The sequence below is a fragment of the Microtus oregoni genome, unplaced genomic scaffold (assembly GCF_018167655.1).
Source record: "Microtus oregoni isolate MIOR12 unplaced genomic scaffold, Mior012 000047F_ref0000412, whole genome shotgun sequence".
NCBI lineage: Eukaryota > Metazoa > Chordata > Mammalia > Rodentia > Cricetidae > Microtus > Microtus oregoni.
Genome location: NW_024543221.1, coordinates 6683681 through 6972038, shown reverse-complemented (window position 1 = coordinate 6972038; position 288358 = coordinate 6683681). Strand labels below are relative to the sequence as shown.

Here is a 288358-nt window from a genome sequence, read left to right as displayed (position 1 = left end):
ATACATGGTTCACACCTCATTCCAGGCACTGGGCAGGAGGGGAGGCATTGCTCATGCAGGGGTGCGTGGGTGGGAGGCATTGCTCATGCAGGGGTCTGATAGGAACATCCCACAGCAACAGTGTAAAGGGCCCTGCGGTCAAGCTGCTTGCCTGTGGGCAGTGTTACACTGATGTAGCTAACTCTAGGGTTCACCCATGACTGGGAGGAAGCAGTCACCCCACTTTTGTCTTCCGCAAGGCCTCAGGAGCCTTCCTGGGGAGCACACCCTCTCTCCCAAGACAACCAACAACGAGGTGGTCCCCCAACCCACCATCACTCCTCAGGGACCATCATTACAGCTGTGGCTTACAGAACTGAGCCACGGCTGCAATCACCAAAGGCAGGATGACTTTCTTCACGGCCTCAGAGCCAACAGTATTCACATGGAATCCGTCGGTCTGGCTTACCTCCCCCTCCCTGGTAGAGTGCTCAAAGCCTTCTCTGCCAGTGGACTTTTTAAGGTGTCCATAGCTCAAGTGATGGTGACTGCCTCCCCTTTCCAAGGAACGTAGCGATTCCTGATCACCACTGGCCTCTTCCAGAGGGTGGGGCCAAAGGTGAAAGCCAGGAGAGTCACACACTAGGGAATCCGTTGTTCTAAGCCCAGCATGCAAGCGACTTGTCAGTTCTAGAGTTGCCCTGCTGGGCACAGGATATGCACCCTAGGCTAGCTCTCCGCTCTGCTCCCCATTCACCGCCAGGGGACCCCAATTTCCACAGCACCGAGTGACAGTGCGCCTTCTAGGGGCTGGACGTCAGGCGGGAAAGAAAGTTAAAAGGGCCCAGGACCAACCCAGGAGGAGGGAAGAGGGGCGGTGGCACCAACCGTGTCCAGTCGTGTCCCGCCGTGTCCAGCTGCGTCCCGGCCTCCCGCCGGTCTCAGGAAACCCGCTGCAGGACCCCCTGCAGCTACAAGGCATTCACCTCTCCTGCAGGTCCTGGGCTGACCTCCAAACACCAAAGCTGCAGCGGAGCGTTGGGATCGGGAAGGCCCTGCCTGTCGCTGGAGGCTCCGCCCACAACCCCGACCACGCCCACTTTGTGGTCCGTGCCTGTCTTTTCTAAAAGTCCTATCCAGAAGTCCTAGCCAAGTTACCTCAGCCTAGGTACCCTCTTTGCTCTCTTACCAGGGGGAAGACCTTTATCTCTGCTGCGATGATTTTGTGACTGAGGCAGGAGAGAAATCAGAATTGGGGTTGGCGGCGGCTATTGGCTATCACAGAGCTCAGGACAGGAGGCCGAGGGCTAGCTGTGACTTCTGAGGATACCCCTAACCATATGTTGAAATAATCTAGGCCAGCATTGACCCAGCAAAGAAGCCTAGGCCCGAGTCCAGAAGTGCTCCCTAGAGGCGCAGCTGCAGGACCGGCACCCACACAGTTACTTCCATTCTTGCCTGTGGTCTTTGACCTGCTCCAAATTCAGACCAAATCCTGAAGATGTGCTGGGGGTGACGCTGGATGGCGTCTTTCCCTTTAATACTCAGCTGCACCCTCTGTCCTAACTATTGAAGGTGTGTGCATACGTGTTTGTGTGTGTGTGTGTGTTGTGTACATGTGCACATGTGTTTAAATACCAGAGAACCATCTCTGGTATCATTCATCAGGAGCTGTCCATCTTGTTTACTGAGACAGGAGCTCTCTCTGAACTCGCCAAGTAAGCTAAGCTGGTTAGCCAGAAAGCTCAGGGATCTGCGGGGCTCTATCCCTCCAGTGCTGGGATTACCAGCAAGGGCCATGGTGCCTAGATTTTTTTACATGGGTCCTGGGAATTGAACTCTGGTCCTCATGCTTGCACAAGCCCTTTGCCACCGGAGCCACCTGCCCAGCCTAGGACTGAATATCTTAAGGTGGGATTTGGGTCCGCAGACGCTCCTGCACGGGACAGAAGGCTGAGGAAGGAAGCTGTGATTTCCTTCAGAGACTGTAAGAGAGCAGAGACGCTCTCTGTCCTGCCAGCCCAATGTCTTTCTGTCCGAACTTCCCTTTTCCTTCCCACTCTCATTCTGCTCCTGGGGAGAGGGTGCACTGTGGGGGCGGGCAATGTCTGCTTTCTGAAAAGGGACATGCTAAAGGAAAGAAAAGGCTCCCAGAGCTTGCTGCCACTAGAGTGTTAAAACGAGGTGATTTTTATAAGAAGGTGAAGAAGTAGCTTTCGGGGCGGGGGTGGTGATGGTGCGGGTGTGAAACACAGTTCAAGGACAGAAGTGGCACAGTCTGGGTAAGACTGGGGTTGCATGGAGCTTGGACAAAGATGACAGCTGCCTCTTGTAACTGGGGTGTAATCCCAGGGTGACTCACACTCCCTGCTCCCCGCCTGCCAGCTATATGATATGATCAAGGAGGGCAGGAGGGATAGGTTAAAACAAAGCCTGGCACTTAATTACCATGGAAGATCTCATTATAGAGTCTTCTCAGCTCTCCTCCTGGGCTGGCAGCTTGAAGCCCAAGTGATAGATTGCCTCAAGTGGCTCTCCAAAGGCTGAGTGCAGAGGGATGGACCTGCCTCCCTGTCCACTGTGCTACAGGGTGCAGGGGGAGGTTCCTAAGTCCCAGAAGGAGGTAGTGTCCTGAGCCTCAACACTTAACCAAGGAGCCTTGCTGGAGGGAGCCTACTGGGTCCCTAGAACGTTCCTGGGACTGAGGACAAGGCCAGGGAGTGACAGCTACAGAGCACCACTTACTTCCTTTGTAGAACCACGAGGAACTTATCATAGGGGGATTGGGAATATGGAGAGGGACCTCGTAAGGTCCCACCCTGCTTGACACCTGATTTTGGATAATTATTCTGGTTCCTGGGCCCCAGAGACCCTGTTGTCAGAATGGAAGGTTCTAGCCAGAGTGTTCTTTCTTCATGGTTAGACCCCCATCCCCTCTAGGATCATATCTTCCAAGAGAATATTCCTAACACTTCTACAGATGGTCTCCACTTACAGTGGTTCTGTTTGTGAATCTGTATCTATATATCTATATGTAAATATATAGGTGTGTGTGTGTGTGCACACACACACACAGACAGACACACAAAAGGGTGTCAGATCCCCTGGACTGGCAGTTACAAGAAGTTATGAATAGTTAGATGTGGGTATTGGGAATTAAACTTGGGTTCGCTGTAAGAGCAGCAAATGTTCTTTTTTTCTTTTTTTAAGTTTTCTTTTTCATTTTACATACCAACCACAGTTCCCTCTCCCTTCCTTCCTCCTGCTCCCCGCTACCATCCTCTCCCAACCAATCCCCCATCCACTCGTCAGAAAGGGTAAGGCTTCCCATGGAGAGTCAACGAAGTTTGGCATATCAAGTTGTGGCAGGACCAAGTCCTTTCCCACCCATTCCCCCACCCCGGTATCAAGGCTGAGCAAGGTATCCCTCCATATCCGTGCAGTTCACGCAGTAGGGATAAATTCTGGTCCCACTGCCAGTGGCCCCACAGACTGCCCAAGTCACAGACCTGTCACCCACATTCAGGGGGCCTAGTTTGCTCCTATGCAGGTTCCCCAACTGTCAGTCCAGAGTCAGTGAGCTCCCACTGCTCAGGTCAGCTGTCTCTGTGGGTTTCCCTTCATGATCTTGACCCCTTTAAGATCAGCAAGCGTTCTTAACTGCTGAGCCGTCTTTCCAGCCGCTTCTGTACAGCTGGCAGGCCACACTCCTGCTTAAGCACATGATCATAAGAGCAAACAACGGAACCCTGCGGTATATTGCTTCTGAAGCTTTGATGTTCCGTAGGTGGGCTAAGCTAAGCAAATACTTTCTCCTTTTATGACATTTTCCATTTACAATGAGTTGATTAAGTTACAACACCATCATGAGGCAAGGAACTTCCATCTACATTAGACCCATCACCTTGTTGTCTGGCAACCATTTCTTTTCCCTTCCCAACTCTCGCTTCAGTCTGTAATTTCCTATTGATACGTTCTATATCAAAGTGAACCTCTCCTTCAAACGGACAGACCCGATGGACTGGAAGCCGCACGAGGAGGGGATCCTTGCCTGATTTTCCCACTTCAAATTTAGTACCTGATACGGGTTTCCCAATGGATATTTGTTGCCAAATGAATGAATGAGCACTCTTGGCCACCTTCATTTTAAAATTAGGACTCAGCCTGTGACATAGGCACTAGTGACCATTGTTAAAAAGTCTTAAAAAGCAGTAACCCAAACAAGATCCAGGAAACTACAAAGCCCAAGATTCACTAGGTGCTTTCTAAAACTGACCATCTTTCCAGCAACCACATATTCAGTTTTCCCTACAGATCTCGCATTCTTGCCAGGGGTACCAATCTGAGTTAGGTCTGCCTTTCAGCATCAGGGAGCTTGTGTCCACACGGAGTGGGGTCCACCTGGAAACAAAGGGTTAGAAGATGATTTGATAAATGCTTTAATAGCTTGTGGTTTTAACTCTGCCTGGAAGACCCTCAGCCTAGAACCAGTCGATTCAGCCGTTGCAGGCTGGGACAGTAGAGAATGGTGTATACAGAGCTTGTTTGGAGAACCGCTGGTTCAGTGAGTTCGTATCTGTGAGAGAAGGGCAGGAATAGATGAAGAGGAGGTGGACAGGCCCAGATCAGAGGTCTGTGAACCTATGAGTGGCTTGGAGTTCACACCAAAATTCCAGATTACAGCCCATTGTGGGGGTGGGCAGAGGAAGACAGTAAGAGCTTAAAACTGTTGATCTTATTATGTCTGCAGTCAGAAGAAGGGAGCAGTGATTGCATGCACTGTGCTCAACTTGTCTTCTCCATCCCAGGCACTCTGGCACCCTATGCCCAGGAAATGAGCGTACTCACAATTAAGATGGCTCTTCTTATATCAAGGAACACAATCAAGACAATCCTCACAGACATTTCCAGAGGCTAACCTTAATCTAGACAACCCTGTACAGGTGTGCCTGGGATTAAAAATTATGACTACCCATCATGAATTACGTAATTGCTCCTGTAGGTACCGCTAGATAAGCCTCCATCTGAGCAGACTGCTTAGGAACTTGTCTGCGGAATTTGAAGAAGCAGACAGCCATGTTTACCAACTGCCTATGGAGGGAGTCAGGTGACAGTAGTCCCTGACAGGAGTCAGCCGGAAGACAGTCCTGGAATGACACAGAACTGAATTTTGCCAATAGTCCCAAATCCCCCAAAGAACACCTCCTTCTCAGCCCGATGACCTCTGGAGCAGAGGACACAGCTACCCCAGGGGTCAGCCTGGACTTTCAGCTTTCAGAAAATGCAGAACAGTAAATAGGTCCCCATTGTTCCTGGTAGCTGGCTGTACATGAATATAACAAGAAGCTGATGTCCCAAGGGCAGAGCTGGTGACTCAGAGAAGCAAGCAGGTCTTAGAAACTGGATTCAGACAATTTCCCATAATCCCTCTGCGTGGATCCATCAAGCCTCTCTCACTTGCCTACTTAGCAAATTTGTTCCAAAAAGATCATTGTGTCCACCCTGGGCTGCCATAATGAATCAACCCCACCATTGGCCAGTCTGTCCATGTGCCTTGGTTTTGAGTTTCTAAAGGGCAGGCCTCTTTCCAAAATTTTCCTTATCCTTAATATATCCTTCATCTTTGACTCTGTGTGTATCGCATGATGATTCCTTCACATGTGTGCCTGAAGGACTGAAGTAAAGGACAGCGAGGACAATGAGTGTGTGTGTGTGTGTGTACAGATGAGTGTGTATACACATATACATGCATACATGTGTACAGATGAGCGTGCATACACACATACATGCATATGTGTATACAGATGAGCATGCATACACACACATGCATATGTGTGTACAGATGAGCATGCATACACACATACATGCATATGTGTATACAGATGAGCATGCATACACAATACATGTATATGTGTATACAGATGAGCATGCATACACACACATGCATATGTGTGTACAGATGAGCATGCATACACACATACATGTGTGCAGAGGAGCGTGCATGCACAAATACATGCATACAGGAGCCAGAGGCTGACACAGATGTTTTCTTCCATCTCTGTCCACTTTGCTTTTTGAGATAGGCTCTCTTGCTGGACCCAGAGATTGCTGGTTTTGCTAGAGAGACTGGCTGGAGAGCTCCAGGGATCCTCCTGTCTATGCTAAGATTGCAGCCTGGTGCCTTTCTCTGTGTCTGGCTTTTTAAAATGTGGGTGCTGGGGATTGAACTCAGGCCCTCGTGCTTTTATGGCAAGCACTTTACTGACTGAGCTAGGCCCTCATGGTCTTGTCTTGTGCTCTGACCTGCTACGATCATGCTTTGGGAGGCAGAGGACAGACTTCCTCAATGGCCGCTTGGAACTTGTATAGCAACATGGCACCACAAGTTCTAGAAAGCTCTGTGGGTGACTGTAGTTGACGCTCGAGGGACAATAACTAAAGCCAAATGGAAGCACGCTTGGGGAGAAGGCAGGGGAGATGTCTAGAGAGCCACAGAGAGCCAAGGAGCACTGTTTAAAGTGGCCCCCGAGCTTGTGTTGGAGCTCTTCAGAGCCGATCATCTGAGAACATGAAAACCACACAAGATTCAGGGATTCGACCTGTGAGATCCCAGTTTATAACTCAGCTATAGACAAAGTTGGCCTTTGGCCGCTACGCCAGTTGAGGAGCGTAGAGTTGATTGCTCGGTGCAGTTCAACTGAATCCACACTCGATTTCATTTTGGCTTTGGGCCCAGTTGGAACAGCCTTTCATTGAGTAGCAATTGCTTCCTTCTCCTTCTCTTCCCCCACATTCCTTCTCTGCAAACAAACCCTTTTACTTTCAGGAGTCTGACGGGCACACCTGAGTGGCCGGACACATACTTTGGTCCAGCTCCCCATCTCTGTTTCTAGGGGCGGGGGTGGGGGAGAATCTAGCTGTTTCCTCCCACAGCCCTGTTTCTATGCGTTCCCCACCCTGCTTAGCCCCAGCTGAGATGGACTGCCCTGTACCTTGTCAGTGAACGCCAGTGAATGCCCAGTAGTTGGAGTAAGCTGTCCCTGGAGATTCATGAGCCACACTTCCAGGCGCAGCTGCAGGGCTGCTGCAATGGCTTGCAGGGCTGTGTGTTCTTCAGGTTCCCCTGTCTGCCAAGGGGTGTGGCCCAGGAGGAGGCCTGTATTGGTAGGGGGTGCAGGATTGTGTTGCCTGGCAACGCCAGTAGTTTTCCTTCCTTTTTATTTATGCCGTGAGCATGAGTTTTTGTTTTAAATCTCTTTTCCTTGATTTTCTGTAAACTTGCTGTATTGGTGTTAGAGAACACGCCTCTGAAAACTGTGAAGAGGGCCCAGTGAGACCCACACATCACACATTTTCTATCAACCGCTCGCTCTCTGGAAGCCGTGTTGTGCCTTTCAAAGGAGGTGGCCTGCAGGCAAAGGCAAAATCCAGAAACCCTTGTCATTGGAGTGCGGCTGTGTTCTGCGGAAGGGAGCCTCTCCCCTCAGGTGAGCTCTTGTCATACTTTGGAGCTTTTGTTTGTGGTGATCTCTGGGTAAACTATGTGCCCAACGCCAGCAGCGGCTTTCTGGTTGGTACTGTCTTTGGCTGTGGCTGGTGGGGAATCTTACAGGATGGGTGGTATAGAAATGGACTCTGTGACCCACACTGTGCCCAAACTTGATTCTTTTTAAAAATGAAGCTGTATCCTAGCCTTAGGTGGTAGTACAATTTTGGTTTAAAAATCAAACAAACCCAAAAGTGGCATTACTGGGTCTTGAGGAAGGTTGTTTCCTAATTTTCTGAGAAATCGCCACACTGACATCCAAAGGGGTTGGACCAGCTTGCATTCCCACCAGCAATGCAGAAGTGTTCCCTTTACCCCACACCCTCTCCAGCATAAGTTGTCTTCAGTGTTTTTGATCTTGGCCATTCTTACAGGTGTAAGATGGAATCTCAGAGTTTTTTTGATTTGCGTTTCTCTGATGACTAAGGATGTTAAACTTTTCCTTAAGTGTCTTTTAGACATTTTAGATTCCTCGGTTGAGAGTTCTCTGTTTAGGTCTGTACTCCATTTTTTTAAATTGGATTATTTGTTCTTTTGATGACCAATTTCTTGAGTTCTTTGTATATTTTGGAGATCAGACCTCTGTCTGACGTGGGGTTAGTGAAGATCTTTTCCCATTCTGTAGACTGTCGTTTTGATGCTCAATCATGCCACAAGAACATGTGCTCAACTATGTTCATAGCAGCTTTGTTTGTCATAGCCAGAACCTGGAAACAACCTAAATGCCCCTCTACTGAAGAATGGATAAAGAAAATGTGGTACATTTACTCAATGGAGTACTACACAGCATAAAAAAATAACGACATCTTGAATTTTGCAGGAAAATGGATGGAGCTAGAAAACATTATTTTGAGTGAGGTAATCCAGACACAGAAAGACAATTATCACATGTACTCACTCATAGGTGTTTTTTTTAAAAACATAAAGCAAAGAAAACCAGCCCACAAACCACAATCCCAGAGAACGTAGACAACAATGAGGACACTAAAAGAGACTTACATAGATCTAATCTACATGGGAAGTAGAAAAAGACAAGATCTCCTGAGTAAATTAGGAGCATGGGAACCTTGGCGGAGGGTTGAATGAGGTAGGGGAGAGACAGGGAGGGGAGCAGAGAAAAATGTAGAGCTCAATAAAAATAAAAATAAAAAAACCCAAACAGCTACTATGTTTAGTAATAGGTTTTGATTTTGAATCCACTTGACCTAAAAAGAGTTTGATTCTATTGCTCGCCATCTCTTCCAAACCGCCTTCCCTCTCTATATCTGTGACACCACAGTCAATCTGGGTCTTCTCATCCCGCCTTCCCAGGACGTGGAGGACTCTCCAACCTCTTCAGTTGGCTCCCCTCCCCACCCCATAACAGGAGGTCCTGAGAAACTTTCAGTCCAGTGGCCATGCTGAGGCCTCATGGGCTGGCTGTTTGGCCTACCTTGGCAAACCCAGTTAACAGAAGCAGAAGACTGTTGTTTGATTATGAATAATAATATTTTTAGCTAGGATCTTACTGTGTAATCACAGCTGCCCTAGAAGCAGAAGTTTATCCAGAATTCCTTTTGAACATTTCCCTCATGGCAGTTCCTTATTTCCTTATCTCTAGTCTCATTGGCAGTGTCCTGGTCCAGGTGTTCATCATTTGTCCCCTCATTTGACACCTACAGGCTGAATCCCCTACCCAACAGCTGCCTGAGCTTGAGAGCCACCTACACCCTACACATTCCAAATCTAGGCTCCCTTATTTCCTAATGGTATAGTCTTGGATGAGTTTTTCAGTCTCTCTAAACCTTGGTTTTTGGTCTATAAATCAGGAGGAATAATACTTACCTTACCAGGTTTTGTCAGGATTAAAACAATGCAATGTCCAGAAAGCAGTACCAACAAGATGATAGGTGATAGATGTGTCATTGGGGTTTTTTAGAGGAGTAGAATTGATGAAATGAATATATAAGTGGAGATTTAATAGACAGACTATATGATAGGGGTTAGGTAGTCTGGTAATAGCTGTCTGTACATGGCAGAGACAGGACTCTGTAGTTGCTCAGTCTACAAGACTTGATCCCTCAGTTGTTCCTTCTGGGATGAAAGTCCTGGAGGTCCCTGGAGAGTAACTGGCATTGACCTCCACATTGGAAGCCCAAAGAAGCTGGAACCTGGTGTCAGCTGAGGATGGAGGCAATTGTCACAAATACACAGCTCAGGAAGAAGTGAACTGAGGTTGACCCTTCCCTCAGACCTCTGAGGCTGCCTGTCGGAAGGCAGTTCCTGTTTTGAGGTCTGGTCTCCTCTCAGTTAATACTCTGAGAGCTACTGGCAGCAGTGGCTTTTACCAGAGGTCATAGGGGCATACAGCAGGGGACAACCAGTATTCAACAGGTCAACCCGCCAGATGAATAACCAGAAAACAACCGGTTTCCACAGCCAGTAACCCCATGGACTTTGCCGAGTGGGACTTCCCAACAGGGTTATTCATTTGATAGGTCGACCTGTTGAATACTGGTTGTCACCTCTCGTAAAAGTCATTGCTACCAGCAGTTCTCTGCATTAATCCTCTCTGGAAACAGCCTCACAGACAGGCACAGAGGTCTGTCTCCTCGGTGAGTCTACATCCTGTTAAGCTGACAGTTGATATCAGCTGTCACAGAAAGACAGATGATAGACAGATAATAGATAGATAGATGATAGATAAGTAATAGATATAAAGATACATATATAAATAGATACATAGACAGATGATAGGCAGATAGATATATAGATACATACATAGATATATACATAGACAGATGATGGGCAGATAGATACATACATACATAGATGATAGATATATAATTGATTGATCATTGACAGGGAGATGATAAATAGGTAGATGATACATAGATAGATTAGGTAGATAGTTGGGAAGGAATTTTGTAGGGAAATTGGCTCACACAGCTATGGAAACTGAGAAGTCCCATCACGGCATATGCAGACTGGAGAACTGTGAGATTTCACCATGGCTCAGCACAAGATTAACCCCTGAGAACTAGAGTGGCCAGAGGTGCGCCTCTCAGTCTGGGGCCAGAATTCTTAGACCTAAGAGGCCACTGGTGCAGGTCCTGGAATTCAAAGGGTCGAGGACACAAAGAACGTGGAGCTCTGGTGTCCACGAGCATGAGAACATCAGGGTTCTAGCTCTGAGACAGACGCTGTGTGTGTAGTTTTGGCTGTAAACCTAGCCGTTAACAGCTGAGCCATCTCTCTAGCCCGAGGGTGAAGAATTAATGAAGGAGAAGAAGGGAGAGAGTAGAAGAAAGGCTAATGAATGGGTTTGCCCTTTGCATTTTGTGACAAAAATCCCTGGTAACAACTTAATGGAGAAAAGGTTTGCTTTGGCTCCTGTTTTCAGAAGGTCACAGTTCTGTCCATCATGGCAAAGAAGACATGGCAGCTGGAGTGTCCTTGTCTGGCTGGTGGGAGAGTGTGCTATAGCTCCTCCCATCCCTATGAACCTGGAAGCAGACATAGTGGGCCTGAAGATGAGAGAGTGGGTGGGTATAAACTTCAAGGCCCACCCCTCGTGACCTACTCCCACCAGCTAAGCTTTATGTCCACAGCCACCCAAAACAGTACCACCAGCCGGAGACCAGGCGTTCAAGCACAGGAACTCACCTGATGTTTCGAACTCAAAGGTATCGTGGGCCCTCGACCACTTAAAAAATTGCCAATATCACTGTATGAGGGTGGGTTTCTTTCTTAGGTTGGTGATTTCAATGCCATTCTCTTTCAGACACGTGCTCACAGAGATGCCCAGAAATGATGCCTTACTAACTGTCTGAAAATCCCTTAATCTAGTCAAGTTGGCACGTCAAGTTAAACAATGTCAGTAGGTAAATCATCTAGTAGAAATATAGCAATGGAAAGCGTTCAGAACCTTATTACTGCCATTGCCAGAACCCATCTGTGCTGTGCAGCATCAATTAGGGATGGAAGGAGGTTATTAACGGACGTGAGATGGACACGCCCACAAACAGATGCAACAAAAATCTACAGTGGTACCCAGGGTCAAGGACAGGGGAAACCTGGAATCCTAAAAATCCTACCTGGGAAGAGTCAGAAGCAGCCTCATCCAAACGCAGTGGTTATGTTGGTGTGTGCGTACTCACGCGTGTGTGTTTGTGCCTGCGCGTGCATGCCCGTTTGTGTGAAGGTCAGAGGTTGACCTTAGCTATCTTCCTCAACTCCCTTCCACCTTCTTTTTTGAGACAGGGTCTTTCACTGAATCGGGAGCTCACTGATTCAGCTCGATTGTCTATCCATCTAGCCCAGGGACCCTCACTAGCACTGAGATTACAGGTGTGCACCACCATACCCTACTTTTTATGTGGGATCTGGGGATTAAACTCTGGACTTGATACATGTGTAGCAAACACTTTACTGACTGAGCCATACCCCTAACCCGAGTTCACTGATAAGGGCAAGCTGAGCTACACTTTCCCAACTCTGTCACAATGAAGCTCCTGCAGCCTTCTGAATTCTTCTTAGAGACATACCCTGTCCATTGTATCTCACCAGTGATAACACTGACCTTCTAAATGGTCTCTGCAGTATTGCTTCCTCTCTTCAGCTTGCTCTCAGTGAGAACAGACCATCCCACTGTGAAAAATCCTCCAGTGGTTTCCATCTGCACTTAGAATACTGTTGAATGCCTTTGCTTAGGCTTCAAGGTCCTGTGTCCTCTCTCGCTGCCCCCTGCAAGTTCAGGTCCTGCTCTCTCTTTGTACCACTGATCTGTGGACACACCAGAGTCCTCTGTGTTCCTTCTCTCAGCCTCCGTCTCTGAAGTATCCATGGCCTGAAGTCCCTACATAGCTCCTTTCTCCTCCTTAGGCGCAGGCCTCAGCTAGAACATCAGTCCTTCTTAGACACAGTCCCTGCCCTTCTTACCTAAAGCAGAACCCCTTTACCTTCTTCCCATCATGTCTCCTAGTCAGCATCTTATTTAATTCCCTTCCTACCCTTAACACTATCAGAAAAAAATTGGAAATTTCTGGTACGCTTGCTCACTGCATATCCTGGATAAGGATAGTCATGAGTTGATAATCCTCATTGAAATACATGAAGAGTCCATTGTGTCTAGAGAGCTGAAAAGACTGGCTGGGGCAATGTTCAAATCCCACCTTGCTCTGGTTGATTCCCATGCAGTCAATCAAACTCTCCTAACATCTGTCTTCACATCTCTTGTCTTTGATAGCACCCCACTTCCCATTGCAAATAGAATTCCTTGTTTTGGTTTGGCTTAAACTCATTTGCTGTCTCCATTTCAGAGTTGGTACTTAGTTATTCTAGAAAGATTGGACAGGTCTGGAAAGGAAGGCGGGAAGAATTCAGCCATATGACCTTTGTAGAGTTCCAACCACTAGAGCATTTCTACAAGTTTCTTTCTGGGCTGATTGCTAGGCATATTCTAAATGCAATTATCACGTTGAGAGAGGCATTTTGCTCATTATAAAAGTGTCTGCTCAACTGTGCAACGCTGCAGTACATGAAAGGTAGTGCCGTGGGTAGAGCGTTTGCTTAGCATGCAGAGCCCTGAGTTTGATCCCTAGCAATGCACAAAGCAGGTGGTGGTGCATGCCTGTAATCCAGCACTAGAGAGGTTGAGGCAGGAGGATCAGAGTTTAAGGTCATCCTTGGCTATAGTGTGAGTGTGAAACCAACCTGGGACTCATGAGACCTTAATTCAAGAAGCAAAAAATAAATACAGAAAGAGAAAAAGAAAAGAGAAAAAAGATCACTGAGGTTTTTCCCCATCCTTACATCCTGTTTGTTCTGACACACCCAGACACATCCTTTACCTGACATTTCTTTGTAATCCATAAAACAAACTCAATTTCACAACACACTGGGGATGCCTGGATATTTCAGGAGAGATGTTTGGAAGACAGGAAAGACATTCACATGGTGCCCTGTCCATCAGAACCTTACTCAGATTCTACTGGCTCCCTCAGGCCTCTCCATCCTTCTTGGCAGTGGGATGCAGTGGGCAGTGCAGCCATGGCAATGAAGATAGATGCCTATGCCAGGGCTGCCGATTACACTCCTTGCCCACTGCAGGGCCTTGGATGGGCATGAGTTGCTTAGCCTCTTGTTTCGTTCTCCTCATCTGTGATGCTGGGGTAATTGTATTAACCATAGGCAGTCATTAGTATTAAAATGTTTTCAACTGTGTTCTTCTTTTGTCTTCCCTAGGCCTTTCCAGACTTCGGAGCAATCCCTACACCATCTCATTTTGTATCTGTCACTCAAGAAACAAAACCACTTGGTTAGAAAATTTAACCAGTGACGTCATCACCTGCACTAAGGCTCACCAAGGTTAATATCTTTAATAAGTGACTATTTTTTCTAGACAGGATTCTGTTTCTCAGAAAATAAGGTTAACTTTTGTCTCTAGTTTATATTCACACTCTTTTGAGTTCTCTTTATAACTAGTATTAGTTGGCTGTTTAAAAAGACACAAGGTGGGCTGCAAGATGGGTTGGGGTAAAGGTGCTTTGCCACCAAGACTAATTGCTTGAGTTCAATTCGCTGGACCTACATTGTGAAAGGAGAGTCATTAACTCCTGCAAGCTGTCTTCTGACCTCCACGTATATCCCACGGCATGGGTGTACAGGTACACACACACACTGTAAAAAAAAGTAAAAAAGTATTATATTTATATGTGTGTGTGTGCGCGCACATAGATTTGTGGGTACCCAATGAGGCCAGAAGAGGGCGCTGAATCTCCTGGAGCTGGTGTTAGCAGGCATTTGTGAGCCTGCCCAACATGGAGCTAGGAGCTGAGCAAGAGCACTTTGTGTTCCTTCTTACTAAGCCTTTTCTCCAGCCCATACAAAAGTGTCCTAAAAGAGATAAAGATCTCCTAAGGTGAGCATCCAAACTGCCTAGGCTCCCCCAAAGCCAGTACGTGCAGTAGGATCAAAAACCCACTGCGATTGTTCTTGAGTTCTCAGTATTCCTCATTGTCCGCTATGTTCAGCTAGTCCGGGGAGGAGGCAGAAATCCTTAATAAATAAATAAATTAAAAAAAAAAAGAAAAAAAAAGAGATAAAGATCATCATATGTCTTAGACGGGAAACGATGTAAATAGGAACCGAGGACTTGTTCACTCCTTAGTATTTTAGGACCAAGAACTAAAAACAAAAAGGTTGGGCGTGTGACTCAGTGTGACTCAGTTCTGTTTCACATGCACGAGAGGCTGGCTTCTATCTCTAGAACTCTGAAAGAAAGTCCCAACCACCACCCCTTTTCTATGATGGAAGATTCAGCATGACCGCTGTTCAGGTTCTTTATTATTGTGTGGCAATACTTAGCCTCTTTATCAACGGAAGGCAGGGGAAATTAAGACGTTTTTTAAGGTTAGCAATGTCCCTAGCATAGCCTTCTCCTTGTTGCCATGCAGATTACGAGCCATTGTCACAGCTAGGACAGAACAGCAGCAGTTTTTTGTCTCCAAGCCTGTCAAACACGGAGAACCACCACTGCAATTATGGCTGGAGGCCATGCCTCCTATTGCTGAAAGGATACCTTCTTAGTGGAGAAAATGGGAGACGAAGGACACAATGCAGAACAGCCTACTCCTGGGTAGAAGCAAGGATCCTGGATTACCAGACAGGGCTCCAAACCAAGCAAAAAAGGATCTACAGATACTTTTAGAAGTGATTTTTACCAGCCTGTGTTTTCAGCGTATCTCTTGGTTGAATGGAACGTATGTGCACACCAATCTATTCTTCACAATATCTTTTTCTCCCCATCCCCATATATGAGAATATCTTTAACCTGCCTCTACACAGCACACACAATTTGGATGAGAATAAAATCACTGAATTCTTTCTTTGTTGAAAACGCTTGCAATGCGACTTTCCCCTAACATTTAGTATTGTTGAGTTCCCTGTGTCACAAACTCCTACCTCTGCTTATTACGGAGAGACTTCCTTTGCATAATCACTTGCAAGACTTTCTGCAGCTCCTTGTGGTTCTAACCAGTTTTTAAAAAGCATCTAGAAAGAAGTCTGCTGATTAACCTCGATTTCCAACTCTTTGGCTCCAGAACTACCTTGGAGGTTAGGAAAGGATGTGTCGGGGTGTCTCTGGGGGTGTCTCTTGGGATAGATCATGAGAACTTTGGCTTAATTGATGGGTTAATTCATCCACAGGGTTGCAGTGTGCTGATATTATTGGGAGATGATGAAAAACAGATAGAAACATGTCTGCTGTAGTTTGAATATGAAAAGTCTCCATAGGCTCATGTGCCTGAACACTGGGTTCCCAGCTGGTGGCACTGTGTGGGAAGGTCACAGCCCCTTTGGAAGGTGGGGCTTTACAAGAGGTAGCACATGCCTGGAAGTGGAGGTTGAGGCTATCTTAGTTAGGGTTCCTATTGCTGCAGAGAGACACCATGATCACGGCAACTTTTAGAAAGAGAAACATTTAATTGGGTGACTTAGAGTTCAGAGGTTCAGTCCATTATTTTCATGGTGGAACATAATGACATGCAAGTTGACATGATGTTGGAGAAGTAGCTGAGTGTCCTATATCATGCAGGCAACAGGAAATGGTCTGAGATATTGGCGGTATCTTGACCATATGAGACCCACAAAGCCCGCCTCCACAGTGACACACTTCCTGCAACAAGACCACACCCACTCCACAAGGCCACATCTCCTAATAGTTCCACTCCCTTTGGGGGCTATTTTCTTTCAAACCACCCCAGAGGTTTTGATAGCTTTCACCCACTTGCTATTCATGATGGTCAGCTTCCTGCTCCTACCCCTTCTCCATCCCCCCCATTGTCACCTCATCCTCCTGACCCCCAACCCTCCACAACAGTGAGGCTAAATAAACCCTTACTGCCCTAAGCTGCTTTCTGTCAGTCGGATATTTTATCACAGCAATAGAAATGAAACAGAGTCCTTTGGGTGGAACAAACACTGCCACACACTCCTGCCCGCAGGATGGTCTGCTCAAGGGCTTGGGGTCAAATGACCATGAACTGAAAACCCCAAAGCTGTCTACTGCAATGAAATCCTCCTAGCCTCAAACGGTTCTGTCAGACCCTTGGATTCACCTGAAATTTCCCCAGGTGTAGCAGCAGCTGTGTTTTACAGGCTCTTCATGCCATTCTTCCTCGCGTCTGCCTCAGTGCTTTCCTTGGGAAGACCAATAGGGACGATAGGGCCGCCATGATGCGCCCTCTCGTAAGATACGTTCATCGTGCTTTCTCACTCTTCTCACGCTCTCTCAAGATCAGTCAGCCCAGAAACTTGACATCATTTTTCCTTGTGGCTTTTGTCAGCTCTTGTGCGCTTTAGGACAGGATGTGTCTCTGGTTTGTCGTCTCTGCTGTTGACTCGGTAAAGCAAGGCTAGCTCTGCGTTTTGCAGCCTGTGTTTGTTGGCTTTCTGTCAACTTGACCCAAGCCAGAGCCATTCTGGGAGAAGGGGAGCTCAGCTGAGAACACGCCTGCAGCGGGTCGGCCTGTGGGCAAGTGTGGGAGACATATTCTTGATTGAGTATTGATGTGGAAGGACAAGCCCACTGTGAGGAAGGCCACCTTGGGACAGGTGGTCCTTTGCTGTGTAAGAATGCAGGCTGAGAACCTCATGAAGAGCAAGCTGGTAAGCAGCACCCCTCCAGGTCTCTGCTCCAGATCCTGGCTCTGGGTTCCAGCCTTGAGTTCTTGCCTTAACTTCTCTCAATAGTGGACTGTGACTTGGGAGCTGGAAGGGGAATAAACCCTTTCCTCCCCAAGTTGCTCTTGGTCATGGTGTTTATCACAGCAATAGAAAGCAAACCAAGATAGTATTACTTATACCAATTCTTTCTCTGACATATAACTAAGTACTGGAGATGGAGGAGGACAATGAGATGAGGCTTAGTGGGTAGAGACACTTTCTGTTGACCAAGGCTGGTGACCTGAGAGGGATCCCTGGGACCCACATAGTGGAAGTAGAGAACTGACACCCACAAGTTGTCCTCTGAACCTCTATATAAGTCCACAATGAGCACTCCAAATAAACTTAATAAAAAGTTGAAATGATTTAGCATTAATAAATTTTCTATACTTGATCATACATATGTACACATACACACATATATGTATATGAATGTTTCAAATGCTCAAACATTTGGAAACAAAACACATGTGTTCTAGCATGGCCCTGTGAAATACTTCAGTGTGAGTTTGTTTGTTTGTTTATATTTTTGTTTTTGAGGCAGGGTCTTACGTATCCCAGGCTGACCTTGATCTTGCTAATGTAGCAGAGGATGACCTTGAATTTCTGATCCTTCTTCCACTTCCTGAGTGCTAAAATTACAAGGATCATGCTACCATGCTTGGTTTGTGTGATTCTAGGGACCAAACTCAAGGTCTCAGGGATGTTGGGCAGTCACTCTACAAACTGGCTATGTTGCCAGCCCAGCACGTATGCTTTCAAACGAAGGCCAATCTTCTTAATAAGTGTCACATTAGGCTCACACCTAAAGCATTTAATAACTCCTTAATACCCAAGCCTAGTCCATATTCAAGCTCCCTCACCCCACGCCAGTGTGTGGCCAAGGCAAACATGTTGCTTTTCCCCTTCCATCTCCCCTGTTCGATCAGCATTCTTCCTGACACAAGTTTCAGACTTGTCTACGCCTTCTGGACTTGTCTCTGTTTCCTCTTGGTGCCCTTGCTAGTTCATCCATGCCTGCATTTACTACAGAGGGGCACGTGAAGGTGGGGACCAGTTCTACTTAAACATGTCGGGTCAACTTATGTAGCTAGTTAGACATGAGCAGACTTGAAGATCAGGGAGGATGGACTCTTCCCTCATCATCAGCTTCAGGCCCCATCCCTTTGTTCCTGCTAACACTGACTTTGTAAGTGAAAAACAGTGATAGGTAAGTAAAGGGGGAACACCGCAGTTGCCCCTCCTTAATATTTAGAATACCATCCCTAGACCATAGATTATAGGCAACTAAGGACTTCTGGGAGAAGGAGAATTAGCCTCTCCCAAGGATGAGCCTCCTTATCAGTTGTCCTGTGTGTCACAGTCAGCCCTGAAACTATGTACATAATAGCAACAAAATGGACCAAGCAGGTTGTATTTGTGTTTATTTGTACATACATAATAATATATATATACACACACACATACATGTATCCAATAATAAAAAAGAAAAAAGAGGCTAGCAACTTGAGAGTGGGAGGGGAACATGGGAGGGATTGGAGGGGAGAAAGTGGTGTAATTCTAGTTCAATTAAAAACATACCTAGAAAACATTTAGAAAACCAGATGAAAGGGAGGGGGCAGAAGTAGCAGGGCCTCACTAAAGCATGGCTATTTTTACAGATTGATTAACTTTCCTTTAATCTTGTATAATTTACTCTGCTACATGATTTTTGCTTGGCTAAAAGAACGTGATGAGTCACATCTCTCTCTGGTCCCTGAACAGAGACAGAACTTTCTGAACTGCTAGGAATATTTTAAGATCACTACCCAGAAGGAAGTCCTCTGGAAAGAACAAAGACATTTTTGTTCCCACCCAAACGGGCCTTTGTGCTCGTTAGCTTAAACTGTCAAGTTGACACAGCCTAGAGTCACCTCAGAAGGAGTCTCAGTTGGGCAGTGACTCAGATTTGGCTGGCCTGTGGGCTTGTCTGTGCGGGGACTGTCTTGATTATTTGCTGACAAAAGGGGGCTCCAGCCCTCCACTGTGGGCGGCACCATTCCCTGGGCAGGTGGTCCTGGACTGTCTAAGAACTCCAGGTTAGCCTGGGTCTGCATGAAGTAGGCTGCATCCTTGATGGGGTCTGCTTCGAGACCCTGCCTTGACTTCCTCTATGCTGAAATCAACCCTTTCCTCTCTCCAGTTTCTTTTGTCAGAGGGCTTTGTGACAGCCACACAGAGGGAGCCAGGACAGCCTGTCAGTCACCTCGTGCCCCCAGGAAAACTGTCTGTTGCACAGACTTCAGAAAGTAGTCTAAAGGCTACCTTACCATGCAGGACGGCATGGTGGTCCCTTTGGCCGTTGTGTACTCTGACCCCACAAACGCGCTTTTCTTTTCAGCGGACCCCGTGGCCATTGTCCTCTCTCACCTTGTTCCTTTGACCACTGTCCACTCTACAAGTGTGCCTATCCTGTAATAATTTCTTCTGTTTTCAACACTGTGCGCCATGTCTGGTCTGAATTTATTTGCAGGAGACCACAAGGACTGGGGGCAGGGAGTCTAGGATAAGGTCCTAGGAACAGTAAGATCCCTCCCTGTTGATGCTCTCTGTGTTGCCCCATGTTCCATCATAATGACACTGTGTTTGATTGTGTGGCTAAGGCAGTTATAATGCTCAATTTCCCCCACCCCTTGAGATTAGCAGGCAGTTTGGGGGTATTGTTTGGCATTGCGCTTTTTTATCGTTTTGAAACAGGGTCCCATGTAGCCCAGGCTGGCCTAGAACTTTCTAGATAACAAAAAGATGACTTTGAACTTTGGATTCTCCTGTCTCCACCAACAGAGTGTTGGGATTACAGGAGGCTAGCGCACCACGCTTGACTTGTATGGGGCTAGAGACTGAGCCCACAGCTTTGGGGATGTTAGGCATGCATTTGAGGAACTGAGCTACATCTCAATCCACTAATGTGCGTTTTGTCTTATGTGTGATTCTCTTGCCTGTGTATATGTATGTACAGTGGCCTACAGAGGTCAGAAGAGATCATAACAGTCTCCGGAACTGGAGTTACAAATGTTTACAAGCGACCACATGGGTCCTGAGAACCGAGTGCAGGCCCTCTACAAGAGCAGTAGGTGTTCTTAACCCCCAAGGCATCTCTCTAGCCCTTATTGACCATTTATTAACTTACAAAGGGCTCTGTAAAGCCCTTCTCTCTGAGACTTGGTTGGTTTTATACTTGTTACTGAATAACCAAAAAAAGGTCTTTAAAATGTTTTTATTAGTTCAAGACATTTGTACGTGTTTTGACCATTTTTATGTCCTCTTCCAACTCTCCTCAAATCCCGCCTTCCCTACTCTCCCAGTCTACCCCACCTCCACTAAAGCCATCAGGGCTAAATTTTGCTGCCCAAATACTCTTGGATATTTGGAGAATGGTTGGCTTATGGGAGCTACATTCTTAAAAACTGACTTTCCCTCTCCCAGAAACTCTCAGCTGCCAGTAACTCCTGTTTCAGAGATGGGAACTTCACCCTCAACTCCCCTTTCCATGCTGGGATTTGGTGTGGTTTAGGCTTTGCCGGGTCTTAAGAGTGCGGTTACAACACCATTAGTTCATACGCGCAGCTTCTGGGCTGGGTCCATAAGACCCCTGTCGTCGTCTTCTGCCTCTCGGAGTCTTTCTGTCCTGCCTCCTTCTCAATAATTCCTGAGCCTTGGAAGGAGAGGTTCAGTATGTATGCTGTGTCTAGGACCGAGCATGCTGTAGGCTCTCATTTGAGTCTTGGCCGGGTGTGCGTCTCTGAACTCATCACCATCCAGAGGAGGGTTAGGAGGTGCCCTGGCCTGTGGGTGTAAGGAGAAGGGGCAGGGAGCGGCTTTAGTATTCTATCTGTTTACCAGAATGATAGCAAGAAATTCTGCCCCGGGGCCCATAATGTGTAGCTCAGGTTCTCAGGCCCACGATAGTCCTAGGAATGGGCTTCATCTTGTGGGGCAGGACAAACCGCATTTTAAGCCCACTGTTGCATGCCATGCTTTCCCTTCCTGTCCTCTTCATGCAGCCACAGCTGCTGGCTTTTCCACGTGGATTGTTTTTCCTATTGCTCTGTGTTAGGCAGTTCCTCTCTTTGCACGCTTTAGAGAACACTAAGCCCTCCTTCCCCCTTAGTTTCTGAGAAAGGAAGGAAGAAGAGGGACTGGAGGGAGGGAGATAGAAAGGGAAGGAGAGAAGAAAAAATGGAGGGAGAGAGAGAAGAAGGGGAAAGGAGGGAGGCAGATAGGAAGGGAGGAAAGGAGAGAGAACCATATCCAGAGATCTGGGCATCCCCCTTCCCACACAGGACAGCATGTGTTCCCAGGGCCTGTCCTGGGCTGTATGCTCCCTCTCTACAGAACTGCAATTGCAGAGGAGACTGAGGTCCCACGTGACAAATCTGTATTTCTTTGTCTGTTTGCCAATTTCTCTTCTAGGCCCATCTCTGGACACTGCATCAGGGCCCACTCCCCATATCTAGCAGTGTCGTTCTCTCTGTTTCACTAGGCTGGACTGGCCCCTTCTCCAGCCTCCGCTCCCTGGTTCTCTGAACTACCTTCTATAGTGCTGGCTGGTACCAGGGCACTTCCTAACGGTGTCTCCTGTTCCCACCTCCCACCACTGCCTCAGTAATTCTAGACAAAGCTATATAAAGAGAGAGGTGCTGATGAGGGACAGGGGATGTGGGAGGGGTGGATAGGACATAATTCTTTACAAGTAGCCACTTGCTGTCCAGCTGTTCAGTGGTCCAGTACAGATTTGGGGTTTTGGAATCAAGATCAGAATGGGTGAGGGTTCTTTTTCTACCACTATTATGACATCCATCCTCATGTCTGCCTCCCTTCGGCCCTCCCAATTTATTCCCCTCTCATCTTCATCAGCTTTCTGGTAGAAAGTTAGGAATCTCAGTGATTGACAGCCATCTAGACTACACTGAGATATTTTTCTTTCTCGGCCCTGGCTTGGTTCAGGTGGGCTCTCTGAGAGAATGTATGCGGTGAACATTATGGGCCATAGTCAGGAAGGAACAGATGAGAGGCCAGACTTCCAGTTCTCTGGGAAATAATGACACCAATGACCTACTAAGCGTGGCAAGTGATGGTGTGGGCTGTGACGGAGACTGGAAAGAGTTTTCTGGAGGATAGGGCTGGGAAGAGAAAGCCTCTGAGCTGTTATGGTGGGTAGAGAGGACAAAAACGTTGAGGGACACTGTAAAGCATGAGGAACCTGTTCCTAGAAGCATGGCTAGTCTGATGCCTGGTGAAGAAGGAACCCCAAGATTTTACCTTGGCAGATCACAGATTCAAGTCACCTCAGCTGCTGCTGCTCTTCCTGGCAGCGGAAAGAGGTGATGACACCGTGTGGATCCAGGTGACCTGAAGGTGTCAGGTGACTTCAGGATACAAGATCTCCAGATTTCAAGGGTGATTTCACTAAAGGCACTTGAGGGGGATGTGGACAGACAATTGCTCCCCAGATAACAGTCAACACAGGCCTCAGCTCTCCCTATTCTAGGAGATGACTTGTCCTTGTCCTACCTCAGCTTATCAGCCCTGTGCCCACAACCCCCTACTCTCACCAGGGTCCCTTGGGCCCCTTGGCAAGGTGGACATAGGGCTTATCTAGTTTCAGACACTCTCCTCCATAAATATCTCAGAATCTGATCGGAAGAAGTGATGTGGGATGTCCTTTTGTATATGTGTCGCTTTGATTGGTTGATGAATAAAGCTGTTTAGGGCAATGGCTTTGCAGAGTGAAGCTAGGCAGGAAATCAGAGCAGTCTGTTTACAGAGAAAGTCTGTGGGCGGTCTCTGTGACCAACACGGCCAGCAGAGTAGTGATCCATAGGCGGCCTGAAGGCTGTTCAGTTCAGCAGGACTCAGTGGCCAGTGCTGGTTTGAATCTGACTCTGAGTAGTTTTCTTTAGGTCTATCTAAGCACAGCACAAATTGTTAAAAAGAATTTCCTGGTGATAAATACTCAGTCCATGTGCACAACAAAGGAGTCGTGACTATGTTAAAGTTCCATGTAAAGCAAACATGGCATCTTCCAGAAAGGCGGGGGCTGTAGAGTGACTGAGACGTTCATAGTAATGGCCTGGAGGAGGATCCAGTGTGGTCTCAGCCATATTGATAGTGCCAAGTTCGCCAGGCTGTTGATGGCGGTCAACCTGCTCCCAGCTTCCTGGACAGAAGAGTTGTACATTCATTCCTCCTCTTGAAGATTCAGCCCTCTGAGCTGAACATTCCCGGCTCCCCTAATGCTTATCTGTGAGCACAAAGACCTTCATGTCTCCCACAGAAGTCAAATGTTAGTATTTCTCCAGCATTTCCATGTGGAAACCGGATCACCAAAGCCATAGTTAAGAGCCGGAAGTTGTTAGATTGTGTGGGCAGAAAATAGAATTGATGCCAGAGGAGTCTTGGGGAAGCTTTTTTTTCTTCGACAGTTTATTTTTCTTTTTAGCCTGAGTGCAAGTGTATTCGTGTGTGCATGACAAAGGACAGCTTTGTGAAGTCTGCTTTGACTTCCACCTTTATGTGGGTCCCCAGGATGGAACTCAGGTCACCGGGCTTACAGAACAAGCACCTCTAACTGCTGATCCGCCTCCCTGGGCCTTGCATTTTGGCCCATGTGTTAAATCTTTGGCCATTGGGAAGCACTGTTTTTGGGATATAGGGCCTAGCTAGGGAAGCAGATCACCAAAGGCACACCTAGGAAGCTTATACTAGGTCCTCGGCTCCCTCCTTTCTGTTTTCTATTGGCCATGAGGTAAGACCCTCACCACGTGATCTTGTTGCCAGGATGGACTGAACATTTTGACGAAACAAATCCTTTTTATGGTTGTTTCTGTCAGTTATTTGGTCCCAACTGTTATACAAAAGCAAACAGAAAGGCACAGGCAGCCAGGCATGGTGGCGCAAGCCCAAGTCTGAGAAATTGAGCCCAGTGGAACTCTGGACAAGTTGAGCTGCTTAGAGGCAGCTGGGGTGTGGGGGTGGGGGCAGACCCTTGGGGTGTGGGATGGGACAGACCCTTGGGGTGTGGGATGGAGGCAGACCCTTGGGGTGTGGGATGGGACAGACCCTTGGGGTGTGGGATGGGACAGACCCTTGGGGTGTGGGATGGAGGCAGACCCTTGGGGTGTGGGATGGAGGCAGACCCTTGGGGTGTGGGATGGAGGCAGACCCTTGGGGTGTGGGATGGGACAGACCCTTGGGGTGTGGGATGGAGGCAGACCCTTGGAGTGTGGGATGGAGGCAGACCCTGTTATCCTTCTTCCTTTCCGCCTGCATATAATCTGGGTTGCTCCTCAAGACTGTAGAATTCCAGCCAGGCATGAAGAACATTCCTCTGATCTTAGCTCTTGATTACCCATATTGATAAATGACATGTTTATTTAATGGATAATTTTTTTGGCAAAGGGAGATGGAGCTCCTTGAATTCTAGGCTAGCCTTGTCTACATCATGAGATCTGGACTCAAAGCAAAGAAAAAAAAAAAACAAACAAAAACCAAAACTATAGGTGTTCATTTTCCTTTTCCAGAGTATTGCTCAGGAGGCTTGGCCCATAGACTTCCCCAAACTCTCTCTACCCAGCCTTCACAGTAACAGTAATGGTTTTTCAAGGCACAAAGACCACACACATGCGCGTGCGCACACCCCCCCCCACCCCCCCCCCCCACACCCCTTAGAGGAAAATTAACAAAGATTTGTGTACTTAAGCAGACACCTTCTGTTCATACATTTCTACTTAGTCATAAATAAGAAAATAAAAGCCAACTCCGAGAATCAGTGTTAGGAATGTGCTCTGCCAACAGAAAGTTCAGAATATATTAACTGTGCCAACGAAGATGGAAAGCAACAGTACCATACGAAGATGGAGAGCAACAGTACCATACGAAGATGGAGAGCAACAGTACCATACGAAGATGGGCACAGGAAACAAATAAGCACTGGTCATCAGAGAAAGCACCACTGACCAACAGCCATGTGAATATTTGTTCAGCCTTGGTAGGCGCCAGAGAAACAAAACAAAAACAAAACAGTGAGAATCCAGATGTTCCTCTTCCTGTTTTCTTCAGGAAGGGGTTTCTCCTAAACATTAGGGCTTCTTTTCCGGCTCCTCCTTCCTGCTGAGATGGAACGGGGGCTGAGCTTTGCATCGCATATTTTTTTTTTCTTCCGCGTGGAACTCAGCTGGAAAAAGATGCCGAATGCAGAAGTATGGTCTCTCTCTTCCACTCTGCCCAGGCTAGCGTGAGGAGCTGGTTGGGAAAGTACTCTGTGATTGATTCATTCATCCCCTTCTAGGCTCTTCCAAGGTCAAGCCCCTTGGGTGCTTGGGCTTCTATCTGCAAGCCATTTGTCTTTATTTCCCAACTGGCTCAAAACTCGGGCAGGAAGCAGCCCTGTTGGTTGGTTTCTCCAAAGCCTACAGACTGATTGGCAACAATGGGGGAAAATTTAATGATGCCACGTGCCCTCAGGAACAGGACAACAGGGCTAGGCACTGCTGCTGAGAGAGTCAATTGACAGGCCACTGTGAGCTGTAATTAAGTACGATTAAAATTTAAAGATGCGGATTCCCCAGGCGGGCGGCAATACCTCTTTTGGAAGTACCTCCTCCCATGAAAGTGTGTGTTCATTTAGTGCAGTTTATAAAAAAAGAGAAATCTGGAAACATCTCAGATGACTCCAAAGGCAGAATAAGCAAATCATGTAGCTCCTTCTTACAACGGAGTATGACACAGTTATACTCATTCAATGATAATGTATCAATATGGACGCATTAAAAAATATTTAGTGCTGGGGCTGAAAAGATGGCTCAGCAGTTAAGAGCGTGTGCTGCTCTTCCTAAGGACTGGAGTTGGTTTCCCAGCACCCACACAGAGCAGCTCACGACTGCCTATAACTCCAGCACCAAGGGGTCCAATGCTCTCGAATGGACTCCACAGGCAGCTCGCCTGTGTGTGTACATCTGCATATGGAGACACGTTTGCATAAATACATAAAACAACACTTCAAATATTTAGTGATCAAAAGCAAGCTGCCAAAGAAAGCATATTGTGTGATGTTATTTAAAGTCAAAAAATCTCATGGACCCCCTCATGAACATGCGTCTTTGGAACTGGGCGCCTGTCGTATATGCAAGGCCATATAGAGTTACTCTCTGTCATAAACGTGCAGGGGCAAATGTATTTTGATATTCTGAGTTGTTCTGATTTTAGAATCCTCGCAGTGGTAAGTAGATGATGGAACATGTCTTTGTCAAGGTGAGGAGGACCCAATCATGTTCGTATACATTGTTTCAAAATGAAATTGTATTCCGAAGTGAAACCCAGTCAGAAAGTGAGGCCCATAAAGCCCATAAATGACATCATGTCTGTTTAGATTCAGGCCTCAAATATGTGTGTCACAAGTTTACAGAATCAATAAAGAAACAGAACCCCATTTATATCTCAGAAGCTTTGGGGTTCAGATTTGTGAATAAGATTTATCTAAGAATAAAATCACACATGGGGGTTGGGGTGTAGCTCAATGACAGACTACTTGCCTGGTGGGAGCAAGACCCTTCGTGGGTCCTGAACATAATAAATAACTCATAGCCCTAACCCTGCTATAAATAATAAATGAAAGCACATGAACAAAAACAGCAATGCAGATTATGATGGCTGCCAAGCAGGCATAGGCGCCAGTTAGGTTTGGGGCTGTGTTTGTAATGGCTTTTTACTTTTTTAAGGAAGCGCCTGTGGTGAGATGCTGGAAATTTAATAAGGCTTAGTGGTGTGGACAAGAGCATATTATTCTTTACAGAATTCTGCATGTTTTTAAATGTGTCATAAGAAGAAGTATTGAGCCTTCATAGTGTCTACCCCAGAGAGATAAAATGAGTTTTCCAATCACTCACCTAGTTGGTGATAGAACTGGAATTTAAATTCTATTTTTTTAATCCGACTCATTCCACGGAGAGAATTGAGATATTAACCTTTTGTAAATGAAGGTCTATGAATCAATGAATTAAATGTCAGTTATTTTCTCAGAAGAAACTATAGTGTAAATAACATGACAGAAACTAGCTCAGATTCATACAGCATCAGAGCGCAGAGCCAGCGGGAGGTGTGCTTTAGCCAGGCTCCCAACCCATTCCCTGTGGCAGGGAGCTCACAGCCCTTATCCCATTCGTCTCTCAAAGTCACCTCACTCAATCCTTGGGAGCTTCAGTTAAACTTGTTCTTCATTCTGGTCTTTTGGAGTGGTGAGTCTGTAACTGGCACCTCTAACCTTTGGGGACTCCCTCAAGGTTCCTGCTTCTTCTGTCCCCAGCCTGCAAGCACTATTTTTAGAAACACAGAACTTGAAGAAAAGTCATGATATAGGGCCACTTCCTGAAATGCACCTCAACACTTTTATCCAAACGATAAAAGGACACCGAGCATCAAGGACAGAAAACACAAGGACTGAGCGTTCTATGCCAGGTTCTGTGCCGGGCACTGTGTGTACACGACCTCAGGCTATCATCTAACTATGACTGCGATCGGGTACTACTATGAATGGAGACCAGGGGACTCGCGTCTAAAAAAGAACAGGAGTCCAGCAGCCCCAAGACCAAGCTTTCCCGTGACTTCATATGGGCACACAGAGGCAGTAAGCTAATGGCTGGAGAGAAGTCACAGAAGTATGAGCCTTCTTAGGGGTGGGTCCTGGATCTTTGTACTTAGTTCCAGCTGACTGGACTCCTCCTTTGTCCCTTAATCCAGCATATTCTTGATCGCCCAGTACCGTGAGGCAGGGACTCCCTAAGGAGCACGGGAAAATAAACTCATAGACTTGAATTGTAATTTTCTTTTAACCTGACTCATTCCAGTGGTAGAATTGCTCAGAGACACAGGTGCGCTCTCTCTCTCTCTCTCTCTCTCTCTCTCTCTCTCTCTCTCTCTCTCTCACACACACACACACACACACACACACACACACACACACACACATGCAAAAATGAAAGGGAGTAATTACTGAAAAATCCCCAACCTTGGACACTGTGTTTATGAAGAACTACAACCGGGTGTAAGAGGAATTGAAAAACAGCGGTCTCCATATGTTAGGGGTTTTATTTATTTTTTTAATACAAGAGTTTCAGAGCTAGATGCTCGGGGTATGCTCCAAAGACTTAGAGGTGCGAGGGCCAAGTTTGTTCCAGAAGTAGATGCTGAGATGGGGCTACACTCCCAGGAAAGTAGAAGGAGAAATGTCAAAGCTAAAACGAGGCTCACAGCCAAATACAACAGCCCTAAGGCACTTTCTCTCTGTCATGTTTACTGGTCGTTTCTATTTTCACTGCCCTCTGGAAAGGACAGCTGGCCACGATGACTTTAAGGGGAGCTAGGACATGCTAGCAGCTACTGTCAGTTCCCTGGCGGGTCTCCTAGCAGAGCCTGTCTTTGGGTAGTTAGGAAGAAAGGAAGTACGCAGGCTTGAGGGACAATGTCCCCCACAGTCTTGGGCACATTGATAGAGCTGTTTGTACAGGGCTCGGGAGGTATGGTCTTGCTCAAGGAGGGAGCTCAAGGGCGTAGGCTTCAGTGTTTCAAAACCACGTGCTCTTTCCATTTTATTCTCTCCACATCCTGCTTGAAGTTTGAGACGTGAGCTTTCGGCTCTCAGCTTTCAGTTCCGGTTGTCATGTTTATACCAGCTGTCATGCAGTTCCCGGCATTATGGACGCTAGCCCTCTGGAACCACAACCCCAAATAAGCCCTTCTTCTGTAAGCTGCCTTGGTCATGCTATCCTATCACAGCGATAGAAAAAAAAATAACAAGCCAGGGAGTCACTTTTTTTTTTCCACCTATGACAGAAGCCTCAGAAAAACAACGCAGGGGGATAATTATTTTGTTCCTCCCCTCAAGGGTTCCAGTCATCCTGGCAGAAGGGCATGTAGGAGCATCATGAGAACTACGGGAGCATCACGGGACAGGAAGCAGATAGAACACAGCACTAGCTGGGTGGCTCTCTTCCCACCCTACCTGCATTGTATCTGGGCCTCAGCCCACGGGATGACGCTACCCATACAGCATAGCTTTTCTCCCTTAGTCCATCCTCTATGGAAGGTCTTTACAGGTGTACCTAGAAGCATTCTCTCTGGGTCTCCTAGGTGATTTTTTTTTGTTTTTTTTTTGTTTTTCGACACAGGGTTTCTCTGTGGCTTTGGAGCCTGTTCTGGAACTAGCTCTGTAGACCAGGCTGGTCTCGAACTCACAGAGATCCACCTGCCTCTGCCTCCCGAGTGCTGGGATTAAAGGCGTGCGCCACCATCGCCCGGCCCTAGGTGATCTTTGATCTAATGAAATTGACAATCAAGAAGAAACAGCACAAGGAATATCATTAATGTATTTCTAATCTACCAGATAGGGAAGAAAAAAAGAACTTCACTTCTGAAGTTATGGACGTCCTCTTAGGTGGTCCAAATCATTGAAATTTATTTCTCAGTTCTTTATCTTCTTGCTGAAAAATAAAGGCAATGCTTCAAATTATTTGTTTAAAGTGCTTAACTTTTTTTTTCAAATCCTAGTAACTACTTTTTTTTTTTGTCTGCTGCATTTTTGTTTTTCAGACAGGGTCTCACCAAATACCCCAGGTTGGATTTGAACCTAAAGCAATCCTCTTGCCTCAGGTTTTCCAAGTGCTGACATTACAGGCATGTTTCACTGAAGCTGGGTTCCTAGAAACTCTTCAGTACAATTCACACCCTAAGAAGATGTGTCACATTCACAATTCACACTTCAAGAAGATGTCTCACAATTCAAACTCTGAGAAGATGTCTCACATCCACAACTCACACCCTGAGAAGATGTCTCACACTCACAACTCACACCCCGAGAAGATGTCTCACATTCACAACTCACACCCTGAGAAGATGTCTCACACTCACAACTCACACCCCGAGAAGATGTCTCACATCCACAACTCACACCCTGAGAAGATGTCTCACACTCACAACTCACACCCTGAGAAGATGTCTCACACTCACAATTCACACTCTGAGAAGATGTCTCATACTCACAATTCACACTCTGAGAAGATGCCTCACATTCACAATTCACACTCTGAGAAGATGTCTCATACTCACAATTCACACTCTGAGAAGATGCCTCACATTCACAATTCACACTCTGAGAAGATGTCTCACATTCACAATTCACACTCTGAGAAGATGTCTCACATTCACAACTCACACCCTGAGAAGATGTCTCACACTCACAATTCACACTCTGAGAAGATGTCTCACATTCACAACTCACACCCTGAGAAGATGTCTCATACTCACAATTCATACCCTGAGAAGATGCCTCACATTCACAATTCACACCCTGAGAAGATGTCTCACATTCACAATTCACACTCTGAGAAGATGTCTCACATTCACAATTCACACTCTGAGCAGACAATTCACACTATGAGAACATGCCTCACATTCACAATTCACACTCTGAGAAGATGTCTCACAATTCACACTCTGAGAAGATATCTCACATTCAGTCTGGTCTTTTTTCATTCACACCTACCCCCAGGGTCTGTTGAAGACAGCATCCTGAAGAAGCTCAGCTAACACTGAGAGGGTGGAAGAGAGGCAGGAGATGAGGGAAGGATTTCCATTTGTTCTCTCTGGGGGAAAATGTCAGCACATCCCTAGAGCACCTTGTATACTCAGCACTAATTCACACTCTCGGAGATGTTTTTCTCCCTTGAATGTCCTCCGGGCTGGTTTAAGCCATGGAAAGGCTCTCTTCTTCCCCCCTCCTCCTCTTAGCTTTACATTCTTTCTAAGTTTCACTTTATTCTATTTCTTTCTGTGTGATGTGTGTGTTTCTAAGTTTCACTTTATTCTAGTTCTTTCTGTGTGATGTGTGTGTTTCTAAGTTTCACTTTATTCTAGTTCTTTCTGTGTGATGTATGTGTTTCTAAGTTTCACTTTATTCTATTCCTTTCTGTGTGATGTGTGTGTTTGTAGATGGTGCAGGTGTGTACTCCCATGTACAGGTACGGAAGACAAAGAAGGATCTAGAAGTCCTGTTCTAGAACTCTGCTATATTTCCTTGAGACGGGGTCTATCATTGGATCTGAAATTCATCAGTTTGGTCATGCTGATCTGTCAGTGAGCTCCCTGGATCTGTCTGCCCTGTTCCCCCAATGTTGGAGTTACAGGCTTGTACATCCATGCCCAGCCTTAGCATGGATGCCAAGGATTCAAACCCAGGTCCTCATGCACGTGTAGCAAGTGCTATGGCATTGTCATCCCAGCCTGCAAACAGCAGTGCTTCTTGCAAGAGGTACGTGTACTCTTAAGGGACTTTGGGGTCCATGGCAAGTTGAACATGGCAGCCACAGTCTGAAGACATGTGTGTGTGTGTGTGTGTGAGAGAGAGAGAGAGAGAGAGAGAGAGAGAGAGAGAGAGGGAGAGGGAGGGAGAGGGAGGGAGGGAGGGAGGGAGGGAGAGAGAGAGAGAGAGAGAAAGAGAGAGAGAGAGAGAGAGCACTTTCTGAAGTGTGCAGCTATACTGGGTGTTGGAGGAACCTTCTTTGAGCTCTTATATTAGTTACCATTACAAAACCAGCACCTGTGGTAGATCCAGTAAAGCAGATGAAATGGGATCTAATGTGTGAGTAACCTGTTGATAAAATGCTTCCTGGAAAAAAAGGAAGGGGTGGAAGCCAGGGCTGAAAGGAGAAAATGCCAAGCAAGAGTGGCTTCAGACAGAGCTCGAACGCCCCCAGTTCCATTCCACCTCAGACTACCCAGACAGAAGAGTGTAAGGCGAGACATGTTAGAGAGAAAGGGAGACGAAAGCCAGGGAAGGATGGGGACGAGGGGTCGCTAGGGACTCGTGAGAAACCTGGCTGAGCTCTCATGAAGTCGGGGCATGTGCAATAACTTGGCAGTCCCATGCTCTAACAGACAGCAGCCTGTCGACCCCTGCATCCCAGGTAGAAGCAGCTCCATGTTTCTGATCGTGGATGGGTTCTCCCGTTCATCTCACCCTGTAGTCTCTGTCAAACGCATCCCCTTTTCATCAATGTGGGACTCCAGAGTCACTCATCATTCCACTGATTGCTGTTCAGACAACACCGCAAATTGTCGCCTGAAGGAAAAGGAAACTAGAATCCTGAAATCGGTTGCAACTCTGATTTCTGTTTGTGGTGGTCCATTAGGCGGTTTTCTTGTACCAGCGTCCTGGTGAGCCGTGGATGGATCTGCCTGGGAGAACACAGATGCATCACTGAGGAAGGGAGAGATGCAGAATACCGGCTCCATCCTCAGCTTCAGCTTCATGCTCAATTTGCTGCCCTCACAAAGTCCCTTCATGTACCACTGTGCATAGCAGTTCAAGGCCTTTCTGTTTGTGTTGACACCTTTCCATCAGAACAGTCAATGTCAGAGATGATCAAGGGGACCTGGGAGATGGCTCAGCCAGTCTACCTGAATTGATTCACTCTGGGTTTAGTGAGAGATGCCCCTGCCAAAAAAAAATAAAAAGGTAGAAAGCAATTGAGGAACACAGTCAACATCGACCACTGATCTGCACACACACCTTAACAACACAGGGAAATTTGTTGAGAAGTGGTGTGTGGTGTTTGTGTTGTGCTTCCAGAACAAAGAAATACTGAATCTGAGGCTCCAGCTACGCCTGCTAGCTCATCAAACCCTTACACATTGTATTCATGTATTAAAAAACCACACCGCACCTCATAAAGTGTAAGCTTACTGACAAAACATTTCAGGGTGTTAGAGCTACCATCATCTCTGCTCTTGACAGAGGACATTTAGACATTTAGTGGGTGGGACAACCTGAAAGACACACAGGAGAAGACAACTCCAGTCCAGACGGTAGCAAAGAGAGAGGCCGCAGCTCTGAAGAACTGGTGTGGGAAGACTCCGGTGTGCCGCAGACCCGGGTGCAGCAAGTTATTTAATTTCTCTCGGCCTCCACTTCCTTATCTAACTGTAGCCAGAGGGTGCACGACGCCCACTTGTGTTATCAGAGCATAAGTGCTTTACTAAAGTGAGGCGCTTCTCCAAGTGGCTGGCAAGAGCTCTGCGCACCACTTTGTGGTGGGTGTGGTGTGCACACGACAAAGTGCAGTTTCCCCAACAAAGAATGTGGTTCTGATCAACCCTTTTGCTGCCATCAGCTGCAACTTCCGCTTTCTGTAGTTCCATCTGCAACCTTAAGTCTGTGTCCTTTCAGTAGCCCTGTGATGCTTGAGATTCACCTACGCTGTTCCTTCAGCATCCCTACTGCCCACACGCCAGAGGTCTATCAGCAGGTAGATAGTAAACAGTTAACCGAAGAGAGAGGTCCTGACCTTGGCTATCGGGAATTGATTTCTAGCTGTCAAAGTGCCCTGTGACAGGAATGCCATAGTTAGCTTGGAAGCCTTGACCAGTAAACAGTCTGTGGTTATTGTTATTTAAGACAGGGTATCATGTTGATCAGGGTGGCTGTAAATTCACTATGCAATCGAGAATGACTTTGAACTTCTGATCCTCCTGTCTCTGCCTCCCAAGGTTTGGATTATAGTTTTATTCCCCCACACCTGCATTATTTTAGGGTTCAAACCCAGGACTTGGCTGGACAAGTACTTTACCAACTAAGCTATGTCCCTAGCCCCAACTATGATTTCTGATGGCCCTTCTCGGAGGAGCCGGTCAGTCACAAGAACAGCCTGCAATTGAGCACCACATCACTGAATATGGGGACTCAGTTGGGCTTCCTCGGGGCCAGCATCTCATGCACAGTGTTACGTATCAATGCTAGGAGAACAACAGGTCCCTGAAGGCAATAGGTCTCTGTGAACAAGGGAGCATTTTGCCTTCTGCTTTAAAACCTTTGGATATTTAGGATTTGCGTCCTTTCGCCTGCAGCTTTTGTTGTTAGTGTGATGACGGCCTGATGTCCAGGAGCCTGAAAGGGATTGTGGAGACCCTTGAATCTATCACCAGCTGATAACAAGTGAAGGTGCCATTGGCATCTGAGTTGAGAACAGACTTGTGGGGTTCTTTCCCCAACCATTGTCCTTTCGTCAGAATCCTTGCAAATGAGTGGGCAAATGTTGGTGCACACAGCAGAGACTTACCTGCAGATTTAAAATGAAGCAGCCCCAGATGCGCATGACAGATCTCAGAAGCTGAGCCATAGGGCAATGGGTTTTAAGGCACCGCTTCAGCTACATGTGACTCAGCTCCCCCTCCCCCGCGGACTTACTACATGGAATTTCCGTGGTCTGTATATGAGGAGAACATCAGAGGGAATTAGAACTTAGACGGGGCCCAGAGGGTGGAGGTATGGGAAGAGGAGATGTTCTCAGACACAAGGTACCCTGGAAAGACAGACACGCCAGGGCCTCTGGTGCCAAGGGGCTGGTGAAGACATAACCGGGAAACTGGCTGAGTGTTGGAGCCAGCGGGGATCTGGTTTCATGCCATAAGGTATGTGAAGATCCTGGGGTCTAAGGAGCTGGAAGAGCTTGCTGTGTGATAAGGACAGGTGTTAATGAATTTGTTTTATATCATTGCAGCCAACTAAAAAAGTAGGAAGCAAAAACTAGTGAAGACCAAGAATGGTCAAGGGAAAGGTAGTTTGTCTTGACTCTGGCAGTCAGCAATCAGTAGAAATTTCAATACTAATAATATATTACATTTGTTGACAGTGACTCTTCCCAAAGATAGATTCCTTTTGTATCCAATACAAATACCCTAACACGTATACTGCAATAAAACAAAATTTCTATGAGCTAATTGTGCTGACTTGTTTTATGTCAACTTGACACAAGCTAGAGAGTCACTTGAGAGGAGAGAATCCCAGCTGAGACAATATCCCCATAAGATCAGGCTGTACTGTATTTTCTCAATTAGTGGTCTACAGGAGAGGGCCAGACAATTGTAGGTGGTGCCGTCCTTGGGCTGGTGGTTCTGGGTCCTATAAAAAGGCAGGCTGAGCATGCCATGAGGAACAAGCCAGTACCCATGGCCTCTGCATCAACTCCTGCCTCCAGGATCCTGCTCTGACTTCCTTCAATAATGCAATCTGAGGTGGAAGTGTAAGCCAAATAAATCTTTTCCTCCCCAACTTGCTTTTGGCTGTGGTGTTTCCTCACAGCAATAGGAACCCTAATGAGGACAATAATATTTCTTCATTAGGTGCACTGAACACAGAAGCAGTCCTATTTTGTTCTCTTTTGATCCATTTCATCCCGTCCCATCTCATCCCATTATTCTGGATTTATTTTAAAAACAACACTGGTCATGACCACTGGATTTCTTCCCTGGCATAACATGACTCTTCTGGCCCCGGTGATACAGCCACTCCTATGAGAGCACTGCCATCTCTGCAGAGGTACATGAGGGGCTGCAGCTGTGGGTGTGACGGACAGGCTGGGCTTGGAGTAGGACGGCAGGTGCAGGAACTGGCTGCGCCTCTTGAAGGACGTGGTTTTGAGCATCCCTGCTACAAATTAGATGCATTTCTCCAGATCCGAGCGGTGAAACGTTATCTCCTTTGTGATGGTTTCAGGAAGTGGGGCATTGGGAAGCTGATTAGATCACAAGGCAAAATGATCTCGAATGAGATCACTGCCCTTATAAAAAGAGAACTGGAGCGCTCCCTTGTCTTGTCCACTGTGTAAAGTTAGAGTGTGAAGATGCCCGCTAGGAGGCAGTGGACCCTCAACAGACCCTGGGTCTGTTGGTGCCTTGACCCTGAACCTGCAACCTTTAGGACTTGAGAAATAGATGACAGCAGATTTAAGCCCTGGGTGGTGATGCTTTGTTATAGCAGCCTGACTGAACCAAGAAAACCTTCCTTATCCCTCAAAAGGAGCAGCATTGCCGTGTTCACACGCGGCTGTGGCTGGCACCTTCTGAGGCAGTGGCTCTCCTCCTAATGCTGTGACTCTTTAACACAGTTCCTCATGTTGTGGTGACCTCCAACCATAGAATTATTTTCATTGCTACTTCATAACTGTAGTTTTGCTACTGTTATGAATCATAATATAAATATCTGATATGCAGGGTGGTTTTATACGACCCCTGTGAGAGGGTTGTTCAACCCCCAAAGGGGTCTCAACCTATGGGTTGAGAACCACTGTTCTTAGGTAAGATCATTCACGTGAGAGTACCTGAGAAATTTCTGTTTGTTTATTTATTTATTTATTTATTAAATATTTCTGCCTCCTCCCCGCCACCGCCTCCCATTTCCCTCTCCCTCCCCTAATCAAGTTCCTCTCCCTCATCAGCCCGAAGAGCAATCAGGGTTCCCTGCCCTGTGGGAAGTCCAAGGACCACCAACCTCCATCCAGGTCTAGTAAGGTGAGCATCCAAACTGCCTAGGCTCCCACAGAGCCAGTACGTGCAGTAGGATCAAAACCCATTGCCATTGTTCTTGAGTTCTCAGTAGTCCTCATGTCCGCTATGTTCAGCGAGTCCGGTTTTATCCCATGCTTTTTCAGACCCAGGCCAGCTGGCCTTGGTGAGTTCCTGATAGAACATCCCCATTGTCTCAGTGTGTGGGTGCACCCCTCACGGTCCTGAGTTCCTTGCTCATGCTCTCTCTCCTTCTGCTCCTGATTTGGACCTTAAGATTTCTGTCCGGTGCTCCAATGTGGGTCTCTGTCTCTGTCTCCTTTCATCCCCTGATGAAGGTTAATATTCAGGAGGATGCCTATATGTTCTTCTTTGGGTTCACCTTCTTATTTAGCATCCCTAGGATCACGAATTATAGGCTCAATGTCCTTTATTTACGGCTAGAAACCAATTATGAGTGAGTACATCCCATGTTCCTCTTTTTGGGTCTGGCTTACCTCATTCAGGATAGTGTTTTCTATTTCTGTCCATTTGCATGGAAAATTCAAGAAGTCATTGTTTTTTACTGCTGAGTAGTACTCTAATATGTATATATTCCATACTTTCTTCATCCTTTCTTCTATTGATTCTGTGTTTTTTAAGGACAAGAGAAGTGTGCTGCCTTTGCCTTTTGCATGCAGACATTTAGCACCTTCGGAAAACAGTGCCCATCACGTTGTAGTCCATGACAGGGACAGCTGAGATCTCTGAGCACCTCTTCAAAGCCTCTGCATGTTGAGGGTTTGTGCTCCCTAAACCTCACCAAATTATAACTCACTGAAAGTCACCTTAATCCAGGGGTGAGAAAGAGGCTTGGGCGAAGGGGGGGAAATATGCCCCATGAATAGAGAAAGCCTTCATTCTGCTCCCCCTGTCTTGTTCAACTGTCTGCCTCTCTTCATCCTAAACTGCACTCAGTCTCCAAAGCCCAGAGAAAAGGCCTTTCTGGGTCGGCATTCACCACGTATGTCCCTGTGGTGATGGAGGAAGGTCATTGGCTAATAAAGGAACTGCCTTGGCCCATTTTATTGGTTGGAACATAGGTGGGAGGAGTAGGCAGAACAGGACGCTGGGAGGAAGAGGAAGTGAGCTCAGACTCCACAGCTCTCCTCTCGGGAGCAGACGCCTCAGAGAGAGAGACGCCATGCCCCGCTCCTGGGCAGACACATGCCATGAAGCTCCAACCCAGGATGGACTAGGCTAGAATCTTCCCGGTAAGACTGGTTCTCACAGATTATTAGAGATGGGTTGATCGGGATGTGAGAATTAGCCTGTAAGTGCTAGAGCTAAAGGGCCAAGCAGTGTTTAAAAGAATACAGTGTCCGTGTAATTATTTTGGGGCATAAGCTAGTTGAGCAGGCAGCCGGGGTGCTGGGGACGCAGCCCCGCCGCTCCTCTTATTACTACACTGTGGTCATACAAAAATTCCAGAGATCCTTCATACATGTGTGGGTCTTCCTCTGCCATTGGAAGCTGGCTCTCCAAAGTCAAAATGATAGCTGCAGGCTTAGGGAGCTGACAGAGAGCCAAGCAAGACTTTATGTATGCTTTGCCTCAACCCCTGAATGATCACGCCTGCACTTTGATGAAGAGGGAAAGGTGAGATAATTATCCAAGGCCACACACAACAACTGGCAAGGCTAGAACTTGACCCGAGAGCCTCTAGCACTGTTAGCCATGGTGCTTGGGGGATTTAGGGAACAAGAATGGGGAAGTAGCAGAGAAAACCAATGTGCAAGCTGTTTAATATTCTCAAGAAAGACCAGGAATAGAAGAGAAGCAAAGGGAAGCAAAATTGAATACCAACCAAGTTAATGTGCACGGTACAGTCAAGACCCTGCTTCCCCAAGGAAGGGCTTCATTGTGTCACAAAAGGCCATGAGCAAAAACCAGAAGGTACTGTGTATGGGAAGATAGAAAAGTGGCTTCCTCAAGTCATTCCTAATATCAAGCAAATCCCCAGAAGCCAGCAAAGTCTCAAGAAGCCGATTTTTGCTGTGAGTTCTCACCCTGGACAGATGAATTTTTCATAAAGACTTTTTAATCTAGAGAAGAGAGTGTACAACCACACAGCCAGACTTGGGTCTTGACAGCTCAACAGATAGGAAAGAAACCCCATTTACCCTGATTCTGGGTGAATAGTGGGGTGGCTGGGAGCTGCGAGCCAGGGAGGAGACCTGAGCAGAGGGTAGGTGGCTGGAGAGGCATCCAGGGCTTTATAAATCATCAACTCCTCCATTTGCCTTGGGATCACAGAGCTGTGACTCACTGCAAAATTAAATGAAGAGCAGGCAGCATCCCGGAGAAACAGAAGTGTCGGGAGAGGCAGGCCATGCAGGTGAGGAGTTGAAGGCTCGAGTTTATGATAACCGGTAAACAGACACCCCTGGGAGGAGTCTGGAGCTCTGGGGTGGGGGAGAGGGGAGAGAGGGGAGAAAGGGAGGTGGGGCGAGGCAGAGACCCATGAATGGCCTCTATAGCTCACCCTTTCTCTGTTGTCCTAACCCACGCGATGAAGCTCCAACCCAGGATGGACGTAGGCTAGAATCTTCCTGGTAAGCGCACCTAGTGGTGCTATGAAGATGATTAGAAATGGGCTAAATTAATATGTGAGAATTAGCATAGAAGAGGCTAGATAGAAATGGGCCAAGCAGTGTTTAAATGAATACAGTTTGTGTGTTGTTATTTTGGGGCATAAGCTAGCCAGGCAGCCGGGGTGCTGGGGACGCAGCCCCACCGCTCCCAATTACAACAGATTGGATCTCTCTCTCTCCCTCCCTCCTTCCCTCCTTCCCTCCCTCCCTCCCTCCCTCCCTCCCCCTTCTTTGTGTGCATGTGTGTCTGTATAGCCCCACACCGTCCCTGCCAATCCATCTCTCCTTGCATTTCCAAACATCACTACAAGGCTGCTTTGTAGGAAAGGGCCCTTGACTTTAACGCTCCGCGTCCCCTTCTCCAAGAATGGAAGAGTGACCGGAGGAAACGGAACACTGGCTGCACCAGACCTGAAGAACAACACTCCCTCAAGGAAGCCTGGGAGCTTCTCACAGAGCTGCACATGCCTGAGGGGGTATCATCTAGGGTAGGGAGGTTTGCTTAAGGGAGGAGCACACCACCTTTCAAATCGGTCAAGGGTGTCTGGGGAGACAGCTCTGGTTTGCTGCACAACCATGAGGCACTGAGTTCAAGCCCTAGCACCCACATAAAAGGCTGGATGTGATGGGCTGTGCTTGCCTTCCCGGTGCTGCCGAGGCAGAGAGAGGCAGATCCCTGGTGCTCACCAGGCAGTTGGACAGGGAGAGACCCTCTCTCAAAACCCAAGGCAGATACATAGCTCCAGGAGAACCACACTTGAGGCTGACCTCTGGCCTCCATAAACATTTGCACACACATACACATGCAACTACACACACACACACACACAGAAAGAGAGAGAGAGAGAGAGAGACAGAGAGAGAGACAGAGAGAGAGAGAGACAGACAGACAGACAGACAGACAGACAGAGAATGCATATATGCGGGGTGGAGGTGGGGGTCTGATTTCTCTACTAGTTTTTATTGCTGTCTGTTTCTTCTATTCTAGTTTCCTTCGGAGTCTTTTCTTCTGGCCATTGCAGTCAGATTTCTGGGTCCTCATCCTCCAGCCTCTGGATTCTCTACTCTACAGGGACATCCCTGAAGAAATGCCAAGCCTTTTCAAGTCTTTTTTTTTTTTTTTTTTTTTTTAAGGAGCAAAATTCAATGTATTTTATTAAATTAACTTTTTTAGCTATGTTATTTATATTCTTTTTTTTTTTATTTTAATTTATTTATTTATTAAGAATTTCTGCCTCGTCCCCACAACCGCTTCCCGTTTCCCTCCCCCTCCCCCGATCAAGTCCCCCCCCCCCCCTCATCTGCTCGAAGAGCAATCAGGGTTCCCTGACCTGTGGGAAGCCCAAGGACTGCCCACCTCTATCCAGGTCTCCTAAGGTGAGCATTCAAACTGCCTAGGCTCCCACAAAGCCAGTACGTGCAGTAGGATCAAAAACCCACTGCAATTGTTCTTGAGTTCTCAGTATTCCTCATTGTCCGCTATGTTCAGCTAGTCTGGATTTATCCCATGCTTTTTCAGACCTAGGCCAGCTGGCCTTGGTGAGATCCCAATAGAACATCCCCATTGTCTTAGTGTGTGGGTGCACCCCTCGTGGTCCTGAGTTCCTTGCTCGTGCTCCGTCTCCTTCTGCTCCTGATTTGGACCTTGAGATTTCTGTCCGGTGCTCCCGTGTGGGTCTCTGTCTCTGTCTCCTTTCATCGCCTGATGAAGGTTAATATTCCTGAGGATGCCTATGTGTTTGTCTTTGGATTCACCTTATTTAGCTTCTCTAGGAACATGAATTATAGGCTCAATGTCCTTTATTTATGGCTAGAAACCAAATATGAGTGAGTACATCCCATGTTCCTCTTTTTGGGTCTGGCTTACCTCACTCAGGATAGTGTTTTCTATTTCCATCCATTTGTATGCAAAATTCAAGAAGTCCTTGTTTTTTACTGCTGAGTAATACTCTAATATGTATATATTCCATACTTTCTTCATCCATTCTTCCGTTGAAGGGCATCTAGGTTGTTTCCAGGTTCTGGCTATTACAAACAATGCTGCCATGAACATAGTTGAGCATATACTTTTGTTGTATGATAGGGCCTCTCTTGGGTATATTCCCAAGAGTGGTATTGCTGGATCCAGGGGTAGGTTGATCCCGAATTTCCTGAGAAACCGAAACACTGCTTTCCAGAGTGGTTGCACAAGTTTGCATTCCCACCAGCAATGGGTGAGTGTACCCCTTTCTCCACAACCTCTCCAGCAAAGGCTATCATTGGTGTTTTTGATTTTAGCCATTCTGACAGGTGTAAGGTGGTATCTTAAAGTTGTCTTGATTTGCATTTCCCTGATCGCTAAGGAAGTTGAGCATGACCTTAAGTGTCTTTTGGCCATTTGAAGTTCTTCTGTTGAGAATTCTCTGTTCAGATCAGTGCCCCATTTTATAATTGGGTTGATTAGCCTTTTACGGTCTAGTTTCTTGAGTTCTTTATATATTTTGGAGATCAAACCTTTGTCAGTTGCAGGGTTGGTGAAGATCTTCTCCCAGTCAGTGGGTTGTCTTTTTGTCTTAGTGACAGTGTCCTTTGCTTTACAGAAGCTTCTCAGCCTCAGGAAGTCCCATTTATTCAATGATGCCCTTAGTGTCTGTGCTGCTGGGGTTATACATAGGAAGTGGTCTCCTGTGCCCATGTGCTGTAGAGTACTTCCCACTTTCTCTTCTATCAGGTTCAGTGTGTTCGGACTGATATTGAGGTCTTTAATCCATTTGGATTTGAGTTTTGTGCATGGTGATAGATATGGATCTATTTTCATTCTTCTACAGATTGACATCCAGTTTTGCCAGCACCATTTGTTGAAGATGCTCTCTTTTTTCCATTGTATACTTTTAGCTCCTTTATCGAAGATCAGGTGTTCATAGGTTTGTGGGTTAATGTCAGGGTCTTCTATTCGATTCCATTGGTCGACTTCTCTGTTTTTATGCCAATACCAAGCTGTTTTCAATACTGTAGCTCTGTAATAGAGTTTGAAGTCAGGGATGGTAATGCCTCCAGACAATCCTTTATTGTATAAGATTGTTTTGGCTATCCTGGGTTTTTTGTTTTTCCATATAAAGTTGATTATTGTCTTCTCCAGATCTGTGAAGAATTTTGATGGGATTTTGATGGGGATTGCATTGAATCTATAGATTGCTTTTGGTAGAATTGCCATTTTTACTATGTTGGTCCTCCCAATCCAAGAGCAAGGGAGGTCTTTCCATTTTCTGGTGTCTTCTTCAATTTCTTTCTTCAAAGACTTATAGTTCTTGTCAAGTAGATCTTTCACTTCCTTGGTCAGGGTTACCCCAAGGTATTTTATGCTATTTGTGGCTATCGTGAAAGGTGATGCTTCTCTGATTTCCCTCTCTGCTTCCTTATCCTTGGTGTATAGGAAGGCAACTGATTTTTTGGAGTTGATCTTGTATCCTGCCACGTTACTAAAGCTGTTTATCAGCTGTAGGAGTTCTTTGGTAGAATTTTTGGGGTCGCTTATGTACACTATCATATCATCTGCAAATAACGAAAGCTTAACTTCTTCCTTTCCAATACGAATCCCCTTGATTTCCTTATGTTGTCTTATTGCTATTGCTAGAATTTCAAGCACTATATTGAAGAGGTATGGCGAGAGTGGACATCCTTGTCGTGTTCCTGATTTTAGTGGGATGGCTTTGAGTTTTTCTCCGTTCAATTTAATGTTAGCTGTTGGCTTGCTGTAAATAGCTTTTATTATATTTAGGTAGGACCCTTGTATCCCTATTCTCTCCAAGACCTTTATCATAAAGGGGTGTTGAATTTTGTCGAATGCTTTTTCCGCATCTAGTGAAATGATCATATGGTTTTTTTCTTTCAGTTTATTTATATGGTGGATTACATTGATAGATTTGCGTATGTTGAACCAGCCCTGCATCTCTGGGATGAAGCCTACTTGATCATAATGGATAATTTTTCTTATGTGTTCTTGGATTCGGTTTGCCATTATTTTATTGAAGATTTTTGCGTCGATGTTCATGAGTGAGATCGGTCTGTAATTCTCTTTCTTGGTTGGGTCTTTTTGTGGTTTTGGTATCAGGGTAACTGTAGCTTCATAAAAGGAATTTGGCAATGACTCTTCTGATTCTATATTGTGAAATACCTTAAGGAGTATAGGTATTAATTCTTCTTGGAAGTTCTGGTAGAATTCTGCATTGAAACCATCTGGTCCTGGGCTTTTTTTCGAAGGGAGATTTTTGATAACCATTTCTAATTCTTCGCGAGAAACCGGTCTATTTAGATCATTCACCTGGTCTTGGTTTAGCTTTGGTATATGATACTTATTTAAAAAAATGTCCATTTCTTTTGTATTTTCCAGTTTTGTGGCATACAGGCTTTTGTAGTAAGATCTAATGATTCTCTGAATTTCCTCTGTGTCTGTGGTTATGTCCCCCTTTTCATTTCTGATCTTATTTATTTGCGTGTTCTCTCTCTGTCGTTTAATTAGTTTGGATAGGGGTTTGTCGATCTTGTTGATTTTCTCCAAGAACCAGCTTTTTGTTTCATTGATTCTTTGGACTGTTTTCTGTGTTTCTATTTTGTTGATTTCAGCCCTCAGTTTTATTATTTCCAGTCTTCTACTTCTCCTGGGCGCGTCTGCTTCTTTTTTTTCTAGAGCTTTCAGGTGTGTTTTTAAGTCCCCAATGTATGCATTCTCCGTTTTCTTTAAGTGGGCACTTAGTGCTATGAACTTTCCTCTTAGCACTGCTTTCATTGTGTCCCATAGGTTTGAGTATGTTGTCCCTTTATTTTCATTAAATTCAAGGAAGACTTTAATTTCTTTCTTGATTTCTTCCTTGACCCAGGCGTGGTTCAGTAGTTGACTGTTCAGTTTCCATGAGTTTGTCGGTTTTTTGGGGGCAGCGTGGTTGTTGCCTTCTAACTTTAATCCGTGATGATCTGATAAGACACAGGTGGACACTGAGATTTTTTTGTATCTGTGGAGGTTTCCTTTGTTTCCGAGTATGTGGTCAATTTTTGAGAAGGTTCCATGAGCTGCAGAGAAGAAGGTATATTCTTTCCTATTTGGGTGGAATGTTCTATAGATGTCTGTTAAGTCCATTTGCTTCATTACCTCCAATAATTCTCTTAATTCTCTATTAGGTTTCTGTCTGATTGACCTGTCCCTTGGAGAGAGAGGTGTGTTGAAGTCTCCTACTACTAGTGTGTGTGGTTTGATGTCTGCCTTGAGTTCTAGTAATATTTCTTTTACATAAGTAGGTGCTTTTATATTGGGGGCGTATATATTCAGGATTGAGACGTCCTCCTGATGAATTGTTCCTGTTATGAGTATAAAGTGACCGTCTCGGTCTCTTCTGATTGATTTTAGTTTGAAGTCAGTTTTGTTAGAAATTAGTATGGCCACACCTGCTTTTTTCTTAGGACCATTTGCTTGAAACACCTTTTCCCAACCCTTTACTCTGAGTAGGTGCCTGTCTTTGTGGTTGAGATGTGTTTCTTGCAAACAGCAGAATGTTGGATCCTGTTTTCGTATCCAATCTTTTAGCCTGTGCCTTTTTATAGGTGAATTGAGCCCATTAATATTAAGTGATATTAATGACCAGTGGTTGTTTACTCCGGTTATTCTTATTGCTTTTGGTAGTAGAGATTGTGTGTCTCCTTTCTTTGAGATGTGCTCGTGAAGGGCCATTAGATGCCTGGGTTATTGTAGGCAGTGTTGGCAGTGGTGGATTCCTTGGGTTGCGATTTTCCTTCTATTACTTTCTGTAGGGCTGGATTTGTGGCTACGTATTGTTTAAATTTGTTCTTATCCTGGAATGTCTTGTTTTCTCCGTTGATAGTGAACGATAGCTTGGCTGGGTATAGTAGTTTGGGTTTGCATCCATGGTCTCTTAGCTTCTGCAGAACCTCTATCCAGGACCTTCTGGCTTTCATAGTTTCCATCGAGAAGTCAGGTGTAAGTCTGATCGGTTTACCTTTATAAGTTACTTGCCCTTTTTCTTTTGCAGCTCTTAATATTCTTTCTTTAACCTGTATATTTTGTGTTTTGATTATTATATGGCGAGGAGATGTTTTTCTTTGATCCAGTCTGTTTGGTGTTCTGTATGCTTCTTGAATATTTAAATGAATATCTTTCTTTAAGTTGGGAAAGTTTTCTTCCATAATTTTGTTGAAAATATTTTCTGAGCCTTTGAGCTGTGACTCTTCTCCTTCTTCTATTCCTATTATTCTTAGGTTTGGTTTTTTTATTGTGTCCCATAGTTCCTGAATGTTTTGTGTTGAGAATTTGTTGGCTTTGCTGTTTTCTTTGATCTGTTCGTTTATTTTCTCTATGGTGTCCTCAGCATCTGAGAGTCTTTCTTCTAGCTCTTGGATTCTATTGATTATGCTTGTTTCTGTAGACTCAGCTCGTTGGCCTAGATTTTCCATATCCAGCTGGTCCTCAGTTTGTATTTTCTTCTTTGCCTTCATTTCAGTTTTCAATTCTTGAACTGTTTCCATTACCTGTTTGATGGTTTTTTCTTGGTTTCCCAGGGTATCATGTACGTATTTACTCATTTCTTCAAACTTTTTGTTGTACTTCTCATCCATTTCTATAAGGGCATTTTTTACATGTTGTTTAAGGGACTCTATTATCTTCATAAAGTCGATTTTTTCCACTTCTTCTGTGTTAGGTTGTTCAAATACTTCTGTTGTAAGATCATTGGGTTCAGATGTTTTCATGTTGTTTTTCGGATTATTGGGTGAGTTCTTGCCTTGGCGCCTGCCCATCTCCTCCTATTGATCCTATCCAATGGATCCTTTAGAAACCGGATCAGGTTTCCCTGCTGGCCAAGGGCTCCGCTTACAAAATGCCCTCACTCTCTTTTGTGGTTCCTGCTGCAGGCCAAGAACCCTCTCACCCCTCCGAAGGATCTTCAGGACAGGACCAGGCTCCCCTTGTGCCAGTGACCTGGCCAACCAAAGGCCTACCTCTTTGATTCAATTGTAGTAGGGCGATCTGCTCTCCTTATTGCAGCCTGTCCCAGCTGCTTGGGTCTGGCCACCGCTCAGCCGCGTCTGGCGCCGCCGCCGTGCTGCCGCCGCCGCCGCTGCGCCGCGTCTGGCGCCGCCGCCGCTGCGCCGCGTCTGGCGCCGCCGCCGCTGCGCCGCGTCTGGCGCCGCCGCCGCTGCGCCGCGTCTGGCGCCGCCGCCGCTGCGCCTCCGTGCGTCTGGCGCCGCCGCCGCTGCGCCTCCGTGCGTCTGGCGCCGCCGCCGCTGCGCCTCCGTGCGTCTGGCGCCGCCGCCGCTGCGCCTCCGTGCGTCTGGCGCCGCCGCCGCTGCGCCTCCGTGCGTCTGGCGCCGCCGCCGCTGCGCCTCCGTGCGTCTGGCGCCGCCGCCGCTGCGCCTCCGTGCGTCTGGCGCCGCCGCCGCTGCGCCTCCGTGCGTCTGGCGCCGCCGCCGCTGCGCCTCCGTGGCCTTTTCAAGTCTTAAGGAGCACTAACGAAGCTCAACACTGAACTAGCTTCCAGCGAAGACTGAACTCAGACATTATTCCTGCCGTCAAAGGGCTTTGTAACCTGGTTGGAGAAGTAAAAATGTCATGAGACACTGAGAGGCACATGTGTAGTGTCTTTCAAGGGCATGCATGCACCATCTCTGACTGGAAAAGTCTGTATGGATCTGTGTATTCTGAGCATATTTGGTTCGAAAGCATCAGGAGCATGTAGCAACATCACCCACACCTCTACCTCCACTTCTCTTTCAGGTCCCGCGGTGGTTTTGCTATGTTGTGTACCCATAAAAGAAAGAAGCAAAGACTTGCAGCCTGGGTGGATCCTCTGAGCCGTCTCAACTGACCTTAACAAATGGCACTGTGTGATTTAACTGATGGAATAAATCAGTTGTTCTCATCCAGTGACCGCAGCAACCACACAGAGAAGCCATGTCCGGGCCCCAGGACATCGCTATCAACCTGAATCAAAACAATTGAATTCAACTTTCCTTTTTCTTTGGATGAGCTTGAAGGCTTAGACATGTTAGACATGTTAGTCAGCTTCCCATCGTGACACTACATATCTGACGCGATAGTCTTGTGAGAGGTTTTCGGGGCTCACGGTTTCAGAGATTCCAGTCCTTGCTTAGATTGCCCCCTTGACGGGGTCTGTGGCAGTATAGTGCATTGGGATGGGGATGCCTGGCTCCTTACCTCACAGCACTGAGTGTCAAGTGGAAGGGAACAGGGTCTAGGGCCCCAATGCCTGTTCAAAGACATAACCTCAAAGGTCTCCCACTAAGCCTTTCTTCAAATTTCCATGGCTTCTTAACAGCACCATGCTGGGGAAGCCTGCCTTTAACAGAGGGCCTTTGGGGAATGTCCTAATCAAAAGTATAGCAGAGTTGTGTGCTTTCTTACTCTGCCCCTTCGGCTGTTCATCTAAATATTTACCTTATTTTTTCCCCTACCGTGAAAGTGTTTTGTAACTTAAAGAGAATTCCTCAAGCAACACTGTCTTCTGCTGGTCCAGTCTAGGGATAGGATCTTCTTTCAAATCTCCGAGATTGCAGTTTGAGCCATCTCTTCTAGAACTCTCTTGCAGAGAAAGGCCTGGTGTGAGGGTCGGCTTTTCCTTCAGGCTGGGAGCCAGTTGTTAGAGAATTATAGAAAGCTATTCCAGAGAACGCACTGCCCACTTTCAGAAGCCTTCCTGAGCTACTTGGGTTCAGCCAGAGTCCATTTATATAAGGCTAAATGAGAGCTCCCCACATACAGAGATAAACAGTTCTGCAAGAAAAAAAAATGCAAATTGTGGCTTAAAGTCAGCCTCTGCTTCTGTGTCAGGAATACCAATGCGGCTTTACCCTCCAGCTAGGGGAGTGAAGCTGCTCTCTCCTTCTGCGGATCTCTGCCCTGCATAGATTTGTTTCCTGAGACAGGAAAACAAATAGACAATTAGCTACTTGCTTCAGGAGCGCTACAGGGACAATAGGGTTACATACCGATCTCAAAACACCAGGTCTTTGACGTGACCACACCTTAGCACTATTCAGGATCAAAAGCAAACCTGGAGCGAAGCTATGGGTGGGTGGTCGGTAGGCTGCCTGGTGCCAAGCTAGGGCTGGAGGACTTTGTAGTCAAGCTTTTTGTGATCAAGTTTCTGTTAAGAATTTATACAGGTAAAGGCGTGTAAGAATAAGTTGGACCCTGTCCCAGCTCTGGTCACATTGAGCCTCTTCTTTCTAACCACCAACCCCTGCCAAGGATGCTGGTCCTTTCTGCCTCTTCCTTTGCTGTCCTCTCTGTCTCTGTCTCTCTCTCCTTCCCACCCTTTGCTCTTTCCCACCTCTCCCATGCTCCCCCTCCTCTGCCTGTTGCTCTGGCTTACTCCCTTGCACTGGGAACCCACCGTGTGGTCACCCTTTGGCTGCTGAGTCTTTCCCTGGTGATCCGTGGCCAGCCGTGCATGATTGACATGGAGGATGAACTGTACAGCTTGGCTGTGTGGTTCCTTCCATGAGAAGGTAGGAAATGGCCCTGTTTTTAATTGTTGTAAGCTGTCTAATAACAAACCGTATGAGTTTCTCACTGTTTATACAGCCAGTTTCCTAGACATCTGGTAGTTCTTCCATGCATCTGAAGACACATACAGTTCTTTCTTTAATACATGGTTTGGTGTGAATCAACAGAAATCCTTTAAATGTAAACAAACAAAAACCCCCAAAACTTAGTTACTAAAAACCAACAACAAACATTTTATGAAATAGGAAAAAAACCTGAAGTTACTTCTATTAATTCTAGAAAAAGTCAGTTGTTACCATAGCTGTTTAACATAGCCCTGGAGAACTTAAACAATGCAGGAAGACAGAAAAAATGAGTTGGTTGCAAAGAAGATAAAAATGTATTTACAGGTATCTGGACAACCTTAGAGTTTTTAATAAAGTAATATTAAAATTAGCGTGAGAATGTAGCAATACAGCTAGATAAATATATAAATACAGAACTTTGATCGATGGAAGCAATAAACCTTTGGGAAGGAAAGTGGGAAAAATAGCCCATTCATAATAGCAACAAACAGTCTAAAATTTCAAAGGTTGTATTTAACAATGAAATGCATGCTATTTATACCAATAAAATGATAAAAATGTATTAAAGGACATAAAAAATATCTCTCAACTAATGGAGATGTACAAGCCATATTTTTATGTGGAAAGACTTAATATCATAAAAATGACAGTTCTTCAAAAACTAATATATAAATTTAAGACATTAGAATAAAATTTTAATGGCACTGTAGATTCCTGCTTTCAAAGATGAGATAAAGTAATTTAAAGTTTTATATGGAATGAAATAATTAAAAATTCCAAGTTTCCAGAGAATCATGGAATAAAAGCACAGATAACTCGAAGAGATATTGAAACCTGGAGTCAAGCTTCCTAGACCAACCAGATACCAGGACCAGCTAGTTATCAGGATCAACCAGCTACCAGGATCAGATAGCTATCAAGACTAACCTGCTACCAGGACCAACCAGCTACCAGGACTAACCAACTACCAGGACCAACCAGCTCCCAGGACCAAGCAGTTACCAGGATCAGCCAACTACTAGGACCAACCAGCTACCAGGACCAACGAGCTACCTAGATTAACCAGTTACCAGGACAAACCAACTCCAGGACCAACCAACTACTAGGACCAACCAATTCCCTAGACCAACCAGCTACCAGGACCAACCAGCCTTGTTACCAGCAGTCAGGACTCAGGCTGGGTATTCCCAGGTTCTTGGTCTCTTATGCAAAGAACTGAAAACGAGGAGTCATGCAGACTTGCAAAAGTAGCAAGAAAAGTTTATTCAGAGCAAAGGGATAGTACAGATTGCAGACGGATCCACTGTAGAAATTGACAGTGCACTGTGTGAAGGAGAGGTTCCTTACTAAAGGGCATAGTGACGGTGGCTTTTTATTATGTTTCTGACAGATACATTTTTCCTGTAAGAGACTTGTATAAGTAGCAACTGCTCAAATATAATAGAAATTATTTACTTAAGAAAAACAAGCCTGTGTGGTAATAGATACCTTTCATTCTAACCCTTGGAAGGGAGAGGATTAGGGGTTTGAGGTCATTGTCAATTACTTGTTGAGCTTGAAACCAGCCTGGGCGTGCTACATGAGATGTACCAACACAGCACAACACAACAAGAAACAAACAAAGGTCTATATTTACTTCTATTAATACAAGGAGATAAAGGTACTGTCACTATTACTGGTCAACACTGCTTTGGAAGACTTAACTAAAACAATAAGATAGGACAATGCATTGACTAGAATACACATTGGACAGTAGGAGAAAGATATCTTCCAATATAAGGGAACTGTGTCATAACCAAGTTTGAAAACAAATTCTAGTTTCACTAGCTACTTACTTGTGAAAATAAAACATTTACCCAGTAGAATAGGATCTAGGGACATATTTTACATAACTTTGAGGCAGGAGATCACTTTCCAGTAAGAATATCACAAGTCACAAGACAGGGTCATTACAGGGTTGGAGACATAGCCCTGAAATAGAGCACTCAGCATTTACAAAGCCCTGGGTTCGTTCCCTGGCACTGAAAAAAAAAAAAAAAAAAAAAAAAACAAACCAGATAACTATATATTGACTAAGTGAAAACTAAACATTTCATATATCAGGAAAAAAATCCATCAGTGAAATTAATGGGTAAGTAATAGAGGCAGAAGTAGATTTTCTAGTATATAACAAATAAGTGGGTGGATATTCCTAAGACATTGAAAGAGTCTCGAGAAATTAATGTGTTTTTAAAGGACAAATTTCAAACACAGTAAGGGGAGTACAAAGGGATATGGATTAGCAGCGTGCAGATGAAGCGAGCTACGTGTCTAATGACTGTGTGAACAGAGGCCCCACCTTGCTAGCAACCAGAGAATACAGAAAGCCAGGCTTGATGACAGCTAAGTTTAGGTTTTAGGGTGACCAACCTTTCTCTGTTGCCTGGGAGTCTTTCCCAGCTTTGAACCCTGGGCCAACTGGAATGGTCACTCTTGAGAAGAGGAAGAGCTTAGACTGGGAACTTGAACTTTGAGGGGTAGGAATTTACCAAGTGAGATTGAGTTAATCCCCCAATACTTTTATTTTGTTTATTTTGAGAACAGGTCTCATGCAGTACAGGCTGAATTTGAACTCACTCTGTAGTTGAGGATGATCTTGAACTTCTGTTCTTCCTGTCTCCATTTCCCAAGTGCTGAGATTACAGGCATTTGCTACTGTGCGTAGTTTATGCAATGCTGGGAATCAAACCTAGGCCTTCATGCATGCTAGGCAGACACTCAAACAACTGAGATGCATTCCTAGTCTCCAAAATAATTTTAAATATAAAGAGACAGTTATCCTTAGCATCCTTAGTTAGCGACTTTGTGTTTTCTTACCTTAAGGGACCAAGAACTCTGGGACAAAGAAGCAACAACAAATTACAGGCAGTCAGAAAAGCCTTGTGAAATGGCAAGAATTTGTGCATAAAGTTGGCTAAAGCCTCATGCACAGCTGGTGCCCAGCTTAAGCTTCCTTGCCCTGGCTTGAAGCTGGGCCTCAGGTGATGGTAATAAGCGAAGTGAGCAGGTACCTTTACTTTGCCCAGGGGTGTTACATGCACTAGAATGGATCTTGCTTGGCACTGGCTGTCCTGTGGTTTGTAGGAAGCACAGGGGATGTACCAAGTCAAGTCACAACAAATGACACCAAGGACATGCCTCTGAGTGGTCCAGGGAAATGTTTCTGAGAAGGGCCTCTTCCCTCTTCCCTGTGCTACGAGAACCTTCCTGACTGGCAACAGGGTTTGGCACCTCTCTAGAGCTCTGGGAGTGATCAGGTCTCAGACACATCAAGATGACCCCACAAAATGCCCTGTCCCACAAAGTCTGATCTCACCACCTAGATTCTACGATTGACATTTTGCTACATTTACTTTGCTACTTTGTCACTTATGTGCCCATCTGTTTATTCATCCCTCTAATCTATCCACTAATCCACCTTAGGTTTGAACATATCTCAGTGTAAATTGTAAACCAGTACATGGCCCCTCAATTGAGCATGCAATCATTAACCAGGGTTCAATAGCCGAGTAGATTTTTCTTCTGAGTGAAATGTACAGACTGTGCAAAGCTCACGTCCTACGAGTACGTTTATTGAGTTTTAAAAAGCAAACAGCTGCACAATCTGAACTTCTGTCTGCAGAGTCCCCTCTCACCCATCCTCAGCCAATTCCTGCTCCTACCATCCGGAGGTAACTGATACACTTTTGTTTCTATCCCAGGCGAGATTTGTCTGTTGAGAGCCATGCAGCGATAGAATCCTGCAGAACGTAGCCTGCAGGTGAAGGCTTCCTCTACTGAGCGTGATGTCTGCAAGGGCCATCCATGTTGAAAGAATTCATTGCCTGGACCAGTAGTTGGAGCCTTCTTACTTCTGCTCTTGCTGAGTGCGGCTGTCTTTCCTCAGCCTCTCTATCATCACCTGGCTTTTTGGTGCTTCAAAATATCTTGAAAAACATGTAAGGAAGGAAGGTGGTATTTGAGTGTGAAATATTCCTGGTAAGTTTGCAAGTGTGAACACACAGTCCTCAGCTGGAGGTAATGTTTGGGAATGTTGTGGAACCTTTAAGAGGTGGAGTATCACTGGAAGAAAGGGACACTGGCGGCAGGACTTGAAGTCTTACAGTGGGCCTTGCTTACTGTTCACCTGCTTTCTTAATGGGGGTGCAGCCTGACCAGCCAGCCCTCTATGCCCACCACCATGCCTGCCATAACTCTGCCATGTCTTCTCTGCCACAACGAACCATTCCCTCTGGAACTCTAATCCAGAATAAGACTGTTCTCCCTTATGTTTCTCTTGTCAATATATTTTTATCACAGCAATAGGATAAGAAACCAAGACAGGAGGGGGTATTTTGCTTCCATCATTGTGGAAGGATGAAGGCAAGACCTGAGGCAGCTTGTCACACGGTGTCTTCATTGAGGAAGCCAAGAAGTGAGGGTTGGTTCTTCCTCGAAGGTCATGGAATGATGTCACCTCCATTCAGAGTGAGATGTCCCATCCCAATTAGTCTATTCTAGAAAATCCCTCATAGACATGCCCAGATCTTTGTTTCCATGGTGACTCTAAATCCCACAAACTTGAAAAACAAGATTCACCATCACAGTATCCAAGGACCACTGGCTCCAGGATCCTCTTCAGGCATCAGAGTCTGTAGATGCTCCAGTCTCACCATACATTTCTGTAGCGTTTGCATATCCCCCATGCAACCTCCTTGTTTCCTTTAACTCATCTCTGGATAACTGACGGTACCCAGTGTGGTAAAAATGTACCGTGAAGGGTTTTCCCATTGTATCTGTTTGGGGTAAATGGCGAGAAGAAAGGGTCTGTGCATGTCCAGCACACAGCATTTTCTTCTGGATGTTTTCCATCTATAGCTGAATTTCTGTGTGCAAAGTCTGTGGCTATGGAAAGCAGGCTGTGTCTCCTTACATGGATGCATGCATCATTGCTGTCCTGATAAGTTCTTGGGTTTCTGCCAGTATTTGTCCACTAGGACTAATGTCTCTCTTTGCAAATGAGGAAAGTAATGCTCAAGGCATTGAACTGACTCATTGAAGGTCACACAACAGTGAGGGGCAGAATCAAAGTTGAAATCCAGTCATGTCTAGCTGATGCCAGAGTCCAGAAAGGTCTTTATAGTGCTCTGAGATGTCTTCTGCTCTCCCTGGCATGGGTGGCTTGGGAAAGAATGAACAAGTTTGGGATATGTGTTGTCTTCTTCCAACTACTTTGCATGACAGTTGGAAAGTCCATGCGTAGCTGCAGGGCTTTGTTGTTCACTAATGAGATGCTTCTGCCTCTGTACCCTGGACTTTTAAAAATGGAGGAGTGGTAAGATCTTTTAAAAATTATTTCCTTTAGTTTTTGAAATTATACTCTTCCCCCTTCCCTTGCTCCAAACATTCTCATAAACTACCCTTGTTCTTTTTCAAATTCATGGCCTCTTTTTCATTAATTGTTATTTAGGAGTATATAATATACCTAAACATAAGTACAACCTAGTGGGATCCTTTTATAGGATTGATTAATTCCCACAACAGTGCTGGACATATGGCAAATACATTCATATATTTATTCTTACTAATGTGACAGTTATCTATTGAGTATTATCTCTAGGCTGGATCCATGTGCTGGGTATAAAAGGTTGGTTGATATGGTGTCAGAACCCCCAGTCAGCACCTCAAACCACGTGAATGGTCCAGTGTTCTCTAGCCACAGGTGAGGATACATTGTCTGTCCACCTTCTCCCAAGGGGTTTCCCTGGTACTCATGCATAGATAACCTAAATGAGCCAAGGGTGCTACCAACCTGAGGGTGATTCTTGACCAGTGGGAACAGCAGCCGAGGGAGAGTACTACTCTTTGTTATTAGGAAAAAGGAGTTGAAATTCTCCCTTTTTCCTAAATTCCAGCAGGCATGAGTCCCCAGGATCCTAGCAGTGATGATTTGTCAAGACAAAATCTGCATGCTGCCTCTTCCCCATGCTCTGTTGTCTCTGCCCAAATTCCCACTCATTCCTACTTCTTGACCTCTTCCCCAAATTCAATACTTCCATGTTTCAGGCTCTGCTAGTTAGGCAAAAGTAAGGCTTTGAAACTACTGGAAGACACAAGCTAGAAGCCCAGGACTGCACAGCTAGAGCTGGCATCTGAGAGCTGGGTCTCCTGAGGGGTCTGGGAAAGTCTTAATCCAACTGGTCAATAGTGTGGTCCCATGAGCATGCTCTGTGAGGCACTAGGTTGGCCCCACATGAGTCACCATTCCTTATCCTCCAGCCACAGTGGATGCCCGGAGGCTAGCAGGTGGGCGTTCTTCTGTCATTGGGTCTGATTACAGACTTCAAGGACCAAGAGTTCTCTGTGAGGCCTTGCTGTACTCAGTACCACTTCTGCTCCGTGTTCTTGCCTCCTCTGGACTAAAAGGTGCTGCTGGAAGGCAGTGGAGGGTTTGACTTCTACCATGTTTGGATTCATGCAGTCCATTTTATACAAATGAAGGCATGGCCATGTGTGTCCAGGACTGTGCTACAAATGGCAAACGTTTGTGTAAATTGTCTTGGAGGGTGTTAAGGAACTGTTGAGAATCCACACCAGTTTATCTTCTCCAGAAAGGATATACCCACTCTTCCTTGACTGAAGAGCCTACACCCAGGAAACCAAGGCCTCCAGAGCCTGTATGACTTACACCTACATGGCTGAAATACTCTGTTACTCTTCCGACAGATGTAAAAACTGGGGGCCGTTAGGGGATGTGTCTGTGAACACACAGCAAGTTGTTACAAAAGAGGGACATGGACACATGGCCTGAGCTTCCTGTCTGCCCTGCAAAGACAAATGTAAGGCTACGAGACTGGCCGACATAGCTGTTTCCAGGCACGTCTCCCCTTTGCCTCTTTTGCTATCAGCTAGAAAGAGGGGCTCAGGAAGTGTGCACATTCTACCCCCCTCTCCCCAGACCTGTAGAGAAGCAGGCTTTATGCTGTTCTCTCATGTGTTCATCAGTTTTTCACCACCATGACAAGATGCCTGGAAGAAATCAACTTACAATGAAAAATAGTTTCTTTCAATGCATGGTCTCAGAGCTAGTCTCTTGGACTCACTGGGCTTGTGGTGATTCTGTATATGTGACAGAGGAGGACTATCCCTTTCAAGACAACCAGCGGAGAGAGAGAGGGAAAAAACAGAATTTTTCAATATCTCCTTCACGGGCACATTCTCAATGACCTAACTAGGCTCTTCCTCTCCAGAAGTTCTGCTGCCTTCTAATCGTACCATGACCCAGTGATAAAGCCTTAAACACACAGGCCTTGGGGGGCATTGAGAACCCATACTATGTACCCTCTCAGTTCCCTGATGCTATCTAACATCCACAGGCAGAGAGACTCATTTAAGTCAGCAGCACCAGGGTCCAGGGGCAGCAGGAACAACTAGCACAGATGGTTGTTTAATTGTTTTAGAAGATTTTAAACTGTGGTAACATTTATACAATTAAGCTTACCATCCCAGCCATTTTGAATCTCATCGTCCAGTGGTGTCAAATGCCTCACCACCATCTGTCTCTAGCATGCTCCTCATCTTTGCAGAGCCCAAGCCGTCACATCAAACTTTAACTCCCCATTCCCTTACCCCCGCCCCTGGGAACTGCTGTCTGTGTACATTGACCACCCCAGGTATCTGGGTACTTGGAACAGAGCTTGCCTTTCTCTCGATGCTTTTTTCACTTAGCTCAATGCCTTTCAGGTGTAACTATGCTGCAACAGGCACCAGACTGTTCTTCCTTTCCTCTGCTAGATGATATTCCAGTGTGGTATACTAAGTCACCCATAGATCGGTACCTGGTGGTTTTATTTTGGAGCTGTTGTGGGTTGTGCAGCTGTGAATGCAGTTGTGCAAATGTCTCTTTAAGGTTCAGTTCCTCTGGACTTGTGCCTCATAGCGGGATTGCGGATCCTACTCTGTTTTTGAGGACCATGGTCCTGTTTTCCGTCATGGCCGTGTCATTTTAAGCAGATACGAGAAGGCCACTTTCCCATGCCTGAACTGAAAAAGTAAAGACTGAACAGATGTATGCCAGCAAAGGAGAAAAGAGGACTGAGGGAGAGCACAAATAATGCCTGGGCCTGGCGAGTCCCGGGGAGGGGACATAAGGGGTGGAATACAGGGAATGGGGAGAAAGGCCTGGCTTGACGGGGGTGGGAGTGGAAGGAGCTGCTGTGTGAAGGAAATAGCCCACATTTCTTTAAGGGTGAAGGTGACCAAGGGCCTGAGGGGAGAGTGGGACAGGGGCACTCTGTAAGGCTCTTTCTGTAACCTGCTGGGAGGTTTCACTCTTGGGGAAGCAACCACAGCAGGTTGACATGCTGGCTAGGCAGCCTGAGCTCTCAGTGCGAGCTAGTGGACACTTGTCCAGTCTTACTGGTTGTCGGGGCTGGCCCATATCTTACCCAGTCAATCTGTTTGCCTTTGTCTGAGGCCTCTGAGGCCAGTCAGATTTTGACATCAATGCTGTGACCTTGGGCCACAGAAGGAAATGGTGTGGGCACTCCACCTTCCTCACATCAGTCCTGGTCTCCTGGTTAAGCTAGGACTGGGTGCTGGGTTTGGTGTGCCAATGTGTGACATTTTCTCTAAGTCTATCTCTCACAGTTTGCATAGTCTCACTCAGCTCCCAGACCTCGCAGACTGATCCAGCAACATGGAGACCTCCGAAGGCTCAGAAAGCCTCCTTTATCTTCCTATGTAGTGTTATTCTCTGGGGTCTAGACCAGGTCCTCTGAAGATCCTGAATGAAGGGACAGTAGAGAATGTCAGAGCCAGAGGGGACGTTAGGAGTTTCCTGTTCATGTCTCACTCTACAGATGGGGAAACTGAGGTTCAGAGCCTTTGTGGGAGCCATCTACATGATTCTCCGGGTCATTCTCACCCCTAGCTCCTTCAGAAGTAGTTGACCTCACGGAGAAGGGAAATCTGTAGAGACAGGCACACTGGACTCTGTGTGACCTTCTCAGGGCACCCTTTGGAAAAGCTGGCTGCTCTTTCCAGCAGCATTCAGAGAAGCATTTCTGCCTGCCAAAGAGGCAAAGAAAGGGCGAGGGACTTGGCGGGGAACCAAGCTCCCTGCCCAGCCAGCACGAGTCATACAATTGGAGTTTCTTTGGAGGTCAGAGGGGAATTGGGAGGAAGGGTAAGCAGAATGCAGAACAGGTGTGCGGGGCGAGAGAGAGCGCCAGAGTACACACATCTGTCCACGGTGCTAACACCAGGCTATGGGTGAGCTGGGTGGGTGTGGAGGGCTCACTTCTGACAGCCACACTCTGTGTCATGTGGTCACCTCCCATCAGTTTCCCTTTCTCCCCTCCCCCAACTCTCTTGCTCTTTTCCAAGCTGAACCTCCAGGGCACACTGACTTGGCACTGTTGCCAGTGGCTTTTCTGACGAGAGCCCTGAAGAAGTGCCTTGCTCCCTTTCCTTGGGCCTCTGCTTCCCTCTTTGCCGACAGGAGATACTTCAGGCATTCTGTGATAGTAATAACTGAAAGCCGTCTGCCTTTCCACCATCTCTCCATGAGGCTTGGGGAAGCTGATCTTAGATTTTTGTGAGGGGTGAGTGGGTGGGATGAGGGGTTTATTTTAAGAAGAACTATGCAAAATGGTAAGTACCAAGTTAATACAAAAGTTAATATTTATACAGAATGTGAAATCCTAACAAGTCATACATTTCAACGTGCTAACAACACAGTTGTAAGATCCCAGCAAAACCTACAACGCAGTTTATAAATTATGATGGCTCACTGGCTGCCACTCATCCGCAATACTTTCATCCTACCAGCTTTGGCTGTGCGCTCTTTGATGTCTTCATAGGATGCTAATTACGTGCCATCATTTGCTACAGAGAGAATTAAAAGATAACTCCATCTTTCTGGAATGCACGGTGAGCTTCTTGGTAGCACGGAAATGTGCTTCTCCCAGCTCCCCTGTTTGGCATTGGTAATGCCATGGCTGCACCATCTTGTATTTCACTTCGGTGTTCAATCTCCTAGGCAGACAGGGTCTCTCTTCCTTGGCCTGGCTCATAGTCCAGCCCCAAGCAGCTGCCTTGGCTTAGTCATACATGGGAATAACCTGGTGTTCACCTCTGCCTGCCTCTGCTTCTAGGGTAAAGGACAGAGTAGCCGTGTGGCCTGGGTTATGGTGGCCTCTGACTAGGCTTGGCACGGTTCTGTATGTGGAGTCTCAGTAGGTGAGCTCAACCATGGTAGTGGGGTTAGGCTCCTGCAGTGGTGTAGTGTTTGACTTCAGCCACGGCAGTGCACCATCCCAACTGGATTGCCGGGGCCTTCTGACCATACTCCAAGCAGAACACTTAACAACACAAAGGGGCCTGTGTTGAGTGTAAGGCCATGGGATATGGGCTGTGGAGGTCTCAGAGGCCCTTCTTATCCCTGACTAATGTTTCCCGGAATGCCCCTGCTATGTCTCTGGTGGAGAGGGTCCTATGATATGTCTTTCAGTCTGAACTGCTATGATGGGACACCATTGCCCAGGCATCTTACAGACAGCAAGGATTTACTTTTTCTGGAACCCTCGGATCAGGGCACCAACACCACAGCTTCTGGTGAGGGTTCTTTTCTGGGTCGCACACATATGACTTCCTGCTGTGTTCTCATGTGATAGTCAGAGAGCTAGGGAACTCTCTGGTTCTACTCATTCATAACACCCCCTACCCTTGTGACCCAACTACCTCCTCCAGGCCCATATCATATGGAGGATTGAATGTCCCTCCAACATTTCACTGCCAACTTGATGGGAGCGAAAATCGCCATGGAATCACAGCTCCAAGTACATCGAGGAGGGTGTTCACAAGCAGGTTTCATGGAGTGTGGAAGACCCACTCTGATTGTAGGTGGTACCACACTGGGGGGCAGGGTCCTACACTGAATTAAAAGGGGGAAACAAGCTGAGGGCCAGCACTCCTCCCTCTCTGCTCCCTGACTATGGACACAGTGTGACCAGCGCCTCCTGCTCCTTTACTATTCCTTCTCCTTCATCATGAGCCACACTCAACCCATTTTCAGGGGTATTCCATCAGGCGTTTTGTCATAGCAATAGAAAGGTAACAAATACATGTGTCAATATTAAGCTCTCTCTCTCTCTCTCTCTCTCTCTCCCTCCCTCCCTCCCTCTCTCTCTCTCTCTCTCCCTCTCTCTCTCCCTCTCTCTCTCTCTCTCTCTCTCTCTCTCTCCCTCTCTCTCTCTCTCTCTCTCTCTCTCTCTCTCTCTCTCTCACACACACACACACACACACACACACACACACACACAATCACGGGCTTTGCCACACCACTACAACTACAAGTAGTCTGAGAAGTCTTTATTTCATACAGGAACTGACAACTGGCCTCATGGCCCCCTCCTGAAATCTAACCCATAACTCTTATTTCAACCTGCACTTAGAGAAACTGCCACACAGAGACACAGAGAAAAATGAGGGTCGGGAGCGTCCACGGTCCGCAGAAGGGACCCCACAGCAGGAAGCCTCAGGCTGGTTTCTTCACCAGGAAGTCAGCTCTGTCTGAGGGTTGTCCTTTCCACTGGTTTTATTCAGTGAGGGTTAGAGCCAGCTGTGTAGACAGTTGACACGGGCTTGGGCTGGGGTTGATGACAGGTGACAGGGCTGTGGTGTCCACGCTGAGACCTTGAGGACATCTGGGTGAGTCGAAAGACAGAGTGGTCAGGCCAGAAGCACCATGCGGGTTTAGAGGGTCAGAAAATGCTTCTGAAATCACGTCAGAAAACCAAATTATTCCAGACACAGAGCAATTACGCAATCTTGGGTTGTCCCAGAAACTGTAGATAAAACGTGTTGATGGCTGAGAACCGGCCCTGCCTACAAGCAAGTGGTGCAGGTGCAACAAAATGAACTGGCATGAATCCTGTGGCTTTGGAGGTAAACAACCTCAAAATATTTCTATGTGGATAATTCTATGTGCGTTAACTCACGAGCCCCTAGAGCAGCCAGTGTGACAGGCACAACCCCCTCACTATATGTCACTGTGATGTCAAATGCTTAGCATTTTTCTGAAAATATTATTCCCCTTGACCTTGATGATGACAACGGCCACTTTATAACACATTGATGTGATCCATACTGCATCAGGCATCTGGCAATTGCTCGTCTTTTCCAGCTTGCATAACGAACCTGCTACCCGGGGAGTAGTGTTCTGTCCATGTTGCGTATGAACACGTGGAGGTTCAGAGATTGAACAACAAAATAAAAGTCCACATCAGCTGCTGATGGGTGGAGCCTGGATGCCAATCTGAGCCTGGTCATTCCCCTCACCCAAAGAGCCTATTTCTTTTCATTTGACTATAGTTGATTGTCAGAGAGCATTCTGGGGGCAAGAACAGCTCCTCTCACCCTGTAGCGTCTGCTCAGAATCCTGACCTCACACCACAAGAGAGGGAGAAGAAATGGAGCCACCAGGAAGTGAATGAATGCCCAGGAATCTAGGATTAAGAGCCAATCTTCCAATCACCCAAAACTTGTGGTACCATGGACTCAGATGAGAACTGCTTGTATTCTGTCCCACCATTTGCGTTCTGACCTCTAGCTGAATTTGGCATTTACCATGTAGCTGTGCCTGTGGCCTCGTCACATGCATGAGCTACAAACGCTTTCACATCACAGGGTAGTGCTTGTAGATAGGACATTTACTTCCATGGCTTGTCACCACCTTGTAGTTACGGTGTTAGTCTTACAGAAGACCCTGCCATTTATTAGTACTGAAAACAAGACAATAACGCTATACATTAATGTTTGAAATTGCTGTCATAATAGGACTTCAACAGAGTCCACCGACTTTGTTTTGCCAAATGCATTTAAGCATACTATTCTTAGCTGGGTGGGGGCCGTACACACCTTTAATCCAGTACTCGAGAGGCAGAGTCAGGTGGATCTTTGTGAGTTTGAGGCCAGTCTGGTCTACAAAAGCTAGTTCCAGGACAGGCCCCAAAGCTACAGAGAAACCCTGTCTCAAAAAACCAAAACAAAAAACAAACAAGACAAAAACAAGAAAACACAAAAAGCAAAAACAAACAAACAAAAAAATAATATTCTTAGCAATGCTCTTGTCAACCTCACTAGACTGTCAAAGGGCTCCAAATACAAAATGGTCCAGACAGCTGACTCAGGGCATGGGCTCCAGCCAGGTCCAGCCGAAATCTCTTCCGCTATAGCACGTGAGAACATATCATAACCACACGGGAATGCTTCTCCTTAACCAGAGGTTTTCAGAGGTGGCGGTGCCCGCATGTGGGTTGACTGCATCTTGGCTGGCATGTCTCTGTCCTGGGTTCTGAAGGACATGCAGCAGGGTCCTTGCTCCTTGCTGCCTACCCTCAAGACAGCACCCCACTATCAGCTGTAATGGCCCTGTGTGCCTTCCCTGCGCTTTGCTACACGTCCATGTGCCCGGGGGGCGGGGGTACAAGAAAGTTCCAGTAGAGACGTGTTGTGCTGAATACACGGAATGACACAAGAGGATTTCCTGTAGATGTCAGCTGGGGTGAGGTGCCAGTGCTGGAATACGCAACAAAGGCAGAATTCTGTCCCATTTCTCTGAGGGGACCAGGTTTCCTCAGGGTGTGAGATGGAAGCTACACAAGTCCCTCCCCCACAGTGTTAACGGTTTTCATGGACATGTTCCAACAGGAAGCCCTGGGCTCTGGCCTTGCTGAATTTACATTAGGACGGGGATGAGAAGACCCAAAGAAACCACCTGACCTGGAAGATGGGGAGTCAGGGTCCTAAACCCAGGATGGGCAGGAGCTATGGGGATGACTAACCCAGCCTAAAAGGACCTTTGATTTCCCTAAAAGTCAGAAGAACCAGGGCATCAGGGACACACCACTACCCTGGAAGCTGAGGCAGGTCACCAGTGGACCAAAAGAAAGGGGAGTATTTCTTGATCCTTAAGTACAAAGAGGAAATACACTTACGGACCATATAATGTCGTACTAGTCAAGGCTGGGTGGCATAGCCCACGGAGTTTCCAAAAAGATTACGGTGGAGCTGCGGGGTTCCTATCATCTGGCGACATGGTGGCTGTTGCATTGTCCTCGTGCCATGCGCCACTCCAGTTGATGGTGATGCTGATGCCAACAGGGCTGTTAAACAGTCCATTGTGCAGAAGCATTCCCTGCAGAACCGTGGGTCCCACACTCTGCTTGATCAGGCTAATGAGCAGTTGTGTTTATATACGGCCGTGATATAGTTTTATTGTTGTTTTGGAGCATAGTTAGAAAGAGTTCGGTGTGGAACAGTCTGCCATCTTTTGACCAGCAGCTTCTCCCATCCGCTGCCTACCGGTACTCCACCACAGCCGTGTGTGTTGAGGTGAGGCTTCTTGTGGCTCAGGCTGGCCTCAAACTCACACTATGTGGTTGAGGAGCACCTTGAACTTCTGGTCCTCCTGCCTCCACCTCCCCAGTCTTGGTACTGCAGGTGTGCGCTGCCATGCTTCCCCCTCCCCCCATGACATGCTAGAGACAGAATCCAGGGCTCTCCGTTTGGCAGCTCTTACTGAGCTACAGACCCAGCCTTGCTTTGTCTCTTGATGGAATCCTGTCCACCTTGACCTTGATCTAGGTTTGTGTAAGTGCACTCTGGTGTTGGCACAAGGACAAGATTGCCTAACAATGTATTTTTAGCCAACTTTATCTCGAAGGGATGCAAGGTTGTAAGAGCTGAGAGCAGCTCCGGTCTCTGAATGTTTGCGTGACCCCAGGAATGACTCTAAGTAGTCTGTGTCATCATGTTTAATCCTTTCAGCAAACTCGGGGAGGTGCCATTAGCGTCTTTGCTTCATGGGACAAAGATAAGAGGCTTAGATGCCAGTTATCATGCCTGACTGAGCTTGTGTGTGTGACAGGTGTGACAGTGCTGACAGGGCTCAAACCCAGGGGATGGTTCAGACCTACGAGTCTAACTAAAGGGGCAGCCCCGCCCAAGTGCCCATCCCAGTGTCCCAGTCCCCAGTGGCGATGGGCACTAAATCACTGTTAGGAGCCCGTAAGAGCTTGCACGCTCGTCTGAGATGATGTTTGAAGGAAGTGGAGGAGGTGGAGGTGTGACCTGTGGACTTGAGAATTCAGTGCCAGGACTAGACATGCCCCGGAACAGTGACTATTCCATGAGCCCCCGATGACGAAGTAGCTGAAGGACAGCACTGTGAGAGAAGACAGAGCAGGTGAAACAAGATGCAGAATGAGCCAAAGTGGGCAGCTTCATGCTTCCCGATGCCAGGGCTCTGCTGATGCTCCAGGGTGGAGCTGTGTGCGAGCCCGCGGATGGCTTCCCACAGACTAAAATCTGTCCGCATTTCCTGTGACATCTATCCACAAGTGCAGGTGCGATACTCAAGTTGACTGCTACCAGGCCAGGTTGTCTTTCTGTGGGTTGGAAACTATGCCTCAAAGGGCCTAACGAGCTACCGTGGACTCGGAGGAAGTGTTGGTACAAACTGGAGATGACTTGCCAAGCAGAGTATGTCCTTGTGAGGATTCAGGGAGCAAAGCAAGTGCCATCCAGCAAGTGGATGCTAGCAATGTTTGAGAAATTGGGGTGGGGAGACACGTTACAGACTTGTCTAATTATAATAAAGATGGCAGCCAACAGTCTTAAATATGAACCGGCACCAAATGTGTTCTAGTTATGTTATATATGAATCAGCTAATTGAGCTCCTCCTAGTGGCTATATGAAACAGTTTCTATTACTGTCTGTATTTCACAGCTGAGGACACATTGAGCTACATCCCCACAACAGGGTAATGGCTTGCACACAGCCACGATGGAGAGTCTCAACCAGTTCTGAGAGTCTACTGGTAAAAATGAGGAAGAGGGGCTAAGGTAGCTGTGGGCGGTGGTGCACACCTGCAATCCTAGCACAAAAAACCAAGCAAGTATGAGTTCAAAGGTCAGCCTGGGCCGTGCAGTGAGGCCCTGTTTCAGAACGTTCCAGTGGAAGACGACCAATGCTCAGCCTCAAAAGATGATGATCACTGTGCGTCAAGTAGCTTAGCTGCTTCCTTCTCTGGGCAGCTTTCCTTGCTCCAGAGTGGGGGTGGTGGCCTCTCTGATGACCTCACAAGACATATGGTGCTTAGCACAGTCCCTGCATCTTGGTGTGCATGTCTCCTGCATCTTTCTTGGGCTCATCACATCCATTATGAACCTCCAGTGAGAAGGCATGCCTGGGCATTGTATATATGATGAGAAGAGGATTGGGAGGGACTTGGGGAAGTCTAATGTATGCAGGGGAGAGGGCCCGAAGCTAGGGAGAGGAGGGCTAACAGGTGGATGGGGCAAGCATGAAGACAACTCAACCGAAGACCAAACGAGAGGGGAAGATAAGGATCGTGTGTCTTCCCAAGCCTGGGGTAGTGAAGGACTTTGTACAGTCTCCTTTCCTGGAACCCCTGGAAGTCTAAAAATTGGGCTGATCTCCTCTTCCTTTGCAAGACATGGAGGAAATGTATATGCACATGGCCAGATGAAGGAAGCCAGGCTGGAAGGATTAAGTACTGACTTCAACTATACGACCTTTCGGAAAATGCAAAACTAAAGACGTAAGACAGATAAGTTGTGGGACATTTGTATACCGTGTGAAGATGTATTGCTGTGATTGGTGTAATAGAAAGCTGAACGGCCAACAGCAAGGAAGGAGGTGTAGGCGGGACTTCAGGGCACAGTTCTTATTGGAAAGAAGGTGGAGTCACCATCCAGACATGGAGGAAGCAACATGAGCAGCACAGAGAGACGAGGTAACCAGTCATATGACAGAACAGAGATGAAAAGAAATGGGCTAACTTAAATTCTCAGAGCCAGTAGCACAAGACTAAGCTAAAGCTGAGCTTTCATAATGAATAATAAGTCTCCATGTTGTTATTTGGGAGCTGGCGGCCCAAATGAAAATCCACCTACAATAAGTGGCTGCTGATGGAGGTAGGGGTGGTAGGGGAGGGAACAATAGGCTGAGCAGAGAGGCTTGTGACAGGGAAATGATTGTGTTATGATCCCAGTGGACACATGCCATTACACGTGTGTGAAAATCTGTAGAAGACAGAACACAAAGAGCCAATACCAATATAAGCTACAGAGTTTGGTCAGCACTGTACCGAATATGATATGATTGGCTAACAATTGCATCCCACTAATGCAGGGTATTAATAGCAGAATTCAGGGCTAAGGAGAGTTACTCTTTTAGCAATTTTTAAAAATACATATAAAACTTTTCTTAAAAAAAAAAACTCTTAAAAAGTTAGGCCTGGGAGTACAGGCCTATAAACCCAGTGAATTTAGAGGCGGAGGCAGGAGGCTTCCCAAATTCAAAGCCTGCCTGGACTATAGAGTGAGTTTAAGGTCAGTCTAGGAGTGCTAGGGTTTGGCTTAGTGATAGAGTTCTCCTTTAGTATGTGTGAGGCTTTGGATGGGTTCAGTTGCCTGACAACACACACACACACACACACACACACACACACACACACACCTACAGCATGAACAGGAAGTCTGCATCAGGAGTCAGAGGAACAGACTGTCTCCTGCAGATGTGTGGCTTTCTTGGCCCCTAAGACAGGCAGGAAAAATAGGCTTTTAAAGGAAGAGATGAGCACACTTCCTAGGGCCAGAGATATCCCACAATTACAAAGAATCCGTGGGCTCCAGCAGGCCCACAGATTTCTTTGAGATGTTAGTTGTCTCAAGTCCTTACACTAGAATGGAATCCACAGCATCTGTGCCTCTCGCCAAGGCCAACTTCACCGATGTCTACAGAAGTGCCATGGGAGGCCAAAACTACACAGGGCGGTTAGGCCTTGACTCCCACCCTTGCCCCAAATGAAGGTACTTATTCTTAGAGTATAAACCCTCTTTGGTGGGCAGGGGGCACTGGGATGGGCTGTTGCTGAGCTGCGTGTGCTCCAGGGAGAAGGGAAACTGAGTCATTCTGAAGTGGATGTGGGGGTTGCTGGGCTTGAGAACTAACAGGAGTGGGCAGTTGCTGAGTTGCTGAATTAGACTGGAGAACAGACAGAGATGGGCAATACTTGATTCTTGATCAAAACCAAAACAAACAACAACAAAAAAACCACCAAGAAGATTGCCATTCTGTTGGAGCTGAAAGAGATCTTTACGACATGTCTAATTCTCCCTGAGGAGCGAGGAACCTGGGGCTTAGAGGGGTCCTCCCCACCCTGATTCTGAGACCCAGGCTCTACTAAGTTTAATTTGCCTTCAACATAGCCCTCAGGCCACCTCACTTTGCTCTATCATACCCTGGTAAAATCCTGATTTCAAACTTTCCAATGGCTCCACTCTTCAAACCCCCTTAGCATAAACCCAAGCCTCCATGGGGGTGGGCTCACCAAGAACAGACACCTTTAACTTCTAGATTGTAGCTGTGTACTGCCCCTGAACTAGAGAGCATATATGGCCCGCACATAGTAGGTCTATAAAGATTTCTCCCAGCCTCCAGGCAGAAGTCACTCTGTTCCTTTAGGCTCCATTGCATGGCCCTTCCCAAACTCCATCTGCTAGATTTCTTTCTCCATTGGCCTCGGAGGACCATGAGCCAGGCCTCCTGGGGCTACCAGACCCTCGGAGTCCATGCGCTAAGTTCTCGGTATGTCCCTGGCTTGCTTTCAGCTACCAGTCTACTCTCTGGTCACTCAGAGTGACAAATGGCAGGCACTCAGAGACTGGTTTCTCACCTAGTGTGGGGTGGCACACTGCCCAATATAGCAGTTAACCACGTGCACAGTGACACACACTCTCTACATTAAGTTTTATGATTTCAGGGCCACCATGCTCAGTCTTTGTCCTTACAAATGGCCAGCACTCCCCGGGGCTCTGCTTTGCTTGCTAGACCAGGTATGTTTACCTGTGGACTTTCCCCTCTGTCACACTGGTAATGTATGGCATTAACTTTTATGCTTTAAACTCAAAATAGACAATAAAATCAAGGAAGCAGGTTAGCGGCAATCTACAGGGCTGTCCGTGGAAATGAGTGAGTCCTCACACACTTTGTGGGGGTGGAGGGGTTCTGAGGTTCTCCAGCCCTCTGTGAGCAGAGACGGGCTATGCAGCAAGCACAAAGGCCTGATGGCCCATGCACTGAAACTTCCCTTTATACAAAAGCTTAGTATATAGGAGCTGGGGCTGGGCTCCTGGGAGAACAATTCCAGGAATGGACACATTGAAGGGCAAAGGGACCAAGGCTGGTCAAAGGTATGCATGTGGGAGTCACGTATTTGACAGCCACTCCCCTCCTCACACGGGACCTGCTGCTGTCAATCTCAAATGCCCTCTGTGTCTGCTTGCCTGACTTACATTAGTTGCTGCCCACGACCCAGCAATGAAAGCAGGGGGAGACTGTTCTAAATTTCTGCATGAAGAAACAAGGGCCCAGTGAGGCTAGTAACTGATCCAAGATCGCAGCCAGGTAGTAGCGGAGGAGGGAGGTTATGGAGCCCACACTCTCCCATGATGCCCTGGAGGTCGCAGCTAGAGCCTGAGGCTGTCTGAGTGGGAGGGGATTTGAACGCCTGTTGTGCAGAGGGAGGATGAAATAGAAGAAGCCACTGGACCTAATGGGCTGTGGGCCAGGAGTCTTTGCATTTGATAATCTTGGACTTGCTGGTGGCCGGGGACCATTTCTGTAGTAACAGAAGGCAGCCTTCTCCTTGTGCCAGCTGCTGGGCCGGGTGTAATTAGGTGGGAAAGGGCCTGAAGCGTCCACACAGGCAAATCACAACCTTGCAATTAGGAGAAGCTCGGCAGCAATGAAGTGTGAAGACGCCTGCGACTTGAGCTGTGCTCATGATGAGGAACCAGTCAGCCAGAACTGGCCTGCTGTGCAGCAACTCAGATGGAGCACCGAGGTGCAGGCCCAAGGAGAGGAGTGCCAGCACTGGCCTGGCCCTCTCCCACAGGCAGGTTCCTTTCCATACCGAGGAAGGTGGCTTGCACACCCACACCACAGGGACTTCGGGACATTTAAAAGAATTATGTTGGGGCCACACCATCCTTGGAATCTCACAGAGGATTTTTTCTGTCATGAGCAACTAGGGTGGGGAAATAAACGGCAAATGATGTCCGTGGTGGAAATATTGATGGGCACACAGTGCTGAGTGATGGCAGGCAGGGTCCGGGCCACTAGACTGGACATCGGGTGAGGCTGCAGTTCAGTGGCAGTGGCCTTCCCGCCAGCCGGCGCACCAACAAAGCTGACAGACTCCTTGCTGTCCTGCTGCTGGAGCATCTTCTGGAAAGAGGCAGGGATGGCCTTGGACAGCTCTTTGTGCCTCTCCCTGCCTGCCTCACGGGAGAACAGACTCTTGCTGGTAGGTCACTCGGACACAACCCGTGTGAGGAGGCACAGGAGGAAGGACAGGCGGGAATGAAGAGTCAAGGTCTGGCTCCCGGGGAGAGGTTGCTCACAGTAGGCCTGGTTCCCCAGGGCGTCTACTTTGAAGGTAGCACCACCTCACCACACATCAATTCCTTTGAATAAACGGAATTGATGGTGTGGGACTGGGCTGTACCCGGGACAGCATGAGGCTGTCACTCGAGCGATCTCCAACTGCCCACAGTTGTAACCAAGGGCTCAGCACCATTGTCACCACTGGGAACACCGGGCAAGGGTGGCTGTGCATCAGGTAGTGTGGAGGTCACCCTTTCCGTGTGGGATCTCCTTCAGCGGTGTGTTCTTAAGCCCATGTTTTATTTCTGTCACCCACGATCACTGTCACACACTTCCCACCCTCCCCACTCCATTCTACTACTAAAGTCACGCTTCAAACTGTCATTTTCTTTTTAATTTTTAATCAGTCTGTGTCGAGAGAAAACAGGACTCGCTCAAGCTTCCAGCCCTCGCTGCTGCTCGCCAGCACAGTGATTTTTATGGATGAGGGTTATGGTTATATTTGTCTAAAACCCAGAGGAGGAACGGAATCAACACCACAGACCAACATGTATTTGAAGAGACACTTCTGCACTGGGGAGTCTCTAAAAACCAATCAATTTCTTAGGCACAACACCCAGTGGGCATCATGAGACCCTCACAGGAGGAATACAGAATGGCAGGCAGATAGGGCCAAAGGCCCCCTGAAAGCAAGAGAGCCGGGTGACTTGGGGCTGGGAGGCCAGCCTTCAGACTTTGCGGGACTAAACAGAGAGCTGGGGGCAGGGGGTGCAAAAGATCTGCCTTATACTTTCTTCGGATGCAGAATGTGTTTTACAGACACTTTCTGTTTGGAAAAATAAAAGCACGGTTAAGATTTAGGGTCAGGGACAATGTGATAACAATGACCCACAGAGGAAGGCATGAGCAGGTAACTGTGAGTGGTGTCTCTCTGAAATACCAAACCAATCCTGACCAAGTTTCCTGGTCAGCCACAAGATGTGTTCTCATCAAGGAAAGCCCAGGTTTATCCCATGCCATGGATCCACTGCCAGACCATGGACGGATATAGACACCGATGCTGGTCATCAGAGGATAGCACAGGGCATGGGTGTGTGTGTGGGGGGGGGGGGGGCTCTCTGTGTGAGGAAATTTCCAGAAAGCAGAGTTGGCTTCTTCATTTCGTTTCTCATTTGAACCGCTCATCCTGCTTTGACAGTGGTCCTGATACAGATGTAACATGAGACTCTTGCCTTGGGAGTCTTGCCTTACTAACAAGGGACAGGAGAAGGATCTGCTCCTGGGCTGGCCGATTAACATGGGCTTTCTACAGTGGCAGACCTGTCCAGATCTAGAGTCCCTAGACAGTTCAAAGCAGATTTTAGAAGCGGATTGACACAATGTGACATGCTGGCAGAGGGGCAGGGAGTGCTGTTAACACAAGCCAACAGGATATGTGATTCGTTGGGATGTGTGCGGCACTGTCTCACGCTCTGGATCAAGAGACGCTCAACGCTGTCATGGGGGGCGGGGGTGCAGAGAGTCCTTGGTTCCCTGCAGGCCGTGACAAACCTGTGGGTCTCATTGAAAAGCACTGTCGCTGCTGGTTCTCAGACCCGCAGTCCTGTTGGAGACGTGTGGTGTGATCGCTGTCCCCACATAGATAGATTAGAAAACGCCCCGGTCTCCCCCAGGCTCTGTCTGCCTGTGGCCTCACTCCAAGGGTCAAGGCTCTTTCCCCCAAAGGGAACAGTGGAATGACCATGACTTGGCCCGGCTAGGCATCTTCTTCCATGAGAGGGATCTCTGGAAAGGAAGGGATGGTTATTTGCTTAGCACACGATTTGGAATTACGAGCCTCATTAAAACTACTCCCATCCCAGAAATCAAGGAAGAAAGGAAAGTGTTCAGATCCACGCAGCCATTAGAGGTCAAATAAAACAGCATCCCCTCTCCCCGCTCCAAACACCAGCTATTTGCTAGAGAACAGCTTATGATTTTTATATCCAGCTCATAAAAAGGATAATGTTAGGCTTTCACCACGGCTCTCAGTCACTCAAGCCAAGATGCTACCATTTCAAGTGCAGACGAGCAGGGAGGAGCACAGGAAGGGGCTCTGGGGGCCAGCAGGCCCGTTTCTGCCCTGCTTCTGCTGTTTACTGTGGCCACACTCTAGAATCAATGTGATTTTGCAGGGTTGCGCTGCACTTCCTTCCTGATTACTTCCATACATTTCACCATTTTCACGGGCTACGATCTTCCCCGTGACGGATGCATCTTTAGCGTCATGTGACTTCTATGCACACAGTATTGGTTGGGGTCAGGTGGGGATGTGGTGCCCCCTAGGTGAGTCCGGGGCAGCATGTCTCCCTGCACTGGCCTTCCAAAGCGGGATGGTAGGACCCAGTGTGCATGGCACTGGATTAACAGTGTGCACAGCAGCATGGAAGAACCAGCCTTGTGCAAGTCAGTTTTGGAAGATGTGCTGGGACCTGGTGCACACGTCTAGATTGTTCCTCTGCCTGTGTGTGAGGCTCTTCCTGAGCAGCACCTTCAGAAATCCTATTCAATTAAGGGACAAGATAAAATCCCTGTATAATAGGAGGCATTGAAATTGAGGTGTTGTCTACCCTCCAGCCTTTTAACTCCATGGCTGGGTACCCTTTGGGGCTTCATGAAATTTCTATTCCTGGGATTTTATTGCTCATACAATACTGACCACTATTTGCTACCACTGGCCTGTCGATGGCCCTACGAGAGTGAGAAGCAATGGCAGCTGGGGAAGAAGCAGACCCTTGGTCCTGACCCTGTGCTGGGGAGCTAGCCGGAGCTTACCATCTGCGATGTCAATGCCTGGGCTGGTGGATGCCACCTCCCCTGCTGTGCTCGGAATCGTGTCCGGGGTGTCTGGGGCAGGGTGGCTGCCCCCTTGGCACACGGGGGCTGAATATAGAGTCTGGAGCAGCTCAGAAGAACCCGAGGTGCTGTCACAGGTTTCTGACTCCCCACCACCCGTGTCTGTGACCCCGGAGCCGGGGTATGCTGGAGGGCTCTGGTCATCCACAGGTAGAGGACAGCCCTGGCCCACAGAGGCCAGGTACCCGGGGCCTAAGGCACTCGAGCCTCCGTTCACAGCCTCATCATAGGTCGGAAGCATGACAGGCACACCATCCACTACCACAAAGTCAGGGTCGCTGCTGGAGCTCCTGGGAGGACCCCTGTGAGGAGGAAACAGTGGGAACGTCAGGAAGGAGGCGGTGTGGAGAAACAGCCCCTTCTCTCAGTCCTTCCTGGTGGATGTGCTATGCACCATGGCCTGGTTCTGCAGGAGGTTTTCCTTAGAGCACTCTCCATCCTAAGGGAGGGTGACACTAAGTGCCCAGAGGGCCTGTCTGTGTTTACAAGGCCTCTTCTTTATAAAAACAAAACAAACAAATGAAACCATACCACTCAACTTTAGAGAGATGAAACACAATGGAAAATGTAAAAGGCAGACTGTTAATCACCCCTCTGATGGTGCCATTCCAATTACCCAGGTTCATGGTCACCTCAGACCCAATGCTGCACCATGGTCCAGACAGAAGCCGCACAGTTGCTGTGTGGGAAAGCCAGCTCACCATTCCTACAGGGACTCCTTCATGAAGCACATGCACAGCACCTGGTCTGGCCTCGCACCTGACCCTAGGAGATGTACGTCATCAACATTTGCACCCATATGACCGGCAGGCTCTGCTCCTGGCTCTGGAAGAGCCCAGAGCAATAAGTACAATAGCTTAGAGCTTGCCTGCTTATTCCCTCTGCTGGGAACTCAAGATGGAAGAGGAGACCAGAGGATCACACAGAAGGAAGCGGAGGTGATCCATTTGGGTGTGATGATGCCCAGAACCCTGAGCGCTTCTGGGAAGGCACATGAAGTGTCTGGACATGGCTGTTGTGGGGAGGGGCTGGATTAGCCTGTGCTGATCACTAACGTGAGAGGGGTAGTCTCAAGCCTACAGCTTTATGAAACATCTTGCAAAAGCTTGGGGGTTATGGCATTCGCCTTCTTGCTCCAGTCCTCAAAGGCTACCCAGACAGGCAAGAGATCACCTAGACCTGCATTCCCTGGAAGGTGGAAGGAAGAAAGGAGGGAGGGAGGAGGAAGAAAAGGAGGAAAGAAGAAAGGAAGGAAGGAAGGAAGGAAGGAAAGGCAGACGGACAGACGGATGGAAGAAATGTGTTTCCAGCCTGGTGTGGCTAGAGCACCCAGAACAAGCTGTGCTCGCTCCTCTCTGGTCATTCTAAGGTCTCCCATTTGTGTCTTAGCTCACTCAGGACTTCTTCCCCGCTCCTTGCTTTCTTGTTGTCAGATCCGAGCAGCCAGACACCTCTGCTCATTTCTTACCCCAACAGCCCTTGCTCGGGCGACTGTCCCCTCTACACAGCTCCAACCATGCTATGTGGCTTTCATATATATATTGATATTAGACACCTGGGACTCAGAGAACACAGTTGTCCGCCCTTGTGCACCTTGTGTTCCATTTGGACAGATAACAACTTTTCCCTAAACAACTTGAGGACAGTGTAAGAGCATCTAGTCAGTCTCGAGAAGATTTCAAAAACACCCTAGTAGTCCATATCTTAGAAAACTCCTCCAAGCACATATATAAAAAATAGCTTTGTAGGCCATATGAATCACATATATAAATAGAAATCACAATGGTGTAGTCCAGCTTTTCTTGTGAGCCTTTGGCCTTCTTGAGACACTGTAATTGCTTAGAGATAGAACATGGCCCCTTGATTAATAAGGAATAATACTGAAGACCCGGAGAGCAAATGAAAGGATTGAGGTAAAGAAAGGAAAGTTCTGAGACCTCAGCAAAAGCCTGGTGATGCCACCAGGGCGGCATCCACCTGGATACACCTCTGGGCCTGGAGAGGACATAGGTGACCCCCACATCCAGCACACGTAGCTGGGGAGAGTGAGGTGCCTGCTGGGTGTGCCCTACAGTGTGTCTGCTGCCAGGTTCAGGAGAACCACTGAGTGACATGAAGCTGTCAGGGCGTGCGAGGTGAGGGGAAGCTGACGCTCCTCTCCCCCTTCATGCTCCTGGGAGGTGAGAGATTTACGGGGCTGTTTGGAGGGAACAGAGTTGATTCTTGGAGCCTCCTTCTCGCCCAAATACTGGCACACATAAACCTCAAGTTTCTTGTTCTGGTGATTAGGAACCATCGTGACAACTCAAGGATGAGGCTGACTAACTTAGGGGTAACGAAGCCATGAGTTGACAAGGCTCAGCTGTAAGGACAGTTCTGGCGTGAGGAGAACAAAGGCATGGAGACACCAACCTGAGCCCTCTGGTGCAACCAAGGATAGAGAATCACCATCTGAAGCCCCAGACTCCCCCGCCCCTGCCCCAGACCCTTCTGATTTTCCACTCATAGGCCTGCTCTCCTTTCTAAAGCTTCCTGCCCTATTCGTTGACCTGGGTCGTGCCCCATCTCTGACTTTGGTGCCTCCCAGGTATATAGGTATATGCAAATCATTTTCTAGGGCCACAGCAGGTGGACCATGATGGGGCTGGAACTCCTGATGGAGCACACACAGTTTGTATGCCTGGCCTGGTTCTCTCCTCCAGTCCTCCAGAGTGCCTGCTTCAGAATGCCCCGCCCATGGAGGCCGGGATGAGGCTGTCTTCATCACGGTGCTCTCTCCTGGACAGTCTACCCAGACCTTTAGACTTTACAATCATCTGCGCTCTCTCCACTGCACCGACCTGGTGGGGAAGTGGGCCTTGAACTTGGTCTGGAACATTCTCGCCAGGATGACGAGCAGTAACACCAGCAGCACGCTGGTGGCCGTAAATGCTACGATCTTCCACGTGGTCAGGAGGGTCTCGTGGGTGCTGGGCCACGTTTGCTCTGCCGTGAGAGATAACAAAGCCAGGCATGAGGTACCGCATTCCTTTGCGGGGTGGTCATCTGGCACATGAGGTACACATGCTATGCCTCTGGGACTAAACGGACATACCATACATCCAGTGCAGCTCGTAAACCATGTTAGGATCCACATGATACAGAAACCTTTCACTAGCATGGGACCTGCCAGGCTGAAGATATATTGGCAGGTGGTGTATTTGTAGATACTAGTGAGACTGCAGACATGCATGCTCAATTTGCAGCCCGGGCAGGAGAACTTAGGTCAGGCCAAAACAATAATAATGCAACTGAAGAGAGAGAAATGTGTCCTTCCCTGAAGAACCTGTTCAGACATGGGTCAAAACGATGCTGTGGGGGTAAAGAACGGAATGTAGCAAGGGCCGTGCAGACCGAGGGTCCATGTCTATTCCTTGGCCATCACTTTACCCTCTGTGGAGCAGTGCTCCCAGCATACTGCATCCCATTATTGCACTCAGTGGCCATTCTCTTGACTCAGTGCCTCTCCTCTTGCTGGCTCATAGTATCAGCCCATGCCTCCAGATACCCAGCATCACAGCTGTATCCAGAAGAGTAGCATTCAACCAACACTGCTGCTTCGGGAAGCAGCCAAGGCTATGATCTGGAAGGAGTGGGCAGAAGTGGGAGGAGCAGGTGAAGGGTGCGTGCTAGTACCAGGACTCCTCTACAGGGCCACTGCCTAGGTGTTCTGGGACCTATGGAAAAGCTGCCAGCTAACACACATCAGTTACCAGGAGGCAGTGGAGCTTGTAGACAGTCTCCACCTGTGTGACATCAGTTCTTACCCACAATGACATTATTCCTATTGGATGTGTCCCTCAAAGGAAGAGAAGGGTGGGTTCATCCACTGCTCAGATCCCTGAGCCATGCTCATAATTCTGGTTACACCCATGGGCCTGCATCCTTGCCGGTGGGAAGCACCCAGGTTGTGAGAAACTGCAGAAGGTGAATTCCTCCCTGGGTTCCAGCTCTATGATTCAGCTCATAAATATTACTGACCTTCTGCAAAAGGCTTGGAATCCCTTGGCAGAGTCCAACACAGCCACCCCTATCTATAATAATAGATCATTTCTACAGCCTGGGTCCTGAGGCTCATGATAAGATAAGATGCCATTCAGGACACAGCCTGGCCCCAGCTTGGAGGCTGCCTTCAGAGGACCAGCCTCCCCCAAGGCTGTGGCCTCCAGTCTCACCTGATTTGATGCAGTAGACTTGGTAGGAAGGGAACCACTCTCCATACTGGCAGGTGATGTACTTGTAGTCACTGGTGAGGCTGTAGCCGGGATCACAGTAGAACTCTACCACAGTCCCGTGGTTGTAGCGCTCGCAAGGCCTCGGGTGGCAGATGAAATCTCCGTGACTCACCATAGGAGGTAGTGGACAAACTTGGGCAGTTGGGGAGAATAAAAGTTTCAGAACCAACAGGCTCCTGGGAGGAGCCCTTCAGACACAATACAGGCACGGCCAATGGCAACTACTTCAGGATACGCTTATACCTGAAATACCAGACTGCAGTTTGGGCCTGTGTTTTCACGGAAGGTCAGTGGAAGACTGCTAGGATATTCTGAGCATGGATGGGGTCACGTGGTGTTGTAAAGCACCTCGTAAATGAGAGGCTCATCATACGATAGGAAGAGTATGCCTATTTAATAGATAGTATTAAGCTACTCTATTAATAATGCATGCTATTATGTGCCAGACAACCTAGTAAATAAAATTAAGGTATTTATGGACGAAATCTTTACCCAGTGGCACAGTGCTGCCAAGTCTCCTTCTGTTACCCAGGCAGTTATCTGGAACTGTTCAAACTGGAGAGCTGTGGCCCCGCATGACCCCCTCATGTCCTGTTGGGGTTGAACCAATGGCAACCATGAAGGGACTCTTCTACTTCTCTTGGCAGTCCTAGCCTTGGCCCCTCACACAGTTGCCACCAGGACAGTGGGAGCAAGTCCTACGCTTTCTTTCTCTGTCCACACACCCTTCACCCTTTGCAAGTCCTGGTCTTCAACAACCCCATCAAGTGGAAGCTAATTCTGTCCTGATGATGTTTATGGGTTTTCTGACCCACGTAGTACGATATTAGGGGGAGAAGGTTGTTTTCAGCCTCCCACCTTGAGATCCCACCTGGGCTGCAAGGCGGGATGTGGCTCATTTCTGATGTTGGGCAGATGGTTTTAGCGGAACTTGCTGTTTGTGCATGGCATGCCACAAAGAGCTCTTGTGTCTGCAGAAGGGCTCAGAACTAAAGAGCATGCCACTTAAACACCCCTCAGGAAACAATCAGACCGCAGTCTACCAATGCCTGCCTTTCAGATGGCACCTCAGACACCATGAAAAACGGGCTTTAAGAAGGTCAGACAAACCCAAGGGTGAGCCAACTGTTGGAGCCTTCCTAGGTGCAGCCAAATACTCTGGCTAGGGTAGAACCCCCTGGCACCATGCACCACACCTCAAACTCACCAAAGCTTTCAGAGAATATATGGGGGTACTTCCTGTTGTTACGTGCTTCTCGAGCTGGATAATAAGATGGCCCCCTGATGGAGGTGTCCCAAGATGTGCCCCTTTTGGGCACCTATCTCTAACCCTGTAAACAGTGTGGCAATGTAGGTCTTACTAGCCCTTTTAAAGATAAAGAGACATGTTACAGAAGCAACAGGCGAGTGAGAGGGAGCAGAGGTTTGCTACACATGTAGGCACTGAACTGAGCTCCAGCAGAACTACTCAGCAGCCAATGACTACGAGCAAGCCCCTTCTCATTCCAGTGTCCTCATGAAGCCAGCAGTGTCCGGGGGGCTGTGCTTAGGGATGCTGCGAAGGCCTCAGGTCCCACCCAGCCTGTAATAGTGGGTCAGTGCAACTGGCTAGGACCTGAACATTGAAGGAACTCAGTGAAGAGGTAGAGAAATGGCAAAGGCACCTGGGAAGTTTCAAGATTAGCAACAGCAGGCCACGGTCACTCCTGGTTGTTTGGAAGAAGGGGTTGTTGGGGTCCCAGTAGAAAGCAGGACAGTCAGAGGTCTTGGAGAAGCTGAAGCCAAAGGAACTACCTCCAGGACAGAGAGATTGGGGGACACTTGAAGCAGCTTGCAGTGGGAGTCTAAGAGGTGAGGTTTGTAGCAGGTAGCCTGTCTAGAACACAGGCCCAGAGATGGATCTGAGGTCTGGGGTGTGCATAGCTAGGTGGTGGCTGATGGGAGATTCCTCCAGGCAGGCACTGGAAACACCGAGTTCTGACTTCAACACTGAGGAGCTTTCTGCTGCCAGGGGTTGTCCTCTGGGTTGGCACACGCCCACACCATGACACAATAATGGCAAGCACTGCTATTTCTGCTTCTACAAGGGCTCTGTGTCTAGAATGGCTACCCACAGGGTGCTCAGGAGGTAAGCAAGCTGGCTAGCAAGGATGGCTGGTGACCAGGAAGAACAGGGAAAAGGTACCCACGGTGTTTACACTTCTGAGAACTGAAGGGCAATAGCACAGTCTCCTCCCTTACTCAGCCCTCCTTTGTGTGGTCATCTCCTCACTGGTTCACAGGAGGGTAATGGGAAGGGTGGCCCAGCGGCCTCCAGGGCCGACAGGATCAACTGTCTGTCTGAGGGTTCCTAACCCCTGCACTACTGTGGGTGCTATACACAAGTGGAAACCCTTCCTGTGGGCGAAGGTGTATAAAATGTTGGTCTACCAACTGATGAACAGATAAGGGAAATGTGATATAGCCCAGGGAATATCACTCAGACTTTTAAAGGGGGAACTCTGCCATTTTCAAAAACACAGATGAACACCGAAGGTATTATGCTAAATGAAATATGCCAGAGATGAAAAACTCTGCATGATTGTGAGCTCACCAGTACATGGAATATATATATATATATATATATATATATATATATATATATATATATATTTCATAAAAACAAACTAGAACAGCCAGAAGGTAGGGAATCAGAAAGTTATAGGTCAAAGGGCACAAACTGGTTAGGTAGGATAAACAAGACTGGAAATCTTCTCTAAAGTCCGGGGAGTATGTGCCCTTAAAATTGGGCAAAAGCAGATTTCAGCTCTCCCCTTAGATGAAAAGGCAGCTATGGGGAGATGGGGGTGTTCATGGCTTAGATTTAGCGATCAGCTCACTATGTGGATATATATTGAAGTATTCTGTTATTTACCGAAACTGCTGGGGAAAAGGCTACACCATGCATCAACAGGCTCCTACATAGCAGGCTGTCTGAACAAGTCCCCAAGGGCCATCCTAGGGTTGGAAAATTACCAGATGGGGCCTCCAGGGCTCGGACACCTCACTAAAGAAGCCCTATATCAACGTGTGTAAGTGATTATGAGCAGGATGTCCCCCGGCTTGGCCTGAAGAATGAGTGACTGTTGGAATCAGTACATGAAGCCCCAGGCAAAGGGACTCAGTTTGTCAGTGTGATGAAGCTGTCCACTTCTGTGTTCAAATCCTGGCTCATGCCCCTGTGCTTCAGGGCAGCAGGCAGCTAGGGTAACTTCTTCTTGAGAAGACTCACTAATGCCCAGGGTTGACAGGAAGATTAGAAGCTCTGCAAGATGCACTGCCCAGCGATTCTGAATAAATAATGGCAATTAGCATCACGACTGCGCAGACTCACTGGGGTTCTGCCGCATCCGTTCTCAGGACGGGCACTGCCCAGGCTCCATGCCAGGCTCTTTACATATGAGGATTCCCGAGCAGAGAAGCACCAAACAATCAGAGAGCTTGAAGCCTCCGGTCACCATACTTCCTCAGAGACCAGGGAAACACAAATGGTTGTGGATGTTTACAGTCTCTCAGAATCGGCAGGCGATGGATGTGTGTTGTCTCCCCGCCCCCCCAAGTGGAAACATTTATCTTCGCACCTTTAAGTGCTCTACTGACTGTACCTTTAGCTTTCTGTAAAGGAAGCCTGCACAGGGGTAATTTGGGGTGCGGGGTGTTTCTTCTGACTTGGAAGGAAGCATCAAAAGTATCATTAGTTACAAACTTGATGGGCTGGAGAGATGGCTTAGTTAGTAAAGGGCTTGCAGTGTAAGCCTGAAAACTTGGATTTGGTCCCCAGAATCCATTTTTAAAAAAAGCTAGGTGTGCTATGCACACTTGTAATCCCAGTGCTGGGATTACACTGGGTGGATCCCTAGGGCTCTCCGGGGGATAAACTCAGCCCAACTGTCAAGTTGCAGGTTAGTAGGACACCCTATCTCAAAAAACAGGGCAGAGAGCATCCTGAGGAATGACACCTCAGCTTGAGCTCTGCCCCACCCCCATGCATGCATGCACCCCTACAAACATGCATGAACATACATCAGAAAGGTTATAAATGTGAGGCTTATTTCAAAGTCCTAATATTGAGCTCCAGGGACATCCATCCACAACACTGCCTACCATGAGGCTCTCTGAGTTCTGCTAGGCCTCTTCCCCACAGCATCCCCAGGAGGCAGACAGACAGACACCCTTGACCACATAGCGACCTCAGGCACAGGACAAACAACCTGTCCCCAGTACTGTGTGCTGAGCATCTGCGGGATCCATGCATTTCCTAGAAACACCACGAGTTGGTGCGCCACAGCTTCACCCCAGCGGGACTCAGATCCTCTTGGCTACCTGCTCTCAGCAAAAGCCGTGTGTGGCAGGAACAAAGGATCTTCTGCAACTTTAGTTTGTAAAGCATTTCTTCACCTTCAGAGAAGATGTATAGCAGTTACTGTTTTTTGGTAACTTTTTGGAGGACCACGGCCCGCATATCGGGCCTTTACAGAAAGAATCCAAGTGAGGCTCCGCTGAGGCTTCGTCAGGAATGGATCTTGATTTCTGTCTCTTAGGTGCGGGCACTCCACTTCTTATTTGTGGACAGTGGGATATGCCTCCTTGCAGGACCAATGGGAAATTTCTAACCGCCAAATGGTGGCAGAACAGCTTCCCATCAGTCACTCATAGAACTGGACAGACATGGCCTAGGTGGGGCAGAGGACAGGAGATGAGAGATGGGGGCCAGAGACCCATAGTCTGCTCTACGCTGACTACAGTGACTGGAGCTGGAGCTGGAGGTCTGCATCAGACCTCTTTCCTAAGTGAAGTCCACTTCTCTCCCCTGTCCTGCCTCTTGGGAAGTTCCTAGGCAGTTCCTTCCCCTGCTGCCAAGGTCTGTCCCCACCGTGAAACCCCTGATTCTCTCCCCTCTTTGGACATTTGGACAGAGTATGGCAAAAACAGCCACAACCTTGTGGGGCCCTTTGTGCATTCTGCATGTCTATACACATGCTTCTCACTCAGTTCTGATAAGCCACTGTAAGTAGGGAAAAGCCCATTTACTACAGTGAATGCTCTCCTATGCATTGCTGGGCTCAATTTGCTAATATTTTGTTGTGGATTTCACATAGCATGCTCGTCTGGTTTCGGTGTTAGGATCATTCTGGCAACACGGAATGAGTTCGGCCCTATCCCCTCTGCCTCTTTCCCCTTCTCAGTTTCCTATCTAACAAGCAAGGGAAATGATACACACTCACTAGGCTTTCTCTGAGCAAAGCTTTTTAGCAATGGGTTTATCCCAGTGGCTTGTTATCACAGTTAGGGCTGAGACCCCCTCCGCCGTGCCCCCAGCCTTGTTAAAAGTGAAGCTTCTGGAAGAGTTTGGGGGCAGGAAGGAACTGTGCTGACTGTATTGGGATTCCTCCACCTCCGCCGCCTCTCTGCTTCAAGAGGGATGCTGGTAATGGCAGGTCCCTTCCCCAAACACTGGCCAAAGCAAGTGCCAATTAAGGGTACATTAGAGTGTCCATCCTCCCAACCCCTGCTGCATGCTCCTCACGAAGGGCACAGAAACCACAGGGACACTTGCCATTGGCCCCATCTTGGCACACATGGCTCTGTGGTTATTCCTGCATGGAAGTATGGGGAGTCTTCCCTGGGGAGACAACTGCCTTACTCTTAGGAAGCTGATACAGCTCAAAGGCCTAAACGTTTTGAGGAAGCCCGACAGGGCTTCCTAGCAATCCTGCTTAGCTCCCAGGAGGTAAACGGCCCTATTCTCTGGGACTTCCCTGTGATACACCCAGCCTTGCTATATCAGTACCTTCTCTTATCAAAACCAATGTCATGATTTGAATCTCATGTGTCCCCTACAGGCCCATATTCTGAACACTCCCCAGCGTAGGGTACTATGTTGAAGATTGTGGAGCCTCTGGAAGATGGGGTTGGCTGATGTTAGCAGGTCACTGGGGGAGACCTTTGGAGGTAATAGCTGTCCCTGGGTCTGGTCTGTGCTCTGGTTTCTGGCATTACAATGTGAAAGGGTCACTGCCTCCTGCTTCCCAGACACAATGGGCTGAGACTTGCGTGACACCAGGATCTAAAATAAGCCAACCCTTCCTGCACTAAGGTGCTTTTATCTGTGCTTGGGTCACCGTGATGCGTAAGAAACTAACACCACATCAACCCCATTCTGCCTCTGATTGCATTTCCCAGATGATCTTCAGTTTCTTCCAGAGTGAACGTGGCTCAGAGTGTCTCCTCAAGGCCAGGCAGCAAATGCCATAGTCAGTTAATACTGTGGAGGTATTAGAAGCCAGAGCCCAGGCTGTCACCACCACCCCTCCAGGGTCCACACATTTCATTTGGCTACAGGTGAAGGGACCTGAGTTACTTCTCCCTTTCCTGTGTACACCAGGCTTACCTCCCCACCATCTGATCTCAGGGGAGGTGAACTACTACTTCAAGCAAAACGAAGTGGGGGAGAAAGCCAATGCATGCTCTAAGCACAGGTTTTCCAGAGTTAGGCCTGGGGTACCTGCCCCCTTAGGCAGACAGATCCAAATAGCCTGCTCTAGGCTTGCTGGATCCTTCTTTTACTTATCTAATACATTGACTATATTATTTTGCTTATTTTAAAGATCATTTATTCCCCCACCCAGCAACTGAAATGAAATCACATCCTCTCTTCAGACGGTTAGCACCTAAGCAATGGCTATTTCTTTGACTGGGAAAACCTGCCTGTCTGCTCAGACACTTGAGAACCACATATTCACATACTTGGAGAGCCAGGACGGAGTGCGACCCTGTGTACCTTCCTAGGGAGCTTGGCAGGCATGACTAATAGGAGTTAGAAGTTCTTTTGTGTGCAGTAGGATCTCAGATGGATGCCAGAACTGGGGGCAGGGAAAAGTGGTTAAGAGACTAAAGGCCAAGCGTGATGCTTCTTCCGTGATAGAAATGGGCTATGTACACAGGGGATGAGGGAACGCTGAGGATTCTTCAGACATAGGAGGAGGACAGGGAGGAAGAGACAGAACTTCCATGGAGGCAAGTGTGGTGGTCTGAATAAGAATGACCCTCCTAGGTTCCTGTGTTTGATGCTTAGTCATCAGGGAGTAGGACTACTTGGGAGGGATTAAGGGGTGTGGGCTTTTGGGGGGAGGTATGGCTTTACTGGGGGAAGAGTGCCACTGGTGGTGGGATTTGAGGTTTCAAATGCTCAAGCCAGGCCCAGTTATCTCCCTCTTCCTGCTGCCTGTGGATCCAGATGTGGAACTCTCAACTCCTTCTCCAGCACCGCGTCTGCCTGCATGCGCCATGCTCCCTCCCCACCATGATGAAAATGGACTAAACCTCTGAAGCCGTAGTCAAGCTCCAAATAAATACAAGAGCTCCATGGTCATGGTGTTTTCACAGCAATAGAACAATGACCAAGACAGCAAATATGACTGGTTACAGGGCCCACTGGGAGTGAGGGGTGAAGGAAAGGAGGAAAGGGCCAGGGAGAGAGGGAAGCTGTGGGTGGAGCAGTCTCCACCAGGAGAGGGTAGGTCATACGGGGACATCATTGAGGTCTCTGCTCCTTCATAATGCAGGACAATCCACTGGAGTTCTGGTCCACCCTGACACTGCAGATTAGATTCCATTACGGGGAATTTAAACCTACCCTCTTCTGGAGGTCTGGGGATGCAATTAGATGGGGATGTTCTTGCCTAGCATGCGGAAGGCCCAAAGTGTGATCCCATGAATGAAGGAGGAGGAGGAAGAGAAAGAGGAGGAGGTGAAGAAGGAGGAGGAGAAGATCCATCAAGCCTCCCCGGAGGTTCAGCGATGTTTCTTGATGGTGTAGTCAGTAGCTTCTCTGTTCTCCTTCCTTGCCTAAAGGAACCATGGGTTTCCTGCCAGCAATGGAAGGAATTGCTCAAAAGAGAACCAGCAACTGCTTTCAATTACACCCGATCACGAGTTCTCTCCTGGGACAACTGGGAGGCAGTGGAACGAGTCTAGCAGTACTAGGGGCTCCAAGGAACCGCTTAAACCAGCTGTTGAGGGAGATGACCTTTAGGCTGAAATCCAGAACAGCTCTACTCCTGTAGGGTCTCAGATCAGAACCTGGCCGGCAGCTGCTTGCTAAGAGTCCACAACAAGATGAATGGAAAAATCGATTTGCAACATACTGGGAAACAATCAGTAAAACACATGATTCTCTCACTATGATGATGAATTCTGGTCTCATCCCAAAGGCATCTGCATTAGTCACTTGTCTACTGCTGTGATAAAACACCATGGATGAGGCGACTCACAGAAGGAAGGGTTTATCTGGGCTTATGGTTCTAAAGGGATCAGGGTCCATCTTGGTGGGGAGGCATGGCAGCTGGAGCAGGGAGCTGAGAGCTCATATCCTCAGCGGCAAGCACAAAGCAGAGCAGAGAAAACTGGATACAGGACAAGACTATCAAAACCAAAGCCCTCCCATAGCAACATACTTCATAGCCTCTATCCTTAGCCTCCCCCAAACAGCGCCACCAACTGGAGAACAAGTGTTCAGACACCTGAGCCTATGGGGGACATTCCCATTCAAACCACTACAGTATCCACTGCTTTGTAAGGCAGAGAGACCAGGAAGAGCTCAGCCAAGGGAGTGCTGGGGAAGAAAATGTGCTGGGCAGAGGTAGCACTCTGAACAGGAGCCTGACCAATGATGCCATGTGGGACAGAAGAGGGAGGGTTGCATAGCAACCAGATAAGGAGTCAGCTGGGCTAGTGCATGTGAGGTCCACAGTCCCACATTAAGAAGCTGGGACTTTTGTCAGAAATGCGATGGGAAGCTGTAAAGAGCAAGGCTTGGCACAGCCTTAAAAGCCAGGTCTGGCTTCTGTGTGTATGGCTGGCAGCTGGGGGACAGCACAGTTATTAGGACATGGTTGTCATGACCTGGACAGATGATGGCAGCTAGGGTCAAGACAGTGATGGCCAGCATGCTGGGAAGGAGAGCGGTGGCATGCCCTTTGAACATTCTAGTTCCCTTTATATAAGAGCTCGTTGATAGATGGATTGGGGGGCCCCTGGGAGAAGAGCCAAGGATGATGGCCAGATTTTGGGCCTGAGTTAATGGTGGTGCCATTCACCACCTTAGGTAGATGCCGTGTGGGAAGGAGTGGTACCGAGTTCAGCTTTATTCTTAGGTTGGAGCTGCCAGTGAGTATCAATCAGGCACCCGGAGAACAGCCCAGGATAAATTTAGAGCTCAGCAGTCATGAGCAGAAAGACAGTATTTCTGACCATGGGAAAACATAGAGAAAGGGTCTCAAGTCCAAAGTCAAAGACATCAGAGAGAACAAAGAGATGAGCAGAGCATGGTCGGTTGTTTCACAGATGCTGAGAGGGAATGCTATGAGGAAGAGGGAGTGCTCCCTAGTGAACCGAGAACCACAGGAAGAGAAGTGTGACCATAGGTCTGGCTCCATGGAAATCACTGTGACCTTGAGACTCAGCGGTAGAACCAAATCCGCTTGGAGACGGTGCAGAGAATGGGCGGGAGAAGAAGTCTGCTGAGGGGAGGCAGCAAATGGGGTGGCTGGAGGGTCAAAGAGGACCCCACCAGGGTTCTGGACCTTGTTCATGGTTGGTGGACGGCAGTGGGAATGGTTCAGAATGGTGGACAAGACCGGTGATACAGGCTGAGGGACCAAAGAAGGAAGATGAGAGGGGATGGATCACACACGAGCGGGGTGGCTCATTTTGGAGGAGGAGCCGGATGTGGGCACAGTCTCAGCAGCTCCAAGGCCAGGGCGGTAGAGAGATGAGTGGACTGCTCTCCGTGGATACCTATTGTCTGAGTAAACTAGGAGGCCACTGTTTAGCATCTGAGAATTATGGATTATTTATCAAGTCCTTAGTCCATTTATATATTTCAACCCATGCAAAAGAGGAAAATGAACCTTACAAACAGCCTGGACTCCTCATGAATATCTATACAAACAGAAGGGTGTAAGTGCAGAACACTATAACCCATGTTCTCCGGCGTTTTAACATCCTTCCAACGCGTGAGCCCAACTGCTTTCATGGATCATTTCATCCTTATGTCTTCCAAAGGTGCTCACAGGGCACAGATGTTTCCATGTAGGAAAGGGCTGACCCCTTAGATGATGCATCCACTTCTACCCCACATGGTGAGTGGCAGAGGTTGCTTGCTGCTCACCAGAGCCACAGTGCTTCCAGCCTGCACTGCCTGGGGCCCTGTCTGTCCAGGTTCTAGTCAATGCACCGTGACTAGATGTAATACACAAATCCAGGCTAGACCCAAGAGTCAACTAGCTGTAATATACAGCTAGCTGTAACACACAGCAACTGGTACCATGAGTTCAGGCTAGACCCATAAATCTCTTCCATATTAGCTAGAATGGAAATAGTTTCCCATGGAGTCTGAAGACAGCAGAGTCCGTGGACAGCTGGCCATAAGAAGATGTCTAACTGACCAACACTCACACGGCACTGCATCACAAACAGGAACTTCTGTTTTGTTTCCGCCACAGCCCGCCCTTTGGGACCGTCACACAATCCCAGTTTACCTTACATTTGGCACAAGGAGTAAGGCATGGGCATGATCTGCTTAGTGACGCAGCACAGTGGGCACTCCTGGTGTGTTCAGTGGAGTTATCACAGCCAGCATGCTCCCTTGCTGCCAAAGTAAAGCTGTGTTTCAACAGTGCCATTCTTTTAAAGATTTATTTTTATTTTGTGGCCACTAATGCTTGTCTGCATCTATGTCTGTGTGATGGTGTCCAGTCCTCTGCAACTGGAGTTACAGACAGTTCTGAGCTGAGCTGCCATTTGGGTGCTGGGAATTGAACCAGGGTCCTTTGGAAGAGTAGCCAGTGTTCTTAACAGCTGAGCTGTCTCTTCAGCTCCTTAACAGTGTCTTACTATTTTAGGCCAGTGGTTCCTCAGCCCCAAACACACACTAGAATCACTAGAGAAACTCTGCCTAATTGGTTAGGACTGGGTTGTGGACTTCATCAACTCTTAAGAGCCCTTTGAGTAACTCTAATGGGCAATCCAAGCTAAAATGCCTGCTCTGTGCAGTTGTGACAGACAGCTGATAAAACCAACTCCTTCCTCTCACCAACTGCTGGATGTTGGCTCAGCACACTCATGCCAAATGCAGGCTCAGCACACTCACGCCAGATGCAAGCTTGGCACACTCATACTGGATGCAGGTTTAGCGCACTAATACCAGATGCAGGTTAGGCATACTCAAGCCAGATGCAGTCTCAGCACACTCATGCTGGATGTAGGCTCACCACACTCCTACTGGATGCAGGCTTGACACACTCGCGCTGGATTTAGGTTGGGCACACTCATGCCGGATGCAGGCTCACCACACTCATGCTGGATTCAGGCTCGGCACATTCATGTAGCAGAGTTGGTGTGTGAACTATACACCATGGTATCTGGTCTGGTCACCTTTCACCAGACTCTTACTGTTGGAACTGGAGTCCACGGATCACCAGCACTGGGTGAGCTAGGAACACACTGGAAGTGCAGACTGTAGCCACTCCCCACCCACTGAATCAGAAGCTTTGTGTTAGAGAAATGCCTGGTTGAGTGGTTGAGTCGCTCACAATGAAGTTGAAGATAAGGACACTTTGAAGATAAGCCTAGGGGTGAGAAGCCAAGAAGCGGTACTTCATGCCATCATCTGGCCTCGCAGAGCAAGGCATGGCGGGAAGAGATCCACGACTCTGTTGACATTACCTCCAGGCGGCCTACGCTGTCATTTGTTAAGTTCTGCAAGGGGCTGTGGTTTCAGGCAGATAATGTACAGAATCAATCAGCCGATGCTCCTCAAAAGAGCTGCAGGCCTTGAGAAGTCAAAACTGCCATTGTGGCAGCTGTCCCCAGTCCGACCCAAGCTTAGATAATGAATCCAGGAAGCTGTATGGACCCCTGCATGCCAAAGTCATAGCTGTTTCCAAGGCGGCATCTGAAACTTTGCTTTCCGCTCAGGGAAAATCAATAAACATTATACAGCACATTACATTTTGCACTTTTGTTGTAACAACACGGAAGGCCAATAAATGTGCCCACCCAAGGAAGCAAATGATCACGCGGCTAGGCTCAGCTTGTTTCCAGGCTGGGAGGAATATAATGTTCACCTGCTCTGAGATACGCTGACAGATGTAGTTCAAGATCAATATTACCCAAGAGCCCCCAGGGAGGGGCTGTGACCTGCTCTCCAGCTCAGTCACTGCAGTGGGGGGCTCCTGAAGAAATACAGCAGGCATCTGATGTCAACTGTTAGACTTCGGTGTAAAAACAAGCCTGAGGCTTCACAGTAGCAATGTGTTGCGTGTCCAGTGTCATAGCCACATGGGAGCCATGGAGGAGTGCACAGGAGAGGCAGCTGGTGGGAACCGGAGAACTACTGACAGTGTCTGCAGCAGGGAAAGGTGGGCTGGAATCAAAAGCTGACAAGTGTTTCTGGGCTCCAAAGAAGCAACTATCCCCTGAAATGGCAGGAGCGCTCAGTTAAATCAAGGGCAGTCTTAGCCACCGCCAGGTGAGAATATATCTGTGTCAGAGTGTTCTGAAGTCTGGGTACCCTTTTCAACACGCAACCTGCTACAGGTTGGAATTCCCGGTGGCAATCAAGGCTTCTTTATTTCTTTAAGAGAGAAATTGGGGGCTCAAGACGAAAGGGAGGAATGTGCTCCACAAGGTAGACCAGAAAGCTCCCACATAAGAGAGCGTCTGTCACTTGTCTCTTCTGCCTCTCTCAGCAGCTCACAAAAGCCTGTGCCACCAGAGACCATGTTGAGGTTCAAGGTTGCTAGGATGTCCTGGTAATTCTCACATTGTCCCTCCACAGGCTAGACCAAGGTGGCACACAGATAAATCAGTGTGGATTTTCTGAATCTCAAATTGGTTTGTTTGTTTGTTTGTTTTTGAGGCAGACTCTCACTGTGTAGCCCAGGCTTCCCCCAACTCTCTCCTCTTCTCTCCTCACCTCGCCTCGCCTTTCCTCTCTGGATTTCCCCTAATTATAATAGAAATTTTTGCTTAAAAGCACAAAGCAGTGAGCATTTTAATGGCTCAGTGTTACAAGGTTACAGACAACACCCCAACAGTCACAGTGTTCCTCCTCAGTTACTTCACATTAAGTGCAATTTCTTAAATTTAAAACAAGAAAGAAAACAGAAACAGTGCTGTACTTGAAGGGAACACAATTACGTATGACAACTGCATAACCAAATTAAATCTACCACCTTTAAAATCGATACTAACAGCCTTCCTAAGTGTGAACGCACCGACGGCTGAAATACAGTCTGCTAGCACAGTGCAATTAGCGCAGCATTTGAACACCGCAGCTGTGCACAGCAGCCCACACAGTGGACATAGGTTTGGTTCAGGCTTCTACACTCAGGGCTGAAAAGGGATCTGGCTGAGTCTCTTAGGTTCCCAATCTGAAAAGCTACCACAAGCTTCAGGCCCTAGGCGGGAGGGACATCAGCGTGTTTGAATCAGGCAGAGTTCTTCTGACAGACAAACTGGTACCATTTTCAGTTCGACCCAGAGCTTTCCAGGCGAAGGGAACAGGACTGCAGGCTGAGGGTGCAGCCCTGACGTGACCACAGCTATTCAAGTATCGTGTCAGAGATGGAAAAAATGGCAGCCCAAGTTCCCCACGGGGGACCCTGGCTTTGCAACCACAGTAAACTAGGTTAATTCAGTATAGTGAAAATGTGGTGTTTGCTTTATTTTTTACATAAAAAAAGAACATTTTTTTTTTTTAACATTTGTGAGAGTCAGTCCTTTCCTTGAACTATGTGAGTTCCAGGAATTAAACACAGGCTGTCAGGCTTGGCAGCAAGCACTTGTACATGCTAGGGCATCTTGGTCTAGGGCACAGGTCCTGCCTGTGTGTTTAACGCAGGCATGCCAATGTGCTAAGCCTTCCTCTTACTACCATTTCACGCACTAGAGATTAGTCCTTTCCAGGGTGTTCTGGACACTCACAGGGTCACTGTGCTTGCTTTCTTGTGAGTCCACCCATCTTTGTAATGAACTGTGAAGCCGCAAGCCTGACTTGTAACAAGTACAGCCCAACAGAAAGGAACCCCTCCCAGAAGCAGGCTCAGCAGGCAACAAGTGAGGTCAAGAAAACAATCAGAAGCCTTTCTAATCCTTTAGCATTGGCTAGCTATCAAGGTCAAAGGTCATTTCCTACCAGGAGACTCCACCTTCTGGTCTGGTCCCACCCTCTCCAGGGGCCCACAAGTTCCTCATCCTCTCGCCTCAGCCTCTCAAGTTGAGATTTGAGTTTTTATACCATCATTTCTTTTTTTTTTCCTTAAAAATCGGTGCTTTCTTGTTCTGATCTTATAGAAAGTCCTAGCAGATGGGGAAACAGTCACTGATAACAAGGGGGCAGTCCTTGGTCCTGTGAGAGCGTATATACATGTGTGCACACATGCTTTTGGACGTGGTTGTAGGTTATACCCCCAAAATAGCTACACTCAGACTGTGGACTGTGCTTCTAAGATTCATGTTAGAATGAAGTGTACCAGTATTCCGCAAGAAAAAGCACATGCTAGTCCGCGGAAAAGCACTATAGTTTTGTGATATATGGACAAATCTTTAGAAGCACTGAAAATAGAAAAGGAGAGAGAGAGAGAGAGAGAGAGAGAGAGAGAGCGCACAGGAGAGAAGAGAAACAGAGAAGACAGAGCAAATCATCATGTGATGCGACTCCAGGCAGCTTTGCTGTGGGTACCACATGAGTGGCCTTGGGCTCAGGTCTTGGCTCAGATCCTGAGTAACCACTAGACCTTGGGGATTTTCCCTTTCTGTATTACGCACATTTCAGGCACTTTCTTTCCACTTCCTTCCTGAGCTCTAGTTCCCATCATCGGAAGACAGGGATAGCGATGCCCACGTTGCAGGGATTTTATAGAATAAGAAGCAACTCTATAGGAGAGCAAGCATAGAGTGTCTGGCCCAAAAGCAGCTGCTCAAGGAAAAAGAGGCAGCTGACGTTTTTAGCCACACTATGAGAAGTAAGAGAAAATTGCAGTGGTGATTGCAAAAGTCACATGCAGTGAGCACCTACTACGTGGGAGCCACCTACTATGTGGGCTGCACGAGTGTTTAGCGCACTAAATTCTGACAAGGAGTTTGCAGAGAAGAGCGTGTTATACCTCTATCATTCTCCATCTTGTAAAGACAGGGTCTCTCGCTGGACTCAGGGTGCGCCGTTTTCAATGAGTCCTTTAGGAATGGCCTGTCTACCTCCTGGCTCCACCCCAGTACTGGGATGACAGATCTACCACCAGCCCCCACCACATCTTGCTTGTATGTAGATACTGAATGCAGGTTCTCATGCTTGCACAGCAAGCTTTTACCCACTGAGCCATCTCCCCAGCCCTGTACTGAGTTCTTAACCATCAAAGAACAAAGCAGCTGGAATGTGCCCAAAGGCCTAGACTTCTCTTCAGACCTGTTTCCCCGGGAGGGAGGGGGACGGGAAGAGGTACAGGAGGTGAGGAGGATGTGAACCACAGACAAGACAATGTCTTCTCCAAACTTTTCCATGTCATTTAGAGTCATCCCATAAAGGAGAAACTGTAAGCTGGGTGGGTAGGGCTGCCAGTAACCATAACATTTAGGTGGCTGAGACAGAAAGATACGAGGTTAAAGATCAGCCTGGGCTATATAGTGAGGCCCGGTGCTGGTGCGCTTTCTTGTTGCTCTGACAGAAACAGCGAGAGAGGGGAAGAACTTACTTTGGTTAATGGTTTATGCAGTGGGTGGCCACCTCCCTATATGCTGCAGCCCTTTAACACAGTTCCTCGTCTTGTGGTGACCATCCACTCACCCCAACCATAACGTTATTTTCGTTGCTACTTCATAACTGCAATTTTGCTACTGTTATGAATCATAATGTAAATATCTGTGTTTTCTGATGGCCTTAGGTGATCCCCATGAAAAGCTAAGAAGCACTGATTTAGGGGCTAGAGCCCCCTAATCCCACCACCTTGCAAGACACCAAAGGTGTGACGGGAATGGTTTGCAGCTATGACCGTGGCAGTGGCAGGCAGCTGGCTGCATGGCCCCAGCAGTTAGGAAGCAAGGAGCTTATGCAGGAAGCCCACCCAGCCTATAGCCCCCTCAGCTGTACCCTGGGCCCTGCATCTGACAGCTGAGCCCCCATCCAGAGAGTTCAACAACCTTCCAAGTCAGGGTTGCCAGCTGGGAAACAAGCATTCAAACACAGGGCCTGCCTACAGGGAACATTCCATATTCAAACTATACCAGGCACTATCTACAAACAAACAAAGGCTGGCCAGGAGAGACAGGCCTGCCGGTGAAGCGTTTGCTGCACAAGTTGATAGAGAGAACTCACAGAGCTGGGAAGGCGATGATAGGTGGATGTTTAGGGTGCACTGCTCAGCCAGCCTTGACTTCTCTGTGACCTCTAGGCTAACAAAAGGCACTGTCTCAAATGCAAGGTGTACAGGGTCTGGTGGACCATTCTACTGTCTCCCACCCATATGTCTAGTGGCCCTGGAAGAAGAGGAAGTAGGCTGCGGCAATGGTTCGTGAAGGGCTGTGGGGAAGGGGTGGGAGAAGGAAAAAGAAAACAGCCAGGAGGAATGACCCCAGTGCTCTGCCAGGCTGGCACGGCCCCAGAGTGGTGGTGATGGAGGGGATTTATTACTTTCTGTGTTGTACCTGATAGCAAGAGGTTTTATTACTATGAAATACAAGTCATCCAACGTCTTAGTGAGGAAAGGAGGAAATAAATCCTGCCTGGAGCAGGGTTGGAGGAGATCCTAGGGTTTAAGGACAAAGGTGGAGGATTTCCCACTTGCAGTGGTCATCTATATCCAGCATAATGAAGTCGCCCCTTTTGGGAGGGGCTCACAGCACTGGTCATAGCCGATGATTCTCTCTGCCTCTTCAGGAAACTGCCACTTAAGTCCTGCAAAGCAAGGACTTGCTCATCTGTAGAGCGGCCGTGATGGGAAGGACTGCAGGGCCATAGCGGGAAGGGATTTCAGTGAGGGCCAGGAACAGGGTGACAGGAGCATTTCCTGCATCTGCCCTAAAGAGGAACCGCAGGACAAGTGGCCTGCCAGGTGAGACTGGAGGAATGAGCTGAGAAGAGGCAGATTCTGATCTGGTAGGGTGATCTTCCTTCAGCATCCGCTCTGTGGAAGAATGATGTGGGATTCCCCTCTGCATGCTGTGAATATGTTTTATAACAATTGGTTAAGAAAGAAACTGCTTCAGCCTATGTCAGGGCAGAGTATAGTTAGGCGGAAAAATCAGAACAGAAAGATATACACAGAGAGTAGGCAGAGTCAAAGAGACGCCATGTAGCTGCCAAAGGAGGCAGATACTATGAAGCTGCCGAAGAAGCAAGAGGTAACCAACCATGAGCCTCATGGTAAAATATAAAATAAGAGAAATGGGTTAATTTAATATGTAAGAGCTAGCTAGAAATACACCTAAGCTATTGGTGAAACAGTGTGGTAATTAACATAGTTTCTGTGTGATTATTTGGGTCTGGATGGACAGGAAACATATGAGTGGTCTCTGTTTACAAAATGGCCCTCACTGTCTGGGGCATGGATCCACATAAGACCTAAAAAATGTTTGTTTGTTTTTTCTTGTTGTTGTTGTTTTTCTTTTCTTTTCTTTTGTTTCTTTAAAAAGAGAGCTTCTAGACCCACAAAAATTGGAGCCAAGCACAGTTTCTTGGTAGTAGAGGATGGCTGTCTGTGCTTACAGAAGAAGAATCACCTGTCCTGTTCCTTGGACCTCAGACGAAATTTCTCCCCTAAATGGAGTTTAAAAGGAAAATCATTTCATTGTCAAAGTCCAGGAGAAATGGAGTTTGATGGTCACATTTCTTTCTTTCTTTCTTTTTTTTTTTTTTTTTTTTTTGGTTTTTCGAGACAGGGTTTCTCTGTAGCTTTGGTGCCCGTCCTGGAACTAGCTCTTGTAGACCAGGCTGGCCTCGAACTCCCAGAGATCCGCCTGCCTCTGCCTCCCCAGTGCTGGGATTAAAGGCATGAGCCACCATCGCCCGGCTGATGGTCACATTTCTAACAAGACAAAAGGAGACAAGGCAGGCCCTGGCAGGGGGCTAAGTCTAGTGAATGAATGGTGGGCCTACGGGAAGAGGAGGAAGGGGAGCTTGGGTCCATCCATGTGTTGTAATAATAACAGGCATCGAGCCTAGAAACCACCAGCAACAAAGCCTGAGACCTTGGGTCTGCTTGAAAAACAGGAATTAAGTCTTTTTGCTTATTTCTTTTTGTGTGTATGTGGATGGGGTTTCAATGTACACAGGCATTTGCCTGCATGTATGTCTGTGCACCATGAGAATCCAGTGGCCAAGGAAGCCAGAAGAGGACATCAGATCTGCTGGAAATGGAGTTACAGAGGATTGTTATGAGCCACCGAGAATGGAACCCTGGCCCTTTGGAGAGGAGTCAACCACTGAACCATCTCTCCAGCCTCACAACGTGTATGTCTGAAAGAAAAAGGTCAGTGTTTCTTATTCAATACAGGCAGAAAAAGAGAAGGGGAGGAGGAGGAAAAAGAGGAGCAAAAGGAAGAGGGGGAAGGGGAAGAAGGTTGGTGGGAGGGAGGAGGGGCTCGTGGGAGAGGAGGAGACTATTCTCAACATTATGGCAAAGTTTCTCTGAAGAACAAGCATCTATGACCGAGGAAAGGGGACGGCATCACTGGCAATAACTCATCACAGAAAGAAAGAAAATATTAGGTGCAGCAATTGTGTAGAATGCTGGTGTAGCGTGCAAGCAGCCATTTTCTCATAATCACTCGGCTGTCATGTTGAGCAGTGCATGGAAAAAGCATTAGGATAATTTACTATTGCTTATGAACAATAAATTAACAGGATTGCTTGCTGTTTTGCATTTCCTGCTGATACAATACCTCTTGAGGGTCACAGGCAAGGAGGCTGTCAGGCAGACAGTGCCAGTGACAGGCATTTCACTGCGAGGGCACAAAGTGGCACGTGTGTCCAGGCCAGGGCATTGCATCTGTGCTCGCAATTGGCCTCTGACTGTTTCAGACACGACTTCGAGAGCTGATCCCTGACGTGGAGCAAGCCCCTCTCTTCCTGGCCCAGGAAACGCACGCGTGTCTTCAAAGCAAATGAAAATTCTTTTGTTTTTGAGAATAAGATCCCCAAACCCCTTCCAACCTTGACTGGTATAAGCCAGGCTCCTGACTGAGGTGATAAATTAACCATCACCTGCACAGCTAAAGGCTGAAAATCAGAGAAGAAGAGGTCCCAGGATGTTCAGGATCCCAGCAAATCATTCCTCTACTCTTGAGAAGGCAGAACTCAGGGCACATTTCCCAGATTTTTATGGCTAAGCGTGGTGGCACAAAGTTGTAATCTTAGCACTTCAGAGGCAGAGGCAGGAGGATTGCTGCAAGTTTGGGGCCAGCTTCAGCTACAAATCAACTTCTAGAGCAACCAGAGCTACACAAAAGATAAAGCAAACAAATACACAAACCAAAGCATAAAGAAACCCAACCAGACTCTTCTTTAGTTATCTTCCTGGATATGGGAAGTAGACAAGATTGCCGAGCAAAAATTGGGATCTTGGGGGAGGGGTGGGATAGGGGTAAGGGGAGATGGGGAGAGAAATATGAGAAGGGGAGGATGGGGGGAATTTGGGGAATTGGGATGGTTGGGATAAAGGAAGGATGGTTATGGGAGCAGGGAAGCATATATCTTAATTAAGGGATCCAGCTTAAGGTAGGCAAGAGACCTGAACCTAGAGGGGCTCCCAGGTGCCGAGGGGGATGTCCCCAGTTAGTGCCTTGGACAGCTGAGGATAAGGAACCTGAAATGGCCCTATCCTATATCCACACTGATGAATATCTTGCATAACACCATAGAACCTTCATCGGGCGATGGATGGAGATAGAGACAGAGACCCACATTGGAGCACCAGAATAAGCTCCCAATGTCCCAATGAGGAGCAGAAGGAGGGAGAACATGAGCAAGGAAGTCGGGACCGTGAGGGGTGCACCCACCCACTGAGACAGAGGGACTGATCTATTGGGAGCTCACCAAGGCCAGCTGGTCTGGAACTGAAAAAGCATGGGATAAAACCGGACTCTCTGAACAATGAGGACTGATGAGAAGCCAAAGACAATGGTACTGGGGTTTGATCCTACTTCATGTTCTGGCTATGTGGGAGCCTAGCCAGTTTGGATGCTCACCTTCCTAGACCTAGATGGAGGGGGGAGGACCTTGGACTTTCCACAGTGCAGGGAACCCTGACTGCTCTTTGGACTGGAGAGGGATGGGGAAAGGAGTCGGGGGAGGGGGAGTGGTGTGGGAGGAAGGGGAGGGAAATGGAAGGCTGGGAGGAGGCGGAATTTTTTTTAATTTTTCAATAAAAAAGCAAAACAAAACAAAACAAAACAAAAAAAAATCCTGACTAAATAGAGTTGCCCGGAAGAGGGACAGCCTGGGACAAAGCTGCAGGGGGCGCTCTTTCACTAAGCGGCTCTCTGGGCCTGAGAGCACAGAGGACAGTCATCCCAAACCGCCTGCTCCCACTGTTGAGTGTAAAGAGGTGGAGAAGGGGGTCGCTCTGGGCGGGCAGAGACAGCCAGAGGCCTCCTTCCGCTGCCTGTGAATAGATGTCCCACTGCTGCGTCGGGGAAAGAGGCGGCAGAAAAGGCACCCATTGCTCTTTTCACTTTCTGCTGATTCAATTTCATATTGCATCCAGCTGCTGCCGGGATGGCGGGTGAATCTGCGGGGAGCCTCAAGGGCCAGAAGAGGCTAATGTAGACTGTGCCCCGGCCAGCTGGTCTACTCAGAGGGTGGGAAGCCGTGGGGGAGGGTCTGGGTGACCGGTTGGTCACTGCTATTATCACTACAGCTGAGGGGAGCAAGACTTGAATTCTAATAAAGCAGAGTCCCAAGCATTCAATACTACTCTGGTTGGTACTGGAGATTTATCTGGAAAGGAGAGGCGGGGAAAGAAAGGAAAGGAACTCCCATAGTGCCCACCACTGTATGCGGGTATGCAGGGCATCTGGGGGGCACTCATGTGCCACTACACTCCCCGCCCCCGCAAACACGTGCAAACATGTTTGCATACTAAAACTCTACCCTAGAGTAAACAGAGATGGATTAGGAAGGTGCCCGTGGGTGGCCGAACAGGTCATTCAGTGGCTGGGGCCAGCCCCACTAGAAAGACAATGGGAAGTTTGGGGAAAGAGCGCCATCTTGGGGCAGGGTCGCTTCTTCTTTGTAGGTGGCAGCCAAGGCCAAGGGGAGTCACCCAACCTGCTTCCCTTCTGTAAAAGGACTCATTACTTGGAATTACCTTGAGGCTGAAGAAAGATGACAAAGGGCGCGCCTGTTTCTCAGATTACCCTTCACAAGCAGACAGGTCAGATAGCTGCTCCTAGGGGGGCAAAGCTGGCTGACTGTGTGACTCTCAGTTGTTTGGCCTCCCCAAGGGGACACAAATGCCCCAAAATCAAAGACAACCCCCCTCCCCAAATACACCCCTCTCAGAGGCAGCCCAAATGAGGCACTCTCTGGGTAAACTGTGCCCTGGTAAATGACAGTCAGCAAGGAGCCTCTGGGTCCTAAGGCCTGGGTTTCAGGAGACACACGTTCTGGAAGGTGACTTTTCATAGGCCTTTCTTCTTGTTCTACTTCAAATCCAGACAGAGTAGCTTACAGTGAATTTAGCCAAGATCCAATCGGAGGCTTGGGGAAAGACGGGAGCCCTCCACAGCTGCCATCACACCCGCTTCTAACTGTGACCGGGGATGTGATCAAGAATAAAGGAGCCACTGTGCGGCCTGCAGGAAGCACCTCAAAGTGTCAAGAGATCTGAAGGCAGTGTGGGGGTGTGAGGACACTCCTGCGAAAGCTGCCCCAAGGATCGTGGCGTTCAGGGTACTGTTTCCTCCTGCTCAAGAATGCCAGTCCAGAAGGGCGAGGTGGTGGAGAGTCGTGGGCCCTCCCCCAGGGACAGCAGCTTGGCAGTGTGAGAGCCTGGGACTGTGTGTGGGAACCCCAATGGGTACAGCACTTCCAGGCCATAGCCAAGCCAGCCCCCATTCATCTCCACAGAGGAGGTGTTCGAGGGCAGCAGGGTAGAGGCAGTGACGATGTCTACGGCTTTGTCTTCTGTGGTCCGTCATTCAAAATGAGCATCAGGAAGCTAGCTATGGTGGCACAGGCCTGCAATCTCAATGCTCCGGAGGTGGAAGCAAGTGTAAGGCCAGCCTGGGCTACCTGGATAGATGCTGTCTTTAAAAACCAGGCGCCATGGATGTAGCTCAGTAGTGGGGCACCTACCTGGCATGCGCGAGGCCCTGGGTTCAATACCTGGCTCTGTAGGCAGAGGGAGGTGGGGCGGGTGTGTGTGTGGGGGGGTAATGTGAGACCCACAGTGTCCCTGAGGTGACTCTTCTTCTGTCATCCCCTTTGTTCTCAAAGTCCTAGGCAGGACGCTCTACAGAGAACTAAGCTACACATCTAACCCAGGCCTTCCTTATTTGGATACCAGGAGGGAAAGTGAGAGATTCTGGGTCTCCCTGGCTTGCCCTTGAGAGGAGGCAAGAAGCTGACACATAGGAGCCAAAAGATTCTGGCTGCAAGAAGGGAGCTGGTGACAGCAGATGTCATCACGGGCCATGATTGGCAGTCCCCTTCCTGGGAAGAAGCTGCTTCCCCAGACAGCTCTCAGTTTTCCACCTACCCCCTGGGGTTGAGAGTGGGGTGCTGGGTGTGTGGGGTGGGGCAGCCTGTCTCCAAGGAGCTCTCTGCTCCAGGCAAAGGAGGCCTCTCATCCAAAGATGCTCAGATTCCTGTGGCCTCTCCTTTGAAGTCCTTAGGTGCCTGGAGAAGGTGGGAATCCCGCAGGGAGAAATCACCACAGGCATCTCTCAGGCTCGTCGCCTCTAGCACCTGAATGTGTTTTGACTTGGGAACAAAGTACACTACAAAATGAGTCCCCCACTTCCAAGCTGGCTTTGAGCTTTGATCTCAAATTGGAACCTTTCAAGCTATTTCACATTTGGCCAAACAGGGTTCTTGCTTTTCTTCTTTTTCTTACGAAAGAATGCTGACCTGAAGGGCCCCTGGGCCCCAGCGGGTTCTGAGGAGACCACACAGCAGCTTGTTCCGTGACTGAACCATCACCGATCACAACTCCTTCTCACCCTGTGAGCTGGGCCATCTGCCCTGTGAGCTGGGACATGAATAGGGTTGGGGGGGGGGGGTCACTCTGGGCTCATGATTCAGAGGGCCAGTCAGCTTTGCTCCCCAGTACAAATGCCAGGCATGAGGCCAAGCAGCCTTGAGAACCTGGGGCAGCTACTGTTGAAACTGTCAGACAAAACGTCTAGTGTAGCCGTTCTCAACCTGTGGGTCGTGACCCCGCCCCAAAGACCATCAGAAAACAGGAATGCTTACATTATGATTCAGAATAGTAGCAGAGTTAGCCATGAAGTAGCAATGAAAATAATTTTATGGTTGGTGGTCACTACAACACGAGGAACTGTGTTAAAGGGTCTCAGCATTAGGAGGGTTGAGAACCACCATGCTAGAGCAATCTGCTCATTTTGGGAATAATCTAATGGACAAACACACCAACCTCTCTGGAGACGACCCATTCAGCAGCAGCTCTCTCAGAACCAGGAAGGCCTCACTCCGGAAGCCCTTCTGCCTGTCCTCAGAGCAGGCAGCCAGGACCCTAGATAATTGACAGGTAGGGTATTCTAAGCCCACCTCCCCCTGCAGGCAGAAGGGGTCTCACCAGGAGCAGGAAGAGCTACAGGAACTCCAGAGTAGCAGAGATCTTAAGTCACTAACTTGTCCCTGGGTCTTGCAGACTCCACATCAGCTAAGCATTAAAATGTTCACAGAATGAATACCCGAATCTCACAGGCATTTAATTAAAACAGCAGACAGCCCTGGTTGGAACATCTTTCTTTTCAAAGCCTAATCTCACTGAATGTGTGGTCTTTTCTGGAGGGAATCATGGCCCCATACTTTATTTCTAGAGATCTCGTAAAAGAAAGACTTCCAAATGGAGGTCTGGCTCCTCTAACTCAGCAGTTAGGGACTGACTACCACTGTGATGTGACCAGCCTCTACCTTCACCCATCTGCCATCACGCCTTCCCTTCTGTGACAGACAACAACATCCTCTGAAAATGAGCTGGGTGAAGAGAGTTCCTGGAGTCTCGAGAGGGACTCAACAGTTGTCAGGACAATTAAAGACTATCTGGGGGCTTCAGAGGCTGGATTGAACGCCTCTTGCAGGAGGAGAGAGGCATGACCTGAGGGGGACGAGTGGCAGAACACTGTGGTTTGACTGGAAAATGTCCTGTGGAGGCTTGTGTGTCAGAACACTGGAGTCCAACCACAAGCTGGACGGTCATGACTTCATAGCCCAGCCTCACTGCCTGTATCTTCTCTGCTTCATATATGTGGGCACAAGGTGCCTAGCCACCTCGCTCCCTGCCATTGTGCCTTCCCGTCACAATGCACCATGCCCCCTCAAGGTGTAAGCCCCAAACAAACCCATCCTTCCCCACAAGGGAGAGAGGTGGGGCAGAGGGAATATGGATGGAGGTTTTTAATGTATGTAGGAACCGTAAGCCACAGATTCTGAATTCCGAGAGTACACTCCAGCCATCCGTTCTCTTGACCTTGTCACTTGCCTGGAATGGACACAGCCATAGATAGGATCCACTCTCCCCCATCCATCATTTGGAAAAATAGTTGCCAGGAATTTCTGCAACTAGATAAGCACGGTGCACGCACCACTTCTAGGCCATGCCAAAGCCTGGATGCAAGAGAATGTTCCAGACACCAAACATTTTCTTAGGGGTTCATCCTCCTTGAGAAAAAGAGGGCTTTTCTGCACTCCACACACAGCCGGAACTCCACACACAGCCGGAACTTTACACACAGCCGGAACTCCACACACAGCCAGAACTTTACACACAGCCGGAACTCCACACACAGCCAGAACTCCACACACAGCCGGAACTCCACACACAGCCAGAACTACACACATAGCCGGAACTCCACACACAGCCGGAACTACACACACAGCCGGAACTACACACACAGCCGGAACTACACACACAGCCGGAACTACACACAGCCAGCACACCACAAACAGCCAGAACTACACACAGCCAGCACACCACACACAGCCGGAACTCCACCCACAGCCAGAACTCCATACACAGCCGGAACTCCATACACGGCTGGAACTACACACACAGCTGGAACTACACACAGCTGGCACGCCACCATACACAGCCGGAACTACACACACAGCGGAACTACACACACAGCCAAACTCCACATAGGCAGAACTCCACACACAGCTGGCATATCACACAGTCTCAGTGTCAGAGGGACTCTAGAAAGATTTTAGTCTTCTTTTCCTCAATGCTGAGCCCACCAGCTTCCTTTGAACCGGACAGTCCACTTGCTTGTCTGATGCCCCTCACTCTCCTCCCACATCCCATTCTTCAAACACTTGGGCCAGCACCCTCCGTGTGCTAAGGCATTCACACAGCCTGGTGAGCTCTGTAGAGCTTCCTGCTCAGACTCTGGAAAAATAGAAAGCCATGAATCTCTGGGTAAAGATTTCACTTTACAACTGTGATATCTCCCACTGTCCCTCACCCTCCCAGACTTCCAAATGGAGGTCCAGATCCTCCTGGTAGCAGAATCTCTGACGTGCCCCATGGTAAAATAGCTGCATGGGGATGCGCAGACCGTGGCAGTGACGCGGGTCTCTAGATGGTGAGATCTGCCTTGTTCTCCCTGTTAGAACAGACGGTCAACTCTGAAAATAACTGAATTACGTGAATTAGGTCCTTTCCTTTCTTGCAGTTCCCCAGTGCCTGGGTCAGGGTTCTCAGCACTTGGAAGTGAGAGGCTGCTCGTGCTCACTAACAAAGAAGATTTGGATTCAGCACGTACGTATGTATGGGAAAGAGACAGAGGTGACAGCCATAGAGATGAAAAGGCCTGAGAAGGAAAAGAATTAAGATGCAGTCACGTGAGGACAAACTCATAGACCTACAAAAGATGCCAACATATAAGGACTCATGGAGTATATCTTCCTTGCCTAAACAGATCAATATATTCACCTGTTACAGCAGGGGTTTAAGGCTTTGTGTTCTCAAGGCCAAATCACATGATACGAACACGGGGACACAGGTGTCTTCCAGAACGTGACCACTGTCAGTCAGACAAGTGTGACAGTGCAGGGCTTCAAATGCACGACCCTCAGAGTGGTCCTCAGAACTCCTGACGGCACTGCCATGACCTTTCTTTCTAACGATCAACTCCTCATGAAGCCTGACCTTGACGATGGGGTCACTCACGCTTGTCTCTCAAAGGCTGGCTCTTCACGCCTCCAGGGAGCAGCAGTGTCACATGGTAGAAGGAGTCACACCCCAGGGTCTGCATAAGTCCTGCCACCCACCAAGGTGTCTCTGCCTCAGTCTGAGCTCCCTGAAATGGGGCTTCACTATAGCCAAGAATGCTGGCACCGCTGGGAGGTAGCAGTGTAAACCAACAGCACCCATAGGTGCCTCCTTCCAGCCTATCTCCAGCGAGACAGTTAGACTAGAAAGACAAAGTCCTTCCTATGCAGCAATTATTTTATTTTTTTTTTTACTTCAAAAACGACTATAAAGCTATCAAATCACCTTTCTGCTAGACTGCAAGGCTATCTGTACAAAGTAGACAAGATGGATGGCTTCAAGTGACAGAGGCCCAGGCTCGAGTTCCAGCCTGCATTTGCTCATCAGAAAGATGGGGCTGAGAGCAGAAGAGACGACAGAAGGACCAGAGGACACGATGGCGAGAGCCTGACGCAGAGCTGACACTGAAGTGGACATTGTTATCGTGGGGTATTTCCAGACACGCAGACAGCCAAAAAGCACCCGAACAACCAAAGAGCGTCACAGCACATGAGCGTAAGGTCTGGATTTTATTCATGGCCATAATCTACCTAGGGTGGTTTTATACCTAAATCTGAGAGTTGTGGTAGACCCTGACACTAGGTGCCAGTTACTTCCTTAAAAAGTTATCTAGCTGTTACACAGAGAAACCCTGTCTCAAAGTAAAAGAGAAGAAAATTGTTTTAAAATTTAAAAGCCTTATAGTTCCATGAATTACGATGAATACCACTTTCTATTCTATTCTTTTTTTTTTAAATATTTATTTATTATGTATATAATATTCTGTCTGCATGTATGCCTGCTGGCCAGAAGAGGGCACCAGACCTCATTACAGATGGTTGTGAGCCACCATGTGGTTGCTGGGAATTGAACTCAAGACCTTTGGAAGAGCAAGCAATGCTCTTAACCGCTGAGCCATCTCTCCAGCCCTCTATTCTATTCTTTTAAGATTTTTATTATTTTAAATTGCATGTGTGTGTGTGCATGTGCGTGCATGAGTACATATGAGAGCAGGTAGGTGGAGGCCAGAAGCAAAGGATTGCCCTGGAGCTGGGGACACAGGTGGTTGTGAACCCCTTGACATTAGTGTGGGACCCAAACTTGGGTCCTCTTCAAGAGTAGGATGTGATCTTAATCACTGAGCCAATTCTCCAGTCCCATTTTATTATTTTTGAGATGTATGTAGCCAAGGTTGGCCTTGACTCGCCATAGAACCAAGGATGGCCTTGAACTCCTGAATCTCTGTTTCAACCTTCTGAGTGCTGGGATAAAGGTGTGTGCCACCATACCTGCCTTATGTGGTATTGGGGATTGACCCCAGGGTACTATGAGTGCTGAGCAAGCAACTGGCCAGGTTGAGTTCGGGGACAGCTAAAGTGACATGCATGAGTGACAGGCTTACCAATGGTGGGAGGTTGGGGAAGTAAGACGTAAAGAGGTTACGGAAAGATTTTTATAGCTCTGCTTGTCCGCATCCACTCACTGTTGCGGTCAGGACACTGATGGATTCGAAAGCCCCCACAGTACACAACATGTAGCATAGACAGTTTTTACTATACCGTAAAGGAAAATCAAATGATATGGAATGTGTGCTTTGTAAGACAGGAAGAAGGGGAAATGTACGTGCCATGTGAAGGGACAGATTACCAAGGAATGCTGATCTATGCTGTTCACCCTGCAATGATACATAAGCCATGCACCAATGTTTTTCAATGAAAGGAAGAATGAAAACTATGTCACCCCCAGGATGACTTCCTCATGAATCTCTGTATTTTATTTCAACCCAGTGCTTTCATTTTTTTTTAATAGATAAGATTTTGTTTTGTTCTGTCTAACAAATCCTCCTGTCGCCGCATGCTGAGTATCTGGGCTTACAGGTGCTCACTAGTATGTCCAATCACGGCTTGCTTCAGTTTCTATGTGGTCCCGAGGAACAAGTAACCTTAACTTACTCTGCCTGTGAGTTTAGATTTGTGGCCTTTATACTTTTGACCTCTGTTGCTTTGAAAGGGCTCATAAACTACTTCCTTGGATATTCTGAAGAGATGGGCAATAAAAACAAAGATGCCAAAGTCATTTAAATGGTGGGGGGGAGGTATGCGTTGAGTGGCCTTTTTGGCATAGGCAGGCAGTCATTGGCAGGGTTTCCAGATCTTTCTGTGGCCAGAGCTGAGAATGGCAACAGACACAGTGCATGCGTTCAGCAATGGGGCTCGTTTTCCGACACGGACCGCTCCATGTTTATTATAACCTTAGATCATCGCCTCTTGAAGTCAGATTTTGTTTTATGTCTATCCATATCTTATTCTCCAGGCTCCATAAAAGGCTGCTCTCAGAGTCCCCAAATGAAGCTTACAGAATCTGACTACTTGAGATGCAGTTAAGGCAGATTTGAAAAGATTCTAAAACAGGCATTTCAAATTGATAAAATCATAACAGTGATATCTTCAAACTACCCTTGATTTCTGGTTATATGAACAGGGGAAATCCTCCAGGAACTAGGAAGGCAGGCCCTTTCGTGACAGCTCACACTCACTGTGGCCCACTGGAGTAGGTAGACGACAGAGAGGTGACTACACGGGGTGACCTTGTCTCTGGAGACTAGGCTGGCCAGCTTCAGCAAGCAGAGGTACAATAGCCAATTCTGTTTGAATTTCAGATTAAGAACACACACACACACACACACACACACACACACACACTCTAAGTTCCTACTGGTCACACTGAAAACTTACTGTTATAAGCAATTCAAATATACTAGGGTGTCTCACTGTTAACACCTCTACCCTGGCCTCTGTCCCTAGGAAATGTGGGCTATGTGGGAGATCGGAATGTGTGGGGACCATAGCAGAATGAATGGTACTGAGTGGCCATCCCTTCCTCCCACCTTTTCTCAGCTCCTCTCTGGCCAGCCCCCTCCATGTCTGTCTTCCGTTTGGAAATAAAAGCCTTCTCTCATTGCTCCCCTCCCCTCCGGCCAGCTTAAGCCCACTCCTCCTGAGGTTGCTGCAGGGAATCAGGTAGCTATGCCGCTGTAAACGCTGGTCTGCTCGGACATGCTATTGTTTGGTGGGGGGGGGGAGTTATGTTTTGGACAGGTTTGGACGGGCTTTGGAATGAAACCTTTCTCCCCTGCCATGTTCTCACAGAGACTCCTCCCCCACCCCATCAATTGAGAGGTTAAGAAGCCCATCAGGTGAGACTTCAAGACCTAAGACAAACCAGGGCTGAAGCAGGATGTTGAAGGTCAGCGGCAGAGGGTGTGAGGAACCCCAGGACACTGCTCGGATACTGGAAATGGAAGCTATCCCCCCCCACACCCTGCTAACACAGACAGTGGTCTTTAGCAGCACGCCCCTATAACCAAACAGATGTCATAAAAACAGGGCAGAGAGGGCTCCTGCTTACAGACTTCCAGGCGCGTCTTAGAGCCGAACATTCACGGCTTAGCTATAATGCACGGGAAAAGGAGAGAAACATTGACACAACAATAAACAAGGAGCAAGACGGAGGCGGGTGGTGCCACAACGCCATCTGCTATCGTTTGGTGCAGAGAAAATTAATTTTTGAAGGCATTTCATTTAACTTTGCGATATCTCGCAGTCTGACATCTGATTATTTCAGCTTCTGATATTTGCCATCTTCCCCTTAAATCTAGGAATGGTGGTGGGCGGGGAGGGGAGGGGGGCAAGTCTAACGGGAGGAGAGCTCCATAGCAGGCGGATGATCTGGACCCAGGCAAGCGAAAGTCACTCCTGGCCACAATGAGAGGCTTCCCACCTCCACACCCACTTCCAAAAGACTTATATGTGTTACCTTCCAGAGCAAGGCACCGGGGTGGGCTGGATGACCAGATAAGGTTGTGTAAGCATTCAATGTACCCAGAACCCTCGAGTTTAAATCCAGGGAAGCAGCGATAGGCTATCACAGTTCCCACGGGGAAGGAGGTCTGGAACTCCGAGATGTTCACGTAGCCATTGGCAGAGGCTAGAGGTCTCAGACAGCCTGTGAAACGTCAAGGAAAGATGAAAAGGTTTCACTAGGCTGCCTTTGCACACATGTACAGCAAATGGCACAGAGGAACTCTTTGGGATTGTCCCCTGGCAAAAAAAAAAAAAAAAAAAAAGCACTGCAGACTTGGGTTATATGTAGACAGAAGTTTCCTGGAATATTTGAAACAGTACCACAAGGGTCAGATAAAGGGTTAGAAGGGAAGAAGGGGACAAGTGGCATATGGATTAGCACATCCCTAGCCAGGTGAGGCTGTACCAAATGGAACCCCAGCATCACTTGAGGGGCTTTTGCAAAGCAGTGGTGCCCAGGACCCATGCCCAGGACGAGAGCCTGGGGGTCATTATGTGTTTATGAAGCTCCCCATGTCGTTTAAGGTGACCTCAGGGATGAGGGCCACTGAGGCACCATAGGAGGCAACAGACATTACAATGGCTGGTAGTTTGCGACTTGGGCAGGTTATATTCCATCACGGGACAGAATCCTGCTTGAGCTGGTACTACTACATTTCTGGATATCTGGTTTTAAGTAAAATAGGTTAAGAGTCTTAAAGTGTGCTGGTTTTCAAGCTGGAAGTTTCTCCAGAGGGCTTGACAGACAGACTCCAGCTCATGTGTCTCAACAGGTCTTGGTGGAGTCCAAGGATATGCAATGCTAATGGCCAGGTGGGAGGGCCTCTGAGAAGCACAGCCGTGTAATGGCTCTGTGCACCAAACAGAACAAGTTGTGTGCTATCAGAGAAGATGGAAAATTGGACCCTGGGTCTAAATCACTGGCGGCCTTTGGTCTTGAAGACTATGCCATTCCTAATGGGACAGAATCCTGGGTGTACCATTCCTGCTGTCATAGAACTGTAGTGAGCCGAGTCATGACACAGGGTGATATTCTTCCAGGGGGGAGGCGTGCGTGTGAAGCAAACAATGTATAATGAAAACACCTGCTTTTCTGTCTAGCTGTCGAGCACAGGGTTTGGTGTCTGTGCAGAGCAGCAGATGGTCAAGCCCTCCTCTAGAGCTGGCTATCTTAGACACGGGTTTTTCTGATTTTGTTTTTTCGAGACAGAGTTTCTTTGTAACTTTGGAACCTGTCCTGGAACTTGCCCTGCTGATCAGGCTGACCTTGAACTCACAGAGATCTCTCTGCCTCTGCCTCCTGAATGCTGGGATTAAAGGCGTGTGCCACCACCGCTTGACTAGACACTTGTTTTGAGGGGCTCTCTCAGCAAGCTGCTTTAGTGCCTGCATACCAGAGTAAGGAAAGACAAAAGAGGCACCAGAGGTGCAGAACTTTGGGACAGTCACTCACAGTTTTGATTGTGTGGTACCTACCTCACTGCTATGACTTGGGCTACCCAGGCCCACAATCTGAGAAGGCCTTGACCCAGAAACAGTTAGGATGTTTCCTAGACCCTCCCCTCACCCCTCAAAGCAGCAGAACTCAGTATCTTTTCGCTCCATCTCATGGTTTTCTCAATCCCTGCTACCTCGGTGTGTGTGTGTGTGTGTGTGTGTGTGTGTGTGCGTGTGTGTGACAATGTTACATGTGTGGAGGTTGAAGATTGATGTCAGGTGTCTTCTAGTCTTCTATTTTTCTTTCTCTGGTCTCTCTCTCTCTCGACAGAATCTCTCACCATACCAGGGGAACACTGTCTTGGCTAGGTTGGTTGACCAAGAGCTTGCCCTGTCTCTGTACCCCAGCACTGGACTCTAGATGCTTGCCACCATGCCAAGTCCAGCTTCTGTGGTCCTGGAGATCCCAACTCAGATTTTTATGCTTGCAGGTACTTTACCAACTGAGCCACCTCTCATGTTCCCTCCCTTAGATGGTTCTTAATCTTCCTAAGCTAAAAACTGGTCATGTTTGCAGCAAAAGTGAAGTGCAAAGAGTCGGAAGGAAGAGTGGAAATCAGGAAGAAATGGAATCAGTAATTGAGAAACAACAGATAAATCCATTAACAGGGAGAAAAGGAAGGCATGGGATGCTTACACAGTTCAGCTGGCTGACACGGTACCAGGAGGGCCCAACACTCCTTGCCATGATGGGGTTCTAGTTCCAAGCTGTGTGTGGGGAGATGCTGGGCTTTCCCAAATCATAACTGATTCGAACCACAGTGATCAGGGCAGGCACACACTCTCCAAAACCTTAAATATCCATTAAAAAAAATGGCCTCTGAACAGCCTGCCCTCCACTCCTCCTGAGGAGATGGCAGGAGCTATAATTTGTGCAGCTAATCAGCACTGAGAGGGAAAGATATGCTCACTCTTGGTTGGAGACAGCCCATCCTAAATATAACAGTGGGGAACAGGCTTCAACTCAGTAGTTCAATGGGATTTCCATTTGCACTTCTAGATAATAGAGAGATGCCTACTGGAGCTTTTGCCCCTGGATCTATAGGTGCAAATAAAAATTCTAGAATGAAATGTCACTCTTAAGAGCCAATTACAATTCACCAGGGGGCTCGGAGAGGTGCCAGGCTGTCTGCGGCAACTCAGAAATCCTTCTTTCTGTGCTGTACCAGCTGGGCGGCCAGAGGACAGCTGGCGGGGTGGCTGCTGGCGGGGCTGTCTCTAGCAGCAATCACGCACAGGACTGAGAGTTCTGAGGAGCACAGCAGGGCTGGGGCCTGTGGCGTCGGAAGTGGCACATCTCTTAAGAGTAACCAGCTGCAGGCCCGGTGATGTAGGCCTATCAATCAAGCTGTTTGGGGGACTGAGGCAAGAGCAACATAAGTTCAAGGCCTGTCTGGGTTATGGAGTGAGTTCAGGGCTAGCCTGGGAAATTTAGTAAGTAAGACCTTCTTTCAAAATTAGGAGCAAAAAATGGGAATGGGGCATAGCTCAGAAGCATGGCGCTGAATAGCATGGGCAAAACCTTGGGTTCAAATCCCAGTAATACCGTAAAATAAAAATAAAAAGAAGAAGATCAGTGCTCATGCCACTGACCTAGAAAAGTCATGTCTTGAGGAGAATTTGAGAAAGGGAGAGGGACCCAGGTTGGTCAGGCAGAGCAACGGTGAGGTACATTTCTAAACTCTCTAAAATAACACCCTGACAGGCCAGAGGGAAAAGAATTCCTAAGGAACACGGTGCATTTAAGCAATCAAGTGGGAACTGGAAAGAATGAGAGGCGGCAGAGAAAGGATGTGGAGAAAGCAGGACAGCAGGGAGTGGCTGCAGTCTGAGGTGACTTTCTTCCCGCGCCTCCAGCCCTGGAAAGGATTAGTGTCTGGAATGACTCTGTGGCTAATGATCTTTATTTGCATGAGGCGCCCAGCCCAGGCGCCAGTTGCTTGTTTGGTAGGCAGTCTCTGGACAGATAAATAAATCCATGTCTCTTTTAGGGGAGGCTAGGGACACAGGCCACAGGACAGAGTGTGAAGACGGCTGGGCTCCTCCTCTGTCCTCCCAACTCTGAACCCTTCGTTCTGTCATAGGTCACAACTCTTAAGCTCTCGTGTAGGAAAACAGTCTATTTCTGAGGATGGGGCACACAACGCAATATCAGGGCCTGTCAGTTGTGATTCCTCAGCACCAAGCTGACATTCTTCTCAACTTGAACATGCCGGGGCTTTTGGAGCAAATCTGAATGGCCCTCCTTCTCTCTCAAACTATGAATTATGCATTGTTTGTTTTTTGGTCCTTTAGACCAAGTCACATGTCAAAAAATAAAATCAGAATTAATGTGAACTCAAGGGCTTATTTTCAAAATCAGGTTCTTCTGTACACGGTGGCTGGGGCAAATATGAAAAATGTGGAAGGGTAAATATTCACTGGGTGTTTTGGATGTGTCTGAATGTGACTATTTCTCTGCTTTTCATGCATTATAAGAAAGGATACTATTGAAGAGAAAACAGTCTCTATAAAATGGGCTTGCTATGTCCTCACCACTACTGAAGGAATATTGCACCCTGCAGTTTCCACTGAGCAGACAACAATTCATCCATGCGTTCACAGCCCAGCTACAAAGCCTCCAAATTATTTTTAATTTATTATTATTACTATTGTTGTTGTTCGTGTGTGTGTACGCATGTATGTGTCTGTGTGGGCATGATGCATGTGCACATGCTCTTGGGCACACATGTGCAAGCCGGAATGCCTATGATGGTCAGTGCAATCCAGAGACCAAACTCAGTTTGTCAGGCTCATAAGAGAGAGCATCTCCCTGCTGAGTCCCTTCACGAGCCCAATTCTCCTTATTCTTAAACTATTTTATAGTTTTCTGTGGAAAGGGAGTGATTCTCAACATACTGAAGAATAAGGTCTCTCCTGTCTAGACTGGGAAATCTGGGTATACAGTGCTGAGTATACCATAAGGAGCAATAAGATTCTATGAGAAGTCACCAAAAGACAGGCCGGGACCTAGGGGGGTGACTTTGTATCTTTCTGCCGTAATCGCTGTGGCTACGTTTGAGGATCATGTACATGCACCTTCTTCAATGAAGTCACAAGTACAGTTGACAGCAGGGGCTCCCATCTCCTACCTTGACAGATGGGCAGGTTATCCCATGTTCCATCATCACGACATAATGAAACCATGTTGTATACGTCAGGGTACCGGATCTTGAATCCCTCATGACAGGTGATGATTAACTTATCCCCATGTCTATATGTCTTGTTATGAATCTCAGCATCTTCAATTTGGGGGATGCGGCAGTCTGCAATAAAAGATGAATGTTACTTTGTTTTGCAAATTTAAAATGTTAACTGCTTTGCCATGAAGCTCTCATTTTCAGCCCTGGTCTCAAACCATACAACAAACAGATGCACGGTACTGCATCTGTCACCAGACTCAGCTGACAATGACAAGTTCACAGCCTGTGTCAGAACTAACAGGAAGAGGGACCCAGTGAGCAGGGACCTCCTCATAAAAAGAACTTTATCTGCCGCCTCCAACCCTTCCTATCTGTGGTAGTTCGAATATAATTGGCCCCCATAAGCTCATAGGGAGTAGCACTTTTAGGAGGAAGTGCGTCACTGTGGGGGTGGGCTTTGAGGTCTCCTACACTTAAGCTATGCCCAGTGTGAACTCAGTTCACTTCCTGTTGCCCATGGATGGAGATGTAGAACTCTCAGCTCCTTCTCCAGCCCCACGTCTGCCTGCACGCTGCCATGTTTCCTGCCATGATGATAATGGACTAAACCTCTGAAACTATAAGCCACCCAAATTAAATGTTTTTTCTTTATAAAGGTTGCTGTGGTCATGGTGTCCTTCACAGCAATTGGAACCCTACCTAAGACACTACCAGACAGTTGATCTTCTGAATAATTCTGAAATGAATGAAGAGCTGGCTGTGTTTCCGACAGGCTTTAACATGCTTCAGCCTGTCAGGCTGGTTGCTGCAGCCACCCAGGCATGGTGTAGGGCCTCGATGAGCACACACCATGTGCAGAACAGCACAGAGCCTGAACTGTCCTTGCCTTTGCTACCAACACTTCCCGTCTACACTTTAGCTCTTCAAAGAACGCTAGGCCAACATATACTCTTGCCAACCTCCTAAGGTTCAGGACGGTCGGGCATACTCTATGCTCACACAGAGTGACTGAAGCCAAGTGAAAAGGACAATGAAAAGGAGAAACAAGAGAGAGTTAAAGGGGCAGTGAGGACATGCAAAAAAGCAGGCCAAGAGTGCAAAGACAAGCTACTTCCACAATTCACGGTCGAAACAAACTGCAGTGTTCCTCACTGCCACACTGGGACTCTGCTCGTCCTACCCCTGAACACCTCACACAAAGTCCCCTCTGGTTCAAGTCACATCAACCACTGTGTGTTTTTCCCCATCCCTCTTGAGTACATCTCTGTTAAATGCTTCTGATTTTGTGTATAATATTTTAGTGTTGGGGATGGAAAGCAGGACACAGTGCCTTCTGGGTAGATGTTCCATCTCGAGGTTTTACTGGCAGCCCTGAGAAATGTTTCTGATCTTCAATGCACAAAGGTTTATGACCTAATGATGGGCTATATTTCAAATTTCTGAATTCTTAATTTTTTTAAAACAAGGAGAAAATCTCGGGGTAGTATTTTTCCAATCAGAACCTTTCTCCAGAAATTCTTCAATGTGCTAAAGGATCTTTGGCTTCCGAGCTGCTCCCTAGAGTCTATGGAATGCACAATGTGGCTGGAACAGCATGAACAAGAGTCCTGTTCATCAGGATGCTTCAGCTTGGAATTGTCAGCTCTGAGGCAATGAGCCCTGGAAGCCCTGATACAGGTAGAAAGGGAGGATTTCACAGTGGCTGGCAGTGGCTAGCTTTGGTTATTCTTCAAAGGGTCCATCAAGGGCATGATGGGGTTGGTGCTAGGTTCTCTAGAAGCAGCTCAGGGCAGGGCACAGCAGACTCCAGAAATCAGGGCATGAAATATGGAGAAGGCTCAGAGAGAGAGAGAAGCAGAGGACATTCACTGTAGATCATCTGTAAGTCCAGGCGTATCTTTATCTTTGCCACCACTAACTTGAGAGCTAGATCTATGTCACTTTGGCACAGGTTTTCCCCAATGTATTCCCATTCCCGGACTCATTTGTACTTCTGGTGAAGAACTGCAGGGAGGGGGCACTGTCTAAAGTTCCACAAAGAAGAATTCTGGGAGTGCAAGGCCCTCTGAGCCCAGTCAGCTGATTTGGGCACACCAGGGTGTCCTCGCTACAGTCGAGGCTAAAGAGCTGTCTACTGGCTTCTATCTTGCCTCTCATCCACTTAGTATCAGTCTGTGGAAAAGAATGCTCTAACTATTCAAGCTTCCCCGATAGTTTTCTGAGTTAAAATAGCCTCATTTCTTCCAAATCAAGCCTAGAATAGTCACAAGGTAACTGACAACTCTCTGCACCCCAGCGCTGCCTTCCTCTTAATGGAAAATGTGAATTATGTTTTCCTCAATGGCACTAAGCAGAAATTATGCGCAGCAAGTAAAAATACATTTATCAAGGCATCTGTCTGTAAAATCTCGGTGTAAACAGTTCTTGCAGTGGTAATGTATATGTCTAAACAACCCTCCCATGATGGGCTTTAAATGTCTTTAAAAATTAACAAGCATAGTCAGGAGGCAGTCAGTGTGGGAAGTAAAGTCAATGGACAGAGTGGCTACCTGGACATCACACACAGGTTGATAAAGGCTGGTCAGAGGGAGAAGCTCCCAGGCCTGGCTCACAAGATCGACTTTCCAGCCTGTGTTAAGATTAATGTGGGATGTTTCTCCCAGGTTAGGTGTGTTGCAGTGTGTGTGTGTGTGTGTGTGTGTGTGTGTGTGTGTGTGTCAGGGGCTGTGTGTGATATACTCTGATCAAAAAAAGAGCCTGTATGGGGTGACACAACACCAGTCCACTACATGGGAGAGCCACCCAGCAGTAAGGCTTTGGAGTTCAAGTCCTACTAAAGCCGAGAAAACGGACTGAGATGTGCTCGAGGACCAAGGGGAAAGCTGGTCCAGGTCAGCTCTAACAAACCTTCAACTTTAACAGAAGGAAAGGCCACCCACACCCTGACTGCTCATGCACACTGGGTGGCACCCACTTCTCCCAGAAGGAAGGGTGAGATGGGGCCTGGAATAAGTATCTGCCCTGAGGAGCTTTGGTGACGATAAATAACCACCGACCTCATTGCTAGGAAAGGAATCAGAACCCTGGGTATCTGAAAATATATGTCTAATCTTCACTAATGCTGCTGAAGTTTTACAGAGGAATACGGATGTTCCTGGGATTACACAGGAGCAAGACACAGAAAAGCTCACTGTAAATGGAAAAATTAAAAGATGAAAATGAGGCTGAGGAGAGGGCTCAATCTGCAAAAATGCTTGCAAGCCTGAAGACCTGACTTCAAGTCCTAGAACTCATCACCACCACCACCACCAGCAGCACCACCAGCACCACCACCACCATCATCATCATCATCACCACCACCATCATCATCATCATCATCATCACCACCATCACCACCATCATCATCATCATCAAAGCCTAATGAGTGAGCTCAAGGCCAATGAGAGACCTTGCCACTCCTGGAGGATGACATCCAAGGTTGTCCCCTGGCTTCTACATGCCTGTGCATGCACATGTATGTGAATCCCTCCCCTAGCAATGCATGCACACTACATACCCTACCGAACCTCCCAGATCAGCGACCCAGTGCGGTGCAGTGTAGTTCACTTTCCCTCCCTGTCTTGCGGTTGAGTAGAAGCTGCAGTTTGACCAGCATCAGAATGGAATCCCGCACTATGCATCACTAACCCATGAAAACACAAAATTCAAAATGTGAAGGGAGCTTTCTACTGAGTGGGCATCGCTCCCACAGCATGGGAAAGGCAAAGCATCATTAAGCTGAACCATTATTAAGCCAGGGACTGTTTGTCACACAACTTCCTAGGCCACAGATTCATCCATTCAGAAAAAGAAAAGACAAAGCCATGGCAAACGTATCATTAGCAAAGACTAGAAACATCTGTCAATATTTGATTCTGTCACACAGAATCCGGCCAACAGTTAGGACTCAGGTTGGCGAGCCACAAATGGGCACTTTCAGGATGTAGCCCGAGGGTATCAAAGGTTTCCATTCTGAAAGCCCTATTTCACCAGCCTACCACGGCCATTGTTGTACACTGAACCTATTAAAAACAGACTCGGTGTCATGAACAAGTCCAAAAGGAGAGATCCCGAGAAAGTGTTGCACAGTTACACTGAAGTACAGATTAATTTATTAGACTAGTCAGCCGAGCAGTCCCAGGGGGCAGGGGCAGGTGCAGGACGAATCAAAAAAAAATTTTAAGATGTTGGTTATATGTAAAAATACAAAACCATTCCCAGGACCATGAATATATGATGTGTAGATACATATGAGCCTCACAAGCCACATCATTATGCTAAAGGCTCTAAATGTCTTGCCGGAAAGAATCTGATGTACATTCCCATGAACTGGCATCGGCAAAGCTTACTTATTCACCTTCTTCTTTATTCATTCATTCATTCATTCAGCGGTCCAGTGTGTCCTAGGTGTGGGGGACAGAGACGTCCTCATTTCCACTCTTCCAGCATTTGCATGAGGGATGCTTCTAACCGCAAAATTAAGAGACAAATGAGCTAGAAAATAACAGGCGAATCTCGCGACTGCGGTGAGCTCATAATGTGGTGATAAGATAGGGAGTGACTCGGGGACTCATTTAATTCGAGCAGACAGGCAAGGGGCCTCTGAGGAAATGACATTTATTAAGCTGAGACCTGAATGACAGCACAGATCCAATTACACGTGGATCTGGGAGATTTCAGGCAGAATGGTTAGGTTAGCACAAAGGCCAGAAAGGAGCTTGGGGTCCTAAAACACACCAGGGAAGACCTGTGTGTTTGGAAGATAGCAGCCAATTGGGGGTGAGGGGAGACCACAAGCCACACAGGGCCTGATAGATTAGGACAGGGAATGGGGTTTTATTTTAGTGGGATGGGACACTATTAGGCCCTAAGCCTGTAGAAGAGTCGGAATTATATTCTCAAAAGCTTTGTCACCTGTGCTGTGAAGGAGGCACCTTGGCCAAAGGTATGGTCTTGTCCTCAGGTCCTGGAGTGTCCTGCCTGAGATAAGGACCCTTGCTCACCTAGTAGAGTCAGGCGTGCTACGTAGTCTGTGTGATTTGGGACACCAAATATCAGTTCAGCTTCCTGGTGGGACTGGAGACCAATATCAGCCCTAAGTAATCAACACTGTCTATATGAAAGAACCCCAATAAAACTCCGGACACAAACACATGAGTGTGTCTCCCTGGTTGTGGATACACCATCATACACTGCTGCTTGACAGACAGGCACTGTGGGCACAGCTCCACTGGGGGCTGGTGGCCATGACTCCTATAGGTCATGCCCTACGTACCTCTTCTCTTGTGAGATTTTAACCTGTGTGTCCCCACTGTCATACACTTATCCACAGGGTTCACAGTTCTTTTAAGTTATGTGAGTCTGACTGAATTACTGAACTTGAAAGGGGCCGTGGAGATCGCCAGATCTGCAGACAGTGTCAGACTAGGGGAGGCTGTAGGACCCTGAACTTTGCACCATTGGATGGTATTTTAATTCATGATCTACTGGCATCCATCCACTAGCATCGCTGCTTCATTCAATACAACCCAGAGAGACAGCCCTGACCACTGGTTCACTCAGGGGTAGGCTGCAGGAGTTTAATGGAATCAGTCCGGGCAAATGATGTCATTATGGACAATCAACACAGAGCCAGGAGAGGGAGAGGTGACAGCTATTGTCCAGAAGGGAGCCGATAGAAGAGAGGGTGCTGCCGACAGAAAAGAGGGGTTGCCAACGAGAAAAGAGGTGCCACGCTGTGCATGGCTTTGCTTCATAAGCAGGGATGGTTCTGGCTGGTTCTTTCTTCTTTAAAGGATGTTGACTTTGATGAAACCTGATGCAGCATTGGAACAATACACTTGACAGCTTGTGGCTCTACATAAACCCTACTGTGGAATTACTAGTTAGTTCCCTGCCTAAAACCACTAAGAAAAACACATAGACACAGACAGACAGACCCGCTGTGTTAGGGGGTGTCAAAAAATGATGGTAAGAACACTTCTCTGTGATTTGCTACTTAAAAGTACCCCCCGTTTAAAGACTCTTTCTTCTTTTTTGAGACAGGGTCGCTATGTAGCCCGGATGGCCTATGACACTGAGCTGAGCTTCAGGTACTTATCTTTGTATTTTTATATTTACAACTTAGAGAGTGGATATTAGCCATCCATTCTGCAGGGCTAGACTGTTACACATTACATATACTGGAGTATATATGCGACATTTACAAAAACTGACCACATTGGAAATTCAGTCTCAACAAATAGCAAGTGACTGAAATTACTGAAGATGTATTTGGGCCACAATGAAAATAAGATAGAAGTGAATTGTTACAAAACTCCTATGTTGAAAACTGAGTAATATCCTAAAAAATAAAACCATAGTTTTGAAAGCTGCTTACAATGTACTTCCTGTTTACTTAGGTAATATTATATCCTTCTGGAGTCTTTGCTAAAGTTAAAAAATAGATAGTTATCCGCCAGGCGGTGGTGGCGCATGCCTTTAATCCCAGCACTTGGGAGGCAGAGGCAGGTGGATCTCTGTGAGTTCGAGACCAGCCTGGTCTACAAGAGCTAGTTCCAGGACAGGCTCCAAAACCACAGAGAAACCCTGTCTCGAAAAAGCAAAAAAAAAAAAAAAAAAAAAAAAAAAAAGATAGTTATAATTATAGTTTTCCTTAGTTATGATAAAAATAATGTAAATACAGATGTTGTAACTGTAATTCTTACTTAATACCTGTCTTGTTATACATAAATTTACTATGTTAAAGTTAAAACCTTCCTTTTTATTTAAACAGAAAAGGGGAAATGGTGTGGGAAGTCCTTCTGTGTATGTTTTGCTTTTATTGATTAATGAATAAAGCTGTTTTGGCCAGTGGCTTAGCAAAATAGGGCAAGGCGGGAGTTCCAAGCAGACAGAAGAGGAGAGAGTAGGTAGAGTCAGGGAGAAGCCATGGAGCCACCAGAGGAGAAAGACGAGAGCTGCCAGCCAGAACCTTGCCAGTAAGCCACGAGCCTCATGGTAAAATATAAAATAATAAAAATGGGTTAACCAAAGATATAAGAGCTAGCTAACAATATGATTAAATATGGCCAAAGAGTGACTTAAAAAAATATAATTTCTGCGTAATTATTTTGTGGTCTGGGCAGCTGGGAACAAACAAACGGCTTCCGCCAACAGTAATGTATAGTATGCAAATAAATCTATGGTCGTACATTTCTCTTTAAGCCTAAACACACACAGGATGTCCAGCATGGTTGCTCATACCTGCCAGTAATCCCAGCACTCAGGAGGCAGAGGCAGATTGGCTTGGAACTCTATGGGTTTGAAGCCAGTCAAGGCTACACAATGAGACTCAAGAAACAAAAATATCTAAGTATACACAGAAAAATTAAATACTTAAAAAAAAGTCAAGAACACACACCTTAGAGTTGGTTAAGTGAAATTTGCTGACTGGTTGTTCATATTTTCCATGTTATGTTTTTATTGTAGCTATGAGTTTGCACTTAAAGTCCTATTGAATTTTGCTTTGTAAATATTGAGGTATGTTACTATATATATATAAATTTAGGGTTATCCTTTAGAACTAAAATTAAGAATTCTTAAATGGTCAGAAAATGGATAGGTGATTAAGCCTGAAGAAAGTACAAGGATATAAATAATACAGAGTAAATGATAGGGAGATCATTAACAATAAAAGAAACAAAAGCTAAGAAGGACCAGCAAGATCAAGTATTGGTCCTTTGAACTCACAAGCAACAATCACTGATAGGATTTATCAAGAACTATGTAGTTCACCCAAGGCAAGAACAACACCCTCTTCAGTATTCCACTGGTATCTTCTGACCTCCAAGGGCACCTGGCATGCACATGGCTCGTACACATACATGCAGGCAAACTCTCACATACTTCAAGAACTTACAAAAAACTTTCAAGAACTTACAAATATAAACAGTAAAATAAATGAATCAAATATGTCTGAATTTCTAACAGATCAATTTAAATAAACTTAAATCTTTTATCAAAAGTTCAGATAAAAATCTGAATTCTAAATTCAAATAAATAAAAGACAAGACCTTCATATAGAAAACATTATTGAGAACAACTGTTAAAGACCTTAGTAAGTAGGGAGAACTAATATTGCATAGGTCTTATTTTCCTCAGAATTTTAACTATGATTTTAACTATTTTTCTTTTCTAGCTGTTATGACAAAAATACCCTGACAGAAAGTTCAAAAAAAAAAGGGGGGTTTATTTTCATTATGACACCAGTTTTTGGTCAGAGCAGGGAGGTCACAGAGGTCACAGACTTGAAGCAGCCAGTCACACTCACAGTCAAGAGCAGAGAGAGGATGAATGCAGCATGCTTACTGCTCAGTTCCCTCGTCCACTCTTAACACAACCCAGGACGCAAGCCTAGGGGATGCTGCCACCCACACTGGACCGGGTCTTCCTACATCAATTAACATCATCAAAGAATCACCCGTGGACACGCCCACAGGTCCACCTAATAAAATCACCCATGGACACCTAATCTGGACAGTTCCTCACCAAGACCCAGGTGACTCTAGACTGTGTCAAAACACAAAACCCAACAAAGTAACATTCAGAATTCAAACTTGTTTCAACAGTTGCTGTGCTCATTCTACGATTTATATGGAAACATGGAAGGCCAAGAAGAGCCAAGGAAGTCTTCACAGAACAGAGAAAGGGGGTAAGGCTTGTGTTACAGGCATTTAAGAGCAATTACAGGGCTGCAGTCATGAAAACAGAATCATATCCAGCGCAGGACAGACAGACCAATAGAACAGAGACCGAGCTAGGTCTTCCATCTCCTGACATAGGGGGCAATGGGAATCAGGAGGAACAGTCATTGCAATGAACAATGCTACGTGTATTATATACAAACCAAGCCCAAGAAGGAGAGTTAGGGGGCTAAATATGAGGGCAGGGCAGCAAGGTTCTGAGATTACAGAAGACAATGCCTTTGTGTGTGTGTGTGTGTGTGTGTGTATGCATACGCAAGCACTGGTGCCTGTGGAAGCCAGAAGAGGACATCGGATTCCCCCTGTAGCTAGAGTTACAGAGAGCTGTGAGTCACCTAACGTGGATGGTGGGACTCAAACTTGGGTCTTCTGGAAGAGCCTTCTCTCCAGGGCCATGAAAATATTTTTTTAACATGACAAAGAAAACCTCCACAGAACTTTAGCATAAAGAAAACGGCTGATACATTTGACTGCATTCACATTAAAATATTCTGTGCATCACACTGACAATAAGAGAGCAAAACCTTAAGCCACAGAGCAGCTTTGTAGCACCTACAGCCAACAAAGGACTCGGATTCAGTGTCTATAAAATCTCCTAAGAATCAATACGGAAAAGACAACTGATCGATAAATGGTTAAGCGAATTAAGCAGACACTTCACAGGAGAGAATCACGAGCTAGCCAATAAACACAAGAAGGTTCTCAACTCTATTATTCACCAGGGAAGTGAACATTAAAGGTGGGAGACTCAGGGAGTGGCGGACATACCTCCAAAAGTGGGGCTGGGGAGGCTGAGGCAGGAGGGTCCTGCACTCTATGACACCGTCTCAACACAAAGCCAACCAACTAACCAACCAAAAACACAGAGACAAACTCCCAAACAAGCATCCCAGTACAAAGTTAGAGGGGCACTGCATGCCTGCCAGATGGTTAAGTATTGCTAACACTTAGGGGCATGTTCTGTTTGTAGAAGTTTAAACTGGTATAACCACTTGAGATCATTAGCAACATCTATTAACACAGGATATATGCATATCACCTCAGCAGCTCTTCGCTCTGGTACAGAGCCAGTAGAAATAGAAGATTATCATTTGTCAATAGGGATGTTCTGATATGCTCACTGCAGCGTTATTTATAACAGAAGACAGTTGGAAAAGTCTAAAACGACCACCAAAATGAATCTTCAAATGATGACATGTCTATATGTTAGAACACCAAGAAACAATGGAGACGATGCAGCTGCAGCGGTGGCCATATTACGTGTGTATTTCATAAACATAAAATTAGATCTAAAGCAATGCTTACTCGGTATGTAATTCCATGTACATAAACTCCAAAACTAGGCAAAAGGACATTCAACCTGAAACAACATGTTTAGGAATAGTGTGTGCTTTGGGATTAAACGTCTCAATCATGAGAAGTGATTGCCACCTCTCAGAGGGAGGAAGGAGACTGGGAATGAACTTGTGGGGACGCCAGCAGTGTCCTATTTCCTCCCTGGATGATGGTGATGTTGGTGTTACCGCGAGCATTTTCACTGTTTTGTTTCACGAACTTTCCTAGTAGCTCACCAAATTTTGCAAATTTAAACGAAGTCCTAAGGACAGCAAAATGAGTGCACTGACGATGCTGCCCCGTTCCCTACCTCACCCAGAGCTGCTGGGTCTGGAGGTGGAGCCATTTAGTGGAATTTCTAGGGACAAATGATTCTCTGCGTGGGGATGAAGCACTGAAATTTCCCAAAGCATAAAACTTTATTTGCCAGAAAATTTTCAAGACGGTAAGCTGACCTCTTGATGTAAATTAGAGAAACTGGTGCAGGTTCCACAAAAAGGTAAACTGTGATTTTTTTCTTCATATATGTGGATGTATGTGTACATGTTCATGTGTGCAAATGCACATATATGCTGAGTATGCATACACATGCATGTGAGGATAGTGGTTAACTTCAAGTGTTCCCTTCTATTGCTCACTATTATCTATTATTATTTACTACTAAAATTATATTATTATTATTATTATTATTATTATTATTATTATTATTTTGAGATCAAGTCTCCCACAGAACCTGGAACTTATCCATACTGATACAGAGAGATGGCTGACCAGCAAGCCCTCGGATCCTTTTGTCTCCACAAGAATTACAAGCACAAACCACCATGCCTGGCTTTTTACATGGGTGCTAGGGACCCGAACTCAGGTCCTCATGCCTGTTCAGCAGGCATTTTGTCCATGGAATCATCTCCCCAGCCCTTTATGCTTCTCCTGATTGAAAAAAAAAAGATTGGTTATCTTATCTTCAAAGAAATTTTGAGATCAATTTCCACTTTCTGGAAAGTAGCCTCATATGTAAAGAGGAAGAGATGGGAAGCATTGGGTGATGCAGAATAGGCTCAGAAGAAGCATTAAAAACAATTTCAGGCCTGGCAGTGGTAGCGCATACCTTTAATCTCAGCACTCGGGAGGCACAGGCAGGTGGATCTCTGTGAGTTCGAAGCCAGCCTGGTCTACAGAGCAAGTTCCAAGACTGACTCCACAGCTACTGGGAAACCCTGTCTTGAAAAACCAAACCAAACCAAAAACTATTTTATGCTAGGCAGGTGCTCTTCTTTGGTGGTACTGAGTACACCAATCTCATTTGCCTTCTGAGGTACTTCTCCCAGCTAAGAATGGGGTTCAAAGGCAGTTCTCACAGATGGATGACTGACAGCATCTTTACTCACAGACAGAAGACCCAGGGCAAGCCTCTCAAGGGGTACCTGAGGCCCAACTGGAGAATCACCCACATGTCCAATCGGTTTAGATTCCAGCCTGAAAGATGCTTAGGGCATGGTGCCTGGAAACGTTCACTTTTCGTACCTCTGGGGCAATCAGAGGCTAAGAAGAACCATCTGAGAAGAAGCCCAAGGTCAGTGCAGGGGACCAGGGAGACAGATGACATCAGTCAAAACAAAAGATGCTAGCTGGGAATTTAATGACCCCAGCAGCTGCATTAGCCAAGTGACATTGAACTCTAAACTGAGCGGGTCTGCACTATGAGGCCTTTGCTTTGCAGACCCAGTAGGGGCTCTGGGGAGGTCTCTACCCGTGCTGATGGGACTCAGAAAATGGAGCCCGGAGAGCCTGGGTCAGGCTAAAACCACTCCATACTGGAGTGAGAGAATTGCGTACGTACAGTGACGGGTTTGAAAGGAATCCCTGGGATAAGCCCTACTTTTTTTTTTTTTTTACAAATAGCCAATCTAACTCTAGGTTGTTGCAGGTGTGAGCTTATGAAAAATTATTGCTTTCTGGGGGAATCTCCATCGTCAACTAGGTGTTCAAGGTCACCATCAGTCATTGTGTGACCTTTCCACGTGACCTGACAGGGATCAGAACACATGCTGATGCTGTGACTCTCCATTTAACAGGCAATTCTGTGATTTAAAGCCACCCCACCCCCACTTGTGGGAGGGTCATTGTACAGTCAGGGTGGGAATGACTTGTTCACAGATGAAAGAAGACAAGAAGGTGGGCACAGCTGGCTAAGGAGCAATGCTGCCCTGGTGGCAGCTTCTCTGCACTTGCTGGACTTGATGATAAGGCTACCAAACCCTTGCCTGTAGCTGTCTGGCTGTCATCTTGCCATGGGGGTAAGTGATCATTCTGACCTGATCTTATTTCTTCTAGATTTTTTTTTTCCTTTCAAGTCATGTCTACATTTAAGATAAGAAATTCTTGAAGAACAAAAGTCAGATTCACATGGATATGACAGGGGAGAGCGTAATGGTGACTTCTGTCAACATCAGCAAAAGTGGCCTTGGGAACAGGCAGGGGTGTCCTGCACTCTCCTACTTTAGAAGATGGAAACATGAGTGTGTCTTAGTGGGAAATGTGGAAATACTCGCTCTTGGGGTCAGCAGCTGTCTCTTTCAATAACTCACGTCTAGAGCAACACGGAAGGAATTTGGGGTGATAGGAAGCACACCTGAGAAGAAAAGAGCGTTAAATAAAACATTTTTAGGGCTTCCATCTGTTTGGTGAAGCTCCTGGAGCTGGAAGACAGCTCAACTTAATATATGAGTAGCCATAAAAAGGAGTAAGACTCCCCTGCTTTTGAAAAATGCCTGCACCCCTCACTTTCGATGAATAAAGGGGCTGGCTGCCAGCTCTAGCTGGTGAGTCAAGGTGGATCTTTAATTAAAAATTTATAATGTAATAATAATACTTAAACTCACATCGCACCCTTCCCCCAGGAAGCTGAAATAATCTTCTAAATGTCAAATTATTCATCTTTTATAGCAGTCCTGGTCAGGCCTATGGGAGCCAAAATATTTTAGTAAGTACTTTTAAAAAGTCCTTCATGAATGAATTTTTTCTTTTTCTCTTTGGCATACTGCAAGGAAGTTAGACAAAGAAGGGTTAAACATGCAGCCATAGCAAGATCCTGGGAACAATTCTTCTACGTTCTAATCAACCTTTGGGCTATGATGAGGCAACCAGGTAACAGAGACAGGGAGTCAGGAAGTACAAAGGGAGTTCTGGGTGCACCCTGGACCTGCCTGGGCAGCTTTGAGAAATGCCCCTTGCTGTGGGGGGAGCACCTCCTCCAAAGGGAAACAATCAAGAGAATGAAACTATGGGGGTACAGGAGTCACAAGAACTGGAGTTCCCTGGAATGATCCCCAGCTCTGTTTTTTGTTTTTGTTTTGTTTTTGAAGCTTGCCAGGTGATTCACAGCTCCAGAAAGCATAAGCCTGAAAGTCAATGGGACGATGGCCCATCCACTCCCAGCTCGCTCGCTGCACAGTGTATATATATATATATATATATATATATATATATATATATATATCTTACTTAATGCTTGCACAAGTCTCTGACAAACTGACACTCTGAGCTCTAGAATGGTCTCCAAGGACCTCTGCTAAAAACTGCAGATAATAAGCTCTCTTCCCTCACACACAGCTGTAGGCCACTCCATCCCCGAGTAAGGGGTTCTTGGGGCTTCTAAAGGAGAAAACCACCTGGGCGGTTTCTGGTTTTTTTTCCTAAGAATACAGATTCCTTGACCCTGCTCCTAGCGCTTTGGTGAGGGAGATATGACTAGGTATTTACAACAGGTTCTGCAGCAGGGATCCTTGGTTACACTTTTAAAGTCAGTGCCCTGTAGGAAAGGTCCTTACCAAGAATGCTGACAAGATGAGGCCTTCCTAAGGGGTGACCATTAATGGTCTGTCATCCCCTACCTCCAGAGGGAAGAAAGGAGCCCTAGCCAGGTAGGCTGAGTGAGTCCTGGAAAGCACAGAGCCAATCCCATCCCTGCCACTGTCCAGGGCTCCATGGAGAATCCCGCTCCTCTGAGCCTCTGCATTCTCACCCGGAAAACAAATGGCCAGAGGCGCCACGCTGGGCTACTGTACTCGAACACAGAGTGTATCCAGCATAGCACTCAGTTACTGATGAACGCACCCTGCATCCAGCACCCACTGAAGAAGATACTGTGTATTCAGCACACCATGGCTCCAGGGCAGCACCTGGCCATTGACTATGCTCTAACACAGCACCTGGTCTGCATAGGACATGCCTCCTAGGAACAGTGCAGTCTCCCTGGGGCAAAGGAGCATGAAGGTTTGGCACCAGAACAAGCCCGCGAGCCAGAGATGGGCAGAAAGCAGGAAGATGTGTGTGTGTGTGGGGGGGGCACTGCTGTGTGTGTCTAGTGACTGGGGGTGGAGGCGAACTCTGGACTGATGTCTGGCTGTCATTGTTCATCTCTGTCAACGTTCCCAAAGTGCGGGATCTGGAATTGGCAGCCCCTTTCACCACCCTACAGATAACCCAGAATCAACTGAACGCACACTGTTAACTGTGGAAAATCTATGAGACAGTGTGCGCTGAGGTGAGCCGAGGCCCAGAGGGAAGGCACGCTCTGTGTGAAAGACTACAGTTGGCTGGAGTCACCTCGCACATGAAATCCAAGCATTAGTCAAGGAATCCAGGGCATTCCTCTAAGAGCTGGGTGTGACTAGTCACTGGAATACCCAGGCCACCTGTGGAAGGCCCGTGGGGAGCCTCTGAGGCAGGTGGCTGCAGAAGACCTGCCCCTGTCTAACAAGAGTAGGAGGAAGCCCGCGTTGCCCGAACCCTCTGTCTTCCTTTCACAGCCCAGGGATGAGAGCTGCCTACTCAGAGATGCAGATAACGACGAACCCGCGGCAGCATCTCCACACACCCGCAGGGTGTGACTGCATGCCACCTGCTGTGTGGCATTTCCAGACTGAGGGCTCCCTGCCTTTGAAGGCACTGAAACAGGAATGAGGAGCCAGAGAAAAAACACAGCATAGTTAAGAGCACCAACTGCTCTCACAAAGGACCCAGGCTGGTTCCCCAGCGGCCACACAGTGGCTCACAATCATTCAATTATTACTCAAATTCCAGGAGGTCTGACACTTTCTTCCCACCTCAGAGGGCACTGCGCACACACGATGCACAGACATACCAGACACACAGGCAGTCCCAAAACAAAATACTTTTAAAAATTATTTTTTAATGCTTAAATACACATAAAATAATTTTTAAAAATTTCCCAGAGTCACACATTTCCCACCAAGACAGTGGCCCTTGCATTTGAAACAGCGCTGAAGGTTACGCTTGGGGTTTGGGGCAGGAGGCTGTGGTGATGCTGAGGGCAATGGGTTCTGGGTAGGCAGTAGTTTGGGGTTGCATTCCCTGTGTGGTCAGCTGAGAACTGGCTGACCGACAGGAGAGGAATCCCTTCCTCTCAGGCGACCTGAAACAAGGGGTGCTCCACAGAGGGACATGTAAGGTCCTTTCAGAGCACCGTTCTGGGATGAAGAGGAGGGCCACTGTCCTCAGAAACCATCTGGGCACTTGCTAGGGAAGAAACTTTGGAACAAGCTGTCTGCTAGAGCTGGGGACGCCAGGGTCATGAGCATACTTTTTTCTTAATATGTATTTGTCAAAAACTGACATAAAATGTGATGACCAAGGAGGCTGGGGGCTGTTCTCCGAACCGCTCAAGGGAGGAAAGGAAAATCCATCCCATCTTGTCCCATTCCCACCCCCATCCCCCACCTCCTTTACTGAAAAGAATTTGCTGAGGAAGAACTCAAATACTAATTTCATAAAATTTTAATTTTCTCAGGTCTCTACTTCTCGAAGCAGCTACTCCAGACAGGGGCATTTAAAAGAGAAAAGAAAGGCGTGTGCCCTATCACCTGTGTTGATTACTCCCAAACATGTTCTGAGGACACCCCAAAACCAAATGATGCTGTTTCTGCTACAGAGATCTGACTTTAAAAGCTTCATAAACACCCTTCCTAGTAGTGAGACTCCTGAGGGACTTCGGTGCTATACAGGGCAGGCTCACGGTCTAAGGCTTGCCAATGCAGGAACTAACTGGCTGCAATTGATTCTTTAGTTCTATGCTTAAAACACAAAAGCAGAAACTTCTGTCTAGCTGGAGTAACCAACGCATAAGGGCAAAGCGCATCCTGTAGCCCAGCAGCAAAAGATGCTTAATTGAGAAAACATTTCCAGTTACACTGACGATTGACAGACTGGGCAAGACGGCAAGACGGCTGAGTCTCCTCCCGTCCCCTGTCAGCATGGATAGGAACCGAAGTGGCTTTATTTTACTTCCTGGGATATTTTACTTTTACAATACACTTTCTTCTCTCTCTCTCTCTCTCTCTCTCTCTCTCTCTCTCTCTCTCTCTCTCTGAATGGGTCTCTCCACAAAGATGAGGTTAGTCTGGAACTTTCATTCTTCCTGCCTCAGCCTAAGGCATGCACACCAATATGAGGGTCAGCCCAGAGCTGATTCTAGTCGTCTGTGTGCTCAGGTCTTGGCATTTGTGTTCAGCCTGTGTCTGTAAATCCAATTCGCACAAAGCTAATCTTATTTTACCCCTTCTTCACAGGAAAGGGTGCTACCCCCAGGAAAGTGTTCCCAGTTAGACCTTGCTGGGTGGTTTTACCAAAGCAGAGGCCCAGCTGGTGGCTGGCATCCTGACCTCACAGGTCTGCAATGCTGTGCCAACAAGGTGTACTCTCGGTTTCTGGCCAATTTCAGCATTTCCATGCAACCAGGTGCTTTCACCCAGGCTCCAGGTCCCGAAGGCTAGAGTGGCCCTTGCATGATGGCTCAGAGAAAAAAATCCATGTTTTCCAAGTGGGAGATTCGGGTGCCGAGAAGAATCCACTCCCCGTTATGTCCGCTATGCAGACCTCCGCTGACACTGAGCTTCCCTGAGACGAGCAGTTTAGACTGGAATGCGAGGAAAGAGCTGGTGCGCGTGAGGGCAGAGAGTAAAGAGGTGGGAATCCGAGGGACAGCCCAAGAGGACTTCAGCTCAATTTGTTGTACAGCGCATTGTGTCAACACTTCTGCAGAGCACCGCACAGATGGTGGGTACCTTGAGTCAAGGGGACTGAATGGTTAAGAAATCCGCTTCTCAGCTCAGACGTGCTGGTACACGTTTATGCTTCCAGCACTTTTGGGATAGAGGCAGGAGGATCAGAAGTTCAAGGTTATCATTGGCTACATAGCAAATTCCAGGCCAGCCTGGGATACAGGAGACCCTGTCAAACAAACAAACAAACGTTTGCTTCTCAGACAGAGCTGACAAGCAGGGTAAGGGACTCCGAAAGGCTGTTTCTCCACCACTTCTGTCTTGCTGGTTTTTAGCAGCACTGATGGGATCCCTAATGGTCCCCATGATGTCATCATTACCTTTAGTTCTTGTACTTCCTCAGAAGCTGTGTGACCTTGAGCAAGTGAGTGAGCCTCCCTGAGTCTCAGCCACCCAAAGAGAAAATAAGAACATAAATTTCATCTCACAGGGTAGCTGTGCCTGCCAAAGAGTGAGGCTGACATAAATCCTCATTAAATCCATTACAAAACTTCTCAGCCTTCCAGCAAGGGCAGCAAATTAATTCAACAGCTCTTACTAACCACCCAGCATAAATGTGAAGCACTCAGCTACAGTTATTTACAAAGCAGGAAAAAAAATCTCCCTGGTGTAGACCCCACCCACCACCTTCCCTAGGGTCGGTGCAGAATAAAGGGCCAGGGAGGTGACTCACTGGTAGAGAGCTAACCTAGCATGCCCTAGACCCTGGGTTCAATCCCCGAGACCAAACAGTAAATAAAGAACACCAAAGACATCAACAATGACGTTTTCCACCACCACGGCACAATGGCCACCTCTGCATGCAAGCCTCCCAAAGATTAGGGGTGCCACCGCTAAGAGCAAACATACCACTCTGCCTAAGCTGATGGGCTGACCTTCCGAGCCTTCCCAAACACAGCTTTACCACTCAATGCCATGACCAGAAGGCAGATCTGGACCACCATTTAGAGAGTCAAGGTCTTGTTTCAGGTGGCAGGGTGGGACTACTGAGTCCGGGCACCGTGCCAGCACTTCCTGCTGTGCCTTCTCCTTATTGTCTTGGCACACAGGAGCCCCCAACCAAGAAGATGGCTCAACACCTGGCCTTACCCCCAGCACACAGGGCTAAAGAGAAAGCTCATTTTAAAGAGGTCAAACGGCTTCCGTTTTGCCCCAAGAAGATGAAACAAGAGAAGACCCTCATTTCTGGGCCATTACTTGGGCCCTTGGTTCTCCTTCACTTTGCCATCTCACAGTCCTGGGTATGAGGCATCTCAGGCCATGGTCTTCAGCAGGGTATACAGACATAAGCCAAATAAACTTCTAGCTCCGTGGAATTTTTCAGAGACCACAGCTCTCACATGGAATCCATGCAAGAGGGAATGGTGAATTTATTAGCGAGTACTTTAAGGGCAAGAGACTGGTCTTGCTCATTCTTTGTAATTTCCATATAAAAAACGCATAATGAAAGGTGCTTGTCAGATTAAATCAGCTTAGAAATTTCATAAAGCAGGGCTGGAGAGATGGCTCAGTGGGGAAGAGCACAGACTGCTCGTGCAGAGGACCTGAGTTCAGTTCCCCACACCCATGCTGTCCTGTTGGCCTGTACCTCCAGCTCTGGGGGCTCCACAGGCAGCTGCCCTCACACGCACATACTCATCCACAGACACACGCACGCATGCACACACGGGATCTTTTTAAAGTTTCATTAAGGAAGAACACATTATTAAATCACAGTGATCCTTTAGAAATAAAACTTCCTCCCAAAAGCAACTTCAATAACGAAGAGAAAGGGAAGCCGGCTCCTAATGGGCTCACACATTAGCACAGCAGCGGCAGAGCAGGCCCGCGCCCCCTGGAGGTTAGAGGTTTGCATTAATTTCTGATCCACGCCTATTCCAACGTCAGCCGCGCCAGTCCTGTGAGACTCATAATCAATCTCTTAGCACTCCAATTAATTACACAATTCATTTTGCATAACTCTAAACATTGTCTACGGAGCAAAGTAAAGCAAGTAAAATGAAACAAACCAAACCAAAATAAACCAAAAAAGCACGATGACCCAGCCAGTGGATTTAGGCTAGCTGCCAGACACCAGCATCAGCAATAGACCCCAGGGTCACTGCTAGCAAGGGCTATCTGCTGTGTCAACCCGCTCTCCCAGTCATAGCGCCCTAGGAACGAATCACGCCAAATGCTGGTCTTAAATGTAGTAGTTGATTTGACTCTGAGTCGCATCCCACCCTCTATATCACCAGCATCGGCGCGAAAATGCTCACTACCCTCGTCACTGGGAAACATGGGAGTGAGTGCTGAACTGGCAGTCTGATCACAAAGTGCTCATGTGACCCGAGCGTCCTCTCGCCCCAGCCGGAACAGTGACAAACTGGATGGCAAGTGACAGAGAAAGAGGACGATGTGAACTCATCCCATAGACTAGAACAGCCCTGGGACCCATGCCTCCAGTGTACCCACGGCCCTCATCTCTGAGCGTCACATCCCTGGCTCCCACAGAGGGGCAGGCCCTTTACCTTCTTGTATGCAGACGGGTCTGTCGCTCGGGACCCAGCCTAGGGTCCCATTAAAATATTTCATACACAGTCTCTTGGTAGAGCCCTTCAGTTTGAATCCGTCTTGGCAGTGAAACCGGGTTACAGAACTTTCAAAGAAAACTCCTCCACTGGGGGTCCGGAAGCCATTCTCTGGAACGCCTGGATCAGCACACACGTTGAGGTCATCAAGCCCTACATTGACACAAAGAGAGAGAAAGTGCTTTGAATACTTCTCTAAGAACTGTATTCCTGAACCTTGTGCTACTCCAATTGTATGAACGGAACGAAGAGCCTACAGGTGTTGGCTTGCTTTCATTGCTTATGAGAGGCCAAGAATGAGGAAGGTGCAGCTCCTGCCAGGATAATGTCCCAAATGTGCCCTCAAGGGGTGGCATGGAAATGGCCAACCTCTGAACAGACATCTACTGTTTTGTTTTTTCCTATAAAGTAAGGAAAGCCAACCCACAAATCTTCACTGAGCAGGTATCAGGAAGTAGCATGCACAACTCCACGGAGGTGGGGTTGGTGTGTCCATCTTCAATTCTCGTACAGCACGCTGGGATGACTTCTCAGATTCAGAGGGCAGGGCACAACCCTGGGGCCCCCGGCTTTCAGCTGCGTACTGGATGCTGGACTCCTGAGGCAGCCACTCCTCTTTAGTACCCTGTATTGCTAAAGGTCCTCAGCTGTTGGTGACATCCCTCACCCCGGGTGCTTTTGTGAGACACATACTCCCTCCCCACTGGCCCGTAGGGTCACTGTGCTAAAAGCCTCTCAGCACGAGAGGAGCAATGGTGTCAGCACGTCCAAAACTCACAGAGCTCCCTCTGTGCAGAGACGATGAGGAACGGTGGAGGCAGTGGTGGGGACAGCACCCACACTTCTGCTCCTTAGGTATGACCAAGTGTGATATCACACCAAAGCAACAAGATACCATCCGGGTACCAATCAATAGTACTGTCCAGGGGAGGGCTACTGGAAAGTTGCCACATTGTTGCTTCAAGTTTGCATGTTTAGGGAAAGTACTTCAGGTCCTCGGGTGCTTCCGATGCAAAGAAAGTCACGATTTCCTTCTGTCTGGAAGGATGTACACTTCTGCGGTGGGTCCCTTGAAAAGGTCATTCTGACGGAGTCAGAATGGGGTACATGTGTGTCCGTGGGAGCCACAGAAGGGCATGAGGGTGGGGAAGCCTCTAGAAGGCCTCCAGCTGAGTCCTTAGGAGAGTGGACATACCAGCCAGAAAGGGAGATGAGCCTCAAGGGTCAGAACCTCCATGGCTAAAGACAGATGACACCAAGACCACTACGTGGACACCAGAAGGGACAGGATGAAACTCGTCTGCTGATGTTTAAAGAGGGAAAAGTGGTAGTCAGCATGGGCTTCTGTCTTGGGAGGTCCAGTGTGAATAGAACATGGGGCAGTAGCTGCCCTCGTAAGAGGGATAAGGCAGAGTTTTGAACCATTGTTGAATTAAAATGTTAAGATAAAGCCAGCCACAGTAGCTCGAGTCTGTAATCCCAGCACTCTAAAGGCTAAGCAGGGATTGCTGAGAGCATGAGGCCAGCCTGAGTTACACAGGGAGTTCCTGGCTATGGGCAGGGAGGAGACCTAAACCCAGGGGGCAAAGGATATTTATCTTCCACTGAAATAGAAAGGAGGTACTGTCACACCCTTGAATGAGGGAAGGACATTTCCCATAAGGCAAGCCTCCTTAGAACATACACAGGAGGTCTCTCTTCCCATTAGGGTAGCCTGGGCTCACTCCTCAAGGTTTTCCTCACTGTGACCTGAACTGCTAGTCTACTACTGTGTCCTTGTCTAGTCTATGAAAGCCTACACAGGAGACTCAAGAGACTCAACCTTCCTCATTTCCTCTGCATCCAACATTGTTTGCTATATGTGGTGACTATTTCCACCACAAGCATGTTAGTGAAAGATGATCAGCTGAGTGGTTGTACAGATGGATGGTTAGATGTGTGTGGGGGGCCAAATGGAAAAATGGATACATGAATAAGTCGGATGGATAGGTCAACAGACGGATGGGTAGGGTAGATGTGTGAATGGATGGATGGACGGACGGGTGGATGGGTGGTTGGATGGATGGATGGATGAATGGATGGATAGATGGATGGGTGGATACGTGAAAAAGGTGGATGGATAGGTCAAAAGATGGATGGATAGGTAGATATGTGAATGGATGAAAAGATGGATGAAGGGATGGATGGATGGATGGGTGGGTGATGGATGGATGGATGGATGGGTGTGTGGGTGGGTGGGTGGATGGGTGGATGGATGGATGGATGGATGGATGGGTGGGTGGATGGGTGGGTGGATGGATGGGTGGGTGGGTGGATGGGTGGGTGGGTGGATGGATGGGTGGGTGGATGGCTAGGTGTATAGATGGATAAATATATAAGTGGATGATAAGGACAGATGAATGAATGTGTGGATGGGTAAAGGGTAGTGTGTGCTTATATGAATGGGTGGATAGAACTTTGTGCCAATATTCTGCTAGACCCACCACCAAGCAGTACTACCCATGGCCAGAAGCTGATGCATGTCACAGACAAAGCTGTGACATCCTATCCTGCATTGCACTCTCTCTCTTTCCTGTAGACTATGAACCCTAATCTTCTTCTTTTCTTCCCCCCTCTTTGGGAAACATGGCCTTGCTGTGTAGCTCTAGCTGGCTTAGAACTCACAATGCAGACCAAGCTGACCTCAATCTCAAAGAAATTTTTCTGCCTCTGCCTTCTGAGTGGTGGGATTAAAGGTTCAAGTGTGCCACCATGGCCAGTTCCCTGGATGTTTTCTAAACTCCTAAATTTTCTACAATTCCAATGTCTTACGTTTCTTCTTCAATATGGGGACAGGGCAGGCCCATGCTGTCTTTGCCTGGGGCATCTGTGCTCCCCTAATACATGGTTTTTAGTCTGTCACCCTGCTACCAAATATCAGCACTGCTGACTCTGGAGTTCCTCCAGCTGGCCCCACCCTGACTTTGGCCACAAGGCTGTTCTCCTTCACAGAAGAAGGTGAGACCAGTCAAGGGAGGGCTGAAGACCCATCAGACAGAATGACCTAATCTATCAGGAAAGTCACTGGGCTAATAAAAAAATGATGAACGCTTCATGAAAATTACAATGGGCAGGCGAGGGACGTTCCTCACAAGCCAGAGTCTTTCTGATTCCTTCTCGGTAAAGCGTAAGCCCCGGCAGCTCCCTGCTTCCACTGAACCACAGCTAACATGGTCGAGTTCCTAAGCCTGGTGCAGGGCTGAACATCTGCAGTGCTGCTGGCCAGGGATCCAGCCACTGGCACAGAAGGGCAGTGAAAAGAGCCATCAGAAGACAGGATAGTGCAAGAAGAAAATATTCTTCATTTGGACAACTAATCCCACTGAGCAAGATAGTAATTTCCTAGGCCTGCTAGATCTCAGAGTCTTTGTTTCAAATTATCCCTTGGTGGATCAATTCCCAGCCCAGGTCGTTTTTTTTCGGCAGAACCCTCTCTTAGTGTCCTTCCATAATGATGATGATCAGCCCCGTCTGATAACAGACCCATTAAAGAGTGGGCTGATGTAGGTATTAGGAGGTGTGGAAAATAACCTGTGTCCAGGCCCACTCAAATCATCTCTCAAGAATCTGCTTTCTTAAAACCCCAACATACTTCCTTCCCATCCATCAAATTCTGCTAATGCTCTGGAACTAAGTGGTCACAGCCTGGATGGAAGAGTGAGCTCCCAGAATGGTTTCTGACATGTTTACTCCTGGAAGGAGCTGGAGGAGGAGGGGGAGTGCTCCATTTCAAACAGTCCTTAGCAACAGCCTCCCCTGGATGTTCCTGCGATGTAGTCAATCTAGAGTACAACATATGAAGGCAAGACACACTTAGGCGAGACCCTGACTAGGATACAGGTACCCAGATATTAGTCCCTGTGTACAGGGACTGCTGTGTCATTCTTCTGGGTGGGATCAACCTGAGACTCTGGAGACCAAGCAGAATGACTTACCCTCTCAGTGTTAGGTGGCCTCTTTCTGTGTTACAGGCCTGAACAGAGCAAAGAGAGGAACAGGAAAGCGTTTGTCCTCCATAGCTGCTAGTCTTCGAGCTGGAACACTGGTCCTCTGCTTTCGGATCAGGACTTAGCTCAGGACTTTCACCCCTGGCTCTCCTGCGTCTCAAACCTTTGCACTGTTTGACTAGAACTGAGCCACTGATTCTCCTGGGTCTCTAGGAGACACAGACGACGGATGGGTGGGTGGATGAATGGATGGGTGGTTTATATACAGATTAATGTTTTCTATTGGTTGTTTGTCTGTAGAACTCAGACCCATACAAGCGTTCAAAGTGCTTAGGCACTTCAACTTGTGCATAACAGAGAAGCCAACTACTCTGCTTCCGGAAGTCACTTCTCTCAAGATCCTTGAGTTTACATATATAGTTGACTCACTGAATAGGGCTAATGCCTTAACCCTGTGGTCTGGACAACCCAGCTGGACATCCCTAGCCTGAGGACCCCGCCCTAGCCTGCAGTCCCCTCTGATGGCTACAGGACTGGTTGCTCTGAGTCTGCATCTCCTCCCCCTTGGGTATCATCATTATCATCTCTGGTGCTATGTTTCCTCTTGTGAACCCAGATCAAGTCAAAGACATAGCTGTAATTTTAGACTCTGGTCCCAGTAGAAGTCAGGACTCCTTATTTTTCTTTTCTCTGAACCCAAATCCACCTGTGTTACAGAGTTTGAGAGCGCCCTTATCTTTCCATACAAAGAAATGCATCAGGCCCTCTGTCTCCTGATGAGGTCTTGACACTTCTGGCTTGGTTACTTCTGAGACTGCAGAAACCTGGCTGCCAGTTCCACTGTGAACAACATAAGAAGCCTTTGAAAGGGATCATAAAAACGAAAGAGGTGTGAAAAGCAATCTTTTGGGCTATTACACATGAAAAGTCATATTCTAGGAAGGAAGAGTGTATCAAATGTAGCCAAATCAATTTAGAGCCAGGGCTGGGTTCCCATTTCTTTGTAAACTGCTCTATGGGTCTATAGGGGAAGAAACAGGATATAGACACAAAAATTGATTTTGTATGCATTTCTTTGGTGAGAGGGGGCTGGGCAAGTGAGAAGGGGCCATCCATGCAAGTGTTTAAATAGATATTTTTGCAGGTATTTAGTAAAATTAAGAGCAAAATTAGTCCCACCCAGAGCATTTCAAGTCACCTGCAAGGTCACTGACCTAACTCTGAGGGGAAGGGACTGGTGCAGTCACCCTAGTGGCTTAGATGGAACTCAAACCCGAGGCTGCTGACCTTATCCAGTCCAGTCCTCCTGACCCTGAGTGCCATCTATGCTTGGCTTCTCCTCATCAAATGTTTGTTGGCAAATGACTCGAATCTTTGTGACAAACTCAACTCCTAAACGTCCGCAAATCCTGCATATTAAAACAGCGCTGGGCAAGGAGCAACACTGGGCTATGATGACCGGGTACCGTACAACCCCCATGGTTTCCCCAAAGCCGACCCTTATCACAGCACCTCCATTTTAGGCAGGGAAGTTGGTTTGTCACCTAAGACATCTAAGAATCCAGAAAGTGAGTCATCAGAAATCTCCCAGCTGTAGCAGGGGTTCCTGGTCTACTTTGATGATGAAGATCTCCCTGGGGAGAGAAGAGTCTAGTCCTGCATGAGATGGGGGAAGTCCCTTCGACTGAACTACATCTTACCATCAAGAATCAGAGAGCTTTTGCAGGGGTCCTCGAGTACCCAAGCTCTTCCCTCCACATCTTCCCATAGGTGAACGCTTGCCTTTCGCCCAGTACCAAACGCCTTTTAATTGGTAGCAACACATGGACAAAGCTGCTTATGATTAATCTCAACAATAAACTGTCTCTGTGCTTCGAGAGAAAATTACACCAGAATGGGCATCCTGTGCCCCATGTAGAAAAATCTTTGAAAGGCCTTTTGGTGTTCAAAGATCTGCAAGTTTATTTATGTGCTAAAATGAAACCACGCTGTCCTGGGACCTGCGCACTAGGGTTGCGCACACCCCTCCCCTCACACCACACCCTCGGCTTCCCCTGCCTCAAAACTCCCACACTCTCAGAACAACTTCGACTTATTTTTCTGAATGAACAAAGGTATTGACACCCTGTCTTATCCAGGATAAGATCAATGTCCAGAAACCACTTGAGCTGGTATGTGTCTACACCACGGGATCCACAACGAAGGAAGTGAGAGAGGCAGCTCTGAGGAGATTATGTATAGCTACAGCCACAAAGCACGTGAGGCCGAATCTCTCATGCCAGTGCTGAAAAATCCAAACGCTCCTGGACAGGGTGGCAGGCCGCTAAGACAGGCGCGAGCACTTGCCATGCCTCATTTCTATCCACCCTGCAATGGATGATACAGCACAGCTATCCCTGCCCTGGCCTCTCTGCCAGCCCATTACAGCTCGTGGCTGCACTTGAATGAGTTCACACACACAGGGTTGGAGGGTACCCCTGAGTCAGACTCCAGAGAAGCTCTCCATGACCAGAAAGTCTGTCCTGACCCCAGACCAGACTCACACATTGGGGGGACTGCCTTCCCTAGGGTCAGGTATGTCTGAATCTGAATCTGTTCTGTTAAGGAGCGGGGACCAAGTCAGTCTATTACAGAGACCTGGGGAGACCTCACCAAGAAGAGGAGGAGTCCTCAGGAGCAGCTCCTGACAGGCAGGGCAGGAGACCCCACATGCTTAGCACGACAAGGAAAATCACTGGGAAGATGTGACTTGCTTTATAAAGAGTCTTGGGACACATTTCCATGATAAGATTATTAAACACTTCTTGGCCTCTTGTGTTCTGGGACAATTTCCTCATCTGGCAAAATTTCAGATTTGTTTTTAAAAAGAAAAAGGAAGAAGAGGGAAAGCCATTCTTTAAAAAGAGACACGAGGAAGGAAAAGTTACATTCTGTTTGTATTTATTCTGTCGATACACAGTGCTGGGTTGAGGAGAGGTGGGTACTTAGGGGCAGTCATTCCACCAACTACAGGAAAGAGGAGTTTGGGTGTGGTTTCTCTTCCTCTCTCTTTTTCTCCTGTTTCTATTTTGTTTAATTTTCTTCTTTGGTAGGGGTGCAGGGGCCGTGGTAGAGTCTATGTATACAATGCTGGTGATCCTCACTGGGCAAGGAGCTCTAGCACCGAGATGCACCCCAGGCTCATTTTTACTTGTTATTTGACACAAGATTCCACTGAGTGACCCAGGTTGACCTTAAACTACTTGGCAGCCCAGGCAAGTCTTGAATATGTGATCCTGCTCCCTCAGTTTCCCCGAAAGAGATCAGAGACCTTCATTAACCAGGCTGGACTACAACCAGCACTCTTCAGGAAAAAAGTAAAACCCTGGACAGGAGAGGACAGAGTTCCTCCCACCTGGGAGTGAAGACGGCTTCTGGGTGGCTTTTCACCTCATGCTTTTTCCTGCGATGCCGTCTGATTGCTTTCAGAGAGCGCTGCGAGAAAGGTTAAAAAAGCAGAGTTCCCGATGTCACAGCTACAGTGGGATAATGACAATGCTAACCTGAAATATGGCAGCTGGTGCATACGGGGAAAGGTTGGAGGGTGAGAATACATGCTTTGAACCCTAGCTCTGCTGGTTTTCTAGCTGTGTAATCATGGGTAAGTTTCTTAACCTCTCTGTGCCTTTGGTTTCTTTCTATACAAAGGATGTATTGTAAATAAAGTCTCTACTTCCCCACCATTGCGAACTTTTAGTGAGATGTAAATGCCTATAAAGCACTGAGGGGCAGATGACACGGTCACAGTGCAAGATGCCATGTTGTTGCTAATACTCAGGAAATTCCTAAAGAACACACGGCTTCCTACAGAGGAGATGGTGCCTTTCTTCCTACAATCACCTCGAGATACTCAAGCCTACCCTTTCTCTTTTTTTGTTTTTTTGGTTGTTTGCCTTGTTTTTCGAGACAGGATTTCTCTGTGTAGCTATGGAGCCTGTCCTGGAACTAGCTCTTGTAGACCAGGCTAGACTCGAACTCACAGAGACCTGCCTGCCTCTGCCTCCCTGAGTGCTGGGATTAAAGGCGTGCGCCACCACAGCCTGGCAGTTTCTTTTTGTTTGTTTCTTTGTCTTTTGCCCACCCTGGTCTTAACTGACCCTGCTGAACATGACTGTTGCACTTGAACGACAGAAGTTTATAAATCGAGTCCTTCTGTTGGCCAAAGTATTAGGCTATGGAAAATTTCAAGGCGAACACAGACCTCCTGTGAACTGAACTCTGGGTTTTTTTCAGAGCACAGCTTGGGAGCGAATGCTAGGCCAGCAGCATTCAGTGTACAGAGGGCCGTGGTTTTTTTTTTTTTGCAAACAGTAACCAGGTCCCATGGAAGATGGCCAGTGGTCCCCCTAGGGTAAACAGCCAGCCTCAAAAACAACTCCTGATTTGGGCACAAGACACGAACGAGGCAGACAGAATCCCAAACCAAACGCATACACAAGCACCAAGAAGCGAGGATGCAACCAGCAAGAGCTTGGAGCGGAAGGATAGAGGGACTGGGGACAGAGTTTCCAATGGGAGATAACACAGTGACTACATTTCAGTGACAAAGAAACTCAAGCTTCAACAAAGGAGATGGGAGGTTCCTTCACTCATTTTTCTGCTTGTGAACCTGGCTCAGTCATGGTCATCCCACAATTCAGGGTGCCTTCAATTCCATACTTAAAGAGGACGGTTGTAAAGTGGGGGTTTGCTGCCATTTACCGGTCTGAACAAGATTTCTTTCTTTTTTTCTGAAAAAGCAGTACCCCTTGGGAAGCCTTGCAAGGGAACTGGAGAAACCCTGGCTAGTCACAACAGCAAGATTTCCGCCACCCTGGGAGCATGATGTGGTTATTTGTCTTAGTAGACTCTCGTTAAGCAGACGACACTTAAACCTGGTTTTCTGAAGGCAACAATGAGTATTGGGACGGAAGATGCATCTTCACGGGTTGAAAGCTCAACATCTGGATTGCATTTCTCAGACACTACACGCAGTGCCCCACACGTGAGCGCGTGTGCTGACTATCTGGATGCTAGTCAAGTTAGGGAGCATTTCCCCAGAAACAGTGGGGAGGTTTGACTGCTTCAAGAAATACCCGGAGATGAATAGAAAGTCTGCTATGTCTGAGCAAGTATAAACATCGCAAAAATAAGTCTTAATGGCATAATTTAGACTTGATTAAAATGGATAAAGACCACAGATGTGGGTGTCAGAGCCATCCCCATTTGATGCCAGAACTGATATTTTCCCCCTCTTGATTTAATTCTCTTTGATTACCCAATTATTCCTAAGTCTTTTCACTCAGTTTCGGTTCCAATAAAACTGATCACAAAGCTAACTCATAATGTGATTTTCCCTGCAGTCTCCTGATAGTGCTTCGTGAGAGCTCAGCCAGCGATGCAACAGAGTCATCCCAGACTGTGCGATCCCAGCACGAAACAGCAACATCCACCTGCATCCAAAGCGAGCACTGAGTACCAGTGGCCAGGACAGTAAGGAGTTCTGTCTGGGGGAGATGGCAGGGACATTTTGTAGTTCATAGAAATCATGGAATCAGTTGTGCAGACATCTGAATAACACACAATAGAGTTTTAGAGAATGGGTTGCTATGGTTAAAGATGTATCTTTTTTTATTTCCTAAATAAAAGCTTACTTAGAAAAACGCAGCTTGCCTGTCTAGCTAGCACTTGACCTTGTATGTGTGACTTGGTAATTCTCAGCTATAATATTTTATTGAAAATGGTTTCTTGCGTTCATTCTGTTTCTCAACACCTCTTCCTCGTCCTTAGAGACAAGGTCTCACATAGCTTTAAACCTCCTATGCAGCTCAGGATGACCTTGAACTTCTGACCCTCTAGTCTCTGTCTCCCAAGTGCTAGGATGATAGGTATGTACTACTAAGCCTGATTTATGAGGTCCTGGGGATCATATCACACCTCCTGTGTGCTAACTAAGCACTCTATCAGAGGCCCACAGCCTTCTAGTCTCTTCCAGATAGGAAAATGTAATAATCTCCAGAATAGAAGTGATCAGACAAGCGGGTACTCAACCCCTGGGTCGTGACCCCTTGGGGAACGGTCAAACAACCCTTTCACAGGGGTTCACCTAAGACTAGCAGAAAACACAGATATTTACATTATGATCATAAGAGTAGCAAAATTACAATTATGACATAGCAACAAAAATAATTGTGGGCTTGGGGCAGGTCGCCACAACAAGAAGAACTATAGTAAAGGTTTGCAGAATTAGAAAGGTTGAGAACCACTGGCTTAGACTGACATAGCACAGAACATAATTCATAAGAAGTAAAAAACAAAAAAAAAAAGAAAAGCTAGAAGGTAATCTCTGGATGCCTATGGCTGTTTTCTGTTGTTTGCAAAATTAAAATTCTCCTTTTTTGTATGCAACAGCTTTCACAGACAATACTAAAACACGCTTCCCACATGAACCCAGCTTCACAGTTTACGCGTTTTACACACATGGTCTTGTTTCATCCCACAGCATCCCCTAGAGATCACTCCAACACTTTGATACCATTAGCTCTCACAGTCACTGTGGAAAACCCAACTGTTAACAGCAGCAACTTTCAAGCCTTCGTTTTTAGCAGAACTGCACTACACCCACCTCTCCAGTTCATTCACAAAGTGCCGTTTAAGCCAGTATGAGATTTAATCTCTCTACACTCTCAAGTGCCCTTGGGACTGTGTATGTATGTGGGAGTGAGTGTCTATGTATGTGTATGTATTGTGAGTAGGTATGTATGTATGTGAATATGTGTGTATGTGTGGTAGTATGTATGTATCGTGAGTATGTATTACGTGAATGGGTGTGTGTGTATATATGATTGTGAGTATGTATGTATGTATGTGAGTGTTGTGTGTGTGTGCATGTGTATGTATTGTGAGTATGTATGTGTGTGTGTTTATGTGTGTATGTATATGTGTATGTATTGTGAGTATGTATGTATGCTAGTGTGTGTGTGCATGCATGTGCATGTATCGTATGTATGAATGTATGTGAGTGTGTGTATGTGTGTGAGTATGTATATGTGTACATATTGTGAGTATGTATGTGTGTTTATGTGTGTATGTATATGTGTATGTATTGTGAGTATGTATGTATGCTAGTGTGTGTATGCACGCATGTGCATGTATCGTGAGTATGTATGAATGTATGTGTGTATGTATATGTGTATGTATTGTGAGTATGTATGTATGCATGCATGTGCATGTATCGTGAGTATGTATGAATGTATGTGAGTGTGTGTATGTGTGTGAGTATGTATATGTGTATGTATTGTGAGTATGGATGTGTGTGTGTGTTTATGTGTGTATGTATATGTGTATGTATTGTGAGTATGTATGTATGCTAGTGTGTATGTGTGCACGCATGTGCATGTATCGTGAGTATGTATGAATATATGTGAGTGTGTGTATGTGTGTGAGTATGTATATGTATTGTGAGTATGTATGTATGTGAGTGTGTGCGTGTTGGAGGGAGGAGGAGTTATGCATCAGTAAGCTTGCCCATACTATGATAAAATCCCGGAGATAGATTATAAACAGGAAAGATTTGTGTTCTTTCAAACTCTCAGAAGTTACCAGGCCTGGATGCTTTGGCACAGCACTTTACAGTACGTATGTGCATGTGTGTGTGTGGGGGGGGGTTGGCAACAGAAAATGGGCTCATATCATGGCAATGAGAAATAAAATGGGGTGTGGTGACCAGGGGCTCAATATCCCCTTCAAGGACACAGTGCAGCGACCCGGCTGCATCCTACCGGGTCCTACCGTTCTGATTACAACGCATCACCCCAGAAGCATGAGGAGCTGGGCACTGAACACACGTGCCTTCAGCGACAGCCAACATCCAACTGCAGTACTTGTGAAATAAAGACGGAAAAGCAAGTGTCTAGTGCAGCACGTGTGAGACACTCGTCCTCTCTCAGCACCAGGTCACACCGACGGTGAACCTCAGCACGTGATGCCCGAGCTTGAGAAGATGCCGAGGAGTCTTCTGTTTTTTGCTTTTCTTTTTACGGGCACAGGTATTCTGCCTGCATATATATCTGTGGACCGTGTGCACACGTGGTGTCTGAGGAGGTCAGCAGAGGGTATCGGTCTTGGATCCCCTGAAAGTGGAGTTACAGACAGTTGTGAGCTGCCATGTTGGTGCTGGGAATTGAACCCAAGTCCACGAGGAAAGCATCAAGCACTCTTAACTGCTGAGCTATCTCTCCTTCACTTTATTTTCAGGATGGTAAGTCAGAGGAAATTCCTCTACCACCTATGCAAATTTATCACCAAAACTCACCGAGAACTCGCCATCAGCACCACGCTCTCCAAATCGGTAATTCTGGGTTGGAGCGGCAATCTTTAGGACACTGCTCCTAAGTCAGCTACTGTGAGGCATGGCAGCAGCTCTTTTGGAACATGGAGCGGTAATTTATTTAAATAATGTGCTCTAAGTAACAGGTTTTATCACCCATCTCTCTTTTAGGCTATTGAAGTCTTTTTGAAAAATATTATGAAAACTACTCAATAGGCAAGTGGATATAAACAGAAATTGTGTAGGAAGTCACCTTAGAATCCATCTGAAGAACTTCCCTTATTAAACAAGACCAAACAAACATGACATATTGATGACCCTGTAAGCCCACACAGCTCTGAGGAAGAAGGAACTACGACATAGGGACAGACCCTACATCCGCAGCTCTTCACACTCCAGGGGAAAACAGAACAAGTGTCCCCGAGACAAGTCAATACTCTGCATGTCCCAACCTGAAGCCAGCACAGCCTACCAGGAAGATGGCAGTCATGAAATTGAAAGAGCAACATGGAAGTAAGGGGGAAATATAAGGACGTCCGAGTAAAGACAGCCGAAAGGATCCATTCAGAAAGACTTGTTGAGAATGTGGCTCTTTTTGGCATAAAAATCCCTGAGAATATTATTCTTCTGATGCATAAAAGGAATTGTGTGTCTTCCTCTAGTGACAAATTATGCCAAAGCATCACAGAACAAAAAAATGTTAAAAAGAAAACAATGAAAAACAAAACACCTTCTTGCAACCGGTCAACAGTGGCTTAAGGTAAAAACCAATATAAAGAGAGATGCCACAAACAGGCCACCCCAATCACTGTGAAAATGGCAGCACCACCCCTCTAGATCTGCCCCCTTCCTCACTCCCTTTGTACCATGTGCTGAGCAGGCCGTCTGGCGGATGCTAGCCGATTCTGTCAGTAGAAGCAAGTTGGGTCTGAGGAAGCAGCAAGTGGCCAGCAGAGTGGGAGCTGGGGAAATCAGAACCGTAGGGATTGTGTGGGGTCAATTCAGGGGCCACAGCCTGCCCCTGAAGCATGTCCAGAACTGGGGAAGAAGCTTTAGGAAGGAGTAACACAAGGGTTGCTGGAGACTCCCCCGAAGAGTATAGCCTAGCTATGTGTGGATTGTGTGTGATTCAGAGAAATACAGTAGCAACAAGTAACAAGTTTCTCTGGGTCTCTTCCTGAAGGCTTACTTTTGATATGGATGTTTGCTGTAAATAAGGAGAATCAAATGTAGATTCTAGAATGTGTGGGGTCAGGATTGAAGGCATTCTCCAGGACAGGAGGTCGTCAGTTAAGGACTAGTCCTTGGGGACAAGCTTTGTTGCATTGTGTGCAGAGCTGACTGACCTTACTATCTTTTACAAAGCTTGGGTAACTGGTTTCTTGCATGTGACCCCCATGGTTTAGGAAGTGCCACACCACTACATGAGAGCTGACGCTGGGTCTGGCTCCTGGGACGGCTCTGGGGCACGCCTCGGTTTAACAAGTAGGCCTCACTTCTGACACACAGGTGACTGGCTGTAGGTCATTCTCTAGTATTGACCATTTTACCTTTCCCTGAATCCCAAGACCTGCAAGGCTGGCCCATTCTTTAGGCTAGACAGCTCTGAGCAGTGGTTATTTTTATTTGTTTGTTTATTTACTTTTAAAAAAATTTATTAGACTTTTAAAAAATACCAATCCAAGTTCCCACTCCTTCCCCTCCTCCCACTCCCTCCAAAAAACCTCCCACCCAACCCCATCCAATCCTCAGAGAGGGTAAGGCACATTGCTCTGTGGAAGGCCCAAGGCCCTCCCTACTATATCTAGGCTGAACAAGGTATCCATCCAAAGAGAATAGGATCCCAAAAAGCCAGTACATGCAGTAGGGATAAATCCTGCTGCCACTGCCAGTGGCCCCCTCAGTCTTCCCCCGCCATGCAACTGTCAACCACATTCAGAGGGACTAGTTTGGTCCTATGCTTGTTCCTTCCCAGTTCAGCTGGAGTTGGTGAGCTCCCATTAGCTTAGGCAGACTGTTTCAGTGGGTGTCCCCATCATGGTCTGGACCTCTTTTGTCAACACGTAGAAGAATGAAAATAGATCCATATCTATCGCCATGTACAAAACTCAAGTCCAGATGGACTAAAGACCTCAATATAAATCCAACCACAAGCAACCTTATAGAAGAGAAAGTGGGAAGTAGTCTTCAATACATGGGCACAGGAGACCACTTCCTAAATATAACCCCAGTAGCACAGACACTGAGAGCAACAATCAATAAATGAGACCTCCTGAAACTGAGATGCTTCTGTAAAGCAAAGGACACAGTCAATAAGACAAAAAGGCAGCCTACTGAATGGGGAAAGATCTTTACTAACCCCACATCAGCTAAAAGACTCCTCTCCAAAATCTATAAAGAACTCAAGGAATTAGACATTAAAATTCTAAATAACCCAATTAAAAAATGGGGTACAGAACAAACAAAGAATTCTCAAAAGAAGAATCTCAAATGGCCAAAAGATACTTAAGGAAATGTTCGATATCCTTTGCCATCAGGGAAATGCAAATCAAAACAACTCTGAGATACCATCTTACACCTGTCAGAATGGCTAAGATCAAAAACACCAGTGATAGCTTATGCTGGAGAGGATGTGGAGTAAGGGGAACACTCCTCCAATACTGGTGGAAATGCAAACTTCTACAACCACTTTGGAAATCAGTATGGCAGTGTCTCAGAAAATTGGGAAAATCAACCTACCTTAGGATCCAGCAATACCACTCTTAGGCATATACCCAAAAGATGCTCAATCATACTACAAAGGCATTTGTTCAACTATGTTCATAGCAGCATTATTTGTAATGACTAGAATCTGAGTAGTGTTTTTAACCACACAGGCCAGTGAGCACAGACTGTGTCAGCCTCAGGAGCTGGCACTGTTCTTCCTACACAGATGTGATACGGGATTGAGCTGCGGTCTAGAGTGGACTTCCTGCTACTGTTTTTAAAACTGGAAATCTTTGTATGACATTTCCTCCCACCCCAGTTCCCACACATGGGGGTCTGATGGGAGTGCCCCAGGAGCACCTGTGGAAGCGGCTCTGAGCTGATGTAGTAGCTGATGAGCCATTCATGGGATGCACCATTCTGAAACAGTTCATGCGTATCTGAATGGCTCTGCGCACTAAATGTTAATGGCTTCAGGGCGATTTCCTGTATTTGTGTTAACTACCTCAAACAATACGCAGCAGGACTTCTTAATTTTACATATGTCTATTTTATATAAATATTTTATGTTTATTTAATTTTGCACGCTTGCACATGTGCGCACACACACACACACACACACACACACACTATGACACACAAGAGGAGGTCAAGGGACAACTTGGAGAAGTCAGCTCTTTCCTTCCACCATGTGGGTTCTGGGGACTGAAGTCATGTCTGGGCTTGGTAGTAAGTTTTAACCCATCCAGCTACTTTGCTGACCTCGGGTTTTTTAAAAAAATATGGAAAAATATGCAACATACATAAAAAATGAAGTGAATGCTAATGGGTGATTTTTCTATTCTTTACACAGCTCTGAGTTATTCACACTGTCTGCAATGAACAGTTATAATCAAGGGGCAAAGGCTATTTATCAGTGAACTCCACAGCACAAGACTGTTAAATTGGGGGTGGGAATCCAAAGGCGCATGGTCCTCAGGACCTCAAACATGACAAAGCAGCCAGTTCCTCCAGAGGTACAGCAAAGGCCCAGCGCCACTCTGGCGGGTACTAAATTCTACAGAGGCACCAGCAAATAACATAATGTTCCTTTAGTGTCTCCCCTAAATCACCCCCTGCCTCCGTGCGGCACCGTCACTGAGCCACACAGGACTCTGAAGGGCTGCAGCCAGGGGAGAAAGGCTGTGACATTTGGAATGCAGCTGGGTGTTTTACAGCCCTCCTCCCCACAAGGGTCGTCTGCAGGCTGAGAATAAATAGAGCTGGGTGGAGACCAGGGGACTCAGAGAGAAGCCGCACAGATGGAAGAGAGGAAAGAGCAGTCTGGTGGGGATTGATAATGAACCCCTGCGTGCTATCTGAAGCCACTTAATTTCCTAAAACTGTGTTATAAATATGTCGTCTGTGGAGTTTGCGGAGAATGGAGATACATCAGAAATGGAGAGATGAAACACCTCTAGTTCCCCCAAACAAACATCCTTTGCTATGGTCTTCGCTGAAAGACCACCTCGATTTCCGAGAAGGGGAGATGATGCTTTTACAAATGACGTCAGGGGCTCTCTTGGGTAGCTTCTGCTGCTGGGAAAGCAGCTTTGCTCCAAGTAAAAAGAAATAAATAAAAGCCACTAAAGGGCACTGAACCATCAGTCCCTTTTACTTGCGGGTTTTGGTCCAGATTCATGGTTGAAATGATGTGTGTCAGCTGTGATGGAGGTAGAGTGTGTGTGCATAGCCAGATACCAGAATAAATTAAGATGAACACAAGGGGGAAATGCAAATAGATATTTGTTTGCTCAGAGATATACCAACAATTTTTTTGTTATATTTTTCTTGTAAAACAGCGTGAAAGAAAGAAAGAAAAAAAATAAAGAAAGAAAAAAATAAAGAAAAATTTCCCAAGCCTGACAGAGACCCAGACCACAAAACAGGATGATGTGCAGGGAGGAAGGACGTAGGTAGACGCAGGACTTGCAATGGGTTTCTGTCTGTGCTGTCCTCCTGCGGAAAGGCTGCAGAGCATCACGCCCTAGCGTTCAGCCCTATGCTAATTTGCTGGGAGCGCCATTCATTTCCTAATTTTCATCTCAGATATTAGTCCCGGCACCTCCACCTGTACAGAATTATTAATTAGCAGCCAACAGCGTGATCAGCAATCATGTGCTCTATGTGCACAGCTAATGGTTCCGTTCATGAATGGTTGCGCAAAATATTTTAACCCAGCCAATCTGAAAGAAAAAAAAAGAAACAGGACTCTGGTTAAAGTGAAGGACTCTCTGGGCCCTGCCGACTCCTGCATCCACACCTTAAGCTGCCCTGCAAATGAGATCGTTGCAATTTCAAAGTTCCATGGGAAGAAAATGAAGCAGCTGCTATTTAATTTTTTATGGGGCCCACAATTTGTCTCACTAGCTGGCAAATAGGACAGACTGGGAACTGAATGCATCCCAGGCCTCCATTTGCAGGGCGCAACGACCAGGGCTGGGTGGAATCACTCACTAGGGCTCACTGGAGGATAGGGTTTGGCTGGCTGGTGCTGGGGAAGGAGCACCTAGCTTCCAATCTCAGTTGCTAGGCTGGTCCCATCCCCCACCCCCGGTCCCCACCCTGGAGACACATCAACTTCAGCTAATTATAGAAGCTTCCAGAGACTTGTTAATCTAATCTACCAAAACCAGAGACTTGGAATTACTGCTCCATGGGGTTGGCGGCATGACAAGGACCCCTATGTGCTTAGGAAATTCAGAAAGGTCATTCAAATACCACTGAAAATGAACTGCATTGGTAAACTGTGGTCCAAGGGCAAGGTGTCTGTCTGAACTCAAAGAGATAACCACGAGGCTGGGCTCCCTTGTTCAGAGCTTCAAGGAAAAGCGGTTCCATTTCCTTTGTCTCTGTTCAGTGTTACCTGCGAGCCAGTGAAGGGACAGCCGAGAAAAGGGAAGAAAACCCAAAAGAGAAAAAAGACAATTATTATTTCCAGGTCATTTTCACCTTAGGAACATGGCCATGTGGCCTGGTGACACACCAGATCAACTTCCCAAAGTGAACCTACTTCCTTTCAGAGTAAGAAGAGTTGGGGGAGGGGTGGGAGGCCAAGTGCTAACTGGGCTACCTGCAGGCTGCCTTATAAAGAAGCTGGGAGGGGAGCAGGGAGCGGAGGAGCTGCCTCTGGGTAGGAGGGCTGGCACAAGCCTGAGGGTAGTGAGAACCCCTTAATTTATATCCATTTGGCTAGAAGTACCGGTGGCCTGGAACCCCAAAGCTTTCCAGCTGGGGTCGGGAGTGGGAGCCTTGGCCCGCTGAATCAGCACTGACTGCTGGTGTCACAACTGCACTGTAAGCCCTGGGGAACCAGCAGTGCAGGAAGACAGTGACAGATGGGACCAGAGATCCAGATCAGGATTTGGATCAGAACCCAGGCTTGGGTTCTGGCTTTGCCATCACTTAGCTTTGCCACATCAGGCTGGCTACTGAAGCTCTTACGTATTTCCCTAAACCCAGTCCCTGACTGGCAAAACGGAGAACACGGAGCAACGGGAATTGAACGAAACAGTTTAAGTCCTAAATACTCTGGTGAAAACTATGATTTGACAGAGCTGGAAGATGGGTGGATCTACCCCTTGCTTTAAACACGTGTTGATGCTGCTGTGGTCCCCAGACCCGGGGGACAGGAGGATGGTAAATGATGTAGACAGATCTCAAAGGCAGCTGGTTTACAAACATTCCAGAGATCTTTCCGAGCAGAGTATCTGGCAAGCCCTCTACCATCTGAGAACTTTCTCTCCCAGAACACAGGGTAGTTCACGTTTTCTACTCATGTGGGAAGGAGCTGAGGGGGTGGGGGCTCTCAGACCACCGTCATATTTTCTTTTATGCAATTTCAGGTAAAAATTCATTTCACACATTTTTTGGTGTGCTATAAACATCAGCAAAAGGACTTGAGAGAATAGATCTGATTCTGATTATGAGGGTGGCTGAGCCTTACGAAGAGATTCTGAGTTTCATGAACTAGGTATCATTTTAACGTGACCCAACCCCGAATTAGAAGTCCTGACTGCATAGGAAGGGGATGCTAGACTCACATGGTCTAGCTGGAAAGCCTGCAAGTGTAATGGCCAATTTTTCAACAGTCTCAAGAACAATCAGAGATGATTCTCTAGCAAGAAGAGACGGGGACTAGAAGGGATGAATTCCCCTACAACCCAGGGAAAGAGTTCTGTGAGCAAAGCCTGTTTGGAAGGGCTTGGAGGCAAGCAAGAAGTTGAGCATGGGCAGATACAGCAGAGCTCACGGGAAGAGTGGCAACACAGAGCAAAGCGAGAACTCCGAACTGTCTTGCAAGTGTCTAAGTGCCAAGAAGCAGTACGGGGGTGGGGGAGGACAGAGATTTTCCTCTGTATTTATCCAGTTACCTGTCCCCAGGTGCTTCTGGGAGAAGGGAGGGGGAGGACATGGCTCCTTCACACCATTCTAGCAACTTCCTTGAACATGACTTAAAGAGTTTCCAAGTGCATTAGTTTTACCATTGCAGTGGCAGAGTACCTGCCAAAGCTAAATTTAAAAAGCAAGAGTTTATTTCTGCTCACTGTCCAAGGCGCTCACAGTCTGCCATGGCAGGAAAGTCAGTTGTCTCCTAAGTCAGGGAACAGCTAAGAGGAATGCTAGGTTCAGTCAGCTCCCTTTCTCCTTTCCATGATGCCCCAGACCCCAATTAACATCTCAATTAACACAGGCCAGAAATCACCCACAGATCCCAGAGGCTCATCCCCGGGGTGAGTCTAGAGCAGATGGTTCTCAACTTGTGGGTCTCAACCTCTTCGAAGGTCACATATCAGATATCCTTCATATCAGATATTTACATTATGATTCATAACAGTAGCAAAATTACAATTATGAAGTAGCAACAAATAATTTTATGGTTGGGGTCACCACGCATGAGGAATTGTATTAAAGGGCTGCAGCATTAGGAAGGTGGAGAACCGCTGCTCTAGAACCTGTTGAGTTGATAATATTAACCATCACATCACCCAGTAGGAAGGGCTAGGAGAGATACAGGGATAAGATGCAGTCCTGGGACTCCTTGCATGCCCTGGTGGCTGCCACTGACCAGCCAGCAACTGCCGTCTCCTTGAAGGTGTCTCTTTCCCAGAGGCTCCTCACCCTCCATTCAAACTGACTTCCACTAGGTCTACGCCATTTCTACCAAGTCAACATCAGACTTAGGAGAGGACAAAACAGGCTTGGCTGGGACTCCACACACTCAATTTTCAACAGTGGCACAGGGCTCCAAGAACTCACTTAAGGTCACAGGGCGAGGATCAGAATGCTGACCCTTCTGACCACCTCCATCTCCCAGCCCACATGTCTCCACCTCGTAGTGAACGGTTGCTAGCTGGTCGAAGAAGAGGGGGAAGAGTGAGGAAGATTCCTAATAAACACTGGGAATTGGCCCTAATAGCTCCTATCCCATCTCTATTCCCAGAAGCAGAAGCACGTTGTTATTGTTGTTATTCTAAACTCAGTGTTTCTCACAAGGCCAGGAGGCTAAGTGCTCCCGATCAGCATGGCTGAGGCTGCAGAAAGGTTCGGGTGTCATCTAGACCTCTGTCTACTTGGCCTTCCTTCTGTGAGATCAGAGTGCACAGTCAGCCATATACCCTGACACCCTGCCAGGATGGGGCAGCAGCCCCTCCACACACATGCACTGTGGGTCCTTGTGCACCCACCCAGAGCACACTGGCAATGCACCCAGCAGCAAGCATGGGCAGTGACCAGAAGTCTAAGAGTGCTAGGAAGAATTACAACTGCTTTTTCATCCACCTTCTTTCCTCGGGTGTTTCTTCTTATTGAATTTGAACTCATCATTTTCTGTTTGTCAGTGGGCCAAGGAGTTTGATACTGGCTTTTCCAATCTGCAAAGAAAGCCAAGATGCTGCACACGCAGAATTCTTTGGATTTTTCCACTGCTGATGTGTTGCTGGGAGGGTGGACAGTGGGGAAGGCAAGGACGCAAAGGCAGCTAGGTCTGGGCTGGAGTCTAGCTACGCTACTTCTCTTTACTTTTTTATACATATTACATAATTTTTTAATTTTTATTGAGCTCTACATTTTTCTCTGCTCCCCTCCCTGCCTCTCCCTTCCCCTTCAACCCTCTCCCAAGGTCCTCATGCTCCCAATTTACTCAGGAGATCTTGTCTTTTTCTATTTCTCATGTAGATTAGATCTATGTAAGCCTCTTAGGGTCCTCATTGTTGTCTGGTTCTCTAGGATTGTGATTTGTCGGCTGTTTCTTTGCTTTATGTTTAAAAACCACTTATGAGTGAGTACATGTGATAATTGTCTTTCTGGGTCTGGGTTACCTCACTCAATATGATGTTTTCTTAGCTATGCTACTTCTAAGCAACGAGGCTCTGGCCAAAGAAGTCACTTTCCTCTTATACCTGTTTTTTCTTCAGCAAAGCCAGGTGACGACGGAAGAGTAGAACCCAGTGGCACTAATGTGACCGCCTCCCTACGATGTCTCCTGAGCATCCAGCCTGCTTTCCTTTGTGCCTCTTCAGCCAAGAGATTTTCCTTTTATGATTTATTCTAGGAACTCCATTTCTTTTACTAAATGCAATAGCACATACGTAAAAGAGTCAGCAGATGCCACGTGGTACCTGCCCTGTCCTGTCTGTAATGTCATTATCAGAGGGGGAGAAGTGGAAACAAGATGGTCTTTAAGCAGTCTAGTGCCTGTGAGCCCAAATGGGCTATTCCCAGAGTCCAACAGGGGTGTAGGAGCTGCTCTTAGTGTCCCTTTCTTCCTGGGTCACCCTGGACATCTGGCTGGACACGTCTACATAAACAAATGGACTGGGGAGATAGCTCAGTTAGGAAAGTGTTTGCCTTGTAAGGACCTTGACCTGAGTTCAACCCCCCAGGAGCAGAGGTATGTGCATGTATTCCAGAGCCTGGGGAGACAGGGAGAAGGAGGTCTCCGGGGCTCAGGGACCCATCAGTCTGGCTACTTGGAGAGTTTCAGGCCAAGGAGCGCTCTAGTCTCAAAAACAAAAGATGGGGGAACTGTGCCTGAGAAACTATACCCAAGGTCTTCAACCTTCTGCCCTCCAGCTTTGTACATGCACACACACACACACACACACACACACACACACACACACGTGCACACAGCACACACAGGCACATATGCACACACGTACACTCTCTCTCTCTCCACCCCTCCCTCGCCCCTCTGTGTGTGAACCACCACACACACACACACACACACACACACACACACACACACACGGCAAGTCCTAACAGACAAAAGAAGAAGCTGATAACCCTGGTTGCTTGCTCCCTGCAGCAGCTTGAGAGGAACGCACTCTCCTGCACACCTTGTGAGGCTGTCGCATACCCTGAGCTTCGGAACCCGGTAGTGTGTACCAAGTAGTGTGTCACCTCCGCAGATAATCGCCCTAAGTCCTGGACTTAGCTCCTGCATCAGTGACATTGACAGATCCCTGATCTTCTAAAACATGGAAAACACAGAGGGCCTTCTGCGTGCAGCAGGATTCGGAATTCCAGTTTTAAGATTTTCCTAAACTTATTTCTATCAGGTTTTCAAAGGGAGGACTATCATGTGACACAGTCCTGTGGACTGCACTCGGAATGGTTGTGTCCCGACTTTCTGAGCCAAAGGAGCCAAGTATTCACAAATGCATTTCAGAAGTAGCCCTCTCCCCTCTGATCAGATCACTGTCCCTCCCCCACAGTCTTGCCCACCCTGTGAAGAAAACACTATCATACATGGCGGGGAGAAAGCGCTGCCAGACCCAGGTACCAAGCGTTCCTTCTGCTTTGCCTCCACATTTGGCCCTAGACCTCTTCTGTGGAGACTCGGTTGAGCTTCCTGGACAGCAGGTGCTTGTGTGGTTCGGTGTTTCCCTAACCCTCTGCTCCTACTGCAAGGCCCAAGGCCTGGATCTCACATTAATGGGATTATTCAAGCATGGGCTCTTTAATCCAACAGGACAAGACGTTCTAAACCTTTTGGGCAATAGGTCCCTCTGGTTGTATGTGAACCCTCATGCAAAACAATGTTTTCTAATCCGTAGCATAACAGAGACTCCTAATGCTGGAAAACAGTTTCAAAACATCAAACAGATCTGTGATGTGGGATATATGTGTATCTTTATTAACACATCAAAAAGCCCTACTGTTGCATCTAGAATTCCCCTAATTTTAAAGTCCTCATTAATGAAATGATATTTGACAACCGAGGGACACATGACAGCAGATGGCAAGGCCACAGGTACTGGTTGGATGGCTTCAGTAAATACCCTAAGGAAAGGAAATCATGATTTTTGTTAGGTTCATCAGCATAAAAAGGTAACTTCTTGTCTCAGCTCACCTCACAGACCTTTGGGGTTCCATGGGGGACGTTCCTCTAGAATGCAGTCTGAGATTTCATTCTCAGGTAATTCATCCCTGTAACTTCAGGGTCAGGAGGGACTAAGCACTTTGGTATTATTATTATTGAAGAATTTAGAATGCTGTGCCCCAACCTACATATCTGATAAGGTTCTTCTATCCTAGACGCTAAAAATCGTGTACAGGGTGGAGGCCACAATGTCGTCGTCATGTGAGAGACTAGAGACATAGATGGCTTGGGGGTGTGTGTGCATATGCAAGCTTGTGCAGGAAAAGCAAGGCGCCGGGGAGCGGAATGTTCATAGTCATTCAGAACGTGCTGGCCATGAATCCATCTCCTTGACAAGAGGAAGTTTTTCATAGGCCGATTCCATGTTTTATTTATGTTTATGCAACTGGAATGATATTTTGAAAATATTAAACAGATGCATCTTTCATTCCCTACTAATCATGTTCCCTGCAGCCTTCACGTAATTACAGCTGGGCCCTTCCTCTGGGAGGAGAAGCATTGCACAAGGGAGGCCACAGAGGGAGGAGGAGGTGATAGAGAAAGGTCCCTTAGAGGCAGAGGAGGGAGCAACCCGGCCACCCTCACCTTTGGGAGATGGCTGAGGGCGGCACCATGTTCCTGCTCCCCGCTCCCTAAGGACTGATCCTCAGAATGAGGTGGGGAAAATGAAAGAGAGAAAAGGATAAAGGGAAGTGGGAGAATAGAGGAGGCAGGAAAGAAGGGGGGACAGCAGGGGAGGAGCAAGGAGGGAAGAAAGGAAGAGGGGAACTAGAAGGGGAGGGAGGAGAGAGCTTGGGAGACGGCTCAGTGCGGGAGAAGTACTAGGCTAGGGGTATAAGCCTAGCAATCTGAGCTGTCCCAAGAAGTCACACAAAAAACTTGATGTGGTGGCATGTGTCTGTAATCCCAGTCTCCCTTTGAAGAGACCTGAGGCAGAGAGAAGAGTCCATTGGATGTCTGAGGAACCGCTAACTTAAGTATGCCAAGCAATAGCCAAAGCAAGAGAGACCCTGCCTCAAGCAAGGGAGAAGGTGAGAAGCAAGTCCCAAGGAATTGTGCTCTGGCTTCCTAATGTGTGTTCGGTCACATGCACACAATAACTGAGCAAAAAGAAGCAGAAATTAAAGTCTGAATCAGTAATTAACTTCCCAAATATTTACTAGAAAGGCTGAGCTTAACTGTAGGTTCAGCAGTTAACTGAACCTAAGGGAAATACATGTGGGGGTCTTTCACCATCTGTGAGCGTGCAGCTTCAGCATTGAGTGAAGATCTGTGGGCAGCAAAGAACACCTCTGGCAAATCTGAGTGCAGTGTGTCCTTCTATCCTTTCGTGCCCCGTGTCTGGCTCACGGTGTGCATGCACCAGACACGTACGAAGGTAAAGAGCTTGGGTGCACAGAATGCAAGTGACAGCTAACAGATGGTAAGGAAGATGGGATCAAAGTCACAATGACTGTAAAAGGCAGGAGGTTCCAGGATGAGCTGATGTGCATGCCAAGCTGCTGGGCTGTCATAGGCCATACCAGTGACTGTTCACAACAGAGACCCAAGCCAGCAAGACTTTCCTTAAGGAAGCGGGAGCTGGGGCTGGGGTTGGGGCTGGGGCTGGGGAGGTGGGTCAGCACGTGAAGTGCTCACTGTGAAGACATGAGGACTAGGGTTTGCATTGTAGTCACCCTACAAAAGCCATAGGTGGTCCTGCATCCCTGTAACTATAGCCCTGGAGGGACAGAGACAGGAGGATCCCCAAAGTCCACTGACTAGTCAATGTGCTAGTTCCAGGATTGGTGAAAGATCCTGTCTTTAAAAAGGTAAGAGGGAGAGTGATAGAGAAGATGTTTGATGCTAAGCTCTGGCCTCTGCACATATATGCACAGAGGTGTGCATCCTCTATACAGGTGTACACACTTGCATATGTGTGCATACACACATGCATGCATGGGTGCACACACAAGAGAGCAGGAGCTGGGTGTGGTAGCACATGGGAGGCTGAAGCAGGAGGCGCAGGAGTTAGGGTTATATTAGGCTACACAGTAAGTTCTCATCTCAAACAACAAAACAAACAGGCCAGAAGAAAGGGAGGGAGGAGAGAGAAATGCATTTTTCTTTTTGAAGAACTCTCATCCAAAATGGTTATTTTCACAATGGATCTTTAGGATACGCTAAAGCTCGGCTAATGAAGAATTGACTTCCGAGGAAGCTGCCACTTCTCTAAAGCTGCAGGATCAATAACACGCAGCTGTGTTTCGTCTTTCTCCCCTGCAGGCCTGCCCAAGTACAGACCTCTCTTGTTGCAGGATCCACCTCACATGAACCTCCAGGACATCCAGCTAGGGGACCCCTCTGCAGCATCAGATGCTACCCGCATCTGAGGGCCCCCATGGGAAAGTCAGCAAGTGTGACCCCAGCACTTCCTCACATGCCACCCCACAGTCCAGGACTAGTGCCCTGAGCTCTAGTGTGACACTCTTCTTGTGCATCTCCATGACATATTCTCCACCATGCACTTGGCACAAGCCAGTCATTCTTCAGCCTTTGACTAGCCAAGAGTAAAAGGAACCTAGGCATCCAAGCTATGAACAATTTCTACGGCCAGCCAGACCTGAAGGGTCATTATGTGGCCTGGTTTTAGCATCCGTTTTGGTCTTCTTCCAAAGGCAAGAAAGCCCTCTCATAAGCCAAGGTCTTTACTTGAGTAAATGAACAAATAAATTTAAAACAAACAAATTCCCAAATAGCATCATCATTTAATTGAATTTTGTCATGAGGGAAAAAAATTAGAAAACCATGACTTGGGACACAGATGTAGCTCAGGGGTAGAATACTTGACTAGCATGTACGAAGAATTTGGCTTCTATCCCCAGCACTGCTGAAGAGAGGGAGACAGAGACAGAGAGAGACAGAGACACAGAGACATGGGGAAGGGAGAAAGGGAGAGAGGGAAGGAGGAAGGAAGGGAAGGAGGAAGGGAGGGAAGGAGGGAGGGAGGGAAGGAAGGAGGGAGGGAAGGAGGAAGGGAGGGAGGGAGGGAGGGAAACAGGCAGGCAGACAGACAGAGAGAAGACATGCTCTAACAAAAATATCCCAAAGAAAGGACAGACAGACAAGAAGAGACATACTCTAAGAAAGGACAAGAGTGATTACTTGGGAAGTTATGGCTAACCTACAAAGTTCTAGGACAAGACAACTAAACCACAGAAGCTTCATCAAGGCGCACTGCCTCTACACCCGATACTATGACTTCACACCCGCCCCACACAGAGAACAAGAGGAAGTGACTTTCCTTCACAGCCTTCCAACATGACTCGGTGACCTCACCACTTGGGACCATGAGGCTGTGGGAGTTTGCAGAGAACGGCCCCAGCTTCTACTCTGGGGTTTCTGTACTGTGCTACCTGACTCATGGTTCCCATAACTCAACCAGGGGATGACAGACACCGTGAGCCCACTGTCAGGCCCCATGCACTTGGAAACAAGCTTATCCAAATCCAGTCAAGCATTAGGAGCAGAGCTATTGCCTGCCCAGTTCTCTTGGGCGGGGTGCCATCTACATGGGGCTGCCATACAAAATTTCTGTCCAAAGATCTAGTAAGATGTTGTATTTATACGTAAGATCTCCTTTGTTAATGTTCTCAACATTTGAAAAGCACCAGTTTGATGAAATATATATCTTCTTATCTTTAATTTATTTTGGAGATACCAGAAATTGAACCTAGATCCTCAAGCAAGCGCTCTTTCACTAAACATACCCCTAGCTGGTTTTACTTATTATTTTGAGAAAGGATCTTGCTAAAGTTGCCCAGGCTGGCCTTGAACTCATTCTGTATCCCAGTTAGAACTAGAACTTGCTAGCTCCCCTTCTCAGTCTTCTGAGCAGTCAAGTCGAGGTTGCAGGTCTGTACCACGAGGGTTAACCAAACTAAATCTTCCTGCTGAGACAGTACTGCCTGTGGCACCCAAGGACCCCTTGAACCTCTCTAGGTGACAGAAAACCAACGAAAGCTGCTGCCTCTGTGTCCACTGATCTGGACAGCTTAGCGCCAAGACAGCAACCACCAGGCACCATGTTCCACCTTGACTACCAATCCTGAGCTGCCCTGCGGTTATTATCCTTTGCCGGGAATCAGCTCCCTTTCTAGCATCTTCCTTCATATCCAGCCTACTGCTCTTTGGGGCAAACACCTCAATTTCACAGCCTTATCGGTAAATATAAAGAATAGTGAGAAAGGGATTTTATGTGTGTTTGTTTATTGTGTGGTGCTAGGGCTCAAATCCAGGGCCTTGTACAGGTCAGGCAAATCCTCTGCCACTGAGCTACATCTTCAGTCCTTGGTATAGCTCAGGCTGGCCTCGAATTCATAACCCTTCAGCGTAAGTCTCCCAAATACTGGGATTACAGGTGTGTACCCCATGCCTGGCTCAGAAAAGGTGTTTTATTTAAACCAGTTCTGTATTTAGACTCGGAGAGAAGACAGAAACACACATGTAGGTAAAACTTTCAGATTATCAATGGCTATCATCATTTATCTATACGATCCTATTCTGGATCAATAGTGTGCAAGGATATAACTTTAAGATGTTTGCTCTGACTTCAAACCTTATGATCCCATTACAAAAAAAAAAAAAAAAGCTATCTCTGCCAGATATTTCCCTGTCTTTCCCCACAGGCTCACACTCTAGGTTCAACATCCTCTGCCTTAAGTTGTAACTTTCCCTGGTACTTCATCTATTATCATCATCAGCAGCAGCAGCCACCAGGTCCTGTGCTCATCTTTTACTTTAGACTTTGGAAAGGGGTCCACTTCTGTTTAGACTTGCATCCCTAAAGTCCTTCCTTCCTGGCCTTTCACATGGGTGGAGCCCTAACGCCAAGTCCCCTGATGGAGGCACACATGCCTGGAGAGATGGCTAGACAGGTAGAAGGCTGGCTGGACGGGACTGCGAGGAAGCAGAAGGGCACTCCTCCTTTGTTGTGCTACCATAAGCTGTACTCATTTCTCTGGGACAACCGCTCACATCCATCCTCATCTTCACACTCATCCGATTCCTAAGCATGTTCTAAGTGCGGGGTCTCACAAGTTCTCGGCGGCTACCCCTACCATAAAAGCTCATGGGCACATGGCAGCAGGGACAGCTATAAAGGGGCCACAACTTGAAGGGTTAGATTTCTGACTGAACCACAGTCCACCTATCACTGCTCTCGTCTCATATTTAAGAAAGAGAAGTTTTCTGCTAGGAAAACTCCCCGGCCCTCCCTTCTCCCACCTGCGCCGTGCACCTCCCGACTCCCACAGACCCTCATCGCCTCTTCTCATCAAACTTTAATTCTTAACCGGGGAGGTTCAGAGAACAACGGGTGGAGAAATAAAGGCCACGCGAAGAAAAAGAAAACAGGTTAGTGGACGGCAGAAGGAGCACCTGTCAAGAAGAGCACCGTTTGTCCTAGTTACTGCTTTTAACTTCCTCGCTCTCCTGGCGTTAATAGAAATAAAACCACATGTCTCCCGCCTCATGCTGCTAATGTACAGTTAGCACCCCAGGCAACGGGAGCCACGGAGTTCAAGTACAGTGGAGACAGATTCGAGTAAACAGATTGTAGACACGATTGATTGCTGCACTTAGTCTCATGGCACGACTCACCATGACTCGCTGTTGGGCTTCATGTAAAAACAGGGAGTCCTGCGGTGGGCTAGCCCCATGGAACCATCGAGGCCCCCCACGTCGCAGAAGTACCTCTCTGTCATGTAGAAAAGATGGAAGGATCGCCACCAAAGAATGAAGGAGAAGAGCTGCCCAGTGGGGAGTAGTGATTGTCGGTCCCACACAGGGTTGCCTGGTCCCACCAGACTCCTGCACCCTGCATACCATTGCCTGCTTCTTTCCCCACCTCCTACCGCCATGACTCAGCCAGAGATGCAGCAGCTGTCCCACCGGATGACCGCCTTCCACAGAGGACATTTCTTTGCACTGGCCCACTCTGAAGGTGCACCCCAAGGTCACCTTACTCGTTTGCTTACACCTCCACATCAGATTTGCACTGCGGACCCTGGTGATGGCAGTGTTGCCAACGGTGACCAATGCCACCGTTGGGAAGGGGCAAGATCAGATGACTTCAGATCTAACGTGGTGGCCCTCTGGAGGTCACATGCTCCCCCTTCCAGCATCACAGAGATGGGTCTGCACCACGTGATCAGTTCCCTATGCCACAGAGCTCCCCAAGGCAAGCATTCTCTTTTCTCTTTATTCTTTCCATTCCAAGCCAGCTGGAGGACCCCGTGTGCCAACGAAACTCCAACACTTCCAGCAAAAACTTAGATGAACCTGTGTTCACGTGTTCACGTGCCCAAAGGCTCTGAAGAGCGACTATACGCCTGGCTGGAGAACCCACTCACGCCACACTATTTCTTCAGCACCCTTCCATCACGTCCAGTGCCTCCGAGTCTACCCTCCCCACACGGCAAACGTGGTCCTTGGGGCCTGAGAGTCAAACCGTAATTTTCCCGATGAAGTTAGGTGCTGAATGAGGCCTCGCCCTATGCATCATGTTCCTCTCTAAGCAGGCTGGAAAGTCTATCCAATAAAGCCTTCTGCTCCCACAGGAGGATTCATGCTAAGGAGTCCCAGGGCTTTGTGCCTCAGCTTGCTAGAACCAACCCAAAGATGCTAAAGAAGAGGTGAGATTCCTTCTGTCTTACCCCAACATTTCATCCCTCTATGCACTGAAGGGCAGAAGCAAAACGTCCAGGTTTGTTGAAACATTACTCAGAAACACACCTGCTAAGGGGTGAGAATGCAAGCCTGCCCTTTATTAGTCTTAAAAGGCCGTTTTGACATTTCCGTTTCTCAACCCTGATCCCCCGACCTTCTGCCTATGTTCTTCTTCGTGGAACTGAAACATGGCTGTCGAGCAGAGTCTCCTGGGTGGCACTGGTTATAAGTCCTCCTATTCTGTAGCTCCTGCATTCTAGTCCTCTTGGGGAAAGGCCAATTGGTAAATGAAACAGCAGTCGGGGTGCTTTGTGTAGAATGCTCTATAAGGACATAAAATACATAAGATGTGGTTCATAAAACATTTGCAGCGTGCTATTAGGAAGCATGGTGAGGCTACCTCAAAACAAGCTGTTTTACATGTGCTCGCATGCATACATATCTGCAGAAAATATTACATCTCTATATTCAGACATGGTATCTAAATTCCAACAAGCATCTCTGTGATTAAATTACTCCAGTGAGCTCCCCTGCAAAAGTCGGCGATTTATTGCTGCTGGTGTCTGCAACCATTTCCAGACATGGGCATTACCTAACACCAGCCTTGCTAGTTCACTGCCTGGACACAGATAAAGCTCCTTAGCTTTGACCACTTCAACTCAAGGTCATTAGTCAGCTTTAATGTTGTAATTTGGATTCCAGACTTTTAGAAACATACAGTCTGGTCACTGAAACATGACTGAGCACTCGGCAGTGAGTTAGTCCGCCATCCTCAGTAATAGAAATCGGTCATGGAAGACAGGCGCTTCCACGGACAACCTTCCCTTCAGGGTTGAAACGGGGAACTAGAATCCCAGAGTAAAATGTCCTCCTGAGCCCATCTCCTGCCCTGAACTCATCTCCTGCCCTGAGTTCATCTCCTGCCCTGAGCTCATCTCCTGCCCTGAATGCTATACACCCCTCTACCTACACAGGCGCTAGGCTGGACGGGACCATTTTAGGAGAGCCTCATAGAGGCTATAAAACATTCTGACATGTTTCCAGTCCAATGTCCATCCATGACCATGAGCTGCTGGCACACGGAATGAAGACTGCCAAGTACCTACCTCAGCCGTCTCATCAATGTTGGTGGCCTGGGATTGGAGTGATCTCAGCCAAATGGCCTCTCCTTCCAGAGCCTAGCCTTCCCTCCTTGTCTCAGATACCCCCTCCCTCCCTTCTTTGTCCCAGGTCATCCCTCCCATCCTGACCATAATCTCAAATATTCCAGTAAACGCGCTAGTTGGCACATACACAAGGCTCAACCCTGACCAGTAGGGCTTGAGATAGGGCCTGAAGTTTAGAGCATCTGCACTTTCAGCCTGGGCGCTGCAACACCATCCATTTCAGTCACTCAGTCCCTCTCTGCCTGTTTGCACACGCACACACATGTGCATACACAAAACATACATTCACACAAGTGTGCGCACGCAAACACACACACACACCCCATAAACTGGGGGTAAGGAACGCCTCCTTCAAAGGGGAGCATCAGGACCCAATCAGATGAGGAAGAAGAGCCTCACAGATGAGTGCCTGTGGTCCTATCAATTTTAAAAAAGCATTCCAAAACACATTAAAGTGAAATTAGCACTTCTGCTGAATGTGATAAATCGAACATCTGATCATTTCTTCCTCCTCAACACTCCAGAAATGAGAAGAAACTCTGAAGAAATGTGATAAAGTCCCAGCAGAATCAGAAAGGTGTAAGAACCCGAATATCACAGAGGCCCCAGAACTGAGGAGAGTGGAAGGTACCAGGTTCTACAGAGTGGGGAGACAGAGACGGGGCTGGAAACAGAGGGATGGGCTGAAATGTGTATGGAGGAATTAGTCTGCCTGCTGTGCCTCCTGGTGACCTCCACTCCCCATCACAGCAGGGAGGACAGGTTATCTGCTTAGGAGCCCTAGACCTGGAAAACACACACAAAAAAAAAAACTTCAGAGAAAATCTCTCTAGATGCAGTGAGTCAGGGGTTATGCTACCCTCAGGGATGTCTAAACTCCAGCTCAGTCCATGTCAGCGATGCCCAAGAACGGATAAGCCCAATTCATGAGCTAGAGCGCACCTTCTTGTCTTGGTCTTGCCTATAACCAAGTAAGTTCCCAGTTTGAAATCCAAAGTGGGGGGCTGTGGGGATGGCTCGGTGGATAAAGCACAGAGAGCTCAAGCATGAGAAGGGGAGTCTGTATCCCCAGCACCCACTTCACAGCCAAATGGCTGCACTGTCTGTGGTCCCAGACTGAGATGCCTGGACAAGCTGATCAGTTAGACCAGCAGAACTGGCGAGAGGCCCTGTAAATAAAATGGCAGGGCAGCTGAGGGAGATGTCCCCAATATCAACCTCTGATCGCCACACATAAGTGTGCACATGTGTATGCACGCTTATACACGTGCCCACATACTTATGGCCACTCACACAAATAAATACATAAACAATGGGAGCAAAGAGAGTAAGAACAGACAGAAGCAGCAGGCATGGAACCTACATGGGTCTACCAGTGTAGTGATAAGGAAAGTAGGGAAGAGTATGAGACTCTTAATCTCAGGGTCGTGTGTTCGAGCCCCACGTTGGGCGCCATTTGAAGTGATGAGGCGAATAGGCCTGCATTTCATCCCGCCTGGCTAGCTTAGCCCCGGAAATAACAACACACAAATTGTATTCTTTTAAACACTGCCTGGCCTGTTAGTTCTAGCCTCTTATTGGCTAACTCTCACACCTTCATTAACCCATATCTATTCATGTGTGTAGCACCACGAGATGGTGGCTTACCGGGAAGATGCTAACTTACATCCATCTTGGGCCAGAGCTTCATCGCGTCTGCCCACTTCTCTTCTTCCCAGCATTCTGTTCTGTCTACTCTACCCACCTAAGGGCTGGCCTAGCAAAAGGCCAAGGCGGTTTCTTTATTAACCAATGAAAGTAACAGAAAACAGAAGACCTACCTACATCATACCAGGGCCTCTGAATACATAGTGTATTATAGTTTTCCGTTTAGTCTTTTTATGGGACTCCCAAATGTGTGGATGAGTGGGTCTTTGATTCTTGTGCTTTCTCTTAGGGATCTTTTCCCTTCTTTGGCTTTCCTTGTCCAATTTTGATGTGATGGGTTTTGTTTTACCTTATTATATTTTATTTTGTTGTGTGTGTGGTTTTTTGTTATCTCTTAGAAGCCAGTTCTTTTTTAATCACAGACAGAGAATGAATCCAGATTAAAGGAGAGGTGGGGAGGAGCTGTGAGGAGACCAGGGAGGGAAAACCATAATCAGGATATATTATATGAGAAAATAATCTATTTTTAATAAAAGGGAAAAGAAAGTGTGGCATATAAGGCAATTCAGAAAGAAAATACTGCATTTAATAGCCCTCTGAGATATACAAGACCATAGTGTGCTCATCAATGTCATTTTAAAAAGAGACAGAGAAAGTGTTGTGTGTTGTAGCAGGAAAAGGTCTACAAAAGTCTGGAGGAAGCTTTAGAAAACTCTCTGCTCTGAACAACAAAAACATGCAGAGAAAGGATTTAAAGAACAACTTAAGAGTTTTACCATCTTACTGAATAGAAGTACAAAAAGAAGAGAGAGAAGTGTCAGGTGGTGGTGGAGCACATCTTTAATCCCAGTACTTGGGAGACAGAGGCAGGAGGATCTCTGTGAGTTTGAGGCCAGCCTGGTCTACGGGGACAAGTTCCAGGACAGCCAAGGCTACACTGAGAAACCCTGTCTCAAAAAAAAACCAAAGAGAGAGAAAGAGAGAGAAAAAAATCAAATTAAAGAAACAATACAGAAAAAATTTCATGAAATCTAAGACCTCAGTTTTCAAGCTGACAAGGCCACAATAAATGAACAGACCTCCATGATGACAACTTTGTGACAATTCAGAGAAGCAGAAGAATCAAAAGATTCTAGGCCGTGCAGAGAGACAGAAGAGGGAAGAGGTCAGACCACACATAATCACAAGAATCAGAGTGACATTACACCTAACAGAGATACCAGAACTTAGAAGATTCTGGAGAGATCCCTTCAAACTTCCAAGGGAAATTAATTTTAACTTAAACTTTACCAAGCTGCCAGGTAAATGTGAAGGTAGAAGGGGAAGCCATATTTAGACAGCCGAGTCTCAGAATAGTCACCTCTATACTCACAGGGCTGAAAAAATATATTCTCAATTAAAATCTGGGTGCAGCCCAAGAAATGGGCAGATGGAGATTCAGAAACAGAGAAAGCAACACAGGAGAGTAGTTGAGTATCAAGGGAAGCAAGCCCAGAAATGAGCCAGTGAGAATCAAGAACTGTGACCAGAAAGGGCCAGGGAGGACAACTCTAGGGGTCATAAAGGAGTTGAAACAAGACTGTTTATACAAAAAAAAAAAAGGTATCAAAAAATTTAGGGACTGAGATATAAGTCAGTGGTTAAGACTGCACGCCTCGCATGTGTGTGTAATTGCCAGAAACAATCAGATATGTAAATACAGACATAGAGTGTGTAGATTTAGGAAAGAGCTATGGGGGCACCAAAGTCACTATAGAACAACAGTTATGGTTAACCCCTGAAAAATGGAAGGTTATACGTGAGAACAAGAAAAAGAAATGTCATCTTTACACTTCCCGTCTTAGGTACTTACAAGTCACCATAAACAGCTACTGACTTAGACAAAAACCAGGAAAGTCCTACTTTGAAAGGAGGAATGGGAATTGAGGGAGGAAGCCATCATGATGTTCTACATTTTGAAATACATAGGTAGTACTTCATATTTTTAATATTTAATCTTATAAATCAAGATTTATAATATATTATATATAATATAATATAATATAATATAATATAATATAATATAATATATATACCAATATAAGTACCAGAGCTAGATATGTGGAAGCAGCTACATGGGCAGTGTGAGCGTGGAAGAGGATGCCTCTGAGGAGCTGCTGGGAGCCAGGCCTGGAAGAAGCAGTACAGGGAGCTGCCCTTCCTATGTTAAGCTCCATGCAGAGGTCACAGTTCTGTGCCAAAGTCTTGTTTCTGTCTTATTTACCGGTAAGCTTTTAGCAAATGGGACCACAGATGGGAACGTATCAGCTTTTCTCACACAACAGCTTCCTGCTGATGGCCATGGAGAGCTTCCGTCTGCCTGTTTCTACAGGGCTTGTCAAATTCCACCCAGCGAATGTTCTGTCTGCACTTGGAACCAAGAGGCTCTGCCTCCAAATCAAACCCTAGTTCTGTCTCACCAAATGCCTACGACACATGAGAGGGGTTCAAAGGTTATCACACCCATAGCTTGGGACCCTAGCACAACTCGCACAGCCGGGAGAACCTTTCTCGGAGTCTGCAGCCTGGGAATGACTGCCCACCATGGCAGCAGCAAAGGGCACTGTTAGCAGCCTTTTAGGGGCTCCCTCTGTCCCTCTCAGTCTTTGTCATCTTGCCAACCTCTTCTCCAGAGGGAGAGGGAAGTAATCTTATTTTCTTTTTCCCTTCCTTCCTTCCTTCCTTTCTTTTTTCTTTTCTTTCTTTCTTTCTTTTTTTTTTTTTTTTTTTTGATTTTTAGTACAGGGCTTCTCACTTTAAAACCTGTCCTGGAACTCGCTCTCTAGACCAGGCTGGCCTCGAACTCACAGAGATCCGCCTGCCTCTGCCTCCTGAGTGCTGGGATTAAATACCTGCACTACCACGGCCTGGCCATCAGTGTGCTCACCCATATTTGGAGGAGGACAGGGGCTACACCCCACTGTCACCATGGCTGTCTCAGCACCCCCATGCGTGAATAAATGAATGAATGAATGAATGACGCTTCACAGAGCCTACCCACAGACATTGAGTGGATGAAATTTCCAATGTCTAAATTTAGCTTGAGGTGTGAGGGAGAATATAAGGATTCAAGTGCTGAACTCCTGGGAGATGGGGGTGGGTAGGTAATGGAAGCTCTTGCTGCAACCTGAGTGTTAATAGCAGAATCTCTCAGGCAGCCTTAGCACGGGAGTGAGCCATCTGCTCAGAAGACAGCAATTAGGCCACCACAGCCTGGGAGCCCAGAGCCACGTGCCTGCAGTTGTGAGCAGCGAATAAATTCATCTAGCCTCTTGCCAGCCTCACTTGCATAGACCTGCTACCTGGTCAGTTGGCAGAGTCATCGCTCAGGGTGACTTTTGCTCTCAGTGGGAAAAACTGTTGGTTTTAGAATAAACAGGAGTGGCCTGGAGTAAGAAAATGAGGCCAGAGCACACCAAATCCCTTAAGAAAGCCCTTGAGAGGCCGTGTGCTGAGGCCACCCAGCCTCTGGGCCGAGCCTCTCTCTCTCAGGTAGACTGGATCTGCTCCACTTGAGGTCTCTGCACTCTTAGGGAATGCTTGAACTATTTTTCATTTCTTTAAAAAGGTGAGAGGAAAATAGTGCACTTATCCAGGGCAGACAGTCCCATGCAGGCAAAGGTAAAAATTCAGATATCATTGGAAATACATGTTGGTGCCAAATAGGGATATTTGTGTGTACATTTCTATCTCCGGCAGAAATGGAGGAATGGATTAATTATGGCTTCCTAAAGCCATTCAATCTCTGTTAAGACACTGTTCTGAAAACAATGAAGGGGGCATCCTGAGGTGTGAGACTGTGAGTCACGATGCTCAGAGGGGAATCAGGGGCTCTGAAATCAGGTCCACTGGCTGAACAAACAGCTGTGTGAGGGGGAGCAGCAGGAGAAACCGCAAAACTGAGGCTGGAGAGAGACAAGGCAGATGTTGCAGAGGGCTGTGTGGGCTATGCTCCGGAGTCCACTTCCACCCAAAACCCGAGCAGTAGAGGATACAAGCAGATATGTACTGGGGCCACTGATGGTCCAGTCCACTTTGTGTTGATTTTAACAGACTACTACAGACTGGGAAATTTACACAAGAGCAGGGGTTTGTCTCGTACACTTCTGATGGCTGCAAAGTTCAAAGTCAGGAGGCAAAGCTGGTGAGAGCATCCTTGCTGCACTATCCTGGGACAGAAAGAAAGAAAACAGAGCAAAAAAGAGGGGGCTGACCTCTATTCACAACTAACCCACTCCCAAGATAATACCACCAACAAAGGCCGAAACCTCATGACTTAATAATCTCATATTAAGTTCCAGCTTTCAACGTGGTTACATCAGGGATTAAGGTTCAGTGAGTTGAGGCAGGTAGCATACACAAACAATAGCAACGATTCCTTTTTCCGAAAGGAGAGTGGGTCAGATAGGTGCTAGCAGCAGACAAAAACCTACTTAGAGGTGTGTTCAATAGCCCAGGAGCAACTGGATTGAGAGCCTGGATGAGGTCAGTAGAAATGCAGGTAGAGGAAGGCAATGGCTAGGACGCTGATGGAGAGCTTTCAGGGCAGACTTGTATGGAGACAAAAGAATCCACTGAGAAGGAAGCAGACCATAGTACATCACTGAGGTGGGGGAAATACAGAGAGAGGCAATTGGAAGGTGGGGTGTAATCCCATCTAGACCAGCTAGGATTTGCGTGGGGGACAATACAGTGAACATGACCATACGCAGCTAAAATTCCTAGTCGGGGTCAGAAAGAAATACGAAGGAGAAAGCATCAAACTCTAGGGCAGAGGTCACGCAATTCATCTACTGAGTGGTCTGAGATAGAAGAGAACCTAACTCTCCGAGGAGACGGGAGGGATGGCCAGAGGAAGAAGGGACGAAGAGAGCAATACCCTACCGTCATGGCAGAGAGGGTGCTGATGTCAAGCCCTGCTAAGCCCGAGGGAGAAAAGAGCTCACAAGACCCACCGCTAGCTCACCCAGATCTGCTGTTCACACATCTTCGGAGGTGACATTTACCAGGGTAATTTCAGTGGCGTGGTGGGGGTGGAACCAGATTGCTGTGGGCTGAGCAGTTAAGTCGGAGACAAGGGAAGAAACTAAATGTTCACTGTATCTCCAGGAATTCCTAACTTGGGGAGGGCAAAAGGGTAGAGAGCCAAGATCAAAGGTGGCAGTCAGTGAGGACAGGGGCTAGGGACGAGCAGGGCACTGATGGGGTGGGATAGAAGGCATCGTTATCCCAACCAACCACCTCCCCTCCAGCCTGCCATGCCCTGGGAGTGCTGTGGTCTTTCCATGGCGTGGTCCCTCCCATAGCTGGAGTGAGGTTCCAGGAACAGACCACCACACCCACTACTCACCAGGTTCTCACAACTGTGAAATCTGTAACTCCTACAGTCCATAGCCTGCCCCTGGAGTCTATGGTGACTCAACCACAGAGTCTGCACAAAGCCTCCCAAGATGGGATGGGAGTCAAGCAACACTAATTAGTCAAGCTCCATGGATGGTGTATCAGAGATCCTGCAAGATGCAGAAGCCTGGTACCCACTGCTTTCCAAAAATGGGCCAGCCCTAAGGCCTGCCCATTATAAGTGTCCTCACTATCATGAGGACACTTGCAGCAGTCCTGAGGGAAGCTGATGGCAATCTGTTCAGTCAACAGAAGTAAGACTTTCATTTCATCAGCCCCCACCCCCTGGCAGCTGCCCTTGAAGCTGTCTTTCTTTATTCTCCCCACAAGAGATTGCAGAAAAGAGAACCATCATCACCTTGTTCAAATTGCCTTCTCTGAAGTTGACTACACACGGCCATATCCTAAAAGAGCATCTGGCTTGTGCTGTAGGCCTGTGGGTTGGTCTACACCCTAAGAAAGGAACTGATGTTGTGAAGAAGCAAGCAGCCCTTTGCCTGGGGACCAGGGAGTCACAGCCTGGCTGTCACTTCTTCCCTCGGCATTGCTCAACCCTTGTGCCTGTCTCCCAGGATAGACAGAGATCTAGCGCTGGCTTCTCTGACCCTCTGGGGGGTCACAGGGACTGATCCTAGTAACACCTGGTGAGGTGAAGGCTCTGCTTGAGGGGGAGACCCAGATGAGCACCCACATGGCAGCTCATAGCTGTTGAAAACCAACCACCTTGCATTTTAAAGGGCGATGGGAAAATGTCTCACGAGAGTGACACCACTGCCAAAGGTAAGGAAGGGCTGTGGATGCCTGCAAGTATTGAGGTAGCCTCTATCCACAGGTCATGATATCAAGCTTGTCGCAACCACTGAAACCTGGGTCTAGGACATTCCAGAAAAAAGACAAAGTATGGATGTTAAGTCCTCACAGGAGGGCTATGTGGCCCTTCTTAGTCCCATGACCTCACAGGTAGGGGCATTGGAGAGAGAATGCACTAACAGGCACCCAGGGAGAAAGAACAGCAGACTCCAGCACCCTGGAGGTACAAATCTTCATTCCTTATTGTTCCAGAAATATTATAATGGCCCCGGTAAAACTGGCTTCTAAGAAAACACACAGTCAACCTCATACATCAGCCTGTGTGGATGTGTACTCTTCTTAGTACGGTTTGCATGTGGATGCTACCTGCTCTAGTCTAGGAGAGGGAATGAGAGCAACTTGGATGGTGAAATATGTATGTCTGATACACAAAGTCCGAAAGCCCCTCATTCTAATATGCAAACTATAAACAACCTGGTACTGCTTGGTGTAGCAGCTATAAATTTCTTCATGAAGCCCCAAGGTAAGGAGCACCACAGAAGTACTGACTGGGCCTGCCTGGAACCCTTGCCTCTGGAAGTGTCTGTCATCCTGTCTGTCCTGCTGCAGAAACCCAAAAATGCAGAACCAGATGCCTGTCTGGGTACTTGGCAGGCCACGGGCACTGCTGTAATTAGCAGGCTGGATCATGATTCAGCACTGAGGTGCAGGCAGCCTCCACCAGAGCATAGCGGACAGTTTAAAAATAGCAAAGCTGGGCTGATCTTGCCAGCCCAGGCTATAGGAGAAGTAAGGCAGCTGCTGCAGGCAAAACCTGGAGCATCCCACCGCCCCTCTTGTCCCCCTTCCAGATGTGCCTCCCAGCTGGGTGGGAAGTTGCGGGGAGTCAATTCCCATCGAACTCCCCATGCAGAATAGAAGATACAAACAAGGCTGGAGGCCCTGCTTTACAGACAGGGCATGGAACCGTTCACAGGTCCAGACTGACTTTAAAACAAGAACAGAGACGGACACCTCTGTCCCCCTTCCCCCCAGCACCAAAGGACTATGCCTGCAGCTTTGCCTGCAGGTGGCGCTCTCAGTTCAATAAGGGCAACTTCGCCGAGCATTTTCAGCTACCTGCCAATGCACACATATCATCTGTCCCCTGCCCCATCGTCACCGCCCTCTTTCTATTGCCTCCCAGGGTCTTGGAGTCAGATTTAAAAACAGCCCACGAGAACTCATTCGCTGGTCATGTGGGGAGTGAAGGAGACCTGTGCTAAGTGCAGAGGAGGGCACCCAGCACTAATGAGCTTTGTATGTCAATCTCCTTACCTTCTATAGCTCTTCAGAGTCATGGCTGAGGTCTGCCCAGTGGACTAGAGCCTCAGGGAGAACACAACCCACCGCAGAGGGACCTCGGTGTCCTGATAGCAGCCTGGTGTTCGCCTTGGTCACGTTCTCTGGGTCGTGGTATTGTTCTAGGTGAAACTGCAATGTCCAAGGCTGCTGCTTCCTTTAAAGGCGTCCTTTCTACTCAATAACCCGAGAGGAGATTTAAGATAATTCAGAGCTTTGCCACTTTTCTGAGGATACTTGTATCGAATAGATGTCACTTGTCCCCAAATTAATCTGCGAAATTAACTAAATGATTCTAAAATTTATCCAGAAGAATAATTTCCTGGGACTGAGGACATTTTGGAAAAAAAATAAGAGTAATGAGTGGGGATTCATTCTATCAGATTTTAAAGGGTGCAGGAGTAAAATAGGAAGGTGCCGGCCAAAGCGGAGACATCAAATCAATGGCAAATAATAGAAGGTTCGGAACCTTCCCAAATATCTACACAGTGTCAGTGCATTGTGAATGTGCTATTTCAAAACAGCAGGAAAGGATAGACTGTTCCATAAACACTGTTTCTACAACTAGCCAATCATTTAGATAACAATAAACCATGTCCCCACTCCTCCCGGTACACACATGTGCTCCCAGACTGACAGCACCTTTAAATGTAACGAATGGTAAAAACCACAGGTGGATAGTTAATTAACCTTGGGCTGGCATCAACTGGCAGGGACCACACAGGAATAATGCTGGCAGAACTTTCAGCAGCAGGACTAAGGACAGGTAACAGGAACATCACACCTCGGGGAGAGGATGCCTGAAATCAGGTTTTTGTAAGTCATGAGAAATGGTCTCATTAGAAAAGCTGACAAAGGGGCAACAGCAATGGTTCAGCAGTTCAGAGTGCTTGGCGAGCAATCAGGAGGGCCAGAGCTCAGATCCCAGCACCCACAGAACAAGCCGGAGAGCCCATGAATGCTTGCTACTCTATCTCTGAACGCCCTCTTCTGGCCACTGTGAACACACACCCACACATGAACACACACACACACACACACACACACACACACACACACACTGTGCTCCAGCTGTACCAGCCTACCTTCAGGTTCATGAACATTCTAGTCTGTCTCTGAATATAGGATCTTTGCGGAGGCTTTCTCCCCACCAAGAACGACCTCTCCTTGATCTCTCCTAGTTGAAATCCATTAACTCTATGTAAAGCTAATGTCTCCAAGAAAGCCCCTGAATGCTCTTGAAATGCAGAGCCCTCTCCTCTCTGACAAAAATGTTCAACACCGAGTAGTCTTCCTCCTGGGCACTAGTTTCTCAGTACACATTTATTTCTGTTTAGCGAGCTGCTTGTCTCCCTTACTGGATAAACTACCTCTGGCTTTGCTAGCCACATACAGTACAGCGGCTAAATAAATTAGAGCACTGTAAACACAAATATTTTCTCTAAGTGTGAGTGGTGTTATAATAGGTACATTCTTCCATGGTGACAAAAACATGGTATATTGCTAAGTAGCAAAGACAAGTTATAGCATAATATGGATATACAACTTTGGGGAGAAAATACGTAATAAAAGATATTAATCGCATTTTAGCAGAATTGGGGTGGGATTTGTTTTCTTAATTTTGTTTTTATCAAATATGTTCTAAAACATCCCAACAATAAATACACACACCGACTCGGGGGTGGAGGGTGTGCAGTTAAATTTCCTCTTCTCACTGTCAAGTCCAAGCACAGTTGTTTCCTTCAGTGGGTTTCCTTCCAAGTGCTCTCGCCGACCCTTCTCCACTCTCCAGGCTTGAGTCTCACCATGAGAAAGGACACACAGCTCACTCCACATGAATCCGCCTAACCACCTCCAAGGCCCACGTCCCCCACCTTCAGAAAATCAAATGGACGACCTAGACTCCTCAAGGCAACCAGGATGGAAAGTGAGTCATGGTTTTTCTCACAGTTGCTCAACATTAGAACCGTCCTCTCAAAGAATATACGTGGGCAGCTTGGCAGCCCAGGAAAACGGGGGAAGACCATGAACTGGCTAAAGCCTCAACAGCAAAGATCGTTCTTGCGCTAATTCAAAGAGACAGTTGTGTCTTAGGAACAGGGCATAAATACCGTGTGAGATGACCAAGACCTAGGGAGGTAGGAGAAAACTGCCACGGAAGGCTGGAAATGTGACCCCTTATCTCAAGGGAGGTTCTCAGGCAATGGAAGGCAAATGTGGAGAGTGTTCACACATCCACTGTTCGGCAGGGTGAGGATGGACGGGCGGGTGATGTGCTTTTCTGGGGACCTCCTTTCACGAGAATCAAACCAGCCTGCTTAATTGTCTCTAAGGGAACAGGTCTGCACACACTCAGTTGCTCGCAAACTGCTCTTCTCCAGGAGGGCTGCCATTGAAAGGCTGCCAAGGACAAGATTTAGCATAGGCTGGGCAGGTTCAACCCACTCCTCTGAAAGTTGAACTCCAACCCCATGAAGAGTCCCACCCACGTTCCCCCTTTTTCATACCCCATGGCCTAACTTTAACCAAGATGGACCATTTGGGAACATCAAAGACTGGCTGGTGTGTTTTCCCTAAGGCTAACGTCGTCGTTCTACCATTTAGGAGGCTGGATGAACAGAGGCTAGAAAACTACTTCCTTGAATTAGTCTGGACAATTTCCAAGTTCAGAACGTCTGGCACTCTTTCTAACATCCAATGCTAGGGGTTTGGAAGTTCAAAGCAAAATGGATTATGTGGGAAAGAACGGTTAAGCTCCTGTCGACTGTCTTCCCCCACCCCTTTCTCACTCATCCCTTCTCCCTCTACTCTACAAGGTATCCCTCTGACCTCAGGAAAACATAAAGTTAATGCGGGTAATTGGTCATTAGATCTACACAGACACAACTCTGTAAAAAATTATAATTGGATACTGTGGTAATGCCAAGCAGGCTAACTCATACTGAAGCAGCACTCATAAAACAGTGAAATTGCTGTCCCCAAAGTCGCCAAGGAGCTCTATCTAGCACGGGCTGCTCACTCATCCACGCAGCCCCTCCTCTGCAAAGCTCTACCAGGGGCCATTCCTCCGTGGCTCTCTTGTCCTACAGCCTGGCCCTTCACCAAGCTCCAAACATCCCTTGGTTTTCTGTAATAAGGTCAAGACAGAGAAGTTAAGAACACACTAAGTTCACATGCTGACTTGGAGAAGGAGTTGGGACTCAAACCCAGGGCCCCGACTCTCCCACAGCACTTTGGGGGTTATCTGTGAGAGCTTCCCCTGAGATGACTACTAAAACCCTCACATATGACCCAACTTCACTCTTTCCATCCTTCATTGGAAAGAGCTGGAGGGAACTTCAACCTCCAAATCAAAACAAAATGCTTTAGGGCCAACTCACCATCTAACATATGTTCCCGGCCCTACTTCTTCATTACAGTTAATGACCCACTTCTGACCATCCTATCCAAGACACCTCCCTCGGGCTGTGGCTGCTGAACTGGCCTTCACCTCTATCCTCTTCTTATAATTCTTCTTAATATATATTTACCTCAGCGCCCTCAGGGCTTCCCTTGAAAGACCTCCCCCTTCTCCCCTGCAAGACCTCCTCCAGCATAGCTGTCTCTAAGACTCTGTTCCAGTCTGACCTCCCCATGGCAGTAACCAGGCTGGCTGCCCAGGCAGGACTGTTCACCTTCCCCTCTGGTCGTTCCGGGTTGGTTAATTCTTTGTCAGTGAAGCTACTTGGTTAGGAGCATCTCTGGTTTCTACTCTCCAAACACCAGCATACACTTGCTCCCACTTCACCTCCCTCACGCTACTCCTAACTCAGAATGTCTCCCGGCGGCATAAACCCACCCCCATTGAGAACCACAGTCCCACAGCATGGGCTCCAAGGCGCCCCTCGTTCCAAAGCCTCAGAAGTTCACCAACCAGCTCTAAAGGAGTCTGAAAGAGGGAAGCAGTTTGTAGAGACTGGGGAATAAGAATTCCTATTTATGGGACTGGAGAGATGGCTTAGAGGTTAAGAGCGCTGGATGCTCTTTCAGAGGACCTGGGTTCAAATCTCAGCACCCTCGGAAGCTCGCAACTGTCTGTTAACTCTGGTTCTAGGAGCTGTGACATCCAACTCCCTACTCTGGCTTCAGTGGACACTGCACAGACATATGGACAGACCCATAAATATTTTAAAAGCGAAATCCTACCTATGGTTTCCTTTTTCTTGAGATTTGGGCTTAACCACCTTTGGGCTGGGTTGAAAGCGCACTAAGGAAAACGAGGTCTATGGAAGAAAAGCAGAGCCGCCCGGGCTGACACCGAGGCTTCCATGGCTGGGAGACCCTGGAGGTGGTGAGGCAAATACTGAGCATCCACACACTCTAGGAAGAGGTCTTGAACTGGAACCCGCACCTGCTGATTCCAAGAAAAGACATCCCCGTTGCCCCATCTGGCAATGGGAACAAAAGCTGATTCTCAAGTTCTGGTGATTTTAAAGGAGCTAATATATAAAGCACCTGGAACGGAGCAAATATTAAACAGCTGCCAGCATGTCCATCATGTGCTAATATTATGTTTCCAGCAGGTCCCTAAACAGACTCACGGCTCAAGACTGTTTCTCTCCCATTACTGTAACCAAACAACTGAAGTCATCAATGTAAACACAAAGGAAGGGTGAGTTCGGCTCCGGCTTCAGAAGTTTGGGCCATGCTCAGCTGGCTCTCTTTCTTGGGGCCTGTGGTGAGTCCACACATCAAGCTGGGGAGTATGTGGGAAAGCAAAGCTGCTCACCTCAGGGAAGTCAGAAAACAAGAGAGGAGAGAGCATGGGTCTTCCTCACTGAGCGCACATCAGCGACCTAACTTCCTCCCACTAGGCTCCACTCCCAACAATCCTCCAGCGCACAGGCTAGCAACTAAGTCTATCATACGTAGACCCTTTGGAGACTCTTGTCCACAGAAAGGTCAGAGTGAGTCCTTCCCTGCCGGTGAACACGACCCATGTCTGGCCCAGCAGTTTTCTGCTCCTGGTGTTTGCTCTAAAGCTATCAGTTTATATCTCTGGCTGTTAAACTCTACAAATATCTCATGACCTAACCTCGATGTCAGCTCTGTCACAAACCTTTCCCTCTTCCAACAAGTTAGAGCCCAACTCTCCCGCTCCTGAGCTGCGCAACACTTGGACAATGCATCCAGTGTCTTGAGTCCACATTCAGAGTGATAGGATTGCATCCTGACTAAATATCCCAACCCCAGCTGGCCTATCTGAGAGACACAGAATCTGGCATACTAGCTTCACACAGTAAATTCTCAGTTATTCCAACATGAACCTGAATTCCATATTTCTGTGATGTCTTGTCTGGCAGAAGCACTCTTAACACTTATGAAGACAACCTGTACTGGACAGAGGTGGTTATTTCTGCTAACATATGCTGGTATCCATGCCAGACTCCATGGGAGACGGGTTCTGGGACAGTTCCCCACCTAGACAGCAAAATGTGTGGATGTTCAAGTTACTTACGAAAACTGGCACAGCATTTACGCTCTGCCTACATATATTCTCCCGTATACTTTAAATCATCGCTGTAGACTTTAAATTACTAGACATGCCTAATGCAGCTCAAATGCTATGCAAATAGCTGTCACATTGTGTGGTTTAGGAGACAGTGGCAAGAAAAAAATACATGCATGCTCAGTTGAGATACACTGTTCCCCAAATATTCTCAAACCTCCGACTTACTGAATCCACGGCTGTGGAACTCGTGGTAGCAGAGGGTCGATTATAAAGTTTCCAGACTCCCATTTTTTCACTATAAGGTCTTAAGCAAGACAAGAGTCATGTGCCCACTTTTTAAAAAGCGTCTTCAGGGGTGAGTTAGCACTCTTGTGTAAATCATTAACTTCTTCAGTCTCATTTTGCTTCTGGGTTGACTTTGATGTCTCACAAGAGAGCGCTCGAAAAATCTTCTGCTCATGAGTGTGAAGGACCGAGCATGAAGCCTTCCTCATTACACCTGCCCCCCAGTGTCCCTGAACCTGGCTCAGCGAAACCATACAATGGGGACTGTGCTACCCATCACAGCCCTCCTGTTGGGCCCCTGTACCCTAGCATACGTGAACCCCACTAAGGTCTGGAGCCAACAGGTGCAAATTCCTTAAATCACAATATTTAAGCTAGTTTGTCCTTAAAGGCCTCCGGAATCCACTAAGAATGGCTTAGAATCAGGTTTTCAAAACCGGACTTATGCACAGACAGCCAGTTTGTCCAGACAATGGCCTCTGGACATCATGGACTCAACCCCCCAACTCCACACACGCACACTTCAGAAAATAACCAGCCAGGAAGAAAGCCGGCCATCTAGGAAGAGGCATGGCTGTCTCCATGGGTACGCGAGAGCCCTGAAATCCCTCACCATCCAGTCAGCAAGCAGCTTGCCCTCACTCGCTGTAAACCCTCCGAGGCTAACCAACTGGGCAGGTGTGTTTGGGCTTTTCTTTGCCCCGAGTTCCTGACATCCCTGCAAATCATCACTTCTTTCCCCTCACGTATTCGAGGTGTTTTCTAGGCCTATCTGGTCGTCAATCCTGGCTCAGAATCACCCAGTGTGTGGATGAATTCAGAGCCACCAACCGCCAGAAAGGGCCTGCCACACCAACCAGCCTTGAAGGGCAAAGGTGTACTGACATTACTCAGTAAAGAACGAGGCCCATGTGTCCCCTCAAACTAGGAGACACCTTCCAAAGCCAGAAAGGGGCCTGTGTATTTGAGGGAAACTGAAAGCAGTGCTCAGCAGCTCCCACACATGTGGAATTTACTACCGGGGCGTGGGGCCTGTAGACAAGCTTGTCCAGCATGACAGAACTCATGTTCTGAGTCCTGGTAGGAAGCTTCTGTGTTGTTCCTCAGATGTCTGAAGGAAAAGGAACGATGCAGTGAAGAGCCCCCACTTGAGGGAGAGCATGAGGGTCCCAGTGCTCGGCCACTCACTCGGCAGCTATGACGCCGCACCCCGCCCTGCTCTCAAGGCTCATTTCCTCACCAGCATTACGGGACAATGGAGACACAATGCTTTAACACTTCAAACCCAAAAACCCTGGATTGGGAAGACCACAGACCGACATGGTAGAGACACTCGTTAAATTCCTAATATTCATTACCCAGGGAGGGGGGCGGAAAAAGCAAATCCAGCTTTTTTCATAGTCAATGAAACCATCAGTTTATAGCGCTGGAAACGGCAGCATAATCATAGTTATAAACCTGTAATGCTTCAATATGTCATCACAGCATGCTGAATTACAGAGATAGTGGAGACAAAAGCGTTGTGTTTGCCTGTTTATTGGAATATTTCTCATACTGTCCACATTTTCAAAGAAAAAATACGAAGATGGATATTTTCCACTCATTGTTTTCTATCAGTTCGGGATTCTGAAACCTGCCCATCATCCATCTCCGACTCCCCCACCCTGCCTCCACCAGTGCCTTGCACACAACAGACTCCACGAAGGTTTGTAGCCGGCCCCACCTGTTCTAGACCTACCTACTCCAGTAACATTTACACAGACACTGCTTAGTGGCAGAGGAGGTTTCTGAACTGCAGTCGTTACCACTGCCACGGTGGGTCATGATGAAGCTGAAAGAGCAGCTCTCTCTGATGGGTTTCTCAGCCAACACCCTTTGCCTTCCGGCTGGACCCTCTTCTCCCAGGACACCCCAAACCCTATGTGTACTAAAGGCAGTTAAGCACAAAACCTTCAGAGAAAGACAATTACAGGGAGAAAACGCTTCCCAGTAACTTAAAAACTGTTCCCTTCTCTGCACGATCTCTCTCTGCGGCTTGGCCACAATTCCACTCCAAATAGTTTATTCTATAGATTTTTAAAGCTCCCTTTCCGTTAATGAACCCACAGGAGGGTCTGTTAAAAGCTACAAACCGACCCTCTTCAGAGAAGAATGCACACCGATGTGCACGCCTGGTCATGAGTGGCCTTAGGGCTGGTTTAGAACCTGCAGAGACAGGTCTGGGGCGAGGCTGTGAGTGTATGGGACGTGCTAGCTGAGAGCGGCAGGCAGAAGAGAGAGACCACACCGGACTCGGCCACCATTCCCTCTAACAGTCTTTATGAGACCTTTTGCTGACAAAAGGCCGTGAGTCTCGAGCAGGCCTCCTGTCACAAAAATCACTCGGATGTCCCCTTTTCTCTTAAGTTGTAGGTATCACAGGGGCAGGGGAGGGAGAGGAAGAGGAAAAGGGGAAGCAGCAGAAGAAAAAACAAAGGGAGTGTTTGACTAGAGACAAGAAAATGCCCCAAAGAAGATAAATTCAAAATGACTTAAAAATCCAATCGAAGGTGGTCTCCTATTACTCTAGCTATTAACCCATCGTTTCTCCTCTGGCTAAGTCCTCATAATAATTCAATATTTACCTGACCTAAGCCAGGGGTGGGCCCCCTTCATGGCCTGGGGAGCCACTTGCAATCGACTTTCAGTGGCCAGCAGCTATAATCAAATAATGTGAGTGTCTAGCAGTAGGTTGATTGGGTTAAAGCAAACGCTGTGGCCCTGTAATTTAGGAAACTGCCAATCTGAGCCTCCACACCTCCTCTGGACCCCACAGGCAGTGTCTGCATGCAGAGCTGCTCTCAGGCAAAGTTGATGAATGATTCAGGGATACGCACGAACAGGTCAATGAATGTCGTGTACCTTCCGCACACCACCCCACAGACAAACACACACAGCTTAGGGTGAACACACCTTTGTTCACACGGATTTCCCTTCTCCACGTAACTCCTGCACCTCTGTCAGAACAAAGTCGACACCATCTACCTCCCAGAAACTATCCCAGATTCCCTGCTGTTGGGATGAGAGCTCTGAGCCCTCATAACAACTTTCTATCAGACTTAATATCTTCCTACCTTGGGAGTCTGCTAGGAAGTGTAACACATCGTCTGGATTCAGAGTGGGTGTCTCAGCCCTCGCTTCAGGCCATATTTGGACAGAGAACCCTTATGAAACAATTAAGGTTAAATGAAACCATAAAAGTAGGGCCCAAACCTGAAAGGACTGGGTTCTTGTCAGATGAGGCACCGAGTGCAGTTTCTCTCCTGCCCTCCCACACAGCCCTGCACACACACCAGGGAGAAGCCATGGAAGCCAGGAAGGGAACCCTCACTAGCATCCAGCCTGACAACACCTTAAACATGGACTTCCAGTCTCCAAAATGGCAAGACAATGGATGTCTGTTGTTTGAGCTAACCAGACTGTGGTAGCTTGACATAGCCACCTGCACTGACTTAGTATCCCATATAGAAATGAGCCCCTTGAGGACCAATGTTTATCTTATTCATATTTCTGGCCTCAGTACATACTGTAGTCCTGACACATAGTAAACACTCAGCAAATTCTTACTGAGGAAGCAGAGGCATAGATGAAGATTGAAAACTGGAAAGAACCTCTCACTTTCCCATCCCTGTGGACACAACCCAGGTCTGCCCCCTCATCAATGTAAACAAAAACTCAATGGCCCATGGGACTGTCACTCCAAAGAGAAGAGCAAGACTCCAGGCCAGCCAAGCATGAACCCTCTTATCATCTTTCTACCCATCCCAATAGCTGTTGCTGCTGCCTGACTTAGATACTGGAAGCAAGACTGGGAAGAGAGAGACTTTATAAATAATAAAGGGGTCACTAGGGTGGTTCTGCAGTACAAAATGTTCAATCCCCAAATCCACATAAAATGGAAAACAAGAACCAACTCCACAAATATGTATCTTCTACTTCCGCATGTGTGACATGACGCGCACGCTCCCTGACATACACCATCCACACACCCATACACACACTCAAATGATATTTTTAAGTGCTTCTTTCTGTTTCATTCTTTCTGCTTTATTCATACAGCGGCAAGCTTTCCAGAGTCCTTTCACCCTCTGGTGAGGCTATTGGAATGCCAATGTGGTACCCCGAGAGATAAACCACAGCGATGTCAAGTGCTTGCCTTCCAGGAACATGCAATCCTTCTGCGGAGCCTGACAGCAGAGTTTGCTCTCTCACTCACTCCTGCGTGCATTGGTCGTTGGATGCATGGGGAATGTACAGTCCTGGGAAGTGAAGACAAACCCATTACAGATCTACCTCTAAAGAGCTTAACAAGGAAGACAATAAAAACATTAGTTCAACTACCATGTCACAGGTACTTATCTGGGTGCTTTCTATATTAAGTCACTTAACCTTTGTTAATAGCACTGTGCTGTGGCTGGGTGCTCCCATTCCATGGCATAGATGAAGAAGCTAGGGCAGAGACAAGTCAGTTGCCCTATGAAGCAATTGCACAGTTGGGCTGGGATTCCTCCTTAGGGTAGAAGAATTTCTGCCCCCAGGGCTCTTAGTTCTTAGAAGCTGTTCCAAGTTGCTCGTCTTAGTTACTTTTCTATGGTTGTGATAAGACACCATGACCAAAGCAACTTATAGAAGAAAGAGTTTTTTTGGGGTTTACAGTGTCAGAGGGATAGAGTTCATGACCATTATGACAGGGAACATGGCAGTAGGCGTGGCGCTTGAGCAGTAGCTAAGAGATCACATCCTGAGGTACAGCCAGGAGGCAGACAGAGAAGGCTAACTCAAAATGGCACCAGTCTTTAAAAAGAACCACAAAAGTCCCGCCTCCGTGACAGACCTTCTCCAACAAGTCACACCCCCTAATCCTTCTCAAACAGTTCCACCAATTGGGAAGAAAGCATTCAAACATAAGAGCCTACAGAGGCCATTCTCATTCAAACCACCACACTGCCCAAGGGGGATGAGGGGTTTGCTTCAACCTCATTGAAGGGATCACTGCTGTGGCTATCTTACTTTAAGAAAGCTTATTTAGTTTGACCCGCAAACAGTACTGGGAATGATCATTTCGATGTAAAGTCAAGGAACAACAGAAATGTGTGTGGTACAATCTCGTGCATTTCCGAGGAAGTTAGCTCATGCTGTATCACCAAGAACGTGACCCAGTTTAGCAACATCAACACAGCGGGCACCAGAGAAAATGCCAAGCATTAGAAGGCCCAGGCGTGTAGGAGGTGAGAGGATGGCACACCACAGAGCAGGACGAAGGCAGAAGCCAGTAACTGGCTCAGTCTTTGATTAGAGTCCCCTGTGCCCACACTGCGTGGAGGGACCTGAGGAAGGCCAATTTTAACAGCGGCAGCAACAACAGGCTCAGAGCAACCTGCCCTTGAGTGTGGCTACAGCCAAGGTGCAGAGGCAGCTGCCGCAGAGATGGGAAGTTTCTGGAGCTCCTGAATATCAAGGTCTCCCTTCAGCAGGAGCACAGTGAGGGCATGAGCGCTGGGTACTCATTTCCATGTAAATGACAGCAGGAGCCAGCAGCAGATTTCCAGCAAAGCCACTCTCAAGGGGATGGATAAATGCTCGCTACCACATAAAGCCACACAAGACCCTCTACTATGGATTCAAAGCCTAAGGATCAGGCGGTATTTGAAAGAACGCTTTCTCAATCAGATGGGGGCATTCTAGGAGTTCTGTCATGGTCAAGGTCTGAGGGGCAGGGCAGAAGCTACAGCAAGGTGCCCTCAGCCTTCCCGTATTTTGAGATCAAAATACAGAGGCTTTCCCATCACTCCTGAGGGACTAAGGAATCCCATGATCCATCACCAGCCTACAGATGTCTGATGGGAACGTCCTACTTGCCAGACTTCAAGCAAGGATCCCAATGCTAGAGACAGCGAGCAGCTGGAGGCGAGAGGCGGCACTGCTGAACAAACACAAGCACAGCGACTCTCTGGTGTGTCCGACCTGTGGCCCACAGACTGCACTCAGCTGACGGGGGCCATAAATGGAGCCCAACACAACATCACATTATGAAATATGTTTACAGTTTTTCTTTGCACTGCAATCCACTTGGTTCTGGCAAAGTCTGAACTTTGCCAATAACATCATGTCGCACTATCCAGCAGTCGGACCCGCTTGTGTTAGATTCAAAGGCAAGTTCCCAGCTCATCCCAGCATCCCAGCTAAGGATGCAGAGGCTGAGCCCTATGGCACCCACATGCTTCCACACGAGAAAGACCATGCTGGCTAGCAGGGAGGCAGAGCAAGAGACGCACAGAGTAAGTTCCTCCCTCGTGAACGTTTGCAGCACCTGTAAGGCCTTGTTTGCCTGCCTCACAGGTTTAATTTCTCTCTTCCTGGAGCTTCTGTGAGCACACAAAGAGAGCGGGCTGGGCTTGGGCCAACAGCTATTGAGAAATTCCTTTCAGCAGTACAAGGACCTTCTCCATCTCGAGGGGTGACTGTTCTCTGAACACACCATCAGTGGGGACCCAGCATAGGCTGACACATCCCGTTTTGCGGCAAAACAGCTCCTCCAGTTGCCTCACCTCGTGTCCACATAAAATGAGCTTCCACTGGGGGGGGAGGGGGTGGCTTTATATTATGCAGCGCATCCCTGCTGGCCTTTCCTACTTATGCAGACAAAAGGGAAAAGTGGCTGCAGATGCCGCAGCGGAAAGGTATTCCTCCCAGAAGTCCAGGCGGTCATCACTGTTTCCTGTTCATTGAAAGCCTTCTGGTGTTTCTTCTGCTCACCACCTCCTGTCCCCAGCCCTGCACCTTCTCCTGTTCCCAACCCTGCACCTTCTTCCTGTTCCCAACCCTGCACCTCCCTGTCCCACGATGCTGCACCTTCTTCCTGTTCCCAACCCTGCACCTTCTCCTGTCCCCAAACCCTGCACCCTCTTCCTGTTCCCAACCCTGCACCTTCTCCTGTCTCCCAACCCTGAACCTTCTTCTTGTCCCCAACCCTGCACCTTCTCCTGTCCCCCAACCCTGCGCCTTCTCCTGTCCCCCAACCCTGCACCTTCCTATCCCAGGATGCTGCACCTTCTTCCTGTCCCCAACCCTGCACCTTCTTCTTGTCCCCAAACCTGCACCTCCCTGTCCCATGATGCTGCACCTTCTTCCTGTCCCACAACCCTGCCAGATGCTTAGGAACTCACCAGTGGTCTTGGTTTGCAGAGAAAGAAACAGAAGCATAGGAGAGCTATGTGACTTGCTTCAGAGGCAGCAGGATGCTGACAGGGTGTGGGGTAACAGAGGGCTCACTCTTTAACAACCCATCTCTGCAGAGTAGCAGACAGCTGGGTGGGTCCCTGGAGAACTCAAGGACAGGGGTGCCAAGGAGATGCACAGGAAGGGCTGTCGTTCACAGCACAGAGCACACAGAAAAGCCTCAGCACCCTGAAGGAAGAGATGACTGCCACCAACACTGCACTCAGGTATGGTACATGGGAAAGGACGCATCCAAAGATGCTCACAGACACATGGAGGTCCCGCTGAACCCTTACCCTCCTAGCCTTCTCCTCCCACCAAACTGGAAACTGCCCCAAATTTGAGCTCAAACATCTTTACGTGCATCTCCAGCCCCTGTGTTACTTCTAAGTTGTAGCCAAAGCCTCCTAAGAAGTGACTTGAAGGAGGAAGGGATTATTTTGACTTGAAGTTTAGAGAGTAGAGTCTGCCATGGTGGGGAAGCTGTGGCAGCAGGCAACTCCGTGGTGGGGGAGGGGGCAGTAGGGTGGGATATCTGACTGGGGTTGCCTACTCCTCACATATCTGGGGAATAAGAAGAATAGATGATAAATCTCCAGTCCCTGCCCTTCAGCGACTTACTTCCTCCAGCTAGATTCTACTTCCCAAAGGCTCCATAACCTCATAAAACAGCAGCCCCAAGCTAGGAGCCAAGGGTTCAAACACATGCCTGCTGGTTAGTTTTCTACCAACTTGACAGCAGCTAGAGTTATCTGGAAGGAGGGAACCTCAACTGAGAAAATATCTCCATAAGTTCCAGCTGTGGGCCATTTTTTTAATTAGTAACTGATGGGGGAGGGCCCAGCCATTGTGGGTGCCATCCCTGTGCTGGTGGCTCTAGATTCTATAAGAAAGCAGGCTGAGCAAGCCATGAGGAGCAAGCCAGGAAGCAGCACCCCTCCATCGCCTCTGCATCAGCTCCTGCCTCCAGGTTCCTGCCTTCACTGTTTTTAATGACGAACTGTTACATGGAACTGTGAGTGAAATAAACCCTTTCCTCTCCAAGTTGCTTTTGGTCATGGGGTTTCATCACAGCAATAGTAACCCTGACTAAGACAACATGAAACCTACAGAGGACATTGTATACACAAAACGTATCAGACTCCCAACCATGGCCTTTCTCCCTCCTGGTTCAGCTTTCTGCCTGGTTGGCATAGGCTCCCAGAATTTGGATCACTAAAGCATTATCCTAATAATAGCATAAAAGTATCCCAACAACAACATAAAAATAACATAAAAGCTCCCAGGCGGGAGGGAATATTCAATAACCTGAATCAAGTGTATTTGGTTAGGCTTTTAAATTCTTATTGGTATCAATATTGATGAGCTGCACAACTCCTCAGCCTCCAAGCTGGCTTCTCCTCCCAACATTACATCCCCAGCCTCTCCTCCCACACTCCCTTCCTGGGAAAGCCCGGCCCCTCCCACGGCCCTCTTGAAGTAGATGACACACATCATCTTTAGCCCTAATGTCTCTCCTGAGCATCGAACTGAGTTTTCAACTGTCGGATGGCCAGATGGTGACCAAATGCATGTGCCGAGGGCAATGGAGCCTCCTCATCACTGGGAGGAAGACGCTGAGAGAGTAAGGGATCAGCAGGGTCTCTGTGCGTCAGTGGACAGCTCTGGTGTACCTGAGTGATGGTGGCAGGGCACGCCCTCCTTGCTGCCACCCCTCATCAGTGGCCCCTCCAATGGAGTGTGGACAAGCTCTGCCAAGGGGTCTCCCCCTTCTGCCAACCTCACACCCTGCTGTCTGCCTCAGTTGACGCTGCCTCTGCAGCTTTTCCTCTTCTAGTTCTCTGGAGTTAAAGTCCTCAACATGTCCCTCCTGAGTCAATACAGTCATTTCCTAACTGCCCTCCAGAGAATACATCTGCAGAGGGCAGGGCTTTGTCTCCACCTGTATCTGCCACCTAGTTTTGGAGACACACATGATAAATATTTAATGAGCAAAGATTTCTCTACATCTCTATCTTCGACGCTGCTAAAAAAATCCATTTCTAAAACAAAATGAAACAGATCATGTCATGCACCCTGAAGGCCTAGTTTTTTGTAGGTTCCTATCCAAATCCCTGAGTGTTGTGGTTAGCCAGGCAAGTAGATCCAACCCACCCTCTGCATGGGCCCTGAGCTATCCCTTGCTTTCAGTACGTATTATTTCTCCTCCTAGATCTCTGTTCACACTGTTCTCTCTACTCAAAAAAATCATCTCCCAACACCGTCTTCACCTGGAAATTATTTTATTGATCAAGACCCAGCTCCAGAGCCTTTGTGTTTCATGAGCCTCTACCCCAAGCCCCACCGCAGCCCTGAATCTCGTTGATAAATTTCCTCTATGAAGCCCTATATCACATCATGGTAATTATTTCCATGGATGCACTGAGACCAAGAATTGGGGGCTACACCGTGAATAGCTACACCACCCATCTACCCTGACCCGCACTGTGGGACCTGTACGTGTTTGTTTTTCCATATCCCTTCCTGGCAAAGAAGACTTTTGGCAGGCTCCCTCCTGGTGCAGTAAATGTAGCACGCGTTCATCGTCAGTTTGTTCTCAACAATGCTGGCACCTCAGGGAGTTATGACACCACACACACACACGCACGCGCAGTTGATATTTGCAGCACCCTAGGGAAGGCACTCCCTTTCACAAATAACGAAACTCAGGAAGCAAGTAGGTTAGCATCCCCTCTGCCCAGTGGCAACAGCAGCAATGAGAACTGGTTACCCTCTACAGTCACTGTGTCTCCCCAGAGCTCGCTCCCAGGATCCATACTGAAGCCACCAACTCAACGGTAAAAGTAAGTAGGTGCCTTCCATCTACAAGACAACGGTGTAAACAGGATGAGAAGGGGAAAACAGGAAACAAAACAAAACTTCTAACCCAGAGCAAATGGGGATGTGGTGGAACCTGGGCAAGACTTTTTAAAAGGCCACATAGTAACTCAAAACTGAGTTCTTCTTAACCAGATAAACTAAAAGATTCTTAAAAATGGTTTCCCTATTTAAATATAATTCAATGCAATTTAATATCTCTATTTAAATTCCATTGTATTACTAAGTGCATGCTGTTATGCTATAACCTAAATTTGCAGGAGCCTCCTACCACCCCAAAAAGACTTTGTGTGCGCATGTGTGTGTATGTGTGTGTGTGTGTGTGCATGCACTGTATACATATGTATGTGTTCATGGGGCATGCACAATCCTGTAAGTGTGGACATGTTAACTAGGGTTTAGTCAGATATCTTCCTCTGTATTTCTCTACCTTATTTTTTTCAACAATTAATGTTTTGTGTGCACTGGTGTTTTGCCTGTACATATGTCTGTGTGAAAGTGTCAGGTCCCCTGGAACTGGAGTTACAGACGGTATCAGCTGCCATGAGGGTGCTGGGAACACTGTATGTGCAGTGTTTTGCTTGCAGATATGCATGTGCAGTGTTTTGCTTGCAGATATGCATGTGTACCACATTTGCATCAGGTCCTCTGGAACTGGAGTTACAGACAGTATGAGCTGCCATGTGGGTGCTGGGAACACTATGTGCAGTGTTTTGCTTGCAGATATGCATGTGTACCACATTTGCATCAGGTCCCCTGGCACAAGAGTTGCACACATAAGCTGTGAAACGCTGGGAACTGAACTCAGGTCCTCTGTGAGAGCAACAAGCACTCTCCACCGCTACGCCAGCTCTCCACCCCACCATATACAACTTATTTTTTAAGACAGGGTCCTTTACTGAACCCAGAGCTCACTGATGGCTACACCAGCAAGCAAGCTCCAGACATCTCCTGTCTCCACCTCCACAGCGCTGGGATCATTTGCAACCCAGCCTGGCTTCTCATGAGAGTGCTGGCGAGCTGAATGCATATCCATGTGTCTGTCGAGCAAGCACTTCGCCAACTGAGCCATCTCCCCGGCCCCCAACTCTTACCTTGAAATGTATCTTTGGGTTAGCTTAAGCTATTAAGATTCCATATTAGTTAATAGAAACCCTCGAAAGGGATGACTGGAAATCTTTCACAAGATTAAGCCTATCAGATCTCCATAAAACCAGTAGATCCTGTTATCTGTCTCATGGTGGCTTAAAGTCCAGAAACTCCTTCTACATTCCTTAAGGAAAACTTGAATTTCGCAACTAACTAGATCAGTACCAAGGCTGTGGGAACACACAATGTTAAATGCACTCAGAACATATTTTGTTTTTCTTAAAAGAATCTCTTCCCCTTACTGGCTCACTCAACCCAACCACATATCTCTTTTATAACGGCAACCAGACCGAAGGAGTGAAGTTGTTCTGTATTTTGTTACTGTCAGAAAAAATAAGAATATGATGTGTGAGTGGCCTTTCTTGTCTAGCTCTTCTGCAGCAGTGGTGATTCTAGGAGACAAAAGGCCACCGTTTCAGACAGAAGCGAGAGAAGGTCAAGTACGGCTTCACGGCTTTCTTTTCCAAAGAGCTTCATCCTTCCTCAACATCTTCGGAAACCTCGATTTCCTAAGGACAATTATGAAGTGACCACTGATCCAGGTTACTCGGCTCGGCAACTCTTCCCTCTTCTTTATACCGAAGTCCATTCCTGGAGACTCGGGGCACATTCAAATACACAGACAGGGTCACGAGAGGGCCTAGCCTGTGGAGGCGGCGCAAGCGTCTGGCAACTCCACGGTGGAGGAAGTGGAGGCTCATTCTCTGCTGTGTTCCCAGGTTTAATGATGCTTCTAAATAATGTCAAGAATTTGTTTTCATTTGACTTCTCTGATGTTCCCAATTTACCTTGTTTAAGATTAATAAAGCAATTACAATACTCCCAATTAAGAAGCTATTTCAAAATGCACTTTCGATTCCAGTTTGTGAGCGACTCATTTAATTATTTCTCTTTGTTTTTCCTTCTTGGGTGGGTAACTTCTCTTAGAGCAGTTCAGACAAGTTTTTTTCGTAAAGATGAGGGGAAACTGGGCCAAATTCCTCCCAAAATTCAGCCTCAAGTTCATCTATCCAACATGTCTTCTCGGGCAGGAGAGCAAACAAAAGTGACTCTCAGATCTTAGGAACCAACACATCTTATTCTTCCTCCAATGTAACATTTCAAGGGAGAAATGTTCTCTTGGGCTCAAAAATTCTGGCTGCCACTGTCTCTCTCCTCAAGTGTTCGGATTACAGGTGCGTGCCTCTGCGTCTTGCTTTCTAACCTGGCTTTCTCTGAACATTAGGAGACTCCAGGAGAGCAACCTCACTGAGGTCTCTTAAAGCAAGATTTACAAGACGGGAGAGATAGAAAAAAACCCCTCCCCTTGGTGCACTCAGCAGTTACAGGTAGGGACACACACGAAGCCCGTTTGCATGGCTTTTAACACCCTAAGCACATGCTAGCTGAGCGATCATTAACACTTGTCCGAAGCGCATGGCAGCTGCAAGGAAAGCTGTGGCAAGCCCTAGAAGGGGCTGGTGAGCATGCATGTCACTGGTCCCGGCGACCGGGCATCTCTTCGCTCCGTGCAAGTAAAGTCGGGGAACGTCCCATTCTGACCTGGGGGGACAGGTTCTTGGGTTTCTGGTCTCTTGCTATCATTTCCTCAGAGTCCAAGGTTCAGGCTCCCTGGCCTCTACTTCATCTCAGATTATGGGATTTTCTTGTGGTTCACCAGTATGTTTTATGGTCCTTTCTGGTCACGATACTAGGAAAGGAAAGCCAACGTTCAAACTATTTGATAATTTCAGTTTAAATGGACACTTTTGGGTGAACTATCATAAAAATAGGGGTGGCCTAGATGTATCAGAAATTGGAATTGTCATGTCCTGGCATACTAAAAGGAAAAACATACCAAAAATGACAAGTGGCCTAGTCTTCTTATCCCTTGGGTTCCTCTCCTATTAAATAGGACCAAATCATGATGTACACCGTGCAATTCCATGAGGAGTTCAATGAGGTTACATATGTATGGGTGTTGATGTATACAATGGTGTACACCGTGCAGTCCCCCATGAGAAGTTCAATGAGATTACATATGTATGGGAGTGGGCGTTGACACACACAATGGTGTACACCGTGCAGTCCCCTATGAGAAGTTCAATGAGATTACATATGTATGGGAGTGGGCGTTGACATACACAATGGTGTACACCGTGCAGTCCCCCATGGGTTAAATGAGGTTACATATGTATGGGAGTGGGCGTTGACACATACAAAGCATGTCCCAGGTGTCTACAACTAGGATTGCTGACAATCTGGAAATGTTTATCAGTCGCTCAGATTCCAGGCGATTTAACATTTCATCCCATCTTTTCTCAATCTTCCATGGTTAGTGATGGTTGAACAGCGAGCTCCTGTGAAAATGGAGCAATTAGTAGGTAAGTGATTCATCGGATGCACGAGAGGATACGTCTTTTGTATCTGCCATGGATGCCGCTGTGTGTCTTCGCAAAAGGAGACTGTTTGTAAATAAGCTAAAAAGCTTTCTCATTTGGTCTTTTCTTTCCTTCAGTTTTCAGAAGCAACGATCCTGGTGACCTATTTAGACATACCATTACCCTGTGTGGTTGTTTCAATTATCAAACACTGAATGAGCTTTCAAAATCAGAAAAGGATAAAAAGAAGCAATCTGAAAAATCACTTTTCTCATCAGTATCAATCAATAACACTAGATTTTAAAATGAACTAAAGAAAATCTATATTAGGAAATTTTTGTGCAAGTCATTGGCATTTAAACTTCTGAGAAGTTTTATTTGTATATTTCCTGGGAGCAAAAACTGAATCCCCTTATATGTATATTTCCAGGGCATACAATCGAGCCGAACGATGGAACAGAGAGATGTGGAAGGCAGCTAAGAGCTTGGAACCCAGCAATCCCTAAAAGTCTCCTTTATTGTGAATATATATTCCAAGGTTCCCATTGGAAATCACAGACAGTAGCAATCCCCATATACTAGACTTCATTTTATCCTAGACCTATATACCTATAATAAAGTTAAATTTATGTTAGGTATAGTAAGGAATTAACGATACAAAACAATAAAATAAAACATTTATAACAATATGCTATAATACACATCTTCTGGATATTATTTTAAATATCCTACCATATTATATACTCGATAAGGGGATTAATTTATATTCCATGCAGAAGGAACTGGGCAGGTTGGTGAAAGACTTCCTCGTGCTTCTCAAAATGGCACTCCCTTTGTTATCACTTATTCTCGACTTTTTCACTTAGTATTTCCAGGCCGTGATGATAACTGGCCACTGAAATCACGGAAACAAAACTGCAGACAAGGGCTGACTACATTAATGAGATCTTAATACTGTCAGGCCACAATGCTAACTGGCAACAGAAATCCATGCAGCCACGTAAGGGCAGAAGCTGAACTTGAACTCTGCTCATCCTGGAAAGAATGCAGAGCCCTTGTTATCATCTGAAGGCCTTTCGGAAACACTGGAGATATATTTCAGACAGCACAGCCCCTTTCCCTTATTTCTAACCGGAATCTGCTGGGTCACAATCTTCATCTACCCCATCATTACGCTAGGGAATTAAAGACACTCTGGGTCTCTTTGACTTGCCTCTTCTCTTCTGGCTTGTGAGATTTGCTACTTGCTACAGGAAATCCTTCCGTACCCTCGAAGCTTTTGGATTTCACCTGTCAATAAGCTGCGTTTCCACACTGCTTAAATCACCACAGGCTTTGCTGAGGAAATAAGTGCCCGAGTTTCGGGAGTTGGGACTTTGTTGACTAGGTTCAGTTTGAAACCATGGATTTTAGAGACAGCATTGCAGGAAATGCTTCTACTCAACCACACATAAAATTTTCCTCAACAAAACTCCAAGATAACCACATCTACAAACTTGTTGTTCCTATCTGCTGGCACACAGATATGCCTCATGACCCAGATGAGACCTCACCCTCACGGGGCTAAATTCAGACAGAACGGTAACTCGGGGGTGCTGACTCAGAAGCAGGGAAGTGGGAAGTATAGCCTGCCTGATGTAACACTCCTGCTCCAAACGCTATTTCCTGGGTTCTGATGTGAGACATTCAGGGTGCTCCCAAGACCCTTAAGGAAAGACTTCAAGTTATCTGTCCTTCTACGTAGTTCACTGCGGTCATAGCATCTGCATTCGTCAGTCTAGTCTCTGCTCTCTGGTGAGTCCAATCATGTGACCATCTCCACATCTCTGTACACAGTACCTCTGCCACCCCTACCCATCCTAAGTGTCTCCCTGTCTCTGAAGCCCTTCCTGACTCTCCTCCAGCCTTCCCTAGACCACCTCCAACTGGACATGGCCTCCACTTTTCATAACTCGTCCACCAACAGTGATTGTTTTCTAAGCAGAGTCGCAGGAAGTGAGGTGTCTATTTTTCTTGCTTTCAACCAACACCAACTGAGCATTGGGCCATGAATCAGATGCTGCGCTGGTGCCTAAAACATAAAAATGTATCAGTCGAGATCGCTGCCCTCAGTGGGCTTACAATGATATGGTAAAGCGCTGTTTCTTAGAGCAACGGGAGCCCAGGAGAGTGAAGAATTTACTGACTGGAGAAGCATACGATGATGATAAAAAAGTGTTCACTGGGATAAAAAGGGAAGGTCCTATTAGTTTAAAAGAACTACATGAGCAACAGGCCTTGGTTTGAGGTGGGGTCCAAGTAGTTCATGCTTCATGAATAAATAGATCAAAGATGCCCCAGACTATAGCACTGTCTTAGCCTTGCCATTACTTCTCCATGACCTTCTACAATTACTGAGTGTTTGTGGCATTTCCATCCCTGATACCAATTACCTAAGATTTGTAAAATCCTCTTTATCATATACATAAGGAAGCTGAGAACACTCCACATCAAAATCCTCAAAGCTAGCAAGCACAGCACCCGCTGTGAGATCCCAATATTAGAAGGAATTGATCTTGGAGGAGTAGTTTATAAAGCAAAGTCTAGGTCCTCTTCCAGTACCTCTGGGTGGACCACTTACGTCATCCCTCCAAACCCAAGAGGCTTCTGGGAAAGCAGACTCAGGCAAAGGAAGAAAGGCAACAGAAACCACAGTCCAGTAGGATTAGTGTGCACAGCAGGGTCCTGTATCCGCCTCCTCCCCATACGTCTGGCAGGGGTCCCCACAGGATAATCATTTTCAGAGACTCCAAATGAGGACCCTTCCACCCAGCTGATAAAAGACAGTTCCAAGAGAGCCACCCAAAGTCACCACAAGCTAAGCCAGGCTTATAAAAAGCTCTCCTAGGGCTCAAAGAGTTGAATTGGATCTCAGGCTTCCCAGGACAAAGCCTTTCGGTTTTGATGGAGTTCTTTTCTCTCTCCTCTTTTGTCTGGTCATTTTCTCAATTTCTCCCTTTCTAGTTCAGACCTTTTTCTGTAAAACTTATACTGGGCACATGCTTTCTCCCTCCCACCTTGCTCTTAGCTCAGACTATTATATCTGGCTATTGTGGTGTTCCTTTTTCTCTGAAAGCAATCAAAAATGAAAATCCACATTTCAGAAGAGTGCCTATTAAATATGCACCTTTTGTGGGTTAAGAGAGGGAAAGCGTTCCGTGAGGCTGATTTCAGCTGTGTTTCACCTACAGATGAGACACTGGCTGAGACCTCTGCTCCTTAGCAGGTCATTGGCATCTGGTAATTGAGAAGGAGGTCAGGAAGTCTGGAGTTAGAAGCAACTGATTTTAAGGAACCCCTTAGTCTAAAGCATTGCTAATCAAACTGTGATCTTTGAACCGGAAGCAAAGACTTCTCCTGGGAGATGGGAGCATATTGAATATAGACCGTTGGGGCTGAAGAGATGGCTCCAAAGTTAAGAGCACCTGCCTCTCTTCTAGAAAACCCAAGTTCAGATCCCAGCATCTACACGGTGCCCCTCATGACTGCCTGTACATGAAGCTCCAGGAAATCCAATGCTTTCTTCTGGCTTCCTGGGAAACCAGCACAAATGTGGCAGATGCGTATGCACACAAACAACAGTAATAACTGAAAGAACATAGAAACACAGACTCTCAGGGACCTCCCAAAGCCGGCGGAATCGGGATCTATCTTTTAACAAGAGAGATTTGCATACACATGGATGTTTTAAGAGCAGAGGTTCAGAGTAATGGTAAATTTGCCTTCATTATCAACCTGGATACTACATAGATTTCTTTTCTGAGAAAGTAATCCCGTTTCATCCATGTTTAGGATGTCCCTTGCCGTCCTTCCCTCCCTACACTGTGGATTCATGCAGGAGTCCTAAAATGGTAGTAAGTATTCCTCCACAAACCAGCATCACCAAACAAATAAATAAATAAGTGTTACAGCCATTCTGCAACACATGATCCCTACAAGAAAGGGCTCTGATGCTGAAGGGTGACAGGGAACCCTTATTCCCACCGTTTCCAAGACTCTGGGAAGGGAGAGTGAAAGACACCACTGTACAAACTACAAAGGTAGCTGGGGAGTCCGAATGGTGTTGCTAAACCGAGCTGGGAAAGCCCTGGAAACAGCAATGGGTGAAGCCAAGAGCATAGCCTTTGAGTCCACCCCAAGCTCAGACCTCACCCAACAGCGGAGAGACATGTAGATGGGTTCTGATTAGCTCATCTGTCACCTGCATGGGAGGCATGAGCCAGAACGACGGTAAATCATAAGGGCCTGCCAGAAGGACGGGAGCTAGAACTGAAAGGCCAGAAAGAGGAAAGGTCCTGGGCCTGCTCAGTGGCGGTCTGCCTCTGATTCCCATCTGCCTATGAGGAAGGGCTAGTAGTATCCAGAGAGGGGAAAGCCCTGGCGGGCCACAAGGACGTGGTCTGGACTCACACTTGACCTTGCCCTCTGTGAGGAGGACGCCTGCCTCAGAGGTGCGTCTACTGAAAACTAAACAATGGCACCAGAAGTGACTCCTTGAGAGAAATAACGTCAAGACAACCACGCACCCGACCACTCCATCCAAAGCCAAAGTAAGAGTTTTCTCCCTAACCCATACTCGATGCACACCATGATACACACCTTCACACCCCAGGCATCTGACAGCTGCCCACGGGGAACGCCTAGACTGTGGACTGCTCTGGGTTAAGGCCTGGGTGGTCACTCTCCTACCCCAGTGTTGCTGCTCCCTCTCCATCCATTCCTTCGCCCCATCTTCACCTCCCAAGTCTGTGAAACAGCAACGTTTTCCCACAAGCAAATGGCTCATTTCTGCCCAGCAATACTCGTTTCTCATCTAATGACAATCTTCCGAGGCATCCACAGGATTTCACAAACCTGTCCTTCACGTGCCCACAGCAGCAAGCTCTCAAGGAATATTTGGAACAGACGGGAGTGATGGACAGTGGTGCACAAGGGAGAAAGGGAGATGCTTGAGCAGGGGAATTCAGACAGGAACTCCATCTGTCTTCCTCTACCACAACCAAAACACAGCCCTCTCCCTTGGAATCAAGTACATTACAGAGGAGCCGCCTACAGAGACTGGGGCTATCAATTTATTTCAGTTAACTTTCGCTTCTTGACTTGGTTCCCCCTGTAACCCGCTAAACGATCCTCCAGAAACATCCCTGAAGCTTTGCAACCCTTCCCCCCCACCCCAGCAACCGCTGACGTGCCTCAACACACCATCTCCAAGAAACAGAAAGTTAACTTTCAAATAAATCTGTCCTTCAACCAGTCTGACCATGATTTCAGACCCTTGACATTCTTAAAGGTGGCTAGCCTAGTGTTGCCCAAATCCAGAAGTCAAAACCTGACTGGCCTGCAGAGGGCAAAGATCAAAGGTAAAAGGTCCACAAATACACGGCCTCTTTTCTCTTTCTTTCTTATTCATTGCCTCTTTTTTTCTTTCTTAGCCAAAATGGACTTTTTGTCCTTCCTTCAGAAAAGCCCAACTAGGCTGCTGGTGGGTGTGCGAACCCGCACCGGGTTCCACAGAATTTTCTGTGAACTCCAGGGGTTTTGCAGAAGACTGGGACACAAGGATTCTGTTTCTCAGGCACCCCTAAAGTCTGCATGTATGCAGGAGGCAGAGTGCTGTCCTGCCAGCGCAGGCTCCCCTCCCTGCTGGGCCGTCCAAGGCTCTCCCATCACAGCGGGGTTACTCACCACCCGTGAGCTGTGCTGGGCCAAAGCACAGCGCCAGTTGAAACCACAGGATCACGGCCAAGAGTCTCTGGGGGGACTGAGGCTGCTGTTGCTGCAGCTGCTGTTCTAAAAATCCATCTCCATTGCTCGGGTTCATTCCATGATACATCTTTCATCCACAGAGGGCATCCAGCTTGCAAGAGTCTGCAACCAGGAGCGGAACACGACAATACCCCGGGGTTGCCCGGGCTCTGGGGCCACGCTTTCCCTCCTCCACCCTGGGTACCCGGCGCCTGGGTTTTGCGGGCTCCATCCCGGGTAGCCCCTGCGCAGCTCCCGCCCCTTTCCCACGCCAAGATCCTCCCTGCCACCCCCCATGCAGGGTCCAGAGAGTAGCAGCCACCATGGGATACTGCGCGTGCGGGAGGGATGGAGGAGGGGAGAGAGGACAGGGGTTAGTGCACACTGGCTCTGCGCTGGTCCCCAGGATTCAGCGGTTATGATCATGACAGGAAAGTCTAAAGCCTTCTAGCGTCAAGGGGCTGAGAAAACACTTTTCCCGGGGCCTGTACATTTTACTCTCAGGAATCTCACAATGTGCACCCTGCTGCCCCCGGCTACTTCTCTGCTTTTCCAGGGATTGGGAGGGTCCTATTGCCCCAGTCCCCTATGAGATCTGAGCTGTGATTTTTATTTTAAAAATTCCTCCTGTAGGGGTGCTAAGCCCAGAGCCAACTCGCCCAGGCCGGCCTGCGCGCGCCTCCCCGGGCAGGCAAGCCCCTTCCGGGCTCCGGCTCTTACCTGTGGGTCTCATGCATGCAGCTTCCTTCCCTCCTCCGCCTCCTCCCCCCGCTAGTCTAACCCGCATCTGTGCGCGACCTCTGCTGCCGTCGCTGCGCGAGCTAGCGAAAGAACGAGACGGAAGCCTCGGCGGCTGCCGGGCTGTACCGCCCCCGCCCGTCCCGCCGCGCGCTCCCTCCCCGGGCTCCCCCCCGAGCGCCCGCGGGGCGGGGGTGACTAGGGCCAAGGCGGCCGGGCTGCGCGCCCCCGGGGAGGAGCCCGCGTGCTCGGTACCTGAGCTCGGGATCGCGCGGCGGCGGCGCGGAGGGGAGCGCGCGCGGGGAGGGCTCGGGCGCGCAGGCCTGCACGCGCCTCGGCGGATCCCAGCCAGCGCCAGTAGTGGGGGTAAGGGGATGGCGAGGGCGGAGGAAGACGCCACGGCCAATGGGAAGCCGGCGCGCCTGCACCTGTCGGGCACGAGTCGCCAGGCAGCGGCACGCGCGGGGGGGGGGGGGGGGGACACAGGCATGTGCGCGCGCACATACACAGGCACACGCACGCGCGCACACGTCCAGGTCTGCACCCCGATCCTTCACCAATGGCCTCTGGTGTCCTGTGAGCACCACCATAGGCTGAGATGGTGAAGGTGGACGTAGGCAGAGGGATCCCACCCAGGACCATCACCGACCGCAGGGTTAACTTGAATGGGGCGGAGTGAGCACGTTCCTTGCTAAAATCTCAAGTTCGTGGTGACGCCGGAGCACCTTCGCAGGCTCTGCGCGTCTCCTAGAGTCCAGAAGGCGACCCGTGGAGACTGGGTCTCCCTGTTCCCCGTCCCTCTTGGCTGCCTGGGAGATGCACACATCCCTCTGAGCTTTCTCTTGAGAGGCTCTCTCCCAGGGAGGCGATGGGTGCCAATGCAGAAAGCTGGGTATCACCAGAAGGGGAGGCTTATGGCCCGAGCGTTAAGAACCCAAAAGGATCAGAGGTCCCAGGAAACAGAGTTCCCTTGGTCAGCCGTCCCTTTCTGGTGTCCTAAGTTCAGCCTGCTGTGAGCTCTGCTCTCTTAAGCCATTCTTGCCTTTGCTGTTCGCCAGCAAGCTAGGCTTCCCTCTGCGGGCTGGACTCTGAAGGCCCAGGCTCCAGCCTTGGTGATTAAGGGGTGTGCTCTAATGAGGTGGTGCCGGCAGGCAGTATTTTCGAACAACTGGCACTCCATTATTCTGTAGCAATTTGTGGGTATGAAAAACCATGTTTCTGATACAGCCACCAAATCATCCCGTCCTTCTATCGACTTTCCCAAAATCTCACATACTGAAGGTAGTTGGGAAATAACAGCTTTTACTGTGCCGGCTCTTACTGCGAGTAATTTTAACAAATTCTTGTAGGAGAAATTAGCTTTTAGTAGATAAATCGAGTTCAATGTTTTTTTTTTCGATTTGTAAAATTGAGATGTCAGCTTTGCACAGAGTAAGTTTAACATTTTTGGCTATTACAAATGCATTCTACTAACGCATGTACTATGAGACCCCAAAGCATTACTTGGGTATTTTTCCATGTTTCCAAGGTCCTGAGATTGCTCGCTGCAAATTGAATATTTATTCCACTTTATTCTCAGTAAAATGTCTACCCTTTTTAAATAGCTGTCAAATCCACAGGGCTCAAAACCGTTGTTTGACCATGCAACAACCATTTCTGAACTCTTCCCCATAGTGGCAACAGTCGGTGTATAGAGAATACCGGGGCCAACATGAACATCAAAGTTCATCAGGCCCAAACATGAGACCTATGCTTCACTCTCCTTTCTGACATAGTGGTGAGCAGCCAGGGCTTCAACTCATCAGTAGCTCTTGTGTGAGGCTCAGAGCTCCACCCCCAGTACCATAAAAATTAAATTATTTGTGAACAAGATCGTGCACCTCACCCAGTACTTAAGGAAGCCTGTTGTATTTGCCCACGGCACTCAGAAAAGCTCTCCCTATGTGGGATCGCTCCCCTTTAGTTTCTATTGCGGTGATAAAACACTGACCAAACGCAACGTGGAGGTGAAAGGTTTACTTGGCTTACAAGTTACAGTCCGTCATTGAGGAAGTGCAGGGCAGGAAACGGAAGTGGAGACCATGGAGGAAGGCTGCTTGCTTACCAACTTTACCTCCCATGGCTTGCTCAGCTGGCACACTTATTACAGCTCAGGCCACCAGCCCCAGGAATGATACCCGCCCCTGACACACAGACCGCATGCTGGGCCCTCCTGCATCAATCAGCCTTGAAGAAACTGTGCCCGCAGACAAGGCCACTTGGAGGCAATTTCTCAGTGGAGAGCCCCTCTTCTCAGGTATGTCTAGGTTCATGTCGAGTTGACGAAAGTATGACAGACCGACATCTACCCTTCCTGGAACTTTGCCCTTTGCTCTGCCTCTCCTTTCTGGGCCCATGCAGCTAGGTCAAATTCTCCTTCTTTAAGACAGCCTTTCAAGGGCTAGAGAGATGACTCAGTGATTAAGACCTCTTGCTGTTCCTGCAGATGAGGCGGGTTCGATTCCCAGCACCCACGTGGTGGCTCACAACCATCTGTACTCTAGTTCTAGGGGATCCGATGTCTTTGCTTCCTTCTGATCTCCACGGGCATCAGGCATACATGTGGTGCACACACATACAAGCAGGCAAAACATTTATGAATATAAATGTAACAAAATGAGAGGCTGCATTTCATCCAACTGGAGGTAGCCTCATGCTCCCTTGCCTTTCCCTTCTGGGATTACATGTAATCACTCACCTTGATGTAACAATTCACAGGCTCTTCACGAGCTTCTGGTCCATGCCCACTTACCTCCAGCACTGAGAGTTTGGAAAAGGAGGCATGTGACCACTCTGGGCTCTCACAGGGTAAGACAGGACTGGGCGCTCCTACCATTCTGATTCACGCAGGGGAAGCTTTCGGGGGTGGCTACGGCACAGCATTTTGTCAGCTTCCTATATTATCTCATGTTCTATTTTTTCCATAGTTGCCATAAAATACCATGGTCTTGGTGGCTTACACAACGGGAATTCAACTTTCCCCAGTTCCGGGCTCTGGAAATCCAGGGTGAACGTGTTGGTCTGGGTGCAGGTGAGAGTCTTCTGTGCGCTCCTGTGTGCGTCCCCTGTGTCATCTAGGACAATCCTAGTGGCCTCATTTAAACTTAATTACCATTTAAAGACCTTTCTCCAAATAACAGTCATATTCTGAGGCACTGGACTCTAAAATATAAGCCATGTTGAATATAATTGGATATGCACTTTCTCCAGAAAAGAAAATAAGGAAAGATGGAATGCAGGAGGTGGCATGACTCACTTCCTACGAAGTGATGGAAAACTTACCTCCTCTGTCTTTCTCACTCCTACGGGAGCTCACTACCAAACTGCAGAAAAAAGCAAAAGCCTCCTGACATACTCCAAAGACTTCTTGGAGTATGGGACAGACACAGGAGTAGTTGTGAAATTCAGGGAAACTCCATCCCTCTATAACTAACTATGGCTATAACTAAATGCCACCGCCAGGTAATTCATAAGTACTGGAGGCTAAGTATTTCAAAAAAGAGATTTACTTCTGGAAAGGGCCTTCTCACTACATTATAGCATGGCAGAAGATACCATGTGGCCAGAAAGAAATACACTTTTGAAAGAGACAATGAGAGAAAGAGAGAGGGAGAAAACAGAAAGACTGGCAGCACAGGAAGACTGGCAACTGACCTTCATCCTTCTATTGGAAACCCATTCCTTGGTAAGCAGCTCACTCCCAGAGTAGCACAAGTCCATCCATAAAGACAGAGCCCTTCCGACCCAAACAACTCCCATCAGCCTCTGCTTCACACGCTGTGCACCTGTGTATCAAGTTTCCGACATGTGGGCCTTGAGGAAAACACTGTTTGAAAACTAAAGACTGAAGCCAAGTAATGATCTTTTCTCTTCTCCCTGGGCTTCTTGAATTATAAACATCTAGGAAGCGTCCAGGCAACTTACTGATCCCAGAACATGCAGAGTGTGAGGCCGGGATAGAACTGAATGCTCTGTTTCCTTGAAGTTCTAACATTCTTCAAAGCTTGAGGTTCATCTAGGCCATCAGCCCTGGAGGGACAGCCCGGTGTGTGAGCAGGCAAGTGTCCCGGACTGCGTAGGTACATAAAGCAGCTCATGTAGGCGCATGGTGTCCTCACCTCCTCCATCCCTACAAAGTGTACTCGGTGAGTGGGCACCTGGTATATTTCGGTCATCATGCTAGGTACAGAGACTACAAAAACAAAAACATGAAATATTCAACAAGTTTATAGTCTGTGGGGAAGTTTAAAAATAGATCAACTTTGATAGCAGGAATAGCAAAGATTGGAAAATACAAATGACCCAGAATGGGATCTTGGAGGCGACCTCAGTATGTGAGTACAGACATCTGTATGTCTGTGTGGGTTTAAGGAGAATGAAGGGGATCAAATGGTTTGACAAGTGTCCGGGGAGATGGAACAGCCCAAAAAGTGACTAGGAGGGAAAGGCTAGGGACAGAGACCAAAGACAGAGTTTACAATGGAAGTAGGAAAATGCCAAAAGGCACAGTGTCTGAGACACACCTAAGGCCAAGCCAGGAAGAGCCCGGAAAGCCTTGCAGGCAAGCTTAACTTTGGTCTGAAGACAAAGAAGCAAGACTAGGAAGGCATGGACACACTCTAGAGAGCTCGCCGTTCCTCCTCGGCTCACAGATACAGGGAAAGGTGCTCAAGATTACTGATAAATTGGAGAATGCCAATTTAAAGAAATGCCTGATGCCTACCTCACCACCACACCGCCCCCCGGGGGGTCACAGTTACATGTGTGAATGTATCAAATGTTTCATGCAGATGCAGGGAAAATCAACAGCCACATTCGGCCACTAAGAATGCAAACCCCGTATGGATTAACCATGTCTTGGTTTCTGCTATCTGATTCTTTGGTGTCTGTCTGGGGGCCTTGCTACTGTAGATGGGTCATCCTCCTCAGAATTAGCCAATGTGCAGAGACAGTAAGCCAGAGCCTTTCCATCCACCCCCTCCTTGGGAGTCCTCACACTCAGGATCAGAGTTCTGCCTAGGGCCAGGTGCTAGACAATAAGGAATAACCCCACATCCGTAAGCTGAAATTATCTACCCTGGTCAGTCTTTATCCATTCACCCCGCTTTCAGGTCCTTCCAATACAAACCCTAGCAAAGGTTCTTGGTCATGTTCCCCACTTGGCCACCCGACTCCATCTGCGTCTGATCAACTCTAGTGTCCTCCGCCTACCGCCCCCCTCCCCGCCACTACCTTCACATTTCTGTAGGTGTGCATGCAAGGGATCTGTGAGTGCAATCAGACTTCTGCAAAACCATTTTCATGTTAGTGTGTCTTCCTACACCAAAAGAAGACGACCCTAGTTACTCCTCACCCTGCCAACCCTGTGGAGGAGAGGAACTGACTCTACTCTTCACTAGTCATGTCCATTCCAATGACACTGGTGTGTTCACCTAAGATATTTACCCAATAGCTGAAGGGGGCACCAGTTCTTGCTTCTACTTTCCGAAGCTTGCTTGCTTGCTCACAGATTGGGTTGGAAGGGTTGTGGCTTTGGCTCAGTGGTGGAGCTTCCTAGCCTGTAGATAGATGTATGAATGTATACACACACACACACACACACACACATGCTTGCATAAATACACACCTCAAAACTGGAGAAAAGAAAAATACACATAATATAAGAGACAAGGTAGGCCTGAACTTAGAACTTAATGACATAGAACTAACATTGAGACTACCATGTGCCAAAGCTGGCTAGCGTGGTACTAGAAAAGGGACAACAGGGATCAGTCCAAGGAGTTCTTTCTTGACTGCTTTTACTTGAAAAAAAAAAAGAAGGCTGTCTGCCTGCTGAACTAGTTTGCCTTTTGTTGACGGTTGGCTCGCAGCTCCCCCACCCCCAAGTATATCCCAAATTCACATTGCATCCCTCACAAATGGTTGCTTGTTCCCTGTCATAGTTTGGCTAGCTTAAACTTCCCTAACTGATGATAAACCAACTGATCCCCACATAGTTAAAATTTCTCCTGTCTCGTGAAAAGTGTAGGGTCATGATAGTGGGGCAGGGATGGGTACTGGATATGCGCAGCCTGGGTGGACAACAACCATTCAAAAACCCAGGCAGAAGGCAACTCCATCGACTTCAACACATGGTTTCCAAGAGTTTCTCGTCTTTGCCTTAGGGCTGTCTTATAAGATTGTTTATTTGTTTGCATTTTTTGGTTGGTTTTGGGTTTTGCTTTTAGTTGTTTGATTGGTTGGTATTTGTTTGTTTGTTTGTTTTTTGTTTTTTGAGACCGGGTCTCCCTGTGGAGTGTTTTGGTTGTCCTAGATCTCACTATGGAGACCAGACTGGCCTCAAACTCATATTCATGTGTCTATGCCTTCTATACCTTGCTTGTTTTATAAGATTTAAAGATGGTGAAATAGTATTCCTTCATAGACGAGAGACAGAATTCTTTGTTACCTAATTGCTCCAAAAATGAACTTGCTTCCAGGTAGGACCCCATTAGTGACTGCACCTGGGACAGAGTAACAGCCAGTAGAACTGTAAGGCCACATGGGTGTAGTTAGCTCCACTCCACAGGCCTCCAGGGGACTGGTTAATACGAAGCATTTTGAATGGCTAAAAGCATGGGGATTATCCTTGACTGGGATCTCGAACTGGGGTGGTTAGGGAAGATCTACAATGACTCTGTGAGAGCATAAAAAGTAACGTGGCTGGGGTAGTGGAGCCCAGTCAAGTACTCATTGAAAAAAAAGGAAAGAAGGAAGGAAGGATGACTAGCAGCCTTTCACTGGAGGCTCAAACCTGGCTGACACATAAATAGTGTATAATTAAATAACTTACCATATATTAATTTATTTGTTATACACCTTTTTTTCACGTCAGCCCATGAGAAAGGGGAACAAGGTGTATGAAGGCCAGGCCTGAAAGCCACATCCATTCTGCCCATATTCCATTAGCCAGGATGATGGCAGGGTGGCCAATTAGTCACATGGTCTTGCAGATAGGCAAAAGGAAACTGGGAAATGTAGTCTGGGGCAAGGACTGTGTGTGCAGGAAAGGGCACTCAGCAGGGTAAATAGCTCTGTACTTCAGGGGTGCCCCTGCTCACAGGCATTCCCATACCCTCTCACATGGGCTGTGATGTTCTCTTGCTTTTGATTCTTTTCTCAGCAACTAATTCTGCATCTAGTGGGGTTCTTAATGGACAGGTATCGCAAGACAAATAAACAAACAAACAACAACAACAAAACGGAGTAGCAATTTCAGTGTGCAAAGATGTGTGCACTTCAGGGCCCGGCATAAGTATCTGATGCTTAGAGCATCATCTCAGTTAGTTAAATTTAAACACCATGGTTGGGGGAGAAGTGAAACAGAAAGAATTTCTAAACCTTCAGCTTTTTATTGAATTTGGAATTAAGCAAATATTTTTAATAACATTAAACTTTGGCCTATATATAGCAATGTTTGGTCCTTGGAGTAAATCAAACAAGGATTGCTAATGAGCTGTTTTAACGTGGTCACCACCTCTGGTTAAACTTTCCACTTCGGTTGGCTACCAGGTAAAGGTGAGTCAGTGCTTTCAGACACACTCCTGGTGGTAGCTAATTGCATTAAAATGTTGTTTTCCTGACCTTTCCTTTTGTTTTGTTTTTTCATCACCCTGACTTTTTCGCTTGTTTTTTGTAGACTCTTCCCTTTAAATCATTGTCAGCATGGCATGAACATTTTCTTTAAGAAGGCTAATTTGAAGTGATGCCAGGGAAAGGGTGAGGAGGAGAGAAACCTCCACTGTGGAGCCTCTGCCTAGAAAATGCTCAGCCACATGCAAATCCACCTAGAAGATGCTCGGCCACAGTCAAGTCCATCTAGGAGATGCTTAGCCATAAGCAAGTGCACAGAAACATAGGCATCAACCCAGCCTTTTGAAATCTCACAGTTACAAACCTAGGCCACATTTTTCAAACATAGAATTCTTGGTTCACACACCCAGCATATTTCAATGAATAGGCAGGCATTAATATAAATCGTATATCATATACCCAGGTCCTTCTCTCAATGTGAAAAAATACAAAACCAATCAAAAGAAAAGATCCTTATTCATCTAGAGTTTGAATTCAAGTGGCAGGAAGTGAGTAATAGTTTATCCCCAGCCCCCACCCCTCCAACCCCAAAATGATTTTTCTTACTAGTGAAGTTTTCCAGAAACTTATTCTCTTTCTTTAGACAGTGCTGACACGTGCCAGACATATGCAAGATGACAAAGAGCAGGATGACCTCGTAGTCTTGGTATACACCACCGGGCCTAAGATGGTGTTGATACATGCTTATAGGATCTGACCGAATGAGCAGATGTCTTCACAGAGGCACAGTCAAGTCCTAAGGGGACTGCATGTCTTCCTTCATCTCTATTATCAGAGGGTAACAAAACAGCTAGATGCCCAGGAGGGCCATGGCAGTGCACCTTAACTCTGCCTTCTCCTCTTCACATGGGCCGGGGATGGAAGGACACAGGCTTGAGCCTTCCTTACCATTGTACATCATACTGCCCCCAAATCCTGCCGTGAACTTTATACCATAAATCTTCACTCTCAAGGGAGAATTTTATGAGAATCACAGAGGATAAGTCATAGATCACTTCAAGGTCTACTTGGGAAATTATGGAGAGTTCATCACACCTAGAGAGTATGCGTTTATAGGGCAGTAGGTTTGAATTTACTCAAAAGACAACAGGAAGTCCTGTCAAGAAATCTAGGTCAGGGTGGAAAGAAGCCATTAGATTTCAGCTCCTGTATCAGTCTTGAGCTAAACTCTACAGTCACAATTTGAGAGAAACATGATAGATGTGGGATGCCTTCTGTATGCTGTGAATATGTACATGTTGCTTCTATTGGTTAATGAATAAAGCTACTTTGACCTATGGCAGGGTAGGATATAGCTAGGTGGGAGAGCCAAACTGAATACAGAAGAAAGAAGGTGGATCTGAGAGAGATGCCAGCAGCCATGGGAGAAACAAGATGTGAGGTAACAAGCCATGAGCGTCGTGATAAAATACAAAATAATAGCAATGGGTTAATTTAAAAGTAAGAGATAGTAATAAGCCTGAGCCATTGGCCTAACTTTTATAAATTAATATAAGCCTCAGAGTGGTTTTTCAGGAACTGGAGGGTGGGAGGGAAGCAGCCAGTTAATATGACTTTTAAAAATATATATAGCCTACATTGAGAATTTTGTATTTTACTTCATCACCTGGTACACAGTGCTCTTATATAAAGAATTAAAACATTTAATGAATCAACATCTACCTCTACCACACAGAAAGTACATAGTTCTTATTCTAGCCTAATATATTTCACATTTAAAAGCAATAGTCAAAACTCACTAAACCAATGTGGCTGGCCATTAAAGCATCTTGGCTGGAAATTTTAAAAGGTCATAGGTGTGGGTCAAAAGGAGTGAAGGTGAAGGTTGGGAGGACGAGAGCCACATGTTCACACTAAGTACTTGGGCTACAGTCCAAATGTAATTCCATGAATCCTCCCATTCATAAACACCGTATTCCCACTAGAATTAGTGTTGAAATTTTAGATGAAAACAGTTGGCCACTTAAAGAGTCTAAATCTTGCCTAGGATTTGTACAGCCAGGAGATGGCGAAGTTTTAATTCGTGTTGACATAGTTAGAGTAATAGTTCTCAGAGCTCACACTTTTAAGCTCTACTGTTCAGATGGGGGCCATTAGCCACAGATGCCAAATGTGACTGTGATTATGTAAAGTTAAAAATCCATGTCCTCAGTCCTGCTAGCTGCACCTCACATGTTGTAGCCACCGGTGACTGGTGGCTTCTCTAAGGGACAGTGTAGACACACAGGATTCTCCTCACAGCAGAAGGCTCTGCTGGACGGAAGAGCTCTGGCGTGCAGAAGTCGAGCAGGCAGCAAGAGGAGGAAGTCAAGGCAGAGCACCGTCAACATGGTGACTACAGACTAGGGCGGTGGCTCAGTAAGGAGTCGGAGGCAGAATCAGAGGAGTAGTTTTGGCATGCCATGGGACAGTTTCCACCCTGGGTCCTAAAGGAAGAAAACGGAGGTCCAGAAGTGAACCTTTGCTTGGATAAGTGTCTTCCAAAGGAGCACGTGCTAAAGGCTTGGTCACCGCCCGTTACACTACAGGGAGGTGGTAGAACCTGGGGATATGTGATTGGGTGGTAGAGACAATGGGAAATGAAGTATTCTCACGTGGAATTTGTTGCAGCGGGACTTGGTTAATCAGATTGTCATCGAACCTCCAGGTGTGGGTGTACCATGGCCACAGACCACAGAGAGAAGCTCCAGTTCTCTAAAGGAGCCATGAGAGTGTGCCATGAAGTGGGGTCTTCACTTGGCAAGGAGGGCAGGAAGGGGGCACCACTTTGCACAGAGTAGAAGGCAGTTAATGGTTTTCTCCAGCTGTGTGACTGTGGCAACTGAACAATGGGGCTTTCTACAGCTCCTATGGACAGAAGAGATTTCTGAGTGCACTGAGAGCCACCTACAATTGTTGGAGTTCTCCAGCCCTGCATATAGGTGGCTTTGAGCGGAAAAGAGCACCATGTCCTGCCTTCTGAAGACTATTCCACAATATAACAAGCCTACTCATGGGCAGAGGCTGGAATTTCAGTGGGCTGAGGGCTTCCTGCCCTGCTGACGATGCCAACCAAGGATTGGCAATGGCCTGCACACTGTACTACACACACAGTCCACAATCACAGAGAATCACCAGATGCCATACTTTCACTGCAGTCTTATTGTGGTGGTTTGAAAGAAAAGGGCCCCCAAAGGGAATGGCACTACTAGGAGGTGTGGCCTTATTGGAAGAAGTATGTCACTGTGGGGTGGGCTTTGAGGTCTCTTTTGCTCAAGCTTCCCTCAGTGTGACAGTCGGTCCACTTTCTGTTGCCTGCAAGATGTAGGCTTCTCAGCTCCAGCACCAAGTCTGCTTGCACACTGCCAAGCTGCCCATCCTGATGACAATGGACTGTAAATTAAATGTTGTACTTTCTAAGAATTGCTGTGGTCCTGGTGTCTCTTCACAACAATAAAATCCTAACTAAGACAGTTTCTTTCCTCACTTGTACCTTTCTGAGAAAACAAATCCTCTTTGAAGTTAAAAACACTAGGCTCAACTTTGGCAAACAGGACAAAAAAAAACTATAAAAGGCTCAGAATTTATAAAAGTTTCAAACAAAACATTCTTTAGAAATAAGAACATTTGGGCTGGAGAGATGGCTCAGAGGTTAAGAGCACTGCCTGCTCTTCCAGAGGTCCTGAGTTCAATTCCCAGCAACCACATGGTGGCTTACAACCATCTATGATGAGATCTGGTGCCCTCTTTTGGCCTGCAGGGATACATGCAGGAAGACTACTGTACATACAATTAATAAATGAATCTTTAAAAAAAAAAGAATACTTATTAAACATATTGTCTATGTTTATATTGAGAAGGGTCGCCATATTGGGTGAGTCATGAAGAGTAAACTTTACCCTAAAGCACACACATAGTTTGGTTCCTGTGTCACTGCTGAGTGACTTGATGACCCCCCAGCCTTCCACTCCATGGACTTTAGCTCACATTTGACTCTGAACATACTTTAGAGCTCTCCCTTACTTTAGGAGAATTTGCTAATTACCATCTCCAACTAGTAATTGGGTTCAGGTTACAAGTGTGAAAAGTATTAAAATCTTAGGCTGCAACAAAACTACAGTATTTCTCTGTGAGTCGCACTAACCTGGACCATCTGACAGTGGAAGGCTGGGTAGGGGTGCTAAGTTGGGTGTGAGAACCCAAACTCCAGTTCTGGATGCTCTGCCCGCTACCAGCTTCATGAACTCTAGAATCCTCAGTCAGTGCCTCTGGAAACAACAGGTCCTGCTCGGCGTTGTCCATGATCAGGTTTACATATAAAACACTCAGAGGCATGGTCAAGCACATGCTGGGGGTCTGTCAGCCATCACTTTTACACACATAACCTCTCATCCACAAGGAATATTTGCACTGTGATTGTTTCCATGGCAACTTAACTTGCCTAGTTCCAGGTTCTTAACCTACTATTTTCTTTCTTTCTTCCTCTTCTTTTTTTTTTAGGGAAGAAGAAGTTGTTTACAGGTTAGAATGTTCACGCTTAGTGCTCTATTGGCATAAATACATTCTAAGTTGTTTTTCATTTATCTCCCTGTGTATTTGTATGGGTTTTTTTATTATTATTATATTATTGTTCTGTGTTTCTGATGTCTTTGGTGAATCCACTGTGCACTGCAGGCACATGTAGAGAGCTGCCCAGGTCTGTGAATTTAGGTATTGTTACTTGGGATCATATGTTTTCCTGTGCAGTAAGGAAACAGGGGAAATGGGGCACAAAAGACCCTAAATCCTGTGACATAAAAAGCATATTATAGAACTGAATTTTGAAAATCATAATTTGTTCTACGATCCAGGGATTAACAACAAACAAACAAGTCCTCTAACTTCCATTTTATCCTCTTAGAAAAGGTGAATGGGGGGCTGGAGAGATGGCTCAGTTGGGAAGTATTTGCCTTGGAGATGTGAGGACGTCAGTTTAAATCCCCAGAGAACCCATAAAAAGCCAGGCTTGGCAGTGTGTGCACCTGTAATCCCAGTAATGGAGAGAGGAGAGCTGGAGGCAGGTGGGTTCATTGAGGCTCAACGGCCAGTTAGACCAGCCTAGCTGGACAAATTTCAGCCTTGGAGAGACCCTATCTCAGATGAAAGGTGGAGGGAGCCTGAGGAATGACACCCAATTTTGTTCTCTGACCTTCACATATGGGCCATGTACATGTGTGTGCGCGCATGCGTGTGTGCATGCACACACACACACACGCCACAAAGAAAACAAGGAGATCTCAAAGCAATAAATTTATATAAAACAAAAATCGCCTGTGTGCTGAAAGCTTTTATTTACAGCCTGAGCTCTGGGAAGTTTTCAGTACTTAGGGCAGCTCTGTCCAATAGAAATGGATCCGGGTGGGGAGAGGTTGATCAGTGGGTGCCAAGCAGCAGTCACATGACAGCAAGGCTCTCCAGAGCTATGAACAGTAGGTGACTATAGATAATAATTGTGTACTGTACATGTCAGAAAGGGAGACAAAGGGATTTCCCAAGTTCCACAATATAGGGATGATGAATGTCTGAGGAGACATGTTTGTTTATCCTGATCTAAATATCCCACGAGGCATGAATATATCAAAATATTACACAGCATCCCATGAATTTGTAATTTTTGTGTGTCAGTTAAGATAAACTTTAAAAGTCTTTCACACAAAGTAAGCATACCATAATGTATATTACATCTACATATATGTAAATTTAAATCTCCGAGTTCATATCAGAACAAGTATAAGAAGCATGAAATTAATTTCGATAATATATTGCATTTAGTCTGATGGGCTTGAAGCACTATCATTTTAAATGTAACCAGTGTAAAATGAAAAGCATTGGTAGCTTGTGCTAGTCCTTGCGCTACATTTTCATAATCTAATGTATGTATTTTGTATTTCCTTTTACAAGATTTATTTCTGTTTGTTGTGTATACCAAGTGTGTGCCAGTGGAGTCCAGAAGGATGTCGGAGCCTCTGGAGTTGGGGGTAGTTGTGTGTTGCCCACCACCCTACTAGGAACAAAACTCAGGTACTCTGCAGGAGCAGCAAGTGCCCTTAACTGCTGAGTCATCTCTCCAGCCCCCAGTATGTATTTTACACTTAAGCACATGTGCATTTGAACAACCTGGTTTGAACAATCTGTGTTCAAGTGCCCATATTACACATGATTATCTAATTTTTCCCCTTCAAGCATTAAGAGCAAGAGCGAGAGCGAGAGCGAGTGAGCAAGAGAGAGAGAGAGAGAGAGAGAGAGAGAGAGAGAGAGAGAGAAGAGACAAATGGGGAGAGAGACAATGAGAGAGAAAGGTGGTGGGAGGGAGTTTCCACAGGAACCATTAGCACACAGAGCGTACTTCCATCCCATGGATTCACTTGTGGGGTGAGAGCTTATTTTTCAACCCTCCAACAAATTAAGAAAGAAGGCCTGGGTCTTCCTCTGGCAGAAGGCCACATTCTGAGACACACAGTCCAATCCACCGAGGATTTCATTGCCAAATAAAAAGGAGACTGATTCTCAGCATCGAAGGCATACTTGGCAGCTTGGCATTCACAAAACATCTCTTTCGTGTGCTCCTGGGAGCACTGCCATGACGTGCAAGCTAGGTCCCTCTGAGGAGTCACATGGAGATGAAGAGACACAGGTGTGTGTGTGTGGGGGGGGGTGCGCTAAGATCCAGAGCCATCTCGCCAGGTGTGGAGGTCCAAAAATGTGAGCCTATTTCCATGTCGACCAAAGGTCAGAGAGTTGGAACTTACCTCTATTCCTTCAAGGTTATTGTGTTTCTACCTCAAACAAAGGTCCCACCTAGATTTAGATCAGAGAGTTCTGCTGTCAAGATTATTGTCAGCAGGTGTGGCTAATAGCCTTGTATTTCAGGAATAGAGAAGTAGTTATGTTTCTACCTCAAACAAAAGTCTAATGATCCAACTAAGGTTCCAGTTCCTTTAAGGAGATAACACTGGATTCTACCCAGGCAGTGGTTTGCCTACAGAATGTTTTGGTCTAGGGTATGAGCGTGACTTGTGTTCTAGCAACAGAACTTCTAACTATGGATGTGGCTTGTGACCTTCAACTGGCCTGTTCATTTCTTTGTATCAGGTTAATGCAGTTTCTGTCTTACTTCTATCTTTGGGGGTCAGGGGTACTTTAAACAATTGGAAATTAAACGCAGGCGAGCTCAGTATTTACTGGAATTGCCTCCCATTACTATTCTATATTTTTCCATTTTATTATTTTCACATCTTCATATTCTTTACTAATATTTCTAAATCCCCACACTCCTACTCTGGAAAGTGGCATTTCTGTCAAGGCTGGTCCGTGACAACCAGGCCCCTCAAAAAGCTTACTTTTTGTGTTTCACCAGTTTGTGCCAGACATGGCTGCTGGTTCTGTGTAGCATTTGCTAGTCATTAAGGATTAGCTATGAAAGGAAAACCTTTCCTCAGAGAGGATGTGGTTGAGCTCTCCTACCGATGACCCAGCTAGTCTGAGGAAAAGGCAAGGCATCTTGCTGGCCTTTGCTTCTCAATGGGTGAGTGTGCTCTGACATCCACGTACACATTGTGACACACTCAGTCTATGAACACACACATACACAATGACCTGAGATGATTTTAGTACTCCATTTTGTCAATACACTTATTTGTGTGTACTTGGGTGTGCCACAGTGCGCATACAGAGATCAGAGTACCACTTGTGGGAGTGACATGGTTCTTCTACCACATGGGCCACCAGGGATCAAACTCAGAATATAAGGCTTGGCAGCATCTCCACTCACTGAGCCATCTCCTCGGCTCTCCTTTTATAAGGGCTATATGGACTTAGTGCGAAAGTAGCCACAGTCATTATGAGCGATAGCTGCTATGATTGCTTCTGGGAAACTTGGCTGGCTGCCTCACACTGTCTTCAAGCTTTGAAGCATGCAAAACTGTCATCTACAAAGTCCACCCTTGAGAACTGGTTAATGGAGTATACACACACACACACACACACGCACACACACACACACACACACACACACACACACACACTAATCAAACAAATTTTAAATAAGTTAGCAATTTTATTTTGGGTCATATTTATAGCATGTGACCTGAGAGCCTCAGGTGGGATATGTCTTCATAAATAAACCAATAGAAAGAGCTTTACAAGCCAGACCTTGGTACCATGAGCACGAGGAACTTTCCTGGCACACTGGATATCGCCTTAAGATAAAGCAGGTACCTCATGACTTGAGTGAAGTCACTTTGGTCCTGACCATTATCTAAGTCTCCTGTCCCAAATCAAGGGTAACTCACCACTCATATTGCTGCCTAGGACCACACATCTTCCAGTGAGTGCCTAATAAATGACAGAGCTGGCCCAGTGTCCCTGTTACCGTCTCACATCTCCCAGCATCTTGGGACCAATTCTCATTCAGTTGAAGTTCTGGAATAAAGGCACCAATCCCACTCATGAGGGATCCACCCTTACGCCTAAACCATCTGTCAACGGCCCCTACCTCTTAGTGCCACCATCGTGGTGATTAGATTTCAAAGCATGCAGTTTGGGGTGCATACATATAGACCATAGCAACCCCAGATGAGGAAAATGATCAAATCCCAGGATTTGGTGTGACAGAACCCGAGAGTCACTGCTTTCTACACTTTACCAAACTTTGTTAAAATTACATTAATCCAATGACTCTACAGTTAGAGATCTGCAGAAATTTCTGCAAACTAACACATTAAGTGTTAAAACTTTTAATTGGCGCTTAGTAGGGCATCATCATCGAACGCATTGTGGTCCCAGGCTCTCCACACATTTTCTTTCACTTTGCCTTCACAACGGCTCAGCGTCAGAATGAGGGTCATGGAAGTAACTTGTCCAACATCACTTGGGTTGAAAGTGGAAGACTCAGACTCATTTGCCTCTCAGCAAGGGGCACAGGTGCGGATCCCACAAAGGTGGAGGAAAAAGAAGACAAATGGCAAATAAATGAAATCTTTGGGGGCTATTTCAGAACAGTGCGGACAAAATTCATGTTTTGGTCAAAGCTGTAACTGTCACGTTAGATGAAAATCAGACGAGCCTCATTTTACAAAGGTTAACACAGAAGCATCCCTTGGGCTTGCTAAGATCCAGACCTGACCAGTGTTCTTCCTCGGCTGTTTCTTTTCCACGCCTTGGTGTTCCGATTGGGAAGAGGGAGGTAAACGCAATGCTTGGCCGGTAAGGTAAAAGGGACTTTCTCCAAGCCTGCATTTGATTCCTGGTACTCACATGGTATAAAGAACGAACAGACTCTTGCAAGTTGTCTTCTGCTGCCCACACACCTGCCATGGCTCATACTTGTTCATACGCACAATAAAACGTATAGACACACACAATAAAGCAAACGTAAGAATAAAGAGGCGTGCCTCCAAGGACCAGCACCGTCCTAGGTCTACTACACTGCACCTGGTGTAGCACAAATAAGACAAACCCAGAGACAGATATTGGGGTGCAAGATGAAGACCAGAAAAGCAAAGCAGCCAAACACTAGAGAGACCTTTTACCTCTATCAAATCTTCAGACCAAAAGGGCGAGATCCTGTCTGCGTAAATCCTCAGACTCCACACTCCACTGAGTTCCTGTCTCTTCCCCTTTATATTCCTCTCTCCACCCAGTCATATCGCTCCTGTCTCCACCTCCCTAGTGCTGGGATTAAAGGTGTGTGACTCCCAAACACTGGGATTAAAGTGTGAGCCACCACCACCTGGATCTGTTTCTGGATAGATCTTGGGTAGTCCAGGGTAGCCTTGAGCTCACAGAGATCTGTCTTCCTCTGTCCTCCTGAGTACTGGGATTAAAGGGTGTATGCCACCCCTCCCTGGCCTCTAGTGGCTTAGTTTTACATTCTGATCTTCAGGCAAGCTTTAATTATTAAAACACAAATAAAATATCACTACACTTTGGCCCTCCCACTGTATTCTCTTTTTAGTGTGGCGCCCTTGGCCACCAATTCAGGGATCTGAAACACTGGTGGCATCACATTCGATTACCACCCTTGATTTTCTAGACTTTGAACCAGCTCCTCTGAGGCATCTATTCGCCCACTCTGTCCTCTCTTATCAAAGCACTCTATGCAACTGAACCTTCAAAGCCCTGACGGCACAAGGAGGCATTATGAAGTGGAGGGGGCGTCACAGGCCACTTGTATCCCAGGATCTGAGAGTGGGGTGGGTGTTCTCAGTGGCCCCCTGGAGGTCCTCCGACCTTCGTGTAGACTCTGGGCCCGCCGGGAAGAGAGCATGGCCGGCTACCACCTCTTCTCCCCATGGCCCTATGGGGATCTTGGGGAGCCCTCGGCCGGTGGAGAGCTGGAGTTTGCAGCACCACTGAGCTGGCCTGAGCCGACCCTGAGCCCCTGGGCCGGGACTTCTGGCGCCGAGTCTGAGACCCGGGTGTCCTGGGTGCATCAGAAATGTTCGCCTACGGGGAGGCCCCGCCGGCGTGCATATATCTCCTCGCCACGAGAAAGCCACGGCCTGACACGCGTGGCCCGGAGACCCTCGGACCGCGCCAGGAAACACAAGTCCGGAAGCAGGCGCTTGGAAGAAGCCTGCGGGGAGGCACCGACCAAGTCCAGCAGAACCTGGCAGCAGCAGCAGCAGCCCAATCAGCCGAACCCGCGCTATCCTGCAGCCCCAGGAGATTCGTCCCCACCGTATCCCGGGAGAGCTTTCAGCCCCCAGAGTGTCGAGACTTTGCTTTTAGAAAAGACACACGATAGAGACCGGTGGGCAGTGCCCGTATGCAGACATGTAGGTCTCTGGTCCCCTTCCTCCGTTCTCACTGACAAGTCCTCTGCGTACTCCTTAGAGTTCCAGAAGCAATGCACCAGTGTGTGCTCTCCGAAGAGGGTTAGTGGCCACCGGACCGAGTCCTTAGCCAACCAGCATTCCCAGGCCTCCGACTCCTGCAAAGAGGAGAGTAGCCAGCACGCTCAGGTCCTCAAGAGCAAGCTGGACGAAGCGGTGATGTCCTCCAGGGACCAGAAGATCTTGGCCCTGGTGCTGAGCCGGCTCAAGAAGGCCCAGAGGATGCGAGAACTGCAGCACCAAGCAGCAATCGCCTGGGAAGAGCTGAAGCTCTCAGACCAGAAAGTCCACCTGACCCTGGAGAGAGAGCGCAGGCTGCTGCTGCAACAGAGCCAGGAGCAGTGGCAAGGGCAGAAGGAACAGCACAAGCCACGGAAGAGCCATGAGCAGATTCACCAGGGCCGGGAGCAGCGGGTTCCCCGGCGGGATTGCCAGGGGAAGAGCGCGACCCAGTCGGAGAGCGAGAGTGGGTGGAGGGTGCCGCCTGACGACCCACCGGAGAAGGACCAAGTCCTGGACAAGCTCGACAGGGCGCACTCACAGGCTGAGCACCTCAAACAGTGTCAAGAGCAACGTCTGCGGGAGCAGGAGAGGCTGCTGCGGAGTCTGCGGGACCTGAACAGGCTGCAGCTGCAGAAGAGGCTGGAGGCAGCCTGTCTCAAGAGGCAGCAGCACTTGGCAGAGCACCAGAGGAAGGTCCCGGATAGCAACCTGAGCTCGGTCGTCAACTTCCAGGCCCGCAAAGTTCTCATGGACTGCCAGGCCAAGGCGGAGGAGCTGCTCAGGAAGCTGTCGCTGGAGCAGAGTTTCCAGGACTCCCAGGACATCCAAGAAGGTCTGGCTAAGGAGAGACATCAAGAGCAGCGAGGGAAGGCCCAGGGGGAGGCAGAGCAATTCCAGCGAGTGAGGCAGCAAGCAGAGGAGGCAGAGGAGTGGCGCCAAGTGAGCAAGCGGGTACTGGCAGAGCTGGCTGAGCAGAAGATCATCAGGCAGGCCAAGGGTCATGCGCACAAGACCACCAGGGACAGGGCGCAGCACCTGCAGGACCTGAACATCTTGCGTGAGAGGAACCATCACGTCTTGAAGCTGAAAGCGGAGAAGGAGGAGAAGTGTCACATTGAGGGTATCAAGGAAGCCATCAAGAAGAAGGAACAAAGAGCGGAGCAGATGACCCGAGGGAAAAATCCCATCTTCCAGGAGTTCCAGAAGGTTCCCCCAGCCTCCAAGACAGACCGCTGCTTTGACTACCTGGCAGCAGAGGCCCAGCTGCCCATGCGTCAGCAGAATGGAATCTACTGAGAACTCAGGAGGAAGAAGGCACACAACCTGGCAGCCACACAAACATATCATCATGCGATTCGGATTTATAATCTGATTTTAACCGAACATTGATTTTTAAAAAATATATAAAATAGCTGCAATTTCCTCCCATGAATTAGTTCATTGATTCACTTGGATGGTGTCGATGGGGTTGAGGAGAAAAAGTGGGGGGGGGGTGCAGGTATGAAAACTGCTTGGCTTTTGAGTTTTGAGGTGAAACAGAAAACATTCATTTGCGTTTCAAAGAATCTAAAAGTCCTCATGGAACAGGAGTTAGAAGAGTCAGAAAAGAAAGTACAATTGGATAGGCAGTGGAGGTGCATGCCCTTAACCCCAGCACTGGGAAGGCAGAGGCAGGCAGATCTCTGAGTTCGAAGCCAGCCTGGTTTACAGAGTGAGCCACAGGACGGCCAGGGCTACAAAGAGAAACCCCGTCTCAAAGTACCAATCTATAGATAATAGGCAATTGGGAATAGAGTTTTATAGTATAACTTGGAAGCCTTGTCCTAATCTGCAACTTGAGAAAGGTGAAATGTGGAGCGTGAGGCTGAGGAGTCTCCGGGGTGAAAAGCAAAGGTGGGCTAGCAGACTTTCTGAGCTACTAGACTTGGGAATCTTGTATGTCCTAATCCTTTCTGACAAGTTCGTGGCACTCTTTTAAACTTAAAGCCTGCAGTATAGAAACTCATTTAACCTAACCTAGTGTTAGTAACAAACCACAAGCCGCACATTCTTTTTCTTGTCTCAGCTCACTCCATGGAATTGAATTTCGATGATGATTTTTTTTTGTTTTTTTTGTTTTGTTTTGTTTTGTTTTTTTTGTAAGTGGCTCCATAGCTCCTCCCAGACTGAGGAGTTCTTTGGACATCCCTACTCACGGCAATAGTGTTCCTACTCCACTAGAACCGTGTTTTCCCCACCACAGTCCTGATGTTTAAGAGCTCGGTGAAACCCAGCGAGCACACACCAGCCATGCCACCAGCACTATAGGCCAGCCTGCACTGTGACACAGTGAGTTCCAGGATCAGCCTGGGCTTCACGGTGAGGCCCTGTCTCAAAACGAAAAAAATAAACCACTGGGATGTATTTGGCCTTCCTTGGACTGGGAGTGGGACGGTGGGGTGGAGCCCAGGAGCTGGGAGGGGGGTGCTCCCATCTTGCCTTTTGCATCCAAACTCTACTGGCATTTTTCTCTATTTCTCCTCTATTTCTCATGTCTTTTAAAGGCGGCACGTGAGATCATTCTGTCTGTCCACATTGTGCCTAATTAACTTAACTAGGCTCCAAAGGAGTGGCTAAAGATAACTCAGTAATATGACATTTTAAAGAGAAGGAGCCAGCAGCAATAAACTTTAACCCGTCCTATCTCTCAGCTTCTATCAAACCAAATGTTTTCTAAAAAAAACCAAAAAAACAAAAACAAAAACAAAAAAACCTTGATGTAAAATTTTAATGTCACGGGGGCTGGAGAGATGGCTCAGTGGTTAAGAGCATTGCCTGCTCTTCCAAAGGTCCTGAGTTCAATTCCCGGCAACCACATGGTGGCTCACAACCATTGGAATGAAGTCTGGTGTCCTCTTCTGGCTGCAGATATACACACAGACAGAATATTGTATACATAATAAATAAATAAATATTTTAAAAAAATTTTAAGTCATTTTTTGTTGTTATTATCTGCACGTGGGGAAGGGTACACATGCCTCAGAGCCCATGTGGAGGTCAGAGGACAACATCACGTGGATTCCAGGGATTTGGCTCAGGCTGTCAGGCTTGGGTCATGGAGAAGCAAGCACCTTTACTGACCGCACCATCTCACCAGCCCTACTGCAGGATCTGTGTGAAGTGAGGAAGGGGAAAGATAGACTGTGGCATTAGAGGATTTTTGTCTTATTTGTAACTGTGAAAAAGCATCAAACATAAGCAGACCAGTAATTTTGTACAGAGGTCAGTGTGACATCCACTCTGTTTATACAATGGAAATCAGACCCTTGTCTCTATCTCATTTTCTTCCTCTGTCCCCTCTACCTGCTGCCCTCACATTGGCCTGCTATAACACCTCATTTCTCCAACCAAACACGGTCACAGAGACCGCTGCTCAAAAATGCAAGCACCCACAGATCAGGGCTCAGCTTCCAATATGACTCTCTTCGTGTCCAAGCTAGTCCCATGTTCTAGCCATGGCAGCAGGTACTCTGGGTATTCTGTGATGATGTTGGAGAGGTTTCAGACAAGCCTTGACATGAATCTGGGTTTTCCTGTCAATCTCAGTCCCGTTGCCTGTAAAACTGGGAGTAACTTGTGCTTCCCAGGCATTGCTGGAAAGGATAATTCGATGAAATCACCCATGCACAGTGTTTGCAAAGTAACCCAGAATCTAATATTCTGTAACTCAATACTGTAGCTCTTATTATTCATATTGACATGTGCCGTTGTCAACCCCACCCCTTTGAGCGTAATACCGTCCACCAGCTACCTCCTCCCACCGTATCCCAATTTGTTCTTCCTGAGCACAGTAGCCATGCTCTGCAGGGAGTTTCCATTTTGCAATTGATTCTTGGATTCCTAATGAGACTACGTTACCTGCATCCAGGGCCAGGGCCTTATACATCTTTACTGTCTTGCTTAAATCAATACAACCAGATAGAAGATGGCCAGCGGGATGTTTGCACTCCAAATCTAGATCCCATTCCTATCCCGCATTCTTCTTTGCTCCAAGAAATACAGACTCATTCCTTTGTCTAACCTTTGTGGAAACCATTGGCCAAAATGATGTACACAAAATAAAGCTGACAGGAGTGAAGGAGACTTCCCCATCTTTTAAGTACAACTAAAACCCCTAAATGCTCTTGTGAAACAAGCATGAGAAAACTCTACAGAGGCAAACTGACCCCAGACTTCAGAGCCAAAATAAACCCCAGACAGTCCTGAGTTCCTTGAGTTTTCCTTTTGCCTCATATGTTCCAGACCTGTGAGTTGGAGAAACACTAAAATGTGGACAGCGGGTCCCACACAGCCTTGGTATCTCAGAACCACAGCCCTAGAACTACATGGCTCCCGCTAAACTCCACAGGAAAACCTATGGCTTCATCTTTGCCCACGCAGGCAGACTGAGCAGGAACATGGTGTTCTTCCCTTGCCAGGTTGTGATAAGGAGATGCTTTCCCCCATCCCAGCAATGCCGGCAGAAACTGCATCGCAGCCTAGGCTCCTAACCACTCCACACGTCTCAACTTCCTGCTAAGTGGTATTACAGGAAGCCTGGCAGAGAGTAGAAACTTTCATGAGCATCCTGCAAAAGCAAGACCTTGCATCCCATCCACCTTGCTATATGGGGAGCAAGGTGGACCTCCTGGCCTACTGCAGTACAGTTGAGTGTAGAAGCCCAAGGCTCCCGTGCCCTCCCAGCAATAAGAGGTAGCTCTACTCCCTTCAGTGGGCAATGGCTAAGGGAGGTGGGTTTTTATTCCTGCTCCTCAGTATGAGGCAATGGGGTGATATTAGAGAAAGTCAGATGCAAAGGGCATTTTAAATAAGACCCATTGAGTCTTTTAACTGAACAAATTGTCTAGGTTTTTATTGAAAATCATTCTACAGAGTCAAGTCTATTTCAAACTGATTGAGAAAGAATCTATATATGCCAAAAAGAAATGTTGGAGTTATCTAAAACCCATTTATAAACAGCTACAACAGCATCAGCAGCAACAAAAAGCTTCAGAGCACACTTAAAACAGTCAAGAAAATCTCATCAAAGGCATAAAAAGTATCGAGAAGAACCAAGTGAGAAAAAATTGGAGTTGAAGGTGAGTTATACAAACCAAAATCCCTAAGATGGTTACATATGAGAAGGCTCTTTCTGTGCAAGCCAGGGGCCCTGAGCTTGATTCCTAGGGCCCACAAGGTGGAAGAAGAGGACAAATGTCACAGAGATCAAACGATAAATGGGATGGCTTCATTAGCAGAACGAAAGAAACAGAGAGAAGAAGCTGCGGCTAGCCAGAATAACAAAACACGAGCAACTCTGGAAATAAGAGAGAAATTTTGTTAAAAAAAAAAAAAACATACAGAGCCTCCCACACTGACAGGACTCAAGAGTGACAGAAGAGCCAGCACTCAAGGAAACAGTAGCCCCAAATATTTCAAAGTTCGTGAAGAAGTTATGCAAAACCAGGGAGAAAAAGACAGGAGGATTTCAGGGGCTTGCCATCCCGGCAGCACAGCTGAGTCAGTGAGCTCCAGGTTCAGTGAGACACCCTGACTCATGTACAGAAGTGAAGAGTAATCAAAGAAGTACATGGCATTAACCTCTGACCTTCACATATGTGCGTATGTAAACATGTATACACACATGCACCCTATACACACCCACAAGAAATACCCAAGATCCAAGTTCTTGTTGTCTACAAGAAACATACCTCACTGGCAAAAGACAAAAACAAGGCACATCCTGACTGTGAGTGGAAGACTGGAAATCAATGCACCGAATAATGGGAGCCAGGAACAAGCAAAAACAGCCATACTTAGCATTTAATGGAGTGGGCTAGTGGAAACCATCCATTAGAAAGATAGAACAATTGTAAAGATGTGTGAGCCAAATACTAGAACATCAATTTCACAAAAACACATTGCATATCAAGGTTCAAAAATATCCAGACACAAAATTGTGGGTAATTCCAATACCCCATTCTCATCAACAGATAGGACATCCACACTAAAAGACACCCATAAAACATTTCTCATTCAATGTTCCTAGCAGCCCAGGGAACTAACTCTAAAATTATACTTTAGGTTATAAAACAAAGCATATTAGATACAAAAGCTAAAATGATTTCTTAGTCTTTTCACATCATAAGGAAATAAAGGTGGCAATCAATAGCCACAGGAACACATAGACACCGTGTAAACAGACAGAGTGAGCAATGTGTTCTTCAATAATCAGGGGAGCAATGAGGACATTTCCACATTCCCGGAATCAAACAGAGGCACAACTTGGCAGAACTTCTGCCTGGGAAATGGGAGTTTTAAAGGAAAGTTTAACTTTAATTACCTTAAAAGTCAAAGAGCACTTAAATAGATAATGATATATACCTTAAGGTCTTAGATAAACAAGAACAAGCTGAACCCAAAGTCATTAGAAGAAAGAAATGGTACCAATTAAGGTAAAATTAATGACATGGAAACCAAAATAATAATAACAAAAGAACCAAGAGCAAAGGGCTTACTTTTTAATAAGCAAAATTGGCAAGCCCTTGTTTAAAATAACCATGAGAGAGAGAGAGACAGAGGACTCAGCCTAATAAAATTAGGGTGAAAAGGGAGACATCACAACAGATACCCCTAAAACACAGATCACTAGTGGATATTTCGTTAAATTATGTGCACAAAACCTCAAAAAATTGGAATAAATTCCTCGGAATATGCCTACCACAATTAAATAAAATACAAGCAACAAATCAGATTTGTAATGAGCAGTAAGATCAAAGCAGCGATTCTCTTCTAATAGAAGTTGGGTGTGGAAAGTCGCTGCTGAATTCCACCAGACCAGAAAGAGCAGAGGTGCCAAGTATGTGCTGAATTAAGACTCAGCTAGAGCAACAAGGCAAGAGTCATAAAATGGACACAAACAGGGAAGGGTGAAGCAAAATTGCCCCCTGTCAGACGATACGATCCTATAAGGAACCCCAAAATTCTACCAGGAAACTCTTAGATCTGCTAAGCACATGTAATGAAGTAGCAGAATATAAAAATCAGAGACGGCTCAGCCATTAGAGGCTAGGCTCACAACCAAAATCATAAAAATCAGTAGCTTTCCTATATATAATGAATTTATTGAGAAAAATCAAGAAAAAATACTGATTCACAACAATCTCAAAAAATATAAATATTTTACAATATTTATAATATTACATTATAGTATGGTAATAAATATAAGTAAAAATATGAAACATTCTATCATGAAAAAATGATAACACTGAAGAAATAAGATTCTAGAAGGTAGAAAGATGAGGAACGCAGTGTTTCTGAAAGTGATCGACAGATTCACTGCAACCCACATCCAAATCCCAAAGACATTCTTTAAAAAACTTGAAACACACCAACCCCAATGGAAAAAAGAGAGCATCTTCAACAAATTGTGCTGGCAAAACTGGATGTCAATCTGTAGAAGAATGAAAATAGATCCATATCTATCACCATGCACAAAACTCAAGTCCAAATGGATTAAAGACCTCAATATCAGTCTGAACACACTGAACCTGATAGAAGAGAAAGTGGAAAGTACGCTACAGCACATGGGCACAGGAGACTACTTCCTACGTATAACCCCAGCAGCACAGACATTAAGGGCAACATTGAATAAATGGGACCTCCTGAGACCGAGAAGCTTCTGTAAAACAAAGGACACTGTCACTAAGACAAAAAGGCAACCCATTGACTGGGAGAAGATCTTCACCAACCCCGCAACTGACAAAGGTCTGATCTCCAAAATATATAAAGAACTCAAGAAACTAGACCATAAAAGGCTAATCAACCCAGCAACTTTCTTAAAAACTTCCCATACCGAATGTTCCAGTTCATAAATGAGCAGTGACTGACTCTCAAAAGGAGAAATATAAAAGGCCAGTAAATCTATTTTTTTAAAATATTTATTTATTTATTATGTATACAACATTCCTTCCATGCCTGCCTGCATACCAGAAGAGGGCACCAGATCTCATTATAGATGGTTGTTAGCCACCATGTGGTTGCTGGGAATTGAACTCAGGACCTTTGGAAGAGCAGTCAATGCTCTTAACCTCTGAGCCATTTTTTAAAAATGGTCAACATCCTTAGTCATCAGGAATTAAGCGCAGATTAAAACTACACCAGGGTTTGGTCTTATCCAGTCCCGACAGTTGTGACCAATCAGAGGACAGGATGTTGACAGGCCGATCTTGCACAGTTCTTGTACTGATAGTGCAGCTTCTGTGAGATCACGCGTGCAGTAGCTATGTCATACCCAGAGGACAGCATTTCACAGTGCTCTTCCCCTGCTCTGGCTCTTACATTCTGCTCGTCCACAATATTCCCTGAACCTTGGAGGGAGGGACATAGATGTTCCCTTTATGACTGAGTACTCAACAGTCACTTGAGTCTTGGCACTGCCCACTGCAGAAACTCCTGTATGAAGGCTGAAATCAAAATCAATCTATTATAGGCATAAATGTCTCTGCACTGCCCACTGCCAACTGCAGAAAGAAACTTCTGAATGAAGCTGAAATCAAAATCAACCCATAGGCATAAACATAAAAATTTAGAAGACAGTTTGACAACACATTCAACAGCAAAACAATAGTAGTAGGTGTTCTCCTAGGATCTATAATCTTACTACTTAAGAGCTTTAACTAGGTATAATTTCCCTACTGCAGAGCAGGTCTAAAATCCAACCAGAAAGCAGTTCCTTTCTCCCAGGCCTTAGGTAGATCTCTGTAGCTATGATCAAACACATGACCAAGAGAAAAGGATTTATTTTATTTTACACATTCACACCATAGTCCATCAGTGAAAGGAGTCAAGGTGGAAGGAGTCAAGACAGGAAACTCAACTCAGGAACCGAAGCAGAAATCATAAAGAGCTAGTTACTGGCTTGCTCCTCACAGCTTGCTCAACCTGCTTTCTTCTACCATTCAGGACGACAGGCCCAGAGCAGCACATTCCCCAGTGGGCTGGGTCCTCCCACAGCAATTATTCATCAAGAAAATGCCCTACACAGTTGCCTACAGGCAATCTGAGGGAGACAATTTCTCAGTCGAGGTTCCTCTTGGCAGATAACTCTAACTTGTGTCAAGGTGATAGAAAACTAGAAAATAGGCAGGACACCCCATAGCAGTCATGCCAGCGTACCAGTGGATATATCTTGCCTAGCAGGTTGGTATTGTAGCACTCCAGGTACACACAGCTGGGTAAGACAACTGATGGCCTTTCGCCCTCATCAGCCTACACACCACCAGCACGATGAAAGCCAGCCCCACGGTGAGAGAGCTTCCAGCTCAGCTCTGCTTAATATCTCTGTGTGCTGTATCCCGAGAGCGTGGTGTCTTTAAGCACAGTGTCTTACCGTCTTCTTCTAGCAGGCAACCAGGAGCATTGGCAACAGCCTGTATTGTTTGGGGAGGGGGGCAGTATCTGGAGCCCTGCTGAATAACAACTCATAAGGAGACATCCCATACCTAGAATTTCATTTCTTAACCTATTGCTTTTGGAAGCAGCATTAAGGTCTAGATTTTAACACATGTGTGCATGCACACATGGACACAAGCACCGACACAGGTGCACACACATGCACATACACCCACAGGGATTATTTAGGGGAAGAGATGGAGTATATGAACAAAGTACAAATTGTGAAAGTCTTATAATCATATGTATTAATTTGCACATTCAATCTTTAATTGTAAAACTCTGTTGATCAGTTAAGCATACAAAGGAAATAGGCATAGAGAAGCACAAACTTGTAGAACTAGCCTATGAAGAAAGCATAACAATTCTAAGTGTGGATGTACCAAACAGAGCTACAAAACAGTGTGAAACAAAAGTTAAACAATCAGAAAGAGAAATAAACGAAGTTCAGTTACAACTGAGGACTTTAATAACCCTCTCAATAACTGCTAGACCAGCTCAGCAGGATCTGTAAAGATAAAGAGTTTAACAACATCACTAGGCCAAAGGGTTTAATCTACATTTGCAGGAGTCACCAATAAAAGCAAAATGCACATTTTTTTTTTCTGGAATATTTCCCAAGATACAATCTATCATGGGCTATAACACAAACACTTCTGATAAAAGAGTTGGAATCATACGAAGTAATAGAATTAAATAATAAATTAATATCAGAATGCTAACAGGAAATTTTTTTAACACTCAGAAGTCAAACAAAGCACCTCTAAGTTATCCATAATTCGAAAAAAAATCTAAAAGAAAATCGAAAAAAATACATTGAGCTGAATGGAAAGAAAAGCTTTCAGATATATGGGGCACAGCAAAGGCCACACTGGGAGGAAACTTGGAGCAACATGACTTTTTTTTTTTTTTTTTTTTTTTTTAGCAAAAAGGAGAAATCTCAAATTAGTGATGCATGATTCCAGTCTAGCAATGTAGAGAAATGAAAGCAAACACCAGGAAAGCCAGCATGTGGTTCTTTAAGAAGTTCAATAAAATTGACAAACCTCTAGAAAAGCTAACAAAAAAAAAATCACAAAATCATGACTGAAACAGCTAAGCCACCATAGACCCTAAAGACATACAAAAGATTTCAAAAATACAAACAAGTTTATACACAGATGGACAACCTAGGTAAAAAGATCAATTTTTATATAAAAAAGGGGCTAAATATCACAACTCAGCTACTGAAAAACAGACCCTTTAAATGGCTCCACAATTACTAATAATATTAAATTAATAAATAAATACTGCCTCTCAGATCTAGTCTGGATGGTTTAATGCTAAAAGAAGATATAACATCCATAATACACAATTTCTTCCAGAAAATAAGTGAGCAATGAACACTTTCCAATTCATTTCAAGAAGTTGATGTTCTCCTAATACCAAACTCAGAGCCTGAGTGAAATAAACAAGAGATAGACCAATGTTCTTCATGAATATATACATGAAAATTCTTTAAAATGTTGGCAAATTACTTTCAGCAGCATTTAAAAAGAAATACAAGCTACAATGAAGGAAGAGATATTATAAAAACTCCAGTTGGCTCAATCATCTAAGACCTGACACTGTGTGTACAAACCACTTTACCCACAGGCTAAAGAAGAAAAGTCATGTGACCATTCATTGCTTGATGGAGAAAGAACACTTAGAAAAAGTTAATGCCCATTCATGAATATTTTCCAAATAGATGTAAATATTAATAGAAGGGAACTTATTCAACTCCCTATCCTATTCAACAAAGATAGGTAGATGGATAGATAGATAGATAGATAGATAGATAGATAGAAAAAGAATACTATTCTGCAGCTAACATTGTGCCAACATTAGATAGATAAAACAAAACTATTCTTTCTGTAGCTAGCATTATGCCAAGTGAATGCCTTAATGCTTACCCCAAACCAGACTCAAGGCAAAGGTGTCCTTTTCACTTCTCTTATGCAGCATAGTACTGAAAGGCAAAAATGAAAATTAAAGGCATATAAATAGAAAGGAAGAAGAAACAAGTCTACCCCTCAGTTTGACAGAAATATGATGGCTTATGAAAGTCTACATAAATGCTCAAGTACTAGCAAGTCCCAATGTTAGGATAAAGATTGACAGCAGTTCTACATGAACCAATGAAATGCACATTGCTGAAATTTACAATACAATGTTGCTTACAATTGCCTAAAAACGAGAAATGCCCAGAAGTAAATCTAACTGTAGGACTATAGTCCAAGAATAGAGCTATGTGAAGGTGTTCTGAGAGCTTGTGAGAAGATGCCAAGAAAACAAAAGCCTTGTGACTTCTGTTCCTTCTAAATATGGATTTGTTCTTAGAATGTGCTCTTGTGAGCCTTCCAGGTATAGCAAATAGAAACGGCTTCACTTCAGATTACCCTCTATCTTACTTTATTATTCAAAAAATGTTTCTAAGCATGCAGGTCCTTTACTTGGTATACAGTGAGGTCATGTGAGCTTTGGTCATGTGATTTTGTTTAACTCTCAGAATATAAATTGGCTGACGCTCCAGATAAAGTTGGCTCTTGCGCGAGACTTTAGTCCGCCTCATGTTTAGGCTCCACTCTTCCAGGTCCGTGCTGACAACCAGAGCAGTGACAGTAACAAAACTTGTATAAAACTTATTTGCCTGAATACCATGAAACACTGATGAAATAAATCATAGATGCAAGTACACGGTAAGATCTTAAGAAAGGGCTCTATGCCTTGTTTGCTTTCCTGTGATAAAATACTCTGATAAATTCAACTTAGGGGACTAAGGGTTTGCTGTAGCTCACAGTTCCAGGCTGCAGCCCAGCAAGGCAGCAGAAACATAAAGAGGCGGCTGGGTATGTTATATTATAACCACAATCAAGAGCAGAGAACTAAGGTGTGTGTGGTTAAGCTCAACTCGCTTTCTCCACTCTTACACACTTCGAGATCCCTTGTCCAAGGAAGGGTGCTGCACACAGTCTTCCTGCCTCAATTACTTTATCAACATAATCACTCATAGACTCGTTAATGAGCTATCTGATCTAGACGATCTCTCTTTGAGACTGCCTTCTGACCTGATTCTAGATAATAACAGTTCCACAATTAAAGCTAACCATCACCAGATGTCAGGTCTCTCCAAGGTAATATACAGATTTGCTGAAATTCTCGTCAAAATCCCAACAAAAGTTTTTGTAGGTGTAGACAAGATAATTCTAAAATTAGTAAGTTGGTACTGATCAGGAAGGTCCTTTCTACCCCCACCTTTCGAAATACTGGAAGATGTAGGTTGCTGGAGGTGGTGATCAACAGTTTTATCTGGGCGTGTGCCCTGTGAACTGCAATAATGACCGGCGTGGCAGGATAGGTTCATGGGCGCACTAGTGGCCGCAATGCTATGGAGGTAGGGTAGCCAATCGCTTTCTGATCAGAATTAAGGCCAGATCCACAGGAATAAACACATTGGTACTGGAAATCTAGCCACGAGCTCATGGCTGGGCAGCTCACGGATGCCAGGGGTGAATCTACTACTATTATTTTGCTAATGGATATAGCCTCAGGCTGTCCTATAAATTCATGTCACATTACTCACAGATTAGTCCAGTCATCAGACTTCATCAGAGAAATTAAAGTTTGTGGAGCAGGTAGATGGTAGTTAACATAGAAACTCATGACTGGTCAAAATAGAGAGAAGAGCTGCCCGTAGAGGACTCAGCTACAAATGCCGCATCTATCTCATTCCCCTTCCCAAGACTCATGGACCACAGTGTAAGAGGGGGTCAGAAGAGGTTGGAAGGACCAGAGCAGAGCAGTGTCTTCTGGAAGTGACAGGACAGTTATATTTTTGAACTTGATGTGGGATTTCCCTCTGTATACTGCAAATATGTTTTATTATCATTGGTTAGTAAAGAAGCTGCTTCAGCCAATGGCTTATCAGAGCAATGCCAGTTGGGAAATCTGAACATATATATATATACATAGATAGATCGATAGATAGATAGATAGATAGATAGATAGATAGATAGATGATAGATAGATACAGAGTAGATGGAGTTAAAGAGACACCATGTAGCTGCGAAAGGAGAAAGACACCTATGGATCCTTACCGGTAAACCACAGCCTCATGGTGATACATAGATTAATAGAAATGGGATAATGTAAGATGTAAGAGTTGCTTAATAAGAAGCCTGAGCTAATAGGCCAAGCAGTGTTGTGATTAATATAGTTTCTGTGTAATTATTCAGGTCTGGGCAGCTGGGAAACAAACAAGCAGTCTCTGTTTACATGAACTTACAGTAGTTGGGGTTGCCAGTTTAAGATCTGCACAAGATCAAGCCAATCAACACCGTAGTGTGAAATTGGAAAGGGTTTATGGAGCCTTGACCTGACCTTGGGGAGCAATGGAAAGCTGATGGCTTCTCATAGAGAGTCAGTTTTCTTTAAGTATGTGGCTCCTGGCACATTGAACATGATCCAGTGGATGGCCACACATCTAGGAATATATGGGCAGCACAAATTGCAGTAAATGGGTTAATCTATCACAAAAATCATGAAATTAGGGTAAGTTGGAGGTGGAATGGATCTGGAAGGAATTAGGGGGAAGAGTAGGTGTGAATATGATTAAACACATCATATATAAAACCCTGAAAGAATTTTTAAAAATACACTTAAAAAGAAGCCACAGTAATAGAATCTAAGTTGTCAAGTAGCATAACTAGAATAAGACACAGTGACAGCTTCAAATGCTGGCAAAAAAGCAGAGGCACTGGCCACTCACACATTGCTGGCGGGAAGTAAGATGAATTAATCACTCTGAAGACAAAATGGCATTTTCTTCAAAAACCAAGGGTGCCACCACCACACCATACTCCCCAGCAACTGCACCTAGGAAGAGTTGTTGGAAAGAAATTAAGATCCCTGTGCATCTGAAAGCCTTTAGAGGAGTGTTTGCAATAGCTTTGATTGCAATAACCCCAAACAGGTCAACCTAGCTCTTTTGCAGTGGCTGACAGGTTAAACAGACTGTGGAAGGACCAAAATGGGCTTGCCAGAATTCATTAATTCAAACTGCCCAACCATTGCTACACACAACAAAATGGTTGAGTCTCTAAGAGCAATGCTGGGCAGAAAAGGGGAGTCTATAGGGGACACAGTATGTGGTGCCACTGCACAGTATGTGGTGACTGAAGTGACAGGGTTGCAGAAATGGGGACACAATGAGGAGATCCCAGGATCTGAAGATGGGATCGAGACAGGGAGACATGCAGGGAGCATGACATTGAGACACGAGAAAGAGATGTTTCAGGAGGCAGAGGTGCTCTGAAACTTGACTGCATCACTGTCAGTGTTCTAAGTGTGATTTGTCCCATGGTTAACAAGAACTTCACATGGGGAAGCTGGAAAACATGATCAAGAGCTGGTTGATGTGTTCCTTAAGACATGGATGAAGACCTGGAGAGAAGGCTCAGCAGAGGAAAGTGATCCCTGTTCTTCTGGAGGATCCAAGTTTAATTCCCAGCACCACTCTGGGTGCTCGCAACCTGATGTGACTCCATCTCCAGAGTCTTTGACTCCCTCTTCTGGGCCCCATGTGCACCTATATGCTCATGAATACATGTATGCACACACAACATGTATGTACACAGGTGAGCATGTGTATGCATAATTTTTAAATCTATGAAACTGAAGTGATCTCTAAATAAAAATTATGGGAATATAATAAAACTGAAATTTCTATGCTTTGCATGTTGGAGGGGAAGACCTTGAATTGCAAATGAGAACTAGACTTGGAATAATATTATCAACATAAGAAAAAAGCCAAGCCTTGCAAGACCTCAAGCAATAACCTTTGCTTGTGACTAAAATGTAATAATGGAACCCAAGCTTCTTTATAATATTTAAATCAGTGGAATGTGACCCAGGAAAGTGAGCTTGGTGAAAATAATTGTCACCAAGTAAAGTCCCCAATAACAGAGTCCATAATCAGTCAGGCTGACTATTGCCCAAAGCCTTGACCAATAAATACAATTGATCTCAACATAAGGAATCTTTTTGTTAACCAAACACATAAAAAAAGCAAAAACAAAACATGCAAGCACCAACTTGGTCATTTAGAAAGCTGACGGCAAAATTTAATTGGCTTAAATGAGTTATGTTGAGGAAAAAAATCTCAATTAAAATGCAGTAACCTTATTTTTGAGACTTAAACATTTGCATTTAAGTTTATATCAGATCTAAATGAATGGGGTTAGTGTATCCTACCCTCTAATAGCCAAGTCTTATCAAAGGCTTGGCACGTCCCAGGCATTTATCTCTAATTTTATTGCTTCTTTATGGCATAAGCATTACGGTCTTTTACAGATAAGGGGCAGCAGCATAGCCATGAGGTTGGACAGAATTTTTTGTCATTGCTTATAAGTAGTAGAGATGGGATCTGGACTCAGTTCTTCTGAACCTTGCATCCATTTTTTTTAAGAACTATTTTTAAAATTAATTATTTATTTTTGCATCTTGATCAGCTTCTTAGTAATTTAGTGGTTAGGATGCAGGCTTTGAAACCAAACTGTCCTTGGTCAAAGTCAGGCTCTAACCCTGAACCTGGTGAGTGGCCTCGGGCAAGGTTCACAAACCACCCGAGAGGTCTCCATTGTTAATTTGACTTCATTTAGAATCATTCAGTGGCATGAGGGCATTTTCACAGAGGTTAATTGTCTTACCCCGATGTAGGCAGCAGTGTGGGCTTGTGCCCGGAACTAATGGGAAGGGAGAGAACTACAGCAGAACCATCATTTGTCTCTCTCTGTTTCTTGACTGCAGACACCTCATGCTCCCACCACCTGCCTTGGTGCCATGATGAAGTGCGCTTTCTCAATCTGTGAGCCCAGAGGAGACCTTCCTTCCTTCCTTCCTTCCTTCCTTCCTTCCTTCCTTCCTTCCATGTATCAGTTTCTTCACACAAACAGAGGACCTAAGTACGTAAGTTTTAGGGTTGGGATGTTTAAACAGATGAATGCATGAAAGGAATGTGTAGCATGATGGGAACTCCATGTTAGTTTTTATTTTGAAATAGTCCCTTGAGTCTGATGCTAGTCAAATTTTAACAGTTAAAATTGGATTTGTAGACCAGTGGTAAAAGTTCAATTAATGGCATTTCAGTGTGTGTGTGTGTGTGTGTATGTGTGTGTGTGTTTGAGAGAGAGAGAGAGAGAGAGAGAGAGAGAGAGAGAGAGAGAGAGAGATTTGTAAGCATGGCAGAATTTGGGAAAGATGAATAACAGCCTAACACTTCTCACATATTAGAACACACGTGCCAGAACTTTAAAGACTAAAATGCATCGTAGCCGAACTTAAAGTGACAGTTTCAATTCTAAAGAAGTGATTTGACTTTCAGTTTCCAGTGTTTCGCTTCTGACTATGTTGAATCAGTTCAACATTGAGCGTGGCTCTGCTGGCGTTCTCACAGACATTCTGACCCAGCTGCAGATCTTCATGGTGTGGAGGATGCTGGGTTTTGTTATTTCTTAAAATTCTAGCCCTGGGAAGAGGTGGGGATATAAAAAACACCTACCCTCGCCGCATAAGGCATCAATGACAAACTAGTGTTTAATCCCACCAAACTTTCACCCTGGGAAAGCAATGAGTAAATTGGGGCTGTTTGCAGAGCACAGCAAGGGTTACTAACAGGGGCATAGGCAACCCTACAGCAGCCACACTGACAAATCTTCACCCAACATGGATGGTGGCTTCCCCAAGGCTGCAGAAATGAAATTCTCCTCCCTTAGTTTTCCTCTGCCCTGTATACTCTACCCCCTTCCTTAGGATAAAATGGCATACAAATGCGGAGTGGGGAGAGTGGCGAGTGTGGCTGGATACTCAGTGAGGTCCAGAAACCCTCCCGCCTCCTCCTTCTAGGAGGGAGTCATCATGCACATTTGAAAGTACTCAAGGCTGACCTGAAGATGGCGTCTGTTTTGCTTGGAGAGATTATAGTGTACAACACTGGCCCATCCCTGAAATGATCTGATCCAGGACTCGCCTCCTTTTGTGAATCTCGCATAATCAAGTCTTTCGGTAACAGGCTTTTAGAATTATTTCTGAGACATCAAACCTTTGCCAGTGAATTTCTGTCTTAAAAAAATTCAGATAGCTCTGGGTATTTTCCAATTTTATGTCTGGTTAAACCCAGACCCATTTCTTTTTTAATAGCTCTTGAAACAGGATAGTTCTATTTCCAGATAATCTCCCTGTGTTTCAAAAAGAGTTATTATTTCACTTTGATCTGACACATGTTCAGACTCAAAGGAGCTGGTGGGTCAGATGCATTGACGGGTTGATATTTTTGAGGTTAAGTAGAGGTGAATTAATTCTCCAAAAATCAGAGGACCCACTCCAAAAACTTCTGAATCTTATTCATCCCATTGATGCAATTGTCATCTGTATTGGGTGGGTGATGCTAATTCCTAAAACTCCCAAGTCTTTTACTGCCTTGTAGGTGACAACTGGATGGCAGAATTAGGGAGTGTCACAGTTCTCCTGCCGCAGTGTGGATGTGCGTGGAGCCAGTGACTCACCCTTCACTGTCATGTCATGATGTGGGAGTGTCATATATCAATCTGTTGATTTCATTGGTTAAGCAATAAAGAAACTGCTTGGTCCTCATAGGTTAAAACATAGGTGGGAGGAGTAAACGGAACAGAAGGCTGGGAGGAAGAAGCTGAGTCAGGAGTCGCCATGATTCTTCCACTCCAGACAGACGTAGGCTAAAATCTCCCTGGTAAGCGCACCTTGTGGTGCTACATAGATTAATAGAAATGGGTTAAAAGGCTGAAACTAAGGGGCCAAGCGGTGTTTAAAAGAATACAGTTTCCTTGTAATTATTTCGGGGCATAAGCTAAGGCTAGCCATGTGGGCGGCTGGGTGCCGGGGACGCAGCCCAGCCGCTCCATACTACAACAATGTCATAAACAGCTCAGCTCAGAATCAAATATTATTCAGACCTTAATGTGGACCGTCTCCTTATAGCAGGGGAAATGGCCACCGAACGCTTTAGGCTTATTGTGTATATCATTTGTAACCCAAACCAAGGCTTTCCACACCTCCAATATGGAAGAGTGTAGAGAAGACTTAGATTTTTGTAAATGTGGGCCATTAGCACTTCAGGTATAGGCTGCAATTGTCCCAGTCTTAACATTGGGCCTTCTGGGACCCTTATCAGAATGCTATAGTGTTGTGAGTTTGAGGCTGAGTATTTAAGGGTTGTTAAATGGAACAAAAGATCCTAGACAAGCTTCCGGCACATGAGCTAGCCACAGGACAGTGATAACATAGAAAGTGCTGGCCTCAAACAATCCCTAGCATCAGTTTAGATCTGACTTAGATGAGGGAAGTGTTTCTCTTTTTTCTTGGACTCTCATACTCTTTCCCCATTTACTAATGTGAAAACATACCCGGACTCCTGCTTCTGACGGTGCGAACGACAATGTATCTCCCTTTAGAACAGCTGTTTCATTCACTACATACACTGCTGGCATACAGACCTAAGGAAAGCTTCCCAGGGACCACCCGAGTCTGGAAGCACAAGGGCAGAATTCTCTGAGAATAATTCCAGGTAATAAACAGCGAAAATAGGAAGCTGATGCTGAAATTCCTAGGTCCTAGGGAGCAATGCTGAAGTCCAGGCCCAGAGAATCCCTGGCACTGACAGACACAGACAGTGGTCCGTTCTGGAGATGGGCAGCTCTCAGGATAAGCTCTCAGGTTTCAGCAGATTGAGTCAAATATGACCTCACCGTTCTGTTGATGAAAGGCTCGGGAGTGATAGAGACAAAATGGATGAGGACTCGTCCTAGTTTGAAATATTAGAATTATCAAATAGGAACAGAGAAAACCCAACATAAAAAGAAAAAATGGAAACATAGGAAAAAGATTTTAAAAATATAGAGAAATGCAAGAAAATACAGTTTTTGCTATTAAATGTAAGTGGTAGGCAGGGTAAATAGCATATTAGACATAAGCAAAGAGAGAACATGAAGATAGACCTGAAGAAGGTGAAGACTTTCTCTGACCATAACCCTGAGAAACAAGATATAAAATGAGAAGAACAGGTCAATAGATACGGATGCTAAAGAGAGGAGTTTCGAGATCAGATACAGGGGCCAGGAGGGAGGAACAGAAGAAACGGGGGAGAGGGCAGATTTTTAAGATCATTTGCAGGAATCTGGAAAGATGTATGCAGCGACATGTTAAGTACAACAGTCTCCAAACACTACAATGAAAGTAAATCGAAATCTAGATGGGCTGGGGAGTGCACCTCCGCTGGTCGAGAGCTTGCCTAAAGCTCTGGCCTCAACACGCGGAGCCACATTAGCCCGTGTGCTGCCACACACCTGTGATCCCAGCGCTTGGGAGGTGGGTGCAAGAGGGGCTAAAGGTTGAGGTCAATTTCTCTGCATAGTGAGTTTGAGGCTGAGCTACTTTAGACTCTAAAGAAGAAGAGGGAGTGGGAGGGAGGATGGGAAGGGGGAAGAGAAAGAAAAGGAAGGAGGAAGAGAAGGGAGAGAGGGGAAGAAAGGAAGGAAAGAGGATGGAAGGAAGGAAATAACTCATTGAACACGACAAATGGACAGAAGAGGGTAAAAGTGTTAAAGAAGAAAATACATCACTTACCAAGAAAACATGTGCCCTGGAAGCAACTTTCTCAGCAGAAAATCAGAGCCAAGGAGACAGCAGAGCATTACTCTCTCAAAGCCAAGGGAAAATAATAGTCATTCGACACTTGTCCACCCAGCAAAAGCAGCCCCGTGCAGGAAAGAGAAATAAAAACATTATCAGGGAAACACAGGCAGCGGTTCTAAGAGGACAAAGAAAAATGGTCATGGGGGTGGCGAGGAAGTTCCACAATTCATGAAAACGAGATAAATATTAACAACATTGACTATAAAAAGGTTCAGATCTCATTTCCAGGTCTACATTAGGAAAATAAAAATATTTAAAGGGAACAAAACCAAACAGAAAATGACAGAAACGTGAAAGTCGGGAGGAGAAATTGTTGCTTAGTAGAGCATTGGGCACTGATATTAAAGTCTGATCAGTTTGTGTGTAACCTTTGAAGGGAAACTAGGACCATAGAAAAAAAGTTCAGTGTAACTCCTGAGTAAATAGAAGAGATCGCAAAAGTGAAAAGCTTTAATAGCCAAGAAATAAAAAGACAGTTTTTAAAAAGAAAGAAAGAAAGAAAGAAAGAGAGAAAGAAAGAAAATAGGATAAACAAGCCATACTAGAAAGGAATAGAGAGGTGTCAGTCACAAAAGTAAGTAGAAAAGGCCTCACAGATAACAGGCGGAGATCACCACACTAGGTGATTTATGATTCGACAATGTGCTATTCACTGGGGACACATTTAAACACACAGACCAGGGACTGCTCAAGTACAAGATACACAAAGCAAACATTAACCCAGAGAAAGCCGGTCTTTCCTGCCGGGACAGACTCCAGCACAGAAGAACATCAGGCAGATGGAACAGGCCACTACCAAATAACCAAATGTTCAAAATTCATCTGGAAACTAAAACAATTTTGAAGGTCTGACAACCCATAAGGCAAAAACTGATAGAACCCACGGGGAAATTAGGCTCCCCACCAGAGTTTAAGGTTCAAGGGCCCTTTTTATTTGATGGTAGGCAAAGATTCCGAACATAAAGTTGTGACTAGCCGGTGTGGTTTGCTGGGCAAGCATCCATTCAGCAATGGACTAGTTACAGAAACTGACTGTGGAATAGTCCTGAGGGAAGTGCTCTAGGCTGCAAGCATCTAGAATCATATAAATCAGGGCTCTACTTATCACGCAATTAATTTGGAACTCAAAACTCTATGCCTAAATTTTAAAATACTTTAAGTACCTTGCGGATGAAAAGAGATCACAGCAGAAATGTGAAAATCTTTAGGACCAAGCAGCAACAAACATGCCACATACTGAGACGCACAGCTTGGAATGGGAAAGATTATACGAGAGAAACAGAGAGAGTCAGAAATTTGCTAACACGGGGGAGGAAAGGCTGAACATTAGTGAGATAAGCACTCAATTTAAGAAATTAGAAAAATGAGGGAATAAATTCATGAGTAGGAAAAAGATAACTATAAACACAGGAATTAATAAAATGGGAAGCTCAGCATAATAAAAGTGATTAGTGAATCCAATATTCTGCCTTTGACACACAGATAGGTACTGTACGCTTCTATCAGGAATGTTCAAGAAAAACTCACAGATAGTACTAGAAGTGAAAACAAGGCCAGGATGAGAGCTCCAGGAAGGCGTGAGGCGACAGCAGCGTGCCGGAACAATTACACGCCAGAGCACGCATGAACAGCGTAAGCTTGGAAGAAATAAAGACATCCCTCTAGTTTTTAATCACGGTTTTTTTTATTTGTTTGTGTGTTGCATGTGTGGAGGTCAGAGGACAACTCGCAGGAGTCAGTTCTTTCCTTCTATGCTATGAGGTCCAGGAATCGAACTCAGGATGTTGAGCTTAGCAGCAATTACTGAGCTATCTTGCCAGCTCCAGCAACCCTTTAAAGATAACAACTCGTTTTTATTTTTACAAAATTTAAATAGCCCAAAACCATTTCAAAAAGTGCATCAATTGTTTAATTTTCTCCCAAACAGAATCACCGTGCGCAGTTGAGTCTAGGTAAGTTCATCTAAGCATTCAGAGGTTGCCTCCTAATCGTATGCAAACTCTTGGAGGGAAAACAAACGAAGACGACTACTTTGCTCATTATTCTCTGAGCTTGCCGTACCTTTGTTACTAAAACTCAAAATTACAATAAGAAAAAACCATAATGAAGTCTTCATTCATGAATGCAGAGACAATAATCCCACACAAATATCAGCAAAATGAATCCTGTACTTAATGAAAGAAGATAATACTGCGCCTCTAAGCTGAGTTTATTCCAAGAATATAAGGCTTAACTTTAGGAAATCTGTAATTATCATTTGGTACATTAGCATATTAAAAGAACAAAAGCAATATAGTTATTTCAATGGAAGAAACACATTCGATGAAATTCAAAATACCTATTTATGACTTCTAAAACTTAACTAGCTTGGAAGAGAAGGCAGGTTACCTTATGCTGATAAAAGTAGCCTGCCAAAAACCTATAGCAAACATTATTACTAATGATGAAACTGTGAACACTCATGACAGCAGGGAGAAAGCAGAAAAGAAGCAAAAGATACGAGGCCCATGAAAAGAAAATCCTGAAAATCTCATTACTTACAGATGTGATTTCCCCAAAATCTATTTTATCCACAACCTTAAAAACTTCATATAAACATAATAACACTTTTTAATAGCCAAGATCTAGAAACCGTTCAGTGTCCAAACGGTAGACTAGATAAAGTGAGTGAGCCATGCAGTTCACTCTCTAAGCGAAGGTGAGAATGAGGCCCAACCATAGTCAGTGACACACAATCTTACAACTCACCACTAAGTGCAAAGGTTCGGATGTTATACAAAGGGGTTCCTTCCCGTTGTGTCAGTCACATTGTGGGGGGAAAGAAGTGTGAAAGACAGTTATCCCAGCAAGGACTCTTACTTCTTGAACACCATCCTATTCTACCAGTCAGCCAATTGCATCACACTGTGAAGCTGAGCCCCACCAATGAGATGAGACTAAGTCACTGCCTATGTCAGGCATAAAATAAAGAAGCCATCTTGGTCAAGCATACTTGCTAGACCTGTCTGGGCCTGGGCACGACTGTTTTGCAAAAGGAATCGCCTTGCCAAGATACTTTGACTTTGTGTGCTCTGTCATGTGACAGTGAGATTATTCTTTGTTTCTAAAACTGTGAAATACCAAGAATTGTTCATCTGAGCTCTGCCGTGGCGATCCTGATCTCACCTTCCGATGGGGCTAAAGGATAGAAGGGGTACCGGGGTGGATGCAGAGTGAAGTTGGGGTTTAGAGTCAGTCAATGCCTCTTCCAAGCTTACTGACCTTCCACAGGGAACAGAATCTTACAAAACTCAGTTTTCTCAACTGGAAAACTGGCATAGTGCTATTCACTTTGCTGGATTGTTGTGAAGTATCTAAGATACTGTATGTCTCAGAAAGTTCTGGAAAATGGCAGCTATAGCTCTCTTACCAGGGTTCCTTGTAGACCCCTTCACTAGAGTTTAGTGATTCAGCATAAAACACAGGAAACAAGTCGAGCTGAACTCAGCAGGAGCCTTTTCACTCCAAGGCATCTCCTTCAAGGCTTCTGAGACCCCCACACACATCTCAGGCGTAAGGTCAACTCACATTGGTGTTAATTTAGCACTGGAACTCTTGACAGGACCACATTCACAGGCTGGGACTAAGTCCCCAGGAGGTCTAACTTGGTTGCCCACAATTTTACTTCCTACAAACCTCAGAAGCAGAAGAAAGAAAAGGAAGAGAAAGAAAAGGGAAAGGGAGGGGCTAGAAAGATGACTCAGTGGTTAACAGCACTCAGTGCTTTTCCAGAGGCCCGAGTTTGGTTCCTAACACCTACCTTTGTTTGGATGACTTGCAACTGTTTCTAATTCCTGCTCCAGAAGATTTGATGCTCTCTTCTATGCTACTTGGGCATTCCCACGCATGTCTCTTTTCCTTTGTTATGTTAGGGGTAAAGAATAAAGTCACACACACACACACACACACACACACACACACACACACACACAGAGTCCTTTTTTTTCTTCTTTTGAAGAGGAGAGTCCTCTCATGCTTACTTCAGTGGCCAGAGCTGCCCACATCTAAGGCATTCTGACTTGGAGCGGAGAAGGCAATTTCAAGCAACCCTACCCACTCTATTCTATTCGGAACTAATCAGGCTGCCCCCCCCAATCTCCTCCCTCACCCTGCCCTGTGGGTGTACAGACATTTAGCACATGAAAAGAATACAGCACCTGCTTCCCTAGCCCTAAATTTTCTGATTTTTGTAAAAAGCATCTAAAATAGACTCTGTATTGTGTAGTTTTCTGACAAGGCTGTTTTTGCAGCCTTTTTTGAATAATTATTTGCACTTAGTGTTTAGAAATAACTTTGTTCTGAGCAGGAATATAGTGTACATATTAAGTATAACCCATATTAAAATGAGCACCCCGAGTCAGACTGGAAGAGGTGGAGGAGGGACATGTGGGTGATCAACATTTAGGGTTCTGGAAGGGAACCTTCAAGATGACAGCCAGACTCCTACTAAGATTTACCAGTCAGGCCCACCACCTTTGTTCATTAGACAGGGTAGCGGGGGCACAAGTACACACACATGCTCCAGAGACCATAAGGATGGATGGTGGACTTTAAGCATCTTGTCACTGTGGCTTCTGATTCACCCCAGTGCCTCTGGGGGCATTTAAGGTAGTACGGAAAACAGGAAGTATTCCTCTAACTTGTAAAACTAAAAAGAACTTAAAATGCACCAGGTTACTGCAGGCCCATGGCACAAGCCCCAAACAGAAGGACGGGTGGCGAGAGAAGCCGTCCTATCCCTTGCCTAGGATGAAGAAGACACTGTCTGGGACATTTCATTTTGTTTTGGTTTAGTACATTTGAAGCTTTCTGGCAAAAAAAAGGTCCTGAAGGAAATGATTTTTTGTTGGTTCAACAATAACAAATCCTCTTTGGAGCAGAATGGATTGAAGATAATAGATGGAAAGCATCTGGGGACGTTAGAGGGACATTCAAAGGTAAAACGTGGTTACTAGGTGTTTGTAGATGTCCAGGTAGTCCCTTTCCCCTCTGGATCAATGGTCCTGACCCCACAAGACCCAGCTGTGTCAGGATGCAGCATCCAGCCTGCAACCAGAAGACCAGGGTAAAGAGCAGTTGTTCCTCTGATTGCCCACTAACCACCAGCAACCTCCCCCCACCTCTACAAGGGCAGAGGGACACTGGGTTCACAGGTTGGTGGGAAGTCATGCAGGTGAATGTGCCATTTTGGAGAGTCTCTCTCTCTCTCTCTCTCTCTCTCTCTCTCTCTCTCTCTCTCTCCCCCCCCCCCCCCCCCTCTCTCTCTGCACTGGACTCTCCAGAGAGCATCCTTTTGCTTTTCATCCTCCTGAGATACCCACATATCAAGAATGGCTGTTTTCCACTTAAGAGGACACTGACACACGGAGGGGACAGGCAGATGCCTTAAGTGACTAGACTTTGGGTACAGACACAAGCCTGGTGATGCCAGCCCTTGGGCTCTTTGCTCTCTGGGGCTTCTCATCCACAAATGCTGGTTGAATTTCAAGTAGGCTGCCCACCTTTTGAAGGCAGGTAACATTTGGATTTCCCAAACTCTCCCCACATAGCATCTGTTCTGCTGCTAGCTGCCAATAAATATTTACAGAACTTGAAATGTTACAGCTCAGTGGGAAGGTCCCCGCTGGCCAGGTCAGCGCTCCTTGACGGCTGCTTGGCTTCATGTGACTCCCTGATCCAGGCGGATAATCTCTGTATAAAAGGACTCAGGGGTCTCCACACTCACAGCTTCCAAATCAGGAGATCTGTGAACTGCGTTCTCTCCATCCTGCACATCCAAGAGCCAGATTTGGGAGCCTTCCGGTGGACAGGCCGAGCTAAGAGGCCCTGTGGGATATTGCCTGCGAGGGTAACTTAGACGCTCAACAGAATCATTTAAGAAGTAACATGGGCAAGAGTGTGGCTGGCCTGCTCCGTAAACATTGCATATTTTCAAAAGTGTGAAGTAAAGACTGCATGGTTGAAAATGGGTTCACCAAGCACAGCCAGATGAAAAGTACTGAAGGATTGTGGCAGAGAACACATTAGCATCTCGAGTTACCTCTTCCTAACACGCTGACTCTTCGTTCTTTTTCTTTTTTTACATATTTATTTTATCTTTTGTATACAAGTATCATGCCTGTATGTGTGCCTGTATATCAGTCACATGTGCCTGGTGCCCACAGAGATCAGTAGAGGGAGTCAGGGTCTCTGGAACTGGTGTTGTGGATGACTGTGAGCCCATGTGAATGCTAGGAACTCAATCCAGGTCTGCAAGAGCAACGAGTTCTCTTAACAACTGAGGCATCACTCAGATTCTCTCTCTCTCTCTCTCTCTCTCTCTCTCTCTCTCTCTCTCTCTCTCTCCCTCTGTGTGTGTGCGGGTGTGTGTGTGTGTGTGTGTGTGTGTGTGTGTGTGTATGGCAGGGGACGACACAGGATTTCTCTGAATAGTCCTGGCTGTCCTGGAACTCACTCTGTAGACCAGGCTGGTCTTGAACTCACAGAGATCCATCTGCTTCTGTTTTGCAAGTGCTAGATCCATCTGCTTCTGTTTTGCAAGTGCTAGGTGTGTGCCTCCTTGCCTGACTTGCCTCTTCATTCTTAAGCACAGATGTCCAGGGGTTTATTTGATGTGGTATCCAAGGACAATGAAGTTTAACTTGAAAGGTCCTCCGGAGAGTCTAGTTGGGAGTGCTGGGTACTGTCCAAATAAACCCCAGGGTTTTGCCCCTAACCTGCCACTACTTCCAGGGCAGAGGTCCTCGGTACAGAGTCGTAACAGACACATGTGCCTGCTGTCTATATGCTTAGACTCTTAGTCTTTGGTGCCAGACGATTCTTTCCCTGGCGCCGTATAGCCCATCTGTGACCTAAGAGCCTGGCAAGATTCCCCTTAACCCTGCCCAGAACTCTGGCACAACTTATACTATGCATGGCGTCCCTTCTAGACTGCCACTTCCTGACCAACCCAGAGACATTCATCCTTACTGAGGAATCAAGGCAAAAGGCTCTCCTTTAACAGGATCCCTTCAGGTTAACTAATAAAAATGGCTAGTTTGATATTTAAAATTTTATTTTTAAACCCTACCAAGGGCCCTGGAGAGATGGCCCAGAGTGTAAAAATGCTTGTGGTGTATGCATGAAGACCTGAGTTCAAATTCCATGTAAAAAAGCCAGGTATGCCTGGGCATCGTGAGGTGTGAAGACAGGAGAGTCACTGGGGCTTATTGGCTGCCAGCCTAACTTCAGGTTTAATAAGAGAGCCCGTTTCAAGCAAATAGGGCAGACAATGACAGACAAAGCTACCTGATGCCCTCTGGCCTCAGGGGTATATATCTGCACATACACATGCATATATGGTGCACACACACTCACACATCTCTCACACACACAAACCAAAATGTTAAAAACGCAATACAATATATAAACAAACAAGAAAACTCTTGCTTATCATAGGAAGCCAATAAACGCCAAAAGAATAAAGTATTAGCAAGAAAAACAAGGTTTAACAACTATCAGTATCACAATAGAGTCAAGTCAACCAATGGTTGATAAAACTAGCGGACGAGGTCTGCAACGTATATTTATCATCTAAAAGCAAAGCTTATTAATTAGCAAATGCTGTTGCCAAGTGATGTGATTTTATTTTACAAAGTGACATTACCAAAGAGAAACTTGGCAAATGCCAGTATGACTAAATAACCAAACTCGACACCATCAGAAAGGACACAAGGGACAAATAACTCCTACTGAGCTCCCTGAGAACACACACACACACAACTATGGTGATGAAAAGCAAGCATCCTTGAGGCAATCAGGAGGATCAAGCAAACCCAGAAGGAACGTGTGTGTGTGTGTGTGTGTGTGTGTGTGTGTGTGTGTGTAGGAGGTGGATCCCTACTGGAGGAAGCTGGTCACTGTGGACTGGACTTGAGGTTCTGATAGCCTGGTTCCCCTCCCTGGCTGCTACTTCCTGTTTGTGGATTCAGTGGGAGCAGCTGCCTGGCACTGCTGCTACCCTGCCTTTCGCTGCAGGAAAAACGTCTTCACACTCCAAGCGGAATAAATCCTCCCATTCTTGTTACTCGCTGCCAGGTACTCTTCACACTGGCAAGGAACTGGCTGATGCAGCTGGCTCCGTCTGGGGCTTTCTTTTGCTGCGAAGGAAACTGGTGAAATCTGAGCAGGGATTGGAAACTCGGTTAGCATTGGTCTTGTCATCTTGACCACATGTGATGGGAGAGGAAGGGTTAGAGCAGATATGCAAACTGCTGAGTGAGCTTTGGAGCATTTCGGTGAGCATCAAGATATGGGTTTCCTATGACATGTTTGTGCACTGTACTTGTCTTCTGCATGCAGTGACCCTACAGACCCACTCTGCCCCTGTGTCACGTGTTTATGCTTGAATTTATATATTAAATCCAAACTCTGCAATATGAGAGAAACAGGTGGCTTTTGTCTTTCTCAGTCTGGTTTACTTTGTGTAGCATGTCAATCTCCTGTGGACTCATTTTCCAGCAAGCGGCATAGTTTCATTATTTACAGCTCTTTGAGACTCCATTGTATATCTCTCTCGTATTTTCTTTACCCCTCCATCAGCCGACGGGCATGTAGGATGGTACCACCTTAACTGTAGGTAAGTGACTGGTTCTGTGGAACTAACGGTATTTACACTACTGTGTTTCTGTGGTCACCAGCCACCATCTATCTTCCCCCATCTTCCCCCATCAGAAGCTCTCTACCCATTAAGCCCTGGCTTCTGTGCCCCACTTTTGAGCCTCTTGCAATAGTTTTCCTTTCTGTACCTTACCTGGTTCAGGTATCACATATACATGGAATTAGAGATGATTTGTTCATTTATCACATTGCTCTTAAGTCATTCCTAGTGCATCAAATAGGAGAGTCTTCTTCCTTCATTGAGACTGGAAGATATTCCATTGTATTGCCTTGGTGTGTGCACTTGCATGAGTGTGAGAGTGTGTATGTGTGTGTGCACGTGCGTATATGTGAGTGTGCACATGCACGCACAGTTTGTTTATTTGATCCCTGGATGAACAGTTGGCTTTGCACAGGTCCCTTTAAATAACAGTAAAGGAATGCCACTGAGCAGCCCCAGGAATTGCTGGCTAGACAGTTTCTTTGCTGGTGGAGCAGAGAAGACAAAGGCATGGGTAAGTCCTAAGCATTCCTTAAGGCCCAATTCCAGCACTAGCACATTGCTTTCCAAAGCCTGGCCTTGCTTTGCCAAGAAGCAGGCCACTCCATTCTCGGCTTCCAAAGTGACTTTAGCTGCATTTATCTCATCGCTCCGTTGTGCCTCCTACCAGGCAACCAAACCGTCCCAACCTCTCCCATCAAACCCTTCTCTAACCCGCGCCAGCAAACAAATGGTGAGATCAGCGGACTGCAGCATTACAAACTGAAATGATGGATCTGAATTTTCCTTTACTCTTAGTCCCATACGGAAGAGGAGATAAGGAAGGAGATGAAAGGGGGCGGGGAACAGGTGGGTTGGCAGGGCAAAAGAAGCAAAGAGCTTGTGGCATCTGCTAGTTAAGCTCTGCATTTGGCACCAGAAGGGATGGATATTGGAGATCACCTAGAACAATGCGCTCGCTGTATCCAGGGGTAAGAGGCTTTATGCAAGCTTCAGAGATGGATATAACGTAATTGGGGCAAAGTGAGCACCCAGGCATCCTGGGAGGTGATGCAGACATGTTTTCAGGATTCCTTCCCCATCTTATGTTGCTGGGGCCCTGACACTGAGAAGTGCTTTTATTACTTCACGAATGGTCAGGGGACTGATGACCTCATCTGTCACCTCACACACTGAGACACCCAGTTCAACAGCGTCTTGGAGTCCAAGAAGACACAATTTCTCTCTTCTGTAAAAATGACAAGGCAATAAGGCTGCCCAGAGCCTGGGACTGGAGAGGATGAAGCTGGTCATGACCTAGTGGACAGAGAGCAAAGAGAAGAGGCACAGGTACCATGTGCGGCCTTCACCTGAGGACCCCCAGTGATCTGCCTCCTCCAAGAGCTCCCACCACCTCCCCAAATAGCATCACAAGTTGGGGGCTGAGCAGTCTACACAAGAGCCACTGGGGAACATTTCATACCCAAGCCACGCCTTGAACTGCCAGTCAGCACGGGGGCAAAAGGACCTGTAGTTTTGAAGACAGGTGGTGTTTAAAGTCTGGCAAGGTTTTGGCCCAGGAAAGTATTAGGTTATTTTTTTTTTCTCTCAGAGGAATCAGGGAAGGAGAAATTAGAGCCCGCTCTTGACAGATCTGTCTCATCTTCAAGACTTCTTTCTCCTTGGCCCTCTCCATGCATGCTAAGCACCTTGGACAGCTGCTTGTTCCCTCAAAAGGGCTCCTTACTAGCCTCTTAAAATTAGTTCTTTTTACCCTGACCCATGGAGCAAGAGCATCAGGAGGAAGGAAATTTAGAGGAAATATATTTGGATGACAAAACTTGATGAGGAGAAATTGAACTCTTTCATGGAGGCTGGAAAAATGGGAGTTGTCCTATAGGGAGCAAGGTGGCTGGGAAGGAAGGGATGGCAGGCAGGAAAGAAGAAGGAAGAGTGTATATAAATAAGGTAGTGGTGGGGAGAGGGGCAGAACAAAGGATGCGCCTATGTGGTAACTGGACATGGTTTCTTAGAAGCACCGGCATCAAGAGGAAATGTGTTCTAGACTTGCGAATACCTCCTGTATGCTGTGAATATATGTTGCTCTCATTGGCTGATAATAAAAGTTGTTTTGGCCTAGACGAGACAGAAAACAGCTAGGCTGGAAAACAAAACTGAAGATAGGAAGAAAGAAGGGCAGAGTTGGGAGAGATGCAAGCCAGCCGCGGAAGAAACAAGATGCCAGCCATGGCCACCTGGCAATACATAGATGAATAGAAGTGGGTTCATTAAAATGTAAGAGCTAATGAATAAAAGGTCTGAACTAAAGGCCAAGCAGTTTGTAATTAATATTAAACATCCCTTGTGATTATCTGGGACTGGGTGACTGGGAAGCAAAGACTGTCTCCTTTTACATAGAAAAGTTTGAGTAAATAGGCTAAAGTATGCATATAATCTTCATGTGCCTCAGTTTGCTGACCCATGGAGTGGGGTAATAACAAAATCTACTAAACGATGATGCATGTGTGTTAGTCATGTCGTGAGTGCAGGATGCGGCGGGACCCAGGACACACATAGAGAATATACACGTTGTTTACGGTTTCATTACTCTCAAGTCCCTGAAAGACAAGCAACGGGCAGAGCATTCTCACCTACAGAGGGACACTTAAGTCAGAAGCATCTCCTGGAGGCCAAATGAAGGGAGAAGGAAGAAAATCTGAAGGACTGGAGATTGTAGGGCTGAGGGGGCTTGGGAGGAGGAGAAGCAGAGAGTGGAGGTCACCTGTGTCAAATGACAGGGACCTCAGAGGATGTCCTAGGGTGCTTCTTCTGTTGCTGTGATAAAACTGCAACCAAAGCAACTCGAGGAGAAAGGTTTTATCAGATCTTTTAGATTACAATCCATCTCGGAGGGAAACAGGCAGGAGCTTGGGCAGGAGCTAGGAGGCAGGAACTGAATCATGGAGGAGTGCTGTTTATTTGGCTTTCTTCCTTCTTATGTTCTGTTAGCTCATACAGCCCAGGCTCATCTGGCTAGGGATGGTACCACCCACAGGGGGCGGGGCCCACCTGCATTAATTATCAGTCCAGAAAATGTCCCACAGATGTGTCCACAGGTCAACCCATGGCGATTCCTCGACTGAGGTTCTCTTTTCCTATGTCTGTCAAGTTGTCCACAAAATTAACCAGGACAGAGAAGAACCACAGGATTCAAAAAGCTGTTCATAGGCTCAGAGGGGAGCACGTGAGACTTGAGGGAAGCAGGTAAGGTCACAGAGGCAGAAGTAACGCGAGATTCCATGGGCGTTTCTTTATTAAGGGATGAAATGGAGATAACATGTGAATACAGAATAAAGTGGTGCTGCTGCCTCTTCATCTACCAGGGAAAGATGGAAAAAGCTCTAGACCAGGTCAGGAAGCCTCCCACATCCAAGAGAGGGCACAATCCCTGTCTTCAGTTATTATCCGGTCACACACCCAAAGTAGATCATGCCCATCGTCCAGTTACCCAATACTACTGGCTAAATGGACCGAATCTCCACAACACAAAAGTGTAGTGGTATAAAGCCAGCAGCAAGGGCAGGAACAGAGCCTGCTGAACAACCAAAATGCATGGTTGGAGCAGCCGGAGGAAGCCAGGCTGGGAGGTTGCAGGTCTGTGAGCGAGCCTGTCAGGGTAGGACATAGGGTTCCAGCCATGGCCACCTTGTCTCTAAGGGGTTAGACAGGAAAGGACAGAAGATTGCTAATCCATGGCCCCAATACACCTTCTAGCTCTCTGCATCTCCACCCCCGCGGTTATGCTCTCCAGACAGCTCTGAGGGTGGCCTGCTTGTCTCAGGAAGACATAAGGATGCCCGTGTCCTCTTTCTGCTCATGTTTCAGGGATGCGCATTCAATACTGACTGACTCTGGGGCTGGGAGATGGACCAGTCAGTAAAGTGCACGTTTTTGTAACCAATCTCTGGAACCCATATTAAAATAATAATAATAATAATAATAATAATGATAATATCAAATAGAAAAAGAGCCAGGCACAGTGGCACACACTTGCAATCCCAGGACTGGATAGGGGAGACAGATTCCTGGGACTCCCTGATACCCAGCATGGTGAGTCCTAAGCATACCCTGACCCTGTCTACAATGACAGTCCCACCTCATTCCCTCCACAATTGTCTCATCAAGTGTTGATTTAGAAGTAGGGTGAAGTCACCTGGCCAAAGACTCATATCGTCTCTTCCCTTTGCTATATTAGGGGCAAAGAGTAGGAGTCTGTCATGTCACATGTGGTAAAGTGCCACACACACACACCACACACACACCACACACACCATACACACACATATAGACACACACACACATACACACACATACGCACACATGCACACACTCATAGACACACACACATATGCACACACATATACACAAACATAGGCACACACAGAGACACACATATGCACACACACACACACACCTCACATTCTCACATTGTCTTAGGTCTCACGAAGCCCGCAGTCTCCCTTCCCCGAAGCCTCTGAACGCCTGTAATTCACCATTATCTCCGCGTGGCCAGGTGTCTCTGCAGGAGCAGAAGATTCATTTTCCTGTGGGAAACAATGAATGGGGTTGAGATCCTGATTTATGTGGGAGCTGCTGTAGGCTGCCAACTCTGCGTTTTTCTCTCTGATCCAGGATAGTATCTAAACAAAACCAGCCGGGAACACACAAAGAGAAAAGCACAAACCAAGTAGCAACTTTGGCCCAAGAGAGAAAAACCTTATTTATCCAAATGTGCTCTTGAGATCAAAGAGGAAGGCTGGAGGTCATGCAGGCTTTTCATCTGGGTTCTTTAAAAGGACCCAGGAGATCTACAGTTGGGGAATGTCAGCAGAACACAGGGAGGCGGGAGAACTAGCAGGCGGTTGCTGGGGTGCTGTTTGCAGAGAGGAGTGAATGGCAGGCTCCTGGAGCGGGCAAAGCTTGGGCAGGAAGAGTCTTGGACGTCTGCACTGTGCTAAGAAGGGTTCGTTGAGGGTGAGAGGGGACCTGAGAAGCCAAGGTGCTCTACAAAAGAGTCAGTGCATCCTTCAGGAAAGAGGCCGAGCTTCTGTCTCCACCTTGCTGGTGGCTGATATGCTCTCTGGAGGCCTGGCTCTGAGACAATAGATAATGGGGAAAGGGGGGGGGCACTAGAGGTACTGCTGCTTGGTTCTCTGAAGTGAAGATCTGAGAGGGGCACATAGCCTTGGTGGCCCCGGTCCTTAGAAAGCCACAGCTGGCAATTCTGCTAATGGTCCTCATGCAATGCATTCTACTCAAACCATCAGCGGTGACTCCAGGATGGTCCTGAAGGTCAAGGACAAAAATGCAGTGGGATTGAGCCAGGCCTAGGCTCGCTGTTGGTCTGAAGCCGTGAATGGTTTTGATCCCATCACTCCTGACATTAAAAGTGTGTGTAGGGGGTGGGGCAGGGGTGGATTTTCACATCTAATAATTCTCTACACTCCAGACACTAATAAGGCGTCTTATGTTTTAATTTCTTTCTGACACTAATGACCTAGAGTCTGGGCACACCCAACAGATAGGTTTCATTTTACAACACTGCCCCAACTCTACACACCAGCCATGGAGGCTCGGACCTCACATACATCTGACTTGCTGGCCACAGAATTAGAGTCAGGGTACGAATCCCGCAATCCTGTTTTCAAGTTCAATAATTTGCTTCAATAGCTGGAAGAACTTGGGGAAACCCTTTCAGTTACCCCTTTAATATGATCAAGGTTTGAATGTGGAATGTCCCCACAGGCTCGTGGGTTTGAACACTCTGTCTCCAACTGAAGATATTATTTGGGGCAGCTGTGGAACCTTCAGCAGGTGGGCCTAGCTGGGGGTACTGTGGGAGCAGAGACCCTAAGGGTTATAGAGCCATTTGTGTTTGAACTCTGTTTCCTGGTTCACTGAGCAGTGAGTAAGCTCTCATCCACACTGCCCCAGCTCCACTGACTTTACTAATAATAATCATGGCAGCCTTTGCAAAGAGTGTAACTGGGTTCTCACACTAAGGGCAGGACAGTTGGCAAACCAGAGTGGGCTGTAGGAGAAAAAGCAGGCAACAGTTTTAAGTCTAATTGCATGGATATTGACAGCCTCCAGCCCGAGAGTCTTGCATAGCCATTCTCCCCTTAGTCTCAGAGGAGAGATGATTTCAGATGGAGAAAATAGGTACCTAATGTCATCCCACAAGTGGCAGAACCCAAATCAGTTTGAGACCTGTCTGACTCCAAATCCCACAGTTTGTTCGTATCCCCTGAAAAATGTAATGTCCTAGCCTGAGATTCAAGGACTGCCATATCTTGCCCATCCTTCAACTTGCTCTCCCTGGGGCCTCCTTCTCCATGGTTTTAGCCAGGGCCCTTCCCACTGTCTCTTGTCCCAGGCCCAGCTCCACTCTGGCTTGTTTTTATGAATGAGATTCTGGCAAGGGGAGAAAGACCCAGGGTTGATAGGATCTCTAAACTATCCATCCAACCGAGGACTTGCAATCTGTGGTTTGTTTGTTTATGTATTTCTGTCTTTACAGCACTGGTGTTGAACCCTGGCATCATGCACCGCAGGCAAACACTTCACCATTGAACTCCACCCACAGCCCTTTCATTTTTATTTTCAGACAAGGTCTTGTTAAGTTGCCCAGGCTGGCCTTGAACTCACTTTGTAAACCAGGTAGCCCTTGAACTTTCAAACCCCCTTGTTTCAGATTTCTGAGCAGCTTCTGATCCTGCCATGCATGGCCTAGATGTTCAACATGTTCGTACTGGCCAGGATTGATTTTTATGAATGAACACCTCACGAGAGTGTTAAATCCATCTCAAGGGCAAGCGTACCAAAATCAAGCCCTAGCCAGACATGACCACACACTAGAATGTTTCCCTTATTTAAACAGCATCATCCCACTGAACTAGAAGAAACTAGAAGGGCAGGAAGAAAAGCTGAATGGGCCATGATCATTTAACTGCAATGTAGAACCCTGTGTCTCTAACAAGAAAAGTAGCTTTTCCCCAAGGTTGAAGCCAAGTTCCCTTGGTGGCAAAACTTGACCTATTTATAGTCTTTGTTTATCCTCCAAGTATGAATATTTATATATTGCACTGTAGAAATATTAACAAGTTGATTGCAGACTGTTGCCCTGCACTCTACCTGGGATGTTACATAATGTACAGTTGGGAACCAAATTAACTTTCTCAAATCAGAAAGATTGTGAATCAGAACCACACCTCACTGCAGGGATTTTGCATAAATAGTGGATTATCTTCCTAAATTCTGCATCATTCAGTAGATTTTCAGATAGACATAATCAGCCAACTCAAACTGCTTTAAATAATAAAAATAAACTCTTGCATACATGTCTCAATACAGACAGATATTAAAGCCTGCTATTCTCTGTCCTTTTCCTTGCCTCTACTCTCCTTTGTCTGTTGGATTTGTGTAAGGTTATCTTTATTCATTGCAGAAAAGGAAGGGGCCTGTTCCAAGCCTGATTTTGACACCTGCATAACTCAGAACAAGAGGAGACAATGCAGTCTGAACATTCCGGGCGAAAGCGCCCACAGCTCCCTTGAATGGCCACACCGCACATGCTGGAGGGGGTGGGAATGGGAGTTGCACTGAATGGCTTTGTCTAGAGCAAGTTTGTTCCATTTAGGGTTAGGAGAAAATGAGTTGATCTGAACCCACATAGACCCCAAAAATATAAGAAGTAATTGAGAGGAAGAAGGAGAAAGTGATTATCCTAAAGTTGACAGGATAGTTGGCTATTTATGTCACACACTCGAGAAATCTACTTCATTTAAACTTCATTTCCAGCAGTAACAAAGCTCCACTTTCCTTAGCTCATTAGCTTTCCACCCTTCATGATCCCAGTTTCCAATACGCTTACCTAATGACATTTATCTTATTTATTCCTTTCTACTTCATACCAATCATTTGTGAAAATATCACTAACAGGGCTGGGGATATGGTTCAGTTGGTAAAATTGTAAAAGTGCTTGCTATACAAGCATGAATCTCTGAGATTGATCTCCAGCCCTCACAAAAACAGTCAGGTATAGTGGCATGTATCTGTGATCCCAGCACTGGGCAGATGGAGACAGGAGGACTCACTAGCCAGCTGGCCAAGCCCTGTCAGTGTGTCTTAGGTACCAGTGAAAGATGTCTCAAAAGATATGGACGACTCATGAGAAACACTTGAAGCTGACTTACATGTGTTTGGATGCACACACACACACACACACACACACACACACACACACACACATCCCCCTTGGTGTTCATTATGTCCCAACATAGTAAGAACTCAGTAAGCAATCATAGAGCCAACTCATCCCCTGCATCAGATCAAAGTGGTGGCAATGAAGACAAGTCTGAAGGAGCAGGGAGTGGGGAGGAGTTGGATGGCAGAGAACTGTGTTCTCATTACATGCTTTTCATTGGAAAGTTGTACTGAAAGCATCATGGTTGGCACACTAGGGTCAGGTGGTTTCAATATCAAGAAATAAAAATTCCAAACTTAATTTCCTGACAGGGAAGATGATATATTTTCACACACACACACACACACACACACACACACACACACACGGGTATGTGTGTGTGTGCATGTGCTTGCCAGGCTTGAGTTTGGAAGTCAAAGGAAAGCTTGTGGGAGCTGGTTTCTCTCCGACCATGTGGGTCCAGGGAAGTAAACACAGGTTTTCAGGCACAGCTTCAGCATCTTTACCTAATGTCATCTCAACAGCAAACACAGGGGAAATGCTTGAGCTGGGGAAGGCTTCCCAATTGCATAAAGGCCTTAGTAACTCGAGAGTGTCGACATTGGTATCCTTCTTTCTTCCATTTCTGTGTTCCCCAAGACGGCCTCCCTCAGGTTAGCTGAAGGACTGCAGCAGGCTCAGGCATTTTGCTTATACACCACGCTGCAATGCTCACACCACTTGAAGTGGAAGAGGTCAGGCAGGGGACAGGGAGGATGCTTAGCAACAGCCTGACAAGACCCTTCATGGGATCAGGGCTCAGTATCTCTACAAACGGCACCCTGTTCCTTTCTAGGGTTACTATAACAAAAGAAGGAGAGCTGGTAGCTTAGGCAACAAATCCTATGTCTCAGCTGTAAAACCTAGATATTAAAAAATCAGAGTCTCCAGCCTCAGATCCTTCTGAGGACTGTAAGGCAGGGTCTCCTCCATGTTTCCCCTATGGTCTGAAGGCAGCTGTGTTTCCCTTGCAGATCTTCCCATCATCTCCTCTTTGTACCTATTCCTTGTCTACATCCCCCTTTTTGTAAGGACATACTGGGTTAAGGACCCTTGTTACTCCTCTATCCTCATTGTAACTTAATTCACTACATCTGCACTGACCTTATTTCCAAATAAGGCCACATTCTGGGGTAATGGAGCTTAAGATGTCAGCACATGAACTGAGAGGGGGGCTATAATTCAGCCCACAGCATGGGAGGTCTTTTTCCCTATGAAGAAAAAGCACAGTTGAGGCTTTTAGGAGCAGCTTCTGAAAAAAAAAAAATCAGGTTTCCTCCAGCTACAGCAGTGATAGACAGGAGCACAATAAGCCCCAGGGAGATTTTCTCATCACGCCGCTGTCTCTGTCCGTGGTTCCCCTGGATGGGCTCTCTTTGGAAATTATGTGCTAATTGGCTTCTTCCCTCTTTTGGACCTTGTCTAGTTAACCCTCCTGGCACCCACTGGAAGATAGGGATTGACTTAGAGTAGAAAAATTTCAAGGGGTTCAGGACAGACATGCCCAGAGGTGAGGCTCCTGAGGTTTCCCAGCTCTCCAGAATATTCAGTATTAGATGTCAAGGGTGATGTGTCCAGTGCCATGGTGACTGAATGCCCTAGTGGGGAACACCTTCTCTGCAAGCATCCATTGGGTTATAGATGCAACACCACCCCTCCGCATGAGGACAGACATCCATCACATCTCAGAGAAGACTCTATAGGAGGCAAAGGCGAAGATGAGGTGAAGGTCGTGGGGACTTGGGGCATCTAGTGGTGCCTAAGGCAGAGGAAGTCCTTCATCCTAACAAGAAACAAACATTACCAATTGAAGCCCAAATTGTCTGCAGCATCTGGTGTGCCATCTTGCTTCTTCCTACCGAAAAGGTCAATATCCACGCTAAAGGGAGGTTAAATGGGACTCATAGTTGGTTTTGTTTTGCTTTGTTTTGTAACAGCCTCCTGAGGTGTGAGATTAGCAAGCAGTAAATTGTTCTTATTTGAAGTGCACTATTTGATCATCTTTTATATAAGCACATGGCTGACACTACCACCATGATAAAGTTAATGAGTCTTCTTGCTGTCCCTCAGGAGTCTCCCCTTTTCCCTTCCATCATGCCACTTTGTCCTCTGCACCCACTGGTTGGCTTCATGCCACTGCAGGTTGATTTGCATTTCTAAACATTTTTATAAATGAATCTGGACAGCATATACTCTTCTTCGGGGGGGGGGGGAGCTGGTTTTGTCCACTGAGTATAACAAGCACCTGACAAGAAACAACTTAGGGGAGGAAGGGTTTCTTTGAGCTCACGGTTTGAGGACACACAGTCTATCATGGCAGAGAAGGCATAACTGCAGGAATGTGAAGCAGCTGGTTACATTCTATCCACAGTCAGGAAGCAGAGAGTAGATGGGAAGTAGATGCAGGCTATAAAACAGCAAGACCCGCTTCTCATGACTCATTTCCTCCGGCAACTCTACACCTCCTAAAGGTTCCATATACACACTTCCAAAACGGCATAACCAGGTGGGTGATGGTGAAGCCATGGGAGTCTACAGAACACAGTTCATGCACAAACCACTGTATCTATGGCCTGGAATTTGCTCACTATTCACCTACGTGTAGACAGATTATTTTCAGTTCCTCGTTATTCTGAACCAAGTTGCTACAAACGCTTGTGAGACAGCCCTGCTACAAACAGGAGGCACATGACTAAAAGTGGCTGCTGTGATTGATTAGCTGTCCCGAAGAGGCCTGAATATCGAAGACTTGTTCCCCAGAGTGGCACTATTGGAAAGTAGTGGGATATTTAAAATGGGTTGGGTGGGAGGTCTTCAAATCATGGTATGTGTATCTTTGAAAGTGAGTGCAACGTGGGACCAGGATGACCACCATGACCACCACAGATGCCAAGCAAAATGGCCAAGCAGCATGGACTGAAGCCTCCACCACTGTAATCTAGCTCAGACTTTCCCTTTTGCTGTCTCGGGTATTTGTTGTAATGATGGAAAGCCAACTCAGCAGTGGTACTTTTGGGGTTTTTTGTTTGTTTGGTTTTTGGTAGGGATTTACTTCCTTATACCATGGTGGGGCTAGTTTAGAATATTCTAAGCCATGAGTGGTTCTGAGACGATCAAGACCCTTGGTGTTTCTAGAGACCCCCTAATCAGAGATCATCCCTGGCTTCTACTTGCTCTTCCTCTCTAACCCTATACTGCTGCTATAATTAGTGACTTGAGTAGGAAATGGGCAGCAGGAGGAAAAGCAGCTTCAAGTCTAACTTCTCCTACTCTATCAGTCAAGGCAACTGGCCTTCACGAACCCACCCAAAGTCAAGTGGTAAGGACCCAAGCCTCCATGACTAGCCCTCTTCCAATCACACCTCATTGCACAGCGTGAGGCATCCACACAAAGCCGATGCCACTGCCACCTGCCCCACCCATACCTTGTATGTCTCTTGCCCTTTGCTCAGATTACCACAGCCCATTTGTCAGCCACTGTGGCCCGTTTCTCTATCTGAGATACCTGGGAAGTAGACAGCTGTGTGTGAAGTGTGACCAGAACACACATGTGCTCACAGCACACTGTCCTGTGGGTGAAAGTCAGGAGGGGAAAGAGGCGGAAGCAAACTGAGGGTCTAGTTCACAGCCTGAAACTCAAAAGAGGCCAAGAACTATCAGCTCAAGCCAGCTTTTCAGAAAGGTCTGTTGGTCAGGCAGGAGGTTAGAACACAATTTACTTCATGTTGCTTCAGCTTGATTCAGAGTGTTAGCCTCTGAAGACATTTCTACTCTTACAGGGCCCCACAGATGTCAGACATTGGCCTGGCCACCCATCCTCCTCCTGCTGCTTCTCTGCTCTTGCAGTACGTGCTCGCCTTTGATGCTTCCTTTTCCCTTTCAGAGCCATCCTTGATGTTAATTTTAATCTTTTTCCAACAGCATGCATATTGAGAGACAGAAGTGGGTGCTGGGAATGTGGGTGAGGAGGGGACAGGCACATGACAAGATCTGCTCCCGCCTGTACATCTGGAGGCCAGGCTGCTAGGACTCTGGAGGACTGAGTTGGTGTTTCTCTGAGATTATGGAAATGAGGGTGGGATGCTTTGAAGTCAGGCAGCTTGGTTTCCCAGTAAAAAGCTGTGCTAAGCACTGCTGGGCAAGGCCAATTGCTGAAATGGCTCCAATTTTAACTCCTCCCTATCACAATGACTTGTGGCTCCTCCCATTAAGAGTGGGCTCCTCCCACTTCTCCTGGATCAGATTAGAGATGTCCTTTTGATTTCCTGTGATTGGTAGAATGTGACAGAAGTAACAAGTTTAGGCCTCAAGAGGCTTCCCCCTCCCTACTTTCCTCCCCCCTCTTTAATGCTGCCATGGAAATGAGACAGAACTGGACCATCCTGGACCACCCTGGACCACCCTTGACCGCCCTGGACCGCCCTGGAACACCCTGGACCACTCTGGACCTCCCTGGACCACCCTATTCCAGGCAGTGAAGCAGTGGTTGATTCCTGCTTCACACAGGTGAGCTCAGCTCAAACGAGGAGCATGTATCTCAGACCAGCAGAACCCCCCCCCCAACACACACACATACAAATGAATATTTATAAGAAGGCGTGATTCAGACACATGCTCCAATATAAATGCAAATTGAGGGCATTGTGCTAAGTGAAAAAAGCCAGGCAAGCATGTGATTTTACTGATAGAAGATCCCTGGAGTTGTCAAAACCACTAAGACAGAAAGTAGAGTGATGGGCACAGGAGGTCAGAGGAGACTGGAAGTTGTTTCATGGGCACCGAGTTCCAATTTGGGAAGTTGAGAAGGTTCCAGTAGCAGTTACATGACATGGTGAACATGCACAACATTGCTGAAGGATGGGTACCATCAGAGAAGTTAAAATGATAGTTTTATGTTACATTGACTTTAAGACAATTACAGAGCAAAGAAAGCAGCTATGCCAAGCAAACCAGGAAAATGCATTATCTCAAAGCATCCATCTTAGTCACCAAAATAACAATAACAACAACAATAATAATGTTCTGTATATCTTAGTGCAACATTATCCTATCTAACGGAAGGGGCCACTGCTCTGAACATTGGCCAAGAACATCACCATCTTAATAAGATCTTAACAAGACCAGCTGTGATTACCAACTTGAGACTCTCATTGGATTGGCCCTGTTAGCATTCCCTCATAGAGAGAGTTGGGCAAGAGTCACCCAAACTTCACCTGCCACTAAAGCCACTGACTTCCCCTTACCAGCTATAGATAACCCTACCCCAGATGCATGTGGTTTGGGGAGGTGCTAAGCACATAGGAGATGAGAGGTTAATGATGATGGAACTCCATCTGTCTTGGTCAGGGTTTTTATTGCTGCCATGAAACACCATGACCATAAAGCAGGTTGAGGAGGAAAGGATTTATTCAGCTTACACTTCCACATTGCTGTTGACCACTAAAGAAAGTCAGGACAAGAACTCAAACAGGGCAGGATCCTGGAGACAGGAGATCAGGCAGAGGCCATGGATAGGTGCTGCTTATAGGCTTGCTTCCCATGGCTTGCTCAGCCTATTTTCTTATAGACCCCAGGACTACCAGCTCAGTGATGTCATCACCCTCCGTGGGCTGGGCCCTCCCCTTTTGATCACTAATTGAAAAAAAAAATGCCTTACAGCAAGATCTCATGGAGGCATTTCCTCAATGGAGGCTCCTTCCTTTCTGATGAATTGTGTTAGAAGCTTACGAAGAAAAGGAACGGCTAGAGATTGTTTAAATTGTTCACACTCTTCAGACAGTCTCAGGACCAGCTAGTAACTTTAAAATGATTTAGCATTGTTTAAGAGCATAACATTGAAATTAATTAAAACGTACTGGATCTGCAGGAAACATATACATTGTATGGAAAGAGTATATGTACTCAAAATGAAAATTTAACTTTGGACAAGTGGAGCTAATACGATTTGCCAGTAATATTAATTAGAATAACACATGCATCTTACAAACGATTAAATGCTGACGGGAACAGCTGCATAGGCTTGAGGAAGCACGCTTCGTCGTTTAAAGGAGCGCAGTAAGGGCCAGTTTGATTGCATTCTAGAATCGTATGCATTACCAGAAGGTGATACAGTCACCAAAGGAAATATAGGAAAGGCATTGCTGCAGGATTCAAAGAATCCCCTCACCCTTAAAATACAATGTCAAGAAGTCAGACAATCTAAATTCCGACGGACTGTGAGAAAGTCTTGGCCAATTGAGGACTATGAGATACAACCCTGCTTTATGCTAACATATGTGTACACAGATAACACATGTGTACACAGATAAACATTACTTTTGAAGCTGATCACTAAGATCATGGTTAAGATTCCTGTGCAGTCACTTGGTACAAAACTCTGGTATGTAAAGAGGTTTGCAAACGCAAGCATGCTTCTCAACACCAACTATTTTTGAAAAGCAAGACTTCTGTGTTTTATTTTCTAAGTATATAATGGAAAGAGAGGGTAATATATGCACATGTCAACCCCTCTCCCGTGGACTGCAATGAGCTGTAGAAACACAGCAGCGCCGTTTTCTACGTGCACAACAGAGTTGAAAATGCTGGGGAATGGAGCTTGTTCTAGTACAAGCCAAGTGCGCATCCAGAAGGGCAGACAATCTGCTGCTTTCCCCAAACCCACTTAGTCACAGGATATTTCTTGTGATAACATTGGTTAATGTCCTGCGAAACACTGGTGCTTCATGGCTAACAGTTGGGAGAAATTTATGCAAGCTAAGTTCTACACACAGATGAGGAACCCGGCTCTAGAGAGGGAAAGGGAATTCGTTCAAGGCCACAAGAAGCTTGTGCCTCTGCTTCCTAGTCTGGTGCCTTCTCACACAGCCCTACAAGGAGGAAGTCAGGGTAGAATTTAGACAAACCCATAAGCAGGTCTTTACTCTTTCTCTAAATCGTGAGCTTTCGTCATTTCAACTTTCGCTTCCTGCCACTTCTTTAGGGATGTCTGTATTCACTTTTTATTGTTAAACTCATCATTGTCTTAGAGAAACCCTGTTTCAAAAAAAATGTTTTCCTACTCCAAGATTGTGAAAATATTCTGCTGTCCTTCTCAAGAAGACTGTATTAGTTTATCATTCATATCTATGTCTATGACCTTTCTCAAATTACTTTTGTGTATTTTGTGAGGTGGAGGGTCAAAATATTTATTTATATGTATTTATCACATGTGTCCATCCCCTTGACCTAGTATCATTATGGAAAAGCCCATCATTTCTCCCAACAGAATCTCCATAGTGTTTTGACTTCCATCAGGCAATATATAAATATAGTTATAGATGGCTACAGATACAAGTCTGCCTTCTAATTCTCAGTTCTGCACCATTGGTCTGACTTTTATCTGCTCTCTTGGACACCATGGAAGAAATCTCAGTATCTAGTATAGCAAATCCTCTAGGCCTGTTCTTTTTCCTCTAAGACGTGCCTTGGCTAGGCTGGATTTCTTTTAATTTAATTTGATCCTGTAACTTCTAGAATGCATGTCCATTTCCCATAATAAAGCCTCCTACAATTCTTTGCCTTATTCTTAGTGTCTAATCCTTCCTTCCAAAGGTAGCTCTTCCAGGGCATCGGCTGGAATCTTGCAGTGTGTACCAAAGTTTTAAAGCTGTGAACCCCAGCCTTTGTTGTCCCAGCACCCACAAGAACTGAAATCTCTGCTTAGTTCTTCATCCTCCCAGTTATTATTTCTGCCTGTGTTCCTCACAGTGCAGAAGTCACCAGGGGCTTGAGAAGAATTAGGCTGCGGGCCCTGGGGGCTTTTTCTTCACAGGTCTCCTCTTCCTGGGTGTCTTACTCTCAAATGTCCAGTGTGTTCAGCACCCTGACCTCTCCCCCATGGCCTTGGCCAGGCAGTATACCCTGTGCTGGCTCTGTTCTTTAGAAAGAGACTGGAGTGGCTGGATTTTGGGCCCACAGAGGTGGAAGCAGATGGATCACAAGTTCAGGACCAGCTTGGGGAACATAGTGGGACCTGTCTCAAGGTTAAAAAAAATGGTTTGATAAAAAAAAAATAAAATTGCTGAACTGTGGAGCTGGGCTAACCTCAAGGATCATGGTAACTCAAATCTGATTCATATCCTGTCCAGGGTCATTAATCAGTTATATTCTGTCCAGCTTGTTTAGTCACTTGGATCAATAGACATTAGTCTGATATAACCTACTGTGTCATGATTAGCAACAAGAATCTACGGTACTTTTATTGCTTGCTTCATACATTGGCCCTTGAAAGACACATCATATGTACCTTCATAAGCTTGGTCAACAACTCTTTCTCTCCTGTAGACTGTAAAGTCTTAGCTTCCTGTGAGGCTCTGGAAACTGCTCCTAACACTGCACAGACACCCGCCCTCACCCCCACACCTCCCTGACTTCTTCCTTCTGCCTGGCCAAGATGGGAGCATCTCCATGACCTCCGTTTTACCCCATCTCTCTTCTGTCTCATTACCTGCCTGGGGTTTCGAGTATCTTTTCTCCCACGTTGCATCTTTCCATACAACTGTCATAGCAAAGACCCAGAAATCCCCTGCTTCTCACCTTCCCTGAGTGTGCTGCCACAAATCTCAGCCTTGGGTGCACACTTGCGGTGAAGGAATTCAAGGTCCTGCCTCCCTGTTGCCACCTGACAAGAGCTGGTTCTTCAGAGGGAGTTCAAGGCCCAGAGGAGCCTGGTTGCACTGCTCTCTGCCCACCACACACACCCCAAATGGGTGGGTCTCCACTTTCTTAGTATACTGCACCTCTCTCTGCCTTTCATCTATGATGTGCCCTCCTAGACTCTAACTTCCTCGTCTCCTCGTTCTCCCTTTGGCCACTTAGTTTTAGAAATTCTTCCCCCAGTTCATTTAAATGTATTGCAATTTTTTCCATACCATGAAACCACTGTAACTCTGTGCATGTATTCCTAAGGGAACACAAGAGTCTGCCCCGCATTATATGGGTAAGCATGACGGTTCAGCTAGTGAAAGCAATTGCCCCAAAGCCCGATAACCTGAATTTGATCCTCAGAACCCACATGAAGATGGAAGGAGAGAAACGCCTTCAGATTGTCGTCTGACTTCCATAATTTACTGTGTGTACCCCTTCGTACTTACATGATAATGAAGTAAGACATTTTAAATAAGCGTTGTATTATGGGCTGCGGCCATGTCACCTGTACCACATTGTGCACACCCAGCATACAGTCTTAGACATGCTGTGTTTGCAAAGAGCATCGGTTGACTGGATTAGTGGAGAAGACACAGGAGTGCGTGCGTGTACCCCAGGTCTCCACCTTCTTGGCACCATTGCCCATCATCTGAGGGACCCTAGAGCTCATAAAGGGGGGGGCATCTTATGAGACATGTGTAATCAATCGCTGGGAGTCTTCAAAATTTTGCTGGGGAAAGAAGAACTTATCAGAATAAGTATAAATATGTAATGTATAACTATGAAGAGAATAAAACTCCTCAAGCCACTGCCCATCAGCACTACAACATATATCATTCTAGATGGCTCCTTAGTTGTTTTTCAGCAGCCCTGGCGGATGCTGTCCCTGGGTCACTCACGACTGCCCTTATTTGATAGGGAGAGCCTGGGAGGATCTGAGCAGATCTTGCTGTACCTGGCCACACTCAGGACTTATGCAAACTGCTAGCACAGTCGCCTTCCACACACAGTTCCACAAGCTCCTGTCATCCTGCCCTGCTGCACGTTTTGTCACCCTGAGGCTGTCATTTCCAGACTCTGCCCTAATTATTTTAAGCACCACCAAGCCCTCTTCAACAAAACAGCATAGCAATTAATTTTCCCTTATCGGAGAGGGGGTCATGATGGATGCTCTAGCAAAGAGAGGCTCCGGGTTAGGGGAAAGAAAAGGGATTTAGGACTCTGTTGTCATGGCTAATCCTTCTTCTCCAAAGAAACTGGTTTTCCTGTCCACAGACAGGTATTTCCTTGGAGTGTAGAGACCTTTGAGCCCAGCATCCTCAGGCAGAATTACAATGGTGGCAATTATTCGGCCACACGTCGGTGTAATTTTCCTCTCCTCAGACATCTGTATGCAGGCAGGCCCAGAATGCAAATGATATGATTGCTTTCATTAAATCATCTTTTTATGACTGTATAATTTCAGTAATTAAAACCTTTACTAATATATTCTACTAAGCGGGCAGAATGTTACACTAATGTATGGCCCTTATTAATTTTTGAAAAACAGGGGTGAAATTTGAATAACCTGCTTCTGTACACTTATGAGCTCTGAAAAGAAAAGAGGGAGAAAAAAGCAACAAAAGGAGCCTAATACAATTCTGATTAATGCAAGCTAATTAGCATTCATTGTTTCTTATTCCCTCTTCCCCACCTGAAAAGTCACAGTGAGCATTAGCCTTGCCTAGTTCATTAGTATTAGAGATAGCATTCCTGGTATATATTCAAATCCTATCATTTTCTGGGTTCCTATCAGATTTCTTACGAGAGATAAGAGAAAGGAGAGAGAGAGAGAGAGAGAGAGAGAGAGAGACTCTGTAGCTCTTTAATCATCATAATTATATAGCAATCTAAATATTAGCCTTCTCTCCATAGTTCAAAAGGTTTGTTCAAGATCCAGGTCAGTTCTCCTACTCAGTTTAGCAGTTCCAGAAAGTTCTAGAACTCTTGTTCCTCACTCCCCAGCAGAACCTAGCTATTGTTTAAAGAACACTGACTGTACTCGATTCTTTAACCTACCTGTCAAGTGCATGTGTACCCACCCAAAGACTCCTGCAGGCTGAATCACTGGGAACTCAAATTTAGAATACAAATGGTTTCAAATAGATCTGAAAGTGAGCATGATGCACCGTGCTCATCTTCTACACAGCCAGAGAGGTCAGAGGCTCCCACTTTAAAGTGACAGCTTCAAACAGCACACTGGGATATATAGTGACTGAATGCCATTTAATCTTAGCTGAAAAAATAGTTTCTGTATGTGCAATACACACACCAGCACTCCAATTGAAAGGGGAAACTTCCCAGTACGGAACTAAAAACCCATCTGAAGACTTGCAAAAGGGGCGGGACTGTGCTTCCATCAAACTAGTAACTAGTGAGGATCTGTTTATGTATTTTCGACATGCAGATTTTCTTCTACTTATGTCTGCTAGAACTCAATACCTATCAAATTTAATAGCAGCTTTAATTAAATATAAATGTATTATTACTAAATACAAATTTAATATCTGTTTTCTTTAACAACTACTTCTGAACTCTTGACAGGTGTCAAGCCCCATGCTATAAACTCAGGGTCCAGAGCCATCTATTGCTCCTCATTGGACAAAAGAATGTCCATTTATTTACATTCTGCAAGACCTAGTTCCAAAACTCTGTCCCAATACCACTTTTCAGCATTGTCTTTGGGTCTACTTGCTAAGCTAATACATGTGTCAATCTCAGCTCATGCCAACACCATGCCCTCTGCTAGTCGATCTTGCCCCTGGACTCTGCTTGTCTAGCACCTTTCCCCTTTAGGGCTCAGCACTGACACTATCTCCTCTTGACATCTTGTCCATATAAGAGGCTTCTTTGTTGGCTACATATTAACATCTGTGCTTCAAAGATACTTGCTGCACTTGACAAGGAACGTTGTCTTAAGGGAACATTGGATCAGACCATGATAAACCCGATCCCATCTGGCCTGGGTCTAGCTCTGCTCAATCTTTGCCCATCACTATGACCATGATAAGAGGCCATTTCAAATGCCCGTGGTACAGTTGACTGTAAAGTTACACGAGGGTTCTTGGGAGAGATAAGAAATTTTATAAACTTGATAAAAATGACATTGGGTTTCATGCCAAATCATTGATCTCCCAATACCAAAAAAGAGGAGATCAAAAGAAGAAGATAACTCCAAAGGGGATTTAATCCATCAATGATCTAGATACCAGGCAACTAACTAGGAGAGGTCCCTGAAAATTAAGAAAACCCCTGTGGTAGTTTGGAAGAAAATGGCCTCTATAGAGAGTGGCACTATTAGCAGGTGTGGCTTTGTTGGAGGAAGTATGTCATTGTGTGTATGGGGGGAAGGGGGTTGAGGTCTCCTATGCTCAAGCTACACCCAGTGTGACACACAGTTTACTTCCTTTTGCCTACTGATCAAGATGCTGGACTCTCAGCCCCTTTCCAGCACCATGTCTGCTTGTATGCTGCCATGCTTCCTGCCATGGTGTTAATGGACTAAACCTCTGAAACCATCAGCCAGCCCAATTAAATGTTTTTCTTTGTAAGAGTTTCCATGGTCATGGTGTTCACGGGAATGGAAACTCTGACTAAGAGACCCCCAAAAATATGTGAAGAAAAGATAGCTTTTATGCCAAGCCCTTGAAAGACAAAGGTGAAGTGAAGAAGAGAAACCTGCCATTTTCTAGAGATTTAAAAAAATTATGCGTGTGTGTGTGTGTGTGTGTGTGTGTGTGTGTGTGTGTACAGGTCTCTGCAGAGGTCAGAAGATGTCAAATCCCCAAGAACCTGAATCCTCTGTAAGAGCAGTAAGCAGTCTTAACTGCTGAGCCATCTCCCCAGCCTGAAACCTACGATTCGATCTGACAGGTAAGAATGAGCAGACACCTCTCTAATCAACCCAAAACTTGGTTTTCATTCATTTAAAAAAAAAAAAAACTAGAGAAAAGTTTTAATACATCTTAAACTGTGTTAAATCAAAATTAAATTAATCTGATTCACAATTTTTACTTTGATTTTTTTCAAGACCAATTCCCAATCATCCTGTCTCCCCCGCACCCCTCCCCACTGCTATTGGGTAGAAAATGCTCCCATTTCAAGGGCTTTTCTTAGACCCAATTATCCTGGTGTAACAAGGACTTCCTGGGTCACTGTTCTGGGGCCATCTCTTTCCTCTCTAAATAACTGTGATTTTTTTTATCTGTACTTTTTACCTTCCAACTTATGTCCTGGCTACTTCTAAGCTAGGATTGTTTCCTCACTGTACTGAGGAAAACCTGTTTCAGTTATTGGAGGTTGAAAGGGGTCTTGGGGTCAGGCCACCTACAATAAAGTCTTAGTCCTATCTCTATTAAGTCATGCGACCTTGGATGGACTCTGTGATGTGAGCTTCGTCAACTTGACCCAAACTAGACTCACCCAGAAAGAGAGTTTCAGTGAAGGGTTGTCTGCACTAGGTTGGCCCAAGGGCATTTTCTATGGAGGACTATCTTAATTTAGTTCATTCAAGAGGGGAGACTGGGTCCTCTCTGGGTGTCACATTCCCTAGCAGAGGGTTCTGAACTCTGAGAAGTCAAGCTTAGCGCAAGTGAACATGGAGGCGTTCATTTCTCTGCTCTTGACTGCGGACGTGATGGAACTGGCTGTTTGAAATTTCTGCCTTGACTTCCCCGTGATGACATCTGGAAGTATAAGATGAAGCACAACCTTCTCCCACCTAGGTCGCTTTGGTCAGGGCAGTTTATCATAGCCACAGAAACGAAGTTAGGATAGCTCCTTACCCTTCCTGTGCTCACCAGTGAAGTGGGAGAAATGAAAGCGGAACCAGGACAACTATACCATTGGAGTCGTCTGTTTCTCTGCCAACACTAAGGATGGAACCTGGGACCTCTTGTATGCTAGGCAACCGCTCCACTCCTGAGATATATCCCAGAAAGAGTGCTTCAAAGTCTACATCACATCAAAGACAAGGCTATTTCTATCTCTCCTTTTGCTTCTCACCCTCTATGAAGAAAGCAGCTTTGCTCCACAATATCCCCCAATGCATGCGTGTGTGAACACACACACACACACACACACACACACACACACACACACACCATGATGCCCTGCATTGCCACTGGCCTCTAAACAATGACCTAACCAAGCATGGATTGAAACTTCCAAAATGGTGAGCCAAAATAAACCTTCTTTCCTTAAAAGTTGCTGGCCTTGGGTACCTTGTTACAGTAGCAGGAAGCTGACAAACACACTTAGCATGTGTTAACTTCACAATAGAGGTCAGTTACTTCTGCCCTCTGAAGAGCCTAAGGAGAAAGAGTGTTTATCTGTTATTGAGGGTTTCTGCCACATAGAGATGTAAGACACCTGTGCCAGGCCCCTCTCTTCTCTGTTTTTAATATGCAGAAAAAGTGACTTTATTTGACAACGACTTGGACAAATGGGTATGCTTCCTTTCTTCTTTTGACAGCAAGGACATTCATGATATAGTACCAGATAATCAGGACAGTCACAATACAGTACCAGACAGCCAGGACAGCCATGGTACAGTACCAGCCACAGCCAGGACAACCATGATATGGTACTAGACAGCCAGGAGAGCCATGCTATGGTATCAGACAGCCAGGACAGTCAGAATATGGTATCGGAAAGCCAGGGCAGCCATGATGTAGTACCAGCCACAGCAAGGACAGCCATGATATGTTACCAGACAGCCAGGACATCCATGATACAGTACCAGTCCTTCTTTTGTCAGGAGCCAGCCTGGACATCCAACACTGTCTCTTCCGGGGTGTTTGAAGCCCATTTGCTATTACTCCAAGCCTCTAAGCTGTGCATTTCAACCAAGTCTTAGGCTGATATTTCAGTACACTTGTCTTAATTTGTAGTTAGTTCAGAACTTGGATGAAATTTTATTTTGCTTATTTTGTTTTGTTTTGCAGTTTTCTGGGGGCTGGTACTTCAGTACATGTTTCCTGGAAACATGATTACACAGGCATGACTTCCAAACCTCACTTTTACTTCTTGAAAACACCATGTTTCTGCTAAGAAAGACTAAAGGGCAGGGAGTCAAACCCTGGCTTCCTTTACGTCCAGAGGGCTCTAAAAGAGGATTAGCACAGTATCTGTGAAGTACATTCTGTGTTCATCATAAGATAGAGCCTGAGAAAAGAATAACAACACTAACAAGACAGGAAATACTTTAACAGGCCCCAGTGTCCCTTCCCTCACTGCCACTCCAGCTCAAAGACCTGAAGACATGAATCCTCACACGTTGTTCCAAGGATGCCAGCTCAGAGAACACACAGGCTTCATCTCTGACCTTTCCTGGCCAGCAGCTTGCATAATGGAAAGAGATAGGTGAAACGGCCATGCCCAGATAGGCTTTGAGCACTACTGACGTTTGTGTCTGGGAAGTTTCCTTCTTGTTGCTGGTTCTTACCTTTGTTCTAAATTTTAACTTAGTTTATCTCAGACTTTGGGCAGTTGTTCACACACAAGTCCTACCTGGCTGGATAATCCTCACCATCCACTGTCCTTGTGCCAGGTTCCTGATGTGCCAAAGCCAAGACTGAAGAGAGCCACATCCTTTCCTGATGTGGGATTCCCCTCTGTTTGCTGTGAACATCATTGGTTAAAAAAAGAAGCTATTTTGGGCCTTTGATGGGGTAGAGCAGAGCTAGGCGGGGAAAACTAAACTGAATACTGGGAAAAAAGAAGGTGGAGTCAGTGAGAAGCCATGTAACCCTGCAGGAGACAGATGCCGGAACTCTACCCAGTAAGCCACAGTCTTGTGGCAATACACATATAAATGGAGATGGGTTAATTTAAGATATGAGTTAGCCAGAAATATGCTTAAGTTATTGGCCAAACAGTATTACAAATAATATGGTTTCTGTGTGATTGTTTCGGGGCTGAGCAGCCAGGAACAAACAAGAGGGCTCTGGTACAACACTCTCCTCTCTTCTCCTGGGGCTGCTGTATCTTCCTAGGCCTTGGCTCCAAGTCTCTTGTTTGCCTTACATTGATTCCTTCTGGTCATCTGGGCCCTGCTATGCTGACTTTAGAAATTGCTTATTTACAAAATGGTTCCCTTGGTGTCTGAGCACCATGCCTGACCTGTGTGTACCGCCGCTGACACCTGTCATTCAACTTCCTGATGTCTCTTCTTGTTCTGCTCTGGCCATCCTTCTGGCTGAGAGACTTAATGTACTTTTGGCATTACTAATGGCCTTTACAACCTAGGATCTCCCATACCCGCCAGGGGCTTTCTCTTTAGGTCAGATGGTCCCCATGCCCAGTGGGCCTTTCATTAGGACTTTTGTGTCCTGTTTATCACTCCCAGCCTCCTCCTGTCTTTGTCTTTAGGCATTTAAGAGAACAATCCATTTTAGCTTTTCTGCTCCTTTACACTCACTGGTTATCTGGATTATCCTTGTCTGGCACCTACCATGAGCAGGAAAAAGGGTTTATTAGCAACACTGTCCTTGTCTCCAGTGGAATACAGCATTAACCCCACTTCCTCAGATCCTAGGTCTGAGCCATAAGAGCTCTCCAAGGCATGGCTTCTTGCTCCCTACTCTTACTCTAGGAATGAGAGGTAAGTACCTTCATTTTTTATTTTAGCTATCTGCTAGAAGTAGTTAAATTGTAGTGTTGAGCTCTTCCAGGATAAACAGAGAAACTATGATCAATTAGTGACGGTTGCCATGAGAATATCAATGGGATGCTGTTTGCCATCCATTTGACAGAGCCACTTCAGCGTGGTGGCATGAATGAGAATGGCCTTCATGGGCTCAAATGTTTGAATACTTGGTCCCTAGTTAGTGGAACTGTTTAAGAAGGATAAGGAGGTGTGGCCTTGTTAGAGGAGGCGTGTCCCTGGGGTGGGCTTTGAGGTTTCAAAAGACTCAAGCTATTCCCAGTGTGCTCTCTGCCTCTTCCTTGCAGTTAGAGATGTGAGCTCTCAGCATTTCTACTGTCATGCCTGTGCTCTGTCATCATGGACCCCCGACCCTCTGAAACCATAAGCCTAGTTAAATGCTTTCTTTTGTAAGCCACTTTGGTTATAGTATTTTATCACAGTGATAGAAAAGAAGATAATACAGCATTTGGTACTAGGGAGTGAGCTATTATTGACAGACTTGACCATGTGGTATTTGGGGGGATGGGAAAGAGGCATTGGAGTGGGAAAGCCGTTGAATGCGGTAAGCAGGGCTTAATGGGCCATCCTAGGACCCTGAATTCAGTAGCAATGAGAACTCTTCAGAATGTGGAGACCCAGCTCAAAAGATTTCAGAGGAGAACAATATTAGTAGCTAGCTGGAAACCATTTTTGTGATATTTTGGGAAAGAGTTTAGCTGCCCTCTGCCCTTATTGTAAGAATTCACCTGGGGCTAAATTGAAAAGTAATGGGTTAATTTCATTGGCTGGCTGAGCAGACTTGAAGACAGCGTTGTATCTATCGACTCTGTGGTTATTAGTAATCACTGTTATGAAGGTCTACAAGCGAGAAAGAGCAAGTATGGCAAAAAAAAATACCATTTAATGGTAATATTAAAGGCTTATCTGCCCTGAAAGAACACATTTAGTCTTCTGAGGGGTAACATTGGGGCTGTTAGGAATGTAGAATGAGACAGAAGAAACACTGGAGCTTGGGACACTTGTAGGAACCATGGGTCCCTAATCTATGGTATTTAATTTATACAAGGTAGACGTGGGAATCTTCATATCCCAAATACTCCACAAAGGGTTTGTTTGGCCCAGGCAGGACATGGTATCTGCTTCTGAGACATCCAGGGGGCCAGTAGGTCGTCCTGTCCAACATCACCACTAGGAATCTGTCGCCATTACCAAGTGGACAGAAGGTGTCTTGAAGGAGGAATATGGCAGTGACTAGAATACTGACTGATTCTTGGTAATGTTCCCCTCACTGTACGTGGGTCACTCAGACACTGTTCAGCCTCTGGCAGCCTTTCCTTCTTCTCAGGCCTGGGGGTCTCACTGTTATCCTGTATTCAATTCACACTCAGCAAGGTTCTGGAGAGCCAATGGCCCTGACACAGCAGGGCCCTGGCCCATGGCTGAGTTGGGCCAGCTGCACAGTCTTCCTGCTAATGATGAATGTGTTGTATAACATTCACACTGTCTCCATGTCTAGCGCCCATGTCTTCTTCTGAGATTCCTAGAGAACAGCCCAGGCCCATCCTGGGGATCATTCTGCACAAGGTCTCTGCAGCGCTGTCTTTCTGAGGAGGTGGACATCTGGTAACTGTGATGTCCCCATCATTCTCTTCCTGCTCACTCTTATTCTTGGTTTCAGTATAGACCCATAGTTACCCTAGATCCACCGGTTCCATCCCCCAGTCATTCACAGCCTTTCTGACATGCAGCGTCAGAAACTCTGATGTTAAGACTCGCACTTGCTCCTTCCTCCAAGCGACTGTCCCCCCAAGATGTGACCTGTTCCTCACTCTTGTCACATGTCTCCATATACAAGGTGTCCTATGGTGTTCTTATTCCTCCTGGGCAACATTCTTTCAAAGAGGCCACAGATCCTGTAGGTTTGCACAGAATGCGAGCAAATTGTCCTCTAAGTCCAAATGCAACAAGATAGTGAGAGATACCCGGGAGAACCTGGCCTGCATGATTCTTCAACCTTCAGTTCAGGGAACCAGATATCAACATGGTATTTCGAGCTTTGGGGAACATTGATACTCAGGCAAATATTGGTCTAGCAGCCCAGGCATGTCCAGCCTTTCCCGGGGAAGCCATGAATGTGACCCAAAACATTTGTAGATGACAATATCGCGTCATATTGTCAAAAGCTTGGATCCCTCCAGTATCCAGTCAGTCTTGAGGTGAAAACATCAGACATCTCCCAGCTGGGGTTTGGGGCCTTCTTGTCTTTGGAGAGGGATTAGATACTTTACAATCCATTCCCAGGAGCTAGCAAGGTTGAGGGGAGGGGCTTGGGGGAGGCATGAAGGCAGTAACTTCAGAAGGAAGTCACAGTGATTGATAGCCCTGGCCTATCAAATGGCATGACCAGTGCCCCATGGGTGAGTCAGAGTCGTAAGTTACCTTACTTTCTCTAGAGAAGAATGATGAATGTGTGCAGTAAGATCTCATCAAGAGGATCGCTGGAATCGGGACTCAAAGGCCTGGTTGGAGACCCCCCACTCATGAACTTCATACTTGACAGTGTCATTTTGTTAGTCCCAACCCTGCTGTCCCCATTTCTCCTCCTGTGTCACTTTCTCCCTGTGCATTGCCATTTCCCCTGCCACTGCCTGGGAACACAGCTTTCCTCTGTTCGGTCTCCACGATGGCTCACAGACATCTCACAGGGACTCTCTAACCAACAGAATCCCCTTCTCAGGAATGAGCCCCCAGGAGCGATGTCCACCCTTGAGATTTTCCCACTGACCAAGCTGATTGTTCCAAGGGTAGATGCCCTGCTTAAGCTAAGCTGTGAGCCGGTTTCTCCAACATAACTTATAAAATGCAGGGCTACAGATATTGGGGTAACATCACATGTGTAAAAGCCCAGGAGACCCCATCATTTAATGTCTGATGCTGTTCCATTCACTCCATGCTACCTGGAGTCACGTGATCATTCCCAGATGGAGTGGCCAGAGTTCAACTCTACTGGCTGCAGCCAACACACTCAGCCATTTTCTCCACATCTCCACTCCAGGCTGCCTAGAGATTCTCATTGGGTTTTACTAGCCTCTGGGCTGCATTTTCCTAGGCCAGTGTACGCTAAAAGGGTCAGGCTCAAGGCTGCTTTGAACCTGAGCTGTAACTGCTCACCTGGAGGAGCATAAAACTCAGTACTGAGAAGGAAAGACACCTTTCCGGGTGCCTGGGAAGACAGGGTCTCCCACGGTAAGCTTTGCAGGGCAGTCACCATGGATCAGAGAAGTAAGGAATCTTGTCTGATGAGGTAAACGGCTGTGAAAGGAGAAGACAAAAGTCAGGCTCAAGTAGGCCTTAAACAGTGCCCCTGAGGCTGGAGGAAAGGTCATGACAGTTCAATCTGCTCACACTCAACTTGGCACACTGTGGGCCTCAGTGGCGTGTGGTTTGAGGTAAAGGATAGTAGTGCCAATTTGTGGGATTCCCCTCTGTCTGCTATGAAAGTGCTTTATTACCGTTGATTACTAAAGAAGCTATCTCGGCCGATGGCTTAGTAAAGTAAATCCAGGTGGGAAATCCAAACAGAGATATAGAAAGAAAGTAGGCCGAGTCAAGGAGATGCTGTGTAGTTGCCAAAGGAAAAAGATGCCAACTACCAGCCAGAGACTTAACTGTAGGCCACAGCCTCATGGCGATACACAGAATAATATAAATGGGTTAATTTAAGATGTGAGAGTTAGCTAGAAATATGCCTAGGCTATTGGCCAAACAGTGTTGTAATTAATATAGTTTCTGTGTGATTATTCGGGTCTGGGTGGCCAGGAAACAAACGAGCAGTCTCCACCTACACCAACTAATATGTTTCCAAGAAGCAACTTACTGGTTATACCATTATCTATCCAAAACTGTGAATCTAATTAGCTTTAAAACTAATATGAAAACACAGATACAGTGAAAGGAAATACATTTGTTTAATTAGCTGGTGAAAACAACATTCCACACTCCACCTCAGCTTCTGGACCCCTTCACTAGGTAGCCAGAGACTCAGCTTCCTGGACAAGGCCCTTTGCTCTGATAAGGAAGGAAAGTGAGATCCCTGCAGCTATGCCCTTTACTCTAGGACACGAGAGGGTGTGGCACTATCACAGGGGTGGATGGGTCACTGGGAGGCATCTAGTACAGCTGCCTTGTTGATGTGATTTTATCTAGCTACCATCCATCAATCATATCTATCTATCTATCTATCTATCTATCTATCTATCATCTATCTATCATCTATCTATCTAATTATCATCTTGTCAATCATCATTGTCTTTGTGATCTATCCAAATCTATCTTTTATTTATCTATCACCTATCTTGCTATCATCTATCTTTATGATGGTAGAATATATGTGCACACACACACGCACACACACATCCCAAGTTAAATTCACCACTTTCCCACTTTGGAAGCAGTGGGAAGGTGCTGAGGATCTAACATGGGGCTGTGCACACTAAGGAGACCTCTACCACTGAGCTGCTCTCCCAGGCCAGGGTTACCCTTTGGGTCAACAGCATTAAAGACATTCACATTGCTCTCCAGCTGTCACCAACAGCATCTGCAGAGCCCTTCCACCACCCCAAATGGAGACTCAGTGCCCTCTGAGTAAATCCCCCGATCCCCACTCCCACACTCCAGCCCCTTTGTCACCCCAGCCCTCTGCTCACCATTCTACGTTCTGACTTTGAAGTGTCCTGGCCCCACATGGGTAAAGTCACACCATATTTGCTCTTTTGTGACTGGCATATCTGTTGTAGAATAAAGCCTCCCACATTCTGGGTGACAGTATGTCTTATTAGCATTCCCTTCCCTCCTTGGGCACTTGGTTTTTCAGGTCACCTGCTGATGGGCATGCTGATTGCTCTGTCTTCAGTCATTGTATGACGCTGTAAGTAGGGACAGAAAGACGGCTCAGTGTTTACGAGCACTTGCTCCTCTTTCAGAAGACCCGAGTTCAGTACCCAGTACAAACGACCTGGGTTTGGTTCCCAGTATATATGTCAAACAGCTCACAAACACCTGTAACTCCAGCACCAGGAGAACTCAACACCTCCCACCTCTGCGGGCACCTGTTCTTACCTGAACATACCGCCACACAGACACAGACCAATATACAATATATAAATATAAATTATTCATTTATATAAAGCTCTATAAAATATAAAGAAATATTTAAACAAAATATAAATTTTATTTAAGCTTAAATATATATATCTTAAATAATCTTAAAATGTCAAGTTAAAATGGCACTAGGATAGTGGCTTGCAAGTTTATCATTTTTAGCTATAATGTTTTATTGTACAGATAACAATGATCAATGTTGGAAATTTTAAAAATTGATATGTATTTAAAAGCAAATCAAAATAATCTTCAACTCTTCTTTGAGAGATAGTCACTATGAATATTCAGTAATTATCCTTCCAAACATTCTCTCTGTAGGCTCTGTTTTCCTCTTGGATCCACACAGATGTAGCTGTTCTTTAAAGAAGCCGGAGCTACACTCTGTGTTAGCTTATACACTACTTTGTAACTTACTTTATCACATGTGACCTCCTGTCTTTCTCTCAGATAGATGACACACAGACAGGCAGACAGACATCAGTTATAGATGCTGCCAACATGGTTTTAAGACTTCATTTCAATAAATCCTGTGACTGCGATACACCGCCATGGTTTCCCAGTGTCTCTGGGCATTCAGGTCATTTCCAGTACTTTGTGCTGAAGCACACTGGCTGCTGAGTTTCCAAGGATATTCCTCAGTTGTCTCTTAGGTAACTTTGCTAGGCAGGATAATGGAGGACTTCCTCCATTTCCTTGTTTTACAAACAGTGAGATTGTGGCCCAAAGAAAGTAAGTAACTTGGCCAAATGTCTACAAGCAATATTTGGTCATTGACAAGGTAGCCTAAGTGGTGTGGGAAAGATTACTAAGTATTTTATGAGGAGCTAAGATAATTCATATCTTACTGGCCAGAGCCACATACTCTGCGCTTTTTCCTCCTAAGCCCTGGATCCAGTCTTTCATGAGTCCCACACTGAGTCCCTCTGAAACTCCACAGCGTCTTGGGTTCATCAGATCTATCTATTCCAACAGTGCTGAGAATCTCCAGGCTCACACAGGCTGCCTCTATGAGGGACAGCTCTGGCTAGAGCTTCCTGGATGGTGCATCCATACAAGGACAGCATGAACAAACTTCGATTTGGGTTTCTAAGATGTCAGGTATACTTATAGTGTTGTGGTATATTTGCTCAGGAAGTAATTGCTAAAATAAGAAGAAAGGAATGGAGAAATAAGACAGGCAGCCAGTGGAAGGAGGATGGAAGATCTGGAAATCCAGATATGTTTCGATGACTTCCTAGTTTAGTCTGACCTTCAGCTCACCCCACCCTTCCCCAAGTTTGGGTAAACCGACCTTCTTCCCAACAGCCCACCAAGCTAAGGGAGCCTGGGAGTGGGTTCCCCTGCTCCTCAAGCTCCATCTTCACCAGGCTATGGACAAGTGCTGGGTTATTTGTGGGGCTCAGTGCATCTGTCATTTAGAGCACTGTGATAAATTAGGGTGCTAATGCACAGAAGGCAAAGTCCTAATGCAGTGTGATGTCACTGCCTGAAGATGCTATGGAGGTAAAACTGACTGTGGAAGGAAAGGGAGCGGCAAGAATTGTTCTGAACGTGAGCATCACCGGGAACGGAGACAGGGGCGAATGGGAGCCTGCTGCTGGCTTAGATGGCATAGCTGCTCTTTGGGTTACACTGCCCAGAGTCCAAACAATGGCTGTCCCAGCATTCTAGGGTCTGCGTCTGTCATTGCCCTGGAGAGTATCCTGGTCACCAACTCAATGGCCCCTTCACTAAATCATAAATTTCTTGGAGGCAAAGACCAGTTTCTCCCAGCTTTGTGTCCTCCTGCCCATTGACACGATGATGAGGCACAATCCTTGCTCCCTTGGCCTTTGCTGAATAAGTAAGGCATCCTAATTAAATCCGTTCACTCTGTAAATAATAGGCTCAACTCAATTACACAATGGCTTGAACCCAAAGCTGAATGTGATTTCCCACAGGAAGGTTCAAAGAGTCACACACATTCAGAAGATGAGAAAAAGATCAGATTGCACAAGGGATGATTTATGGGCCCTTTAAGAAGGGGATATCGTCTAAGTCCGGTCCTGGAAGGTGGATGGGAGGTCATTTGGTGGTTGTGTGGCTGAGGAACATTCTAAGAATGAGGTAATGAATCTAAGTATAATTGATATAGAGATTGAAGACAAGTAACTTGGGGCCGGAGAATGCACAGGATCACCTGTACATGGAAACAAATGGGGCAGAAAGTTTGAGGATCATTCACTGTTATCCGTCGAATACCACATGATGATAAGCCCCAAAGCTTAGCTCCAAACCCGGGGACTCATGGATGGCTCTGGTTAAAAACCTCTGGACCACAAAACAAAACAGTATGAATATGAAAAAAGCACCCATGAAAAGGAAGACAGGAGTAAGAGAGAGAGAAACAAAAGAGGGTGACGGCGAGAGTAAACAGAATGTACTGTGTGCATGCACACACGCATGCACACACGCGTGCACACATGCACGCATGACATCAAAGAACACCAAACAACTGAGAGCAGAAAGGAAGTGAAAGGTGAACGTCACCACCCACGAGTGAGGCACATTCCCACATTTCTAGGCCCAGCAGGGTTTTCCTTTTTTCCTCATATGGGCCCCTTACCCATAAACCAACTGGCAATCACACAATCTCCTCTTTCTTAATAGAGCACCTGAGAGTGGCTCCCTGCAGTGGGCACCACTTAAGCCTAACCTAGGACTTCTGGGGGCTGGCAATGTACATTACGAAATGGACATTAATACACCACACTACAGTTCCAATTAAAAGTGTTTTTTGAAGCTGGCTGTTGGTTACCTGGGATACAGTTTCCCTTAAGGACAAAGCTATAATTACTAGCCAGGCTTTCAGAGACCCATTTAATCCATAATACTGAAATATAGTTTAATATTGACTTAGTATTATTAGTATCGACTCCTGAGATGAGTGAAATAACAAAAGAAAAGGAAAAGAGAAGAAGAAAGGGGGGACAGGACGGGGAGTTCGTTCCTGGAACTACATCCCCCAACAGCACTGCCTTTTGTCTCTCAGGCTCTCACAGTGAACTTGAGCCTGGTTTGTGCTCACTGCACTTCTCAACCCCCACCTCTGTTCAGCCTAGCTCCTGAGTCTCCACTCCAGGGTCCCAGGGCCTCCCTGCTCCAATTTGGTAACAGTTTTTAGATTGAAATCTCCTAGCCTATGGGAAGCTTTGCAAGCAAGAAGGTAAACAATTTTAAACAGCTCCAGGAAGTCCCTGAAACTGACCAGATTTGCTAGGCCCTTCTCTGCAAGAGTCAACAGTAAAAACTGAGATCCCCCAAAGATGGAAGTTGGGCTGCAAAGAAATCTCTGAAGGGAGCCAACCAGCCAAGGGGATTGAGACCAGACCAGCTGCCTGGAAAAGGCAGAAATGGACTGACCCTCCTGGGAGATGTTTAGGCCAACTGAGTCACTTGGAAGGGACATTCTCCAGCTGCTGAGCCTATGCAGGCTGCACAGTGTGCTCCAGGTTCCCAGCTCTGTGAGCTATCAGCCATGCTGGGGTGGGCTTTGGTGATGCAGCTGCCTTTGAGTCTTTTCTGCTCCAGTAAGTAATCCCTCACCCATATTCTTGTTTTAAAACCAATAAAACTCATTGGTTCACCAAACTGGACTTGAGTGCTAACCGTACTTTTTCTGCTGTGGCCTTTCTATCTGGGGTGAGTAGATATGTGTGCTGTGTCTCCCCAGAAAAAGTTTTATCTCACAACCTGCTTTTAATGTCTCTAGTGGCCACCAGCCCAGCCCAACAGTCAAGTTCCTGTGTTCCTCTTCCTTGACCTCTGGGGTACTTCTCATGGCCAGCCCCACCTTCCTTCTGGAAGCAGTATCTTCTCTGGCCTCTGTGGTGGGCTATGCTTGCAGCTGTGAGTCTGCATTTTCCTGTGTATTTCCCCTTGGGCGTGTGACTCTGCAGTTCTTCTCACCATAAAGAGGGGTCTATTCTCTTGCACTTGACTTTAGTGATTGCATTGTGACTTGCTTTGGTCTACAGGTTCCCTACTGTGACATAACCAATGGCTTAGAAGTGCTACATAATTGTGCTTAATACCTTGTATTCCTGATCACCGAGAGGAACTCCAACTAGTTTGATCAATGTATGCAGTGTGTCAGGACTGCATGAGTTGATGCAACTCTCACAGATGAGCTGATTCTTAACTGGCCTGCAATGCTAAGCTAATAAATGCTTATTGTTCTATCTCCAAAGTTTGTGGACTGTTTGTTACGTATGTACAGCTGACTATTACACCTTCCAGGAATTATGCTACCCTGGTTTGTTTTCTGTTGCTATAATAAACATTATTACCAAATACAGTTTGGTGAAGAGAGAGTTTATTTGGCTTATACTTCTGTGTCACAGTCCTGAGAGAACTCAGGGAAGAAACCTGGAGTCAAGACCTGAAGCAGAAGCCATGAAGAAATTCTGCTGGCTCACTCTTTCGTGGCCTCCCCAGCTACCTTTCTTATGCAGCCCAGCCCCACCTGCCCAGGAATGAGACTGCCAACTATGGTCGGGACCCTTGCAAATCAATCATTAACGGAGAAAATGCCCCCACAGACATGCCCACAGGCCAGTCTGATGGAGACAGTTCCTCAGTGGTGACTCCATCTCCTGAGATCTGCTTAGGATTGTGCCAAGTTGACAGAAACGAACCAGCACTCACATTTAGATCCTCTTTCACAGGATGCTTGCCTAAGCATCCTTTCCCATCATCACCATCGTGTCCCCCCAGGCCTCTAAATCCTGAGCAATCTCGGGGCTCTCGCCTTCTGGTCACCTTATTCAGTGAGTTCAACTAAAGCCATGACTTTAAACTCTTCGCCAGTGACTCCTAAACTTACAAGCTGATGTCACACCTGAACCCCACATCGGCATAGACAAGTGTCTTCCCAGTGTCTCTACTTGCCCCTGTTAGGGGTAGGAGGGTAAGGATAGGGAGGCAAAGGAGCAGGACTGTGTTCCAGATAGGAGTAAAGGGTCAGCAGCCACAAGCTACATGCTCCCGTAGACCTTTGGAGCGTTGGCCCAGTAGGAATCAACGCAAGCAGGTCAGCCCTTCTGCTGGAGTAGACTATAATGAAGAGGGGTGAGCATGGAACCCCAGGCATGCTCAGCTCTGGACAAAAGAGGGCCCCACTCCCAAGGCCACCCTACAAGATTGCTTTCCTGGTAATTGTCTCTCAGCTGGCCTGTTGCCCTCAGCTCCCCATCCTCTGTGCAAAGGCTGGTACAGTTTGCAAGACAAAGGCTCGTCACTATTCAGCTTGGGGTTCAGCATACTAATGCTAATGCATAGTATTCTACTTATTATCCCTTCCTGGATATAGTATTCTACTTATTACCCCCTTCCGGATGAGGATGAAATAGAACTTGCCAGTTACTCCCCTCATATTGAGGAACCTAGAGTTCAGAATTGAACTCCATCTAGAACTCCTGGGAGGCAGATTGTGAGACTGGAAAAGATTCCATTTTGGTGCTGAAACCTTGTGGGACTCCGAACTTCACTCCCACTCTTGAGAGAAGCCGGGGGTCTTTAGTCTCCTTTTAGGGTAAGTATTAGCTAATGGGAAAAACCCAAGTCACACAAAACTACTGAGAAGATGCTGACCACCTAACTTCCCTATCAGTTGAGTAACAAGGGACCAATCAGATAAGTTTCCAAGCAGCCCCTGAGGTTAGCAAAGGGTCAGCAGATGTCCCGAGGATGTGACCAGGGATAGCTACTATGGATGAACAACCCCCGCCCCCAGGCAATGACAGCCTGTTGGAGAATAACAGCTAAGCTTTACCTAACCTTTAGCCAATTATGATATAGGATAAGTAATTCTGTATTTTGAGTCTGTAACCTTGTGACTGCTGTGTGGTTTTTGTCTTTATAAACCCCTTACTATAGTAGGCGGGTCCATCTCCCTTCATCTGTTGCGGCAGACTGTGAGGCAGAGGACCCGTGCTAGCCCCTACTTAAAAAGCGAAACCTTGCTTTTGCATTCAGAAGTGTGTGGCTCTGTGGTGGTCTCCTCGGGGGTCTCAGGACTTAAGCATAACACTCTGTTTCTGATCTGCCATGGCGAAGACTCTATTTTCCTGACAACTCACTGTACAGGAGCAACCGCCTCAGGTGTCTTTCAGGACGTGTGTGTGTGCGCGCGCGTGTGTGTGTGCACGGTGTGTTGGGGTGTCTAGATGCATAATAGCCCATGTGCCACATGCGTGAAACACTATGACTATGTGGTCTGGGTGTCTGTTTCCATACCAGTGTGGCATAGCTGTGGCTCTCTGCACGTGTTGAGATGCAGGGTGTAAGTGGGAGCCGATGTGTGTGCTTTGTGTGTTCAGATGTGTGTTGGGGCAGAGGGACAAGTGTGAGGTGGTTGTTCAGGTGCTCACAGCAGCTCTGTGACGTTTTGAATGAGCGGATCATTTGCAATTGGTCAGGTGTGATGAGGAGGCAACTGCTAGGAGAGGAAGGAGGAAAATTAATGATGCAAATAAGTTGCCTTATGTGGTTGTTTGTTTTGCTCATTTGTACATTGTTTGGTTCTTAAGAGCGCTGGAAAATAAAGCCCAAGTGCAGAACCAGGCCCAATTAGTTGCTCAGTAAGTGTGTTCTGATGATGACAAATGGCAGAGATTCTGGAGCTGGCTCCCTTGCACCTCCCCAAGCCTGGAGCGCCCTAGGCTATTCAGACTTTAGCCTTAACCTCCACACAAGAGGCACCCTGCAGGCAGGCCCCCTGGGTCTTTTCCTCTCTGGATACTGCCTTTCACAGCTGTTGAGGTGCTAGCTCCTAGCAGGCCCTCACTGAGTGTTTCTGACTGGAAGAGGTCAGGACGCTCCATGAAGACACATGTACAGTCATGTTCACCCTTCACCAGGTCCCAGGAGCACCGCCTCCTCTTCGGTGGACCTCAGGCTTACACCTAAGGGCCCTGTGGTGACGCAGCCCTGTGGTTGCAGCCCTCAGGCCAGAGGCAGGAGCTTGGCCACAGGTTAGAGACCAACTTGGCCTGCATAATGAGTTCCCGAAGAGCCAAGGCTTAAATAATGAGACCCTGTCTCAAATAGATAAAACGTATCTCTGTTCAGGGGATGATGGGGGAGGGCTTGAATCCCACTACCCTAATACCCAGGGGTACCTGACATACACACCTTGGACAAAACAGTCCTCGACTGACTGTCTCTGGACCCCTCTTTCCTCCTCAGTTTGCCCTGCATATCCTCACCCCTCAGCAGGTCAGTCTTCACTCCCAGAACCGAGGGGTCTCCGGGGTTAGGCTCCTGGCGCCAGGTGCTTTCTTTCCTATTCACCTTTATACAGGCTCGAATAGCCCTTGACACACAGCGAAGGTTCAAAAACCACACGCAGGGAAGAAATAAAGGACATACACCGCAACAACACGTAAAGCCTCTCTCCTAAGAGCAGGACTCTCTTTCCCTGAAAGGCAGTGAAGCCCTGTTGGAACTGCAGGGACTGGAGTTCATCACAGGACCCCAGGCTACAGGAGCCCCTCCCCTTCCTCTCTATCAGGTGCTAATTGATCCAGCCCACCAGCTGATATGCCTGAACAAGCTGGGACTTCTTATTTGCATTTCAAGTATGATGAAGATTATTAATTACATGGCTGTAGTTCTCCATCACTGTCTTTGGGAAAGGGTTGTCAGCCCCCAGAATGTTAGATGCTCCAGGAAAGTGTAGTTATTCATTATGACTGAGGCCCCTGGAACCCTTCTCCCTGGAACCCACCACACCTGTTTTGTGCCCCTGCAGAGATCTTTGTTCTGCTTTTGCAGGCAGCTGCTCGGCAGGGTCTCCCACCCTGCCAGGTGTCGTCCCCCCCTCTACCCCCATGGGTCAGCCGACATCAAAGGCAAATCCCCAAAGCCTCTCAGGGGAGGGTCTTGCCAGATCAGTAAGAAGTAAAGCCTACAGCTGCCTGAGTCAGGGCATGAGATTCTCACCCACTTTCCCCGTGGTGGCAGCCCCCACCCCAGCTCTGTGTGCCTGCTGGGCCCAGCCTCAGGGCTTTCTCCTCAGACCACCCTCCCATCCCACCCACCTCTATATCTGTCAGCAGCACCTCTGGTGGCCTCTGGCTTCCCTGTGTCCCTCCAGCTCCTCCTGGAACCTGCTGGCTGTAGATGCCTGCATCTCTTACCCAGTCCTACACATCACTTTAACTGGGTTGTACAGTGGTACTTATAAGGGTTTTGTGATGCTGTAACAGGCCACGAACCTGCATCTGTTACTTTTCTTGTTGTTATGACAAATGCCTGATGAGAAGCGGCTTAAGGGGAAGCAGGGTGTCGTTGTGTCTTTCAGCCCCTTGTAGTGGTGAGATGTGGTAGCATTGCATCCAGAGTCAGGAGCCCATTGTAGTGGAGAGACACGCTAGCATTGCATCCAGAGTCAGGAGCCATCATAGTGGAGAGACATGGTAGCATTGCATCCACAGTCAGGAGCCCCTCGTAGTGGTGAGACATGGTAGCATTGCATCCACAGTCAAGAGCCCATCGTAGTGGAGAGACATGGTAGCATTGCTTCCACAGTGAGGAAGCAGAGAGGAACAAATACTGATGCTCACTTGGTTCACGTTCTCTTTAGGACACAGTCATGGAACGGTGCCACTCATGTTTAGGGTGATTCTTTTCATCTTAATTAGCCCAATCTAGAAGCTTCCTCACAGACCTGTCCAGAGTTTTGTTTCCTAGGCGATTCTAGATCCTGTCGGGTTGACCACAGTAACTATCATGGGGCCTGAGCTGCAGGCATTTACTGTCTCTGTTCCGGAAGCCAAAGTTGTCCCCTGTGTGTGCATGTCTGACTCCAGATTTGATCTGTCTTGTCACAAGTGGTGTTGGACTTTCCCACTGTAACAAATGCCCAAGGAAAACTATTCCTAAAGGAGGGAAGATGAACTTTGGCTTGTGGTGTCTGTGCTTTTAGTCTGTGGCCAGATGGTTCTGACACTGGACCTAAGATGAGGAAGAACATCATGGCAGCAGGACTGTGTAGATGCGGAGGCTTCTCATCTCAGGTGGAGAAAGAAGGGGAAAGGCTCTTGACTGACCCGCTTCTGGGGACTACCTGACTTCCAGCAATATGACATCTTCTGTAATTCTAGTTCCTTTACCTCCTGACAGTTTATTCAGACTACAAAATTATCAATGGATCAATCAGTTGATGGAGGCAGAATCCTCATGATCTAATCTCTTCCCCCAAAGACCCACCTCTGATCATAGAGACCAAGTCTTCAATGCATGAGCCTTGGGGGACACTTTATACACAGACCATGACATGAGACACCTATAACCACCAAGGCCAAATACAGCCACATCCAGAGCCCCTGGGGTTAGGAGTTCAGCATGCAGCTGCTAAGGGGACACTATTCAGACCTTAACTGTAGCTGCCACAGTAACAGTGCCAAGTCCAAGTTCCTGTGACATAGACATTTTCGCTAATCTGGTCCAGATCCATGTTTCCAGAGTGTTCTTTTCCTCCTTCTTCCTGCATGCATGTGTGGAGTACTCTTTCAAGTAGAGGGGAGGGAGAGTGATATTTCACCTGGAAGATGGTCCTTTGGGCAAGTTTCTGGGGGTGAGGAATTATCTTGATTGTGTTCACTGAGGCAAGGAGACCTCCTTGTGCCCACTGTGGGTGGTACCATTCCCTGGGAGGGATGCTGGGCTCTATAAATGGAGAAAAGCAACAGAGACAGAATGAACCCTGGAGCTCACCATGCAGTCTAGCTGGATTGGTGACCTCCAATTTTGACCCTATCTCAAAATTAAGGTGGAGGGCAACTGTAGAAGACAACCCAAAATCAACCTCTGGCCCCCACATGTGGACATACATATATGTGAAAACACACACAAGATGTTTGCAAACAGCCCCAAGGTCAGCCAAGACGCAGATGCGTTAACATTTAGGAGATTCTCTTTATCTCTTCTCCGGGAGGAACCTTGCTCGTCTGTGAGCTGTGAAGATAGACACATCGTCCACGGTGTGTGAGCCAGCTGGCTGGCAGCATGGCATCTAGAGAGCTTGGACCGGGGCCAGGCTGTGCTATCCTGCCCGCACCTCTGTCTTGGGGACCTTCAGGCACATTGCTTCACTTCTCTGGGCTGTCACGAGGTAATCAGCGCACCTGTCCCACGAGGAGGTGTGGTGAGAATGGCATGAGAAAAGCCTGTGCAGAAGGCTTTCCATGAGGAAAAGCCTTCACTAAATATTAGTTAATGTTATAAGCTTTCAAATCAGTCAGGGTGAATAATCCCTGCTCTACTCCATCAGCCATGGCAGAGGAAACAAAGATTTTGTCGGCTGGCACCTGCTTTCAGGACTTGACAACCTATGACTTTACAGCTGTGAGTGACCTGAGAAAAACAGGAACCAAGTGGTGTCGGATGGAGATCAGAACCAACAGGGTTAAGAGTTAGAAAAAGGCCTAAAGGTGCTCAAGACCTCACAAGACTTGGGTGACATCCTTGAGATGCCAAGCCTCAGAGGGGTTAGACCCACCTCCAGGGTCATCAATAGAGCTTTGGAAACTCAGTCCTCTCCATATTCATACCAGAAAGCAAGAGCACTTTGCAAACTTTATTTCATGTAAGGCTCCCACATCCTGGTAAGTCGGGTTATTTATTATTAGTCTTGGGGTTTTTACTGATCTGAAAAATGGAAAAGTAAATGTGATGATGAATACATGAATAAAGGACAATGCGATTTTCCTCCTCCTCTCCATCACGCAAAGATGGCTTACTTTCCAGAATTAGCAAACCTCTTTCAGAGAGTCGCAGGACAAAATACATATAGTAAAAGCAGATTAAAGCAGTATGACTATTGAACCATTCAGTAAAAAATGAAAATAGCTTTGTTATCTGGAGGATGTCTCCAAAGTCATTGTTATGATGAGTTAAAACTTGCATTCGCTCAGAAATTAAAATAACACCCCGTGCACAGCAATTTCTAGATGTGCAGTCAATGGTTTTCATAGCACCTGTTATTCTAAACTTCAGTTGGCTGTGGTGGGTGTTTTACAGTGAGAAGATCTGATCTAACCATCCTGCTTCACAGAGAAAAAGTCATAAAAGGGAACGAATGATTGAGAAACTTCTTTTTATGTTAACGAGGCTCCCAAGTCTTCAGCACTGTCAGCATTTGTAGGCACATCTACGACACTCCCTAGGAGGATTTGCAGTCCCCAGTTTGAGGCCCCTCAGCAGACTTCATCTCCTTAGGACAAAGCTGTTTATGGACTTCTTTCTAGTTCATCCAAGCAGAAGCAGCTACATTTCAAAATCAAGTCTAAAGGCAACAATAAACTTCGTTTAAATAAAACACCCACTGTGATCTTGAGAAATACATGGTTCTATTTTCTGAAAATTGATCCAAATTTACTTAGTTGTTGAATGAACTTTTCTGGGGGAGACATGAACAAAGTGAACTCATCCCAAATAGGGCGTCAGTGACAGGCCAAAGTAATTATTCCACCAAGAGTGTAACTTGGTGAACCAATGAGTTTGTTGGGCTTACATGGGTGAGGTGTTGCTTACAGGAGCATGAATAACCCCAGAGCAGTGGCAACACCTGTAGGCAGGCATTTCTTTTCTGCCCACCAGTTCCCAAATAACCAACACAGAGACTTAATATGAATTATGAATGCTTGGTCAATAACTCAGCCTTGTTAGTAGTTAACTCTTACATTTTAAATTAACCTATGTTTCTTATCTATGCTTTGCCATGTGGCTTAGTACCTTTTCTTAGCACACATCTGCCTATGACTCTTCTGACTCCACCCTTCTTCTTCCCAGCATCCTCTGTTGTAACATGAAGGCTGGCTTGTTAGGGTTTCTGTCCTCCCACCAGGTCCCACAGCCATTTAGCCCCAAAGAAAATCACAGAGAGTCTGCATTAATTATAAACTGATTGGCCCATTAGCTCAGTCTTTTTATTAGCTCTTGTAGCTTATATTAACCCATTATTCTTATCTATGTTAGCTACATGGCTTGTTACCTTTCTCATCTGGGTAGATCACATCCTGCTTCTTCGGTGGTCTGGGCAGGAGTGCAGAGAGAGCTTCCTTCTTCCCAGAATACTTCTGTTCTAATCACCCCGCCTCTACTTTCTGTCTGGTTAACCCCCACACACACCTATACTTCCTGCCTGGCCAATCAGCATTTATTTAAAACATGATTGACAGAATACAGACAATTCTCCCACACCACTCTGTGTCTGCTCTCCCACCTATATCTCCTGCCTAGCTACCAGCTAGACAGCTGTTTTGTTAGAGCAATCAGAGGTCACATTGGCAAAGGCACATCTTCACAGTATACTAAAAGATTATTCCATAACAATCACCAATACGGTTCCCAGTGGCATAGATGATGACTTCCTCATAGTTACACAGATGGAGTGCCCCCTTCAGTTGTACACTCTGTAGACTGTGTCCCAAGATCACAAGATCATGGGTGGCTTGTGCAGAATCACATAGAGCTGAAAGGAAGACAGTAGAGGGAGTAGCTAGATGCTCAGATGAGGATCAAATGATGCTCCCCACTTCTTCTGAGGGAACATCAACCCTCAACTTGATCTTGAGTGTCTCATGCAAGTGGCCACAGCTGCTCTGATGAAGGTGGCAATGGCTGTTAACTCGGAGGACAATATTCTACAATATGACGGGGAGTCTGGCTACTGTGTTCCCTTATAGCAGAAGACCAGAGGGAACATTCCTAATTCTGCCCTCCACACTACACCATGCTCCAGGCTTGGGATTCTGACCTCTGACCCTGGGCAGTTCCCTGTGTTAGTCTCCCCACCCCCAAATGGACTTTTGAGGTGTGCTTGAGATTCAAGGACCCTGAGACAGCTGAACCCTCATCACTTAGCCCTTCTGGGTGTTAAAGCTACAGAAACAATACTTCCACTAAGTGAGAGAAGCTGATAGACAAACGAAATCAAGAGCCTTCTATGTGGCTGAAGATACCAGATCTGGTCTCACCGTGTGCACAGCACCTGTAATGGCAGGTGCCTGGTGGCTGAGAGTGGGAAGGCAAGGAGCAGGGAGACAGCAGGGAGGGAGGGAGAGCAGGCTGAGGGAAGAAAAGGAACCTCGAGAATAAAGAATCCAAGTTGTGAAAAGAGAATTCGTTTTCTTTTCTTTTTTATTGGCATGTGTGTGTGTATGTATGTATGTGCGTGCATCTGTGTGTGTGTGTGTGTGTAAGTGCCAAGATAAGCATACAAGGTGTGCCTGTAA

At 46.6% G+C, this 288358-nt stretch overlaps 3 protein-coding genes and 1 long non-coding RNA gene across 7 annotated transcripts in view; 2 read left to right on the top strand and 2 right to left on the bottom strand.

Moving 5' to 3' along the window:
- Tlr5 (toll like receptor 5) overlaps positions 1-893 on the bottom strand; it is a 20517-nt gene extending 19624 nt beyond the window's left edge. The window contains exon 1 of the mRNA XM_041635198.1: positions 868-893. The gene's annotated coding sequence lies outside the window, so the exon portion shown is untranslated. The remainder of the gene's footprint in view (positions 1-867) is intronic.
- Positions 894-7159: 6266 nt separating this feature from the next.
- Positions 7160-13849, top strand: LOC121435770. The gene is made up of 3 exons (XR_005972613.1): positions 7160-7466; positions 11116-11190; positions 13751-13849. It is a non-coding gene; the product is annotated as an uncharacterized LOC121435770 (long non-coding RNA).
- A 55846-nt stretch (positions 13850-69695) lies between these two features.
- Susd4 (sushi domain containing 4) lies at positions 69696-198205 on the bottom strand. 4 transcript variants are annotated; one of them, XM_041635429.1, is made up of 10 exons: positions 198097-198115; positions 197824-197924; positions 197044-197226; positions 131266-131478; positions 111505-111678; positions 106830-107018; positions 76420-76617; positions 75046-75190; positions 72125-72507; positions 69696-71095 (listed from the first exon to the last, which is right to left on the bottom strand). In XM_041635429.1, the coding sequence occupies exons 3-10, from the start codon at positions 197189-197191 to the stop codon at positions 71067-71069; spliced, it is 1479 nt and encodes a 492-aa protein (XP_041491363.1). In that variant the 5' UTR covers positions 197192-197226; positions 197824-197924; positions 198097-198115; the 3' UTR covers positions 69696-71066. The 4 variants fall into 4 exon arrangements, with proteins under 4 accessions (XP_041491363.1, XP_041491364.1, XP_041491362.1 ...); XM_041635430.1 differs by lacking the exon at positions 197824-197924 and having other exon boundaries at positions 198097-198205; XM_041635428.1 differs by lacking the exon at positions 198097-198115 and having other exon boundaries at positions 197824-198071.
- A 17590-nt stretch (positions 198206-215795) lies between these two features.
- Ccdc185 (coiled-coil domain containing 185) lies at positions 215796-217664 on the top strand. The gene has a single exon (XM_041635208.1). It carries the CDS (start codon positions 215796-215798, stop codon positions 217662-217664), a length of 1869 nt encoding a protein of 622 aa, XP_041491142.1.
- Positions 217665-288358: the final 70694 nt, after the last annotated feature.

What these genes read in the sequence shown, in the direction of transcription:
- Ccdc185 (XM_041635208.1), top strand. Translation starts at nt 215,796, where the DNA reads ATGGCCGGCTACCACCTCTTCTCCCCATGGCCCTATGGGGATCTTGGG.
- Susd4 (XM_041635430.1), bottom strand. Translation starts at nt 197,191, where the DNA reads ATGTATCATGGAATGAACCCGAGCAATGGAGATGGATTTTTAGAACAG. An exon ending in CCCAGCACAGCTCACGGGTG is followed by an intron (nt 131,479 to 197,043) that starts GTGAGTAACCCC and finishes GTGTCAATGTAG; the next exon opens with GGCTTGATGACCTCAACGTG. An exon ending in AGTCTACTGCATCAAATCAG is followed by an intron (nt 75,191 to 76,419) that starts GTGAGACTGGAG and finishes CTCTCACGGCAG; the next exon opens with AGCAAACGTGGCCCAGCACC.